General features: G+C 56.9%; 26 protein-coding genes and 2 long non-coding RNA genes across 59 annotated transcripts; 15 read left to right on the top strand and 13 right to left on the bottom strand.

The window, feature by feature from the left end:
- Window positions 1-3,694: 3,694 nt before the first annotated feature.
- tmem88bl (transmembrane protein 88b-like) lies at window positions 3,695-8,525 on the top strand. Its single transcript, XM_088617079.1, has 3 exons — window positions 3,695-4,347; window positions 6,247-6,533; window positions 7,431-8,525. The coding sequence occupies exons 2-3, from the start codon at window positions 6,255-6,257 to the stop codon at window positions 7,704-7,706; spliced, it is 555 nt and encodes a 184-aa protein (XP_088473205.1). The 5' UTR covers window positions 3,695-4,347; window positions 6,247-6,254; the 3' UTR covers window positions 7,707-8,525.
- An 11,788-nt stretch (window positions 8,526-20,313) lies between these two features.
- On the top strand, window positions 20,314-29,153 carry vwa1 (von Willebrand factor A domain containing 1). The gene is made up of 6 exons (XM_088617539.1): window positions 20,314-21,079; window positions 23,820-24,374; window positions 25,607-25,888; window positions 26,135-26,410; window positions 26,585-26,854; window positions 27,407-29,153. The coding sequence occupies exons 1-5, from the start codon at window positions 20,977-20,979 to the stop codon at window positions 26,851-26,853; spliced, it is 1,485 nt and encodes a 494-aa protein (XP_088473665.1). The 5' UTR covers window positions 20,314-20,976; the 3' UTR covers window position 26,854; window positions 27,407-29,153.
- LOC148642256 (uncharacterized) lies at window positions 29,064-31,332 on the bottom strand. The gene is made up of 5 exons (XM_088617540.1): window positions 31,009-31,332; window positions 30,448-30,560; window positions 29,838-30,360; window positions 29,618-29,758; window positions 29,064-29,475 (listed from the first exon to the last, which is right to left on the bottom strand). The coding sequence occupies exons 1-5, from the start codon at window positions 31,065-31,067 to the stop codon at window positions 29,256-29,258; spliced, it is 1,056 nt and encodes a 351-aa protein (XP_088473666.1). The 5' UTR covers window positions 31,068-31,332; the 3' UTR covers window positions 29,064-29,255.
- A 161-nt stretch (window positions 31,333-31,493) lies between these two features.
- On the top strand, window positions 31,494-38,476 carry atad3 (ATPase family AAA domain containing 3). Its single transcript, XM_088617537.1, has 16 exons — window positions 31,494-31,802; window positions 33,273-33,349; window positions 33,438-33,539; window positions 33,625-33,684; window positions 33,789-33,858; window positions 34,943-35,108; window positions 35,311-35,380; window positions 35,456-35,611; window positions 35,685-35,741; window positions 35,838-35,963; window positions 36,347-36,471; window positions 36,554-36,605; window positions 37,076-37,146; window positions 37,392-37,559; window positions 38,011-38,119; window positions 38,218-38,476. Exons 1-16 carry the CDS (start codon window positions 31,616-31,618, stop codon window positions 38,389-38,391), a joined length of 1,770 nt encoding a protein of 589 aa, XP_088473663.1. The 5' UTR covers window positions 31,494-31,615; the 3' UTR covers window positions 38,392-38,476.
- Window positions 38,477-38,957: 481 nt separating this feature from the next.
- tmem240b (transmembrane protein 240b) lies at window positions 38,958-52,444 on the bottom strand. 2 transcript variants are annotated; one of them, XM_088617542.1, is made up of 5 exons: window positions 52,163-52,290; window positions 50,004-50,584; window positions 49,614-49,720; window positions 44,595-44,803; window positions 38,958-41,354 (listed from the first exon to the last, which is right to left on the bottom strand). In XM_088617542.1, exons 2-5 carry the CDS (start codon window positions 50,058-50,060, stop codon window positions 41,200-41,202), a joined length of 528 nt encoding a protein of 175 aa, XP_088473668.1. In that variant the 5' UTR covers window positions 50,061-50,584; window positions 52,163-52,290; the 3' UTR covers window positions 38,958-41,199. The 2 variants fall into 2 exon arrangements, with proteins under 2 accessions (XP_088473668.1, XP_088473667.1); XM_088617541.1 differs by lacking the exon at window positions 50,004-50,584 and having other exon boundaries at window positions 52,163-52,444.
- An 852-nt stretch (window positions 52,445-53,296) lies between these two features.
- On the bottom strand, window positions 53,297-66,100 carry ssu72 (SSU72 homolog, RNA polymerase II CTD phosphatase). The gene is made up of 5 exons (XM_088617167.1): window positions 65,795-66,100; window positions 62,020-62,163; window positions 54,624-54,763; window positions 54,410-54,528; window positions 53,297-54,183 (listed from the first exon to the last, which is right to left on the bottom strand). Exons 1-5 carry the CDS (start codon window positions 65,872-65,874, stop codon window positions 54,082-54,084), a joined length of 585 nt encoding a protein of 194 aa, XP_088473293.1. The 5' UTR covers window positions 65,875-66,100; the 3' UTR covers window positions 53,297-54,081.
- A 907-nt stretch (window positions 66,101-67,007) lies between these two features.
- fndc10 (fibronectin type III domain containing 10) lies at window positions 67,008-71,708 on the bottom strand. Of its 3 annotated transcripts, none has more exons than XR_015929591.1 (4): window positions 71,403-71,708; window positions 70,772-71,350; window positions 67,779-70,664; window positions 67,008-67,732 (listed from the first exon to the last, which is right to left on the bottom strand). XR_015929591.1 is itself a non-coding variant. In XM_088617161.1 (3 exons), exon 3 carries the CDS (start codon window positions 70,565-70,567, stop codon window positions 69,692-69,694), a length of 876 nt encoding a protein of 291 aa, XP_088473287.1. In that variant the 5' UTR covers window positions 70,568-70,664; window positions 70,772-71,350; window positions 71,403-71,708; the 3' UTR covers window positions 67,008-69,691. The 3 variants fall into 3 exon arrangements, 1 of the variants encoding a protein (XP_088473287.1); XR_015929592.1 differs by having other exon boundaries at window positions 67,008-67,668; window positions 67,751-70,664; XM_088617161.1 differs by having other exon boundaries at window positions 67,008-70,664.
- Window positions 71,709-71,841: 133 nt separating this feature from the next.
- Window positions 71,842-80,543, bottom strand: LOC148642261 (uncharacterized). 10 transcript variants are annotated; one of them, XM_088617144.1, is made up of 16 exons: window positions 80,049-80,543; window positions 79,900-79,954; window positions 79,492-79,759; window positions 79,125-79,199; window positions 78,804-78,853; window positions 78,559-78,612; window positions 77,358-77,508; window positions 77,172-77,254; window positions 76,872-77,015; window positions 76,411-76,602; window positions 75,799-75,929; window positions 75,285-75,469; window positions 74,859-74,920; window positions 73,598-73,729; window positions 73,452-73,517; window positions 71,842-73,374 (listed from the first exon to the last, which is right to left on the bottom strand). In XM_088617144.1, the coding sequence occupies exons 3-16, from the start codon at window positions 79,673-79,675 to the stop codon at window positions 73,312-73,314; spliced, it is 1,572 nt and encodes a 523-aa protein (XP_088473270.1). In that variant the 5' UTR covers window positions 79,676-79,759; window positions 79,900-79,954; window positions 80,049-80,543; the 3' UTR covers window positions 71,842-73,311. The 10 variants fall into 10 exon arrangements, with proteins under 10 accessions (XP_088473270.1, XP_088473272.1, XP_088473271.1 ...); XM_088617146.1 differs by lacking the exon at window positions 79,900-79,954 and having other exon boundaries at window positions 80,236-80,543; XM_088617145.1 differs by lacking the exon at window positions 79,900-79,954 and having other exon boundaries at window positions 80,142-80,543.
- A 42-nt stretch (window positions 80,544-80,585) lies between these two features.
- ora4 (olfactory receptor class A related 4) lies at window positions 80,586-85,563 on the top strand. Its single transcript, XM_088617159.1, has 3 exons — window positions 80,586-80,802; window positions 80,995-83,431; window positions 83,768-85,563. Exons 2-3 carry the CDS (start codon window positions 83,345-83,347, stop codon window positions 84,719-84,721), a joined length of 1,041 nt encoding a protein of 346 aa, XP_088473285.1. The 5' UTR covers window positions 80,586-80,802; window positions 80,995-83,344; the 3' UTR covers window positions 84,722-85,563.
- A 322-nt stretch (window positions 85,564-85,885) lies between these two features.
- On the top strand, window positions 85,886-89,351 carry otud3 (OTU deubiquitinase 3). Of its 2 annotated transcripts, none has more exons than XM_088617157.1 (9): window positions 85,886-85,947; window positions 86,512-86,842; window positions 86,948-87,096; window positions 87,204-87,316; window positions 87,553-87,675; window positions 87,768-87,860; window positions 88,091-88,136; window positions 88,267-88,475; window positions 88,570-89,351. In XM_088617157.1, the coding sequence occupies exons 2-9, from the start codon at window positions 86,637-86,639 to the stop codon at window positions 88,738-88,740; spliced, it is 1,110 nt and encodes a 369-aa protein (XP_088473283.1). In that variant the 5' UTR covers window positions 85,886-85,947; window positions 86,512-86,636; the 3' UTR covers window positions 88,741-89,351. The 2 variants fall into 2 exon arrangements, with proteins under 2 accessions (XP_088473283.1, XP_088473282.1); XM_088617156.1 differs by lacking the exon at window positions 85,886-85,947 and adding an exon at window positions 85,954-86,134.
- Window positions 89,352-89,578: 227 nt separating this feature from the next.
- Window positions 89,579-93,822, bottom strand: LOC148642264 (olfactory receptor class A-like protein 4). The gene is made up of 4 exons (XM_088617173.1): window positions 93,116-93,822; window positions 92,235-92,501; window positions 90,498-90,740; window positions 89,579-90,343 (listed from the first exon to the last, which is right to left on the bottom strand). The coding sequence occupies exons 1-4, from the start codon at window positions 93,371-93,373 to the stop codon at window positions 90,086-90,088; spliced, it is 1,026 nt and encodes a 341-aa protein (XP_088473299.1). The 5' UTR covers window positions 93,374-93,822; the 3' UTR covers window positions 89,579-90,085.
- Window positions 93,823-94,270: 448 nt separating this feature from the next.
- On the bottom strand, window positions 94,271-100,285 carry LOC148642265 (cyclin-L1-like). 3 transcript variants are annotated; one of them, XM_088617151.1, is made up of 11 exons: window positions 99,964-100,279; window positions 97,283-97,357; window positions 97,075-97,184; window positions 96,876-96,996; window positions 96,657-96,721; window positions 96,462-96,561; window positions 96,273-96,377; window positions 95,407-95,548; window positions 95,087-95,198; window positions 94,942-95,010; window positions 94,558-94,856 (listed from the first exon to the last, which is right to left on the bottom strand). In XM_088617151.1, the coding sequence occupies exons 1-11, from the start codon at window positions 100,192-100,194 to the stop codon at window positions 94,682-94,684; spliced, it is 1,305 nt and encodes a 434-aa protein (XP_088473277.1). In that variant the 5' UTR covers window positions 100,195-100,279; the 3' UTR covers window positions 94,558-94,681. The 3 variants fall into 3 exon arrangements, with proteins under 3 accessions (XP_088473279.1, XP_088473277.1, XP_088473280.1); XM_088617154.1 differs by lacking the exon at window positions 94,942-95,010 and having other exon boundaries at window positions 99,964-100,280; XM_088617153.1 differs by lacking the exons at window positions 94,942-95,010; window positions 95,087-95,198 and having other exon boundaries at window positions 94,271-94,856; window positions 99,964-100,285.
- Window positions 100,286-100,740: 455 nt separating this feature from the next.
- Window positions 100,741-102,736, bottom strand: mrpl20 (mitochondrial ribosomal protein L20). Its single transcript, XM_088617172.1, has 4 exons — window positions 102,504-102,736; window positions 101,628-101,738; window positions 101,326-101,403; window positions 100,741-101,076 (listed from the first exon to the last, which is right to left on the bottom strand). Exons 1-4 carry the CDS (start codon window positions 102,588-102,590, stop codon window positions 100,903-100,905), a joined length of 450 nt encoding a protein of 149 aa, XP_088473298.1. The 5' UTR covers window positions 102,591-102,736; the 3' UTR covers window positions 100,741-100,902.
- Window positions 102,737-104,530: 1,794 nt separating this feature from the next.
- sdhb (succinate dehydrogenase complex, subunit B, iron sulfur (Ip)) lies at window positions 104,531-108,346 on the top strand. Its single transcript, XM_088617162.1, has 8 exons — window positions 104,531-104,690; window positions 105,798-105,937; window positions 106,074-106,159; window positions 106,333-106,469; window positions 106,557-106,673; window positions 106,839-106,940; window positions 107,673-107,795; window positions 108,097-108,346. The coding sequence occupies exons 1-8, from the start codon at window positions 104,634-104,636 to the stop codon at window positions 108,175-108,177; spliced, it is 843 nt and encodes a 280-aa protein (XP_088473288.1). The 5' UTR covers window positions 104,531-104,633; the 3' UTR covers window positions 108,178-108,346.
- A 693-nt stretch (window positions 108,347-109,039) lies between these two features.
- Window positions 109,040-126,752, top strand: atp13a2 (ATPase cation transporting 13A2). Of its 3 annotated transcripts, none has more exons than XM_088617126.1 (29): window positions 109,040-109,402; window positions 113,306-113,388; window positions 113,598-113,765; window positions 113,954-114,012; window positions 114,098-114,167; window positions 114,249-114,328; window positions 115,099-115,176; window positions 115,258-115,327; window positions 115,433-115,540; window positions 116,268-116,334; window positions 116,429-116,560; window positions 117,139-117,294; window positions 117,573-117,683; window positions 117,871-117,917; window positions 118,836-119,024; window positions 119,094-119,300; window positions 119,531-119,632; window positions 119,750-119,906; window positions 120,502-120,619; window positions 120,839-120,963; window positions 121,514-121,689; window positions 122,807-122,902; window positions 122,987-123,066; window positions 123,334-123,486; window positions 123,576-123,672; window positions 123,940-124,163; window positions 125,092-125,243; window positions 125,927-126,099; window positions 126,382-126,752. In XM_088617126.1, exons 1-29 carry the CDS (start codon window positions 109,393-109,395, stop codon window positions 126,547-126,549), a joined length of 3,456 nt encoding a protein of 1,151 aa, XP_088473252.1. In that variant the 5' UTR covers window positions 109,040-109,392; the 3' UTR covers window positions 126,550-126,752. The 3 variants fall into 3 exon arrangements, with proteins under 3 accessions (XP_088473252.1, XP_088473251.1, XP_088473254.1); XM_088617125.1 differs by having other exon boundaries at window positions 109,046-109,402; window positions 115,406-115,540; XM_088617128.1 differs by lacking the exon at window positions 109,040-109,402 and adding an exon at window positions 112,728-112,894 and having other exon boundaries at window positions 115,406-115,540.
- A 2,145-nt stretch (window positions 126,753-128,897) lies between these two features.
- mfap2 (microfibril associated protein 2) lies at window positions 128,898-137,328 on the top strand. Its single transcript, XM_088617169.1, has 9 exons — window positions 128,898-129,000; window positions 132,585-132,660; window positions 133,020-133,088; window positions 133,189-133,212; window positions 133,300-133,362; window positions 133,557-133,598; window positions 134,313-134,400; window positions 134,485-134,558; window positions 136,527-137,328. The coding sequence occupies exons 2-9, from the start codon at window positions 132,624-132,626 to the stop codon at window positions 136,628-136,630; spliced, it is 501 nt and encodes a 166-aa protein (XP_088473295.1). The 5' UTR covers window positions 128,898-129,000; window positions 132,585-132,623; the 3' UTR covers window positions 136,631-137,328.
- A 150-nt stretch (window positions 137,329-137,478) lies between these two features.
- On the bottom strand, window positions 137,479-162,695 carry crocc (ciliary rootlet coiled-coil, rootletin). 4 transcript variants are annotated; one of them, XM_088617124.1, is made up of 39 exons: window positions 162,566-162,695; window positions 159,233-159,365; window positions 158,987-159,132; window positions 156,290-156,340; window positions 155,839-155,904; window positions 155,273-155,464; window positions 155,093-155,176; window positions 154,293-154,393; window positions 153,556-153,721; window positions 153,346-153,452; window positions 151,924-152,151; window positions 151,752-151,848; window positions 151,574-151,660; window positions 150,998-151,192; window positions 150,642-150,841; window positions 150,351-150,533; window positions 150,101-150,245; window positions 149,860-150,006; window positions 149,553-149,783; window positions 148,981-149,174; window positions 148,759-148,886; window positions 148,373-148,542; window positions 147,724-147,903; window positions 147,510-147,644; window positions 147,268-147,411; window positions 146,482-146,720; window positions 145,545-145,704; window positions 145,223-145,390; window positions 144,491-144,881; window positions 143,436-143,614; window positions 143,061-143,181; window positions 142,691-142,854; window positions 142,212-142,427; window positions 141,730-141,954; window positions 141,490-141,639; window positions 140,999-141,199; window positions 140,274-140,405; window positions 139,466-139,636; window positions 137,479-138,186 (listed from the first exon to the last, which is right to left on the bottom strand). In XM_088617124.1, exons 3-39 carry the CDS (start codon window positions 159,119-159,121, stop codon window positions 138,100-138,102), a joined length of 5,970 nt encoding a protein of 1,989 aa, XP_088473250.1. In that variant the 5' UTR covers window positions 159,122-159,132; window positions 159,233-159,365; window positions 162,566-162,695; the 3' UTR covers window positions 137,479-138,099. The 4 variants fall into 4 exon arrangements, with proteins under 4 accessions (XP_088473250.1, XP_088473247.1, XP_088473248.1 ...); XM_088617121.1 differs by lacking the exon at window positions 162,566-162,695 and adding an exon at window positions 160,416-161,732; XM_088617122.1 differs by lacking the exons at window positions 156,290-156,340; window positions 162,566-162,695 and adding an exon at window positions 160,416-161,732.
- A 567-nt stretch (window positions 162,696-163,262) lies between these two features.
- On the top strand, window positions 163,263-164,194 carry LOC148642271 (uncharacterized). Its single transcript, XR_015929596.1, has 2 exons — window positions 163,263-163,705; window positions 163,897-164,194. It is a non-coding gene; the product is annotated as an uncharacterized LOC148642271 (long non-coding RNA).
- An 82-nt stretch (window positions 164,195-164,276) lies between these two features.
- Window positions 164,277-169,966, bottom strand: necap2 (NECAP endocytosis associated 2). Of its 3 annotated transcripts, XM_088617166.1 has the most exons (9): window positions 169,572-169,803; window positions 169,101-169,539; window positions 168,609-168,709; window positions 168,193-168,297; window positions 168,021-168,102; window positions 167,278-167,386; window positions 166,990-167,137; window positions 166,613-166,694; window positions 164,277-166,258 (listed from the first exon to the last, which is right to left on the bottom strand). In XM_088617166.1, the coding sequence occupies exons 3-9, from the start codon at window positions 168,664-168,666 to the stop codon at window positions 166,210-166,212; spliced, it is 633 nt and encodes a 210-aa protein (XP_088473292.1). In that variant the 5' UTR covers window positions 168,667-168,709; window positions 169,101-169,539; window positions 169,572-169,803; the 3' UTR covers window positions 164,277-166,209. The 3 variants fall into 3 exon arrangements, with proteins under 3 accessions (XP_088473292.1, XP_088473290.1, XP_088473291.1); XM_088617164.1 differs by lacking the exons at window positions 169,101-169,539; window positions 169,572-169,803 and adding an exon at window positions 169,818-169,966; XM_088617165.1 differs by having other exon boundaries at window positions 169,101-169,803.
- Window positions 169,967-170,192: 226 nt separating this feature from the next.
- On the bottom strand, window positions 170,193-176,018 carry szrd1 (SUZ RNA binding domain containing 1). Of its 2 annotated transcripts, none has more exons than XM_088617171.1 (4): window positions 175,881-176,018; window positions 173,539-173,588; window positions 173,091-173,360; window positions 170,193-172,750 (listed from the first exon to the last, which is right to left on the bottom strand). In XM_088617171.1, exons 1-4 carry the CDS (start codon window positions 175,926-175,928, stop codon window positions 172,642-172,644), a joined length of 477 nt encoding a protein of 158 aa, XP_088473297.1. In that variant the 5' UTR covers window positions 175,929-176,018; the 3' UTR covers window positions 170,193-172,641. The 2 variants fall into 2 exon arrangements, with proteins under 2 accessions (XP_088473297.1, XP_088473296.1); XM_088617170.1 differs by lacking the exon at window positions 175,881-176,018 and adding an exon at window positions 174,744-175,492.
- A 547-nt stretch (window positions 176,019-176,565) lies between these two features.
- Window positions 176,566-186,002, top strand: fbxo42 (F-box protein 42). Of its 3 annotated transcripts, none has more exons than XM_088617137.1 (10): window positions 176,566-176,701; window positions 179,801-180,103; window positions 180,190-180,306; window positions 180,782-180,916; window positions 181,011-181,164; window positions 181,436-181,546; window positions 181,675-181,771; window positions 182,084-182,140; window positions 182,234-182,350; window positions 182,445-186,002. In XM_088617137.1, the coding sequence occupies exons 2-10, from the start codon at window positions 179,806-179,808 to the stop codon at window positions 183,438-183,440; spliced, it is 2,082 nt and encodes a 693-aa protein (XP_088473263.1). In that variant the 5' UTR covers window positions 176,566-176,701; window positions 179,801-179,805; the 3' UTR covers window positions 183,441-186,002. The 3 variants fall into 3 exon arrangements, with proteins under 3 accessions (XP_088473263.1, XP_088473264.1, XP_088473265.1); XM_088617138.1 differs by having other exon boundaries at window positions 176,571-176,701; window positions 179,804-180,103; XM_088617139.1 differs by lacking the exon at window positions 176,566-176,701 and adding an exon at window positions 178,928-179,658.
- Window positions 186,003-187,809: 1,807 nt separating this feature from the next.
- On the top strand, window positions 187,810-192,593 carry slc25a34 (solute carrier family 25 member 34). The gene is made up of 5 exons (XM_088617160.1): window positions 187,810-188,825; window positions 189,110-189,175; window positions 190,994-191,146; window positions 191,583-191,717; window positions 192,022-192,593. Exons 1-5 carry the CDS (start codon window positions 188,406-188,408, stop codon window positions 192,208-192,210), a joined length of 963 nt encoding a protein of 320 aa, XP_088473286.1. The 5' UTR covers window positions 187,810-188,405; the 3' UTR covers window positions 192,211-192,593.
- Window positions 192,594-194,587: 1,994 nt separating this feature from the next.
- Window positions 194,588-200,938, top strand: tmem82 (transmembrane protein 82). Its single transcript, XM_088617158.1, has 6 exons — window positions 194,588-194,977; window positions 195,060-195,132; window positions 198,854-199,031; window positions 199,298-199,709; window positions 199,783-199,970; window positions 200,133-200,938. The coding sequence occupies exons 1-6, from the start codon at window positions 194,887-194,889 to the stop codon at window positions 200,241-200,243; spliced, it is 1,053 nt and encodes a 350-aa protein (XP_088473284.1). The 5' UTR covers window positions 194,588-194,886; the 3' UTR covers window positions 200,244-200,938.
- Window positions 200,939-201,101: 163 nt separating this feature from the next.
- On the top strand, window positions 201,102-208,971 carry fblim1 (filamin binding LIM protein 1). Its single transcript, XM_088617155.1, has 8 exons — window positions 201,102-203,169; window positions 205,161-205,619; window positions 205,918-206,069; window positions 206,271-206,397; window positions 206,597-206,766; window positions 207,516-207,694; window positions 207,893-208,013; window positions 208,149-208,971. The coding sequence occupies exons 2-8, from the start codon at window positions 205,220-205,222 to the stop codon at window positions 208,287-208,289; spliced, it is 1,290 nt and encodes a 429-aa protein (XP_088473281.1). The 5' UTR covers window positions 201,102-203,169; window positions 205,161-205,219; the 3' UTR covers window positions 208,290-208,971.
- Window positions 208,972-214,315: 5,344 nt separating this feature from the next.
- Window positions 214,316-247,387, top strand: LOC148642278 (msx2-interacting protein-like). Of its 2 annotated transcripts, none has more exons than XM_088617120.1 (15): window positions 214,316-214,470; window positions 220,041-220,361; window positions 227,363-227,941; window positions 232,919-233,079; window positions 233,300-233,500; window positions 233,596-233,747; window positions 233,860-233,985; window positions 234,145-234,258; window positions 234,664-234,777; window positions 235,351-235,451; window positions 236,426-244,367; window positions 244,455-244,823; window positions 244,931-245,125; window positions 245,695-245,853; window positions 246,100-247,387. In XM_088617120.1, the coding sequence occupies exons 2-15, from the start codon at window positions 220,162-220,164 to the stop codon at window positions 246,229-246,231; spliced, it is 10,545 nt and encodes a 3,514-aa protein (XP_088473246.1). In that variant the 5' UTR covers window positions 214,316-214,470; window positions 220,041-220,161; the 3' UTR covers window positions 246,232-247,387. The 2 variants fall into 2 exon arrangements, with proteins under 2 accessions (XP_088473246.1, XP_088473245.1); XM_088617119.1 differs by lacking the exon at window positions 214,316-214,470 and adding an exon at window positions 215,830-216,194.
- Window positions 247,388-248,054: 667 nt separating this feature from the next.
- Window positions 248,055-257,952, bottom strand: zbtb17 (zinc finger and BTB domain containing 17). Of its 6 annotated transcripts, none has more exons than XM_088617134.1 (15): window positions 257,790-257,952; window positions 256,730-256,957; window positions 256,116-256,295; window positions 255,254-255,706; window positions 254,867-254,965; window positions 253,685-253,941; window positions 253,458-253,600; window positions 252,455-252,755; window positions 251,905-251,992; window positions 250,862-250,978; window positions 250,525-250,645; window positions 250,310-250,440; window positions 249,920-250,153; window positions 249,229-249,318; window positions 248,055-248,522 (listed from the first exon to the last, which is right to left on the bottom strand). In XM_088617134.1, exons 2-15 carry the CDS (start codon window positions 256,932-256,934, stop codon window positions 248,212-248,214), a joined length of 2,730 nt encoding a protein of 909 aa, XP_088473260.1. In that variant the 5' UTR covers window positions 256,935-256,957; window positions 257,790-257,952; the 3' UTR covers window positions 248,055-248,211. The 6 variants fall into 6 exon arrangements, with proteins under 6 accessions (XP_088473260.1, XP_088473256.1, XP_088473259.1 ...); XM_088617130.1 differs by having other exon boundaries at window positions 256,730-257,063; window positions 257,790-257,951; XM_088617133.1 differs by having other exon boundaries at window positions 253,685-253,938; window positions 256,730-257,066; window positions 257,790-257,951.
- A 579-nt stretch (window positions 257,953-258,531) lies between these two features.
- Window positions 258,532-261,237, top strand: LOC148642280 (uncharacterized). Its single transcript, XR_015929595.1, has 2 exons — window positions 258,532-259,435; window positions 260,369-261,237. It is a non-coding gene; the product is annotated as an uncharacterized LOC148642280 (long non-coding RNA).
- A 278-nt stretch (window positions 261,238-261,515) lies between these two features.
- Window positions 261,516-265,712, bottom strand: hspb7 (heat shock protein family B (small) member 7). The gene is made up of 3 exons (XM_088617168.1): window positions 265,326-265,712; window positions 263,105-263,238; window positions 261,516-262,456 (listed from the first exon to the last, which is right to left on the bottom strand). Exons 1-3 carry the CDS (start codon window positions 265,504-265,506, stop codon window positions 262,271-262,273), a joined length of 501 nt encoding a protein of 166 aa, XP_088473294.1. The 5' UTR covers window positions 265,507-265,712; the 3' UTR covers window positions 261,516-262,270.
- Between the last annotated feature and the right edge of the window lie 157 nt (window positions 265,713-265,869).

Consider the following 265,869-nt stretch of genomic DNA (forward strand, 5'->3'; position numbering starts at 1 on the left):
AGTGTGGTGAGTCGCTCCCCTGTGACTGGACTGCAGAGACAGGAGCCCAGGGAGAGCCGCCGCCGTGCTCACAGAGCTCTGTGTGCAGGACGTGTGCTGATCTGCCTCCCTCTCGCATGCTTTCTTCTGCTAGATTCTGCTTCCTTGCCAGACACCTGATAAGAAGAAACAATTGTCATCTTTAAGGGGGAGTATAATTAGAAATCAGCTTCTTTCTTTCGCCCCTGAGCTCCCCCCAGCTCCCCTCCTTTTCTCTGCTTTTTCTCTGTGTGTCTCTCTGTGTGTCTGTGTCCATCTCTATGTGTGTGTCTCTGTGTGTGAGGAGCAGCAGTGCAGACTGAGAGAGGGAGGCTGCCTGGGTTTGTGCAGTTCAGATTAATCATTTAGCTCCTTATCTCTCCTGCGCAGAGTGGTCAGGGGGGAGAGAGAGAGATTGGAGTGAGAAAACCGAGCAATCAGATACCTGGCTGTTGTCAGAGGCAGCACCACAGCCTGGACACAGACACTGGACACGGGCAGACGTGGCTGCCCAGAGAGGACAGGCTCAGTGACCACAGCCTGAACACAGGCAGACCTGGCTGCCCAGAGAGGACAGACTCAGTGACCACAGCCTGGACACAGACATTGGAGACCTGGCTGCACAGAGTGACCACAGCCTGGGCATGGAAACCAGAGATGCACTTTCTGCTGCACTGCAAGAAATACGTTTTATACAAACATTCTTCCCTAAGATCCAGCAGCCACATCACCCTGCAACTCACAGCTGGCAGCCCACTGGAGCTCAGCAGGTGTGAGCCTGGTCAGTACCTGGATGGGAGACTCCTGGGAAAAACTAAGGTTGCTGCTGGAAGAGGTGTTAGGGGTGTAGCCCTGGTGTCCTGGCCAAATTTCCCTCTGGCCCTTACCAATCATGGCCTCCTAATAATCCCCCTCTATGAATTGGCTACATTACTCTGCTCTCCTCCCCACTGAGAGCTGATGTGTGGTGAGCGTTCTGGCGCACTATGGCTGCCGTCGCATCATCCAGGTGGGGCTGCACATGGGTGGTGGTGGAGGGGATCCCCATTACCTGTAAAGCGCTTTGAGTGGAGTGTCCAGAAAAGCGCTATATAAGTGTAAGCAATTATTATTATTATTATCAGATAACTAATCTAATCCCAGAATTTCCACACTTCCAACTGCAGGAGGGGTGAGGAGACTCAGCTGAGCTGCAGGCAAGTATGTGATCTCCTGTCACATCCCGAGGGACGCTGAGGCTGTCTTCCAGATGATAATATTGTGATATAGTTCTAAAGGCCATGGCGTTGCTGTAATTGATCAGCTGGTTGAGTGTGACTCTGAGGGAGAGTGTGAGGGACGCAGGCACACAGGCACACAGACGGGCACGACCCCTGGACAGGGCTGCTCTGCAGTCACTAGTGCTGCTGTATTTACTGTGCGTCACGGTGATTGAAGATCACACAGACAGCGAGGGAGGGACTGCTGCTCGGCTGTGGGGAATCTTAAATCTTTTACCAGAGCTGCCAGCTCTTCGTGCATAAAACTCCTGACCTCCGCTCTGTACTGCAGGATCACCAGGGGAGCAGCTTCTGAAACTCCTACTTATTATTTCACAAGCATGCGCTGGGAGACAAGAAGGAATCGTTCTCCGTGTTGAGTCAGGATAAGTCACCCCTGTAACGCTGGACATGACTCATGCTGTCATTCTGACTGAGAGTGGGAGAGCAGGCGCCGCTCTGCAGGACAGACGCTGAAACTGCAGCTGTGGTCTTAACACAGTGTGTTACCGTTCACTCTACCTCTGTCTACCTTACCATTAAGATACCAAATAAATTAGCATTTGTGTTACAATATCAAATGAATCAGCAAAAAGTTCAGTTTTAAAGTTACTTGTTTTGCCTTGTCATCCACCTATCTGTGATAAACACTTAGTCCAAAGCAGTCTGACCACAGTGAGCTGTGAGGGGCTCAGGTTGGGAGACAACTCAGACACACCTGTTCACCTAGGAGGTGCATAAACCTGGTAAACCCCTGTACAGAACATGCAACCTCCACACAGACATTAGCTTAGACTGGAATCAGGCCTGGGATGTAACAGCTGTGAAACGGCAGGGCCAAGAAACATTCCGACCAGGAGAAAACTCACACAGTCATGGGGAGAACATGCAAACTCCATACGGAAGGAACGCTAAGCTGGGAACCAGGACCCATGATCAGCACTAACTGCTACACCACCCTCTACAAATGTATCATGATAAGAACATGAACATGGGCAGTGCTTGAGAAAAGACCCACTCTGGAATACTGCATATAGAGTAACTTACAGAAGCAACAAGGCTTTGACGACGTTAGAGCCGAGCCCCAGCCCCCATCCCTCCCCCCAGTCCCCCCTCCTCCAAAAAGGTAATCAGACAATTTGTCCGTTGCCTGGTTACTAAACGCAGCTTCTGTAAGCTGTTCCAGTCTTTTTTTTAGAAGAGCCAGACCACTCTTGTTTCAGTACTGAGCCCATTCGAGAGCGATCGCGGTCGCTAGGTTATAAATATTGTTCCCATTAACCTCTTCAAAGCTTCTGGAGCTCTGGGGGGGTGTTCACCTGCAAATTCAGAGCCCCCCCACTTCAGGACAGAGCAGAGTACACCCCGATGTTAGAGTACCCCACTTCAGGACAGAGCAGAGAACCCCCTGGTCTCAGAGTACCCCACTTCAGGACAGAGCAGAGTGCACACCCCGATCTCAGAGTACCTCTTCAGGACAGAGCAGAGCACACCCCGATCTCAGAGTACCCCACTTCAGAACAGAGCAGAGTGCACCCCAATCTCAGAGCACCCCGCTTTAGGACAGAGCAGAGCACACCCCGATCTCAGAGTACCTCTTCAGGACAGAGCAGAGCACACCCCGATCTCAGAGTACCCCACTTCAGAACAGAGCAGAGTGCACCCCAATCTCAGAGCACCCCGCTTTAGGACAGAGCAGAGCACACCCCGATCTCAGAGTACCTCTTCAGGACAGAGCAGAGCGCACCCCGATCTCAGAGTACCTCTTCAGGACAGAGCAGTGCGCACCCCGATCTCAGAGTACCTCTTCAGGACAGAGCAGAGCACACCCCGATCTCAGAGTACCTCTTCAGGACAGAGCAGAGCGCACCCCGATCTCAGAGTACCTCTTCAGGGCAGAGCAGAGCGCACCCCGATCTCAGAGTACCTCTTCAGGACAGAGCAGAGTGCACCCCGATCTCTGGGAGGTGTGGGAGCCTTGGGCATGTGGGCTGGGCAGACGGTTCTGGTCCGGATGTGCTGTACAGGTGACACACAGCCCGTGGACAGCACCAGTGCAGGTCTGCTCCCTGCAGAGACAGCAAGAGCTGGGCGGCCGTGTGCTGGCTGTGCTCTCCTGTCCCCGTATTTAGACACATCGTGTTTTACAGGAATAGTCAGTCTGGAGGAAACAGAGGAGCTCCTGTCCTCAGGACCTCATGTCTCAGAGACTCATGGAGGGGCTGGAACCAGTAACACCCCCCCTGTCTGCCTGGTCAGCACAGCTCCAGTGATGATGAAGAGGAGGACAGCGATGCCCTGTGTGACACAGAGCTCAGTCTCCCCAGCAGGAAGATGATGATGATGAAGAGGAGGACAGCGATGCCCCCCGGTGCTCAGGCCTATTAGCAGACGCTGCCTCAGTTGCAGATCAAAGCTCTGGGGCTGCAGCCCTGCTGTGTGTCTAATGGCCCCCTGTGCTCCAGCACTGAGCTAATAGGGGCAGGAGACCCAGTTACACTGGTGCTGTAACAGACCCTCTGTACTGGACACACACACAATACACTCACAGTGCATACGACACACACAGAAACACACTGCAGAGACCATAGAGACACATAGTACAGACACACACTACACACAGTACACACACACACACTGCAGCGCCCGCTCTCCCTACTCCTGTCTCTCGCTCCCTCTCTCCTCGCACACACAGCTCCTCCACCTGCAGGCTCTCTCCAGCTCCACACAGCGCCTCTCTGACCCGCCGTGCTTCTCCCGGCCGGTGCAGCGCTCCGGACCGCGGCTGACGGACACACAGACACGGCCGGAAGATCAAACATTTCGGGACCGCGGAGGGGGCTGGGATCCCGGTCCCGGAGGCAGAGCTGAGTTCAGGTCACCTCACTCCGAGCTCCCCGGACCGTATTTCCCGGTGCAGCGCTGTCGCTCTAGGACTCTGGACTGCGGTTCTGTAAAGCAGGACCCAACTGTCCCAGTATACACATTCGCCGCTCATTGGATCCGAACCGGGGAGCCCATAGCCGAGCCCACAGCCTGCTGCCTTGTTGGACCCGGAACGGGAGCAGCGGTGAGTCTCCAAGTTGCCTGGGGTGTCTGATTCTGCCCGTCTCCGGTCTAAGTGAGCTCATTAAGCGCATTAATAACCGCTCGGCCCGGGCCGACTTTCTTCGTGTGTTTCAAATCTCCGTTATCGATGAGCTTTTAAAACGCAGCGAAACAGAAAAGCGACCTAATTGAATTTAGGGACAGCGCGATCAATGAGCGCTCTGCGGGACCGGGACTGGAGGGCGGCCGAAGGAGACCGAGGAATCGATCGCTTCTATCGATCCGCTGATGAGCAGAAACAGAGCGAGAGAAACGGTGATCTTGGAACTATTATTATTCTTCTGAAAACTAGTAAAAGTAATGGTGTTTTTCTTTAAACTTGCATTCCTACGTAGCTTTTGAATCACGCTGAATTCACCTAATGAAAAAGTTCAGTAGTGCTCAATCGACAATTACTCTTATTTTCTAGCGACTGCTAGCAACCTTTCTATTTGTATCAGTTTGTCAGATCCCCGTCCATCTTCTGTCTTTGTCCATCTCTGATTCCTCTTCTTGTCCTCCTGTCTCAGTTTTCATCTCCCTGTCTCTCCTTCTGTGTGTACCTGTCTGTCTCTCCCTCGCTCCTGCTCTATGTGCCTGTCTGTCTCTATCTCTCTTCTGCTGTGTGTGCCCTTCTGCCTCTCTATCTCTCTTTCCTGCTGTCTGTCTGTCCAGGGCTTAATCTGTGGAGCAGGGCTGTGTTTTGGGGTCACCCCGTGTCATCTGGAGGTGTTGTTTCTGTCCCTGACGGAGACCCAGTGCCTTCCTGACAGTGTCCCCCCTCTCTCCTCCTGTGCGCAGGAGTCGCCCCAGGAGACTTAGCTCAGCTTTGACAGGAAAATTAATTTGCAGGAGCAGGGACTCAGCTCTCTTCTGTAATTAGTCTTCCTGGGCTGTGCAGAGCTGGTATCTGGTATCTGCGAGGACTGGAGTGTTACAGACAAACAGCACACAGAACTGTACACCACAGAACCGATGTCCTGTCCGGTCCCAGAGTGTGCACAGAGAACCGATATGCCTATCCGATATGTGCACAGCGACAGTGGAGAGAGAGACAGTGGAGAGAGAGACAGTGGAGAGGAAGAGACAGTGGAGAGAGAGACAGTTGAGAGAGAGACAGCGGAGAGGGAGAGACAGTGGGGAGAGAGAGACAGTGGAGAGAGACAGTGAGGAGAGACAGCAGCTCGCACACCCGAGCTGTAGAGGACCATGTCCAGGAAGTGGAGTAAAATGTAGTTTTCTCATCCCCTCCCAGTGCTCCTACTACTGGGAGAGTTTCCAATCCACTGCCCCAGCACTGGGCGGCGGCTCTCTGTGCAGGACAGGGTGTCTGGGGGTACTCCGGGCTCATGTTGTGCTCGACTCACTGGGCTGGGCTCTCTGTGCAGGACAGGGTGTCTGGGGGTACTGCGGGCTCATGTTGTGCTCGACTCACTGGGCTGGGCTCTCTGTGCAGGACAGGGTGTCTGGGGGTACTGCGGGCTCATGTTGTGCTCGACTCGCACCCCTGTCTCCTGTCTGCAGAGGATCAGCACAGGCTGCTCTGACTGGGCTGCACTGCAGTTTGTTCAGGGTTTCATGAACAAATAGTGAGACAAGCAGGAGCAATAATTAGCTCTGCGTGAGTGAGCTTGTTCAGAGCCAGCATGCATCTCCATCCAGCAGACACACTGAACACACACATACTGAACACTCCACACTAAACACACACTGAACTCTCAGCAGCCTGTCCTCCCAGGTCTGTGTGTGTCGCCCAGTTTCTATGGCCAGATTGTGGTCACAACTCTCTTTCCTCTCTCCTCTCTCTTCTCCCCTCTCTCTCTCCTCTCTCTCCTCTCCTCTCCCCTCTCTCCTCTCTCTCTCCTCTCTCCTCTCTCTCCAGACAGGGCAATGTGTGATGGGAGGGAGTGGGAGGACGGCGAGGGGGAGGGGGAGGGGGTTGAAGACCGGGTCCGGATGCTGCCGGCCCCCCCTGATTACTCGGTGGAAGGCCCTGGACTGCCCCTGGCCCGGCGGAGCCCGGGGGCCTGTGTGGCCTGGGGGGCAGGGCTGACGCTCTTCAACAGCCTGCTGTGTGTGGCCAGCCTGGCGCTGCTGCTGGCCGTCTTCGCCATGGTCCTGCTGCCCACCATCATCGTGGTCTACTTCGGCTTCCAGTGCCACTCTCGGGTGAGTGACCACACCCACCACGGCCCAGCACCTGGAGGGTCAGTGGGGCTCGAGATACAGATCCTCCCAGAATTCACCCACTGAGGTACCTGACTGGACTGGAGACACTGCTGTCCCTCTCCTCTCACACTGCCCCCGAATTCACACACTGACACACTCCTGACTGGACTGGAGACACTGCTAGAGACACTGCTGTCCCTCTCCTCTCACACTCCCCTGAATCCACACACTGACACTCCTGACTGGACTGGAGACACTGCTTGAGACACTGCTGTCCCTCTCCTCTCACACTCCCCTGAATTCACACACTGAGGGGAGTCGGCCGGCGCTGGGATGAGGAAGCGTCTCTGGGCGGCGTGCTGGTCCAGCAGCAGGGCTCCATGGCAAACGATCCCGGTGCCCTGGCAGATCGTGGGGCCCGGGTTCGAGTGCTGGCCCAGTCTGGTGGCGTGAGGGAGTGTTACTGCAGACAGTTTCTGAGCTCCATCTGCCTGGGAGCGTCTCTGACAGCTCTGACAGCTGATTGACAGCTTGAGTGGCACAGCTGGGCGGGCAGGGGAGTCTGGGAAAGATAGACAGTCACAGTCTGGCACACACACAGTCACACACACACACTCACACACAGTCACACACAAACACACAGACACATACACAGACACACACAGTCACACACTGCACCTACAGGCCTGAAACACACACACTCTGCACGCAGATGGAGGTTATGTCCCTCTCCTCCCTGTGCCAGAGCACTCAGTGATCTTGCTCAGTGCTGCTCCTATGCTTGACAGCTCATTCATTAGCGTTTCCCTCTCTCTGCTCCTGTCACGTGTCTGCTGAGTGCTGAGAAACTGTCCCCCTGCCTCACTGCTCCTCTCTGCTGCCTCCTCTCCCCACAAGGTCCTGCACTCCAAGGCCTCCTACTGTCGCCACCTGCTGGACGACAACAGTTCCTCTGCACTCATCATCCTGGGCTTCGTGGTGATGTCGCCACTCATTGTGGTCGCCATGGCGATCTACTGCGGCCTGGCTCGCCGGCTCCGCCTCTTCCTGCTCTTCCAGCCCTGCTCACGTGCACAGTACCACGGGGGGGGATGGCGCGGGTGCGAGGGGCAGGGGGGCAACTGCTGCTGCTGGGGTGGGGAGAGGTTGAGCTCTGTCAAGGCCTGGGTCTGACCCTCACTGTGAGTCTCACTTTGTCACACTCTCACTGTGAGTCTCACCCTTTCTCACTCTCATTGTCTCCACACACTCTCACTGTCTCGCCCTATCAGTCTCAGTCTCTACACCCTGTCTCACTCTCACTGTGAGTCTTACACTCTCACTCTCACTGTCTCTACACACTGTCTCACTCTCACTGTGAGTCTTACACTGTCTCACTCTCATTGTCTCTACACCCTGTCTGACTCTCACTGTGAGTCTTACACTGTCTCACTCTCACTGTGAGTCTTACACTGTCTCACTCGCACTGTCTCTACACACTGTCTCACTCTCACTGTGAGTCTTACACTGTCTCACTCTCACTGCATATTTCACCCTATCTCAGTCTCACTGGGCCTGTCACTGCCTCACTCTTACAGTATCGACTGTCACACTCTTTGCATGCCACCTCACTCCCTTAGCACACTGTGCCACTGTTCTTCCCTCTCCCAGTGCACTCTATCTTACTCTCCCTATCTTAGCATCGACTCACTCACTCTTCCCATACTGTCTCACTCTCCATGACAAATGTCGGACCTTGTCTCACTCTCACTCTCTCAGCACAGACTGCCTCACTCTCTCTGTGTGCTCACAGTGAGATGGGATGCACAGAGCACTGATAAGCACAACGCTGAGCCCGGCGCAGTCCAGGCGTGTCCTAGTGATGTAATCTATATCCTCTGTAACGTGACCCAGGTGTCCTATCAGTCCGTGTGTAGATTTCTACAGTGCTGCTAGTACTTCTGAACTGTGCTCTGTTGGAAGCTGTGATTAAAGAGGAACTCGTTGATCTCACGAGTGCTGTCTCAATTAATCAATTAATTCTATTCTTTCAATTCATTACAGTTTCGCCGAAGCACAGCAGCAGACAACAATTAACTGTGTCAGCAACTGAAACAGGTCATTAACACCAGCAGTGTAAAAGACAAGGGCTCCTACAGCTAGCAGCTCTGTCTGCAGATCAGACCCAAGGAGAGAATCGAACAGCAAACAATCACACAACCAACACAATACTTAATACAAGCCTTCACACAACCAACACAATACAACACAATACAAGCCTTCACACAACCAACCCAATACAAGCCTTCACACAACCAACACAATACAACCCAGTGCAGTTAACTCTCCCTCCCCTCCATCTCCTCTCCTCTCATCTCTCCTGAAGACGGTTTTCATGCTTAACGTGTAACATGAAGGGAATAATATGACTCTGTAATGAGGGCTGTACAGGTCACAGTATAGCTGTCTGGTTGTTGCTACTTGACTATAGTTTCAAAATATCCTTTCAGGCCATATGTCTGCGATTCATGTGTTTGCAGTGTGTAGTTTGTGCAGTGTGTGTAGTATTTTCAGTATGTGCAGTGTGTGTGTAGTGTGTGAAGTATGCGCAGTGTGTGTAGTTTGTGCAGTGTGTGTAGTGTGCAGTGTGCTTCCTGTCCTGAGGAGCTGTGTTAGTTCTAATGGATTGGTTACAATTCTGCAGATTGAAGTGCTGCTTCGCGCAATGCGTTATTCTCATTATGAGCTCGTTAACCAATTAACCAGGCCCTTTCACAGCAGCTGTGGGAAGTCTGTGTGTGAGTGAATCACTGTGCTCGGAGAACAGCACAAAACACACAGTGGAATGTACCCCACTGTGAAACACTTGGCTTCAAAATTACAGTTACAGATTTGTTTTTTGTTTTTCATGTCTGTCTTGCTCTTGAGTGGTGTTTCCGGGACGAGGAGTTGAGAATGTTTAGTTAAAACTGTTCCATCTGTCATACCGATGTGTGTGTTTTAGTTTTTTTTCCCTGTCCCACTCCAGAGATGTGACACTATTCAGTCACAGACACTCCACTGACCTGTTACCTTGGCAACCCATCACCTTGGGGGTCTCTATGGCAACCAGATGAAAGGGTATCGAAATTGTTATTTCAATGATTATGGTGGGCTGGTACCAGGGGACGAAAGAGGAAAAGTCAGACCTGTGTGGATGTGCTCTGACATACTAACTGCAGTCACAACACACTCGCAAAGCAGACACAATTCATGACCAGCAGACTAGAACCAGATGATCAACAGCTGGCGAAAGCAGACCTGGTCCAGCTGTCTCTCTGTGCTGGGACCCTGCGCCCTGAACAGAGCTCAGACAGGGGGACATCAGGGTGACCCTGTCATCTGCACCTCCCCGCCTGCCTCCAGCCCAGCACAGCCACACTGTCTCAGCAGGCAACATCTCATTAACTGCTGGACAACTTAATTGGCTCATTAACAATTTAACACCAGACCCACGCATGTCAGACTGGCTATGCCGTATTCAGAGCTGTTGACCAGATAAAGAACAGACAGACTAGAGCGTGTTTCTTTTAATCAGTCTGGCTGTCCTGTCTCTCTGTCTGTGTGTGTGTCAGTGTGTCCTGTCTGTCTGTGTGTCAGTGGGAGGGTCTGAGTGTCCTGTCTGTCTGTGTGTCAGTGGGTCTTAGTGTCCTGTCTGTCTGTGTGTCAGTGTGTCCTGTCTGTGTGTGTCAGTGTGTCAGTGTGTCCTGTCTGTGTGTGTGTGGGTGGGTCAGTGTGTCCTGTGTGTCAGTGTGTCCTGTCTGTGGTGTCAGTGTGTCCTGTCTGCCTGAGTGTCCTGTCTGGGTGTGTGTCAGTGTGTCCTGTCTGTGTGTGTCAGTGTGTCCTGTCTGTCTGTGTGTGTCAGTGTGTCCTGTCTGTCTGTGTGTGGGTGGGTCTGAGTGTCCTGTCTGTCTGTGTGTGTCGGTGGGTCTGAGTGTCCTGTCTGTCTGTTTGTTGGAGAAGCAGGACAATGGCAGGATGTGCAGGGAGAAACTGCAGGATGGAAGGAAGGAGAGCTCTCTGTGGGCTGTTCCTTTCCCATAAACTCGTAGCGGTGGGACAGGCCTGGAAACAGCACAGGGTCAGGCACTTTCAGACCCAGGGGAAAACTGCTCTCTGAAGCTTTTCCAGACTCCAACTCTGAACTTCTGAAACTTTCTGCATCAAAGCCCAACGCCATGGAATTCCGGAGATAAAATTTGAAAGAGACATCTTCACAGCTGATGGTGCAGTTGTAACTGGAGGTGACCCTCAGAGTCCAGCCTAGCTCTGCACGTTGTCTGTCAGTGCTCTGTGTCTGTGTGTCAGTGCCCTGTGTCTGTATCAGTGCTCTGTATCTGTGTGTCAGTACCCTGTGTCTGTATCAGTGCCCTGTGTCTGTGTGTCAGTTCCCTGTGTGCTGTATGTGTGCTGTATCTATGCTCTGTGTCTGTGTGTCAGTGCCCTGTGTCTGTATCAGTGCTCTGAGTCAGTGTCTTTGCTCTGTGTCTGTATCAGTGCTCTGTATCTGTGTGTCAGTACCCTGTGTCTGTGTCAGTGCCCAGTGTCTGTATCAGTATCCTGTGTCTGTGTGCCAGTACCCTGTGTCTGTATCAGTGCCCTGTGTCTGTGTCAGTGCTCTGTCTGTATCAGTGCTCTGTATCTGTGTGTCAGTGTCCTGTGTCTGAATCAGTGTCATTGCTCTGTATCTGTGTGTCAGTACCCTGTGTCTGTATCAGTGCCCTGTGTCTGTGTCAGTGCCCTGCTGATGCAGGTGGTAAGCCAGGGAGAGGCTCCTCCACATGTTGACAAGGACGTTACTTGTTAATGTGCTCATTATCAGCACTTTGCCATCATTGCCTCTGGCTAGCATGTTAATCCTTATTATAAAAATCACTGAGGAAACAAATTGAGATACGAAAGAGATTCAATTTGCATAATTATGGCCTCTCCTTGTGCAAGCTCAGTGCAGTGAGCAGCGCAGAGAGCTGGGAGAGAGCTCTTATTCCTGCTTGATTGCAGACTCCTATACTCCCCTCTCGGTATTTCCTCTTCATTTCACTGTAAACTCTGGCAACACCTGGAAACAGCTGCCAGAGTGGGGCTCTGTTTCCACGTGTCCTCTCTCCCGCCCCTGACCGTCCTGTCCCTTCTCCGCCTCGCAGCGTCTGGACCCTTGACCTGCGTGGGTCCTGAAATCGTGCCAACGGAGCTGGGGGGGGGGGGGTTTTCCTGGAAATGCTGAACAAACAAGAAGGAAGAGCCGAGCCCGGCAGCTCTCAGCCCCTGCGGGCCTGTTCTGCTCTTTAATCTCTCCAGCCCCCGCCAGCCCACTCGGGCCCAGACCTGCTGTCCTGGCGAGAGTCCTGAGACACCCCTTCGTGCCGCGCCAGGGCAGCACCCGAGGGGTCGTGGGAGACACGTCCACCCTGGACCCCTGCTCCTCTCTGCGTGGCAGCGGAGTCTTGTCACGGCCAGCCAGTGGAGACGAGCTGTGGACAGGGTCTCCCACCCCGCCAGCGCTCTCTGTGCTTCTCTGGTTGAAAATGACTGTTATTGAATTCACCTCCTTTCTCTTCCTCTTGCTCACCCCCATCTCTCCACTGCATTTATCACAACAATCAGCAGCTTTTAGCCACCTCTCCATCTCCCCCTCTCAGCTCTGCACATTATCATTTTTCTGTGCAATTTCCCATTAGCGAAAGCCTCTCAATCTCTCGTCCCCTCTCTCTCCCCTCTCTTTCCCTCTCCTCCTGTCTCTCTCTCTCCCTCCCTCCCCTCTCTCCCCCCCCCTCGCTCTCTCCCTCTCCCCCTCTCTCTCTCCCCTCTCTCACTCTGTCCCTCTCCCCTCCCTCTCTCTCTGTCCCTCTCTCTCCCTCTCTCCCTCTCTCTCTCTGATTGCTATCATTACCTTCCTGGCTGTCTCTCTCCCTCAGCCCCATTCCCGCCTCCCTCTCTCCCTCTCCGCTGTGTCATTTTCTCTGTCTGATTGAAGAGCAGTTTTCTGCAGAACTCTTGTATCATTCTCTCTCTTTCAATTTACACCTCATCAGACCCCTCGTCCCAGCCGCGCGCTCTGTGTGCTCTTAATCAAATCCTGCTGCCTCTCCCTGCTCTCCCCTCCTCTCAGCCCCTCTGCCTAATGAAATGAATGCACACATGGATACTCCCTTCAGCTTCTCTCCTGCTCTCTACTCCGATTCACATTCAACCAGCTTCATTGGCACGGTTGCCAAAACAGTGATAATTACTAAGACATTTTCAACAAAATCATATTATTTTTATAGAGGCTGATCCTCGGGCTGTGACAGGAGACTCTGGGCTGCAGCTCCAGTGGTTTTCTTGCCCCAGCAGGATTGGAAACTGTTCTGATTCTGAAAGGAGTGGGAATTCTGGGTTTTAATTTGCTATTTGAGAGAAGAATGTTTGTCTATTCCCAGAATATTTCTCACAGTGCAGTAGAACGTGATTTACTTGGTCAGGCTGTGGTCACTGAGCCTGTCTTCTCTGGGCAGACAGGTCTGCCTGTGTCCAGTGTCTGTGTCCAGGCTATGGTCTCTGAGCCTGTCTTCTCCGGACAGCCAGTTTTCAAGAAACATTCTGGGATTTTGAATGATCACGGAGAGTCAGGACCTCAGTTTTACATCTCTTCAGAAGGGCAGCCCCTTCTTACACTGTAGTGTCCGCATCACTGTACTGGGGAATTAGGACCCACACAGACCGCAGGGTGAGCGCCCCCTGCTGGCCCCACTAACACCTCCTCCAGCAGCAGCCTTAGTTTGTCCCAGGAGGTCTCCAACCCAGGTCTGGCCAGGCTCACACCTGCTGAGCTTCAGTGGGCTGCCAGCTGTGAGTTGGAGGATGATATGGCTGCTGGGAAAAGAAATCTTCATTGAGCTTGAACCCGGCTTATTTTAAGGTCAATTTCATTAAAGGAGTTTAATTTCAATAATTATATCAATGTTGTTATGAAACAGACGACAGCAGTCCTAATGACTTCAGCATCAGTTTTGCTGGATAGGCTGCAACAATACGAGTGATCACCAGGGGGCGCTTGAAACATGGAAAACAGGGTTAGGCAGCCCTACAGCCTACTCGCTTTATGTTTGACTAGAGATCTGTATCGACCGTGTGTTTTTAATGTGACCTGTTTAGAGTGTTTAGTTTACATGCAGAGAACTAAACTCCTAGCAGACACACTTTAAACGCAAGGTGTCCTGACAAAACATCAAATGCAATTCTAACAAGAATCAAACTGAAATAATGAGATAATCATGTCCAGCACCAGGTGTAGATGTCAATGCAAGAGCCCCACAGCTGGTAAAACCTGGAGTGGATCAGACTGCAGTGCACTGGGAGCCTGTTTAACAATGCTGTAAAACCTGGAGTGGATCAGACTGGAGTGGAATCCAGTCTTGGACACACCCATGAGCTGTGATTTCAGTCCTCTGGAACGTGTGGCAGGGTGTGTCCGGTGGCCTGTGAGGTCACAGGGAATGTGTGCCGTGGGCGGGGATCTGGAGCCCGTCCCACGTGCCCCTTCACCTCCTGGTCCATGGCTTCCCCTGGCTCTCGGCACCGCGGGGCTCCAGAGTCAAAGCTGTGATTGTTCCCAAAGGACAAGAGCATCTCTCAGCCCTTGCGATGACATCAGGCTTCGGAAAGTACAGCAGCAGCAGGAATCAGAACCAGGACCGGCCCACTCCCTGCCCCAGCTGCACCACAGCCACAGCGGCTGCAGCATCTCTCCTCTGGCCAGTCCTGCTGCTGTTACTGCCCTTCCTCCTGCTATTACTAATACAGCTGCTGTTATTGCTGCTGTTTCTCATACTGCTGCTTTCTACTGCTGTTCCTGCTCCAGTGCGCTGTTCAGAGACCCTGGCTCTGTCCTCAATGAGACTCACAACTGCTGGGACACAGAGCATGACACCCTGGCTCACCCCTCCTTCCTCTCCCCTCTCCCCCGCATTGCTCTGTCCTACTGGGGGGCATCAGTCGACACCCACAACACTGGGGCTGATGGTGCCAGAGGAGAGACCTGTCTGCCCAGAGGGGACAGGCTCAGAGACCACGTTCCCCAGAATAACAGATCAAATCCCAGAATTCCCACTGCTGCCAGAATCAGAGCAGCCTCCAGTCCTGCCAGGGGAGGAAACTCACGAGCGCTGCAGCCCGGTGTGTGATGTGAGTTTGAAGGGGGTGAGACTGGAAGAGTGAAAGACAGAGGAGAGCTGTGTAAAAACAGACCCAGAAATCACTCAACCCCCCCTCCGCTCCACCCCCGAACCCAGTCGTTAGCACCAGCCCAGCTCGTTAGGGAGCAGGGGTCGTTAACAGCTGCTGTCAACGCAGCTCCTCACTGCACTCCTCCCACATCTGGAAACACCTGGAGAGGCTGGCAGCAGCTGGAAGAGCTTCCTGAGATCCTCCCTCTGGCCGCCTCCCAGCCCCGGCACTGTCTCCTGCTGGGAGCACCAGCTCCGGAAAATCCTTTGGAATATGCCTGTGCGGCGGCGTTCCAGCACATAAACAGGGAAACAACAACATCCTTCTTGAACAGCAGGAAGAGCGCAAATCCCGTGGACCGGAGCCTCCGCCCCTGACCGCCTGACCGCTCCGTGGAGCCCTGCGGGAGCACCCTCTGGGTGGAGCTCGCACGTCCCCCTGTGCCACCTGCAGTCTCCTGCCTGTGAGGGTGAGGTTCTCTATGCAGCCCCTGCTGGCCGGGGGGCACCTGGCCATGGAGGCAAACGGCTTCTCTCACGCCTGGCGATCTGACGGCGGTGAGCACACTCCGGTAGCACAGTGCTCATGCTGTGGGAGAGTACTCTGCGTGTGCGTGCTCTCTGCCCATCGGGCCGGCCGTGCCAGGGCGGAGCTCTCGGGGCACGTTGCCATAGCGACGGAATGCCTTTCCCAGGCTGGCAGCCAATCAAACAGCAAGGGAAAGGAATGCAGGCTGACCCCGCCCTCCCCCACCTGGCGATCGAGCCGATACTGAGCGCGCCCGTCGCGCCGCCAGACGCACACACGCATGCCAGCGGCCCCGCGCCAGGGCCTCGCGGTTTCCTGACACAGGCGGCACGAATTCCCCTGCTGCTACTCAGCTCCGGCTTTGTCCCGCGCCCTGAACACGGAGCACCGGTCACCTGCCCCGCGGCCCTCCAGAGCTCCTACACCATCAGCTGGTCTCCCCCAGCCCCCCTTTCCCCGAGCCCAGAACCCCAAAGGGGCAGCTTAACCCCCGGGTGTCTGGAATTCTGACAGAGTCAGCGCCCAGAGACGGGCATGACGTGCAGTGAGCCGGGGCAGTGTGTGTGGGTGTCTCTGTGTGTCTGTGGGTGTGTGTGAGTGTCTGTGGGTGTCTGTGGGTGTCCGTGGGTGGCTGGGGTGTGTCTCTGTGGGTGGCTGGAGTGTGTCTCTGTGTGTCTCTGCTGGAGTGTGTCTCTGTCTCTGTGTCTCTGTGTCTGTGGGTGTCCGAGGTGTGTCTGGGGTGTGTCCGTGGGTGGCTGGAGTGTGTCTCTGTGGGTGTCTGGGGTGTGTCTGTGGGTGTCCGAGGTGTGTCTGTGGGTGTCCGAGGTGTGTCTGGGGTGTGTCCGTGGGTGGCTGGAGTGTGTCTCTGTGGGTGTCTGTGGGTGCCCTTGAGTGGGCTCAAGCAGTGTGGCCAGGTGACCCACAGCTGCTTGCTGTGGCAGTGCGCCAGGACTGGGGCTGTGACTGGAGCGCCTGACCCGGGATGTGAGCTGCCCGCTGACCCGCTGACCCGCTGACCCGCTGACCCGCTCCGATTCCCGACCCGCTCCGCACTTCTTCCACCCCCTCACTTCCCACTGGTTTGGAAATTGAGCAGGAATTTCTGTGCAGAGGGAGCAAGAGAAAGAGAGAGCTCGGATGAGTGGAGCAGCCGGTGACGTCACTGAGCCGGGCTGCACCTGGCCCGTCCGCGGGGGGGGCGCTGTCCCGGGACAGTGTGGGGGTCACTGGCGGTGTCGCTCTGCGGGGGGTTATTATTGATGAGGCTGTAGTCTGGGGACGATGAAAGTCCAGCTGTTGGTCAGCTGCGTCCAAAACAGATTGAGACTGCTCTGACACACACAGCAAACAGCACACAACGCACACTGACACACAGCACACACAGCACTGTTCATACTGACGCACAACACAGAACACACACAGCACTGTTCACACTGACACACAATACACACACTGACACACAACACACACAGCACAACACAGCACAACACACACTGACGCAGAGCACACAACACACTCAGCACTGTTCACACTGACACAGCTCACTGAGAGAGCAGCCATGCCTGTTTCTGTAAAACAGCTGAGAGGGGCCATGACAAAAACCTGAGAGCAGGCAGGAGGGAGAGAGAGAGAGGAATGAGTTTTCTCAGAAGAATCCTGACAATGTGGCTGATAATGTAAACAGCAGGAGGAGGAGTGCAGCTCTCCCTGGAGAGAGAGGGGACAGGGAGACCCAGAGCCTCGTCCAGGTGACTGGCAGGATCAGCCCAGCACAGCGGTCCTCTGAGCTCACAAACAGGCTGGGCTGCTTCCCACACACTGCACACACACTGCACACACACACGATACACACACACTGCACACACTGCACACACACCGCACACACATACACCAACACACAATGCACACCCACCGACACACACTCCACCCCACAGTGACACACACTGCACACACACACCCCTCACACACACCACACACACACTGCACACACACATACCTCACACACCTCACACACACTGCACACACTACACACACACACAACTCACACACACACTGCACACACATACACCAACACACAATGCACACCCACCGACACACACTACACCACACACCGCACTCCACAGTGACACACACTGACACATTGCACAACACACTCTGTTGGAAAAACTATAAAACAGGTCAGAGAGCAAAACTTAAAGAGCAAAACCAGACAGAATCCCCCCACAGCAGCCCCCCAGGTGTGTTCCTGAAGGAAGGGCATCATTGCCTCTGCGTCACGGAGATTCCTGCCGCCACTGTCTCTCCTGGAGACTTCCTGCCGCCACTGTCTCTCCTGGAGACTTCCTGCCGCCCCTGTCTCTCCTGGAGGGACAGCTGGGGGCTGTGCAGCAGAGTCCTCTTGACATTCGGTTACAATAGAGGCGATTCAGAGTCTCTCTCGGCGCCCTGTCCTCTGGCGACAGGCCACAGTGACTCAAGTGCTTCCTTTAAAAACATATTTTAAGCACTTTTACATCTAAAAGAAGTTACAAAAAGTCATTTCTGTTGTGAGCACATGTCCACATTGTCTGACTGTCAAGTCTGACTGTCAAGAGCTAATCCTTATGGAATGTTTCCTCACAATTAGTCCTGCACACTGACAGCAATTAACACACACTGTCTCACTGACACACTCAGTCTGCATGCTGTACACCACACACCTGCACCACTCTCTGATTGACTCACTGCACATACACTGTGCATGCTCTGAAACACACACACACAGACACACAAACTATGCATACTCTGAAACACACACACTCTGCGCATGCTCTGAAACACACACACACACACTGCGCATGCTCTGAAACACACACACACTCTGTGTGTATGCTCCGAAACACACAGTGTGCGTGCTCTGAAACATACACACACACTGTGCGTGCTCTGAGACACACACACAGACACACAAACTATGCATACTCTGAAACACACACACTCTGTGCATGCTCTGAAACACACACACACTCTGTGTGTATGCTCCGAAACACACAGTGTGCGTGCTCTGAAACATACACACACACTGTGCGTGCTCTGAAACACACACACACTGTATGTGCTCTGAAACATACACACACTGTGCATGCTCTGAAACACACACACACTCTGTGTGCGCTCACTTTCTGTACATTACACAGATCACTCTCTCTCTCTGCTCTCTGGGCTGCTGTGATTCAGATTGTGTCATGGAATATTACACTGTAGTTCCACTGCTCCAAACTTTTAATAAGTCTCTCATCCCTCTCATTCTCCATCCCTCTCTCTCGCTCTTCCATATGGATGGGGGAGCCACATCACGGAAACCTGTGGAACAATGCCGAAACACCATGACATCATCCACACACGCTGACTGAAGGCTCCATCGCCATGACAACATCGGCCCCCTGACTGACAGCACCATTGACACAGCGAGGCTGAGCCTGACACTGAGGACTGCGAGACGCCCGCGAGGCACCCATCCGCGGCCTGTCGGAACAGGTCCTGTCCCTGAGAGACTGTGGGCTTAGAGGAGACAGGTCTGCTGAACTAACTCGGCAGAGCTCCAGGAACAAGCAGCAGGACTGATGGACGCAGAGCACAGGATACCTGTGGGTTTTCAGAAGGCATTAAGTTCGTCTCAAATCAGTTCTCAGACTGCAGGCACTAGCATTCAAGGAGATGCACGTACTTGAAATAAGACCCAGTAAATGTGCAGGAAACACAGGGTACAGATAAGGGTGAGAGCTCTGACTGGGGTGATGGTGTTATAGCAGCACAGGGAACTGCAATAGAACATCAGTGACCTACATTCTGGGCAGCTAGTAAACTAGTTAACTAAAGAGGATTAGAAAACACTGCAGGAGCTGCAAAGAAACTTCATGAGGATTGAGAGAGAATTCGAGACTAGGCCCACACTTGGCAGATGACATTGAATGTAAACAAGTTCACAAACCAGCAGAAACAAACTGCAGGGCCAAAGGCAAGATGGGAAACACTGAGCCTGAAGAAGCTAGTTCTGAAAAAGACAGGTGTTCAGGTTGCCACATCGTGTGTTCTGTATCTCCCGGAGACGCAGGGAGGCAGTGCCCTGACAGGCACGCACGGGAAATCGCGCGATGTTTCGGTAAAGTTGTACAATTGTAGAAAATTGTTCCCAGAACTGTGGCTGAAGCCCTGATGCCCTGGTTTCTATCAGACGGGGGCTGAGTGAGGCTCTGGGATTAATTAGCTACTCCAGACAAGCAGGCCAGATGGACGGATCAGCTCCTGTGACTGTTCCCCTCTGCCGTCGCTGTGCTTTTCCACTCCCAGGAACGCTGGCCGTTCTTACACTCTGATGAACAATATGCCTCCCCCCCCACACACACACACACACACACACACACACACACACACACACTGCTGTATGCACACACATTGCTGCACACACACACACACACTACTCCATGTACACACACTGCTGGACACACACACACTGCTGAAGGCACACACATTGCTGCACACACACACACACTGCTCCATGTACACACATTGCTGCGCACACACACTGCTGTATGCACACACATTGCCGCACACACACACACTGCTGTATGCACACCATTTGCCGCACACACACACACACACTACTCCATGTACACACATTGCTGCACACACACACACACACTACTGCATGTACACACATTGCTGCACACACACACACACACTGCTGTATACACACATTGCTGCACACACACACTGCTGAAGGCACACACATTGGTGCACACACACTGCTGCACTCACACACACTGTGCACCGTGTGTACACACATACACTGCTATACACACACTGCTCCATGTACACACATTGGTGCACACAGACAGCTGCACTCACACACACTGCTGTACACACACATTGCTGCACACACACACACACTGCAGAAGGTGTGTGCTGTACACACACACTGATATACACTGTATTTTGCTCTCTGTGTTGTCCTGCTCGCACCACACCTATCCTGCGGTCTCGGGCGGCTGGGCGGCCTCTTGCCCACAGCTGTCTGCTCTGCTACCGGCTCGCCTCCTCTACAGTCCCGCTGCAGCGCAGTCTCGGCCCGGGAACTCCGAGGGTTTTAAGACCTGCGCCTTCGCCTAAGTCTTGAAGTGACAGATCAACCCTCGCCTCCCACTTCCCCGCTCCTCGCTTCCAGAGAAAGAGAGAGAGTGAGAGCGGCGCCGCCACTTGCCTTATTAGTCCTGCTTACCGGCGGGCAGACCCAGCGGCCCGGGGCCCCGGAGCGAACCGCGCGCCAGACAGGCTCACGTGTGACTGGCGGGCTCGGATCCAGGCGGTGACGCCCGACCCCCGGCCGTGCCCTCCTGAGACAGAGACAGGGAGGAGCAGAGCAGCGACGCGGCGCTCCGGGAGCTCACTTGTTGCGCGCTGGAGGGAACGGGAGCTGGGCGAAGCCGCGGCGCACTCTGAGTCAGGACAGACCCGGGACAGAGCCCGGCAGGTGCCGCAGACTGCCCGTCCCCGGTAAAGTGGGACTTTCCGCGAGCGCCGCCCGGGAATGTGAAAGCGGACCCGCTGGACCACAGCCTGCCGGACACAGGAGCCCCGAGCCACCGCTGGACCTGTCTCACTCTCCCGGAAGCGCTCGTGTGAGAATCCGCCTTTCTCCTCTCATTCACGGACGATGATGCCCCGGAGCCCCCCGGCCCGCGCGCTGCTGGCCTGGGTCTGCGCGAGCCTCTGTCTGCGGCCGGCGGCCCCCCAGGGCGCCGGGGCACCTGAGACAGGTGAGTCGGGGGGCGGGGCGGGGACGTCACCTGCGGTCCTGCTGCGATCGATCCGTCCGGTCCATCGAGGTGGCTAGAGAATCACCGCGGAGTGACAAGAACACGCTGTGTTGAAACTGTGGGAAAGCGCTGTTCATTCAAACATTCGTTTTCTCGATTCCTGAGCGTGCTGGAGGGCAGGAGTGTCGCGTTGTTTGACGCCGCGGCCTGTACACGTGCGAGGGTGTCCTCTTATGGCCAGGGCGCTACAGCTCTGAAGACAGGAGCTGCTGCAGCTGCTGGGGGGGCCAGGGCTGGCCTGTCCCGTGGGCAGCTGTGGGCAGCTGTGGGCAGCCGCGGCTCGCTCCAGTCTCTGGCGCCTGGCTGTTCACGCTGGTGCCCAGCCCTGTCACGGTCCGGCTGCAGCTCCGCTGATAAAGAGCAGCGTGAGCGGACCGTGGCGTCTGGCGGCCGGGGTCCAGACTGTGACGGGGGGGGTTCTGATTCATCTGGATGATAGATACTTGTCCTGGACTGTACAGATTTAGAGCTGCATGAGCAGGCTGTGGGGTTGGACTTCCAAGGGCTGTGCGAATCCAGAGCACTGCGGTAGAAATGTCGAATGTGTGTATTTCACAGCAGAAACCTGAAGTTCGAATCTAGAACTCCGTGCTGGAACTGAGGGAGTAAACTTCAGAGATTCAGGATTATGCCAGAGGTCTCTGGAGCTCACAGGTGATAGGGCGTCCGAACACTGCTGTCCAGTGTTGGAGCTGACCTGCGCGTGCTGGGTCTGGGAGCTGGTTGTCAGTGAGTTAGACTTGAGTGAACTTTCAACCCTGTTGTCAATGCTTAGCTGGGTAAACCAAGTAATAATAATTAATGTGCAGAGAGAAAGTTACTAATTAACAGCGAGGCTGTGCTGTACAGCACTATACTAGGTGCAGTGTTAAGCATTTCTGCCTCACTGCGCTGGAACCCTGTTCTGGACCTGGGGTGCTGTCTGTGTGGAGTTTGCATGTCCCCCCCCCAGGTTGTCGTGGGTTTCCCCCAGGTGTGTGCCCTGTGATGGACTGGTGTCCTGTCCAGGGTGTGTGAATGTGTGTGTGTGTGTGTGCGCCCTGTGATGGACTGGTGTCCTGTCCAGGGTGTGTGAATGTGTGTGTGTGCCCTGTGATGGACTGGTGTCCTGTCCAGGGTGTACCCTGACTTGTCCTCACTGTTTGCCAGAATGGGCTCTGGCTCCTCGTGACCCTGAACAGGATGAAGCTGCTGGAAGATGGAAGTACTGTACCCACCCAGCTGTATTGTACTGGTGTGAAAGGTATTCCGGGGTGCTGCATTGGACTGGACTACAGTGAAACGTATTGTGTAGCCCTGCACTTCAATATTCTTTGCTGTGTGGTTTATTCAGTACTGTAGAGCTTTGTGTTCTACTGCATTGTTGTAAAGAGCTCTATTCAGTATTTCTGTACTGACCTTTACTGTGTCACCCCTTTGGTGTCATGATAGTGAATTGTATTGAGCAACACTTACTCCTCACAGTGCTGTATTGTGTTGTATTACAAGGCGCCGTGGGCACGTCTCTGGGGCCAGCCCCAGCACGTCTGCGGCGCTGGTTGTGTGTGTGTGCACAGCAGAAGAGTGCTTTCTGGGCGCAGCCGGAGAGCTTTGCTCTTCACACAGAGAAACACAGTTCTGCTCCCCCTGAGACTGAGACCCCTGTGTGCGCCTGGAGCCTCTGCTTCCAGCTCCTGTTCTCTTCCTCTCCGCGCGGATCCGAGAGACCTTCGGGAACGCTGTTCGGCTTCAGGCGCTTGGGGGCACCAGGGAACCCCAGGGCAGCCCTAGTGGACAGGGGTGTCCCCAGGCAGGAAATGGGCACCCCAGTACTCCAGGCCGGAGCTGTGTTAGTGTAGCGCCTGAGGACGGCAGAGCAGAGCCGGAGAATCGCTGTCCTCTCTCTCAGCTCCGACTGCTCCTCGCTCGCTCTCAAACGCCCAGACGCCACTCCCTGCCTCGCTCCCCGTTGCAGTGCTGCTGGAGTCAGTCTCGCTGCATCCGACTCGTAAATCCCGGCTTTTGGAGGTGTTTCAGATTCACAGTTTTTGTGTAAACGTTTAATAGTTTGGTGGAGCCAAATTTCCAGGGTGGGACAGAGATGGAAAAGCTGAGTGAAAACTCTGAGAGCCGCCTGTGTCAGGCCTCCATCCTGCCTGTGTACCGACAGCCTTCTCTTCAGGATTAGCATGAAGAGGGCAGAACTGGAATCAAGGGGGGTTGTGTTTAAACGAATCCAGGTCTGCAGTTCTTTGTTAGGACCTCAGTCACAAACCTGCCTACGGATGTCAAGAAGGACAGTGCTGCTCAGGGTCAGATCCTGTCTGCGCAGACAGGTCAGGGGGGCTGAATACCTTCACTTTTGGACAGAGGAGATTAGGAAGGGGCTCCTGTCTATTGTTTACAATCCGTTTCCCCTGGTGAGGGCTGGGCAGGCCCGGGCCCGTCCCGGATCTCGTCAAGAGGCACCATAGAAGAGCTTTAAATCCTGAAAAAGCCAGCCCAGAGGACTGACTGGGACAGCAGTGAAGTTCAAGTGGAAACAGAAGGGAGAAAAACAGGAGGCACTCCTTTACACTAAGGGTTGTGGGGGTGTGGAACAGCCAGGTTTTTGAGGGCCACACAGTTGACAGGCTACTAGTCTGCTGTTGTGAACTTCTTGCCTCACAGCCTGTGTCTCTGCCTCCCGTCTCTCTCTCAGTTGCGGGATGCTGCGAGGGAGACCTCCTGTTCCTGGTGGACTCGTCCGGCAGCGTCTCCTCCTACGAGTATTCCCGGATCCTGAGCTTCCTGGGCGACCTGCTGGCCCCGTTCTCGCTCGGCCCGGACGAGGTGCAGGTGGGCGTGCTGCAGGTGGGCACCAGCCCGCGGCTGGAGTTCGGCTTCGGGCGGCACCAGAGCCAGGCCGCCCTGCAGGAGGCGCTGCGGGCGCTGCAGCAGCTGCAGGGCGACACCAACACGGGCGCGGCCCTGGCGCTGGCCCGCGAGCGCCTGCTGCAGCCCGGGCCCGGCGGCGCGCGGCCGGGCGTGCCCAAGGTGCTGGTGTGGCTGACGGACGGCGTGATGACCGGCTCCGTGCTGCAGCCCATGGCCGGGCTGCGGCGGGCGGGCGTGGCCGTGCTGGCCGTCTCCACGGGCTACGGGAACCTGCAGGAGCTGCAGAAGGTCGTGACCCCACCCGAGGAGCGGCACCTGCACTTCGTGGACATCGACTCCCTGGGGATCATCACCGCCGACCTCCGGGACGCCATCGTCGGTGAGCCCACCGGACTGGACTGGACTGAGGAAGCGAGAGGGGAGAGGGGGGAAGTCTCTGAAACCAGAGAAGGGACTATTAATAAAGGGAATCTCCCCCACCGGCCCCACAGTGTGAGACTGGGGTATTTATAGAGGGAGTCTCTCACTGTGGGATAGAGTATCACACTGACTCACGCGCCGAGACGCTGAGACACAGGACGGACTGAGACACTGAGACAGCCTCTAGGTGCTTGCAGAGACCAAGCACAGAAACCTAATTCGCGCAGGAAAATGGAAGCACAGCCCTGCCCTCTTGTGTACCCAGTGTGTCATTGCAGCTGGCCCGAGTGACCATAGACTGCATTTCAAGGTGCCGTGTATCCAAACTCCAATCCACAATACTTTATTCAGCCCTGGGTGCGATCGAGCAGCAGGCACTGCAACGCGTCACAAGCAAAAATAGATTACTAATGAAAAAATATAATCATGAATAAAAACAGCAAATGGGCCAAGAAAGTGATAGGAAGTAACAGTGTGTAGTATATCAGAAGGCACGCTTGTACAGAGGACTGTCCAACAGACCTCACACTGATGAAACGTCTTCACTTTCACTTTCTGCAAGCCTGCTGGTCGCCTAGACCCTCTGAGCACCCTGTGAGCACCCTGTGAGCACCCTGTGTGCACCCTCTGAGCACCCTGTGTGCACCCTGTGAGCTCTCTTTGTGCACCCTCTGAGCACCCTGTGAGCTCTCTGTGTGCACCCTCTGAGCACCCTGTGAGCTCTCTTTGTGCACCCCGTGAGCACCCTCTGAGCACCCTGTGAGCTCTCTTTGTGCACCCTGTGAGCACCCTGTGTGCACCCTGTGAGCTCTCTTTGTGCACCCTGTGTGCACCCTGTGAGCACCCTGTGTGCACCCTGTGAGCTCTCTTTGTGCACCCTGTGAGCACCCTGTGTGCACCCTGTGAGCTTTCTTTGTGCACCCTGTGTGCACCCTGTGAGCACCCTGTGTGCACCATGTGAGCTCTCTTTGTGCACCCTGTGTGCACCCTGTGAGCTCTCTTTGTGCACCCTGTGAGCACTCTGTGAGCACCCTGTGTGCACCCTGTGAGCTCTCTGTCTGCACCCTGTGAGCACCCTGTGAGCACCCTGTGAGCTCTCTTTGTGCACCCTGTGAGCACCCTGTGAGCGCAGCGGGTGCCTCCAGCTCTCTCCCTGCCTCAGTCCCCTCATGCCTCCTCTCCCCCCCTCAGAGCTCATCCGTGTGCAGCGGTTCCGGGTCCGAGAGGTGACGTCGCGGGGGGCCCTGCTGCAGTGGCACCCAGTGCTGACCAAGGACACTGGACATTACGAGATCGAGGTGGGGCCAGTGGGGGGGCCGCCGGATCGGATCCGGAGGCTGACCCACTCGGGAGACACCACGTCCGCTCACCTGACCGGACTGCAGCCCAACACCCGGTACACTGCCACCCTGACGCCCGAGAGCAACGAGCTGTTCTACCGGCCCCGGAGTGTGACCTTCACTACGCTGCCTGGTGAGAGACAGGGGCTCCTGTAGACCAGCGTGTCCAGTCTGTCCCCATCACCGCGCTGCCCTGTAGACCAGTGTGTCCAGTCTGTCCCCATCACCGCGCTGCCCTGTAGAGCAGCGTGTCCAGTCTGTCCCCATCACCACGCTGCCCGGCGAGAGACAGGGCCTCGTACTCCTCCCCTCTGCCTTCTGTCCTGACATGTCCGCCTGTCTTCTGCTCTCTAATCTGTCCTCCCCCCTGTCCCCTCAGAGGAGCTCAGTCCAGCGCAGGTGCTGATCTCCGACTCCAGCGCCCACAGTCTGCGCGTGAGCTGGGGCCCGCTCCAGCCGGACTCGGTGCAGGAGTATCTGATCCAGTTCGGCGCCCTGCCCGCGGACCGGGCCCAGACTGTCACGGTCAGCAGGCTGCAGAACTCCACCGTCCTGCACGGCCTGCAGCCGGACACCAGCTACCTGGTGACAGTGAGCGCGCGCTACCAGTCTGGCCAGGAGAGGGCGATGTCTGTCAAGGCCTGCACGCAGGAAGGTACGCCTGAGAGCTGAAAGGAGGAATGGAGTTTGTCTCCTTCAAGGTCAAAATCATCTTTCTGATCCCCTGTCTCCTCCTACGGCTTTCTGTTTCGCTCTGCTCTCTCTCCCTGGCTGTTTCTGACCTTCACTCGCCCTCCCCCTCACTCTGAGCTGTCTCTCTCTCTCCCAGTGCTGCCAGCGCTGTCTGACCTGCAGCTGACCCCAGCCGGGGGGGACTCGGTGCGTGTGTCATGGCGGGAGGGCAAGGGGGTTGTCCAAGGCTACTGGTTGAGCTGGACAGGTGAATCACCCTCCGGACCCAAAACCTCACGCTACCTACCTCCCGACTCCCTCTCCACCCTGCTGACGGGCCTGCCCCCCATCACCCGTGTCTGTGTCTCACCTGTGTACAGGACAGCCCGCGGGGAGGGGCTCTGCTGCACTGCACACCTGGACTGAGGTAAAGTACACTCTTCACACACCTGGACTGAGGGACAAATACACACACTTCACACACCTGGACTGTAGGACAAAAACACACACTTCACACACCTGGTCTGTGGGACAAAAACACACCTTTCACACACCTGGACAGAGGGACAAATACACACACTTCACACACCTGGACTGTAGGACAAAAACACACACTTCACACACCTGGTCTGTGGGACAAAAACACACCTTTCACACACCTAGACAGAGGGACAAATACACACACTTCACACATCTGGACTGTGGGACAAAAACACACACTTCACACACCTGGACTGTGGGACAAAAACACACTTCACACACCTGGACTGGGACAAAAACGAACAATTCACACACCTGGACTGAGGGACAAATACACACACTTCACACACTTGGACTGAGGGACAAATACACACACTTCACACACCTGGACTGAGGGACATATACATACACGTTTCATATATACTGGGACATATACAGTTAATTATTTTATAAAATAAACAATTCAAGAAAATAATCCTGTTAAATCTTTCTCTTTTAGACTCTGTGTGTGCCCTGGGATTATGGAGATGCTCAGTGAGCACAAATTAGAGAAGGAGGGAGGGAAGAGATGGGAGGGGGGAGACCTTGGACACTGCGATTCCACCTGCCACCACCAGGGGGTGGTGCTCCTCACTTCTCTGGCCCTGCAGCTGTACTAACACTGACCTATCGAACACACTGCGGCCCACTCTTCTTTTGCTTTCTCCCCCTCTTTGCTATCTCTGATGCCCACAGGCTTTCACACAGTAAGTGACTTTGTGGGCATCTGCTTTTCGTCGTGTCAAGCACTCAGACGGACACTGGATGAACTGAGCACTTTAGAGTGTGGGCGCCTGCCGCCCCCTGCAGGATGAAGCTGGAACTGGGACTCTCCTCTCAGACCTGCCCACCAGCAGGAACCGGCTGTCTGTCCTGACCCAGACTGCAGTGACTAGGGTGCCTGTGAGAGAGAGTTGCCTTTCTATTGCACTTCCAGTCTTTGAAGCATGATCCCCAGTGGCCCAGGAACCAGGCTCTGTGTTATGAAGGGCCCTCACCCTACAGTCAGAGGTGTGCCATTATGCAGACAGAGAGGGGACAGGTGTCCCAGAACAAAGCCACACAGCTGGGACACTGGCCTTGTCAAGCTGAGGCACAAACACAGCCTTGATCATGAGAGGGGCATTTCTCCTCTAAAGACCTGTGTGCAATACTAATTTTTAACCACCAGTCAGTATACTGTTATTGAAGGCTACAATAATAGCATAAAAGAACAGTCCTGTTATAACAGGAGCTACAGTCCCAGTACAGCAGGACAGTCCTGTTACACTAGGAGCTACAGTCCCAGTACAGTAGACCAGTCCTGTTACAACAGGAGCTACAGTCCCAGAACAGTAGGACTGCCCCCGAGAGTCTTCACTGTTATGTAAGACTATCACATAACCCTTTATTTGGCCCCACAGATGGCCTGTGTTGTAGATGGGTGGGAAGAGGGTTGTTAGAAGCCATCAGGGAGTTTTGAACCTGTTGCCCAGTTGGCCTGCCTGGCCAGTTCGGTTTAGACTTTACTGCAGCTGGGCAGTCCCTCGTGGTGCCGATGAGTCACTGTGGATCTGTCGGGTCATCCTGTGGCTCCAGGTCTGGGTCTGGGTCTGGTAGCTGTAGCAGCATCTGTAGTGACATATTCCCCTCTCTAGAGATTCCCAATCTCTTCTGGCTTTCAGTCCAGTTTTTAGCAGCTTAATTGAGTCAATTATCTACTAAATGAAATTGCACTAATTATCACTTATAGTCCTTAACTACTAAACGTTGAAGACAAAGGGAACGCAGGAATGCAGAAAGAAGTTTGTAAAAAAATTCTGTCCTTATTATGTAATTCTAGTGGGATTCCAAACTGTTAAAGGGATTATTTGGGAACCCAAACCCCCAACAGACAGCGAGACACTATTACACACAGCTCCAGAATATACAGTACAGTCATAGGTGTTAGTGGAAGGTAGAGCCACAATGGCCGCCACAAGGACACAGTTTCCTGGTTTACTAAACAGAATTTCTGCCCTCTTGTGTCTATTTGGCTATACACACTAACAGAATAAAGCACAAACCAAGCTTGGCCATTTTGTATTAACAAAAAATAAATAAATAAATAAATAAATATATAAAATAAATGACTAATATTTTTTCTTCAAAGAATATTTTAATTTGATCATTTTGTCCTGTACAGTATATGTCTGTGTAAAGTTATTAAAGTGAATCAGCCCATGCTATGTGGAGTCAGTGTTGTTACTGATGATGGAGCAGCTGTGTTTGTCCTTACTGGTCCACCATACAGCCCTCTCCTCCCTTACCAGCTTCTCTGACAGAACCCCTTACCCCTCCCACGTTCCTCCCCCCCACCCGCCAGTGTCAGTCCCTGGCTGCAGTGTGTCCTCCTCCGAGCCAGGGGGCGCTGTGCTGTCAGCCTGTTGCTGTGCGGCAGCGAGCAGGGCAAGCCTGTGGCTCCTGAGGGCGTCTTCGTTCCCATGGCTGCGCAGCAATTCGTTGTTCTTGCGCGCCTCGTAGTGGAACTGGGGACCTTTCAGAGCGTACCTGAACACAGACACACACATGTTCAGAGCGTACCTGAACACAGACACACACACACACACACACACGTCCAGAGCGTACCTGAGAGACACACACACTCGGAGCAGCGGTCGTTAAGAGTCACACAGTGCTCGCCGACTCTCACCAGTGCCTCTGCGGCCCCCGCAGTCTCTCCAGCTCCCGCTGTCTCTGCAGCTGCAGTAGCAGGTCCTCCTCCACACGGAGGCGCTGCAGCCTCAGACGGCAGAGCTCCTCCTGGTAGGGGGAGGGGGGGTCGCCCAGGAGCCTGAGGGAGAGGGGGGAGCGGAGTCAGAGCGATATCAGTCAGCACCGAACCAGCGCCCCCCAGTGGCGAGCACCTGTACCTTTCCGACAGCTCCAGGCACTGCGGGAAGGAGGGCAGTGAGGGGGGGGCCAGGCTGTAGGGCGTCCAGGGCCCTGGCCTGCCCCGGCGAGGGGGGGGCGCCGGCAGGGCCCGGGGGTGTGCGGAGCTGGGCCTCCAGGGGGGGCGGGAGGCAGCCGGGGGCGGGGAGCGACACGGGGAGGGCGGGCGAGACCGGGGGGGGCGCAGTGAGGGCACCCCAATCAGGTGTGGGGGGGCCAACAAGGCCTCGAAGTCCACAGGCCTGGAGAGCGTGGCAAGAGGGGACTCCCCTGAGCTAATGGTCCCTGTGACCCCCAGAATGCCCAGCCCCGGGTACGAGGCACTCAGGGGAACCCCCAGTCTGTGTGAAGGGGTCAGAAACCAGGCGTCCCTGGAGGTGGAGACAGAGGTGGGGGTCTGGCTCCCCAAGTCCCGCTGCAGCTCCTCCACCTCCCTCTTTAGCTCCCACAGGCTGCTCTCCAGCTCTGCCAGGCTGGGGCTCCCCCTGCTGGCCGGAGGCTGCACTGCAACACAGAGAGCAGAGCGGGCGAGTCAGCCGTGCAGGGCCGCGGGAGGACGCTCTGCACGCGGACGGACGGGGGGGCGCTCACCCAGAGGGCCGTGTGGGCTGGCCGCGGCGGGCGCCTGCAGCCGCTCGCGCACGCTCAGGTGACGCGTGGTGCTTGTTCTCTCAGAGCTGCTCCTGTGGCCACTGGTTCTTGCGCTGCATCAGGACACAGGCAGGCACAGAGAATGTCACACACTGGACACACTCACACAAACTGGAATGTTACAGAACCCTAAACAGACAATACAAACTAGCCGAATATTTGACCAAGATAAGAAACAGCAAAAAGAAACAGACCCTGACGAAGTACAGGCTCAGTGACCACAGCCTGGACACAGGCAGACCTGGCTGCCCAGAGAGGACAGGAAAGACAGACAGAGACGCACGGGCAGAGAGCTACCACGAGGAACGTTCTTTAGTCGCGAAATAAAAGCGTTTCAGGCTTCGCCAGTAGTTTGAACACAGATACTGTTCCCACCACAAGACCGACAGCGAGAAAGAGTCCTTAGCGACCGGCCGTGTCTCCGCTGCCCCCGGCTCCCTGCCTCGGCCCCGGCTCCTGCCCCCTGCTCCTGCCCCCAGCCGAGTGCGGGCAGTGGTTTACCCGAAAAGGGCTCTGTGGCCCCACAACACAAGCTCCCCGCCGGACCCGGGCTCCGCCATCTCTCTCCGGCTGTTCGCCTCCTTAGCAACCCCGGCACGCCCCCCTGCGCCCGGACCCACCCAGCGCGGCCCACCCGACACGTGCAGGAAACGGCGCCTGGCAGACGCGTGTCCACCTCCACGCTACAATAACAGGAGTGAGGCACCCATTCCAGGCCGACCCGCGGCTCGCAGGAAAGCTGAGATCCTGTGGTGACAGTGGGAATGTGACCGGCAGCTGAAGTTCCGGAAGTGTTGCGAGAGTGAAGTGTTATTCAAGAAAATAAAATCGCAATCATGTTTGACCTTGTGCGGCCACCGTCCGCCAGACGCAGTCGGAGGTGGGTGTGATTGACGGCGTGACCTTCAGCGGTGCACAACCAATAGGAGACGCGCCAGCGCTGCAAGAGCCAATCGGGAGAGAGAGCTTCTGCGAGGGGCGGTTCCGCTTTCTTCGGGCCGCGCCTGCGCACAGGGCTGCGGGGTCACACGCGTGCTGCCGGCTGCAGTGGATCTTCCTGCCGTCTCTGCGAGCCGAACCGGACTGCGCCTCGACCGATTCGACCAGCATGTCGTGGCTGTTCGGCCTGAACAAAGGGCAGCCCAGCCCGCCCCCGGATCTCCCGGCTCCCCCTCCTCCGCCGGCTGGGGGCTCGGGAGGCAGCGGTGGGGATAAACCCAAGGACAAATGGAGCAACTTCGACCCGACCGGGCTGGAACGGGCGGCCCAGGCGGCCCGGGAGCTCGACAAATCCCGTGAGTGTCCAGAGGCTACCCCCGGCGCCGCTGGGCCCGGCTGCGAACCAGCAGGCCGGTGCTGCATGACAGATGAATGAATGGGAGAGCCGTGAATGGGTACAGTTTCTGGCTGTGGGCTGTCTCTCTTTGTGGTGCCCAGTGTGCGGAACTGGGAGTGTGTGCTGGGCGCAGTCCACTAGTCAGTGGTCAGTGTCACACTGGCAGGTTGAAGGTACAAGGGTCGTCCGGGTCATGTTGTGTTAGTCCTCCTCCGCTCCAGTGGGATCACGTCGCTGTCCAGGGTATCAGCCCTCTCTTATAGGGGCGTCAGTGTGTCACATGGCCAGGTCAGCGTGAGCAATCGCGTGTCTGTGAGACTGAATCAGTTGCCCACCAGCTATCAGGTGCTAGGTCTTACCAGCTGCAGGGTTCTTATTAAGGTGTTTTGCTGAAAGCAGTGTATTTACTGGAGTGGATCAGGTGGACTGGACAGGGAGTCTGAGTGAGAGCAGTGTAATTACTGGAGTGGATCAGGTGGACTGGACAGGGAGTCTGAGTGAGAGCAGTGTAATTACTGGAGTGGATCAGGTGGACTGGACAGGGAGTCTGAGTGAGAGCAGTGTAATTACTGGAGTGGATCAGGTGGACTGGACAGAGTCTGAGTGAGAGCAGTGTAATTACTGTAGTGGGTCAGGTGGACTGGACAGAGTCTGAGTGAGAGCAGTGTAATTACTGGAGTGGATCAGGTGGACTGGACAGGGAGTCTGAGTGAGAGCAGTGTAATTACTGGAGTGGATCAGGTGGACTGGACAGGGAGTCTGAGTGAGAGCAGTGTAATTACTGGAGTGGATCAGGTGGACTGGACAGGGAGTCTGAGTGAGAGCAGTGTAATTACTGGAGTGGATCAGGTGGACTGGACAGAGTCTGAGTGAGAGCAGTGTAATTACTGGAGTGGATCAGGTGGACTGGACAGGGAGTCTGAGTGAGAACAGTGTAATTACTGGAGAGGATCAGGTGGACTGGACAGGGAGTCTGAGTGAGAGCCGTGTAATTACTGGAGTGGATCAGGTGGACTGGACAGGGAGTCTGAGTGAGAGCAGTGTAATTACTGGAGTGGATCAGGTGGACTGGACTGGGAGTCTGAGTGAGAGCAGTGTAATTACTGGAGTGGATCAGGTGGACTGGACAGGGAGTCTGAGTGAGGGCAGTGTAATTACTGGAGTGGATCAGGTGGACTGGACAGAGTCTGAGTGAGAGCAGTGTAATTACTGGAGTGGATCAGGTGGACTGGACAGGGAGTCTGAGTGAGAGCAGTGTAATTACTGGAGTGGATCAGGTGGACTGGACAGGGAGTCTGAGTGAGGGCAGTGTAATTACTGAAGTGGGTCAGGTGGACAGGACAGGGAGTCTGAGTGAGAATGCTGTAAAACCCGGAGTGGATCAGCCTGGCGTGCTGACTGGCACTGTGCCGTGTGTGTCACTCTGCAGGCCATGCGAAGGAGGCTCTGGAGATGGCGCGCATGCAGGAGCAGACGCTGCAGATGGAGCACCAGGGCAAGATGAAGGTCAGTCTGTCTGCAGGTTAAAGTCCCGGTGCCGCGTGGGGCCTGAATCGACTGACCGACTGACCTCCTTTCTCCTCGTGCGCGTCAGGAGTACGAGGCAGCGCTGGAGCAGCTGAAGACGGACCAGATCCGTGTCCAGGCAGAGGAGAGGCGGAAGACCCTGGGGGAGGAGACCAAGCAGCACCAGGCGGTGAGGGGGGGCGGGGCTGCAGGTGCGAGGAAGGCCAGGGAGAGCGGCCATGTGCTTGTGCTCATCTCCCACTCTCTCTCCCCAGAGAGCGCAGTACCAGGACAAGCTGGCGCGACAGAGGTACGAGGACCAGCTGAGACAGCAGGTGAGATGTCCCGGGACCGAGGGCCCAGGGGAGATAGTGGCTGTGGTGAAAGTTCAGGCTCGGAGGCTGGCTCACTGTCCCTTTGCCTGTTTGTAATCTCATAGCAACTGCTCAACGAGGAGAACCTGCGCAAGCAGGAGGAGTCCGTCCAGAAGCAGGAAGCCATGAGGAAAGGTAGGGCCTGCAGGCACTGCCTGTCCTCCTGTCCACCTGTCTGTCGTCTCTCCAGCCTGAGTGTCATTTGTCCTTCAGTGAGCGCTGTCTCTCTGAGTGACGGTGTGTGTGTGTGAGCGCTGTCTCTCTGAGTGATGGTGTGTGTGTGTGTGTGAGCGCTGTCTCTCTGAGTGACTGTGTGTGTGTGTGTGTGAGCTCTGTCTCTCTGAGTGACGGTGTGTGTGTGTGTGTGTGTGTGAGCGCTGTCTCTCTGAGTGACGGTGTGTGTGTGTGTGTGTGTGAGCTCTGTCTCTCTGAGTGACGGTGTGTGTGTGTGTGAGCGCTGTCTCTCTGAGTGACGGGGTGTGTGTGTGTGAGCTCTGTCTCTCTGAGTGATGGTGTGTGTGTGTGAGCGCTGTCTCTCTGAGTGACGGTGTGTGTGTGTGAGCGAGCGCTGTCTCTCTGAGTGACGGTGTGTGTGTGTGTGAGCTCTGTCTCTCTGAGTGACGGTGTGTGTGTGTGAGCGCTGTCTCTCTGAGTGACAGTGTGTGTGTGTGTGAGCGCTGTCTCTCTGAGTGACTGTGTGTGTGTGTGAGCGCTGTCTCTCTGAGTGACGGTGTGTGTGTGTGAGCGCTGTCTCTCTGAGTGACGGTGTGTGTGAGCGAGCGCTGTCTCTCTGAGTGACGGTGTGTGTGTGTGAGCTCTGTCTCTCTGAGTGACGGTGTGTGTGTGTGTGTGAGCTCTGTCTCTCTGAGTGACGGTGTGTGTGTGTGAGCGCTGTCTCTCTGAGTGACAGTGTGTGTGTGTGTGAGCGCTGTCTCTCTGAGTGACTGTGTGTGTGTGTGAGCGCTGTCTCTCTGAGTGACGGTGTGTGTGTGTGAGCGCTGTCTCTCTGAGTGACGGTGTGTGTGAGCGAGCGCTGTCTCTCTGAGTGACGGTGTGTGTGTGTGAGCTCTGTCTCTCTGAGTGACGGTGTGTGTGAGAGAGCTCTGTCTCTCTGAGTGACTGTGTGTGTGTGTGTGTGTGTGTGAGAGAGCTCTGTCTCTCTGAGTGACGGTGTGTGTGTGTGAGCGCTGTCTCTCTGAGTGACGGTGTCCGTGCGCAGCCACGATCGAGCACGAGATGGAACTGCGGCACAAGAACGAGATGCTGAGGGTCGAGGCCGAGGCCAGGTCCCGAGCCAAGGTGGAGCGAGAAAATGCTGACATCATCCGCGAGCAGATCCGGCTGAAGGCGGCCGAGCACAGACAGACTGTCCTGGAGTCCATTCGGTGAGGGGATGGGAGGGGGACAGAACGCATTGCTTTCATTCGTATGAAAGTGTGTCTTTGGTTTCTAACTATGAACGTGTGAGAGCTCTGATCGTTGTTTCTCCCTGCGCCTGTACCGCCGTCTCCCTGTGCTGTTTTGCTGTCTTGGCTGCTGGTGCCAGTGGCTCGCTGTCAGTAACTGGGAACCCTGTCTGTCATCCAGGACGGCAGGGGCTGTGTTCGGAGAGGGGTTCCGCGCCTTCGTGTCGGACTGGGACAAGGTCACGGCCACGGTGAGAGCGCGCCCCGAAGCGCACGACCGCCGCCAGCCTCTCGCCTCTGTCTGACCCCCTGTCCCTGTCCCCCAGGTGGCAGGGCTGACCCTCCTGGCCGTGGGGGTGTACTCTGCGCGGAACGCCACCGCCGTGGCAGGGCGCTATATTGAGGCGCGGCTGGGCAGGCCGTCGCTGGTCAGGGAGACGTCCAGGATCACAGTGGCGGAGACCCTGAAGCACCCCATCAAGGTCAGGGCGGTCAGCGAGCCCGTGTCTGCGGAGCCGCGTGCCGGACCGACACTGACCCCTCTCTCCCTCTCAGGTCGGGAAGCGTCTGACCAGCAAGCCCCAGGACGCCCTGGAAGGCGTGGTGCTCAGCGTGAGTATGACACGGGCCTCCGGCGCCGCTGTCTCCGTGGCCACTGGGCTCTGCAGCGTCCAGTCCTGACCGTCTGTCGTGCTTCTGCCCCCACAGCCAGCCCTGGAGGAGCGCGTGCGGGACATCGCCATAGCGACGCGCAACACGCGGCAGAACCGCGGCCTGTACCGGAATATCCTGATGTACGGCCCGCCTGGTACCGGCAAGACGCTGTTCGCCAAGGTGGGTCAGAACCGGGCTGGTGGCAGGTGTGGAGACGTGTGATGTGGGGCTGAGCTGTAGACATGCCTTTCCATGCCTCACAGCTCACAGCGCACGGTCGCCGGCGTCGGCGGGCTCCGGAACAGTTCTCTCTGACCAGTAGCAGGGCCCGGAGCTGCTCGGTCAGGGGATGAGTAGTGACAAGCTCCCAGCAGTAGAGGAGAAGGGCTTGGCAGACCTCTAACCCTGCTGGGATGTGAGGCGCCTGCAGCGCAGTCCTTGCCGAATCCGCTGTCCTCCTGTGCGGACGCGCTTGGTAATCCAGTACCTTTGTGTAGTGCAGAAAAGGGGGGCTGTTGTGTGGCTGTGGGTCTGAGAGTCTCACCTGTCTGTCTTCTTCACAGAAATTGGCAGTGCATTCTGGGATGGACTACGCCATCATGACAGGGGGGGACGTGGCGCCGATGGGCCGCGATGGCGTTACTGCCATGCACAAGGTGTTTGACTGGGCCAACACCAGCCGGAGAGGGTACGGCACATCATGAAGCAATCCCACTCTCCCTGTCTCCCACTCCTCCCTTTCCCCTCTGACTCTCTCCTGTTGCCCACAGTCTCCTGCTGTTCGTAGATGAAGCTGATGCATTCCTCCGCAAGAGGGCCACAGTGAGTCCTCTCTTCCTCCTGCGTGCTTCTGTGACTGCGGGTCTGTCTGTAGTTGTGGTGTGCTTATAGAAGTGTGTCTGTAGTTGTGGTGTGCTTATAGAAGTGTGTGTGTTTCTCTGACCTGCATGTCTGTCTGTAGTTGTGGTGTGCTTATAGAAGTGTGTCTGTAGTTGTGGTGTGCTTATAGAAGTGTGTCTGTAGTTGTGGTGTGCTTATAGAAGTGTGTGTGTTTCTCTGACCTGCATGTCTGTCTGTAGTTGTGTGCTTATAGAAGTGTGTCTGTAGTTGTGGTGTGCTTATAGAAGTGTGTCTGTAGTTCTGGTTTGCTTATAGAAGTGTGTCTGTAGTTCTGGTTTGCTTATAGAAGTGTGTCTGTAGTTGTGGTGTGCTTATAGAAGTGTGTGTGTTTCTCTGACCTGCATGTCTGTCTGTAGTTGTGTGCTTATAGAAGTGTGTGTCTTGTGTTTCAGGAGAAGATCAGTGAAGATCTCAGGGCCACTCTCAACGCCTTCCTGTACCGAACTGGAGAGCAGAGCAAAAAGTGAGCCCGCCCCCCCCCCCGCATCTGCAAGCGTGCTCGTCTGCTCGTCTGCGTGTGTACGCGTGTGTGCGTGCTCGTCTGCGTGTGTACGCGTGTGTGCATGCTCGTCTGCGTGTGTACGCGTGTACGCGTGTGTGCGTGCTCGTCTGCATGTGTACGCGTGTGTGCATATGTGTGTTCTTGTCTGCGTTTGTACACGTTGTGCGTGCCCTGTTCCGAAAGCTTTCCCCTTCCCCTGTGTGCAGGTTCATGCTGGTGTTGGCCAGCAACCAGCCGGAGCAGTTCGACTGGGCGATCAACGACCGGATCGACGAGATCGTGAACTTCGCGCTGCCGGGGCTGGAGGAGAGGGAGCGCCTGGTCAGGCTCTACTTCGACAGATACGTCCTGGAGCCGGCCACGCAGGGCAAGCAGTGAGTGCCGTCCCGGAGAGACCCTGCCCACCGTTAAATCACCACATTCTCAACCTGGAACAGTCCACTGCAAGCAACGAAATAAGTGATTTGTTAAATTAAGTAATATAAAGATTATTTTTAGGACTAAAAGCCCTTCCTTTAACTGAACAGACTTGTTGCTTGGTTCAACAGCTTACAGGTGTGATCAATAAGACTGACTGGATTGGGTCTGTCTGTCATCAGCTGGTCAGTCTCAGAATCCCAGCCGGAAAGCTTTCTTATCTCATCTCTGGTACTAAATGTGCCTTCATTGCTTATTATTATTATTATTACTGTGCACATGCCCTTATTCTGGGCATGCACTGTACGTGCCAGGCTTCTTTGTGCACCAGCTGCCATGGTTTGGCCCTCTGGGGGCTCTTGGTGAACGCCAGTGGCCCTCTCTGACATCGTGTTCACTCCCCTGCAGGCGTCTGAAGCTGGCGCAGTTCGACTACGGCAGGAAGTGCTCTGAGATCGCCCGGCTGGCGGGGGGCATGTCTGGCAGGGAGATCTCCAAGCTGGGCGTGGCCTGGCAGGTAGGCAGCGCGGCCTTCGCTGGGACCCAGTCCTGTTTGCTGACGCAGTCTCGCTTGCAGGAGGTGTTCAAGCCCATCTCCTCCTCTGTCTCCCCCAGGCTGCAGCCTACTCCTCAATGGACGGCGTTCTGACTGAGGCCATGATTGACACGCGGGTGGTGGATGCTATCCGGCAGCACCAGCAGAAGATGGACTGGTTGAGACGGGAACATGCTGAGGGAGAGGGCAAGCCGGGGATAACCCCACCACCCCCGGAGGGCACCCCGGTCTGACGAAGGGAGAAGGGGGTCGCCGAGGGGCTTGGGGCTGTAAGGGTGTGGGATGGGGCGTCTGATTAAACACAGCTGTCGAACGTCAGTGACTGCGGTGTGCAGATTAATCCTGAGAGCAGTTTCTCCTGGAGTTTCTCACTTCAGGGCTCTGCCAGGCAGGGGCGACAGGGGTCTCCCTCACATCCGTGCGTTAATTGGTTAATTAGCCCTGGTGCTGAAGATCACTTACCTTGATTAAGGACTGGCGGTGGAATGGAAGAGGCCAGCTCTCCGGTCACAGGGCTGGGAGTCGGAATGGAGGACCGGGGAGACAGAGCAGCAGCACAGTGACCAGAAGTCAGGGGGCAGAGACGGGTGGCGGGGTAATGCTGGTGTCCCCAGTAATGGTGCTGATCAGGACGGGCACCAGCGGCCCAGAGCTTGCATCCACGCTCCTTCGATACCTGGTAAAGCACAGCATGAGCAGGACCTGACAACCATGCTGATCTGAGCCAACACACTAATCTCCCAGGCCAGGACAGGAGCTGGTGCTGGTGCTGTTGCTAAATCAGAGGCGTAGACTCAAATTCACTGTTGTGCTTTTTTGCACGTTTAATAAAACACAAACATTATTTCATCTCCACAACAGCAATATCTGCATGGGGGTTGGGGGAGAGGAGGGGCTGGTAGGCAGGTCAGTCACCCCCACCCCAGCTGTTACCGTACAGGTTCTGTTTGAGACGCAAGCGCACAGGCCCGTAGCTCTAATATGGGAAGGGTGTGATTCTGGTTCGGGTGTGGGCAGGGAGATCCTTCAAGCAGAAAGGGGTCGGGGATGGTCTGGCTGGCACTCACCCAGGGTTGGGTGGCAGTCTAGGGTCCTGCGCTTGCAGTGTGCCACAGTCAGTCTCTCAGACTGGGGTTCAGCAGGCAGTTCTCTCTAGATTCAGGGGCCTACTCCCCCATAAACCATATAGACTCCCCACTGTTCGGAGGGAGGCTCAGAAATGTGTGGCCTGGCTTGGTGTGCTTCAATTTTAAACCTAAGTCTCAGACACTGCAAGAGCTCTTCAATTGCTGTCCTAAGAACAAAAACAAGGTGTCTTCAAAAATACAATATGTTCACCTTGAGCCCTGAAAATGGCCCACTTACTGTGAAATAACCTTCACATTGCATATTTCAATCTGTGCCATAGAAACTACAAACAGAAGCAATATTGCTCTCCATGTTAAATATGCTTTTGTTCACAGTCTTCCACAGAAAGGCGTGCTGCCTCCAGTCTGCACTCTGAGCTCTTAATGGCATAATGACACTCAGTTGCTGATTTCAAGAGTAGAATAAACCCTGCTAGACTGTGACCCACCTTCCCTCCCTCCCTTTCAGCAGAAACAGCACCAGCTGGAACACAGCTGTACCGGGCGTATGTGTGCGAAGGGCTTCCTGTGGAAGCAGCTGTCTGGGGGAAGGCTGATAGCTGCAGTACTATTCAGGGAGCATATATGAATGATGAACATGGTTGCACAGGAATTGAAGTTTTGAAACCTGCTGGCCTGTTGCTGTCCGGGGATGGACACTGTTGTATGGGGATATAAAGGAGCACATGAATGCACAGTGAACAGCGCTGTATAAGGATTTTTGGTGAATCTACAGTGAAGAAGGGTGTAAAGGTGCACGTTATTGTGCAGGCTGGTTTAGAACACTACTGCCCTCTGCTGGACCACAATGTAATAACAAGAGACTGAGAACAAAAATCGGTGGGGCTTTCGTGCTTATTTAATTGTGCTTTCCAGCAATCTGGGACGGACAGTATAGTTATTATAAACAAAAACCAAATGATAAAGAGTAATGCAGAGCTACAGAAAAACCTGATTACTTGCATCTTCCTCCTAAAGAATAATTACTCAGAGACCTGTAAACCATGATTAATTGGGAGCAAATCCCCCTCAAGGTGGAGAAGATACCAGACCGTGTTGCCCTGATTCTTGACAGTGAGAGGGAGGGGTTGTGGGTTGTGTGTTCTGGGCTGATCTAATTCAGACAGGTGGGGGTTAACTGAGGCAAAACAGCGAGACCCTCCCCTGACCCCTCACCCCAGCACAGGGCACAAAGAGAGTACGGTGAGGTCAGAGGGCATGACTAGATCAGAGGGTACATTTAAGGTCAGAGAAGGCAAGGTCACATCTGTACACAATTACACACAAGCACTCCACAAACGGCCACCAGTCCCTGGTTCTAAAGTCAACCAATGAATTAATTAATGAAGTCACAATCAGTGTACCGTTACATCAGTTACACAAAAAATAACCACAGCTCACTCTATACTTGTTACCCGCTGTTTCGGCTTTTCTGGGAGGAACGGTATTCTTGTCACAGATGTGCTGGGACTGCGGTCACGTGTGAGGTGAACAGACCCCCTCCCCGTCTCGCATGCTTCCCCCCACCCCTGTCTGTCTGGCCATCCCTGTCTGCTTCTGCATTCATGCCCCTCAGCTGCTGCTGCTCGTCCCTTCTCCCAGTGTCCTGTCGGCTCTCCTCAGTCTTTCACCACCTGGGGCAGCTCAGAAGAAATTATCCATAGACGTTGCCCCATAGCGGAGCCCCACTCAGCACCCTGACTGCTCTCCCTGCCCTGAGCCCAGTTCCTCCCGCAACACCACCCACCCACAAACCCACTCTACCTCCCTTTTCAGCTTCTGGTCTGTGTTTAAATATAAATGACTCTTGCAAATCCTGTAAAGGAAAAAGTGGACAATCTGCCTCCGTCGCTCAGGGGTATCGGAGAGAGCGATGGAGGCAGGGCGGGGAGGGGGAGTTCGAGTCCCTGTGGCTCAGAGGTGCCGGGGGCTGGGGTGCCCATTGTGGTAGAGCTTCTGCTTGATGTGCACCATGTTCCCACTGGAGTCCTCAAACTGGCGCAGCTGTGTCCGCCGGCGGAAATCCCGCAGGTTACAGAACTTCGGGAGCCAGGCCCACGAGGAGGAGTCTGGCAGGGTGAGAAACGGAGGAGAATGAGAAGGTGCAGCTGAACAGGACAGTGGTGCAGGAAGGAGAGAAAGACGGGAGGATGTGACATGGAGCAGTGAAGACTTGGTATGGCTCCCTTTTCTGGTACAGATCCCCAGAGCTTGGCTCAGCCCCAGCCTTGCTGTCCGCAGGCGCACTCCTCGCTCTGCTCAGCTGAGTGCTGTGTTCCCAGGATGTTGCTTTATATAGCTCAGGAAATCAGGTGTCTGAGCCCTTCAGAACTGTGTCACTATGGCCTACATTCTCCTGCCGCGGCTCCTCTCCTCCAGATTACCTGCCGTCTGGCCTTCTCTCCCCCTGTTTACCAACGACATCCTGAGCTCGATTCCTTCACACGGGGACACTGCTTGACTGAGAGAATCAGTGTAACAAGACATGGTCTTATTTATAAGACATTTTCCTTGTCTTTACAATTTCTGTGAAGATAGCATTTTAATTTTCTTTAAAAGAAGGAATGATGATGCATTTGAAAGCTGCCAAAGACAGGCGATGACTTCCCAGGACCTGTGGAGTGAGGTGGGTGCTGGCGGCTGCTGCACAGGGGGAGGAGGGAAGAGCCCTGTTGTCACTGTGCTGACAGACACACAGACACACAGACAGGTCCTCCGCTTGCTTCGGCAGGGCCAGGCGGACGGAGCAGTAAATCACAGCTGCCCAGTGTGCTGAAAGCAGCTGTCTGCGCCTGCGATGGATGTGGGCTCGCAGCAGCTGCTCCATTGACTGTTGCTTTTCTCTTTGCTATTTATAGCTCCCACTGGGAGAGGAGGGACAGGCAGTGGCAAATTTATAACTCCTTGCCCCCCCACCCCCAGCTTCTCTTCTTCCACTAGGCATGGGCCAGGATCTGTGCGATTACAGATACCCTCACCTCCAGCCTGATAAACTACTCCATTGATAAGCTTGTTTCCTAGGCCATCACTACAGGACTGGACTGCAGTAAACACTCACAATGTTAAATACCTAATGGATGCTTTATCTTTAGTTTATGTGTCCACCTGCCCTGTGGCAGTGGCAGAAATACTGCAGTCTAGACTAAAGTAAGGGTATTGTGCTGCCCATGCTGTGGTACCATGACTTGGGTGGAAAGTGCAGCTGATGACCACTGTGACGAGCCATCTGAGCCTCCTGGCAATGTGCTGACAGCCTTGTCTGAGCTGCTGGGAAGAGCAGATTCAGCACTTAACAGTTCGAAGTCTACAGCACTCATGTTGGATACAGGTGCTAAACAAACAGAAGCACAGACTATCCTCTGAGCAGGTGACAGGTGGCTGGGCCATAGCAACAGCCTGCCAATAACAGGGGTTTCAGGACTCTGCCCATCCGCCCTGCACTCTGGAGCCATGCTGGAGGGTGTGAGTGTGAAAGAGCTACACCCAGACACTGGGGAGCTGAGGAAAGAGAACCGGGGGGCGGCAGCAAGTGGCATGCCTATCTGTGTGTGTGTCCCTGTGTCTGATGCAGCTCCAGCAAAAGTGTGTGTGCCTGGCTGTGGAGGGCCCCTGGCGAGACAGCAGCACAGAAACACTGCTGCAGAAACTGCTCACGCCTCTGCTCCATCTGAACCAAAATACATTTTCAAACCAGACAGTTATTTGTTCTGGATAGTTTATATCATTGCAATTCTGCTGTGGATACTTGAGTACAGTGTGTTGACCGCAGCGTTATAAATACTGCATCTACTCTCAGGCACACTTCAGTACTAATGTTACGTCACAGCAATTAACTGATTCATCCCAAGAGAAAGTAAATCAGGGGCTAGAAAGCAGAGGGCCTAATGGTTTAATAAATCAAGTAAGACAAACGTATAAAGAAAGAATGCACTCAATAAAATTATCGAAAAGAACAGGAGTCAGTAAAAGAAAAGGAATGCAATGAACTGTTAGTGCCGGTTAAAGATGACATTGCACCGGCCGAGAGGGACGAATATTGCAAGCAGAGCTAAATTAAGTAATTAAAGCTTTTTCCAGTATTGCACCAGTAACAGATTGTAAAGTATTTCAGAGACGACAGTGGAAACACTGCCACTGAAAGGGAAATGGCTGATGTATTAAACTAATAACCCACTAACTAATAATGGAAGAAATTCATTTCTTGCCCTTGAGATATCAGAGTGTGATTGTATTACTACAGTTGTACTTAAGGAATTATTCACACACCGTTAACAGAACTCTTCAAATAGTCTCTCAGGCCAGGAGTAGTAGTTCCACTGTCAGGAAAAGTGCTAATACAGTTCAAAGCCACAATAAGGTCAACAAAACCAAACCAAGTGACCAACACAGACCAACAAGCTACATGCAAAGTTATGGAAATGATAATTAGATCTAAACTAGAGAACCACTTGTATGACAGCAGGTTAGTCAGGTTAGTCAGCTGTTAGTCAGCAGGAAGTTAGAGGAGACAGGTCTGCTGAACTAACTCGGCAGAGCTCCAGGAACAAGCAGCAGGACTGATGGACGCAGAGCACAGGATACCTGTGGGTTTTCAGAAGGCATTAAGTTCGTCTCAAATCAGTTCTCAGACTGCAGGCACTAGCATTCAAGGAGATGCACGTACTTGAAATAAGACCCAGTAAGTGCAGGAAACACAGGTACAGATAAGGGTGAGAGCTCTGACTGGGGTGATGGTGTTATAGCAGCACAGGGAGCTAACAAGTGCAATGAGACGCTTGTCTTAAATTGTACATATGAGATCCGGAAGCGCTGAGTTTGAAAAACCTACTCCTGAAAAAGAATGAGGTGTTTATGATGATGCATCATTTGAATCCTTTAGGCACTGGGGGAAACAATAACAAGTCAAACAGAATATGCTTAAAAATAGTTAAAATATGTATTTAAAATTTTAAGAATTTTAAATTTCAAATCAAGGGATGTTTTGTTAGAATTGTAGTTGTACCCTGTTTAGAAAATTGTGCACCATTTTGGTCACCACATTACAAAAAGGTCATTGCTACTGTAGAATCAGTTCCGATTTCTGCAATGATAGGCTAAAAAACTGAATCTCTTCAGTCTTTAACAGAAACAAATATGAGGGGACCTGATACAAGTATTTAGAATCTAAAAAAGGCATGGTCAGTCATCCCCGAATCCGCAGTGCCAGACAGGAGGGAACTACAGGGACGTGAATTTAACAGTAAGAACAGCGGGCCTCTCTAATCCTGTGTGGGCAGGGTGGGGAATGTGCCGCGCGCCCCGGGTCTCACCGTAGCGCCGGCTCGCCCTCCAGGCCCTCACAGCGCAGTGCAGAGCCCCGTCCAGCCACACCAGCAGCCAGCTGATGCAGAAGCCCAGCAGCAGCCCCAGCATCAAGTCCATCTCCTGCTTCGTCACGCTGTCGCTCACAAAGTAGTTCTCCGAGGAGTCGACCAGGGACTGGTCCCCGTCGTAGGGAATCACATAGTGCACGTGGTGCCTGGCCACAGCGCAGGGACACGGGGACGAGAGGACGCAGGGCGAAGGACAGCAAGGAAGAGAAAACAGAGAGGAAGGTGGAGAAGTGGAAAAAGGAAGAAGTCACGTGGAAGTAGAGAGGGATAAAAAGGGAGAGAAAGTGAGAGGCAAAGATAATATTAGAAGAGGACAAAACCAGAGAGGAACAAAAGTCAGGGGGAGAAAAGGGGAGGGAGAGAAAATAGAGAAAAGGGGTAGTGGGGAAGAGAAAAAAGGAAAAATGTTTTTTTAAACAAAAATAATCTTTTTCAAAAATAATTATAATTTTCAACAAATAATTTGCTGCAACAAAAGTATGGACATTTACACTGCAGCACATGAAAGTATGGCTGCAGACTTGAATTCTAGGAATGAGAAGAGGGAGAGGAATCCTGCCACAGCAAACCAGCTTCCTCTGCCTACTTCCCTGTCCTTTTCCTACAACCCTCCCTTCTCTCTCCCCCTCAGCCCCTCCCTTCTCTCCCCCTCAGCACCTCCTTTCTCTCCCCCTCAGCCCCTCCCTTCTCTCCCCCTCAGCCCCTTTCTCTCCCCCTCAGCCCCTTTCTCTCCCCCTCAGCCCCTCCCTTCTCCCTCCCTCAGCCTCTCCTTTCTCTCCCCCTCAGCCCCTTTCTCTCCCCCTCAGCCCCTCCCTTCTCCCTCCCTCAGCCTCTCCTTTCTCTCCCACTCAGCCCCTTCCTTTTCCCTCCCTCAGACCCTCCCTTCTCTCTCCCTCAGCACCTCCCTTCTCTCCCCCTAAGCCCCTCCCTTCTCTCTCCCTCAGCACCTCCTTTTCTCCCCCTAAGCCCCTCCCTTCTCTCTCCCTCAGCCCCTCCGTTCTCTCTCCCTCAGCCCCTCTTTTCTCTCCCCCTCAGCCCCTTAGCCCCTCCCTTCTCTCTCCCTCAGCCCTTTCCCATGCAATGTCAGGAGTACAGCTGCCTTGGGGGACACAGGAATTAAAAGCACTCTAATTACACATACCTGCAATGCTAGTAAATGTCAGGGTCGTCATAATGGCCATTTTAAAAACTGTTTAAGCCTGTGTTTATTTAATTTAACTTTCAGGCCATTTGTCCTATACTGTTGGGCAATTATGCCCAATTAGTGCAATTAACGCCACTTTGTTAAGAGATGGAGAGAGACACAGAAGTCTGGGGTGTGGAAATGCACTCTAGTGCTCTGTCACCATGTATAAAAAGAGTTTTGGTTTCCAGCCTGGTTGTGACCTCTTCATACAATGTGCATTTTCCAAATAGACCTCCACCTTCATAATTACTCTTCATCTGACTGCAGATACACTTTACATAAGGAATAGTGTAATACATTCAGACTAATTTTCTACTGGATATAAACTAAATTAAACACCTAGTAGTACTATTAAAAGAAATTGCAGATAGTTCTGGGCCATTCACACATGAAAGACTGAGACACTCTGGGGTACAGCTGTGCCTGACAGCCCCAGGCCCTGGACCAGGGGCACTGTGAGGCCCTGACCTGCCCCCTCTGGGGTACAGCTGTGCCTGACACTGCCCTGCCCCCTCTGGGGTACAGCTGTAGCTGACATTCCCAGGCCCTGGACCAGCGGCACTGTGAGGCCCTGCCCTGCCCCCTCTGGGGTACAGCTGTGCCTGACAGCCCCAGGCCCTGGACCAGCGGCACTGTGAGGCCCTGCCCTGCCCTGCCCCTGCCCCTGGAAGATTCCACCTGGTTATCACAGATAAATCACTAGTCAACTCAGCATAACAAAATAAAGCACTACATAAGATATCATGTTATCTGTATAAAGGACATATTTACAGAACTGTGAAATGTCAAGAAAAAACAGAATTACACATTGACCTATCATCCTCAAATCCCTGTATATATAACCTTCACATACTTCCAAGGCAACAGCAGCAAGTCAGTGTGGTCCCCAGCATGAGACGCCTCTCGGACCTTTGCTGCTCTCTCACTATGGAGAGTGAGTGGGGGGCTAGAGAAGGGGAGGGGGTACCCCAGCAGGCAGGCTGGAGAACAAGGGAGCTGAGTTCTAAAATGATGCAGCAGGACGGATTGCACTCAGACTCATTAATTGTCTTTTTAGCGAATATATCTCCATGATAATTCCTTAACTACTGGCTTTTTTTAGTTCATCTTACAACAATTTCTCCATCTGCATAGTACCTTACTCCATTAGGTTTAACTCTTAATAAAATCTGCTTAATATTTGATATATTGCCTGCAACAGAATATTATACATACTGTACCCACGTGACTCCTGAAGACAAGCATAATTCAGAGGTATATGTTAATAACGTTTCAACAAATCACATAATCAGCATTACCCATGACACAGCCAGTACTCTCCTTCAGCTCATATATACAGCATATATATGTGTATACAGTCAACACCACAGCAGTAAGACCTGTCTCACTGAAGCAGCTTCAGTTGCGTTTGCCCTTATGAGCACAGTTAATTCTCCCTATAAAGAACAACACGCCCAGAAGAGCATTGACTGTATACCCAGACATACATGCATTTCAACTGTGCACATGTGTCTGAAAATTCATAAACAGGATGCGAGTCTGTGCATATATGTACTGTATATACTGCTACTACACAAACACATTCCATTTGTATTGAACACATGCGCAATAACATATGCCTCGGGTATATTTCCCATATACCCTTGTATGCTCATGCACATGTATGTGAAGAGGGATACATGCATGCATACAGCAGGGTAGGCACGATGCCTGCACCTGCTCAGTAACACAATGGGCTCCAGGTTCCATGTCTCTGCCAGAATCTGGCTTGTCTGTCACTGTATATACAATGTATACATAATACATATGTATATCATTTCTTCAATGTGTGCTCAAGCACCCACACGCGTGTCGACACACAGCACCCCTGCGTCCATCCACATCACCTCAGCCCCACAGCACATCTGCCGGAGCGACAGAGCCTGTCAGGGCGCTGTGAGCAGGAGCTGTGAGCGTGGCGATGCGCAGCAAGAGGGCCTCCCGGTCCTGGCCTCTGTCCGGCGTGGCAGGACCGGCCCTGTGGTCAGTGGGATGTGTCAGGGCAGGACCGGCCCTGTGGTTAGTGGGATGTGTCAGGGCAGGACCAGCCCTGTGGTCAGTGGAAGGTGTCAGTGGCAGGACCAGCCCTGTGGTCATTGGGATGTGTCAGGGCAGGACCAGCCCTGTGGTCAGTGGGATGTGCCAGGGGCAGGACCGGCCCTGTGGTCAGCGGAAGGTGTCAGGGGCAGGACCAGCCCTGTGGTCGGTGGGATGTGCCAGGGGCAGGACCAGCCCTGTGGTCAGCGGAAGGTGTCAGGGGCAGGACCAGCCCTGTGGTCAGTGGGATGTGCCAGGGGCAGGACCAGCCCTGTGGTCAGTGGGATGTGCCAGGGGCAGGACCAGCCCTGTGGTCAGTGGGATGTGTCAGGGCAGGACCGGCCCTGTGGTCAGTGGAAGGTGTCAGGGGCAGGACCAGCCCTGTGGTCAGTGGGATGTGTCAGGGCAGGACCAGCCCTGTGGTCAGTGGAAGGTGTCAGGGGCAGGACCAGCCCTGTGGTCAGTGGGATGTGCCAGGGGCAGGACCAGCCCTGTGGTCAGTGGGATGTGCCAGGGGCAGGACCAGCCCTGTGGTCAGTGGGATGTGCCAGGGGCAGGACCAGCCCTGTGGTCAGTGGAAGGTGTCAGGACCAGCCCTGTGGTAAGTGGGATGTGCCAGGGGCAGGACCAGCCCTGTGGTCAGTGGGATGTGTCAGGGCAGGACCGGCCCTGTGGTCAGTGGAAGGTGTCAGGGGCAGGACCAGCCCTGTGGTCAGTGGGATGTGTCAGGGCAGGACCAGCCCTGTGGTCAGTGGAAGGTGTCAGGGGCAGGACCAGCCCTGTGGTAAGTGGGATGTGCCAGGGGCAGGACCAGCCCTGTGGTCAGTGGGATGTGCCAGGGGCAGGACCAGCCCTGTGGTCAGTGGAAGGTGTCAGGACCAGCCCTGTGGTAAGTGGGATGTGCCAGGGGCAAGACCAGCCCTGTGGTCAGTGGGATGTGTCAGGGCAGGACCAGCCCTGTGGTCAGTGGGATGTGCCAGGGGCAGGACCAGCCCTGTGGTCAGCGGAAGGTGTCAGGGGCAGGACCGGCCCTGTGGTCAGTGGGATGTGCCTGGGGCAGGACCGGCCCTGTGGTCAGTAGAAGGTGTCAGGACCAGCCCTGTGGTCAGTGGGATGTGCCTGGGGCAGGACCGGCCCTGTGGTAAGTGGAAGGTGTCAGGACCAGCCCTGTGGTTAGTGGGATGTGTCAGGGCAGAGCTGCTCTCTCTCTCACACACACACAGAGTAAGTGACAATCCCTGCAAGTCCCAGCGCAGCAAGAGGCTCCGCACGGACCCTCGGAACAAGCCCTCTGCACTGTCCGTGTCCAGCTGTCAGTCACGCTCCGCACACGCCAGCACCTTCACGCACACACCTCGTACGCAGGAATGTATTCGAGTCATGCAGAGAGCCCAAGGAGATTTCTGTCGCCGCAAAGACATTGACTACAAGCACCGAACTAGCGTCCAGTTGTTAATAGCGAGAGCACTGCCCTGGAGACCCCTCGTGCGTGCGCGCGCGCGCGTGCGCGCCCTCCCTGACACAAATACCCAAGCCAAAGGCACACAATAGAGCCCGTCGGCAGCGATCAGCGACAGAAATCTTCCCAGATACAAGATGCACTCATGGAGGAAATTATAAATGTTAAATAATAAAGAGAAAGATGGTACATTAGCGTTGATTCGTTCTTGTTGGCTTTTGCTTTGTATTTTTACCTTCCACAGTTGCAATGACAGACGCGATCCTCCCCTCTTAAATGCGGTAAGATATAATTGTGAAAACGGTCCAGTAGTGCATTCATGTCCATTAAGCACGCTATTGCCTGTAAGAGCCGACAACCAAGGCATCGGGTCAACTCTGGATGGTGGAATAAAACAGTGACTCTAGTAATAAGTGCTAGATAATCTGGGGGGCACTTAAAAAAAACTGTCTCAAAAATGATATTAAAAGAGAAACACTTCAGTCCCTTTTACACGTTTACTGCATGCAATCTTGCAACGGTTATGCCGTGTTGCAGTTTTTGCCGTCTCAAAAAAGAAAGTGTTCACATATTGCATTTACTTACAAACAACTGCAATGAGGTGATCGGAAAAGAATCCTCTTACCATAACAATAGAAGCCCCAAGAATCATAAAGATCATGGTGTTACAGCTCACATGCATCAAAACTCCCAAACCGACTGTCTCTCGCTCCCCCTCTCCTACTCAGCGGATCCGGCAATACGTGGAGAAGAAAGTCTGCGGAAAGGAGCGACATTCATGGAGGCTCCGATACCGTTTCCTACAGAATCTCCCTCCCAGCCCCCCTGGGCTCGCAGGCTCGGGGAACGCTCCTGGGCGACATAAAGTTTGGGTCCCCGCTGCCTCTCTCCGTCCCCTCCGGGGTCTGATGCGGCGGTTCGCGCTTCCTGCAGGCTTGGCTCCCGACAGAGCAGAAATCCCTGTGTCTCTGTTACTGCTGTGATTCTTATTTACTCTATCGCACCCAGGCACCATTCAGAAGAGACCAGCGCAGGACAGCCGAGTCGCCCGCAGCAGAGAGCGCCGAAGGGTTTATTTATTGTCCTGTAAATGCGTGTTCGAGCTCCGCTCCTGTGTCCCGGGGTCCTGCGGCGGAGACCACATTGATTCCCGAGCCCGAGCGACGGGAGGCGGGGAAGGATTCGTTCTTCCTCAGCCCCCTCGATCTTAGGCAGCGGCGGCAGCACCGACAGAGAGAGAGAGAAAATCTCACAGTCCCATCGTCTTCCATCAGTGAGGAGAAAACATCTTCCTTGTCATCTCTGTAGATTTCATGATAACCGCCCGAAACCCCGCGTGTGACGCCCGAAACGGTGGATTTCTTCTTTTAAGGGTAAAAAACACACAAACGAACGCGGTCACCCCCTCCTCTAAGATAAACGTGATCCGGTGAGCCGAGCTCTCTCTCCCCTCTCCCCCTCTTCCTCCCTGTGTGACATTGCAGCTCACATCAGTATTCTGCACCAGTCTGCTGGGCTGGGCTGCGCTCCGTGCGTGCGGACGGGCGCCTCCTCGCTCACAGGGAGAGGAGCCGGGCAGCGCTGCTGGGGAGCCCGCCGCCCCCCGACAAGCAAGCCTGGCACCGTCCCCAGTGGCAGCCCGGTACTCACCACCCCGGACCCCCTCGCCGCGCAAACACCCCCTAGCAAGCCGGCCTCTTCCCCTGCAGAAAACAGGCGCTTCTCGGCCCCTGATTAAAACCCATTCCCCCAGGAAAGGTTACAGCCCAGCCCGCTCGCCCGGCTGTCTAACACTAATAGCAACACCGCGGGCATGAGTGGGTCACGACTTATTGCTGCGCAGGGGGAGGCCGGGTCTGGGCAGCGGACTGGACTGGGCTCGGTGACCTGGAGTCACCCCTGGTTCCGGCAGCGCCGCCCTGGTGTCCAGACCGGCCACTCGCCCCGGCCTCAACACAAGCCACCGCCTCATTCGTTGCTCTCATTACACTTCGGGGCTGTTAAATAAGAACAACGCTGCATCGGTGTAACTGTAGGACAGGGACTTTTCCCGCATTTGACCACAACAACATCACAAACCCCAGGCCTACGTTCGTGCCCCCCGCCGGACGGGCTGGGTCAGGGTCGGTACCGGGCTGGGACAGCCGCGCTCCGGCGCGCTTGGGACACATTAACAAGAAAATGTGTCCCAAGCACACTCGGCCGCTGACTTTTCTCGATAAGACATCGCCGATGGAAGCTTACACGGATTCAGTCTGACCAACCCGGGGACAGTGCGGGGAAGCGCATTTAAATCCGGGAACAGGAGGCACTTCTTTACACCAAGGGTGGTGGGAGTGCGGAACAAGCTGCCCAGCCCTGTAGCTGCAGCCGGTTCCCGGTTTCCATCAGACAGCGGCCGGTTGAGGTCGTGGGTCAGTGAGCTTTTCACAGACTGAAGACCGGGCCTTATTATTAATTATGATTATTAGGCAGAAGGTGTGTCGTGACGGACAGTGCGGGTCTCTGTAGGAATACTCTGTAGGGTTGCAGAACCCCGCAACAGGGACATTTAATCTTTTTCTTCGTTTTGAAAGCGAGATTTTACTCGAGATTAAACCACCTTTGACAGAATCTCGCTCTTCCTAACGGATGTGATTCCGGTCTGTCTTAGCCATGCTTCCTAAGCGCTTTTAGAAGCCACCTTTAAAGGTGCTATGTAAAATAAAGATTACTATTAACCGGTTTATCTCGCCTTCTGTGGAAATACAGGAGCATTTGAAACAAGTGAATAAATAACCCTACCTTCTTGAAAGCAGCGATACGGAGACACTTACTGCCGTTAATCGCCCTGAGCGGGAACACCGGAGACTCGAGGCCGAACTGACCGTTAATTTCAAACTCGACCGCTCCGTACGCGCGAGCCGACTCTACCCTCACCTCACGTGACAGCCTCGACGTCACGGCGCCCCCGGCGTGGGCGGGGCCAGTCGCTGCTGTCCGGTCCTGTGGCGTCACGACCCGTGCTGTCGCACTGACCGGGTGCGGCTGAAGCCGCGACCCCCAGGGCATGAGAAGGCTGTGCAGGAAGAGCTTACTCTGCTGAGGCTTCCCTCCTCTCCCGGGGCTGTGCGCTCCTGTCCCACCTCTGTCCACTGCCCTCCCTAGCTCAGGCCACAGTCTGGCAGTCAAGGCGATTAGCTCGATAAGCAAACGAACAGAGTGAAATGAAACTCGGTGGGCCTGGAGGAGCAGAGCTGCTGCCCCAGTCCTGTACCCGAGGTGTACCCCTCAACCTCCTCTCCACTGAAGACACTGGGGTCCCCTGCCTGCATCGGGACACATTACAGCGGAGCCCAGCAAGCACCGTGTCGGCACAGCGGAGATTCACGTCCCGGGTCCCAGCCGATACTGCTCCGAGCACGCAGCCAGGTCCGCTGCCACCTCCTCCAGGGGCAAGAGCTGCTCGGATCAGAAATCCTCCTGAACAAACTCAGGGGATCCCAGGGCTTGTCTTGGGGTCCCCCCACCGCCTGGCCTTACACCCCACCTAAGCTGTCTACCCAACCCTTAATCGAAAGGGTTGATTACAAGGGGATTACTTGATTACATGTTATTTATGTTACAGTATGTTATTACATGTTACTGTTATTGCTATTGTGTAACTGTCTATTGTCTTATCTTCTGTCCCATTTATATACTGCACCTGAGTGACTAATGAGAAACACTTTTCATTATACTATGCACCTGTGTAAGTTTAATGACAAAGTTGAATTGAAACAAATTGCCTGATTGTCACCAGCCAACAACACAGGGAAAAATGAAGGGCAGAGGTGTTTTTAAAAGTGAGAAAACTAACGCCTCACGGCCTCAGTTTCCTCTATTCCAGCCTGCAGCTCCATCTCGAGCCTCTGCACACACAAAAACCCAGAGCCCAGCTTTGCTGAAGATATTTATTCCTCCAAGTATTTACAGACTCATTCATACAGGCACTCCCAACGCATATACTGTCTCCTGGAACCAGAGAGGTTTAAGTGTTTAATTCATAATTTAGAAAAATTGTTTCATTCCTCAACAGGCAGTCAAGACTCTCAGTCTGTAGTCACAAAACATAATAATTAGAAATAATAAGCACGTAACTAATGAGATTTAAGCATGAGGTTTTCAAAGGTTGTTCTCTACTCTACGCCCACTCATTCCTAACCTGAGCACACCCAACAGCCCCCCACACTCGCCAACATCCAAACGTCTTCGAATCTCTCTGCTTTCAACTAAAAATTCCATTAAAAAAATGTACAAGTGAAACAAAAAAAAAATTAAATTTCACTTCCTCGACTGCCTCGAGAAGTCAGGGCGTCCCGGTGGGAACCTCACCCTGCGGGCGCGGCGCGGCGAGCGAGCGAGCGGACAAGGCCCGGACCGCCCCAGCCTGCGGCTCCGGCCCCGGCCAGGAGGGGGCGCCGTTTCTCGTGCAGAGCTGGGGTTAAGGCAGGGGGTGCTGCGCCCCGGGGGAAGGGAGGGGCTGTGCATTGTGGGCCGCCCGCCCGGGCGGGTCAGGGCGGGCGTGTGTGGTGCTGTCCGGCGCGCTGGCGGCCCCGTGAAGTCTCTCGTGTGAACCGTGTTGTGCCGTGGGCTGTGCGCTGTGCACCGGGGGGCCCGGGGGGGCCGACGGAGTGGTCTCGGGGCCGCGGTGTGCGCGGCGGGGCCAGTGCGGGCGGACGGCGTCAGTAGAAGCACACGGTGTGCAGGAAGGGCCGGCTGCTCTTCTCCTCAAACTCCTGCAGCAGCTCGTCCATCTCGTTCTCCATGTCGTCGGTGTGCTGGATCTGAGGGGAGGGCGAGAGGGCGGGGCTCGGTCACACACGCGGGTCACACACGCGGGCCTCGCCTCTGCCCAAAATCCGCAACACTAACCCCAACCCCATGCCAGCAAACGCCAACGGAGATTTCAGAACTGTTTGGGGAAGGATTTAGAAAACCTGGCTGGAGTTGTTTTCTCCTCTTTCCCAGAAAGCCTGCACTACCGGAGTCGGTGCCGCGGCAGGTACTCACACACTGGCAGAGCTCGCAGATGAGGAAGGCGCCCAGCGTGGCCTCCTCGTGGTTGTCCTGGATGTCGACATTAATCACGTGGACCGGCTGGAACGTCTCCTGCTCCCGGGAGTTCAGGTCTGACACGAGGGGACAGAGACAGACAAGATCAGAGACCGCAGGAGACAAACCTTCCGCCCCTCTCCTCCTTCGCATCCTCCCTCAGTCTTCTTACCTTCCAGCACCTGGTCGTACACTCTCTCCTCGCAGGTGATAACCAGGTCGAACTGGTCCTTGCAGTTCTGGAACCGCTCGGGCCGGGCCTTGATGCGCTTGTTGCGGTCCAGCATGTGCAGAATGCCGTTCTGAGTGTATCTGCGGTTCGTTTGGGTCAAGGAAGCAACTGCAGTCCAACACACACTTGACACAGACTCCCACTCTTGAGAAGCAGCAGCACACAAACATTGTCTGGCTAAAACGTTTTTCACACTCCTGTCCCCTCCCTGCACAGCGCCAACTCTACTCAAGGCAGAGCAACTCATTTCTTAATTGATCCCTCATTAACACACACTACAGCCCCTACGTTCTACCAAAACTGTACTATCAAGAAATCAAAACGCAACAACTGCATATTTACTGTACTCGCACTGCCTCAGTCTAAAATCCCCTATTTGCAAACACTGGAGAGGAAGGTCGAGGTCATTGTCCCAGACTACACGGGTATCCAAAGGGCTCTGCCACAAGGCAACTGTCCCACCAGGATGTAACATCTGTTACAGGTTTGGGACAACTCTGCCACCCCACTGTAGGATGCAGGGATGCCCCCAGCGTTCCAGCGAGGAGCTCCTGGGAATCCCTAGCCCAACTGCCGAAAGGACAATACCAGCAGAGCAAAGCCCAGCACTCCCACTAGAGCAGTACCAGCCCGGTACCAGCCCAGCAGAGCACGGGACAGCACTCTCTGCCTGGAACCTGATCAATAAGCCAGTAAAACAGGGACGGTCTCATTCACTACATCTGCACCCGCTTCAGGTTTCTGAGGTTTAGGCGGCTGCTGGCAACAACCTTCGGTGCCGCAGAAGAGAAACACACCACCAAGGAAAAAAAACAGCTGACAAACGTGCAGCCCTGGAGAGAACCAGGCTTCAGGATTTACAGCCATCCTCAAACAGGGACTCCAAGTTCACACCGAACTGGGTTTCTACAGTAGCTGACTTTCTTAACAAAGGTGCTCCTTGACCTTAATTTGCTGCGGCAGGCACCGCTGCCCTATTACAAAGGCTGAGCGGACATTCGCCATCAGCCTCGATTCCTTCCACTACAAGCTGCCCCTGCAGGGGGGACAGAACCGTGTGCGTGTGCACACACTCCTCTCTCAGGGAACGGCAGTCTGAACCCAGTGGGGGCGCCCAGTCTGACACCCATCAAACCACAGAGCCGCCTCCGGGGAATCTCAGACATACGCTGCTGGAAAAGTTATATTAGCTCCGTAATCCATGCAGGTAACCAGTGAGAGCACCGAGGAAGACTGGAGCCAGAGGACCCAGCCTGACCCGGTGTGCCCAAACAGCTGGCCAGAGACAGTGCGGTGTCCAGGAACCCGCAGTCGCCCCTGCATGACAAATGAGCCCCACTGGTGACTTGGGGCCCCACAGCCAGATGCCTGCCTCCATGTTAGGCTTACACCAGCGCTTTATCCTCAGAAGGAAAACTGGAGATCACAAAGCAATTAACCTGCCGTGTGCTGATTTGGAGAATTCACACAACCCCACACATCGCTGACTTTTGGCCTGCAAGCTGTTTTTCTTAATTTAATTAAATAAAGGCGGAGGGTGGCAGGAAGTGCTGTGGTGTTAGCAGTGGGGCTCCCTGCGTCAAGCCCCACCCCTGAGCTCCTGCCACAGTGAAAGCCATGGGAACCACCGACAGCCATCCAGTGTGGGCACTTACAGCTGTTACTATCCAAACACTATCCTTCTAGGATAAACTGAAAGTGATAAAAATTACTCACTGCAGTGGAAACAAATGTTTTTCACAAACATGTTGGCTGTGGCTGATGTAACAGTCATACCGTGCCCCCCGCCCAACACACACACACTTCAGTCCCTCAGGTCGTCATGTGCCACCCTCTCCCTCCCCTCCATGTACCAATAAACACCAAGACCACCAGGTACAGCTCTGGAAAATTTTATTCTCTGGACGTCATTTTAACATTTCAGAGCTTCAACAGTCTGAGTGTGTCCCCCCGCCCCCACCACCATCTACCTGTGGGCTACCGTCACACTGCGGTCAGACATGCTAGTCTTGTAGGGCCTTCATCCTTCCTGCAGCGACCATCCAACAGCCAATGAGCAGAGAGCATCTCGGGGAAAATGGGGATAAACGACTTGGCCACACCTCTTACCCTGAACACACTGCACTGTTCAGATGAGCCTGCACGCCACTCATGCTAAACTGCATCTCCTCACAGCTCACATACCTACAAAGTTAATGTAACCTAAATGTTACTCCAGTAATTCAAAGACTCTGTGTTCAGCAAGAGTAGGGGTACCAACCCCAGGGCCCTGGCTAAACTCCACGCTGGACTTGTGCAATCGGGGCTCTCTAACGCTCAGCCTGAACGCCCTTGGTGCAGCAGCTCCTCACTCCTCCCCCTGACCTGCTGTGTACTGGGATGCTGGTGCAGAATTCCAGAGGTGGATGAAGTGGCTCCCTTCCTACATGTGTTCCAGAGCCTTACTTGATAACGAACCATACTATACACATGTAAGGCACAGCTATACTTTAACAACTGCACAGTGAAAACTAAGGCTACAGGCCGATGGAACTGAACAGAAGCACAACAGCAGCGCACACCAGAAGGTATCCACAGGACACCTCCCAGCAGAGACTATATTAGGCGTGTACCACTGTCGCCATGGAAACGTGCTCCTGCTGGTGCCACCTGCACCAAATTCGCTGCTCCACAGCACCAGGATTCACAATGCAGTTGTTCATGAAGATTGCTGGCCTCTTAACCACCCCATTCACATTCCTACCAGGAGCAGCCCCAGGCACCTGCCCACTGCCGATCGTGCCCGGCAAAACCGCTCGATAAGAAAGAAGTATAAAAGTGTGTCAGTACTGGCCTTGCTCGATCCACCTTCTGTTCGGCAGCACTATCTCTCTGCAGCTTCTCAGGCTGGCTTGGTCAGGGGAAGAGATCCGCAGCAAATCCGCACATTTTCACATTCAAATACTTTAAAAAAACCTCAGAAGAGTTAACACCGATCGCACCCTGAACACTGGGATCCAGCACCGTGCTGCCAAGGCTCCAGACCCGATACAGAGTGATGCTAACACTGTGCTTATAAATATACACACGCTCCTACAGTATGTGCTTTGAAAGCTGGACTGACAGCGTGTAGCATAAAAGTTTGATATAGCAGCTCCTACTCTAAATTGCTCTGGGCTACAGCCAGGCTGAAAACATATTTTCATCACTGGCTTTGTCTCTCAGCTTCATTCTGTCAGACCAAACGGATCATCCAGGAAACCACTACGCAAAAACCTGGAAGTTTAAATACCAGAGTTCTGGAAATGCTTGAAAGTGCAAGTGTAAGTTACACCAGGGTGCCCAGTACGGGCAACTGGGGGCAGTGAAAGATACATCTGTAACAACTGGCACACTCTGGAGAAATTAAAAAAAACTCAGCTCTCTCCTGAGAATAACAAAGCTGTCACAGGACTTGCACCACAGAAAGAGGCAGGCTTGCTTCTTCCTCCTCCAAGGCAAGGTCAGGCTGAAGGCTGCAGTTTAAGGCAGTGGACAGCTGGCCACACACACCAGTCAAGAGACGAGTTAGTTTGACCCTGCTGACGACATGCTGCCTCGTTAGTAATCCTGCTCAGTACGAGAGGACCCGCTGGTTCAGACTTCGGGTGCCTGTGCTAGGCTGAGAAGCCAATAGTGCACAGCTGCAGTCTGTGGGATCAAGACTGCCCCCCGAGAAGAGTTCAGCCATCCCACTACATCCAAATACTCACCCCTAGCTCAGTGGACTTCCTGCCCTGTCTGTACAGCCCACCCAAAACCAGCTGGAAGAGAGCTGTCTGTGCAAAACCATCACTGGGGCATTTCACAGAGCTAAAAATTCAGGCTTGCTCATTTACACTGCACTCCCAGTCCTGCACAGAGCTAGACAAGAGATTCCTGCTCACTGTTAACTGCTGTCTCATGGGCAAACAGCAGCCAGATGGTGCCCCTTGAGAAAACGTCTGACAGCTAAGGAAAGCGGAGTGACCTGCTGATTCACTGCTCGCTGGAAGGGCACCGACCCACGCTGAAACACTGAAGAACGGCTGGAGACCGTCAGCACCTGCTGCCAAGTTTCCATTCACAAGTCCACAGATTCAAACGGAGCTCTAATGAGCTCAGTAACATCTTATTTCATGTGTAACGTTTCATGTCCTACAGCTTGCATCTTGGAAGGCCACAAGGTCTTCTGGCTCTTTGTCCAGAAGAGGTCTGTGCAACTTTCCAAACTCAGCTGCTCAAATGGGACAAGTTGACGCTCACCGAGACGCCCAGTGGTTTTAAAGCTCCCTACAAAGCTGGTTTGACCGTCTCTCTCCAGGATGGAGCCTCTGTTCTGGTTACCTTGCACTTACAAGGGAACTCTTCCTGTATCTGGAACAGTGGCCACTGACCCCGATGTACCCAGAGGGGAAAATCCAGGGCCTCCAGTCTAACTGCAAGAATTATCTGGGTCCATTTCAACTGTTTCCAGGTTTACAGGGGCAGAAAGAGCTCAGCTGCAGCTTGGTTTGCCTCTGTAAACACAGGAAGAAAAGAGGAAGACAAACCAAAGCGCAGGAGCAGACAGTTCCAGGGAATGTCTGTCTAGCACTGTCCCGACTCTGAGGACGCAGACTAGCGAGGGCATTTTTTTTTTTTTTTTACAGGAGGCCAGCAGCTGTGAAACATGTTACTGCTCCTGGAAAGCTCCCATCATCTCCCCCACAGGGGTCCCAGCACTTGTCACACAAACACAAGACACGCAAGCAGCAGCCCTGAGACACAGGCACACACAGCCCAGGCTCAACCCCCTCCTGTACAGGCTCCCCCAGGCCAGGAGGGAGAGCTTCTGGCATCACTGCACACACTCTCCAGCAGCCCATCTCCTGTCAATATCACTACAACGAAGCTCCAACCCCCCCTCAAGCCTGGGCTCCTGCTGCAAGCGCCAGTACACTCACCACACAGAGAGGAGGATAGCAGATAGTGATGAAGCCAGCTCTCAGATGGGGATTATTAGGAGGCCATGGCTGATAAAGGCCAGGGAGAATATGGGCCGCAACACCAGGGTAACACACCCCTATTCAGTCAGGACCTCTCTTTTATGTCTCATCTGAAAGATGGCTCCTCTTTCCCCCCCCCCACAGTATAGTGTCCTCCCTCTCTGTAGTGGGATATTAGGACCCACACGACCATGGGGTGAGCGCCCCCTCCTGTTCCCACTTACACCTCTTCCAGCAGCAGCCTTAGCTTAGACAGGATGTCTCCCTTTCAACTACTGGCATCCAGGTGCTGACCAGGCGCACACATTCAGCTTCAGTGGGTTGCCAGAAATATAGAAATGAACAAGTAATGTTTAATTCCACTCTGAAAAGTAGGAAAAAGGTTTCTGTTGTTGAGCCTTCTTCAGGTGCACTGGTTACTCAGGCTGGGATAACAAAACCCAAAGACCCCAGGCCCTACAAGAACTGAGTACAAGACCCCTGAACTACAGCGACTCGGAGGTATGCTGAGGAACTGACAGGCCAGACCGAAGGGGGACAGAGACCTACAATGTGACGGTGTCAAAAACAAACAGGCACAGGCTGTAAACGCAAATGACCTGAACCACACTGCCGTGACGACGCTGTAGGTCTGTCTGGCTCCTGTGTTGCTATATTACCTTCTATTCATACCGTCTGCCTTTTCAGAGGAGCAACACGGACACAGAACCCAGGGAAAAGCTGAACGCCAGCAGCCTCTAACCAAGAGCAAAATCCCTGCAACCCTAACTTCGGTGACCCCAGGAGGGGTCATTAACTCGGTCGGGGCGACACCACGAGGCAGTGGTGGGGTCCGAGCCAGTACGCAGGACCACAATATTAACAAGCTCCTTTGTTATAACTGACCTCCCCTGCAAATCAGGATCGCAGCACTGAAAATACAATTTACTTCTTTAAGACAAAGAATCCCCCCCCTCGCTTTCCGAGGCTAATAAAAACCAGCTCGTGTGTTAGCTCACGTTAGCCGCAGGCTGGCGACCTACTTCGGCGCACATTCTCACGGACGACTGCTCAGCAGCAGGGAGCGTCGGCTCTGAAGCGCTCTGTCCGCCACGGGGGGAGGGGAGGAGGCGCTGCGCGGCAAGAGCGCACTGGCGCACCAGGAATAGCGCGCTGCAGCGGGAGGGAAGGTGGGGGGGCGGCACAGACCCCGCACAGCCACGCAGCTCCAGCAAGCGCTTGTCCGCCCACCAGCCCTGAGTCACAAGGCAGAGCGCTGCGTGCGCCACAGCACAATACCAGAAGGCCGAGCGCCCACAGGTCCACGCGCCTCTCTGTGGGCCTCGAGAAACAGCCCTGCAGGGGCCGACAGGGAGCCGAGACTCCTCAACGGGGCTGCAGATCCTGAAAAAACAGTCACTCTGACCAATTAAATCCATAACTGCATCCATTACGTCTTTCAAAGCTCAGTCTGACTCAGAAGAACACCCTGCAGCTCTCTTAGGCCACAGGAGTATTACAGCGGTACCAGCTCAGCAGCGCAGAATCGGATAACTTTTCCACGTGAAAACTGACACTGGCGATTTCTGCAGAGTGTGGCAGCACCTCCTCCATTCTGATTTTTACCATAATCACTCCTCTAGGCGTCGGGCTGAAGGGGATTGCTTACATCAAGGAAGCCATCAGCCCTTTGAGCCCACCTGCCTTCAGTGGTGCTGTGCTTCTCTCACAGAAACCCCACTGGGCCCAGTGCGAGGGGACAGACCTGTACCGACACCAGCCCAGCGTGACCTAGATCAGAGCCCTTACATAACTGCACCATGCTGAACATTAGCTACTACTCTATTCTACGGCTCAGTTACTGCTGTAGACAGGACCACACATCTTCTTGGGCAAAACAAAAACACCAGCTTACTGTCTGTAAACAGGGGCTTTTGGGTGTATGTAAACTTGGCACTTATGTTTAACAGATACAAGAGGAATGGCATGTGCTGGCTCAAAATGGATTGACACTCATTCGCATGTACAGACTACACACCCATCCACGTGACAGACCACACACACACACCCCTTCCCTTTCCCAGCCCAGGTCCCAGTCACTGCCCAGTCTGCCTGAGTGGTGATGTCATATGGTCACTGCTTTGGATCTGAGCTCACAGCTACAAGAGTCTGTTTCTTTCCTCCTGTTCCTCTTTAAACAGCTGAGCAGTTCCCCTGAAGCGCAGAGCCTTACCCTGCAGATACACACAATTCAGACAGCGCTACAAAACACAGGAGAGAGAAATGGAGGAGGAGGAGGGAGAGTGAGTGTGGCCTTCCTCCTCTCCAGCACAGTCACTGTGTGTCTGTGAGGGGGGTGGAGGGGGGGATACAGTTCCTTGTCTTTGCGGACGAGGTCGTTGTACATCTGCTCGTATGTGGTCTTGAAGTCGTAGACGTTGGGCTTGTCCGGTGCCGGGCCTGGCAGCTTCACGTGCGTGCCGGTCCCGAACGAGCGCACGTCGAAGCCACGCTTACTGGAACAGAGAGAGAGGAAAGGTCAGTCGGCAAAGTGCATCTCGAGAAGCCCACTCCTCTAGGACAGAGCTGCTGTTTGCAGCGCCCCCCTGGAATCACCGGCACCCCATCGGCCCGCTGCCTCAATCCCCACACGGCCCCGCGAGCTCGCACGCAGGCCCCCCGGGACATCGCACGCCTCCGCGGTGCGACGGACAGCGACGACGAAAGCCAGAATCCCCGAGGAGAGCCATTCACGGTTCACAGACGAGGTGACAAACAAGTGCCAGTAAACTGCGACCATGGTTCACGAGCCTTGGAGAACTGGATTCGCTCCTTTACAGAAGGGCTGAGCTCTTCCACAGGATGTCTGCACAAACCCTACAGCAGCACAACAAGGAAGGGGCTTCACAGAACACACGCCTCTATGGGACGCTGACCGACTGTGGTTTAAAAGCTGGCTGAATGTCAAACTTCAGCTCCCAACCCATAACAAACATCCTGAGTTTTAAAGGAAAAAAAAGACTAACTTCAGTAAGTCAGTCTGAAGGGAGCATTACGGAGGAGCGAAAAGATTAACGTATACATGGCTCGTTTCCGACAGTGAATCACTGCAATGCTCCAAACTGCACCACTGTTAATGAAAGCCTTTAACAGGAAGCAAGCAAAGCAGGCTGTCGTGACTGACCTAATTCCACAACAGATGCTCACTGCTGTGAGCAGCTCACTGTGGCCTGTTCCTGCTATAACCCAGCCATCGGCCCCCTGGCCTGTAGAGCTCACAGAGCTGTGCACGGCAGCCTCTCCAGCGCCAATGGGGTCACGCGGCACCCCAGAACAGAAAGGTCATACTGCTGGATCCTGGCAACACCACACCCCCAGCCCCCAACAAAGGCCCTCCGACTCAAACTGCTCAGCAACTGTGCCGACTTGCCAAACAGGAGCTCATCATGCCCTGAACCGCCAGTGCACGCAGCACCAATACAGAGCGCAGGCCACCGGCTCTCCCCAGCCAGGCACTGAAGCAGACACTGACATCATAGCACCTGCAGGGGCTGAAAAACACTCAGCTAACAAACCAGCCAGAATGAAGTCAGGAATTTTCTCTCCTGTAACCCTGGCACATCAGCGATGACATCGCTGTTCTCCAACCCCAGGAGGGGGGTCGGAGGGCTGGGGAAAGCCCCCACCACACGGGAACAGAAACTGAAAGGGACAACGCCAGGCAGAACTAAGAAGGCCGGGGAACAAGCTGTCCAGTCATGAGACGAGAGCTGAATTAGTGAAGGGAACAGGGCATCCTGAGGAACTGGACTCCCATGGACACCAACTGCACACTCAGGGAAGACTTATTTCGCACACCTGCTGTTAAAGAGCCTTTAAACACCCACCAAGTCTCCAGTTACCTCCCACCTCCACTGAGTGCCAGGGCTGCAGGTAAACATCGGGAACACTGAATCACGCCGTCTCCGCCAGTGTAAGCATTCCTGATGTTACTTCCTGTACCATTTTCATTGTTAATGCTAAACCTGTTCTGAAATATTTACCTGAAAGCCCATTGTGACAAGCATGTTATTTCTCTTTTATCAGGTTCGTGTAACAATATTAGGGACAGCTCTTCAGAAATCTCCGACAAGACAGAGGTTTCTTCCTAAGCAGCTCCTGAAACCTGTGCACACTCAGCTCAACCTACACACCTGCTGAAACTGCCAAAGCACACGTATGTGAAAGGAGCTCAAGATAAAATCGGAGACTTTTGGTTCCCATCAAAATCATTCTTGAAACAGAAGAGCTCCGTCTGAAGAATTTAGTCCAGAGTCTCCTGGTCCTCGTGTCACATTCCGTTTTCTACTTTAAAGGCATACTCAAACATTGCTGCAGACAAACAATATCTTTTAAGGTCTTAAAATAGGATTCTTCTCAATATCTAAGTGCTTCTTCAAAAATTACATTTCACAGTTCTGTGAAGTAAGAAGTAATGTTTGCATGGTCCCGTAATGGTCTTCTGAAGCCCATAACGCATCTATACCAACTCCTAACATCCCCCCAGGCGACTCATGGAAACCCTCCTCTGCCAGCTGTGTGATGCAACACAGCACTCCAGTCCACTCGTTCTCTGGGACTCGCCTGTCCATGAACAGGACGCTAAGAGAGGCTCTAGTGTGTTTCAGCAGTTCACCTCAACATTAGCCAGATTATATTTTTTGGGAGGGTTTAACAAACATCTTTAGAAGCCACCTGACAGCAATTTGGGTATTTAAACATTTCCTGCTTCCTGCACATTTCTTGAGGAAAGAACTATTCTGTGGAATGTCAGAACTGTGCAGAGAACACAGAGATATGAGAGCTAATGAAAGATTAGCTTTGAATTAAAACAGTAGCTGCACGACTGAAAGAAAAAGAAACGTTACAATAAGTGCCTCTGACATTTATAATGTTCACAAATTGTAGCTTATATTTGAAATGTCAGGTGTCTAAAACCCACCAGCCACAACAGACATTGGAGTAGCTGATCGTAAGTTACCAATTCCCCTGCATTTAAAGAGGCTTCACAGACATGTTGAGCTCAGGGGCACAGCAGAAATCTCCAAGAGCAGCACGGGGGCTCCACTTGCACGGTCTCAGCCCCAGTCAGCTGACTCAAGCGCCAGCAGGCATCCAGACGAGGAGGGCAGCGCGGTCCTCCGACACCAGGCAAGGAGCAGGGCTTCCACACGCACGCTGTTCCTGTAGGACCTGGGATCAGCAGGGACGCTGCGCGCACGCAGGAGTCCCTGGGAAAACAGACCCTTCCCAGAAGGGTACCGAGCACCCCTTCACAAGTGTTAGTGTACCAGCCCAGGACAACAACTGCTCACAGGCAGGGTCAGGCCACTAACAGCACCCCTCTCTCACAGCGTGTGCCTGCTCCACTGGACACAGGGGACACCAGGCAGTCAAACCCCTGGGAGGCACGACAGAGGCAGCCAAGCACTCCTCCACAGTCAGCGTTGAACCACAGACCACAGGATGCGGGTGGGAGTTCAGATCCAAGAACAGGAAGCACCCCTTTACACGAAGGGCGGGAGGGGTTTGGAACAATTTGCTGAAAGCAAAGGCCTCTCGAGTACTTCAAGTAAAAAAAACTGCAGGTGGGAAACATGGGGTAGTGACGCCATTTAATAAATCACAAATGACGTCGACAGAACCCCCAGAGAAAAAGGCAGTCCAACCGTGACACAGCAGGGTGGACCAGGATACACCCCCGAGCCGGGTCTGTTCGGGGGCTGTCTGAAGCCGGGGTCCCCCAGCCCGAGCCACACAGCGGCTCCCCGGCTCTCAGCCCTGTACCGGGTCACCCCTCCGGGCGCCACGACACCAAACACCCCCGCTCACCGCTCGGTCAAGGAGCGACCCCAGGACAGCCCGAAACACGTCCAGACAGGCGCGGGGAGCGGACGGACTCGCTGCTCGCCGAAACCGACAGCACCAGCCCACCGGAACCGATCCCCGGGGCAGGCCCGGCCCGCTCCCTCTCGGGCCGGAGGAACCCCAGGCCGCAGCCGAGACTACACCCGCGCCTCACCCCGGGGGCAGGGCCCAGCCGCGGCGGAGCGAGCCGGGGCGGGGCGGGGCGGGTCGGAACCTGTCGGAGCGGGTCGGAACCGGTACCTCAGGATGTTGTGCGCCTCCATGCTGCGGTTCTGGTTGCTCGAGCACACCACCGCCACGCGCAGCGGGTGACTCGGCATCGCTGTCCAGTCGAGCGACACTACCGAAGTAACTAAAAGCAAGTAACGTAAAGTAAAAAAAAACGGAAGAACTTTAAAATAGCTAGGCTGGAGTCAGACACAACAAACAGATACGACGTGCTTCTACCGGCTAAACCAACTAACACTCGGTGTTTGAACACAGAGTTATCCTCCAGAACCCTCTTCTCCCTCAGCTCGCTCTCAAAATGGCGTCTCTACGACACGGCGGGCGGGTCTATGGCCGGAGAGCCGACCAATCAGTGGCGAGCCGCTCTCACCCCGCCCCCTTCCCTCACGTGATAAGAGCGTGACGTCCGCAACTGCCCGGAAGCTGATTCGTCACGGAGCTCTTCCGGAATGCGGCGTTTGCTGTTGATCCCTCCAATATCCAGTAGGGGGAGACAGCGGCTCCAGACCTCGGCCGAGTACGCAGCTGTAGTCTCCAGTTTCCTGCTGACGGCGATTCCAATACGTACAGCGTTCAGAATCACATGTATACGAATACCCCACACTGACCATGGGCACAACACAAGAAACAGCATTTAATTGTGTTATTTGGTAGATGTTCATTTTTCTGAATTGATTTCCCTGATTTCTGGGATGTGTGTTCTGGTTCCCTGTCTTCCTGGTCCGTGAAGCTATGGGCTCAGTTCTGCTGACCCAGGGGTCCACTGGTTTGGTGGGGAAGAACCTGCTCTGAGCCTCAGCACATACGCCCAGGGCACATCCCTGTCATGGCCACGAGTTTAAAACTCCCTGCCGGGCGCTCTCCTCCGAGACTCTGTGGGGTCAGCAGCCCACGCCAACCCCACTCCCACGCCCACGCGTGTCTGCACCGGGCACAGGAGAACAGAACGGTCCAAACGACCCCATTCGACCCGTTCAGTTAGTAAGCTGTTAGTTGTGAGCAACATAGAGGTCCCAGAATCTTCCCTGTTTCCTGGAAGGAGCCGGGCTCAGCTTAAACACCACCCCTGGCTGGCTTGTTCCACACCCCCGCACCCCTCGTGTACAGAGCGGAGTTCAGTTGCAATTCTACACGAATGAGGCGTTGAAAGGGAACTGAGTGCTGGTTGTGAATCACTTTTTAAAAGAGCCGCCGGTGAAATAAGAGGAAACAGCACCAGAGTCTCTCCAGCAGCAGGGTCCCACTTTATTGACTGTGAAGGTGGAGATTCAGGTACAGAAATATAACAGGCGCTTGCGTCACGGCCTGATCTACATGTACACTATACAATATACCATATACAATATATAGCTCTATATCTGTCTCTACAGGTATATACAGAGGTGCTGGCAGGGTTAATCACGAGTTCAGTCTGCCCTTATGGGCTGAGCTGGGAAGAGAGGAGACACAGCAGTCCTGCAGCTCACGTGCTCCTTACTTCACACGGACACACAAACACAAACACGGCCTCACTAATACGCACACAGCACTCTCAAATTCACAGACCTACAATTCCTACTACAACAGGAGCCAGCCCGTCCACAGAGCCAGTCTCTGTTGCTGCAGCAGAGCTACAGGAGCCAGGCCCCACAAAGGCAATAGAGACTATAGCAGTGATATTATCAAACTTCAAGCCCCCATGTAATACTGATTCGCACAGCCCTGATACGGGGAATTTGCTCTAGAAGCCTGTCTCTGTAGCAGTAACACAGCTCATGACCCAGACTACAGATGCCAGGCTCTGGACAGGGGTCAACACAAGAAGCACAGAGGGGGTGGGGCATGGGGGTCTGGTCTGTAAAAGTGCTCTCTGGGCCTCACTGGAGCAGTTCTCCTCACTGGACCAGCTCTCCACACTGGGCCAGCTCTCCTCACTGGGCCACACTGGACCAGCTCTCCACACTGGGCCAGCTCTCCTCACTGGGCCACACTGGACCAGTTCTCCTCTCTGGGCCACACTGGGTCACGGCTTCACTGTTACCCAGCCCAGCTAATTCTGATTCTGTTTGGCAGCTTTGACAAACCAGACCCTGATGACTTTGAGCTGATTCTGTACAGCAATTCTAACTGTCTGGCTGTTCACTTATCTATTTATCAGTTTATGTCTTAGATTTATAACTGAATCTATTGATTCTATATCTACTTATCTGTCTAAATACAGTACTTTCAACTATCTACTTATGTCCATAGGTGTTTAACTACACTGTGAAATGCTACCTACCCACATCAACAATGACTCTCTCAATATTCGCTGCCAGTTTCTGTGAGACGCACAAACCTTCTGACACACTCAGACTCAGAAAGACACTCAGACACACTGAGACACACTGAGACACACTAAGAAGGTCACTGTCCCTTTTCAGTCAATGGATTGAAGAGCTGCTTGTATCAGAGATGTGCACAGGACAGGGGTCCTGGGACAGCCCGGCACCAGGGGGCACAGACTCAGTTAGACTGCTCTGAACTGTTTGCAATTCTGGAAATAAGGCCTCTTGAAGACTCCCGCTCAGTTAACTAGAAGAAGGGCTAGTTAATCGGGATATCAGTTTGGTTGTGACTGGAAGTCCAGCAGGACCAGGGCTGTGGAGCAGAGAGGAGACAGTCAGCACACCCCCTCCCGGCTGTGTGGACCTGTTCTGGGTCCTCAGGTGCAGGTTTGCTTTCTCCGCCGCTGGCAGTAAGTTTCCAGGGGAATAAATCTGTTCTCTCCCTCTGCATTACTCCTGGACTCCCTCCGTCTCCCGGTGTCTCCCGCCGTCTCCTGCTGTCTCCCGGTGTCTCCCGGCGTCTCCTGCTGTCTCCCGGTGTCTCCCGCCGTCTCCTGCTGTCTCCCGGTGTCTCCCGCCGTCTCCTGCCGTCTCCCGGTGTCTCCCGTCGTCTCCTGCTGTCTCCCGGTGTCTCCCGGTGTCTCCCGTCGTCTCCTGCTGTCTCCCGGTGTCTCCCGCCGTCTCCCGTTGTCTCCTGCTGTCTCCTGCTGTCTCCCGGTGTCTCCCGGTGTCTCCCGCCATCTCCTGCTGTCTCCTGCTGTCTCCCGCCGTCTCCTGCTGTCTCCCAGAGCCGTTCCAACAAGCCCTGCCCCGCTGTCCCAGGGTGAAGGAGCCGAGCAAGTGGCAGTGTCTCAGAGTGTGTGCGGGGCTGTCCGTGTGTCAGTGCGTCAGGGTGTCAGTGGATCAGTGCGTCTGGCTGTCAGTGTGTCAGGGTGTCAGTGGATCAGTGCGTCTGGCTGTCAGTGTGTCAGGGTGTGTCAGTGCGTCAGGGTGTCAGTGAGTCAGGGTGTGTCAGTGCGTCAGGGTGTCAGTGCGTCAGGGTGTGTCAGTGCGTCAGGGTGTCAGTGCGTCAGGGTGTGTCAGTGGATCAGTGCGTCAGGGTGTGTCAGTGCGTCAGGGTGTCAGTGTGTCAGGGTGTGTCAGTGGATCAGTGCGTCAGGGTGTCAGTGCGTCAGGGTGTGTCAGTGGATCAGTGCGTCTGGCTTTCAGGGTGTCAGTGTGTCAGGGTGTCAGTGCGTCAGGGTGTCAGTGCGTCAGGGTGTGTCAGTGGATCAGTGCGTCAGGGTGTCAGTGTGTCAGGGTGTCAGTGTGTCAGGGTGTCAGTGCGTCAGGGTGTGTCAGGGTGTCAGGGTGTCAGTGCGTCAGGGTGTGTCAGTGGATCAGTGCGTCAGGGTGTCAGTGCGTCAGGATGTCAGTGCGTCAGGATGTCAGTGCGTCAGGGTGTGTCAGTGGATCAGTGCGTCAGGGTGTCAGTGCGTCAGGGTGTCAGGGTGTCAGTGCGTCAGTGCGTCAGGGTGTGTCAGTGCGTCAGGGTGTCAGTGTGTCAGTGCGTCAGGGTGTGTCAGTGCGTCAGGGTGTCAGTGTGTCAGTGCGTCAGGGTGTGTCAGTGCGCCTGGGCGCGGGGGTGTGTGCTGGCTGGGTTCATGAGGTTCTCGGTGATGTAGGCGACCAGCAGGCAGATGATGACCAGCATCACGCAGATCGCCCCGCCCACCGCCGTCATGGCGATCACGATGTCCTGCATGCCGGACGGCAGCAGGGTGAAGTCCAGGCAGTCGGGGGGCCCGGCGGGGGGGCCCAGCGCCTGCAGGCACACGTGGTAGTGCACGCCCTCGTGCGCCTCGGTCAGCAGGTAGTCGCGGCAGCTGGCGCCCAGCCGCACGCGATCGCACTGGAACTGCGTGTAGGAGCCGTTCCAGGAGCAGCTCAGCAGGAAGCCCCCCCGCCGGCGCCCCTCGGACCCCGGGCCGCCCCACTGCACCAGCACGCTGCCGTTGCTCAGCACGTTGGCCACCAGCCCCCCGGGCCCCTGGGACCGGTAGGCTCGGCACTCCCGCTCCCGGCACCGGAACCTGCGCTCGGGCTGCCGGAAGCACAGCCGGCCCCCCCCGGCCGCGCCCGGCCCCGCGCCGCTCACCTGGTAGGCACACACCGGGGCCGCGCTGCCCTCGCCCAGCGGGGGGTCGCTGTGGCTGCTGTCGGCGTGCCGCGGCTCCAGGGGCTCGGGGGGGGCGAGCCAGGCTGGGCTAGCTGCCCCGGCGGCGCCGGGTCCGAGGCGGCCCCGCTCCCGAGGGGCCTCTCCTTCCTCTTCTAGCGATGATGCTGGCGATGACGACAGCACCGCGTCGCCCCCCGGTTTCGAGAGCGCGGTGGGGGTTGCGCCCGGGTCCTTCCAGCGGGGCCCCGGCGCTCCGCTTCCCCGGCACAGGCCGAGCACCGAGACCCAGGCCAGCAGCGCGGCCGGCAGCGCGCCCGGCATGGCGCCGGTCCGAGCGCAGCGCCGTCAGCGGGCAGACGGGTGTTCCGGCCTGGGGTTCATGCGGTTCCCGAGCGCGCGTCCCGGCTCCGGCTCCCACCTGCAGGAAGAGCAGAGGCAGCGCCTTCAGACAGCCAGTCATCGCCGCGACCCGCCTGCTGCAGGCACTACAACAACAACAGCGATGGCAGTAAAGCGCTGTCTTACGGTGTCGGAGAGGTGCACTCCCGTCCCGCCGTTATTTTTGGAGTCGCTCTGGGTGATGGAGCGTGCCCGCCGCCGCGCGCGGTCGTGGGAGGAGTGTGACAGCGCGAGCGTGTCCGTGTTTCGAGTCCCCGAGGAGTCAATGACATGAATCACGTCTCCTCCTCACAGCCGCCGTCTCGTCTCCCTCTTTCTCTCCCTTACAAATCCAGCAAGCTTTATTGGCACGCTGAATTTCAGTGTCGGCACAGCGATGCCATTTTGCATCTAGAACAGCGACGTGAAGTTATTATTGAGACGCTCACTCTCTGTTCCCTGGGCCTGGACAGGAGGTCACATACTGGACTGCAGCTCTATTGAGTTATTGTAGAGAGGATTGTTTGTCTGATCCCAGAGTGTTTCTCACAGTGCAGTAGGAGGGGCATCTCTGTCTCTTTCTCCCCGCTGGCAGTGGGAGCACAGCCTGTCCTCTCTGGACAGCCAGCTCTACCTGTGTCCAGTGTCTGTGTCCAGGCTGTGGTCACTGAGCCTGTCCTCTCTGGACAGCCAGGTCTGCCTGTGTCCAGGCTGTGGTCACTTAGCCTGTCCTCTCTGGACACCCAGGTCTGCCTGTGTCCAGGCTGTGGTCACCAACCTGTCCCCTCTGGGCAGCAAGGTCTGCCTGTGTCCAGTGTCTGTGTCCAGGCTGTGGTCACTGAGCTGAAAGACCTGCACGCTGAAAGTGCTTGGGTCAGAAGTCCAGAAGCGCCGTGAGAAACAGGACAGAGGGCGGGAAGGGCACCAGTTAGTGCTGGAGATTGTGGGCTGAGCTGAAACAAAATCTCGGGGTCCCCCACAGGATGTGGGTTCAGAACCACTGCAGTTCAGAATCGTGACACAGTGTGGACATGGAGTACATACCCTGGGCAACTCATTTATACACACACCACACGTCACTGAGAGAACAGGCAATCGGCCAGTGGTTAGATCCCACAAGCCAAGACCACCTCCAGTCTCACAGAAGCGGAAGTCCTGCTGGAGAGCTGTACAGTGGCCTCTCCCGTCTATATCACCCAGACCCACCCACCGGAGCCTTCTGCTACAAAGCCTTTATTGCAAGTGTACACAAAGATCGTGTGTAGAGCTCTATTAAAACATACGCATCTCAGTAAAGCAAAATATTACACAGGAGAGAAGAGTCTCTCCCTGTCATTGGACATACCCCGCGACACACAGACACACTCTCTTATACACTGACACCCTGTGATACACTGACACGCTTTCTTACACACAGACACACTCTCTTACACACTGACATGCCCCACGACACACTGACACGCTTTCTTACACACAGACACACTCTCTTACACACTGACATGCCCCACGACACACTGACACACTCTCTTGCACACTGGCACGCTCTCTTGCACACTGCCAGGCCCTGTGCCGTGGTGAGGAGGCTGTGCCCGAGAGCCACACTCGGCCTGAATGAAAGGACACAGCTGCTCAGACCGCGATCGTGTACGAGGCGCTTGCCTGCCCCTCCCCTGCCCTCGCGTCAAGAGTACGGGCTCAGGCCCAGGATTCCACAGACTCTGCACGCTGGCTGGGAATGTGGATAACAGACACGGATTCTTCAGGATACAGCCTTCCAGAACTCCTCATGGCCCAGCCCCCCCCCCCGACCAGCCCCCCCCGACCAGCCCCCTGACCCTCTCTGGGGTCGGTCTGCGGAGGGGCCTCCTGCAGAACCAGCACACCACTCCAATCGCACCAGGACAGAAACCGCAAGGCAGCAGACAAGAGAATCCTACCATGGATAACCAGGGAAACAGTCACGCACATGGTAATCAGAACTATAATAATAATGGCTACATCGTGTTCACATTATTTTGAAACCAGTTTAGGTCTCGATCCAACAGTCTAGAAGACAGAGTGCACACCCCAGCGCCCCTCTTGGTACTTGAGAACAGGGGGTTCGAGTCCCTCGACTGCTCTTCCTCAACACCGGGGTGAACACATCGCCCAAAATTCCCACTCCTGATATCGGAAACCGCGGGGCTCCCCATCTGAGCTCCTCATAGGGTGGCAGACTGCGTGTCTCCAGTCCTCAGCTGACACCCGAGAGCACGGCTCGCCTGAGCTAGAGCACGCAGCCCCGACAGAGAGCGCCCCCTACAGGTGAAGGCGAGGGAGCAGCAGTGAGCGCTGTGGGCCGGTCTGAGGGGCTCGGAATCCGAACAGGCTGAACCGTTTCTCCTCTGGCAGGATCAGCACTGAGGCCGGGTTCACCGGTAGTCCGTGTGGGCGGCCCGGCTCAGCGTACAGGTCCGCCAGGGCCCACCTGTCCCACGCATCCTGTCCAGCGTCTTGCACACGACTGTCAGCAGCCGCTGTCCAGCAGGGCGCAGAAAGGGGCCCTGCAGCAGCAGAGAGACCCCCATTCGCAGGGAGCGAGGAAGTGAAGGAGCTGTCAGAGCCGGGGTCGAGCAGAGGCAGTGAGGGGGACAAAGAGATGGGGGGTCGGAGAGACGGGGGGGTCAGAGCTGAGGCATCTCCAGGGATCAGTACTCTTCCTCCTTCTCATCCTCCTCTTCAGGCAGGCCCTCCCGATCCCCACCGCCCCCCTGCAGACAGAGACGTGGTCAGGAGGACGATGGGTGAAGCGCTGATCGGCAGGCGAGGGAGACGGGCTGGTACGTACGTTCTCGGGGTACCCTCCGGGGGACTGCACATGGGCGCCCAGGCCTGCAGCAGTGCTGGGAGGGGCCTGAGGGCAGAGAGAGAGACTGTGAGGAGCAGACAGACAGTCAGAGGGACGACAGGAGCAACACAGCGCAGCCAGCGTACCTGTCCGGGGGGGCGGGCTCTCTGCTCTGGTCCCTCCCCTCCAGGAAGGGGGTGGGCAGGCCACGCCTCCTCCTGCTCATCCTCGCCGTTATCGTTTGGGTCCTCAGCTGCATCGCCGTCATCATCAGGCATCTGCCAGGACAGCCTGCAGTCAGAATCAGGACCCTGTCCCATGATCCCACAGTCCTACATCTGTAGGGCCACAGACCAGGACCCGAAAGGACAGGAGCCGGTAAAAGACAAGGAGTGTAATGAACCGTAAGTGCAGGTTAAAGATGACATTGCACTGGCCGAGAGGGACGAATATTGCAAGCAGAGCTAAATTAAGTAATTAAAGCTTTTTCCAGTATTGCACCAGTAACAGATTGTAAAGTATTTCAGAGACGACAGTGGAAACACTGCCACTGAAAGGGAAATGGCTGATGTATTAAACTAATAGCCCACTAACTAATAACGGAAGAAATTCATTTCTTGCTCTTGAGATATCAGAGTGTGATTGTATTGCTCCAGTTGTACTTAAGGAATTATTCACACACCGTTAACAGAACTCTTCAAATAGTCTCTCAGGCCAGGAGTAGTAGTTCCACTGTCAGGAAAAGTGCTAATACAGTTCAAAGCCACAATAAGGTCAACAAAACCAAACCAAGTGACCAACACAGACCAACAAGCTACATGCAAAGTTATGGAAATGATAATTAGATCTAAACTAGAGAACCACTTGTATGACAGCAGGTTAGTCAGGTTAGTCAGCTGTTAGTCAGCAGGAAGTTAGAGGAGACAGGTCTGCTGAACTAACTCGGCAGAGCTCCAGGAACAAGCAGCAGGACTGATGGACACAGAGCACAGGATACCTGTGGGTTTTCAGAAGGCATTAAGTTTGTCTCAAATCAGTTCTCGGACTGCAGGCACTAGCATTCAAGGAGATGCACGTACTTGAAATAAGACCCAGTAAGTGCAGGAAACACAGGATACAGATAAAGATGAGAGTTCAGACTGGGGTTGTGGAGATCTGGAACAAGCTGTCCAGCCATCCGATGTCTTATCTGCTTTCATGAAATAGCATGATGAGGTCCTTCTATCAGGACAGGAGGCACTACTTTACACAGAGGGTGGTGGGAGTGTGGAACAAGCTGCCCAGCTGTGTTGCTGAAGCCGATACCCTGGCTTCTCTCAGGAAACAGCTGGATGAGATCCGGGGGTCAGTGATGTGAACCACTGGCCTCCTCTTGCCTCTAACCCGTGTTCTTGTGTTGCTGCTCACCATGGGCTCCTGAGCCACGACCCCCTGGCCCTGCGGCAGGCCCCCCTCCTCCACAGCAGCATCTACAGGGACACAGGCAGACAGCAGGAGGCGCTGTGACAGGGAACGACACTCACAGGTCGAGACAGAAAGCATGGCTAGAGTGATCAGAGGGAAGGGGTCTTGATGATAATGGAGTCGATTGTGCTGGGTTATGAAGATTTGGGCACTGCTGGATTGTAGCAAATTACACTGATCTAAACTGGACTACACTGTACCGTGGGTTCAAATCTGGGCTTTGATGCTACAGTTGTACCTTTGATCAAGGTACTCAACCCAAATTGCATCAGCTTCATAAATGGGTCCGCGGCTCATCGTATTAAAAGAGAATTGGTCCTTGACTGACGTATCTAGTTGAATAAAGGGGCCAAATGAAGAAAAACTTACCGATCTCCAGGTCTAACTCCTCTCTCCCACCTCCCTCATCCTTCTTCTCATTGGTCGTCTCAGGCACCGCCTCTTCTAGCTCATTGGCTGCAGCCTCCTGTTGGTGTTCAAACCTCGGGTTGTGATTGGTCCTTATGGGCTCTTGGTCCTGCCTCAGGTTGGAATTCATGTGGATGCTGTTCCAGCTGCAGGTGATACACAAGCACTGTTCGACACGGTGACCCCCTGCCGGTCACTGATCGACACAGGGACAGTCAAACCATCACTCACAAACGGAAAAACAGAATGACCCTCCAAAAGGACCGAGAGACTTACTGCAGCACATTACTGACCAACACAAAATCAGACTACAGATAAGTGCTCCTCTCGCGTGAGCCGACAGCTTGTAGGACCTCGACACTTCATTCCTGCAGTCTTCCTCTTCCTCATCTCTCAATCGTCCTCTTCTTCCTCTCCACCCCCTCTCTAGATACACGTGACGCAGACGGAAAGGAGCACAGGATCCCCACTCTACCTCTCCAGCTGCCCAACACCCTGCCTCTTCAACTTGGGCCCAGTCGGCTCGGCCCGCTGGTTTCCTGTGGGTCTGCTGGCCGGAGCTCTTCGGAGCCTCAGTTCCAGCTGGCTGGCAGCCACAGGCGCCACCTGCCAGAGAAAATCAGTTGTGGACGGACGCCCATCTCATGATCTCATGTGCTGTGAGGCAAGAGAGGCAGGAATACAGAGGAGGGGCAGCAGGGAGGAGATGTCAGTGTTACCAGTCAGAGGAGACAGAGGGAGAGAACTGAACTGAGCAGGGTCTGTACGAACAGGGAGAGAGAGATGGAGAGACAGTGTGAACTGAGCGAGAGGCAGGGTCTGTACCAACAGGGAGAGAGAGATGGAGAGACAGTGTGAACTGAGCAAGAGGCAGGGTCTGTACGAACAGGGAGAGACAGTGAAGGAAAGAGGTGAGCAGCCCTGTCATCCGAAGCCATTAAATTGGTGCATTCCAGCCGATGATGAACTGACTGAGCTTGTTTAGGGTTTGAATGAAAACTTCCAGGACCGGCGCTGTCCATGTCTGAGCTAAATGCTGGGGAGAGAGAGAGAGTGCAGGAGAGACGGGCGAGTTTCGGATCAGTACCATATTCCGGTTTTGGATTTCGCTGACTCCGTCTTCTTTTTTCACATCTGTGTTCAGATCCCGTCTTGGCTCCACCCCAGCAGGAGCCTGCTGGCCAATCACACCCTTGCCTTCAGAGCCTGGAGGTGCGGCCGAAGCCTTGGCCCCGCCCACACCAGGGGCGTGGCTGGGAGGGAACGTCTCTCTGGAGACCTGAGAACACAGATGGCAGCCAATAGGAACTAACAAGACACAAAGGGCATGTGGTCTTGGAAAATGATATTCATAATGCCAGTGACCGTGACAGTGTTGTTACACCATGGAGAGAAAGAGGGAGCTAACTTATTTAAATTCTTTCAATATAAAGAGTTCAAAATGTTCAAATAATGGAGTGTTGGTTAGGACCTCTGTGAATTAATTATTGCAATATTGTTAATGATGGCCAGTGTATCCACCGAGGTCAAGACGCAGTGACTCTGTACCTTCTGGATGACGGGCAGCGGCTGCTCCACCCCAGGACGCTGGGGCTGCCCTCTGAAGCTGAGCTGGGGAAGGACGCCGGGGTCCTTCAGTCCAGGCACCTTCTGCAGTGCCTGCTTGAGCTGCTGGAACTCGGCCACCTGGGTCTGAGGGAAGGAGACAGGCACGTCAAGGGGCAGCCCGTGGTGTGGACCCCACTGTGGCTCAGTCACACAGACGGTGACAAGCACACACGCACAGCCCTGCGCAGTGGGCGAGCAGGCGAGCGGGCCCCTGGGCCTTTCCCGGCTCTGCAGCCCTACCTGAGCGCTCAGCAGCTGCTCACTGATCTCCTGCCGAGCCCGTCTCAGCAACTTCCCCTCCTCCTTCAGCTTCACCACGGTGGCTGCGAGAGATGGGTAGGCAAAACACAGCCCGCTAGCTCAGACCCGTGCCGCCCCAGCGGCGCGCAGGGCGGGCAGGGCGGGCAGCGGGGGCAGAGCACTGACCCTGCAGGGAGCTGATGTGCGCCTCGCTCTCCGTGCGCAGCTGCGCCTCCCGGTGGCGGCAGTCCTCCAGTGCGCGGCGCTGCGCCAGCTGCTGCTGCCCCTGCTCCGCCTGCAGAGTCCGGAACTGCTGCCGCACCTCAGCCAGCTGGGTCTGAAAAGCAGGCAGCTTCAGGCCCGCCGCAGCGCTACCAGCACGCAGCTTCAGGCCCGCCGCAGCGCTACCAGCACGCAGCTTCAGGCCCGCCGCAGCGCTACCAGCACGCAGCTTCAGGCACGCCGCAGCGCTACCAGCACGCAGCTTCAGGCACGCCGCAGCGCTACCAGCACGCAGCTTCAGGCACGCCGCAGCGCTACCAGCACGCAGCTTCAGGCACGCCGCAGCGCTACCAGCACGCAGCTTCAGGCCCGCCGCAGCGCTACCAGCACGCAGCTTCAGGCACGCCGCAGCGCTACCAGCACGCAGCTTCAGGCCCGCCGCAGCGCTACCAGCACGCAGCTTCAGGCACGCCGCAGCGCTACCAGCACGCAGCTTCAGGCCCGCCGCAGCGCTACCAGCACGCAGCTTCAGGCACGCCGCAGCGCTACCAGCACGCAGCTTCAGGCCCGCCGCAGCGCTACCAGCACGCAGCTTCAGGCCCGCCGCAGCGCTACCAGCACGCAGCTTCAGGCCCGCCGCAGCGCTACCAGCACGCAGCTTCAGGCCCGCCGCAGCGCTACCAGCACGCAGCTTCAGGCACGCCGCAGCGCTACCAGCACGCAGCTTCAGGCACGCCGCAGCGCTACCAGCACGCAGCTTCAGGCACCCCGCAGCGCTACCAGCACGCAGCTTCAGGCACGCCGCAGCGCTACCAGCACGCAGCTTCAGGCACGCCGCAGCGCTACCAGCACGCAGCTTCAGGCACGCCGCAGCGCTACCAGCACGCAGCTTCAGGCCCGCCGCAGCGCTACCAGCACGCAGCTTCAGGCACGCCGCAGCGCTACCAGCACGCAGCTTCAGGCCCGCCGCAGCGCTACCAGCACGCAGCTTCAGGCACGCCGCAGCGCTACCAGCACGCAGCTTCAGCCACGCCGCAGCGCTACCAGCACGCAGCCAGTTCTCCTCACCGCCCGGCTGCTGCCTTTACACCCACGACTCCTCGCGGGGGCACGGGGGCACGGGGGGCACGGGGGCGCAGGGGCACGGGGGCACGGGGGGCAGTACCTTCAGGATGCTGAGCTGGGAGCTCAGGGCGCTGTGTCTGTTCATGGCATCCTGCTGCTCGGACAGCGAGAGAGAAGAAGAGCTCGTTAAACACCTCTTTACAGCTCGTCAAACATCTATATCCACTCATTTAGCTCATGCCCTTAAATAACACGTTTTTTTATTTTTTATTTTTGTAGATCTTCAACATCTAGGATCCAGCATTTGCTTTGACAGGGATGTCCGGTCTTGCTGCTCTTACTCACCTTCTCCTTGTTCAGGGATTCCTGGGCCTCCAGCTTGTAGACCAGGAAATCTGCAAGCAGGCAGGGAGACAGAGAAAAGACTAACTGAGCTGAAGAGAGAAACACACAGACACAGCAGGAAGGTGCTGAGATGAGACTGTGAGAGACAGACAGACAGACAGGGAGGAGAGACAGACAGACAGGGAGGGAGGACAGACAGACAGGGAGGAGAGACAGACAGACAGACAGGGAGGAGAGGCAGACAGACAGACAGACAGACAGGGAGGAGAGACAGACAGGGAGGAGACGCAGACAGACAGACAGGGAGGAGAAAGAACACACCTTCCTTGGTTTTTTTGTGCTCCACTCTCTCCTTCTGCAGTGACCTCTCCAGGCGCGAGCGATGTTCATACACCACTGAGACACAGAGGGACACTGCTCAGTGGTCAAGCTCAGGCAACACTCTTCATGCAATCCACACTAAGAAAGTAAGCCTGAGGCAGAAGACAGATCTGCTCTACAAGCAGCCAGACCCAGAGTCTGCAGACAGAAGGCTGGGAAACGGAGGAATGGATGGGAACATCACTTCCTGTAAGTGTTGCGCAGGCAACAAGACAAGAACACTCACAGCAGAGCTGCCTGTTCTCTCGCTGAAGCTGCGCAGACAGCAACATACAAGAACACTCACAGCAGAGCTGCCTGCTCTCACCCTGCAGCTGCGCAGACAGTGCCTCCTGCTGCTGGCGGTGTCTGGCGGTCTGCAACTCCAGCGAGCGCGTCGTGTGCCTCAGGTGGCTGTACAGCAGGGCGCCCGCACACACGGCCCCCAGCGCCAGCAGGCACAGGGCCAGCTGCAGCGCCCCCTTCGGGCGCCGCCCGCACAGCGCTCCCATGGTGCTCCAGGGGGCTAGTCAGCTCCATGCGACACTGACCCCCGCATGCCCGCTCTCTGCAGCTGACCACACGTGAGTCCACACCTGGCGAAGAGAAGAGCATTCCTCCTTACCACCTAATTCACAGGAAAGGACCCAGAACCTGGCGCTGTGCTCTATCCTGCGGTGGGACAGCTGGCGCTGTGCTCTATCCTGCGCTGGGACAGCTGGCGCTGTGCTCTAACCTGCGCTGTGCTCTATCCTGCGCTGGGACAGCTTCTGGCCGAGTGAAGAAATAACCTGATTAGTCCAAATAAAAAGGACCGTGAGTCCCATGAACCCACAACCTTGCAATTGAACTGCAAAATCCGAAGAACTAGAAAGAAGTTGCAACCTCGACAGATGCAGCGCGTACAGCCTCAGGACCTTCGCCCTCACATCAGTATCAGCACGAAGCAGGACAGACGGACACAGACACGGGCGTTACCAGTCCGTAAACTCTTCACCCCTTCGTCGCACTGTCGATAATCTGAATTTACACTACTCAGCTAAGCAGCGTCCAGCCGAACCCCTGTACTTGCCCCTCTGCGTTCAGGACCGGTGCCGGGGCTCGGATCCCCGGTAGGCGTTCAGGACCGGTGCCGGGGCTCGGCTCCTCGCTGGGCGATCAGGACCGGTACCGGGGCTCGGGGGTCCGGTTGTTGTGAAGTTCGGGCAGGAGGCGTGTCTGAGAGCCTCGAGGGCACAGGAAGCTCTGTGCGCGAGGGGCAGGAAACCGCCTCACGGCTATCCCGCTGCCCGCGAGCGGGTCGCACTTTGCTGGTTTTTACTGGTGTCCTGGGACAATCGGACTCTGGGCTGAGTGGGAGAACAACCGCTGCCATCGCTTTTATTTTTACACTCCACAAGGACGCGTCTGTGCCTTTAAAAGAAACTCAATACCGCTTTGGACTGGAGCCGCCGTGGACTCGAGAGCCCGCCCCTCTCCCCTCCTTCTCAGCCTCACCATTGGCTACCAGGCCCATCGCTCGCAGTGACTGACAGCCCATGTGGCACTGGCGATTGGACAGACGCTCGACTGACCCCGCCCCTCACACGCCGTACGGCCGTGATCAAAGAAAGTTCTGCAGCGAAACATGAGTAACGGGGTGTGTAACTAATGTGCCGTTTATACTGAAACAGAATGACAGGAAGATGTGGAAAACCTCCGTAACTATTACTACATTCAGTAGCAACAACTACAAAGACTATATTTCATTTAAATATAATATTCATTTATATTTTCATGTTAGTAACACTGTAAATACTCCCGAACAGTGATATTCGTTGTCTCCTCACAGGCCTGACCCCGCCGCTCATGTGAGTCCCAGTTTCCATCCGGCAGAGCTCTGCTGGCTGAACTCTGGCTGAACTATTTCCTACACCGAAAATCAGACCTGAGTGCAGACAGCAGTTCCTGCTCTCGGCTGAAAGGAGGGCACAGAAGTGGTAATGAATGAATTAAGAGCTGAGCTGGGAAACCGCAACAGTGAGAGGACAGTTTTGGAGTTCAGTTCAGTTCAGGCAGAGTTCCTGGACTATGAGGACACAGCCAGGTTACACAAGCTGCTGATTAGCCAGATAATTAATTATTGGGAGCTCTCTAACGAGGGTAAAGGGCTGACTGAGGACTTCTGTGTAATGAGGCTCTGGAGAGGGGCTGCGCAGAGGCAGGGCAGGAAGCTATCTCGTCATCGATCGAGTTAATTATCTGGCCGGTTAGTTGCGATAATGAGGCTGGCAGGCACAACCTGGGACTCCACGCACAGCAACAAGAACTGTCGTCGGGACAGATCTTTTTTCATCCAAGACTGACATAACATTTACAAAAACAAAATGATAATTACATAAATTACAGTCCTTTTGTGAAAGGAGAAAATCACAAGAACCATTCCGAACGAAAGGAGCCATTTGGCCTGTCTTATCCATTTGCTGTTGAGAAGCTTATTGACCCCTGGATCACATCCAGCTGTTCCTGAAAGATGCCGGGGTATCGGGCAGCTTGTTCCAGACCCCCACCACCCTTAGGGTAAAGGGTTCCTACTTTTCTCTCCCCTGTAGTTTAACTGCTCGTTCTGGAGAAGCCTGCCGGGTGGACTGGGAGTCTGACAGCAGTGTCAGGTCTCCTCCTCTGCGGAGGAACAGGCTCAGTGCCTGCTGCCCGTCAGTGTAGGACGATCCCCTCAGCCCCATCTGGATGGATGCCAGAGCAGCAATAACTTTTGTGTAACATGGTGACCAAAATTCTACGAAATAATCTAAATGGGACCATTACTTGTGCATTGTGCAATTTTCACATACAGTAAGACCCTTGATTGTTGGCGTTGTCACGGCTTCAAGACCCGGGAGCTACTTGCTGTAGGTCCACGTCTGGCCCCCGGTTGGCGCACAGCTCTCCTCCCTGCCTGCGGAAGGATCCTCTCCAGCTCCTCCTGAAACACTTCGACCTGCAGACCTGTCTCTGACAGACACCGGCTCTTCAAACCTCAGTGTCAGTGGGAAACGTGCCAGATCGCAGGACGCAACACTGTGTGTGTGAGAGACATCCCCAACACTCCTGGTGCACAGGAAGCGACAGTGGGAAGACAGACCCACTGAGTCCAGGCTGGAGTGAAAACCTGGAGAACAGCCACGCCCCAGGAGCAGGAGTGAATGTCAGTGATGTCCAGACATCCCCGATCCTGGAGGACACTGTGCTGGGTTTATTCCAGCTGGGCTCTGCATCTCCAGGGCTGAACTGATCTGCCTGCTGCTTTAGTCCTGTGTTTACCTTCTTCGCTTGGTCTGAAGCATGCAGAATAGTGCACAGCCTCTCCTCAGACTGCTGGCTGGGCCCTGTGTCTGGTGGGAGCTCTCAGTAGCTGATCTGTTGAAGAAGAACAGACACAGGTGGGAATAACACTCTATCAGACACACCCTTCTTTCTTTCTGCAAGGGTCCAGGGGAGTACACTTCAGGCAGCACACCTGGAGAAGGGTAGTTCTGAAAATCTGAAACTTCTGAAAGAGCTGAAACAGGTTTACAAATAAGGCTCTTTCTGTTACTCCGTGATCAGGCTTGGGAACTGCTGCTGTAGATCGTTGTCCAATCACAGGCACAGCGGCTCCTCCTGCCTGTGTGTCTGCTGGTGTCCCAGTTTGGCCCAGTAATGATCTACTTTCCAGTAAACCTGCAGATACGCTGGCCCTCTGGGACCAGGATCTGGGAGGAGTTGTAGTGTCCAGTGCTGTACCCTGTGCTGGACCCTGGCGGGCACGTTGTCGGACCCACTCTGATGGCAGGACGTTGCCATGGGAGCGGTGCCACGCAGGTGGGTGCCCCTGTGCCTGCCCAGGTGAGAGAGCAATGAGCTGGTTGCCGGGGAACTGATGTGGGGATGAAATGGGGCATAAGGAGGTGACATATCAGCAGTGAGGGGCAGTTCAGTCAGACACACAGAGCCAGAGCACTGTACTGACACAGGCAGCCTGGCAGGGGACAGGCACGCGTGCAGGAGCCTCTGAACGCAGACGGGATCCACTGCCCGGGCTGGACCGGACCCAGAAACCCGGGCTGGGCTGTTCTCTCCAGCGGCTGCTCTCCCGGCTCACGGCTGAGTGAAGCTCTGGGAGTGTAGGGACAGCCCTCCGCCGCTGTGCCAGAGGCCCCAGGATGGCACAGGTCCTGCCGGTCGATGCCATACTGTTCGGGGTGCTGGTCCTGTCGGGCATTGTGGGGAACGTACTGGTCATCTGTGCGGTGAGAAGGCATTTCACTCTGTTTCCCTAACCTTGACTTCATCATGCTACTGTTTCTGCACCTTCACCATCTTCATAGTGCACTACCTATTTTTACTGTGCCGCTCCCTGTTTGTACTGTACCCTTTGTGTGCAGTCTTTGTGCCAGCTCTTCAATGCCTCGGTGTGTTTTTATACTACTTGTCTCTAACTTCGCTCACCCTGCTCCTCTCTCCCCCGCTCTCCTGCTCCAATCTCCTTCTCTCTCTCCTGCTCTCCCCTCTCTCTCCCCTCTCCCCTCTCCTCCTCTCTCTGTCTCCTGACGGCTGTTCCTTCCTTCCCCCCCGCCTTGCCCCAGGTGGTTCAGTCGGTCCTGCAGAGCTCCTTGCTCAGGATTCCTCCCTCCGACCTGATCCTGGCCAACCTGTCGCTGGCCAACCTGCTGACCTCCTTCTTCCGCACCGTCCCCATCTTCGTCTCGGACCTGGGGCTAGAGGTGTCGCTGGCGCCGGGCTGGTGCCGGCTCTTCATGTTCCTGTGGGTGTGGTGGCGGGCCGTGGGGTGCTGGGCCACGCTGGGGCTGAGCCTGTTCCACTGGGCCATGCTGCGGCGCCACTCCTTCATGTCCGGCCTGCAGGCGCACCGGGCCGAGCTGCGGCGCGTGTGCGTGGCCCTGGCGCTGGTGTGGGCTCTCAACTTCGCCTACTCCCTCCCGGCGCTCGTGTACTCCACCCACTCGCGCGGCAACACCAGTGTGGAGCTCATGGTGATCAGCTGCACCACACGCCCCCTGCTGGGCTGCGTCTGGGAGTTCCCCTCCGAGGTCCAGGGCATCGCCTTCGCCACCGCCTCGCTGGTGGTGAACGAGCTGGTGCCCCTGGTGCTCATGGTGGGCACCAACCTGGCGTCGCTCTGTGTGCTGCGGCGCCACATCCACACGGTGGCCGGGGCCAACGTGGAGCTGCAGGACCACATGGCCTCGGAGCGCAGGGCCAGCCACGTCATCCTGGTGCTGGTAACGCTGTTCGTCACCTGCTGGGGGCTGCAGGTCACCGCCGTGACCCACTACAACTACAACCGTGGGCGCCAGGCCGAGACCCTGCTCACCGTTTCGCACTTCGCGGCTTCCGTCTTCGTGGGCTTCAGCCCCCTGGTGGTGGCCCTGGGGCACAGCAAGCTGCGGGGGAGGCTGCGGCGCATGCTCAGGCTGCACTGCGGCAGGAGGGAGGGGCCAGGGGGAGAGGACGTGGGGGACAGGGAAAGAGACAGAGAAGCAGCGACCAAAACTTCTACCACCTCGAGGCCCTGCTGAGCCAAGAGCTGAGCCAGCTGGTCCTGAGACTCACTGGCCCGAGCCACACCGACACCAGCCAGCCTCAGGACAGCACTGCTAGAGCACCACGACTCAGACTCAACCACATCACAGCACAGATCAAACAGCAATATCTCACACACTGGGACACACACACACAAACACAACATAAACTGGAATGCTACAGAACCCTAAACAGACAATACACACTAGCCAAATATCTGACCAAATGGAAACAGACCTTGATGAAATACAGGCTCAGTGACCACAGCCTGGACACGGAAACTGGACACAGGCAGAGCTGGCTGCCCAGAGAGGACAGGCTGTGCTCCCACCGCCAACGGGGAGAAACAGAGACAGAGACACACTTTGTGCTGCACTGTGGAAACTACTCTTGGTTTAGACAACAATTCCTCCGTAAATTGACAAACCTAATTCCAGAATTCCCACACCTGCCAGAATTAGAACAGCTCTCAATCCTACTGGGAGACCTCAGTTGAACTGGCAGCCCAGTATATGATCTCCTGTCACATCCTAAGGAACAGTGAGCCTGTCTCTCAATAATGTTCTATGTGTTGTATGTTGTATGTTAACGTTATGATGTGTTTGTATTGTAAATGTCTGTACATGTTGTGTTGATTGTATCTGCTTTGGCAGAACCGTAATTCATCGTCATGCCAATGGAGCTGCTTGAATTATATTGAGAAAGGAGGGAGGAGCCAGTAAGAGGAATTCACCATATTATTGTTGCAATTGTTTGTTAAAGTCTTGTTAATCGTTATTGCCTTGACAAAACTGTTATCAGTGGTCGTGCTAATAAAGTTCTTTGAATTTGAAATTGTTTTAAGCATGAGCACGTGTCTCTGTGTGCATAAGTACAGCTATGGATGTGTGAGTATCTTTGTGTAAGTATAACTCAGTATGTGTCTGTGAGTGTTGTGTAGGTGTGTGTTATGTATTTAATTCCAATGTATTTCTGGGCAGTTTTATCACAAACCATAAATAAGTAAAGTAATTCAGTTACGTCAGACGTGACGAGAGCAAGGGAAAACGGGAGAAAGAAATTAGAGCAAAAGGATATTTAATGTGTCCTACCAGTAAGTACTCCGATTACTTTAAAAAAAAATCGAATTAAAAAGGCAAATTTCGGTACCGCAGAGTACGGTTTGGACCTCGGAGGATACCTTACTACGAAACCGGAAGCCGGAAGCGCTGGTGTTGCGGAGGTACTGGTTGAAAATAAACACGCGTCAGTCTCTACACAACACTAGGATGCAACACAGGGGCTCGACTGGTGTCGTCAGTATCGTCAGTATCGTCTTTACAATCATCCACTTTTAGGAGCGCTGTTGGAGACATAAACAGAGCTATTGTTGTCAAGTTATGCGAGCTGTTCTGACGGGGCTGGACAAGGTACACTGTTACTGGCATCGTTATTTTTATTAATAATAATAATAATAATTGCTTACACGTATGTAGCGCTTTTCTGGACACTCCACTCAAAGCGCTTTACAGGCAATGGGGATCCCCTCCACACCCCCAGTGTGCAGCCCCACCTGGATGATTTTTATTGCTGTCTTATTTTTCACCTACTCTGACTCATTACTCAAGTGATATAGCGCCTAACACAATATCGCTCCATGCCCTGGCAGTGTGGTATCTGGGCCTTGAGAGAGTATTATCACAGTGTCACAGGAGTGCTGTGGATGAGGGGTTGGTAGTCTCTCAGTGGTGGCGATGTATTGTGTGTATTTCTGGGTCTTCATGAACCTCTCTCCCCTCTCCGGCAGTGCCTGGCGTGACCCTGACGGACAGGCTGAGCCCCTGTGGACCAGAGGGCTGAGCGCTGTGAGGGTCTGGGTGTGCGTGTGTCCGTGGCGACCCTCTGGCGCAGCCGGCGTGTCCAGCAGCCCTCATGTCCCGGAAACAGTCGGCCAAGGCGGGTCGCGGGAACAGGAAGTGTGACGTGGAGAGGAAGCGGGACGAGCGGGCAGCTCGCAGGGCATTGGCCAAGGACAGGAAGAACCGCCCCCCGGGGGAGGAGCAGGGGGAGGAGTTTGTGAGCTTCAGTAATCAGCTGCAGGTGTTGGGGCTGAAGCTCCGAGAGGTGCCTGGAGATGGGTACGAATGCCACTCCCTTTCTGCTCGTCTCCCTCTGTGTGCTTGCCTGCCTGTCCGGGAGCCAGTGCGGGTGTCGTGATGGCTCTTGGTTTGTGCTGGTCTTAGGAACTGTCTGTTCCGGGCTCTGGGCGACCAGCTGGAGGGTCACTCGCGGGGTCACCTGCGCCTGCGGTGCGAGACGGTGGAGTTCATGGAGAAACACCGGGACGACTTTGAGCCCTTCGTGGAGGATGACATCCCGTTTGCTCAGCACGGTGAGAGGAGGGAGAGAAGGGAGCGGAGGGAGGGCAGGGAAACTGCCCTGCGGTTTCTAACCGCTGTTCCTATTCTCTACTTTCCCCCTCCTCCCTGTCTGTGTCAGTGGCTAACCTAGCTCAGCCGGGCACCTTCGCGGGGAACGACGCCATTGTCGCCTTCGCCCGCAGCCAGCAGGTCCGAGTCGTCATTCACCAGCTCAACGCGCCTCTCTGGCAGGTGGGTGTGGCTGCGGGGTGCCTGCGGCGCCTTGGGGTCACCTGGGTCAGTCTGGGTTGGTGCAGCGCGCAGATGTAGTGGCCTCACGTTCCTGCTGCAGGTATCTCTTGTGGACTCAGATGCTCAGGAGGGGTTGGGGAGGGTTTGATTGACCTGGGAGAGGTGCAGCCTGAGGACTAGTCGGGACAGCAGCGAGATGGCGCTAATCGCTCTCCACTCTTCTCTCTCCCCTCTAGATTAACGGCTCCGAGAAGCCAGTTTGCCGAGAGCTCCACATCGCTTATCGCTATGGTGACCACTACGACAGTGTGCGGCGAATCGGCGACAACTCCGAGACTCCGGCCCAGCTGCGCACAGAGGTCAGGGGTCGTAGTTTTGGGAGGGAGGGGTCTGGGCGAGGTCTCCCAGTCTCCTGCTCCTCTAGCTCTCCCTTCTTTGTCTCTCCCGGCAGACCCTGAGGTCAGGAGGCCACCACGAGTCTCCGGACTCTCGCGCTGGTGGGAACACGGACAGGCCTGCAGACAGCTACAGGACGAGCAGCACGGTCAGTATGGCCGCCTGTCCAGGCTCCTCTCTTGCCATCTCTCCGCTGTGGTTGAGTTCCCTCCTGTCACCTACCTTGTCCATCCATCCACCTCAGCCTTCTTCTCATTTCCTGCCTGCTTGTCTTACTTTCCCTGTCTCTCTTCCCCCTCACCTTGCTTGTTTCTCATAGGTCTCTCTTCTCTGTCTAAGATCTCTGTTGTATTAACGACCCCTCCCCTTCCCCCACAGGACAGCGGTCTGATTCTGCGGAGCCTGGCATCATACAGCCCCACAGGTCAGCCTCTTTGTCTGTCCCTGTGTTTCACGGCCCATTTGTCCTCCTGTCTGTCACACTACACACTTGTAGTTATTATTATTTTTCCCCAATGGGCCCCAGAGTTGTGACTCACTGCTGCCCCCCTCAGGTCGAGTTGAGAACTGCAGTGACCTGAGTGCTGAAGCTCCGCCCTGCCCTGTGGAGTGGGAGGAGTCAGAGCCTGAAACTCATTCATGCCCTGGTCTGTGGGAGGAGTCTGGAACAGGGACACGCCTCTTCGGCCCAATGGTGCAGACAGAACACATGAACAGCAAACCGCCAGCAGGGGACGGTACTGTGCACAGCCGCACAGCAAAGGTACCGATGAAGGCCGGAGCATGTAAACGGTCCTGCCCATCAAGTGGGTGATGCAGGCCACTGCCTCCTCTCACTCATTGCTCCTCCCTGTCAGGTGTCCAACAGGCAGCGGAAGGAGCAGCAGCGCTTGGAGAAGAAGCGCCGGCAGGAGGAGAGACACAGGCAGAAGATTCTGGAGAGTCGGGCCGCCCAGAACCAGGACCAGAACCTGAACCCCCCCAGCTCAGTCACACTAGTGCGGGCTCTCAACACGCTCAGCATCTAGACTGGGCTTGGACTCTAGGTGCCGGGCAGGACAGGAATGTACAGTACTTGACCTGGGCTAGGTTACCTGAGCTGGACTGGACTGATCTGGACTGAATCAAGCATCCTGACAAGGCCTGGACTGGACTGAAGTGGAACAGACTGTACTGACGGGAGCTGGACTGGACTAGACTGGGCCATACTCTCAATACACTGCAGCTGTGCATGGGGCCGGTGACTCTTTCTCCATGTGTACTCTGATTGCAGGTGAAAGACTTGTGTAGGGAGGCAGCAGAGGAGTGCTGATGACGTTGCTATGGAGAGAGGGAATTAATCATGTTAAAAAGATAATGAACAGATTACACAAAGCACTGGTGATGTTAGGATAACACAAGTGGCTGGAGCCGAGGCCTGAACCTCTGTCCTGGGAGTCCCAGCCCTTCCTTGAGCGCTCCTGTACCGCGCCCATTGGGGTCTGTTGTAGCTGTTAAAAGACTTTGACCTGCGGTGCTGGAGTCTCTTACTGATGAAGTAGGTTGTTAATACAGGGAATTTATGATTGCCATATATGCAAAATTTATACTGTATGAATGCTGATTTAAACATATTCAATAAAGATTGCCAAGCTGGGAATGGCTCAGAGAAACGTGTTTTGGGGATGTAGCCCAGGATATGAATAAAAAATGCAGTCCTTAGCTTAAGTGTGTGGAGGGAGACCAGACTCCCAGTGCACACCAGTCTGATCCTCTCCAGTTCTCACCACCTGCAGACCAGGTATTCTGCTCCAGAACAAGTCTTTAGTCTGCCTAGTTTAGATAAATTGATAATAGATCTTAAATAACTCTGAAACTATACAGAGCCAGTATCTACGTGTTTGCAATTGAATAAACAGTTTTAGACATCCAAAGTTTAATTGTAGCAATAGTTTAATAAGCTTGATATATTTTATATCACCACATTTCACAGGGATGTACAACTGCTTGTCCTCTGCAAGAAGTGAAAAAGTACATTGAGCTCACAAGAAATTCTCCACACGTGTTAGAAAAAGAAATTTTAGAGAAATTTGAAGAGATTTGCGCTGTTCCGAGACTAGATTGTTGTGGAACACCTAACACTGACTAGCCTGAAGTGGCAGCAGTGTCTGTTTGAGGTGCTACAGATCATCTGACATTTTTCCAGATGATGTGTGAAAACATCACAGTCGGCTGTATCAGACAGCACTAAGATCCGGCCACACAAGGACAGAAATCTGATCTGAACCTGTGTCTGGTTGGAGGGCATCTAACAAGGGGACTTTCCATGCTCTAACTGGGACTCGATCCTTGCAGACATTTTTCAACAATATTCCGGGTGTAACATCACTTGCTTTAACAGGACTTTTTCAAGCACCTTTGCGAGAAACAGAAGCTGTGGACGTGGTCTGCAATGACCCTGAACATGGCCTTCAGGCGGCTGTGTCCAGTCAGCAGCACCAGGGGGCTGAAGGCGATGAAAAGGCTGTTGGTGAAGCGCGCCATCACCAGCAGGAACTCGGTAGAGGGCCCACGGTTGTAGTTGTAGTAGTTAACAGACAGAATGCTGGCGCCCCAGGAAATGATGAACAGCATGATCAGCACCAGGACCACCTAGAGGAGGAAGACGTAGACAACGCACTGAGACACACTGCAGCACACTGAGAGACACTGACTCACTGACTCACTGACACTGCAGCACAGCTCTGTGTGTCCCAGCGTCTCTCACTGTGTCTCACTGTGTCCCGGCGTGTCTCAGCCCCCCTACCTTGGCAGCTCGTCTCTCGGCGGGGATCCTGCGGGTCAGCGTGGTTTCCCCCGCCCGCTGGGAACGGCCGTGCCTGGCCAGCGTGTGCAGGGTGCCCAGGTTGGTGGCCACCATGAGCAGGATGGGAAGGAGCTCGTGCAGCACCAGGGAGGTGGTGGCATACGCCAGGCCTCCGCGGCGAGAGGGGAAACTCCAGACGCACCCCAGCAGAGGGCGGGTGGTGCTACTGACCAGCATCAGCTCCTACCGAGAGATGGAGGGAGACTGACTGACTGACCAGGGGGCGGGCGGACGGACAGATGGACAGACAAGCAGGAGCTCCGTGAAGCTGGCCCCCTGCAGACAGCACAAAGGATGAAACCCACCTCATTCGTTAGTGCTGCGGTTGTGCTGGTTTGTGTCGCTGAAAGTAGTGTTTGTGCTGCTTTCGTTTCCGAGATATAGCGCCTTGTTTTTTCGGGTAATCACGTGACTATCTAGAAGGAAGTTTACAGGTACCAACAAACTCGGTGCTTGAACTCCTGATTGTGATGAAAACAATGGGGGCAAATTGTTTTCCGAGTCTGACCGGCCGGGTGGGATGGATGTTTCAATATATTTCAATTGAGTGCCTTCTTTCCTGGCTGTGACGTCACTCTGTGACCTACAAAACAGCAAAGTCACGACCACCAGATCTTTCAGTTGTGATCTTTTGATTGGTTGACCCCAGACTTTGGAGCCTTTACACGGATAAACAGTCTTACAGTTAGGGAGGAGTTACTATGTTAGTTCATTGGGTTAGGTGTTTTCTTTTAATTTTTAACCGTGTTCTCGAAAAAGTATTGCTTGTGTACTCCTTTCATTGAAGAGACACCAGTTTCCAAATTACCGCTGGTAAAACACGAGAGCCCATATTCACATTTCTAGGTGTTAGTTTCAAGATCGATATAACAGTGGTCTTGTTGTTCGTAAAGTTGCAGATTCAAGCCTTTTTGAACACGTGGCTCGTCCCTTGGTGCGCATGTTTAAGAAGGAGAGAGTGAGAAACTGATCACTTCTTCCGATTTTTAAAGAAGCACACCGCTACGAAGTATGAAGACGTGCTTGTTAAAGCCTCTTGGTAAGAACATGCAATTGTTTGCAAATTTAATTTTCCTGCTCAAACAAACGCACAGAAGACACTTATATTAAATGCAAAATCCAACGCCACCCCCAACCGGGGCAAACAGAGGAACACAATTGCAGGACTGTTACTCTCGCACCGGTAACAGACGCTTGAACTCGGCAGACGGGGTCACTGGAGGTCAAAGTCGCCGTGCGTGGTCACGTGATCACCGGGAAAACAAGGCGCTGTATCTCGGGGATGGAAGCAGCACAAACGCTACTTTCAACGACACAAACCGGCACAAACGATTGAGACCGGTCCGCTTCCCCTACGACGTTATAGGGGGCTGGACAAGGTCACCCCCTGAAAAAGAAGACGTTATATCTAAGGAACGAAAGCAGCTGGGAAGTTACTTTCAACGGAACAAACCGGCACTAACGACTGAGACCAGCCCAGTTCCCCTACAACGTTGTAGGGGGTCTGAGTGACGTCAACCCCCCAAAAAAGCGAAATATCTCGGGAAATAAAGAAGCTGGGAAGTTACTTCAACGGCACAAACCGGCACAAACGCAGCACTAACGACTGAGGTGGGTTTCACCGTTTGTGCTGTCTGTAGGGGTCAGCTTCACGGGGCTACAAGCGAGAGCTCTGACCTCAGTGGAGTTGCGGCCCCCCTGTGTGGAGAAGAAGAAGGCGGGGAAGGAGTACAGAAGGTTCAGGCTCCAGATCAGGGCGAGCACCAGCAGGAGGCGCTGCAGAGACGCCCGGGGGCCATGGGGGCCGGCGGGGACCACGGGGCCCAGCCTGCACAGCGTGAGGAAGTGGAAGGCGCTGAGGCACATGGTCATCCACACGTTGACAGAGCGCAGCCACACCCACATGAACATCAGGAACTGGCAGCACCCTGGAGAGGTGAAGAGCTGGGAGCACACAGAGAGAGCAGTCACTGCAGATTATAGACACAGTATAGCAGTCACTGCAGAGTACGGAGACAGTATAGCACAGTCACTAGAGTACAGAGACTGTACAGTACAGTCACTGCAGAGTACAGACAGTACAGTACAGTCACTGCAGAGTACAGAGACAGTATAGCACAGTCACTGTAGAGTACAGAGACAGTATAGCAGAGTCACTGCAGATTATAGACACAGTATAGCAGTCACTAGAGTACAGAGAGCAGAGTCACTGTACAGAGTACAGAGTACAGAGACAGTACAGAACAGTCACTAGAGTACAGAGACAGTACTGCAGAGTCACTGCAGAGTATAGAGACAGTATAGCCGATTCATTGTAGAGCACAGAGAGTACTGCAGAGTACAGAGTACAACAGAATTCCTGTATAGAGACAGTACAGAAGAGTCCCTGTAGAGTCCAGAGAATACAGCAGAGTCACAGTAAAAAGTCACAGTACAGAACAGAGTACCACAGAGTTGCTGTACAGCACACAATAAGTATAGCAGAGACAGTACAGTTCAGTACAGAGAGCAGCACACAGAAAGACATTACAGCACAGAGTTCAGGACACAGACGATACCTGCAGCCCCACGTCAGCCAGTACCAGGGGAATGTTTCGGACCAGGGATACCAGCAGGTTGGACAGCACCAGGTTCAGTAGGATGATGTCAGAGTGCTGCCGGGCCAAGCCCTCCTTAACGAGCCCTCTCCCAACCATGCCCATCACCAGCCCATTTCCCACAATGCCCAGCATCACAAGAAGCCCATACAGGGCATTCTGGGCTGGAATGGCAGCTTTGAGGAGCACAGTGACCACTTTGTTGGTCTGCTCCCCCATCTGTGTGCGACTGTCTGCTGTGAGGCGGACTCTGGGACACTCGTCAGTCTGCCTGCGTCTGCTCCTCACTCTGCTGCCAGCACTGCCTGTCTGCCAGAACCCCACTTCTCCCCTGGTGAGAGTGTGCACACACCCACACGGACACAGAAACACAGGCTCACACCCCCATAGACATGGATACACACACCCACACTCACAGAGGAAACACGCTCACATACACACACACACAAGAGGCTGGGTGGAGGTGGAGGGGAAAAGACACTCAGGGTATTAGTGACAGTAGCTGAGGAAGCAGATTACCTCCCTAATTACAGCACAGCTCGTTAGCTACCTAATTAATTGAGCCACCTGTGAGCAGAGGCTTCCCTTGGAGTGAAAGTGTGGAGGGCTGGCAGGTGTCTACTGCCCGTCCCTGCTCGCTGGGTGACCAGGGCGGGACACAGACGTGAGCTCCATGATACCGACGGCCCGACAACTGATCCATAACCCCTCCCTCCAACAGCCCAATCCTGGTGTGGAATGCCCGGCCCCAGACACTCAGGAACTGCGAGAAGTCGTTGTGCTGGTCCAATCAGTCAATAGTGAGCTGCCTGAGCTGCCAGAACAACACCCTGACTCCAGGAGCAGACCCCTCCGTCCCTCGCGAGCCAAGTTGTTGAACAAAGTGGACAGCCTGTGTTTGGAATCTGGGAAGAAACCGAAGGACCAGGGAAGAATCCACAATCCACAGAACATGCAAACTCCACACAGAAGGCACCGCAGCACAGACTCACTGTCTCACACATTCCACACCCACGTCTGCACTAGATCATACCTCCACACCCCCACACCCCTCTCCACTCTCTCTCTGACCCCCACCCTCTCTCCATGCTTGAGCTCTCCCACAATCCAGACACATTCCGCTTGTTCTCTTTATTATAATACAGACGTACGACTCCAGCAGAGCAGAAATCTTCCAGCAGTCAAGGGCCAGCCTGGGCACGGGTTCGAGAGTTACAGGCACAGTAACAACAACAGAACTGAGACTGTGTATCCCAGTACAGACAGCACTGTGCCCACTGTGTGCAGTGTGTAGAGCACACCTCCTCCAGTGTGTGCAGTGCACAGATACACATACACCCAAGTGTACTTGTGTTTTCTGAAGCTCCAGCTCACTAAAAAAAGTGCAAATTTTTACAGGAAAGTGGTGTAAAAATATATTCATTTATACAAATGTACATTCTATAAAATCCAACACAGACGTGAAGTGTTGTTTCAGCAGGGCAGGGTGGTCCCAGACAGCAGCAGGCGGTGTCCGAGCCCGTCCCCTCACCACCTGCGGTGAGCGCCCCCCCTGTTGTTCCTGTCTCGCGGTCGCTCCCGGTCCCTGTCCCTGTCCCGGTCCCGGTCCCGGTCCCGGTCCCTCTCCCGGGATCTCCTGCGATAAGTGGGAGAGAGGGACGCCGAGGAGGTGCGCATGGGAGAGGAGACACTGCGGCTGCGCCTGAGAGAGAGAGACAGAGCGCTCAGACGCTGCGTCTGCTCGAGGGGGCCGTGTACGGCTGTCCCAGCAGCCCCCGCCTCCGTACCTGCGCCTGGGGCTGCGCTGGACTGGGGGGGCTTCCCCGCGCTCATCACTGCGGCTCAGCCGCTCCCTCCTGAGAGAGAGCAGAGAGCAGGGGGTGAGAAACGCTCAGATCCACCTGACCTCCCCAGCGTAGGGCGCTATATTACCTGTGCGCGGCTCTGTGTGAGGAGAGCCCGTTGTGCAGCCGGCGGCAGGCGTTCTTCATGGCCTGGAGGGACAGGGGCGAGTCCCGGGCCAGCTGGACGCCCGCTGGAGAGACTGCGAGAGGAGACACGCGCGGGCGCCGCTGTCATTACTCCGCGGTGCCAGGGTCCCGAGTGAGTTACCTTCATGAGCGGCCCCCCGTGGCAGAATGCAGACCCCTGCGGCCCCCCGCGCGAGGTTCACGCTCCGGCCAGCGTGCAGCCTGCCTCCAGTTTAAGAGCGGATCTTCCCTCTGGAATTCTCCCGGGAGCTGTGGACTTACCATTCTTGGAGGCAGGAGAGAAGTTGGCAGGGGGCTCAAGATTTGGGGTGCTATTGGGTAACTGCCCCCCCTTTGAAGCCTGGGCCACCTGGAGAGCCTCCCGACACCGAGACACACACTGCTGCAGAGTGGACAGACGGACCTGAGAGAGAGACACACACACTGCTGTAGAGTGGACACAGACAGACTGACCTGGGGTGGGTGTCCAGTCTCAGTATTCAGTGACAGACTGACCTGGGGCGGGTGTCCAGTCTCAGTATTCAGTGACAGACTGACCTGGGGCGGGTGTCCAGTCTCAGTATTCAGTGACAGACTGACCTGGGGCGGGTGTCCAGTCTCAGTATTCAGTGACAGGCTGACCTGGGGCGGGTGTCCAGTCTCAGTATTCAGTGACAGACTGACCTGGGGCGGGTGTCCAGTCTCAATTTTCAGTGACAGACTGACCTGGGGCAGGGTGTCCAGTCTCAGTATTCAGTGACAGACTGACCTGGGGCAGGGTGTACAATCTCAGTATTCAGTGACAGGCTGACCTGGGGCGGGTGTCCAGTCTCAGTATTCAGTGACAGGCTGACCTGGGGCGGGTGTCCAGTCTCAGTATTCAGTGACAGGCTGACCTGGGGCGGGTGTCCAGTCTCAGTATTCAGTGACAGACTGACCTGGGGCGGGTGTCCAGTCTCAGTATTCAGTGACAGACTGACCTGGGGCGGGTGTCCAGTCTTAGTATTCAGTGACAGGCTGACCTGGGGCGGGTGTCCAGTCTCAGTATTCAGTGACAGGCTGACCTGGGGCGGGTGTCCAGTCTCAGTATTCAGTGACAGACTGACCTGGGGCGGGTGTCCAGTCTCAGTATTCAGTGACAGACTGACCTGGGGCAGGGTGTACAGTCTCAGTATTCGGCAACAGATGTCTTCTAGTTCATCCTCTGTGGCTCCGAACAGCAGGAACCAGGGCGGCTCAGCAGGCAGGGGGATCTGAGATGGTAACAGCTGATCAGGAGAAGGATCAACCCCAGAGCCCACAGAGGCAGAGGCAGAGAGGCAGAGGACAGTTCTGACCTGGAGTTTGCGTGCGGACAGGTAGATACAAGCACAGGCCACACTTTCAGCACTGCTCCGCAGGAACACGTCTGTCCGCAAACTGTCATTCATGTAGTTCCTGAGGAGGAGGAGGGGGAGGGAGACACTCAAGAAATATTGCAGGACTGAGAGAGACGGATCGACAGGGGGACAGGGCTGGACAGAGCGACTCACCAGGCCATCTGCACCAGCGTACAGTTTTTCTCACACTCCAGCACCTGCAGGTACATCACGATGATCTGGAACACAGAGCATCATTAAAAGGCCTGGGCTCACCTGGGCACAGGCAGAATTCGCAGGTGCGCAAGCAGGTGAGGAAAGGGGAGGTGTGCGCAGGAGCCAGGGGAAGGATGGGCTGTTCGCCCCAGACAGGTGAGACAGGTGTGCTGTTACCTTGTGAGGGTGCTTGACGTGCACACAGAAGCCCAACTCCTTCAGGACCCTCCTCTCCACCTTGATCACCTGGCTCTTCAGGCTGATGTAGGCAGCGTCCAGAGGCATCGGGCAGCGGGGGCTGATGGACACAGACACGAGAGGCTGCTGACCAGTCCGCGTGTGCGGCCGGCGGCCAGGCAGTGAGCGTCTTTCTCACCGGCCCTCCTTGACCTGGCTCACGCGGTGGAACACGTTGAGGACGTCCCGGATGCGGCGTGGCTCCTCCTCGATCTTGGAGGCCAGGTGGACACAGGCCATCGCCACGGACTGCAAGGCAGAGAGAGACCCCGAGACTGCAGCCCTGCCCAGCAGAGACTGGGGGACTGGGGGACTGGGAGCGGACGCGAGCAGGCGGGGCGACTCACCTCCATGCCGTGCTTGACGAAGGACTTGCAGTAGAAGAATCGCTGGAACAGAATCTGCCCTGTCGCCATGGCAACCTGAGCAACACACCGCAGGTTAGCACCCCCAATATCCCCAAACAGCCTCCCTCTCCTTTTTCTGCACCTCTCCGTGCTTCTCACTCTGTTCTCCCCAAGGCCTCCCAGCACTAGTGCACGCAGCCCCCCTGTGTGAGTCTCAGCTCCCAGCACTAGTGCACGCAGCCCCCCTGTGTGAGTCTCAGCTCCCAGCACTAGTGCACACAGCCCCCCTGTGTGAGTCTCAGCTCCCAGCACTAGTGCACGCAGCCCCCCTGTGTGCGTCTCAGCTCCCAGCACTAGTGCACGCAGCCCCCCTGTGTGAGTCTCAGCTCCCAGCACTAGTGCACGCAGCCCCCCTGTGTGAGTCTCAGCTCCCAGCACTAGTGCACGCAGCCCCCCTGTGTGAGTCTCAGCTCCCAGCACTAGTGCACGCAGCCCCCCTGTGTGAGTCTCAGCTCCCAGCACTAGTGCACACAGCCCCCCTGTGTGAGTCTCAGCTCCCAGCACTAGTGCACGCAGCCCCCCTGTGTGCGTCTCAGCTCCCAGCACTAGTGCACGCAGCCCCCCTGTGTGAGTCTCAGCTCCCAGCACTAGTGCACGCAGCCCCCCTGTGTGCGTCTCAGCTCCCAGCACTAGTGCACACAGCCCCCCTGTGTGAGTCTCAGCTCCCAGCACTAGTGCACGCAGCCCCCCTGTGTGCGTCTCAGCTCCCAGCACTAGTGCACGCAGCCCCCCTGTGTGAGTCTCAGCTCCCAGCACTAGTGCACACAGCCCCCCTGTGTGAGTCTCAGCTCCCAGCACTAGTGCACGCAGCCCCCCTGTGTGAGTCTCAGCTCCCAGCACTAGTGCACGCAGCCCCGCTGTGTGAGTCTCAGCTCCCAGCACTAGTGCACGCAGCCCCTCTGTGTGAGTCTCAGCTCCCAGCACTAGTGCACACAGCCCCCCTGTGTGAGTCTCAGCTCCCAGCACTAGTGCACGCAGCCCCCCTGTGTGAGTCTCAGCTCCCAGCACTAGTGCACGCAGCCCCTCCGTGTGAGTTTCAGCTCCCAGCACTAGTGCACGCAGCCCCCCTCTGTGTGAGTCTCAGATCCCAGCACTAGTGCACGCAGCCCCTCCGTGTGAGTCTCAGCTCCCAGCACTAGTGCACACAGCCCCTCCGTGTGAGTCTCAGCTCCCAGCACTAGTGCACACAGCCCCCCTGTGTGAGTCTCAGCTCCCAGCACTAGTGCACGCAGCCCCTCCGTGTGAGTCTCAGCTCCCAGCACTAGTGCACGCAGCCCCCCTCTGTGAGTCTCAGCTCCCAGCACTAGTGCACGCAGCCCCGCTGTGTGAGTCTCAGCTCCCAGCACTAGTGCACGCAGCCCCTCTGTGTGAGTCTCAGCTCCCAGCACTAGTGCACACAGCCCCTCCGTGTGAGTCTCAGCTCCCAGCACTAGTGCACGCAGCCCCCCTATGTGAGTCTCAGCTCCCAGCACTAGAGCACGCAGCCCCCCAGTGTGAGTCTCAGCTCCCAGCACTAGTGCACACAGCCCCCCTGTGTGAGTCTCAGCTCCCAGCACTAGTGCACGCAGCCCCTCTGTGTGAGTCTCAGCTCCCAGCACTAGTGCACGCAGCCCCTCCGTGTGAGTCTCAGCTCCCAGCACTAGTGCACACAGCCCCTCCGTGTGAGTCTCAGCTCCCAGCACTAGTGCACGCAGCCCCTCCGTGTGAGTCTCAGCTCCCAGCACTAGTGCACGCAGCCCCCCTGTGTGAGTCTCAGCTCCCAGCACTAGTGCACACAGCCCCTCCGTGTGAGTCTCAGCTCCCAGCACTAGTGCACGCAGCCCCCCTCTGTGAGTCTCAGCTCCCAGCACTAGTGCACGCAGCCCCTCTGTGTGAGTCTCAGCTCCCAGCACTAGTGCACACAGCCCCTCTGTGTGAGTCTCAGCTCCCAGCACTAGTGCACACAGCCCCTCTGTGTGAGTCTCAGCTCCCAGCACTAGTGCACGCAGCCCCTCCGTGTGAGTCTCAGCTCAGAGCACTAGTGCACGCAGCCCCTCCGTGTGAGTCTCAGCTCCCAGCACTAGTGCACACAGCCCCTCCGTGTGAGTCTCAGCTCCCAGCACTAGTGCACGCAGCCCCCCTGTGTGAGTCTCAGCTCCCAGACTAGTGCACACATCCCCGGTGTTCGTCTGAGTTCCGAGCACTAGTGCACGCAGCCCCCCTGTGTGAGTCTCAGCTCCCAGCACTAGTGCACGCAGCCCCCCTGTGTGAGTCTCAGCTCCCAGACTAGTGCACACATCCCCGGTGTTCGTCTGAGTTCCGAGCACTAGTGCACGCAGCCCCCCTGTGTGAGTCTCAGCTCCCAGCACTAGTGCACGCAGCCCCCCTGTGTGAGTCTCAGCTCCCAGACTAGTGCACACATCCCCGGTGTTCGTCTGAGTTCCGAGCACTAGTGCACGCAGCCCCCCTGTGTGAGTCTCAGCTCCCAGCACTAGTGCACGCAGCCCCCCTGTGTGAGTCTCAGCCCCCAGCTCTGAGTCTCAGCTCCCGGCACTAGTGCACACAGCCCCGGTGTTCGTCTGAGTTCCGAGCACTAGTGCACACAGCGTCCCCTCTGTATCTGCCCCTCTCTCCCCGCTGACCTGCGGCAGTCGCAGCAGTATCCCGGCCGTCTGGATCAGCTCACATCCGCACCTCCGCAGCTGCTCCTCGGTGTCTGCGGGTAGCCCATGTTCGGCCGAGGGGCTCCGCTCCAGTCGCTCCGAGGACAGGAGGCAGTTGTCCAGCGTCAGCCTCACCCCAGAGTACCGCTTGTCTCCGATCAGGATCCCCTCCTCCGGGATGGCTGGTATCCTCAGATCTCTAGCCGCCATCGTGCTCCATGCAGCTGGGGAAGAGGAATCAGGAAACCCCGAGGCATTGAGTTGTCCCAGAGTCCCGCCTCCGCTTGCTTCCGATTGGACAGTGGGGAAGCTTCAGCCTGAGCCCTCCCCCCAAGATCCGGCCCAGAGAACGTCAGCGTCACTCTGATTGTCCGTCTGGTCTGTCAATCACTTTCGCTACGCGAATCAGTTTAAAGTTTGATGAAAGACCCTATAGCGTTACAGCAGCAACACTGGACGTTTCCAGTGGTTTGATTGGAAATCTGAAAGCATTCGCGTCTGTTTGAGGAGTGATGCAACATACTGTCTTTAAATTAAGTGCCTTTTACAGACACTGGGCTGCTTTTCCTCCGTATCCCTTTAGCATCCCGTTGGGAACAGTGAACTTTCGCCTCTTCTTGCCCGAACCTCCCTCAAGTTATTTATGTGTCTGCTGTTTGCAGTCAAATAACTATAATTGAAAACCAGAGGTTGAGACTACCATAATAAAAAAGCCTCTTTCTCAAAACAGGAAAAAAGAAAACACAAGAAAAGGAATCAGTTTAATCAAACAACGCGAGTTTATTCTCTCTCCAGTAGACTATACTAAAGACGACAGTACACAGCTGTGCTGCCCATATATTTACAGAAACAGTCCAAGGTCAAAGGTCAATCCCAGATTGACTGGCTGGCTGTGGTCCACGGGTGGTGGTCAGCGGGTCACTGCGACTGGACCACGCGGGAGAAGATGCCGGGCGGCTCGCGGCCGTCCCCCAGGGCAGCCCGGAAGCCCTCCTCCCTCCGCGTCTGCGCCAGCACGGCCAGAGAGCGGAAGGACCGCGGCTCGGTCACTGCCAGGTCGCTCAGCACGCGCCGGTTCACCTGCACCTGGCACTGCGGAGGGACAGGAGACGGGTCAGCGCAGGAGGAACACACTCTGGCCAATCAGTGACCACAGCCTGGACACAGACAGACCTGGCTGCCCAGAGAGGACAGGCTCAGTGACCACAGCCTGGACACAGACACTGGACACAGGCAGACACAGTCACAGTGTCTTTCCCTATTATAATTGTTATGTCATTATTATTAATAATGACGAAAGTGATCTAACAATAAGAACAGTAACAGTTTAGTGTGGCTGACCTTGATGAGGTTGTGGAGGAGCGCAGGGTACTTGAGGCCGTGCTCCCGGGACGCGGCGGCGATGCGAGAGATCCACAGCTGAGAGGCGGGAAGAGAGGGGGGCTGTGTGAGGAACTGCAGCGGTCCAGCAAGACCAGCAACACCTTTCGGACTGGTGCCACCTGCCCTGCTGTCCCCCCCAGTGTGGCTCTGTGCTGCATCACTGCCCTGCTGTCCCCCCCAGTGTGGCTCTGTGCTGCATCACTGCCCTGCTGTCCCCCCCAGTGTGGCCCAGCGCCTCTCCCCGCTGCGCGGCTGCTCACCGTTCTCATGTTCCTGCGCTTGGCCTTGCGGGCCTTGGTGGCGTAGACGAAGGCACGGCGCACCGCGCGCACCGCCAGCCGGAAACAGCGGTTCTTCCTGCCCCTGAAGTGCTGCGGACACACACACAGAGAAGGACAGAGGTGTGTGAAGAGGGAATGGAGTGGTCACAGCTCTCCAAGCAGCTGTACTCAGGAAGTACGCTCCATCTCCTGGCGTAAGACTCCCAGTGCACAGCAGACTGATCCATTCCAGAGTTTACAGCCTGCAGGATATGGCACGAATGAGGAACATAAGTTCTCAGATATGGGTGTGCGCTTGGTCTCCCTCTGATGAAGGCATCAGCTTCAACAACACGTCTGGGTAGCTTGTTCCGTACCCCCACCACTCTCTGTGTAAAGACCTGCCTCCTGCTCTCGGTTTTAAATGCGCTTCCAGGTCCTCCGATTTCAGTCGGTGCCCTGGAGGAGTTTGAAAGCTCAGCCTGAGCAGCAGATATAACCTGCTGTCCAGATCTCCACACCCCTCACCCTGCCCACGGAGTCCACAGGCTAAACCGGCGCCTGCTGCCGCTTCTGCAGGCGGGAACCGTCTCCCAGGTCGAGACCCTTCGAGCACAACGAGGTGCCATCAGCAGCATTACCGGCAAACTCGCAGGGAAAGCCCACGCCAGCTGCGACACCCGCTCGTGACCTCGAGCCGTCGGGGGTCAGGTCTCGCCGGTACCGGGCGGAAGGCGCACTGTACGGTACCGAGGCGTGAATGAAAAGCAGCCTACAGCCACACAGGTCTCGGGGCTAAACGGCTCTTCACCCGCATTGGAATCAAGTGAGCTTGACTCGGAAATCTGAGAAGGGTGGAAGGATAAAGTCTCCTACCCGGGCATTCTTCAGAACCTCCTGGACCCTCCAGTACCGGTCTGGCCCCCGGCTCCTGATCCAACGGGACAGAGTCAGAAACACCATGCCTCCACTGTCCCTGCTTTCGCTCTCTTACTCCCTTTGTTGACCTCCTCGGCTCGGTGCGAGATGCAACCAGCGCGCTACACGGAGGCGGCCATCATGTTTGCTGCGAGGTCAGGGCTGACGCCATAGACGTTAGCAGCAGGGGCGTGTGGGAAATGTAGGCGATCCCTAGCGCTGCGCCACACGGACGCCCCCTGGCGGCTGGCGTTCGCCAAGTCTCGAATTCTGTCTGAACTCCTATGAATTTAATTTGCTCCTCCTACGGTGTTTTTTAATCATCCTGATTTGGTATAATTTGCAAACATTACTAGTTTACTGGCTATATCACAAACTATATCACTGATATAAACTTTAAGACTCAAATAACGTCTTATTTTTAATTAATGAACAAAACTCCAGCCTGTGAAAGGCTCACATTACAAAACATCGAGGAGGACAAGAGAAAACACCATCTGAGGTGTTATTATAATATTTACGAAACAATCTTATTGATCGTTTAAAGGTCATTGAAATCCTTTCCGATTAGCTTAAAACACTGTGGTGCAAGACATAATATTGGACTGCTCGTGTTTACAAAATGATGTTGAGATAAGATGCCATTGTTACACACTATGCGTTAAAATGTCATTTGATATTTTCATCAGCGGATTTCAGAGTCAGAAGTGGGCTTGTCTCCCAGGAAAAGGGCTCAGTAGAATAACGGGGAGAGATCTCACACCACAGCTACACCGCGTACAGAAACAACGCTTTTCTGCTCGTCTCCCAGGCCTAAGGAAACCGGGCGAGTTAAACACAACGGTCTGTCTTTTTAATTTGGATTGTAATTCACACCCCCAGAAACCATCTGCGCCTCTTATCGAAGGGAGCTTTTAAGAGTGAAGCGAGGCGCTTTGAGATCTATTCGGATGAGAAGCGCTATATAAATGCAAATACTTTTTACATAATCGTCTCTAATGTAGGCAACCTAGAACATCAAGGGAGGGTTAGATCACGTGTGTTTATTGTGACTGTTCTTCTGAGTGCTAAACACGCACGATGTTTCGCAATTTCAACACAAACATCTTATAAAACTGGACCGGAAGGAGATGTAGATGACGTCAAAGGGGAGGAAAGCGTGGCGGAAGAAGGCGCTGTGGGATTGTGGGATAGAGGCGCACAAGGTTACAGAATAGACCTCGCTATAATAATTCTCGCTAGACATTATTGGCGGCCAAGACAAGTTTTCTCCCACTGTAGGGGCAAACACCGATTGCCCTAATAAATAAACAACTTCTTAGTCAAACATTCCTAAAGTATTTCAGGTGGGTAGCTACATCAGCAGGCACAGGCTGCAAAGGAACAAGGAAAGGTTTATTCCTGCTGAGAAGAGAAGAAAGAAAACAAACAAGGCTCCACGTTGTGATTCCTGAAGTATAGTACCAATCCAAACAACAGCAAAAAACGAAACTTAAAAAAACAACTAAGAGTCTTTACCCAGCCAATCTAGTTGTTTTCACATTTACAACACCTCACAGCCTTGTCTGATCTCGGAAGCTCAGCGAGGATCGGCCTGGTCAGTACTGGGGAGCTTCGGGAAAACCCGGCTGCTCCCGTAAGTGATGTTGGTGGACCAGTAGGGGGTGCTCACTGCTTTGCCCCACAATTTCCAAATCAGGTCCTCGGTATGGAGGCAGGTTAATACCCCAGAGCACTGTTCCTATGACTACGGTGACCCAGCTACCCTCCATGCTGGACACGTACAATCTGCCCCCCCTACATTTCCTCCTTTATACACTGCTCAAACAGTTTCTCCCTTCTCCCCCATCGTGCTGTGCACTGGAGCTGCTACTCCAGCTGTGTCCCACTGTGCAGTGGAGACAGCGGCACGACAAGACTAACTGCACCCAGGACAAAGTCGCCCATCGTGCGGCTTCTTTGAGAAAACTCACTGCTCCCCAGGACCTGCCGGAAGTGGCGCTCTAGCAGCCGCTGGATGTCGGTGGTGTCCGGTGTTGCTCAAAAGCTCCGGCTTGCTGACGCTCAGAGTCCTTCGGTTCCTCCAAGATGTCGGCTGTGTGCTTCTCCTTGAGGAGCGGGTCGGTCCTGGTTCCGGCCCTGAAGGTGGGTAAGGCGGCTCGGGGAGCAGCCGGGGGTTCCGGGGGGACAGAGGGGAACCCGAGACCGAGAGCGGGGCTCGGCGAACCGGTCCCGAACAGCGGAGTGCGGGTCTTGCAGCTGCCAGCAGTTACACAACCCGTCTCCTTGAGAGTCTGAGGGCCAGTGCGGCGATATCTTGTGAAAAGCAGGTACAATCTGTAGACCCGCTGCTCTGCTCTGGCGGCTCGGTGTGTTGGGGGGTCGATTCTTGATAACGACTCCCCTGATAAGCCACTTTTTCAAGTTACCTTTGAACTGTGTTGCTGAGACGCTGTGACGACCGGCTCAGGCAGCGGACTGGGTCGGTGTGATGTTCGGGGTGATGTCCGCCTGGCCCCGCTTGTGTCTCGGCTCCTGTGAGGTTCAGCTGCCCGGGTTGATGGAGTTGATGGATTTAACAGCTTCTCTGTAGTGTAACAGCTTTATCCCAGGGCTTGCTGTAGTCAGTAGACCGGGCTGAGCGGGTTACACGCAGGCGCCAGGCTGTCAGTGGTTCTTTGTCATTGGGAGCGATGGAGCAGTTTGAGGATCTGTGTTCTGCTGGTCCGCCACGGGTTGTTGCTGAGATCCCCGAATTTAACTCAGCCGTTCACTGAAGAGTCTCAGACAGTGTACTTCCCAGACACACACACCTCTCTGTGCACAGACACCTACTGGATGCCCATGGGTGACTCCAGGTCCCTGCAGGACCGGAGACGCTGGTCCAGTGCTTTCTCCCAGCGCTGCTGTCTGTCGCCAGTGGCCTGGCGCTCGCCTGCCTCTCTGCGTGTAGACAGCTGCAGGTCAGACCCGTGAGTGGGGACTGAGCTGTTGCTCGGCGCCAGGGGCAGTCAGTGTGGGGAGCTGATATGGGGTCAGCAGTGGGGCAGAGGCACAGCTCAGGTCGATGACCCCGCCGCTCGGTGATGCGGGCGGGGGTGCGTCGGAACAGCTGTGCCGTGACGCGGCGGGGGCGGTCCGCGTGGGGAAGAGCTGCCGTCGAGCTGGTGTCTGATGATCGCAGGGAGGTCTCCGCGGGCGAGGGGCTGGGCCGTTTCTCCGGTGACGCTCGGTCCTGTGTTCCCCTGACAGCTCGCCCGCGGCGCCCAGACAGCCGCCGCCCCAGCGCAGGCCGCCGCAGCGCGCCTGAAGAGGTTCGCGATTTACCGCTGGGATCCCGACAAGCCCGGAGACAAGCCGCGCATGCAGACCTACGAGGTCGACCTCAACAGGCAGGTCACCCTGAGGGCAGCCCGTCCTGCTGCTGCACCCGCTGTGCGTGTATGCGAGTGGGTAGTTGTGTGCATACGTGCTGTCTGACACTCTGTCCTGTCCTGTCCTGTCCTGTCCTGTCCTGTGTGTCTGCAGCTGTGGCCCCATGGTCCTGGACGCCCTGATCAAGATCAAGAATGAGCAGGACCCCACGCTGACCTTCCGGCGCTCCTGCAGAGAGGGTGAGCGCTGGGCTGGGCTCTGCCTGCGGGCTGAGACCCGTGTGTGTGTGTGTGTGTGTGTGTGTGTGTGTGTGTGTGTGTGTGTGTGTGTGTGTGTGTGTGTGTGTGTGTGTGTGTGTGTGGACTGCAGCTCACCTGCCCCCTCTGCGTTGTGTGTTTTGTGTGCTGAGCAGGTATCTGCGGCTCCTGTGCCATGAACATCAATGGTGGGAACACGCTGGCGTGCACCAACAAGATCGACGCCAACGCGGCGCGCGTCACCAAGATCTACCCCCTCCCACACATGTACGTCGTCAAGGACCTGGTCCCGGTCAGTACGCCCCCGGCAACGCCTCGCCACGCTCCGGCGCCCCCTGCCTGGCCAGCCGCTGACCCCTCTCTGTCCCTCTGCCCGCAGGACCTCAGCAACTTCTACGCCCAGTACAAGTCCATCGAGCCCTTCCTGAAGAAGCGGGACGAGTCTCAGCAGGGCAAAGCTCAGTACCTGCAGTCAGTGGAGGACCGGCAGAAACTGGTACAGTGCGCCACGCCGCCGTGCCTGACCGCCGCCGCACGAGAGCCGGCGTGCCTGACCGCCGCCGCACGAGAGCCGGCGTGCCTGACCGCCGCCGCACGAGAGCCGCCGTGCCTGACTGCCGCCGTGTCTGATCGCAGTGCTGATCTTGCTCTCTGTCTCCAGGACGGGCTGTATGAGTGCATCCTGTGTGCATGCTGCAGCACCAGTTGCCCCAGTTACTGGTGGAACGGAGACAAGTATCTGGGGCCGGCAGTGCTCATGCAGGTGAGGGCTGGGACTGGGAGCACAGGGACTGGGGGAGGGGGCTCTGGGACTGGGAGCACTGGGACGGCTGGAGGGGGCTGGGACTGGGAATCGATGGGACAGCAGGAGGGAGGGGGCTGGGACTGGGAGCACTGGGACGGCTGGAGGGGGCTGGGACTGGGAATCGATGGGACAGCAGGAGGGAGGGGGCTGGGACTGGGAGCACTGGGATGGCTGGGGGGCGCTGGGACTGGGAATCGATGGGACAGCAGGAGGGAGGGGGCTGGGACTGGGAGCACTGGGATGGCTGGGGGGCTCTGGGACTGGGAGTGCAGGGATGGCGGTAGGAGGCTGGGACTGGGAGCACTGGGACGGTGGAGGGGCTCTGGGACTGGGAGCGATGGGACAGCAGGAGGGAGGGGGCTGGGACTGGGAGCGATGGGACAGCAGGAGGGGGCTGTCTGATGCACCGCAGGAGAACAGTCTGATTCGCCACAGATTTCACCTGCGGTGGGACTGTGGCACAGGGGCAGCCCGGGGTTCCAGAGATTAGTCTGGAGTAAATTTGCACAGACAGATGCTTTGAGATCAATTAAAAATACTCTTTATACATGTTTGCTGTTTTATCACTACATCTGGGTAAGAGATACACTGCTGGTAAAACCTGGAGTGGATCTGAATGTGGGGCTTGTGTGCTGGTGCTGCTGTACTGGTGTAACTGGTGTCACTGGGCTGGTGTCTTTGACTCGCCAGGCGTACCGCTGGATGATCGACTCTCGGGACGACTTCACAGAGGAGCGCCTGTCCAAACTGCAGGACCCCTTCTCCCTGTACCGGTGCCACACCATCATGAACTGCACCAAGACCTGCCCCAAGGTACAGTACTGCCCCAGCACCTGCCCTGTAGGCCACTGTACTGCCCCAACACCTGCCCCAAGGTACAGTACTGCCCCAGCACCTGCCCTGTAGGCCACTGTACTGCCCCAGCACCTGCCCCAAGGTACAGTACTGCCCCAACATCTGCCCTGTAGTCCACTGTACTGCCCCAAGGTAAAGTACTGCCCCAACACCTTCCTCAGAGCACTGTAATGCCTTGTAAAACAGGTGAATTGTCATGTATGGTTCCCAGTGTGATGCTCCTGACTGCAGTGTAAGATGCTGTCTCTCTCTGGTGCAGGGCCTGAATCCTGGGAAGGCGATAGCAGAGATAAAAAAAATGATGGCGACCTACAAAGAGAAGAAGTCAGCTGTGGCCTGAAGGGGTCGACACAAATCCACCCCTGGCCCCTAAATTATCTTTGAATTGTACTGACCTGTACACCTTAACCACTCCAGCTGAGCCCAGCAGGGGGCGCCGGAGTGTGCTGTAGAGAATTGCATGATGCTGTACAGAATGGGAGGTGGGAATAAACAGTTTCTGATTAAAAGGGATTTCTGGAGTCTGTATGGAACAGCAGGTTTGTGTGGGATATTTTATCAGGACTACGAACATGAAACCCTGTTCTGCGATGGGTTCAGACTTGCGTGTGACTTCAATGTTAGCCAATCAGAGTGTCCATCTCTCTGCTGCCAGCGTGGGGCCCTGTGTCCGCCTGCAGCTGGCCTGGCCTGTGTGTGTTTACAGTGTGCCTGAGGCCCAGCCTGGCGGACGGCTGTCCTGCTGTCAGCCTGGGAGCAGGTGGGGAGAGGTGTGTGCAGGTTGGCCTGTCTGTCCAGTTACCTGCAAGCTGCCTGGCGTGTGTGACACGTGTGCGTGTGGCACGCATGCGTGTGCATCAGGGCTCCCGCACGGACACAGTAACGGGGTGACTCTGAAATCAAGCTGTATAAAACTCTTCCTGGGTGGAGACCAGTGTCTGGGCTGTGTGAGCTCGGGGCCCGTGAGCAACCGGCAGGCGCAGGAAGAGCTGTGGCTCGATTTCTCTGGCCTGTGTCCGTCAGTCTGAGTGGCAGAGTGAACGGGGCTCGTGCACTGAGCCAGGAGAGCTGTGCCCTGGTTTGACAAGCCCTGAGCACGTCTCGGTCTGGACACAGGTTTCATTGGTCCATCTCCCATCGCCCAGAGACAGGGGGGGGTTGGGTTAATTGCCCTGTGTGTGTCTGTCGGCCCGGCTGTGTACCCTCAACAGGGGTGTTTTTTACTAAGCCATTGCTGGGTAATGTTTAAGACTTCACTGAAACTGGGATCCTGGGAGAAGCTGCCTGGCCATGTTGCTGAAGCTGAACCTCAGCTGGATTAAATCCTGCAGTCGATGAACTGCTACCTAGCAAGCGGGCAGGGCTAAATGGGTCAAATAGCCTCCTTTCATTTATAACCTTTTATTCTATCGAAACTTTAAAAAAACTACATTTCCCAAGAAGCCGTTGGAGCGGAGGCCGCGATGTGGGGGAGGAGCGTGGCCGGGGCGGCGCGGTGACGTCACCCCCGACGCTGGAGCCGGCGGAGAGCGTGTTCGGCCGGCAGCGATGAGACATGAGCGCAGGTAGGAGCCGCCGGGGACGCGGTGATACCGGAGAGCGAGAGGCGTGAGGGGGGTGGGGTCCGAGCCCCGGCAGCCGGTCTGTTGGCGTTGGGGTCAGGGCGTCCCGCTAGCTGGCGGATTCGCCGTGAGAGCTCATCTGAAGCAGATTTGCCTGTGCCGCACTGTTACAGTCTGATTAGTAAAGTGGCGGTTACACGGCTCAGTGCCGAGCAGGGCTGTCAGTACGCGGACTGGAGATACTGCGGGCTGGGATCGCTTCTGTCGCTGCTGTTACAGGCGCTGCTTTGGTTTCCAGTGAACAGTGACACGGGATTCCCGGAGGCTTTTCGACTGTTGTCTCGGTTCAGGGGGCGAAAGGCTTTATGATGTCCCGTGATAAACTTGACCAAATATGGTTTGCTTAGTTATTCTGACAGCCTTGTTAACTCTGCTGCTCCTGCAAATTAAATACAGAGGCATACGCAGCTCTAAGCTGGTCAGACTCCCTGTGCGCAGCGGCCTGATCCGCTCCAGGGTTTACAGTGCTGTCAGTCAGACTCCCAGTGCGCAGCGGTCTGATCCACTCCAGGGTTTACAGTGCTGTCAGTCAGACTCCCAGTGCGCAGCAGTCTGATCCACTCCAGGGTTTACAGTGCTGTCAGTCAGACTCCCAGTGCGCAGCGGTCTGATCCACTCCAGGGTTTACAGTGCTGTCAGTCAGACTCCCAGTGCGCAGCAGTCTGATCCACTCCAGGGTTTACAGTGCTGTCAGTCAGACTCCCAGTGCGCAGCAGTCTGATCCACTCCAGGGTTTACAGTGCTGTCAGTCAGACTCCCAGTGCGCAGCAGTCTGATCCACTCCAGGATTTACAGTGCTGTCAGTCAGACTCCCAGTGCACAGCGGTCTGATCCACTCCAGGGTTTACAGTGCTGTCAGTCAGATTCCGTTCACAGCAGCTGCTATGCTTCTGCTTTCCTGGTTTCGAGAGGGAAGAAGGAGCTTCAGTCTGAAAGTGAAAGTGGGCAGTGAGCCTGACTCATGTCACTGAGTCACACTGAGGGGGTCCGGTGGGTCTGTCTCAGTCCGATCTCCTCCCTCCTGCTCCAGAGCCCCATGACCTGGGCCTGGCCCGGCCCAGCCCTCACCCCGAGACCTGAGGCTGCTGCTTACCCCAGGGCTGGAGTGTGACAAGAGTGTGATCTCTCCAAGAGAAACCCTGAAACTCGTGTTCACCCCAGAGCTGGAGTGTGACAAGAGTGTGATCTCTCCGAGGGGCAGGAGATGGGTCGTGTGACTCCTATGTGTGAGGACTGATGTCACAGGAACACAGAGCTGAGACTGCCTGAGCTGACACGCACACACTGAACACACAGAGGCTGAGACTGCCTGAGCTGACACCCACACACTGAACACACAGAGGCTGAGACTGCCTGAGCTGACACACACACACACTGAACACACAGAGGCTGAGACTGTCCGAGCTGACACACACACTGAACACACAGAGGCTGAGACTGTCCGAGCTGACACACACACTGAACACACAGAGGCTGAGACTGTCTGAGCTGACACACACACACTGAACACACAGAGGCTGAGACTGTCTGAGCTGACACACACACACTGAACACACAGAGGCTGAGACTGTCTGAGCTGACACACACACACTGAACACACAGAGGCTGAGACTGCCTGAGCTGACACACACACTGAACACACAGAGGCTGAGACTGCCTGAGCTGACACACACACTGAACACACAGAGGCTGAGACTGTCTGAGCTGACACACACACACTGAACACACAGAGGCTGAGACTGCCTGAGCTGACACACACTGAACACACAGAGGCTGAGACTGTCTGAGCTGACACACACACACTGAACACACAGAGGCTGAGACTGCCTGAGCTGACACACACACACACTGAACACACAGAGGCTGAGACTGTCCGAGCTGACACACACACTGAACACACAGAGGCTGAGACTGTCCGAGCTGACACACACACTGAACACACAGAGGCTGAGACTGTCCGAGCTGACACACACACTGAACACACAGAGGCTGAGACTGTCTGAGCTGACACACACACACTGAACACACAGAGGCTGAGACTGTCTGAGCTGACACACACACACTGAACACACAGAGGCTGAGACTGTCTGAGCTGACACACACACACTGAACACACAGAGGCTGAGACTGCCTGAGCTGACACACACACTGAACACACAGAGGCTGAGACTGCCTGAGCTGACACACACACTGAACACACAGAGGCTGAGACTGTCTGAGCTGACACACACACACTGAACACACAGAGGCTGAGACTGCCTGAGCTGACACACACTGAACACACAGAGGCTGAGACTGTCTGAGCTGACACACACACACTGAACACACAGAGGCTGAGACTGTCTGAGCTGACACACACACAGAGTAACACACCTGTATCACTGTAATGGATACCTTCGACATAGACTAACATACAGAGTGACACACCTGTGATAATCTAACACACAGAGTGACACACCTGTGGCTGTGTAAGAGTGACACACCTGTGATAATCTAACACACAGAATGACACACCTGTGGCTGTGTAAGAGTGACACACCTGTGATAATCTAACACACAGAGTGACACACCTGTGGCTGTGTAAGAGTGACACACCTGTGATAATCTAACACACAGAATGACACACCTGTGGCTGTGTAAGAGTGACACACCTGTGATAATCTAACACACAGAGTGACACACCTGTGGCTGTGTAAGAGTGACAGTTCGCACTGCGGCTCTGTCTCAGCGGACAGACCGGACAGGCGGGTCTGCAGAGCGCTGCCGGCCGAAGGGCGGGTATCGGCTCTTCCTGCAGAGAGGGCGGGGCGGACAGGTGCGCAGCTACAGCGGTCTGACAGCGACACGCACGCACTGCCGGGCTGGAGATCCGGTCCCGGGAGCAGCGCGCGAGCCGAAGAGCCGACGGCGGGACGGAGGGGAAACGGGAGCGCGCGGCGGGGTCCTCCGCACCGGCGTGAGTCTCCTTTTGTCGCCTCTCCCTTCATTCGCTGGCCCAGCGCTGCGGGGAGGACGGGACTGGGATCGTGTCTGGAGACAGGTGCGTCCTTCTGCCCGAGCTGGCCGGACCCGATCCAGCCGAGCCCGTGAGCGGCACCGATCCGAGCCTCTGCTCCGCCGGGCCAGTTTGTGTACGGAGCGAGCCCGCCTGCTCGGAAGTGGCCAGTTGCTTCAGTTTGTACATACGGATTAACTGGGTCGGTCGGGTCGCCGGGCACGTCACCAGCTCCGGGATGTCTGTGACGTCATCGCGGTCGCTGCTGGGACCGCCTGTTCGCTTCCTCTCGGGGCGCGTGCTCGCCGGTTTGACTCCTTTCACACCCGACCCGGTTCGACCCACAGCTGGAGCTGCCTGACGCGCCTTGCTCGGGGGCGCACGGCTGTGCCTCGGCTTGGACTCGAACCCACAACCCTCCCGTCCAGGACCCTTTCCCGGTGGGACCCCGGGGGACACGGCGAGCGGGAGTCGGGAGCGGTGCGCGCCGGGGCGGGGCGAGGGCCGGTCGGGTTAGTCGACAGGGCGGGCGCGGCGCCCGGCCAGAGACGCGCAGAACGCTCCCACACGGGCTGCTGGAGCCGTGCAGAAATACGGTTTCGTGGGAAAAACCGTGTCAGCCAGCAGCCGCGAGGGGATTTCCGTGCGTTAACAGCGTGCTTCTCGCGGCGGAATAAGAGCGCGTGACCCTGGGCCGGAACCGGGGGACTCGGACCCGCGGCCGGCTGTAAGGGCTCCGGGACGCCGCAGAGGGGCCGGTCGAGGGTTTTGCAGATAATGCTCTGAGGGATCTAGTGTGTTTGTGTGGTGTTGTGCAGTGACAGTTGCTGTTCGTGTTGTTGTTGTTGCAGATAACAGTGAGCAGCCACCCGGGCAGCAGTCTGGGGGTCCCTCTGCCCCGGGCCCTCCCTGCCCCAGCACAGAGTCCCACATGGTACAGTTACCCGTCCCCCTGCTGTCCCTGTCCCTCTGTCCCCCTGCTGTTCCTGTCCCTCTCTCCCCCTGCTGTTCCTGTCCCTCTGTCCTCCCGTCCCCCTGCTGTTCCTGTCCCTCTGTCCTCCTGTCCCCCCGCTGTCCCCCTGTCCTCCAGTCCTGCCAGTGTGTGACTGTAGCTGTTGTTCTGATGCTGTCTGCTGCTCCCAGGACGTACAGGGGTACCGGCGTGTGCAGTGGCGCGTGCTGCTGTGCCACCTGGGCGCTGTGCTGAGCGCAGGGCTGCTGCTGCTGCTGTTCCACTGGAGACCCCGGCTGGGCGTCTGGGCGCGCTGCCAGCCCTGCCCGCTGTCCCAGGCCCAGCTGCTGCTCATCAGGGTGAGCTGCGTGCGCGCACCGCGCTGGCCTTGCACACTGGCACCCTCGCCTGCCGCTGATAGATGTGTAGGAGTTTGAACAGGAGCAGGGAGTTTACAGACCTTTGTTACACTCTGTACAGTTAAATATTTACTGAGAGCACAGATCTCCAGCAGCAACAGGTGTTGTGTCTGCCTCCCCCCCCTCAGGACAGCCATGGGCAGCGGTCTCTGGTGGACGTGATCTCGGAGGAGCTGGAGGAGGGCAGGTAGGACAGAACCCGTGTCTCTCCTGGGGGGGGCGGGTAACTATTGCCGTGGTAACCTGCTGACGCCTCTGCTGTGGCTCTGCAGCCTGGAGCAGCCGGGAGCCGAGCCGGAAGAGCCGGACTGGAGGGACACTGTGCAGCTGCACAAGGAGGAGGTGAGGGGAGCGGGGGAGAGGAGCAGACTGAAAACCTGCCTGGATCGCCCGTCTGATCTCTCGCCCTCGCTCTCTCCTCAGACACCGGTGCTGCGGTACTACATCTTTGAGGGGCTGCGCTACGTGTGGCTGGCCAGGAAGGGGGCGTTCTGCCGGGTCAGGTGGGCGTGTGCCTCTGTCTTCGACCCCGAGTATCATTTCACCCCACAGAACCGTGACCAGCAATACGCAGTGTCCTACAGCACAGCACCGTGTCCTACAGCACAGCACAGTGTCCTACAGTATAGCACAGCACAGTGTCCAGCAATACAGCACAGTGTCCAGCAATACAGCACAGCAGAGTGTCCTACAGCACAGCACAGTGTCCTACAGCACAGCACAGTGTCCAGCAATACAGCAGAGTGTCCTACAGCACAGCAGAGTGTCCTACAGCACAGCACAGTGTCCAGCAATACAGCACAGTGTCCTACAGCACAGCACAGTGTCCAGCAATACAGCACAGTGTCCTACAGCACAGCACAGTGTCCTACAGCACAGCACAGTGTCCAGCAGCACAGCACAGTGTCCTACAGCACAGCACAGTGTCCTGCAATACAGCACAGTGTCCAGCAATACGCAGTGTCCTACAGCACAGCAGAGGGTCCTACAGCACAGCAGAGGGTCCTACAGCACAGCAGAGTGTCTTACAGCACAGCACAGTGTCCAGCAATACAGCAGAGTGTCCTACAGCACAGCAGAGTGTCCTACAGCACAGCACAGTGTCCAGCAATACAGCACAGTGTCCTACAGCACAGCACAGTGTCCTACAGTACAGCACAGTGTCCAGCAATACAGTTCAGCAGCGTGTCCTACAGTACAGCACCGTGTCCTACGGGCCACAGTCCTGCTGTACAGGGGAGAGAGGAGGCTCTGACGGCCCGTCTCTCCGCAGTGTCCTGGACGAGGGCTTGACGTGCTCGGAGCTGCAGCGCCGGAGACGAGGGCTGGGCCGCGAGGAGCAGCGAGCCCGGTGAGAGAGCGGCGGGCTGTGGTGCTCAAGACGGGGGGGCTGAGATCGGCGCCTTTACCTGTCTTTGCATGTTCCCCCCAGGAGGAAGGTGTACGGGCAGAACCTGATCGACGTCCCGGTGAAGTCGTACCTGCGGCTGCTGCTGGAGGAGGTGAGAGGGGCTGCGGTGCCGACCCGGAGCCCGGCGCTGGTCCGGCACGCGGGCTGAGCCGGTTTCCTTTCTCCCCAGGTGCTGAACCCCTTCTACATATTCCAGATCTTCAGCGTGGTCCTCTGGATCAGTGATAACTATTACTACTACGCCATCTGCATCATCCTCATCTCCCTGGTGTCCATCGCCGTGTCCCTGTACGAGATCCGCAAGGTGAGGCTGTGTGTCCGGAGACTGGATCGGTGATCAGTGGATCGGTGATCAGGGTGTATCTGTGCTCAGTGAATCAGTAATCAGGGTGTATCGGTGATCAGGGTGTATCTGTGCTCAGTGTCTCAGTGATCAGGGTGTATCTGTGCTCAGTGAATCAGTAATCAGGGTGTATCGGTGATCAGGGTGTATCTGTGCTCAGTGTCTCAGTGATCAGGGTGTATCTGTGCTCAGTGAATAAGTAATCGGGGTGTATCGGTGATCAGGGTGTATCTGTGCTCAGTGTCTCAGTGATCAGGGTGTATCTGTGCTCAGTGAATCAGTAATCGGGGTGTATCGGTGATCAGGGTGTATCTGTGCTCAGTGAATCAGTAATCGGGGTGTATCGGTGATCAGGGTGTATCTGTGCTCAGTGTCTCAGTGATCAGGGTGTATCTGTGCTCAGTGAATCAGTAATCGGGGTGTATCGGTGATCAGGGTGTATCTGTGCTCAGTGTCTCAGTGATCAGGGTGTATCTGTGCTCAGTGAATCAGTAATCGGGGTGTATCGGTGATCAGGGTGTATCTGTGCTCAGTGTCTCAGTGATCAGGGTGTATCTGTGCTCAGTGTATCAGTAATCAGGGTGTATCTGTGCTCAGTGAATCAGTAATCAGGGTGTATCGGTGATCAGGGTGTATCTGTGCTCAGTGTCTCAGTGATCAGTGTGTCGATGTTGCTGTCTGTCCACAGCAAAGCGTCACTCTGCGCAGGATGGCCCAGCTGGTGGTCAGCGTGCTGGTGCGCCGGGCCAGCGGGGGTGAGTCTCCCAGTCACAGACGGCCCGCTTGTGTGCGAGTCTGACTGCGAGTGTCGGCGAGCTTCTGAACCCGTCTGTGCCGTCTCACCCGCAGAGGAGGAGAGTGTGAACTCGCTGGACCTGGTGCCCGGGGACTGCCTGCTGGTCCCCCCAGAGGGGCTGCTGCTGCCCTGCGACGCCGCCCTGCTGGAGGGCGAGTGCATGGTGAACGAGAGCCTGCTGACAGGTGAGGGTGGGGGGAGCCACACAGACTGTTCCCAGAGGAGTCCTCTGTCTTCCTGCTCCCTCCCAGAGGACCTCAGTCAGACATGCAGGATACAACCCACGATCGCTCGGCCTGAACCCGTGGAGCTTGCCCAGTCTCCCCAGTCTCCCTGGACCCTCCCAATCCCCCAGTCTCCCCAGTCTCCCCAGTCTCCCATTCCCCCAGACTCTCCCAGTCCCTCTGTCCCCCAGTCTCCCTGGACCCTCCCAATCCCCCAAACTCTCCCAGTCCCTCTGTCCCCCAGTCTTCCTGGACCCTCCCAATCCCCCAGACTCTCCCAGTCCCTCTGTCCCCCAGTCTCCCCAGTCTCCCATTTCCCCAGACTCTCCCAGTCCCTCTGTCCCCCAGTCTCCCAGTGCCCCCAGTCCCCCCAGTCTCCCAGTCTTCCAGAGCAGCACACAGTGGGGACCGGAGTCACTGTGTGTCGCTGGTGACTGCGGAGGCTGACGATCCTCCTCCCCATCAGCCCCCTGCGTGATTAGAGCTCTGCTCTGCGAGCTGAGGCAGCCCTGACCGAGCTCCTTCCTGTGCCCTGGCAGGGGAGAGCGTGCCCGTAATGAAGACCCCCCTGCTGAAGGGCACCGCGCTGTACTCCCCAGACGCGCACCAGCGACACACGCTGTTCTGCGGGACCCAGGTCATCCAGGCCAAGGGAGCCAGCCAGGTGAACGCCATTGCTGTGGTCACCCGCACAGGTGAGACCCGCCTGGAGAGACCGCCGGGTAACTCCCACAGAAGACCCAGAGACACGGCAGGAAGCACACAGCTGCACAGGCAGTCAGACAGGTTCGCACTCAGATAAGACATGTCCCAGCAGGTGACACACACAAGGAGATGTGAATCTCAGATAAGCCACGCCCCAGGTGTATAACACACAGGTGACACTCAGCATGTCAGCGTTAGGGTGGGGGTGTCCCACCTGTCATTCCCAGAAAGCACACTAACTCCCCCTGTCCGTGCGTCTGTGTTCCAGGCTTCTTCACGGCGAAGGGGGATCTGGTGAGCTCCATCATGTACCCCCAGCCAATCAACTTCCGCTTCTACAGTGACTCCATGAAGTTCCTGCTGTTCCTGGGGTTGCTAGGTAACCGCCCTGCTCAGCTCACAGCTGCGACACTAGAGGGCAGAGTGGAGCGAAGCTCGGGGCCGAGGCCTTGCAGTCGCAGCAGCCCTGTGCTGCTGATAATGTACTGTAGACGTTCTCTCGAGCCCTTTGCCCTCCCTCTGCCCGTCCCTTCCCGCCTCTCACTATAACCCTGTGTGTGTTGCAGCTGCGGTGGGCACAGTCTACAGCCTGGTGATCCTGGGCCGGTCTGGGGTGAGTGTGCCAGCGCTGCCCAGGCTGCTGTCCGGGAAGCCGAGGCACAGAGGAGGGGTGGTGGGCCCCTGTCTCCGATCGTCACCTCCTGCCCCATGAGCTCAGTTGTGTTCAGCTCCAGGGCTGGATCAGAGGTGCTGTCCAGCAGCAGTTTCAGGCTGTAGCTGATCTGGTTTATCCACGAACAGATTCTGTTTTTACACGCTGACTTTGAAACTGACCTGCGTTTCTACTGTAGCTGCTCTCTACAGCTGGCCAGTCTGGGACGCAAGCGTGTTCAGGGCCTATCAGGCTCGGTGTATGGAGCCCGGTGTGTTCAGGCTCTGTGTGTGGAGCCCGGTGTGTTCAGGCTCTGTGTGTGGAGCGCAGCGTGTTCAGGCTCGGTGTCTGGAGCCCGGTGTGTTCAGGCTCTGTGTGTGGAGCCCGGTGTGTGGAGCGCAGTGTGTTCAGGCTCGGTGTCTGGAGCGAAGCGTGTTCAGGCTCGGTGTGGAGCGCAGTGTGTTCAGGCTCGGTGTGTGGAGCGCAGCGTGTTCAGGCTCGGTGTGTGGAGCGCAGTGTGTTCAGGCTCTGTGTGTGGAGCGCAGCGTGTTCAGGCTCGGTGTGTGGAGCGCAGCGTGTTCAGGGCCTGTCAGGCTCTGTGTGTGGAGCCCGGTGTGTTCAGGCTCTGTGTGTGGAGCCCGGTGTGTGGAGCGCAGTGTGTTCAGGCTCTGTGTGTGGAGCGCAGTGTGTTCAGGGCCTGTCAGGCTCGGTGTGTGGAGCGCAGTGTGTTCAGGCTCGGTGTGGAGCGCAGTGTGTTCAGGCTCAGTGTGTGGAGCGCAGTGTGTTCAGGCTCGGTGTGTGGAGCGCAGTGTGTTCAGGCTCGGTGTGTGGAGCGCAGTGTGGCCTACAGCTCGCGTGTCGTGTCTCTGGCGCCCCCAGGTGTCGTGGTCGATGATGCTGATCCGCGCTCTGGACATCGTGACCATCATCGTGCCGGCGGCGCTGCCCGCTGCCATGACGACTGGCACCATCTACTCCCAGAGCCGGCTGAAGAAGCAGGGGGTGTTCTGCATCAGCCCCCCCCGCATCAACGTGTCGGGCAAGGTCACCGCGGCGTGCTTCGACAAGGTCAGGCCCGGCCCGCTGTCCGCCGGCCCGCCGCGCGCCGCGCCACGCTGACGCGCTGTCTGTCTGCAGACGGGCACCCTGACGCAGGAGGGCCTGGACGTGTGGGGCGTGCTGCCGGGGGCCGCAGGGGGGCCCGGGGAGCTGGTGCCCGACCCCCGGCTGCTCCCCGCCGGCCCCCTGCTGACCGCGCTGGCCTGCTGCCACTCCGCCTGCCTGCTGGGGGGGCAGCCTGTGGGGGACCCCCTGGACCTCAAGATGATAGAGTCCACTGGCTGGGTGAGTCACTGGGCCCAGCTGTGTGACTGCAGCACTCCTGCACACTCCTGCACACTCCTGCACACTCCAGCTGACTCCAGCTCACCCCAGCCACACTCCAGGAGGAACCTCAGCTGTACAGTCTGGCCGCCGGTGTCTCTGTGGGGACCAGTGGGCTGGACTGGTGGAGACCCCTGTTCCAAGACCCGCCCGCCCGCCGGCCTGACTGAGCTCCGTGTCGCCCCCTGCAGGAGCTGCAGGAGCCGGAGGAGGAGGCAAGCAAGCTATTCGGGGGGGTGAGGGTCCTGGCAGTGATGAGGCCCCCTGCCCCTGAACAGCAGCCCCAGGGCATCGTGAGTACAGCGGGGGACAGGGGTGTGGGGCGGCAGTGTGTGTGTGGGCGGGCTGGCGGTGGCTGGGTGGTGTGCCCCAGGGCCTGACGTCTGTTCCTCTTGCCTGCGTCTGTCCAGACTCCCAGCCGGCCCCTGGCCATCCTGCGCCGGTTCCCCTTCTCCTCCGCGCTGCAGCGCATGGGCGTGGTGGTCCGCGCCGCAGGGGAGACAGCAGCCCTGGCCTTCCTCAAGGGGGCGCCAGAGATGGTGGCCAGCCTGTGCCGCAGAGACACCGGTGAGGTGGGGGCATAGTGAGAGGGAGTGTGGGGGTGTAATAATAATAATAATAATAATAATAATAATGTTTCTTTATTAGCCCTATACAATTTCTTGCATTAGGAATGCGTCTTTTCGCATATCCCAGCTTTTCTCCAGGGAGACACAGACACAGAGACAGGGAGAGAAGCTTGGGGTCAGAGTGCAGGGTCTGCCATTGTACGGCGCCCCTGGAGCAGTTGGGGTTAAGGGCCTTGCTCAGGGGCCCAACGGAGTAGGATTCCTCTGCCGGCCGCGGGATTTGAACCGGCAACCTTCCGGTCACAGGCGCAGATCCTTATCCACAGAGCCACCGCTCCGTGTACAGGGATGTGGGGGGGTACAGGGGAGAGGTGTGATGGGGTACAGGGATGTTGGAGGTGTACAGGGGAGAGGGGGTGTACAGGGATGTGGGGGGTACAGGGGTGTGGTGGGGTACAGGGGAGAGGGGTGTGGGAGGTGTGGTGGTGTACAGGGGAGAGGGGGTGTGCTGGGGTGTGGCGGGGTACAGGGGAGAGGGTGTAGGGGTGTACAGGAGAGAGGAGCTGAGCTCTGCCCATCTCTCTCTCTCTCAGTGCCAGCCAGCTTCTCCATGACTCTGCACCAGTTCGCCAGCGACGGGTTCCGGGTCCTGGGCCTGGCCTACAAGAGCCTGACCCAGCGCAGTCAGGAGGAGCTGGAGGACATGACCAGGTCAGCGTGGGGTCACCGCGGGGTCAGCCTGGGGCTGCTGGGAGCAGCAGCACTGCTGTCGGCACAGAGAGCTGGGAACTGAGCAGATCTCAGCGGATCTTATCAGATCAAAATGGATCTCAGCCCGCTCAGTGAATTTAAACAGCTGTAAAACAAGACTGTCAGCCTGCAGAGCCCTGCTGGCAGTGTGTAAGTCGCGCCTCTCTCCTGTGTCCACAGGGAGGCGGTAGAGAGCGGCATGCAGTTTCTGGGCTTCTTGGTGATGCGGAACTTGGTGAAGCCAGAGACTGCGCCCGTCATTTCCACACTGCGCCAGGCCAGCATCCGCACCATCATGGCGACGGGTGAGTGCTCTAGTGTGTGCATGTGGGTGTGTGTGCTCTAGTGTGTGTTTGTGTGTGTGTGCTCTAGTGTGTGCATGTTTGTGTGTGTGTGCTCTAGTGTGTGTGTGTGCTCTAGTGTGCGCATGTGCATGTGTGCGTGTGTGTGTGCTCTAGTGTGTGCATGTGTGTGTGTGCTCTAGTTTGTGTTTGTGTGTGTGTGCTCTAGTGCGTGCATGTTTGTGTGTGTGCTCTAGTGTGTGTTTGTGTGTGTGTGCTCTAGTGTGTGCGTGTGTGTGTGTGCTCTAGTGTGTGTGTGTGCTCTAGTGTGTGCATGTGGGTGTGTGTGCGCATGTGCATGTGCGCATGTGTGCGTGTGTGTGTGTGCTCTAGTGTGCGCATGTGCATGTGTGCGTGTGTGTGTGTGCTCTAGTGTGTGTGTGTGCTCTAGTGTGTGTTTCTGGGTGTGTGTGTGCGCTCTAGTGTGTGTTTCTGGGTGTGTGTGTGCTCTAGTGTGTGTGCTGTAGTGCGTGTGCGACAGGTCCCCCTGACCTCCTGACCTCTGACTCGGCAGGTGACAACATCCTGACAGCGGTGAATGTGGCGAGGGGCTGCGGGATGGTGGCGCCAGGCGAGAGGGTCATTTTCGTCCACGGGACGCCCCCCCTGGGCTGCTCTCCGCCCACACTCAGATTCCTGCTGGCAGAGTCTGGGGGGGCCGCGCAGGATGGAGTGGACTTCCCTGCTCAGGTACCCCTCAGCGTCCGCCTCTAGCCCGGGGTCTGGTGCTCCTGTCTGCCAGCGGCCTGCGGACTGCGCCCCGATTCCTGCTCCTGTCCCACTGTCTGGCCTGCGGACTGCACCCCGATTCCTGCTCCTGTCCCACCGTCTGGCCTGCGGACTGCACCCCGATTCCTGCTCCTGTCCCACCGTCTGGCCTGCGGACTGCACCCCGATTCCTGCTCCTGTCCCACTGTCTGGCCTGCGGACTGCACCCCGATTCCTGCTCCTGTCCCACTGTCTGGCCTGCGGACTGCACCCCGATTCCTGCTCCTGTCCCACTGTCTGGCCTGCGGACTGCACCCCGATTCCTGCTCCTGTCCCACTGTCTGGCCTGCTGACTCCACTTCGATTCCCACTTTAGTCCGAGCTGTCCAGCCTGTGGACATTTTGCTTTCTTCTACTGTTTTTTATCTTGGTCAGATATTCGGCTAGTGTGTATTGTCTGTTTAGGGTTCTGTAGCATTCAGAACCCTAAGTTTATGATGTGTTTGTGTGTGTGTGTCCCAGTGTGTGAGATATTGCTGTTTGATCTGTGCTGTGATGTGGTTGAGTCTGAGTCATGGTGCTCTAGCAGTGCTGTCCTGAGGCTGGTTGTGAGTTGTGTGTATTGTGCTGTGATGTGGTTGAGTCTGAGTCGTGGTGCTCTAGCAGTGCTGTCCTGAGGCTGGCTGGTGTCAGTGTGGCTCGGGCCAGAGAGTCTCAGAACCAGCTGGCTCAGGGGGTTCTTTGTTGGACTCAGCTCTTGTCTCTGCAGGTCCTTGTGGTAGTAGGAGTTTTGGTCGCTGTTTTTTAGGTGTAGCCAGTACTTTATTACTCTTATCTGTATTTTTATTAGTAATGGATATTGGCCTCATTCTGCCCTGCACACGCTGTTAGGAGTTTTCTCTGCACGTGGAGGATGTTTCTACAGATCTCCATGTGCAGAGTTTCTGTGGGGTGTTTGTCCCATTTAGTGTAGTGTAATAATTTAGTGTCCCCCCCCTCCTCCTCACCCCCTCCCTCTCTCTTTCCCCTCTCTCTCCCCCCAATCTCTCCTCTCTATCCCCCTCTCTCCTCTTTCTCTCCCCTCTCTCTCCTCTCTCAGGGTCTGTACCAGCAGGCCCCTGGCCCCTATCACCTGGCGCTCAACGGGAAGTCCTTCTCTGTGCTGTGTGAGCACTTCCCCGAGTACCTGCCCAAGGTGAGGCTGACCCGCTGGACTCCCGCCCCCGTTGGCCGGCGCCGTGTCCGGCCCAGCTGACCCGCGGGACTCTCTCTCCCGCAGGTGCTGCTCCGGGGGACGATCTACGCACGCATGGCGCCAGAGCAGAAGACACAGCTGGTGAAGGAGCTGCAGAAAATCAAGTGAGGAGAGAGGAGGGGTAGATGGGGGGAGGAGGGGCAGAAGAGGGGTAGATGGGGGGAGGAGGGGTAGTTGGGGGGAGGGGGAGAGAGACGGCATGCCTGTGTGTGCAGTGGTACTGGCTCAGTGCTGTGTCCTGGGCTGGGCTTTTCTTACCTCAAGCTGGGGGTGGGGCGGAACAGTGGGGCAATGGGGCAGAGTAGCATCCTGCTCCGGGACGCTCTGGGACGCTCCGGGACGTGTTAATGCTGTCCTGCTCCCTCTCTCAGCTACTGCGTGGCCATGTGTGGCGACGGCGCCAACGACTGCGGAGCCCTGCGCGCGGCGGACGTGGGCGTGTCTCTCTCGGAGGCGGAGGCGTCGGTGGCCTCGCCCTTCACCTCCCACACGGACGACATCACCTGCATCCCCCTGCTGATCCGGTGAGGCGGCCTCGCCGGTCCCGGGCCTGAACTGGGCACTGCTCTCGACACTGCTTCACACGTCTACATGTGTTTCTCTTTCTGTCCAGGGAGGGGCGCTGTTCTCTAGTCACATCGTTTGGGCTCTTCAGATACATGGCGCTGTATAGCCTGATTCAGTTCAGCTCCGTCCTCATCCTCTACACTGTGAGTGTGTCACTGTGTCAGTCAGTGTGTCATATCGTAGCTGTCTGTGTGTCAGATTGTATCGGTGTCAGTCAGTGTGGGTGCGTCGCTGTGTCAGTGTGGATGTGTCGCTGTGTCGGTAGATGTGTTGCTGTGTCAGTGTGGATGTGTCACTGTACCAGTGGGTGTGTCCCTGTACCGGTGGGTGTGTTGCTGGGCCAGTGGCTCAGTACCAGTACACTCCGGAGTGAATTTGCTCTGAGGGGACCCGTCTCTCTCTGTCTCCAGGTCAAGACTAACCTGGGTGACTTGCAGTTCCTGTTCTTTGACCTGGTTCTGGTCACCTCCCTGGCGATTGTGATGGGTCGGTCCGGCCCGGCGGACCAGCTGTGTGCCCGCCGGCCCCCTGCCAGCCTGCTGGCCGCTCCAGTGCTGACCAGCCTGCTGCTGCACACACTGCTCCTGGTGCTCACACAGATCAGCACACTCTTCATCACCGAGGCCCAGGACTGGTGAGCACTGGCACGGCCCTGTAGCTGCTGGTGTGGAGCAGTCAGCGCACACTCTCACACTCACCCTCACACTCTCACACACGCTCCCTCTCAGTCACACTCTCACACTCACCCTCACACTCACACTCTCACACTCACCCTCACACTCTCACACACTGGCTCCCTCTCACTCACCCTCACACGCGCTCCCTCTCACTCACACTCTCACACTCTCACACTCACCCTCACACGCGCTAACTCTCACTCACACTCTCACACTCACCCTCACACTCTCACACACTGGCTCCCTCTCACTCACCCTCACACGCGCTCCCTCTCACTCACACTCTCACACTCTCACACTCACCCTCACACGCGCTAACTCTCACTCACACCCTCACGCTCACCCTCACACGCGCTCCCTCTCACTCACACCCTCACACTCACCCTCACACGCGCTCCCTCTCACTCACACTGTCACACTCACCCTCACACTCTCACACACTGGCTCCCTCTCACTCACCCTCACACGCGCTCCCTCTCACTCACACTCTCACACTCACCCTCACACGCGCTAACTCTCACTCACACTCTCACACTCACCCTCACACTCTCACACACTGGCTCCCTCTCACTCACCCTCACACGCGCTCCCTCTCACTCACACTCTCACACTCACCCTCACACGCGCTAACTCTCACTCACACCCTCACGCTCACCCTCACACGCGCTCCCTCTCACTCACACCCTCACACTCACCCTCACACGCGCTCCCTCTCACTCACACTGTCACACTCACCCTCACACTCTCACACACGCTCCCTCTCACTCACACCCTCACACTCACCCTCAGACTCTCACACACTGGCTCCCTCTCACTCACCCTCACACTCTCACCTACTCACACTCGTGCTCACCCTCTCTCACACTCGCTCCTTCTCGCTCTCAGGTTTGTTCCTCTCAATGACACAGTAGTGGGCGCTGGGAACCTGCCCAACTTCGAGAACACGGGGCTGTTTGGGGTGACGGGGTACCAGTACCTCATCATGGCGATAGTGCTCTCCAAAGGACACCCCTTCAGGAAGCCCCTGTATACTAACGGTGAGACGTGCGGGCAGCCTGACCCCTTCATACACCAACATGTCGAAGCTCCTAACTCCCACTGACACAGTGACGCGCTGACACAGTGAATGCTCTGACACCCTGACATAGTGCTACACTGATGCTGTGACACAGTGATACTCAGGCACAGAGACACTGACACAGAGAAGAGACACTCTGACTCTCTGACTGACTTACTGACACACTGACTCACTCACAGACTCGCTGTCTCACTCACTGACTCGCTGTCTCACTCACTGACTCGCTGACACACTGACTCACTCTCAGACTCGCTGACTGACTCGCTGTCTCACTCTCAGACTCGCTGACTGACTCGCTGTCTCACTCACAGACTGGCTGACTGACTCGCTGTCTCACTCTCAGACTCGCTGACGCACTGACTCACACAGACTCGCTGACTGACTCGCTGTCTCACTCACTGACTTGCTTTCTCACTCACAGACTCGCTGACGCACTGACTCACTCTCAGACTCGCTGACTGACTCGCTGTCTCACTCTCAGACTCGCTGACTGACTCGCTGTCTCACTCTCAGACTCGCTGACTGACTCGCTGTCTCACTCACAGACTGGCTGACTGACTCGCTGTCTCACTCACAGACTGGCTGACTCGCTGACTCACTGACTCACACAGACTCGCTGACGCGCAGGCTGTCTCTCTGCAGTGCTGTTCATGCTGGTGCTGGCGGTGCTGTGTGCCTTCATGAGCTGGCTTGTGCTCTACCCTCTGCACGGGCTGCGCCAGCTGCTCTCGCTGCAGCAGGTCGATGACATGAAGTACAAGCTCCTGCTGGTGGCGCTGTCTGCCCTCAACTTCTTCTGCGCCCTGATGCTGGAGGTGAGTGTCGGCCTCTGCGCCGCGGTCATTTAGATTCGAAGGGCGATGCGCTTCCGTGTGGGGAATCCTGGGAGGGATGTGTTATTTCGGGGAAGTGGTGTTGCAGGGATCCCCTCCTCCCTGCGGGGGCGCTGTGGAGGCTGCCTGGGCAGCCACCCTGCTGCAGGGGAGTCCTGGACGTCTGAGCCTGCCGCCGGGCTGGGGGCCAGGGCCTGGGGGCCAGGGCCTGGGGCCCGAGTGTGGCCCCCCAGACTGAGCGCGCAGCCGTGTCTGTGCCCGCAGGTGCTGGTGGAGCAGGCGCTGCCGTGCTGCCTGCAGCGGCTGAGAGGACCGCGCCCTTCCAAGAAGCTGTACAAGCGCCTGGACTCCGTCCTGCGGCTGGAGGGCCACTGGCCCCCCCTGGACCAGCCCCTGCCCTCCCCCGGCTCCACCGCCATCGACGTCCGCTAGAGCCCCAGCACAGTAACTGACAGTGAGGCTGGGGACCCCCACTGAAGAACCTCCTGGGAGAGAACAGACACCCCGAGAATCTGAGACACTGCCACCCTGCAGCTGCACTAACACCCCGACACCCCGACACACTGACAGCCCAACACACTGACACACTGAAACCCCGACACACTGACACCTCGAGACACTGACACCTCGAGACACTGACACCCCAACACACTGACACACTGACACCTCGAGACACTGACACCCCCATACCCTGAGACACTGACACCCTGCAGCTGCACTAACACACTGACACCTCAACACCCTGACACCTCAACACACTGACACACTGACACCCCAACACACTGACACACTGACACCTCAACACCCCGACACCCCGACACACTGAAACCCCAACACACTAACACCTCGCGACACTGACACCCCAACACCCTGACACACTGACACCTCGAGACACTGACACCCCCATACCCTGAGACACTGACACCCTGCAGCTGCACTAACACACTGACACCCCAACACACTGACACCCTGACACCTCAACACCCTGACACCCCGACACACTGACACCTCGAGACACTGACACCCCAACACCCTGACACACTGACACCTCGAGACACTGACACCCCCATACCCTGAGACACTGACACCCTGCAGCTGCACTAACACCCTGACACCCCAACACCCTGACACACTGACACCCCAACACACTGTCACCCCGACACACTGACACCCCAACACACTGCAGCTGTACTAACACACTGACACCCCGACACACTGCTGGCCAGTGATTTCCTGTCAGTGCTGAGAGGCTGGATGGTCAGACAGAGGGACAGAAGGACACTGAGGCAGTTTCACGGTACGACACTGAAGAACACAGTCAGGTCCTGCACACAGGCACCAGCCAAGAGTCCCCAGCTCCAGTCCTGGGGATCCCTGGGGACCCCTGGGGAACCCACGCCAGCCTGGACACTGAGCTGAGCCAGTAACGGGATTGACTTGAACTTGGTCGTTATTTTCACCCTGTAAAAACAAGCATCCCTGGAGCAGGAGAGGAAGGGTTCAGTCATGCAGGTGTTAATGTGAGCTCAGCTGGAGCCCCTGTGGGTGCGGGGCTCCCCCAGACTGGACCACCCCCAGAGTCGCCCAGCCTCGGGGCTCAGGGCTGCTCGGGGGAGACCTGGCGCAGGAGTGTCAGGGACACCTACTCACACAGATCACACAACTCCCTGAGAGCCTTCACAACACCCCTGAGCTCTGCTCCTCTCTCCTGTGACCTGAGCTCTGCTCCTCTCTCCTGTCACCTGACCTCTGCTCCTCTCTCTGGCTCCTCTCTCCTGTGACCTGAGCTATGCTCCTCTCTCTGGCTCCTCTCTCCTGTGACCTGAGCTATGCTCCTCTCACTGTAACCTGAGCTCAACTCCTCTCTTCAGCTCCTCTCTCCCGTAACCTCAGCTCTGCTCCTCTCTCCTGTGACCTCAGCTCTGCTCCTCTCTCTGGCTCCTCTCTTCCGTGACCTGAGCTCTGCTCCTCTTTTAAGCTCCTTTCTCCCGTAACCTCAGCTCTGCTCCTCTCTCCTGTGACCTCAGCTCTGCTCCTCTCTTCCGTGACCTGAGCTCTGCTCCTCTTTTAAGCTCCTCTCTCCCGTAACCTCAGCTCTGCTCCTCTCTCCTGTGACCTGAGCTATGCTCCTCTCTCTGGCTCCTCTCTACTGTGACCTGAGCTCTGCTCCTCTTTTAAGCTCCTCTCTCCTGTGACCTGAGCTCTGCTCCTCTCTCCTGTGACCTGAGCTCTGCTCCTCTCTCTGGCTCCTCTCTCCTGTGATTTGAGCTCAACTCCTCTCTCCTGCTCCTCTGAAGGTGCTCTCTGTGCCCAGGCCCGGTCTGGTGTGGGGTGAGATCTTACAGTCTGTACAGAAATTAAAAATGGTCTATTTTTGAAGAGCAGGTCGACCGTATGTGTTTGTGAGAGAGGCAGGTCAGGCTGAGAGAGGGACCACAGATATTCCTCCCTGATCTATTAAGATTGACAAAACAGGGTGTTACCACTACTGCTGGGTATTCTTACTAACTGTACTACCGATATTTCAGTGCAGGACTGGGGTATTAACAATACTTAATACCGCTCAAGCCACGACTGTTATTCCGTCCAAGTGCAATAATATGCTTAAAACAGAGTGATTCTGTATCATATCATTAAAACGACTATGCGACTCTGCACAATGTTAATGTACGCAGAATTATTTTTGTTCATTAAACTCTTCAAAAGTCTGCAGACTGGTGCATTGTGGCTGCTCGAAGGGGTGGGGGCTGGGGTACAGGCGCTGGGACCCGGGAGAGCGAGGAGGGGGGCGGGGGAGGCGGGGCGGTGTGGCGCTCGGACTCGGCGTCTCAGACTCGGGGCGGAGGGACCGCAGAGTCGCCGGACGGACCGAGCTGCAGAGCGGTAAGAGACCGGCGGTCCGGGGCAGCTGCGTGCGCGGGGAACAGACTCGGGAACAGAGCGAGCCGGGCTGATCGGGTCACAGTGGGTCGCGGTCCGGTCCGGTCCGGCCCGGTCCGGCCCGGCGGCTGGTGGGCGGTTCAGGCAGGGTGAAGACGTGACCCTGCTGTGTGGGAGTCTTAAACTCTGTCCTCCTCTCTGGAGAAGCGCGATTTGTCTAGATTTGATGTTTGATGTGTTGCAGCTGGGAAGAAGGTATAAACTATTTCTATAGTGCCTTTACAAGCGGCTCCTCAAAGCGCTTGACAGCAAGAAAAAAAACTTAAAAATGATGTAATGAGAGGAGACAGAAGGATTACACAATTACGATTCGAGTTTGGAGTACAGTTGGAAAGCGAACACAGAACCAGTTCAGTAGAAGCCCTTCTAAGAAGGAAAGTACAGTAATGTTTGGCGATGGTGCTGCTTCGCTTTATTGCAGCCAGTATGGCGGGCAGAATTCGCGGGACTGGTAACAGTACAGCATTACTCTAAAAGATCAAAATCTACCCTAATTACTCTCATTACCTTCCCTGTCTCGAGTGCCAGCTGCAGCCAGAATGGAGATCCAGACCCGAGGGTCTCCCGGGAGTGCGGGAGGTGGCGCTGGGGCTGGAAAGGCGTTTGTGTAAAAGTTGGGAAAAAGTTTTTAACGGTCGAGAGTCCTCCCCGCTGTCCCTCACTGAAGGAGGGGGGCGCTGGCGCGATCTGGCGGGGACGGGGGGGCAGAGATCCAGCGGGAACCCCGGGGGAGAGGGAGGGGGTGTCTGGATTAGTGGGTTTTGTTTAAGTGCAGAAGAGGAGGTTGTGGTTGTGGTGGGGGGGTCAGCTCTGTGCCTGCGGAGAGGGCAGACTCCCAGAGCAGGGGGGGAGTAATAGCTCCCAGATGTGGGCTGTAAAAACACACGGTTTCCTGTAGACTCTCGGATTCACACCAGGAATGTCTGTGAGCCAAACACACACACACACACACAGTCCAATGCACATATATCGACACGCTTCAAACACACACACACACAGTCCAATGCACATACATCGACACGCTTCAAACACACACACACACACACACACACACACACACACACACACAGTCCAATGCACATACATCGACACGCTTCAAACACACACACACACACAGTCCAATGCACATACATCGACACGCTTCAAACACACACACACACACACACACACACACAGTCCAATGCACATACATCGACACGCTTCAAACACACACACACACAGTCCAATGCACATACATCGACACGCTTCAAACACACACACACACACACACACACACAGTCCAATGCACATACATCGACACGCTTCAAACACACACACACACAGTCCAATGCACATACATCGACACGCTTCAACACACACACACACACACACACACACACACACACACACACAGTCCAATGCACATACATCGACACGCTTCAAACACACACACAAAGTGACAGACTCACACTCACACTGCCACAGACACCGAGAGACACACAAGTGCTCGCACACGGATGTTCTGTGGACGTGCAGAAACAGTGTGTTCGACCGGGGCTTCTTCGTGCACGTCTGCTGCTCCCGAGTGCTGGCAGTGTGACCGCAGTGTGGGGGGCGTCCGGGGGAGCTGGCTGGTTTGTGGGGTTCCACTCCTAGGAGGAAGGAGCGTGCAGGACAGGCTGGAGGTGACTCTTTGGGAGCTGGGGCCGCGGCGAGCAGGCGGACAGCCTGGACCCGGGACCGGTCAGTCACTCGGGATGCTGACTCCAGAGGTCTGAGAGACAGGCACAAAGACAAGTGGGGTCCCCACCTGTGCTCCTGGGGTCCAGCAACATGGTTTCTTCTGATTTCAGAGATTGAGCCAGAGTGGAGCGCACCTCAATCTGCTGTGTGAGCCCCACTGTCCAGCTCCCCGATCCATAGTCTGAAACTCCACTGTCCAGCGCCCCAATCTGCAGTCTGAGCCCCCACTGTCCATCTCCCTGATCCGCAGTCTGAGCCCCACTGTCCAGCGCCCCAGTCCGCAGTCTGAGCCCCCCTGTCCAGCTCCTCGATCCGCAGTCTGAGCCCCCCTGTCCAGCTTCCCGATCCGCTGTCTGAGCCCCCAGTGTCCAGTGTCCCAGTCCGCAGTCTGAGCCCCCCTGTCCAGCTCCCTGATCCGCAGTGTGAGCCCCACCTTCCAGCTCCCCGATCCGCAGTCTGAGCCCTCACTGTCCAGCGCCCCAGTCCACAGTCTGAGCCCCCCTGTCCAGCTCCTCGATCCGCAGTCTGAGCCCCCCTGTCCAGCTTCCCGATCCGCAGTCTGAGCCCCCCTGTCCAGCTTCCCGATCCGCAGTCTGAGCCCCACTGTCCAGCGCCCCAGTCCACAGTCTGAGCCCCCCTGTCCAGCGCCCCGATCCGCAGTGTGAGCCCCCAGTGTCCAGTGTCCCAGTCCGCAGTCTGAGCCCCCCTGTCCAGCTCCCTGATCCGCAGTGTGAGCCCCACCTTCCAGCTCCCCGATCCGCAGTGTGAGCCCCACCTTCCAGCTCCCCGATCCGCAGTGTGAGGCCCACCGTCCAGCGCCCCGATCCGCAGTGTGAGCCCCACTGTCCAGCGCCCCGATCCGCAGTGTGGGCCCCACTGTCCAGCGCGGTCAGGCAATGCAGTGGTGGGGCTTTGTTTCTCTACAGCATTTAGACAGGGCAGGGACTGAAGCTCTTTGACATTATGGACCAAACAACAGACGACTGGACCTCTGCTGTCCTCTCGGTCCAGTGGAGCACCTTTGGGGTGACCTGAAAGCGAGGGGCAGGCGTGTCCTCTCACTGATCCGGGGTGCCCTGTGCTGTCTCTGTCCCAGGTTTCTCTCCTCTTTCCTTCTGCCTCCCTGTTGTTCTAGGATGTCAGCCCCTCTCATCGTCTGCTTTATGCGTTTAGGAGAAGGGAAGATAATGGAGAGATTGCTGTGGAAGTCAAGACCTGCCACATTCCTGCTGGCAGAATTCCTTTCATGGTTTTTTTTCGGTTGCCTGAAGCTGGGAGAGGGTGGGACAAGGAGAAAGGAGATGAGATGAGTGTGAAGGAAGTAGGGAAAGAGAGTAAGCTTAAAGTTTTTAGGCTTCATAAATTTCTCTGTGCTTGCCTCTGCAGTGAAATGTCAAATGCACTTTAAACAGTCCCAGCAGTGCTGCTATTTTGTTTCAGCTTTTGTAAGTTTCTAATTATCTTCCCCGATCTCCTGTATAATTGTTGCTCAGCGTGGTAGTACTGGTATGCTGTCGGTGGTGCCAGTAAAGCTCTTTGAATCCAGATGAGTGAGGGCAGGGCAGAGTCATGGGGGGCTCTCATGACTTACAGAGCAATAATTAACTACAGAGCAGAGGTACAGAGCTCCCATGAGCTACTCCGTTGAGTCACAGAGCTGTAATAAACTAGAGCTGTAATGAACTGCAGTGCTCTAGCGCAGACACAGCAGTGCGTCTCAGACTGTGCTGGTGTGTAGATGACTACAGTCACTTCTTGTGTTGCTGTGTCAGCAGATGGTTCTTTTTTCCCTCCCCATCTCCTAGTTCCAGTGACTGCTCTACCCCCAGAAGTGTGGAGTGAAGATGAGGGCCAGCTGCCTGCTCCTGATTTCCCTGCCTGGTCAGTGTCGGAGCACTAGCTGCTCGAATTCAGTGCTCTCTTGGCACTGTGGCACAGCGTGTTGTGTCCCTGTGTCGCAGTGTGTCACAGTGAATTGTGTCACAGTGTGTCCCTGTGTCGCAGTGTGTCACAGTGAATTGTGTCCCTGTGTCGCACTGGGTCACAGTGAATTCTGTCACAGAGTGTCCCTGTGTCGCAGTGTGTCACAGTGAATTGTGTCCCTGTGTCGCAGTGTGTCACAGTGAATTGTGTCCCTGTGTCGCGGTGTGTCACAGTGAATTGTGTCCCTGTGTCGCGGTGTGTCACAGTGAATTGTGTCCCTGTGTCGCAGTGTGTCACAGTGAATTGTGTCCCCTCAGCCCTCCTCCTTGCCCAGCAGTATGAAGTGACAGAGGATCTCTACCCCAACCAGCCTCAGTACCCTGTGGGTGAGTCTGCAGCCTGTCTGCCAACATACCCGCCTGCTGCAGATCTGCTCATCTGCTTGCTAATCTAATTCCTCTGATCATTTTTCTTCTCGCTCCCCAGAGGATTACGATGTGGACTACCAAGGTAAGTGTCTCAGGAGAGCTGGTTCTATCACTCTGTCTGTCCCTCGGTCGATGGGTTCCTGATCCTGCTCCTCTGTCGTTTGTCTAGAAGCTTTCCAGCAGCAGGTTCTGTTGGGTCCAGACAGTCAGCAGCTGTTGCCAGTGACCACCGGTAAGATCTCCCTTCAGTGGTCTCTCTCCCTGTGCCTTTACCTCTCCTTTACCAGTCTGACTGTCCGTCTGCCCACAACTCTGTCCTGCCTGTCCGTGTGTGTGTCCTACTGTCCTGGTTGCCTGTCTGTCCGTGTGTTCCTCTGTGTGTCCATCTGTCCAGAATACTGTCCTGACTGTCCGTCTGTATTCCAGGAGAGCTGTCGGAAACGGAGCCCACAGAGCCTGGACCGCTTGGTGAGAGGGAGTGAAAGAGTGAGACAGTGTGCTTGGAACTAACCATAAACACATGAGTCTGGGGGTGCTGTATCACTCTTGTGCTGCATCTGGGAGGGCTGTCCCTCTCAGTGCTGGGTCCAGGAGTGCTATACCACTCCCAATGCTGGATCTGGGAGTGCTGTATCACTCTCAGTACTGTATTGTGTGCTGTGTTATTGAAGTGCTGGATTGCTATGTTGTGTTGGTATATTGTGTGTTGTGTTCCAGTGGTGCTGTACTGCATGTTGTGTTGCTGTGGTGCTGTATTGTGTTTTGTGTTGCTGTGGTGCTGTACTGCTTGTTGTGTTGCAGTGGTGCTGTACTGTGTGCTGTGGTATTGTGTTGCAGTGGTGCTGTACTGCGTGCTGTGGTATTGTGTTGCAGTGGTGCTGTACTGTGTGCTGTGGTATTGTGTTCCAGTGGTGCTGTACTGTGTGCTGTGGTGTTGTGTTGCAGTGGTGCTGTGCTGCGTGCTGTGGTGCTGTACTGCGTGTTGTGGTGCTGTGGTGCTGTACTGCGTGTTGTGTTGCAGTGGTGCTGTACTGCGTGCTGTGGTGTTGTGTTGAAGTGGTGCTGTGCTGGGTGTTGTGTTGCAGTGGTGCTGTACTGCGTTGTGTTGCAGTGGTGCTGTACTGCGTGCTGTGGTGCTGTACTGTGTGTTGTGTTGCAGTGGTGTTGTGTCTGTGTCCCCAGATTGCCGTGAGGAGCAGTACCCCTGCACCAGGCTGTACTCGGTACACAAGCCCTGCAGACAGTGCCTGAAGAGCCTCTGCTTCTACAGGTATGCCTTCCTTACTGTTCTCTCCCGCGGTCTGCCCTGCCGATAGCCGCCACCGCTGAGCTCAGGTCATGTTTGTGTCTGCAGCCTGCGGCGAGTGTACGTGGTGAACAAGGAGGTGTGTGTCCGCACCGTGTGCGCCCATGACGAGCTGCTTCGAGGTGAGCCCAGCCACCCATACGTCTACCCACGTACTGTAGCACGTACCAGCACCCATCCCCACTGCAAGAAATACACCAGCACCCCTCCCCACTGCAAGAAATACACCAGCACCCCTCCCCACTGCACGAAATACACCAGCACCCCTCCCCACTGCAAGAAATACACCAGCACCCCTCCCCACTGCACGAAATACACCAGCACCCCTCCCCACTGCAAGAAAGACACCAGCACCCCTCCCCACTGCACGAAATACACCAGCACCCCTCCCCACTGCACGAAATACACCAGCACCCCTCCCCACTGCAAGAAATACACCAGCACCCCTCCCCACTGCACGAAATACACCAGCACCCCTCCCCACTGCAAGAAATACACCAGCACCCCTCCCCACTGCACGAAATACACCAGCACCCCTCCCCACTGCAAGAAAGACACCAGCACCCCTCCCCACTGCACGAAATACACCAGCACCCCTCCCCACTGCAAGAAATACACCAGCACCCCTCCCCACTGCACGAAATACACCAGCACCCCTCCCCACTGCAAGAAAGACACCAGCACCCCTCCCCACTGCACGAAATACACCAGCACCCCTCCCCACTGCAAGAAATACACCAGCACCCCTCCCCACTGCACGAAATACACCAGCACCCCTCCCCACTGCACGAAATACACCAGCACCCATCCCCACTGCACGAAATACACCAGCACCCCTCCCCACTGCAAGAAATACACCAGCACCCCTCCCCACTGCAAGAAATACACCAGCACCCCTCCCCACTGCACGAAATACACCAGCACCCCTCCCCACTGCAAGAAAGACACCAGCACCCCTCCCCACTGCACGAAAGACACCAGCACCCCTCCCCACTGCACGAAATACACCAGCACCCCTCCCCACTGCAAGAAATACACCAGCACCCCTCCCCACTGCACGAAATACACCAGCACCCCTCCCCACTGCAAGAAAGACACCAGCACCCCTCCCCACTGCACGAAATACACCAGCACCCCTCCCCACTGCAAGAAATACACCAGCACCCCTCCCCACTGCAAGAAATACACCAGCACCCCTCCCCACTGCAAGAAATACACCAGCACCCCTCCCCACTGCAAGAAATACACCAGCACCCATCCCCACTGCACGAAATACACCAGCACCCATCCCCACTGCACGAAATACACCAGCACCCCTCCCCACTGCAAGAAATACACCAGCACCCCTCCCCACTGCAAGAAATACACCAGCACCCCTCCCCACTGCAAGAAATACACCAGCACCCCTCCCCACTGCAAGAAATACACCAGCACCCATCCCCACTGCACGAAATACACCAGCACCCCTCCCCACTGCAAGAAATACACCAGCACCCCTCCCCACTGCAAGAAAGACACCAGCACCCCTCCCCACTGCACGAAATACACCAGCACCCCTCCCCACTGCAAGAAAGACACCAGCACCCCTCCCCACTGCAAGAAATACACCAGCACCCCTCCCCACTGCAAGAAATACACCAGCACCCCTCCCCACTGCACGAAATACACCAGCACCCCTCCCCACTGCAAGAAATACACCAGCACCCCTCCCCACTGCACGAAATACACCAGCACCCCTCCCCACTGCAAGAAAGACACCAGCACCCCTCCCCACTGCACGAAATACACCAGCACCCCTCCCCACTGCACGAAATACACCAGCACCCCTCCCCACTGCAAGAAAGACACCAGCACCCCTCCCCACTGCACGAAATACACCAGCACCCCTCCCCACTGCAAGAAAGACACCAGCACCCCTCCCCACTGCACGAAAGGCACTCAGCGACATCAGTTTGTTCGTTTTCCCTTCAGCAGTGGGAACTGGTCTAACTTTTTGATTGGAATGCTGTCCCAGTCAGCCAGTTCCCAGCCGGTGGTGACTGTCACTCAGAGTCTGTTCATCTTCTGATCCCTCTCCTCTCTCCTGCCAGCTGACCTGTGCCGTGACCATTTCACTAAGTGTGGGGTGATGGCTCTCAACGGGCAGTGTAGCTCTCTGGGGGAGACTTGTGCGAAGAGCTGTGGGGCTTGTTAAACTGGAGCTGCGCCAGGGAGACCCTCTGACCTGCGACCACACCTCCACAGGACTCCCCCACTCCTGTGGCCTGGAACCTTGCCCATACCCATTCCTTTGCCTCCAGACCTGACAAGCTCTTCCTGTTCCACAGAACCCTCTGATACCTCCACCTCTGATTACTCCTGTCTGCCCTGTGTGTGTATTACGTCTTAACGTGTATATATGTCTTGCGTACCTCCACCCCTTCTTCAAAAGCCACCCCCATTACCCTCATGACAACCAACCCCTGCCTTCCCTCCCATCGGGTTCCCACCCACACAGCAGAGTATTAGCATATGTAACCCCACCCACCCCGCCCCCAGTCTTCAACGTCACAGTGGAGTCTCTTTCTCTCTTCCTTTGCATATATATAAACATATACAAATGAATATTAATTAACTGTATAACGTCAATGGTGCTATATAACAGAACAGTACAGGAAGAGCTCAGATGCACATAAAGGTTTGTACTTCAACGTGAGCATCTCTGTATCTGTTCCTGTTGGGATTGTACGACTATATTGCGAGCGCTGTGGCAGACTGGACATGTATGAACATGTATGAACAGGTTTTATACTACTGCTTTGTGAAACGGTCTTCATTATTAAGGAGAAAAGAGAAGATTTGTTTCGTTTGTAATTACTGTCTTGGATAATAAATTTATCGCTAGACATGCGAGTCGTGTGGCCTGGTGTCTTGTCTTGTTGGGGGGGGGGGGACGGAGGCTGTTCTGACCTCTCGCTCTCCCCCCCCACCGATCGGAGCACCGAGATCAGAGCAGCCTCCGTCAGTGACCGTGGAGCAGATGAACAACAGAGCAGGCGAGAGTCGAAGGTACAATTTTAATACAAAAAACAATGAGGACAGGAGCTACATCACAGGGAGCGAGCTGGGGGGGTCAGAGACGAACTGTCGCCCCCAGTACCTCCGCCACCCTTCTGGAGAAGCCCCCTGCCCACCCACCACCTCCCCTCAGAGACCTGAGCCTCCAGCGCTACGATCAGCAAGATCAGTCTTTATTAAAACCCCATCGGGCTGGTTTGATTAGCACAGTGAAAGATTCCCCGACACGCTGATAATAACCCCCATTAGAAAGGCGCCACACTTCCAATAATAAAACATTTTCAGTCTGTTATTGCTTTGTAATTAGAATGTGATCCATAAAAACATGATTTTTAAGACAACAATCAAGATCTAAAAACAAAACAAACAATTTAAAAACAGATGTGGTTAAAAAGATCAGGCTGTCTGTGGGGTGGAGTGACACCATCTGCACCTGACCAGGTTCTGTGGCAGATGTCTCAGCTGCCTGCCTGAACTCTTAATTGCACTGGTTCGTTAGCTTAATTAGGCCCTGATAAGTGATTTTATACGTTTTTAAGAACTGTTACAAAGGAACTGTGATATGTGTAAGTGTGTGAGTGTAGTGTAACCTGTGTGCGCGTCGGATCAGTTTCCCGACAGGACCGAGGTGCTGGAGAAGAGGGGTTGGCGCCGTCGGATCTCCTGCTGGAGCTGCTCCTTCAGGGTGGACACCTGCAGAGCAACAGAGACACACCAGTCACTGTCCAGCCTCACAGTCCGACACGCCCCACCGTCCAGGATACACACTGCACTGTACAGAGCACAGCAGGGCGCAGAGTACACTGTGTACAGTACAGAGCGCTGCAGTGTGCAGTGTGTGCAGTACAGAGCGCTGCAGTGTGCAGTGTGTGCAGTACAGAGCGCCGCAGTGTGCAGTGTGTGCAGTACAGAGCACTGCAGTGTGCAGTGTGTGCTGTACAGAGCACTGCAGTGTGCAGTGTGTACAGTACAGAGCACTGCAGAGTACACTGTGTGCAGTACAGAGCGCTGCAGTGTGCAGTGTGTGCAGTACAGAGCGCTGCAGTGTGCAGTGTGTGCAGTACAGAGCACTGCAGTGTGCACTGTGTGCAGTACAGAGCGCTGCAGTGTGCAGTGTGTGCAGTACAGAGCGCTGCAGTGTGCAGTGTGTGCAGTACAGAGCACTGCAGTGTGCAGTGTGTGCAGTACAGAGCGCCGCAGTGTGCAGTGTGTGCAGTACAGAGCGCCGCAGTGTGCAGTGTGTGCAGTACAGAGCGCTGCAGTGTGCAGTGTGTACAGTACAGAGCGCCGCAGTGTGCAGTGTGTGCAGTACAGAGCGCTGCAGTGTGTGCAGTACAGAGCGCCGCAGTGTGCAGTGTGTGCAGTACAGAGCGCCGCAGTGTGCAGTGTGTGCAGTACAGAGCGCCGCAGTGTGCAGTGTGTACAGTACAGAGCGCCGCAGTGTGCAGTGTGTGCAGTACAGAGCGCCGCAGTGTGCAGTGTGTGCAGTACAGAGCGCCGCAGTGTGCAGTGTGTGCAGTACAGAGCGCCGCAGTGTGCAGTGTGTGCAGTACAGAGCGCTGCAGTGTGCAGTGTGTGCAGTACAGAGCGCCGCAGTGTGCAGTGTGTGCAGTACAGAGCGCTGCAGTGTGTGCAGTACAGAGCGCCGCAGTGTGCAGTGTGTGCAGTACAGAGCGCCGCAGTGTGCAGTGTGTGCAGTACAGAGCGCCGCAGTGTGCAGTGTGTGCAGTACAGAGCGCTGCAGTGTGCAGTGTGTGCAGTACAGAGCGCTGCAGTGTGCAGTGTGTGCAGTACAGAGCGCTGCAGTGTGCAGTGTGTGCAGTACAGAGCGCTGCAGTGTGCAGTGTGTGCAGTACAGAGCACTGCAGTGTGCAGTGTGTGCAGTACAGAGCGCTGCAGTGTGTGCAGTACAGAGCACAGAAGACCTCAGCACAGTGTGGGACACATTCAGGACGCTGGCACACTGCTGTACCTGCTCCTCCAGGCCCCGGACCCTCTGGCGGTGTGCCCTCTCTCTGGCCTCCAGGGTGCGCTCTGCCTCCCTCTGCGCCACCCTCAGCCTCTCTGCCTCGCGCTGGGCCTCCTCCCGCTGCCTCGCTGCCTCCTGGCCGCCGTGGCTCTGCTCCACCTCCGCCAGCTGGGCCTGGGCGTGTGCACACCGGCCAGGAGTGAGAAGGGGCAGAGCAGAACGGTGCTCCAGTTCTCTTAAAATACCGTCGCTTCTTCTAGGTGTCGGCATGAATAGATCTGCTACACTGTGGCTCTACAGCATGTTACCCTAATCTACAGCATCTAATCCCCCAGCCCAGCTACCCCAGTACTACCCCTGGGCCAGATATCCCAGCCCCAGCTGCCCGTGGGGCAGTACAGCCAGCACTCACTCACCAGGCACAGTGCTATCTTCCTCCTTACCCGGCTTAACTCCTCCTTCAGCGCACAGTCAGCCAATAGAAACACAGAATCCCCACTGTCAGCCAATCACAAGAACTGTACGCCCAGAGTAGGTGGAGCCTGAGCTCCAGGTCAGCATGCGGGCGGGGCAGGCAGGCCTTCTGTACTGTCACTCTAAAGCAAGACGACCCCCCCCCCCGCGGCCCCCCCACCCTCTCTTTCTGTGTCTGCTGTGTGGGTTGAGAAGCGCTCAGAGGACCTGATGAGAAAAACAGCTTGAGACAACAGACAGAAGCAATGAGTGTCTGGCGCGAGAGACGGAGAGAGATCGGTGCAGACTATCCTCACCCACACTGAAGGTAAACACAGGGCCTGACAGCTCCTCCTACCTGTAGCAGGGTGATCTGCCGGTGAGCGTCCTGTAGCTCCAGTTCTGCAGTGGACAGAGAGCGGTCAAGCCTGCCCTTCTCCGCAGAGAGGCGCAGACTCCCCTCCTCTGACTGCATCTTCTGACGCTCCACCTGGGAGAGAGGAGGAGTCTGGGTGAGAGTCTATCTGCTGAGCCCAAAGACACTGGGACTGAGCCCACCGAGCCCACAGACACTGGCACTGAGCCCACAGACACTGGCACTGAGCCCACCGAGCCCACAGACACTGGCACTGAGCCCACAGACACTGGCACTGAGCCCACCGAGCCCACAGACACTGGGACTGAGCGAGATCTGATTCTCAGGTCGGAATCAATACCAGCTACACTGATCTCCTCCCTCTCAGACCCCAGCCCTTGTCCAGTGACCCCAAGCCCCCGCCCAGTGACCCCAAGCCCCCGTCCAGTGACCCCAAGCCCTCGCCCAGTGACCCCAAGCCCTTGCCCAGTGACCCTGCCCCTCGTCCAGTGACCCCGCACCTCGTCCAGTGACCCCAAGCCCTCGCCCAGTGACCCCAAGCCCTCATCCAGTGACCCCAAGCCCTTGTCCAGTGACCCCGCACCTCGTCCAGTGACCCCAAGCCCTCGTCCAGTGACCCCAAGCCCTCGCCCAGTGACCCCGCACCTCGCCCAGTGACCCCAAGCCCTCGTCCAGTGACCCCAAGCCCTCGCCCAGTGACCCTGCACCTTGTCCAGCGTGCTCCTCAGGGCGTTCTTGTCCTTCTCCAGCCGCACAGCCGCCCTCTCCGCCTCCCTCTTCTCGCTCTCCAGCTGGGACAGCGCCCTCTGCAGGCTGCGCACGCGCTCGGCGGCCAGTGCGCGCTCCGACTGGAGGCGCTCCACGCTGCGCTGGGCCTCCTCCAGGGCCTGGACACGCTGGCGCAGAGCCTGGCACGGGACAAGACGAGCAGCTCATGTCACGGGCAGAGAGGTCAGGGGGCGCGGGGACCGGTGAGGCGTCCCGGAACGATTTTGACCAACCCCACCCACAGGAAACCCTTCTTGACCAGCGGTGGAACCAGGAGCAGAACTGCTTCTTTACACCAAGAGCTGGTGGTGTCTGGAACAAGCGAACTGTGTTATTGAACCCAGCTCCCTGGGATCCTCCGGGAAAATTACTGGATGAGATCCCGGATTTATGAGCTCAACTACCCCTCTCAATCCCCCTCCTCTCCCACCTCCTGTGCCGACGACAGCTCTGCCTCCAGCTCCCCCCTCCTCAGCTCGCTGTCCGACAGCTCGCTCTGCAGGCCCTGCACGCGCTCAGCGAGGGCCGTCACACTGCGCTTCCCCTCCGCCGCTGCGGCCCGCGCGCTGTCCACGCGCTCCTGTAGGGGGCGACAGGCGCCGTCACGCACAGAGACACAGCGGAAAAGCAGAGCACGGGCGCCGGCGCCGAGTCTGTGTGCCTGTCCGACCTGTAGGAGGCGCCTGTCCTGCTCGCTGGAGGCCAGTGCTTTCTGCAGGGCGGCCAGGCGCTCCTGGGTGGCGCTGTGGGCGGCGGTGGCCTCGGCCAGGCCGGCTGCCAGGCTGGCTGCCCTCTCCTTCAGCGCCGCCTCGCTCTCCTGCGCCTTGGCCAGCGCCAGGTTCAGCCTCTCCACCTCCCTCTGCAGAGCGCCGGCGCGCATCTCGCCCTCCGACACCTGCCGGACAGGGACAGCAGCGTGACACCTCGCCCAGTGAGTCCAGCCCGGTCCAGTCCAGTGTTGGTCCAGCCCAAATCAGATTCAGTGTACCCCAGCCCAGTCCGGTCCGGTCCAGTGTTACTCCAGTCCAGCCCAGCCCGGTCCAGTCCAGTGTTACTCCAGTCCAGTCCAGCCCGGCCCAGTCCAGTCCAGTATAAAGTCCAGCCCAGCCCAGCCCAGCGCTTGCTGAGCCCGGCCCGGCCCAGCTCACACACCTGCTTCTGCAGCGCCTCCAGCCGGTCCTGGCTGCTCTGAATGTCGCTCTCTCTGTCCCCCAGGCTCAGCCTCAGCCTCTGCAGCTCCCCCTCCAGGCTGCGCCTCGCCAGCTCCAGCTTGGTGCCCCGGGCCTCTGCTGCCTCCAGGGCCTCGCGCAGCCTCCGTCTCTCTGCCTCCAGCCTCGCCTCTCCAGCCTTCAGCTTACTCATCTGCTCCTGGGGACGGAGGACAGAGGCCTTGGCTTTAATCAGAGGATGAGCCCAGAGCCTCCAACTCAGGACTGAGGGCTGACTGAGAGGCTGAGACAGTGACTGAGACAGACAGACAGGGGGACAGGGGGACAGTGGCTGAAGCAGACGGACAGGGGGACATGGGGACAGTGACTGAGACAGACAGACAGACGGACAGGGGGACAGTGGCTGAGACAGACGGACAGGGGGACAGTGGCTGAGACCGCAGGAGGGGAGGGCAGTGTCACCTGTGTGAGGCGCCGCTCAGCCTCTGCACTCTGCATGCTCCTCTCCAGCTGGCCCACGCGCTCCGACAGCGCTCTCCTCTCCTTCTCCCCTCGCCGCACCGCCTCCTCCTGCAGCTGCAGCGCCGCCTGAGCCGAGCTCAGCCTCCCGTCTGCCCCCCGCTTCCCTGAAACCGGCACAACGCAGCTTCACCACAGCCCCTCAGAGCGTCTCTCCCTCTCACTCTGGCTCACTCCTCACTGGGAGTGTGTCTCACTCCTCACTACATCTCACCCTCCTCACCGTCTCACTCTCGTCCTCACTGCATCTCTCACTCTCACTGTGTCTCTCACTCTCACTCCTCACAGTGTCTCTCACTCCTCGCTGTCTCACCCTCCTCGCTCTGGCTCAGTGCTCTCTCCAGCTGTGTCAGGCGGCTCTGCGTCGTGTCTCTCTCTGCCTCCATCTCTCCCAGCTGCCTGGTGACTGAGCTCAGCTGAGTCTGCACCTCGTCCTGCAAAACACAGTCTGTCAGCATGGACTGGAGTCTCTCTGTCCCACTCCCTCACTCTCTCACCCCCCTCACCCCCTCACTCTCACCCTCTCTCTCACCCCCTCACCCTCTCTCTCACCCTCTCACCCCCTCCCCCTCACCCTCTCTCTCTCCCCCTCACCCCCTCACCCTCTCCCTCTCTCCCTCTCTCCCTCTCTCCCTCACCCCCTCACCCTACCCCTCACCCCCTCACCCCCTCTCCCTCACCCCCTCACCCTCTCTCTCTGGACGTCTCTCAGCTCCAGGATGAACTCTCTCAGCCCGCTGCGCACGAGCTCAGGGTCCAGGTCGGGGAGCGGGGTGTCTGCTCGCTCTGGGGAGCCGGGTCTGGAGCCCTGGCTCTTCTCGGGGGTTTCAGTGCGAACCTGCGGGCTCCCCCGAGCCTCATCCCACCCTGGGGTACAGGAGCACACAGGAGGACAGCGCTGACTGAAAAGGCCAGCTAGCGAGACACACTGCAGAGCAGAGCCCAGTCATCATCATCGTCATCACCGTCACCTTCCAGCCGCCGAGTCCTGGTGAGCAGGCCGTGCCAGGCCCACCCGTGTGTCCTGGGTCTGCCCCGGCGGGCCCGAGCCCGATCCACGTCACCGGCTCCTCTCGGTCTCCTCACCCTGCGTTACTGCCTGCTGGTCGATCCCAACCCCCCCTCCCGTCTCTCCCGGGACAGACCACCACCTCAGGGCTGGAGTGCAGACGCTCGACCTCGGACCCCAAGCAGGAGAGGAGCCCCACACCCCCCTCGAATGGGCTCGACTTAACACCCAGAATGCAGACAGAACTCTCACTCCATCACCCCAAACAGCACCCCTCACCACACTCCCGCAGCACCCCTCACCTCGCCACGGGGTGTCTGCTTACACCTCGTCCAGATCAACCAGCACAGCACGAGCCCCCAGCAGCCCCAGATGTCTGCAGAGGACAAGGAGCTGGCCTGCTGCTCCAGCCCAGAGGCCTCCTCGCTCCTGTGTCCCAGGCTGCTGGCCGGGCGCCTGTGCAGCTGGAGCCCTCTGGTGGGGAAACCGAGGACTGCAGCGGCGAGTCACTTAACCCTGACGTTCCCGGATGCGTACCGGACCGAGCTGTACAGTACATCCTCGTCCATTACCCAGCCACCCCCCCGTCCTGCAGAAGAACCCGAGACGTTCTGATTACAGGTGAGTAATATCTGAGTCCGGGCCACACCGGCTCTGTGGGCCAGAACTCGAACCCACGACCCCCTCAGCTCCCAGCCCAGGGACCACCTGCCCCGCCCGAGGCACCTGCTCACCTTTAGGGGGAGACAGCGATCGGCGAGGCGAGAGGCTGCGCTGCCGGAGCGCCGGGCTCCTCGCTCGGCCACGCCCTCGCCCGCCGATGCCCAGCGTGCGGCTGAGCGCGGAGTGCACGCTGCCCAGGCGGAACTCCAGGTCGCGGCGCTGGGCCTCGGCTCGGGCGAGCTCGGCCTCCAGCCCCGCCAGGCGGCCCTGCGCGGCGCTCAGCTCCAGCCCGCGCTGCGCCAGCTCCTCCTGCGCCCGCTCCGCCCGCAGCGCCAGGTTGCGCGCGTTGTCCTGCAGCTTCTTCTCGCTGCCCCGCGCCTCGTCCAGCCGCGCCGCCAGCTCCCGCTCCGCGCGCCGGCTCTCGGCCTCCAGCTCGGCCACCCGCCGCTGCAGCGCTGCCGCCTGCGGGCCACAGGGGGCGTCAGAGCGACAGTGTCCCCCTGCCCCGGCCCCCCTGCTCCTCTCCCCCCTGCTCCTCTCTCCTGCTGCTCCCCCTCTGCTCCTCTCTCCTCCTCTCCCCCTCTGCTCCTCTCTCCTCTCCCCCCTGCTCCTCTCTCCTGCTGCTCCCCCTCTGCTCCTCTCCCCCTGCTCCTCTCTCCTCCTCTCCCCCCTGCTCCTCTCTCCTGCTGCTCCCCCTCTGCTCCTCTGCCCCCTGCTGCTCTGCCCCCTGCTCCCCCTCTGCTCCTCTCCCCCCTGCTCCTCCTCTCCCCCCTGCTGCTCTGCCCCCTGCTCCTCTCCCTCACCTCTTTCTTCATGCTGTTCCTGGCCACCTCGGCCTCGCTGAGCCTCTGTTTGAGGCTGAATGCCTCCCGCCTCGCCTCCTCCTCCCTCTGCTCCTCCAGCGCTGCGCGGCCCTGCAGCTCGGCCACCTCCCTCGCGCGCTGCTCCCTCTCGGCGTCCAGCACCTTGACCTGGGAGCAGGGACAGCTGCAGGGTAGATCGAGGTCTGTACACGACCTGTCCGTCTGCCTCACCTGTCCGTCTGCCTCACCTGTCTGTCTGAGTGTCACCTGTCCGTCTGAGTGTCACCTGTCCGTCTGAGTGTCACCTGTCCGTCTGCCTCACCTGTCTGCGGAGCTCCTGCAGCTCCCTGCGTGCCTCCAGCCGGGACCTCTCCACCTCCCTCAGGCCGGCCCTCAGCTCGCTGGCCTCCCTCTCAGACGCTGCGCGGCTCTCCTCCATCACGGCCAGCTTCTGCTCCTTCTCCTCACACTGCCTCTTCACACTGAGGGACACACCTTCCCCGTGAGCCCTGCCCTCTGGCCACAGGGCCTGTCCTCCTGGGCAGCAGGTCTGTCCGTGTCCAGGCTATGTATTACCAGTGCCCAGTGTCTGTGTCTGGTCTGTTTCCATTCTGTGGTCAGTGCTGCGGTCAGTGTTGTGTGTGAATTAGCAGTGTGGTCAGTGCTGCAGTCAGTGCAGCGGTCAGTGAATGCAGTGGTCAGTGCTGCGGTCAGTGCTGCGGTCAGTGAATGCAGCGGTCAGTGCTGCGGTCAGTGTTGTGTTCAGTTCTGCGGTCAGTGCTGTGGTCAGTGAATGCAGCGGTCAGTGCAGCGGTCAGTGAATGCAGTGGTCAGTGCTGCAGTCAGTGTTGTGTTCAGTTCTGTGGTCAGTGCTGTGGTCAGTGAATGCAGCGGTCAGTGAATGCAGTGGTCAGTGCAGCGGTCAGTGAATGCAGTGGTCAGTGCAGCGGTCAGTGAATGCAGCGGTCAGTGCTGCGGTCAGTGAATGCAGTGGTCAGTGCAGCGGTCAGTGAATGCAGCGGTCAGTGCTGTGTTCAGGTCTGCGGTCAGTGCTGTGGTCAGTGAATGCAGCGGTCAGTGCAGCGGTCAGTGAATGCAGCGGTCAGTGCTGCGGTCAGTGAATGCAGCGGTCAGTGAATGCAGCGGTCAGTGAATGCAGCGGTCAGTGCTGCGGTCAGTGAATGCAGCGGTCAGTGAATGCAGCGGTCAGTGCAGCGGTCAGTGAATGCAGCGGTCAGTGCTGCAGTCACTCTCCTGACCTGATCCTGTCGCTCTCGGCGGCTCTCAGCGAGTCCCTCAGCTGGGTGTTGGAGGTGCTCAGGGTGTCCCTCTCCTTCGCCAGGTCGGCCAGCGAGCGCCGCAGCTCCGCCCCCTCGCGGCGCAGCCCCTCCCCCTCGTCGCGGGACTCGCGCAGCCGGCGCTCCGCCTCCAGCTGCTCCCGCCGCAGCGCGTCGCGGCCCTGCTCGCTCAGAGACAGCGCCCCCCGCGCCTCCTCCAGCTGCGCGGCACAGAGCAGCTGACACCCACACTCCTCCTGCTCCTCCCCTCCTCTCCGCCCTCGAACCACAGCTCCTCTCCCCCCTCTTCCTCAACTCCCCCCTCCCTCTCCCCCCTCTCCCCCCTCTCTCTCACCCCTCCCCTCTCACCCATCTCCCCCCTGTCCCCCCTCTCCCCCCTCTCTCTCGCCACTCCCCTCTCTCCTTCTCCCTCCTCCTCCTCTCTCTCACTCCTCCCCTCACTCCTCTCCCCCCCCCTCTCACCTCTCTCTCTCACCCCTCCCCTCACTCCTCCTCCTCTCTCTCACTCCTCTCCCCCCCCCTCTCACCTCTCTCTCTCACCCCTCTCCCCCCTGTCCCCCCTCTCACCCCTCCGCTCACTCCTCTCCCCCTCTCTTTCACCCCTCCCCTCTCTCCTCCTCCTCCTCCTCCTCTCTCTCACCCCTCCCCTCACTCCTCTCCTCCCTCAGTTCAGTTCAAGACCTATGAGCTGGAGTCACAGTGTCGGCGCGTCTGTTCACACTCGCATGACTGAGACCCCGTCCTCACCTCCCTGAGCGCCGCCTCCCTCTGCCTCAGCAGCTCCTTGTTGTGCTCCTGCAGGCTGCGCGTCTCCCTCTGGTGCGCGCTCACGGCGTCCTCGAACTGCAGCTGCAGCTCCTGCAGCTCTCCAGAGAGGGCGCTCACCGCGGCCTGAGCAGCACACACACACACAGACGAGGCTCAGGCGGTGCTGGGCCAGCGGGGGCTCTGCGCGGCCCGGCTGGGCCCGGCTGGGCCCGGGTCCTCACCCTCTCCTGCTCCTGGCGGCTCTGCGCCTCCCTCCTCAGCCGCTCCAGCTCCAGGCTCGCGGCGCCGAGCTCGGCCTGCAGGGCGCTGAACCGCTCCGACAGAACCGCCTTCTCCGCCTCCTTCAGGGACAGGGCCTGGGGAGCGGGGGGGTTACCCACTGTAGTGAGCGGCCCGGTGCTGCCGGCGCCCCCCGGCCCCCCGCCCGCCCAGTACCTGCTGCTTGTCGCTCTCGGCCTGCAGGAGGCACTGGTCTCTGTCCTGCTGCACAGCGCTCAGCTCCTCCTGCAGCTCCTCCCTCTCGACCTCCAGCCTCCTCGCCGCCTCCTCCAGCTCCTGCCTCAGCCTCCGCAGCGCCTCTTCTCGCTCCGCCTCCACACCGGCCCGCAGCGCCTCCTGAGGGCAGAGCACCACCGTGAGTGAGCGCCCCCTGCTGGTGCCCCTTCAGACCTGAGGCTGAGAGCCTGACCCGCCTCTTCGATGGATTTAGAATTGTTTAACTGTGAGCAGTGTGTGATCGTGCCCAGGTGTTCATGTGAGCAGTGTGTGACCGTGCCCAGGTGTTCATGTGAGCAGTGTGTGATGCCCAGGTGTTCATGTGAGCAGTGTGTGATCGTGCCCAGGTGTTCATGTGAGCAGGGTGTGATCATGCCCAGGTGTTCATGTGAGCAGTGTGTGATCGTGCGCAGTGTGTGATCATGCCCAGGTGTTCATGTGAGCAGTGTGTGACCAGGTGTTCATGTGAGCAGTGTGTGACCGTGCGCAGTGTGTGATCGTGCCCAGGTGTTCATGTGAGCAGTGTGTGACCAGGTGTTCATGTGAGCAGTGTGTGATCGTGCGCAGTGGGTGATCGTGCCCAGGTCACCTTCTCCTTGACCAGCCGCTCGGTGTCCTCCTGGTGGGCGCTGCGGATGCTGCGCAGAGTGACCTGGGCCTCCTCCTCAGCCCTGGCAAGTCTGTGGGTGAGCTGCTCCCGGTCCTGCTCCAGCTGGGCCAGCGCCGCCTCCCCCTCCCCACGCACCCTGCGCACCTCCGCTGCGGCACAGAGCGCACTGGGAATCACGCTAATGGCTATACTGAGTCTAAGTCACAAGCAAACCTGTTGGACTTTGGGAGGTGGCAGGGAAGTGGAGCACCAGGCAAAGACCCACACGAACATGCAAACTCCACACAGACAGACCCCCCTGTCCAGAATCGAACCCGGAACCCTGACGCTCTCAGGCAGTTGTTCGGACCCTCCCCCTTTCTCACCTTGCAGGTTCTCTCTGGCCACAAGCAGGGCCTGGTTCTCCGTCTCCAGATGTTCCCGGCGGGACTCCAGCTGTCCCAGCTGCTGCTGCACCTCAAACAGGGTGGTCTCCAGGGCCTCACGCTCCGACCTGCACACACACGCGCACACAGGCAGCCCCTGGTTAATCAACAAGAACACGACTGATCCCGGGGATGAAGGCCCCAGGCTCTGCGCCCTCGTACCTGAACACGGCCAGCTCCTCGCTCAGCGCCCGGTTCTCTCTCTCGGAGGCGGCCAGCTGGACCGCCAGCCCAGCCCGCTCGCGGGTCAGCTCCTCCCTCCCGCGCGCCGCCTGCTCCAGCACCTCCCCCTGCCGCTGTGCCTCGGCCTGCGCCTGGCTCAGCTCCGTGTCCAGTGCGCTGCTCTGCCGCGACACCTGTGGCGAGGACAGGGGCGTCAGTCCTGCAGGAAGGGCTCCCGGGGCGCGGGGCCCCTCTCTGCCCCCTCTCTGTACCTGGGCCAGTTTCTCCTGTAACTGCCCCCCTCTGTACCTGGGCCAGTTCCTCCTGTAACTGCCCCCGCTCTGTACCTGGGCCAGTTTCTCCTGTAACTGCCCCCGCTCTGTACCTGGGGCAGTTTCTCCTGTAACTGCCCCCCTCTGTACCTGGGCCAGTTTCTCCTGTAACTGCCCCCGCTCTGTACCTGGGGCAGTTTCTCCTGTAACTGCCCCCCTCTGTACCTGGGCCAGTTTCTCCTGTAACTGCCCCCGCTCTGTACCTGGGCCAGTTTCTCCTGTAACTGCCCCCCTCTGTACCTGGGCCAGTTTCTCCTGTAACTGCCCCCGCTCTGCCCTCAGCGCTCGCAGCTCCTCCTCCAGCTCCCCACGGCTCTGCTCCGCCTCCTGCAGCGACTGGTCCAGTCCCTGCCGGGCGGAGTCGAGGTCCAGCTTCTCCTGCTCCAGTCGCACCAGCTCGTCCCTGATTGACAGCTTCTCCTGCTCCGCCTCCCGCTTCTGAGCCAGTAGGGCGGCCTTCTCCTCCTCCAGCTGGGGAGAGGGAGGGGTCAGTCGACCGTGACTCCTCCCCCTCCCTCCCCTGGCTCTGCCCCTCGGCCCCCCTCACCTGGCTGATGATCCGGTTGAGCTCGGTCTTGTCCTGCACCAGGCCTTCGTTAAGGCTGCTCATCTTGGCCAGAGAGTCCCGCAGGGTGCTCTCCTCGGCCCGCAGCCGGGACAGGGACAGGGACAGGTCTCCTCCGCTCGCCTCCGCCTGTGGGGAGAGGGGCAGAGTGGGCAGTGGCCACCAGACGTGAGAGTCTCAGTGGCGGACAGGGAGGGGGGAGGGCACAGAGGGGTGTCCGTACCCTGGACAGCGCCTCCACCAGCTCCAGCTTCTCTGCCTCCAGGACCTGCCTCTCCACTGCCCCCCTCTGGAGGGACTCGCGCACTGCAGCCAGCTCCGCGCGCAGGGCCGACGAGCGAGACTCGCTCTGCTCCAGCTGCCGCTGCCTGAGCGAGAGACAGCAGCACAGTCCTCTTCAGCATCTTTTCAGACATCTGGACTGACCCCCCCTCACCACGGGAACAGCCCTCCCTCCCCCTCTCTTCTCTCACATCCTCTCCATCTCCGCCTTGGCACGGTCCCTCTCCTGCGCCGCTCCTTCCTTCTCCTCCCTCTCGCAGTCTCTCTCCCTCTGTGCAGCCGCGGCGCTCAGCTGCAGCTTCTCGCAGTCCGTCTGCAGCGTCTGCATCTTCTCCTGCGCAGCCTGCGCAGCCCTCTCCAGACTGGCCTTCTCACTGACACCGCGGCAACCAGGATTAAGAGAGTTTGCATCAGCGACAGTGTGCCAGCGGAGTGGCAGAGACAGCAGAGCGTCGGTCAGCGTGCCACAGTGTGCTGCTGACCTGTCCAGGGTGCCGATGGCCTGGCGCAGCCTGCTAGCCTCTCTCTGGGCGGCATCTTTCCCCCTTGCGGAGTCGTCCCGCTCCGCCTTCAGCTCCTGCACCTGCTGCTCGGCCCCGCGTCTGCCCGCCTCGCTCTCCGACAGTGCCCGGCGCACAAACACCAGCTGCTCCTGGGCAGCCTCGTAGCGCCCACGCAGCTCCTGCGAGAGAGGGGAGAGGCTGGGTGAGGCAGCGGAGCCAGGAGGACCTGCTGCCCGCAGGGAGGTGGAGCCAGGAGGACCTGCTGCCCGCAGGGAGGCGGAGCCAGGAGGACCTGCTGCCCGCAGGGAGGCGGAGCCAGGAGGGTGGCTGGGTACCTGCATGAGGACCTGTCGGCTGCTGATGGCGGTGCGCAGGGCGCCGAGGCTGGCCTCGGGGGCACCGGGGGGGCCACGGCGAGGTGAGGAGGAGCGCCGGGGGGATGGGGAGCGCAGGAGGGGCCCCAGAGAGGACCCCAAATTTTCCCCCTCCGCCTCAGACGATACGCTAGGGTCTTTGTCTGCCAGCACAGTCTGAAGACAGAAACAGAGCCATCTGTACTATTCTGTGCAGCTGTTTTAGTTGTTATAGGTTGCAGGTTGTGTTGTGTAGGTGGGCTGTTGTGTTAATATGCATGTCTGTGTTATTTGTCATTGAGCAGTTGTGTTACCATGTATTGATGTTGTACTGTTGTGAGCCTGTGGATTATACTGATAAAGAGTTACACGTGATGTTGTGCAGTTATGCACTGCTCTGATATTGTGTACCAGTGTGTTGTTGTTGTGCACTGTTCAGTATTGTGTACCAGTGTGTTGTTGTTGTGCACTGTTCAGTATTGTGTACCTGTGTGTTCTTGCAAACTGCTCAGTATTGTGTATCTGTGTGTCGTTGTGCACTGCTCTGATATTGTGTACCTGTGCGATGTCCCTCAGCGTGAACTGCAGAGCCTCAGTCTGTGCTCTCAGAGTCTGCAGCTCCTGCTCTGCACTGCTGCTGTGCTCCTGCAGGGGGCGACACACTCTGTTACTACACAAGTACTTGTATTCCATTCACTGAAGACTCAGGCTGCCAGCGGCCACGACCCTGTCTCACCAGCGCCTCCAGCCTCTGAGTCAGGGAGGCAGCGGCTCGCTCCTTCTCCTCGCTCTGAGCCCGGAGCCTCTCCAGCTCGCCCTGGGCCTCCGCCAGCCTGGGAAGACAGAGACGGGGGGGTCAGGGGGCTCAGGCAGGGCGCGGCAGCAAGCGGGCACGGGGAGGCACTGACCTGGCGCTGAGCTCCGCCCTCTCTGCGTCGCACCGGGCCTGCAGCTGCAGCATGTCCCGCACCCTGTCCCGCAGCTGCCCCTCCAGCTGCGCCAGCTGCGCGGCCTGCCGCTCCTGCACCAGGGCCGAGCTGCCCTCGCTGGCTCGCACGCTGGCGCCCAGGCTGACGCACGACGACAGCGCACCGCGCGACACCCGCGCCAGCTCGTTCCGCATCTCCGAGAGGTCTCTGCGACAGCGAGAGGGCAGGAGAGAGGGAGAGTCTTGTGACCGGCACAGAGTGACTCAGATTACAACACACAGAGCGACAGTGTGACACAGGAGCTCCCAGTGCACAGCAGCCTGATCCGCTCCAGGTGTGACAGTGCTGTCAGACTCCCAGTGTGCAGCAGCCTGATCCACTCCAGGTGTGACAGTGCTGTCAGACTCCAAGTGCACAGCAGCCTGATCCACTCCAGGTGTGACAGTGCTGTCAGACTCCCAGTGTGCAGCAGTCTGATCCACTCCAGGTGTGACAGTGCTGTCAGACTCCCAGTGTGCAGCAGCCTGATCCACTCCAGGTGTGACAGTGCTGTCAGACTCCCAGTGTGCAGCAGCCTGATCCACTCCAGGTGTGACAGTGCTGTCAGACTCCCAGTGTGCAGCAGCCTGATCCACTCCAGGTGTGACAGTGCTGTCAGACTCCCAGTGTGCAGGAGCCTGATCCACTCCAGGTGTGACAGTGCTGTCAGACTCCAAGTGCACAGCAGCCTGATCCACTCAAGGTGTGACAGTGCTGTCAGACTCCCAGTGTGCAGCAGCCTGATCCACTCCAGGTGTGACAGTGCTGTCAGACTCCCAGTGTGCAGGAGCCTGATCCACTCCAGGTGTGACAGTGCTGTCAGACTCCAAGTGCACAGCAGCCTGATCCACTCCAGGTGTGACAGTGCTGTCAGACTCCCAGTGTGCAGCAGCCTGATCCACTCCAGGTGTGACAGTGCTGTCAGACTCCCAGTGTGCAGCAGCCTGATCCACTCCAGGTGTGACAGTGCTGTCAGACTCCCAGTGTGCAGCAGTCTGATCCACTCCAGGTGTGACAGTGCTGTCAGACTCCCAGTGTGCAGCAGTCTGATCCACTCCAGGTGTGACAGTGCTGTCAGACTCCCAGTGTGCAGCAGTCTGATCCGCTCCAGGTGTGACAGTGCTGTCAGACTCCCAGTGTGCAGCAGCCTGATCCACTCCAGGCTTTGCCAGCAGTGGGGTTTTTCTATTGAAGTCAACACCAGGTCAGTCAGACCAGCAGGCACTGAAGATTTCAAGCTAGTTATCTCCTTTAGAATGGTAAAAACTGGAGTCAAAATAAATCTTATGGTTAAAAAAGCAGGTAGAGTGGATCAGAGCAATTGCCATTCCCACAACACAAAGGTGCAGCACCTGCTCTCACCTCTCGGTGGCGCTCTTGAGCTCACAGACGTGTCGGCGGAAGCCCACAACTTGACGCCACAGAGACAGGAGGCGGCTGTGCTCACTGCTGAAGTAACTGTGGAAGGACTGGAGAAAGAGTATAGGCGAACAGCATTTAACAACACGAGACAACCTGTGATCGCCAGGCACCGCCAGGCTGGAAGACTGAACTGCATCTGTGAAGCCCAACCTCCTCCTCTCTCCTCCAATCAGATTCTCTCTGCTCCAGCTCCTCCCGGGCTTTTGTCCAATCAGCAGTCAGCTTGCGGATGTCCTCACTCAGTGCCTGATTGGCTACATTGGCCTGATCCAGCTGGTCCCGGAGCATCGAGTTGACCTGGGCCAGACTGGCACTCCTGCAGACACACACAGACCTACACGCTGACCCGGGCCAGACTGGCACTCCTGCAGACACACACACAGACCGACACGCTGACCCGGGCCAGACTGGCACTCCTGCAGACACACACACAGACCGACACGCTGACCCGGGCCAGACTGGCACTCCTGCAGACACACACACAGACCTACACGCTGACCCGGGCCAGACTGGCACTCCTGCAGACACACACAGACCGACACGCTGACCCGGGCCAGACTGGCACTCCTTCAGACACACACACAGACCGACACGCTGACCCGGGCCAGACTGGCACTCCTGCAGACACACACACAGACCTACACGCTGACCCGGGCCAGACTGGCACTCCTGCAGACACACACAGACCGACACGCTGACCCGGGCCAGACTGGCACTCCTGCAGACACACACACAGACCGACACGCTGACCCGGGCCAGACTGGCACAACTGCAGACACACACACAGACCGACACGCTGACGCTAGAGGTACAGTTCACTAATTACAGGCAGTAACATCATTTCCCCTGGCCCCTCCCCCTCCTGTGTCTGTGTACAACCCCCCCACCTTTGCTGCTCCTCTTCCAATCGGATGAGGGCATTCTCCAGGTCGTTGCTTGGCTCCTCCTCCTCGGGGCGGAGCCTGCCGCTAGAGATATCGAGCCCCTCCTGGAGGAACAGGGAGCGAGAGGGAGTGGGAGTGGGGGAGGCAGACAGAAGCGGAGAGGGTGGTAGTGACTGATCTGTGAGAGAGAGACCCTTGTTTTAAGATTAACGCTGAAACTTCAGCTTAAGCCAAGTGCACAGCATCAGCATGAGGAACGTCTACATTCCAGCCTAGGAAAGCGAGACGTCATGGCACAACTGACCACCAGGGGGCAGAGTACCAGCGACTCCACCCATCCCTCAGCTGTGTGATACAGCTCAGGTAGCCGGAGCCCCTCTTGCTCTGTCTGCTGTGGGCTTGTTTCAGTCACTGGGGTGATGTGTGGCACAGCTGAACCAGGAGCTACAAGTGACACTGCAGTGCACGCAGCTCAGTCGTCACCCCATCCTGCTCTCCTGACACTGCCTTCACACCTGATCACCAGGGACAGGTCTGCACTGCTAATGTGGGCAGGATGAAAGAACTGATCCAAGTCACCACAGTCACCAACGAGTTTGTCTTCTATTACTTATAAGATCATAGAAACAACTGCTAAAACTAAACTGGAGGATCACCTGCACGGGAATCAGAATAGTCAGTCTCTCCCTCTCGCCCTCCCTCTACAGATACAGGGCTCCCAGGAAGAGGTGCAAGGGTTGGCGTCCCCTGGTGCCCAGACTCAGCATTGCAAGCCCCCCTGTGTGGACGCTGCCCTCACTCACGGTCAGTCTGTGCTGCTCCAGCTCGGAGGATTTTTCCAGCAGGCTCTGCTCCAGCTCTCCACACTTCTTCTTATACTGCAGCACCTGAGGACGACAGACAGCGCCAGAGCTTCACCACTGCGCTCAGCCAGAGCAGCAGAACAGAACAGAGCTGATCCAGCGCCGGCTCGTCTGGGTCACCTTGGCCTGCAGCTTCTGCACCAGCTGCGCCTGCCTCTGCTGCCCCTCCTGGTACGCGGTCAGCTTGCGCTTGTAAGCGGCCTGCTCCTCCTCCAGCCTCCTGCGCAGCTCCGTGTTCTGCTGCGCCAGGCTGCGCGACTCCAGCGAATCGCGCTCCCTCTCGCCCGTCTCCACGCGCAGGGCCTGCTCCAGCTGCGCAGAGCAGAGAGAGGGTGCAGTGGGTCAGGCACAGCCCCAGCCAGCAATCACACAGGGACAGAGCAGGAGAGAGTGAGGACGAGAGGGGGCAGAGGAAGAGGAGGGGACTTCAGCAAAGCTCTGCTAGGACCTGCTCATCTTGCTGCCTGTGGATAGGCTGCAGCCTCAGAGGTGAGAACACCCAGAGCTCACAGATTCAGGTTCTGCACAGAGGGAGGCAGGAGGTTACTGTCATGACTGCTAGGAACAAATGCAGCTCGGTTATTCCACTGAGAGTCTGGGTTTGAGCCAAGCGCTCCTGACAGAGCCCCCTCCATCACCCTTAGCCTCAGTGTTTCAGGGCTCCAGGGGCTGATGGGATAGCTTACCGCATGCCCCCGCGACCCTGGCTCCTCCCCCTCAGTGCCAGCCTGCCAGCTGATCGCCTGATCCAGCTTCAGGAAAAACAGATCAGAACGAGAGAAGCTCTGAGAGAGAGAGAGGGAGCAGGAGAGACTGTCCTCAGACAGAGCACTGTCTTCTGAGCCACAAACACACACACACAGACCAGACACAGGACACACCTGCATCACTGAGCGACCTCTGCCTGCAGACACACTGTGCTGTAATTCCAGTACTGTAATATGCTTTCTGCAGTAATACTGTCCTGTACACAGTAAAGTTATTGCAGTAAGACAGGAAGATTCTCAGACACTATAGCACTGCACTCCCCTGATCTTCGAGAAGACAGAAGGTGAGGAGTTTGTCGTTTGCCTCAGTCACAGGGCTATGACACAGAGAGCCCCCCGGCGCCCCCTGCTGGTGCACATTGATACCCACGTCAGCATTGGTCACTGCGGCCAGGCCTCGGGCACGCAGACAAGCCTCCAGCTGCAACACAGCGACACGCGCGGTCACTCTCTCACTCCCGCCTCTCACACAGCCCTCTCCTGACCCGTGCCCAGGGGAGCAAACAGTTAAAGCATGCTGGGTAGTGAGTCAAGGCACAGCAGCAGCGTGGAGGTGGAGCGAGATGGAGATGGTTTCCACGACGACCCTTTGGCTGGGCCCTCCCCCTCCCCGCTGTTTTCTAATGCTCTGTAAACACAGCCCCGTTTCCATGGAAACCCTGCAGGACCCCAGGCCTAGCTGGCCATATTACTTGCCCGCTCCACCCTCTGCCTGACGAACTGCCCCGACTCGCTCTGCTCCTGCTCCTCTGGGGGTCCTGCCCCCTGCTCGGCCATGGCGCCCTTTCCCTCTCAATCCCGATCACCGTTGCTTTCTCACAGTCGCTTCTTTTCTGTTCTTTAATCTTTCTCCTGTAATCACGCTGTATCACTTGCTGTCTGTCTTTATTTCTCTGTTGGTCTGTCCCCCCTCATCTGCACAGGTTGTGCTTTTACTCCAGATGTGTTTTCTCTCTCCCTCTCTCTGTCTCCTTCTTCCTGTTTCTCCCTGTAAGACTCTCTCCCTCCCTCCCTCCCTCTCAGTCTGTCTCCCTCTGTTTCTCCCTCTCTGTCTCACCATCCTTGAGAGCTCTTGTGTGATCAACACACTACTCTCCCCTGCAGAGACACCCTGTTTTCCTCTTCTCACACTGCTTGTGCTGACTTGCTTTTTTAAACTTCTATGTTATTTAACTTGCTGTTGCTGCTGCTATTCTGTGTTCATGTTTTGGTGATTTCTTAACGTCTTTGTATCGGAGAGCACGTGCAAATAAGCATTTCACTGCACTTGTGCATGTGACAAATAAACTGAACTGTCTGTCCCTCTCTGGCCACAGTGCAGCTCTGTTTCTTTCTCCCTGAGGGCCTCTCCGGACAACCGCAGTGACCAGTCTTGATGGACAGCTTGTGGTCACTGAGCCTGTACTTTAGAAAGACGTTCCTCTCTCCCTGGACAGACACCGCTCTGCTGCTGTGGTATTTGAATGATAACCAGACCCTCCAGACCGAGAAGGGAGCTGATTGCATTGCCACTGTATTTGGTAAAAGACGAGCTGGCCTTGCTTTTTGTAGTAATACTGCTCACACACCCTATTAACCCCACTGCCACCCAACACTAGGAGCTGGAGCCCCAGCTCTGAGACTCTCAATGATGCCCCCCCAGACCTCCTCTATTCATGAAAATGTTTAACATCACCAAGAGTAACTAATGCCATAGCAACCAGCCACTTCATTCATTCCAATCACAGTCGCCATGGAGACGGAACACAGCCATAACACAGCCTGCTGCCGGAGACAGGAGTGTTCCCCGAGCACACGAACTCCCAGCAGAGAAGACGACTAAAACACCAATCAGAGAGCTGGCAAGAAACCTCTCTGCGTTCAATTGGTATTTCTGCACCGTCCAAAGCACAGAAGTTAGGTTTGCAGGAAACTGCAAGTAACCACAGTGACAAGAAATTCCAGGAATGGCAGCTTCTTGTAGCTGCTAAGACAGCTCCCCAGCACACAGACAAGTCCACACAGGCCCGGACACCGAGGCTGGAGAGGGGCAGGGGCCTGCTGTCCGAGAGAGCGCCTCTCCACGCACCACTGCCTCACTCCAGCAAGAGGAGACAGGACCTGCTCTCTGGCCATCACTCAGGAGAGACACAGGACCTCTTGTCAGCAGCCATATCACCCTGCAGCTCACAACTGGCAGCCCACTGAAGCTCAGAAGGTGTGAGCCTGGTCAGTACCTAAAGTAGGGTTACTGCTGGAAGAGGTGTTAGTGGGGCCAGCAGGGGGCGCTCACCCTGTGGTCCATGTGGGTCCTAAAGCCCCAGTATAGTGACGGGGACACTGTACTGTAAACAGGCGCCGTCCCTCGGATGAGACGTAAAACCAAGGTCCTGACTCTCTGTGGTCATTAAAAATCCCAGGGCGTCTCTCAAGAAGAGTAGGGGTGTCACCCAAGTTTTCTCTGGCCTTTACCAATCATGGCCTCCTAATAATCCCCATCTCTGAACTGGCTTCATCGCTCTGCTCTCCTTTACCACTGAGAGCTGGAGTGTGGGGAGCGGACAGGTGCATCACCCAGGTGGGGCTGCACACTGGTGGTGGTGGAGGGGATCCCCATTACCTGTAAAGTGCTTTGAGTGGAGTGTCCAGAAGAGCGCTATACCCTGTAAGTGTACGGAATTATTATTCTTGCTCTCTGGCGATCACTCTGGGAGAATCAGAGTGCACACCACAGCTGGCGAGAGAGGTGGAGGCAGAGCAGAGACATGAGGAAGGCCAGAGGGGAAGAAGCAGGGGAGAAGCATCTGAGAACTACAGAACATGTTCACTTTTTTAGTTCATTTCCTTCTCATTTTAGGAAAATATTTATGCTAGTAATTTAATCTCTCGCCACCCTGTTCAGGGCTTGAAGGCTATGGTGTATACAATTGTTACTTTTATTGCAAACTGTTGGCATGCTGGTGATGCCAGCATCACACCTGAACCCCACTGATTCTCAGGGCAACGAACCCGGTTCTGACTGGGCCCGGTGGATAGGGGATCCCGCTCGGGCCTGCTGACGGGCCTGTGGGGGCACTGGGAGACTCACCCGCTCACTGATGGCGCTGTACTTGATGGCCAACTCATCGCGCTCCGCACGGCTGTGAGCCAGCAGGTCCTCGACTCTGGCGAGCTCGGTCTGCAAGAGCCGGTTCTCGTCCTGGAGAGAGAGCACGGAGGACATGGCGCTCGGCCCTGGCAGGGGGACAGGGAAGGGAGAGGCCGGTCTTAACGGATCTCCTTCTGCAGGAAACGTCCAGTATGTGTCTGTGTGAGGAGAGAGAGTGCTACTCACTGGGCTCGCTCAGGTTTTTAGTCACAATCTCTCTGATACGTGCAGGCAGGCGGGTGGGTGGGGAGTCTTGGGCTTCACCACGCACTGTCAAATACTTCTCGTCTCCAGAAGACAGGACGCTCTCCTCCAGTCTCTGAGTGAGAGAGACATACTGACCAACTGGACACCACAGTACATTGACACCGCACTGAGAGAGAGAGGGGTTAATACACACACACACACTGACTGGACACTCCAGTACATTAACACCGCACTGAGAGAGAGAGGGGTTAATACAGACACACTGACTGGACACTCCAGTACATGAACACTGCACTGAGAGAGAGAGAGGGGTTAATACAGACACACTGACTGGACACTCCAGTACATTAACACTGCACTGAGAGAGAGAGGGGTTAATACAGACACACTGACTGGGCACTCCAGTACATTAACCCTGCAGTGAGAGAAACTGCTAGAAACAGGAGGGTTAATAAATTGCTTTTTAACACAACAAAAGTAAACAGAGAACAGACAGACTCCCAGCACTCCTGCTGCTGTAGCTTCTCACCGACTCTCTGGCATAAGTGACACACAGGCCAGCTCCCTGCTGCCAGATGGGCACATAGAGACACCAGCTGCCACCTCTGAGTGCTGCCAGGCCCCACAGTTCACCTGGGCACACTGATCCACACATACAGTAACCCACACTAACACTAAGCCACACCTACACACACACAGACGCACACCAACCCACACTGACCCATACAGTACACTGACCCACACACACAGAACAGTAACCCACACGCTGACACACAAAACAACCCACACTGACAGACTGACACACTAACCCATACGAACGCACTGACCCACTCAGGCTGTGTCTATTATGCTCAGGCCACCTGCACTGGCACCGCCAGAGACCCGACCCATCCGAGCGGAACCGGGGCAGCCTCTCGCCTCGGGCTCTGTAACCTCCTAACCCGCACGCGGATCAGAAACAGCAGCGGACACGCACGACGGAACCGCCACAGTTCGGCACGGTCCGGCACCCGGCCGGTTCGCTCGTGTGTTAGAGCCGTGAACGAGCCCGATGACTGCAGAGCGGACCTTTCCTGTACTTCCACCTGTTCCAGAGAATCTCAGACACTAACTGGCTGCAGCATAAACAACAAGGAGACTCGCAGACGGACGGAACACGGACCTGTATAACCGCCTCCAGTTTGGGCTCGCCGGCTGGGTTCTGGCCGCAGCTCATTGGACCCCCGGTTCTGACACGTCCGGTCGTTCGGAGGGGACAGTGAGTCTCCACCGGTGATGACCTGCTCAGAGCCGCGATCCGCCTGACCCGGGACAGGCCAGGACGGACAGACCAGGGAGAGATGAGCGCCCTGTGCCGCACGAGTCCTGTCTGCACCGCCGGACACGGCTCGGACCCGTCCCTCTCTCCTCAGTCTCAGTCCTCTGGGATTCCCGGCTCTCGGGCTCGGACCCGTCCCTCTCTCCTCAGTCTCAATCCTCTGGGATTCACGGCTCTCTGCTGCCGCGTCCGCGAGCGAGATTGAGGACACGCGGGATTAGCGCAGTTTAAATCCTCTGCCCTCCCCCCGGACCCCCGCTATGAGCGCGCGAGGGCGGAACCTCGCACCGCCCCCCCCAGCACGGGACGGAATTCGGTTTCGGGGGGGCAGGGGGGTGACATTCCTGCTTCTCGTCATAAATCGTTAGGAAGGACGTGATACGCGCGGCGGCAGCTGAGACAGGATCCGCAGTTTGCTGGGTGAGAGTGGGAGTGGGTATCACGCGCGAGTGTCACAGCCCCGCCATGGAAACACCCCAGGCGAACGCGAGAGAAGAGGTTTCAGGTCTTCTGACAGGCGTACAGTCCCCTATATACAGTACAGTACACACTACAGTCCCCTATATACAATATAACACCATATACCACAGTCCCTACATACAGTACAGTATAACACCTCAGTCCGCTCCCTAAAGTCCAGTCCAGAACAGTCCAGCAGACGTCAGGACAAGAAGCTGCAGTCTGTGACACTCTCAGCACCCTGTCAACTACTGGACCCCAGAACCGCCACACACAGCAGCCCGCAGGGCAGCACAGGAACCCGCCCAGCCCAGCCCCTCAGCCCGCCGCAGACAGGCCTGTGCGTGGGTGAAGCAGTTAGTACCTGGGCACCGTGCTGGGCTCCATGGGCAGCAGGAGCAGGCTCCTCCCACACACTCCATCACCACGGCAACCCGGAGGTTCTGTTGCCGCGGTTACTGTGCTTAAAGGAGCTGTGAGGGGTGAGGGTGCTAACCCCACTGCACTGGTCCACACAGGAGATACCAATACCCCAGCACCAAGCCTCTGCACCAAGAGCACTGACCAGTACCCCGGACCTTAAACACACCCGGGCGCACAAGCCAACATTGGAATCGCTTTCGCAGCCCCAGCCGGATGTGATGGTTTGCTGCCCTCTGGCGGTACCGTGACGGCACTGCCGCGCACTCCCGAGCAGCCGAGCAGGCGCACCTGTGACGGCGACCCCCGGGCACAGCGAGACGCGCACACGCGTGGATGGCACACGGAGAGACTCGGCGCTGTCTCTCGCGTCGCTACCAAGGCTTCCGGGAGCTAAAGGCCTGCCCTCGACTGCGGGAGCGCAGTTATGTCACCGCGGTGCGGCGAGCAGGGCGCTCAGACTCAGGTCCTGGGTTAGCCAGGCGCTGTGTGAATCAGACGGACCGACACAGAGCCAGAGCACCCGGATCAGGGACGCAGGAGGGCCGTCTAGCCCGGCTGACTGAGCCCAGGGTCGGGTCCTGGCGCTATGGGCAAGCAATCGGGGGATCGGCTCGGCAGCCTGTTCCACACTCCCACAACCCTTTGTGCAAGGACGCGGCTCTTGCACCCTGTTCTAAATGCACTTCCCGGTAGTTTCCACGACTGTCCTGTGGTCGGTCTTGGTTCTGAAGAAGCCCAGTTGGATTTTGGATGCTCGTGTCCGCCGGCAGGTCGGTGAGAAGCCGGGAGGGGGCGCTCGCTTTCAGACAGCGTTAGGCGAGAGAAAGGAGCGAGATGGATCGCTTGAGCTGTTGTGGATCGAGGCCACGGAGAAATAAAAACTCGCTACTGCTGCTGCAACGCGGCCCCACGCACGCACAGCCCGCGCGTGTGCGGGCAGCAGGGCCCCGCGAGTCCCAGGCCGCGCAGGCAGCGGCTCTCTCGCCTCCCCGCCGCCGGACGAGAGCAGCGTTTCCTCCCGCCGCAGCGACAGCAGGCAGCGCCGGGCAGCTGCTGTCTCCCTGCCGCCGGTGCCCGGAGCGGCGTGAGCGACGGGCTGTGCGCGGTCTTACCTGGCGGAACGGGCGTCACCGGCGCGCCCGGACTGGGATCGTCTCGGCTGCGGCCGGAGCTGCTTTGCCGGCGCCGACAGAGATGGGAAACGGGGCGGAGGGGCGGTTACTGCCCGAGCGCTCTGGCGGGCAGCGGGTGGGAGGGGCCGGGGGCTCGGCCTGGTCCTGCCCGGAGAGGAGTCGCTCTGTCCGGCTGCATGTGGCGCAGCTCCCCCGGGGAAGGGGAGGGAGGTGGGGCGACACTCCCGCTTGGACCGGGCGTGTATTCGCCCCCGGAGCCGGGGGAAGAGGGAGGGGTGCCCGGGACCGGCCAGCTTGGACATTCATGGGACATTCCTGCCGGTGACCCCTCGCTGCCCCTTCCTCCTGCATGGCCCCGCGAGACCCCAGGGACGCCTCGCGCTCGGTAGCACTGGGCTCGTGTCTGTAATCGCCATGGCAACTGCGAGCCGCCGGGACCGGTGAGCGGGGTCCGAGCCTAACCTCTTGCGGAGGACCTGCTCTCTGTGCACCGGCGTGTCTCTGTGCACACAGCGCTCTGCAGGGAGCGGGAGGAGAGCGCGAAGGTTTTGGAGCCGCACCGTTATCTAAAAGGTGTGCAGGTCGCCGGTGTGTCTCTACCCGAGCACATGCGCGCACACGTATGTGATGAGCACAGCGGGGAACCCCGTGAAACACCCCGACACCCCAGGAGCTGTACTCACCCCCACAGCCCCGGCCTGTGTCCTGCTCTCTGCCCCGACTGGCCTGAGTCCCTGCCGCTCTGAGGTAACCACCGCTGGGGCAACAGCGCCCAGACCCCTCCCCCTGCCCCGGGCCGCACACAATGACAGGCGTGTTACACAAACACGCACTCCGGCAACGCGCTCGTTCCGCTGTGGAAGCGGCGGGCTGTTGCCATGGCGATCTAGCACCTCCGCGCCGGCAGCACTCTCACCTGCGGACAGGTGTGCGGGAGGCTCTGACAGTAAGGTCAAAGCTGAAATTAGGGGGCGAGACCAATCTCTGCCAGATCAGGCAGATTGTCAAGAACCAGTCACTCACAGAGTGCGGGGAATGACAAGAGAGACAATCAGATTGAGGGTCATCAGTTTCCCGGGACACACAGAGACGCTGGTGCATCGTGTGTGAATGCATCAGGTCTCAGACAGTCCCGAGCAGCAGGTAGAGTTACAGACGCGGGATACGGGTAGTCTTGCTCACCGACTGAGGGAACACAGCCCTGCAGCCGCTGTTTCTAGCCCAAGTATATCGCGTTTTTGCCCTTTCAGCCACTAATGCTTGTGTCTTAGACCACAATACTGAAAAAACACAGGTTTCTTTGTGTGCAGCACCCCGAACCAGACTCCTGAAGCCCCGAGCGCAGGTCACCGCAGGAGAAGCTGGGATTCAGGGATTCAGGCGAGTCGCCAGGAAACAGGAGCGGGCCGGGCCGCGCGGGGCTGCTGTCCCGCCTCACACACGTCATCAACTAGTGACCCGAAACACCAATCAGCGTCTGCGGTGAATCAGTGACCCCGCCCCAAGGGAGGAGCGGCCGATGATGATGAAAATTATTAATTAGGATTAGCGGTAACTATTATGTTATGGATAATATTATTATTAATAAAATTATGATTATGATTATTATTCAAAGCATTTTACAGGTAATGGGGATCTCCTCCAGCACCACCAGTACGCTCCCCACACACCAGTGAAGACAGACACAAACTTGACAGGTAAAACAAAATCTTTATTTACAAAGAACAGTTTTACATTCAAACGGCTGGTTTGTAACGACAGAAGGCACTTAGAGAGGCTCCTCTCCCGCCCCCCACAGGCCCAGAGAGGACGCCTCTGCAGGGCAGGGCGGTGCAGAATAAGGACACTTTACAAAGACAGAAAAACATCCAACACCTCACTGACAGCCCCTGGATCTGCGGGACTGTTCGGAAAGCGGATCACTGGGATTCTGGGACAGGCTGCACTTATAAAGGAGTAGGAGACAGATCCTTCTTCTTGGGGTGTTGACCCCAGTATTAAAGATGGACACGTTCTCCTTACCGAGGAAGTGTGCAGCGTGTGGTCAGTTGCAGGGCCCAGCGCGGTCACTGCTGGTCACTGCTGGTCCTCCCCACTCCCCAATTTTTCATGCATTACAAAAGTAAAAAAAGATTATCTGCACTGTCTGAATTCACACACACACTCCAATGAGAAAAATATGTATAAATGTAACAAAATATCATAAACTAGCTCTTCCTTGCAAAATGACAATAACAAAAAAAAATCAAGACATATTCTGTGCAGATCAGCAGAGCCTGGCAGTGTGGAGAACCCGGAGCAGACCAGCCAGCTGCGGACCGGAGTCTCACTGACACGCAGTCACAGCAGCAGCTCCGCAGAAAGGACACATCCAGTGACACCAGGCACATCCAGTCCTGTCCAGTACAGGGCACCAGTCCTATCGATACTGTAACCCGTCCATCATTAAGTAACTGAATTTTAATTTCTTAATTGATCCCCATTTACACAATCAATGCTTGTTTGCCCATTACGTAACCGAAAGGGCTCCTACTTCCTCAATTGACCTCAGCATCATCCCATCCCAGAATCCCCCTCTTCCTCTAAGGCAGAGCAGATCCACAGGGGGCAGATACAGACAGGGGGGAGATAGACATGGGGGCAGATAGACACATATCCAGTACACACAGAGCAGCACGTTGCTGTTTCCCTGCTGCTCCAGGGCTGTGCCTGTGCCTGGCAGGCGCCTCCTGGCCTGACGGAGGAGCAGCTGTCTGTGTGACGCGTCTGGCCCTCAGAACTTGGCTGAAGCTGGGTCCCGCAGAGACGAGGTCTGTCGCCATTCCGGCCCCCGTGGAATGTGAAGGGGGGGGGGGGCAGGAGAACAGGCAGTAAAAACAGCCACAGAGAAAGAGGGCAGAAACACACAGAGCTGGTCGGCAGTTAAAGAGCCCTGGAGCTCCGCAGCGCTGGGCCTGGGCAGGACAGGGCGGGAGACCTCGAAGGAAAGCCAGGATGTTGCTGTGATAGCCATAGCTGGACCAGAAGGGGGCGCTCTTCCCCCTGGACCATACCGATGCCCCAGTGCGGTGACCCGGGACACTACACTGTAGGAGGCGCTACAGCTGACGTCCTGACTACCTGGTCATTAAGGATCCCATGACCGTTCCTACAGTAGGGTTTTATCCCCAGAGTCCTGGTCAAATTCCTGTCCAGTCTGGTTTTCCTAGAGTTCTCTGTTCATTCAGCTGGTGCGGCAGTTTCTCTCTGCACTGCAGTGGGGGATGAAGTGGGTCTCCTTCCACAAGTAAAGCACTTGAGATTCTTTGGGATGCAAGGCACTATATAAACGCAGGAATTATTACCATTACTAAAGGCCATCGCTGGGTACATGAACGCCAGGTGGGCTGGACAGGTGAGCGCTTGTCCTCTGCTACGGCCCCACCCTGAGGATCTTGGGTTGGGTCCTCTCGATTCACAGGCTCTTCCTGGTTCAGCCCACTGGGGGGGCAGCACGAGGGCCAGAGTGTCGACTGCCCCCCTCCCTCCTTATCCTCTGGGAATGTAGGCTTGAGAGGAGGAGAAAGAGGGAGGTGACAGGAGGAAGGCAAGGAGATGGAGAGATGGGTGAGGAGGGAGGGGCGTTAGAACTGCACCCATCCTGGGCCAAAAGAGTCCTGACTGGAGCCGGAGCTACAGAGAGACACAGAGAGGGCAGTTAACTGGCTGAAGCAGCACTGGCAGTATAAACAGCAGTGGCTCTGAGCCCGCGAGAGTGGGGGTCTTTATTAGTGGTACTGATGAGAGCAGCGACACCCCCGGCCTCTCCCAGCCTGCACCACACCCTGCATGCCTGGTACCCCGGGTCACTCACCCGCCACTGACACACACACCCTGCAGAGCTCACTACTGCACACACACACACCCTGCAGAGCTCACAACTGCACACACACGCCGCAGGGCTCACAGTTCCATGCATCTTGCATCACAGGGCTCCCTTACAGTTCCAAGTGTCTCCCCAACACTGAACATCATCTCTCAGCTCACCTGGGGGCTGCGGTGAAGTCACCCCAGAGGTCACCTGATGTCCCGCCGCTGGGCTGCACTGTGGGGGGCCCCAGGTCAAAATCTAACGGTGGGGTTGAATAAAGAAAAAGAGCAATAAAAAAACTGGCCTGTCATCTGTCAGTCTGGAGCTACAATCCCAGTACAGTAGGACAGTCCTGTTCCAATAGGAGCTACAGTCCCAGTACAGTAGACCAGTCCTGTTCCAATAGGAGCTACAGTCCCAGTACAGTAGACCAGTCCTGTTCCAATAGGAGCTACAGTCCCAGTACAGTAGACCAGTCCTGTTCCAATAGGAGCTACAGTCCCAGTACAGTAGGAGAGTCTCAGGCACTACAGGGTGCTGTGCAGTGAGGTACCTGTGCTGGGGGGCTGTACTGCCTCTGCTCCTGGAGTGGGGTGGGACCCAGCCCCCTTCACCCCTGGGGGTGGGGGCAGCAGCCCGCTGCCAGCTGGGCGAGACCTGGCCGCGGCAGGAGCCCCATCCTTCTCCTTCCTCTTCATGTTCTGGAGAAGCACAGCGTCAGACATAGGCCGAGACACACCTGAGATTAAACCCAACTCGGCACTGCTCTCCTGTGCCCCACTCCGCTCTCCTGCGCCCCACTCTGCTCTCCTGCGCCCCGCTTCCCCCGCTCCGCTCTCACCCCGATGTTGATCTTGATGGTCTGCCCCTCCTTGAAGCCCAGGTCCAGCTTGGGCACAGAGCTCTGACTGGCTTCCTCCCGGGCCAGTTCCCCCTCCTTCCGCACCCACCTTCAGAGAGAGAGGGAGAGGGAGGGAGGGAGAGGGGGAGAGAGAGAGGGAGGGGGAGAGAGCGAGAGAGGGAAAGAGGGGAAGAAAACAAATTAAAATTTGACATGTGAATTTGAGAGGGTGGGTAAGAAAGCACTCCAGCTGCACTCTTGTACGCACTGCCCCCAAGTGGACACAGCGAGTGGGCAGAGGGCAGTAGCTATGTCCAGTGATTCGATGGCTTGGATTAAAATAAACTTTTTGAGGGGTTTTTATGACCTGTTGCTGTAGGGATTCTGCTGCTGGGCTCAGCCCCAGTCCAGACAGAGACTGGGCTCTGAAGTGGCTGGAGCTGCAGGAGTGAGGGAGACCAGTGTGTTTCATCACCACAGCTCCGGCAGCAAGCACTGCTGCTGCACAGCGACTCACTGCAGCCTCTTCATCCACACTCAATGAACACCTATGAGGAGCTCATTTTTCCAGCAGGTTCCTTTTCTCTGTCTGCTTTCATTAAGCAGGGCCACTTTACCGTGAAGATGCAGTCAGGTCTGTCAGTTTTCTCCCTGTCAGTTCTGCGTACAGCTGACTTGTTAACTGGGGGCGCAGTCTGGCACCCTGTCTGGCAGGCCCTGACCCCACGGGGGGACACACTCACTTGAAGTGGTCCTGCAGAGCCACATTGAAGTCGAAGGAGTCGCCACGATCCGCAAACCCGATCCCAATGAACGCGTGGCGCCCTGGGAGGCAGGAGAACGACAGCGAAGGTCATTAAACCACAGAGGGAGGAGCCGCAGACTAGCTGACAGGTAACCATGACAGCGCCTCACCACTGCCATCCTCAATCCGCACCACAAAATAGCGGCTGGAGTCGGCGACGCCCTCCACTGCGATGCCGGGGTACTGCTCCACTGGCGCCTGGGCAAACAGCTCCCCTGGGGCACAGAGGGCACAGTCAGTACAGACACACAGCTGGACAGGACAGGCTGACACACAGCTGGAGGGGGACAGGTCCTGACACACAGCTGGAGGGGGACAGGTCCTGACGCACAGCTGGAGGGGGACAGGTCCTGACACACAGCTGGAGAGGGACAGGTCCTGACACACAGCTGGAGAGGACAGGTCCTGACACACAGCTGGAGGGGGACAGGTCCTGACACACAGCTGGAGGGGGACAGGTCCTGACAGAGGAAGGGGACAGGTCCTGACACACAGCTGGAGGGGGACAGGCTGCTCCAGTCCTGACCTGAATTCTTGTCCTCCAGTCTGATATAGGCCATCTTCCCCTTGGAGGTGATCCTCATGCGGCCCGTCCAGGCCGGCTCATCCAGCTTCCAGTCGGCCGCCCTTTGGAGAGACAAACCCTGCTGAGCCAGAGGCAGCTGGGAGTCACGAGCCAGCCCCACTGCTGGACACTGGACAATGAGCCTGCTGTGTCCATTCCCACTGCTGGACACCGGACAATGAGCCTGCTGTGTCCATTCCCACTGCTGGACACCGGACAATGAGCCTGCTGTGTCCAGGCCCACTGCTGGACACCGGCCAATGGGCCTGCTATCTGTGTCCAGTCCCACTGCTGGACACTGAAGACTGACCAAGGGAGGCAGCTGTAGCACATCGGACATCACTGCATTGTGACCCAGAGGAGAGTCTCTGTCGTCTGTCGGACCCGGATTTGTCTGTCCTGTTAGTTGCTATGGGAGGTTAATTAATGTGACCGAACTGTTCTTCTAATTACCTGTCAAGTGTGTGTTGATTTTGACTTTGGACTGTTAGTATCGTGGGATTTTCAGCGTGTCCGCTTCCGAGTGACGTCTCAAAGGGACATGCGACTCGTCTGGAGACTCGCCGAGCCGCGACGCTGCTCCTCCACCGCCAGCAGCGAGATTACTTCTCCCTTTCGCTCTCGCTTCCGCCAGAAAGCGCCTCCTGGCTACTTTTCAAGATCACATGAGGCCCGGCCGGCGCCCACTCCCACTCCCACCCGTTTTTTGACCCGCTGCCCGCCCCCACAACAACGAGGTCAGCCCCCATTATGAACATCCAGCCCTGAGCCACTGGCTCGCTTTCAGTGAAGCGGGTCAATGAGAAGCTGCTCTCTTTCCCGTTAAAGGAGGCTGTGAGGCGGCCGAGGGGTTCGGGTTAGTTTTGACAGTCTGGCTTTCCTGAGCTCCACACTTCATAAGAGTCGCCACGGGGCGAGGCGAACTGTCCGCGCAGCGGCCACGGCTTGGACCTAACGCGTCGCGTCGCGAATTCAAGCGGACCGTAACTCTTCCTTTTTTTTAAAAAAAAACCTTTTTCTTTTCAAATGAAACCCCTGCTAAGCTTTCTCTACGGGCTTGGACACTTCCTGGTCAGCGCGTCCACCCCCAGCGGGGAATGTTGTGCGAGGAGACGGGAGGGATCGAGCCCTCCCCGGGTCAGGCCCAGTCCCCGCTCCGCTCTGACCCACCTGTACCCGCGGTTGGAGGTCCTGGGCGGGATGCGATAGACGTGAACCTCCGGCTTCACACAGATCACCGACTCGTAGCCGCTGCTGTCCGCCATCTTTGTCCCAGTTGCAGAAACACACAGCGCGCCGCCAGCGAGCGCGCCGAGTCCCGTGAGAGAGCGCCCCCTGTCGCCCGGGGGGACTCACGGCGACACAGCAAGCTCGGATCGAAAACGCGTTATAATAATTCGCGTTTATATACCTGTGTCTCTCCACTCCCCTTGTAGCCCAGATCCTCAGCAAACAATAGCACATCTCCCAGCTCAGCCTCTCCAGGAAAACATCAAACCTGAGACACCTCCGTAACGTGAAGGAAAACATGAAGGACGACAAAACTACAGCATTCGTTTATTTTTTATTAAAGGGCTTTTGAAGTATTTACAGGCTGCTCTGCATTGGTGGTTTTGTTTGGGTAGAAACCGGAGGTTTCACTCAAACCCTACAGCAAAATCGGAGATATTAAACCACAATGTTCCCAACTCTGAGTCTGCACGGCCCGTCGGCACGCCCCCCTCCGGACTGTCACACCGGCAGACGGGAACCCCATCACCAGGGCATCGCACTGGGTGTCCCCCCCAAAAAAAGAGACTGTCCAGGGCTGTTCACCCAAGTCTACACCAGTGACGCCCGGTGCTGTTGTCTCCCGGCCAGCTCCCTGGGTAACTGGCAGCGAAGACAGAGGACCCAGCGGGGGCAGACGCCTCTCACCCGGAGCATCGGTCCTGCTGCCACAGAGGCGCCCGGTCTTGGGCTTCACACTGGGGGCAACGCTGCGCCCCCACATTGTGGGTCACAACACAGGGCGCTGCGCCTCGAATGTTGCTGGCAGTAACAGAGCTGGGTTGGAACTGGGGTCAGGAGCAGGGGCTTCCATGACAATGAGGCTCACCTGCAAGCTTGCCGTTTTGGGGACACCCCCCTCCCCACATACACAGCTCTTTAAAGCCAGGCACTAAGGAGAAACAAAATGGGAATCAGTTCCGCCACAGAGTTGGGCTCAACTCGAACCCTGAACCCTGCTGTCCCCCATCTCACCCCTGCAGCCGGACTGCTTCACTGATCCGTTCACTTAACACACACGTTCTGCGCTTGAAACCAGTTTTTAAACTGCTCTCTGCTCTGAACCGTGTTTAATTACCATTAAAAAAAATCACTAGAAGCTTCAAACGCGCAAACAGGTTGTTTTTTTTTGGTAGGAATGAAAAAATAAAAATGTCTAATTAAGCAAAATGACTATCAGTTGAAGTTTTGTTAGGTCTTGGAGCACCAGGAGAGCAGGAGGGCTGGGGCTGCTGCTTGGAGTGAGGCGTCAGTGCAGCAGAGGGCTGGTCAGCTACGACACACAAGTCACACGTCCACAGGCCCCTAGCTGGACCGTGTTCGTCTCCAGCTGCACCCCCATTCTACAGACCTCCCCATCACCCCCATGACCTCCAGCGCCTCCCCCAGGCTCCAGCACCTGTCTGGGGGCCGATTCCACCCCCTCCAGGTTCCACAGCCGCTCACTACATCACCAGCACCTCGAAGTGACCCCCCAGCAGGGCAAGCCCAACAGGCCCCACCCACACGCCGGGCGATCGCGCCGCGACCCCAGCCAGCGCCGGCACGCCCCTCCGGCCCGCAGCCCGGACACTGCCCCGCCGGGACCGGCAGACAGACCGGAGCGCCGCGCCTCGGAGAGACCAGACAACGCAACAGCCTGTCCTGAACACAAAGCGCAGGGAGTGATACAGCACACCAGTCCTGGAGGACAGAGTGAGTCCCCCCACATTCAGACTGACCTCTGCCCTCTCTCCCTCAGTCTCTCACCCCTTTAATCTTCTCTCAGGCTGTACATATTTACAAAGCAACTTTTTTTCATTTTCCGTGTTTTTTTAATAATTAAAACTAGTTTTTATTCACTACCAAAAACAGCTTTAAAACCGACTGATTCGACTGGATGAATTATTCACGTATGGTCATTTGTAGGCGCTTTCGTGTGTATTTTCTACTTTTTAAATACAAACGGGGGAAAGACTCTGGGAGCAGTAGAATAGAAGAAATTAAAAGTAAAGTCAGAATCACAAGGGACCCGTACAGAGTGGACACTGAATAGAACTCTCCCCTCCCAGAACAAAAAATAAAAACTGACCGAAAGACTTGCAGAAAAAAAGAAATAAATGAAGACAGAATATAACAGCAAAATAAACGGTCTGATGGCTTAGGGAGAGGAGACATGTTTCATGACCAAGACTGACACTGTTATTGCTGGGAAAAGCTGGCCCCCTGCCTTCCTCTGCTTCACTGGGCTGAGCTTTACCCCTCCCTCCCTCCCTCACTCTCTCTCACACTCTCACTCCTCGCCACGTCTCTCGGAGCCAGAGGTCCGCAGGGCCTGGGCCTGGGTCTGGATCCGGTGCCGACCCGATCTGGCCCGGACAGGGTGCCAGTCACAGTGGGCCAGGTGAGGAGCGCGGGAGGAGGGGCTGCAGGGCGGGGGGGTGAGGTCACAGTGAGCAGAGTCCTGAAGACGCGGCGTCTTCGTCATCACAGTGTGTCAACTGGGTCAGCGATCGCCCCCCAGCTCCTGCCCCCCTGCCCTGGGAGGGACAGCCACATGGGGCGGAGGGGAAGGGAGGGGGGTTGCAGGGGTACACAGTGCAAGGGGACCTCCTCTGATTCCCCACCCCCTCCTCCCTCCCTCCCGGGACCTGCCCCCTCCCGCTCCCCCCCCCCGCCTGCAGGGCAGCGTGGTTCCGGGGCGCCTCGCTCCTTCGCTCTCTTCCTCGCCCCGCGGCGCCGGCCTCTATCTGCGCTGCCGGAAGCCCTGTGTGCCGTCGGGACCGGCGGGCTGCCGGATCACATGGTTGTGCGGCCGGGACTCCTCCGGGGGGCCCGCGCTGACTCGCACCAGCCTGCGGGACGGAGAGGGGTCACACAGACGCGGGCCGCGCATGAGGGACAGGGGTCAGAGGTCAGAGCACGTGCAGGCGCCGCAGGTCCTGCCCTCGCTGTCGGCTGAGCTCCGAGTCAAGACCGCAGCTCTGTGGCTCGAATCCAGAGCGAACCCTGGAGCAGGGAGCTGGGAGAGCCTGGCGCAGGAGAGAGGTCCTGCATGTCTGTGTGCCCATGTGCCGGTGAGCACGTCTGTGTGCCAGTGAGCGTGTCTGTGTGCCCGGGTGCCGATGAGTGGGTGAGTGAGTGGGTGAGAGTGTGTGTGTGTGTGTTTGGCACGCCCGTGTGCCGGCGCCGTACCTTTCCGTGTGCACCACAGAGGCCAGCGCTCTCTCGGGCTCGTCCTCCGGGCTGGCGCTGCCCAGGATGCGGCGGCGCGCCTCTGCGTACTCCGCCTCCCGCTGCGCCAGGGACTTCACCTGCGGCAGGGGGCGCTGCGCGGCCTGGGAGGCGCCGAGGGACCCGTTACTGGAGGGGCGCTTCAGAATCCGGATCTGAGGAGGGGGCGCGGCCGGGAGAGAGTCGTCCTGGATAACGATCGCCGTCTTCAGGGGAGATCTGTTGGACTTCCTGCGAGGGACAGAGGCGTTAGGAGGACATCCCGGCCGAGCTGACGCACCAGCTGGTGTCTCCGAGAGAGGAGACAGAGCGATACAGAGGGAGTGTGGCGAGAGAAAGGACTGAGAGAGAGGGATCTAAGGGAGGAAGAGAGGAGGAGGACAGCTGTTACTCCTGCGGCTCCACTCACTTCTCCTTCTGGCTGATCTTCAGCTTCTCCTCCAGCCTCCTGTCTATCTCCTGCGTGGAAAGAAAGCAGGCTGTAAACACGGCGGGACAGACCCGTCACGCGCCCCGGAGACCAGAGAGCGCGAGGCGCGGATCAACATTACACAGCGGGCTATTTCTGTGTGTTGAGAGGCAGCCAACAGCAGAGACAGGCTGCCGCTGAGAGAATCGCTTTCCCCCCCTAACGATACTGGGTAGGACCCCACAACTGACCCGCTGCAGGGCTCCGAAACCGACTCTATCAGTGGGGCTGGTTGCAGAAGCATTGACCATTATTTTAACTTCACAAATTTGCAGAAACTCCTTTGGTCAGTCAGCGTTCCAGAAGAGAGCGCAGCAGGCTTGAAATCCTCACCGTTTAGTTTGTACCTCAACCCAGCACCTGGTACATCCCAGCCTGAAGCAGACCACTGTGCACTGGGAGTCTGACTGGCCACACTGTAAAGCCTGGAGTGGATCGCACTGCTGTGCACTGGGAGTCTAGTCAGCAGCTCTTTACTGTACTGACTCCCTCTCAAAAAATAGAAATCACTGATCTAACGCCACAGATTCAACTGTAGAAAAACAGCATCTCGACCCTATGAAGTACTTCTGAAACTGTTATTAACGCGGTATCTTCAATAACCTGCTGTATGAACAAGACTCTCCGCATGACTTCGCGTCAGTGAAAACCCTCGGTTTGCTCACGCGTGACCCCGCGGGGCTCCGGGGAGGAAAGAGATCCCCCCTCCCCCCCAGAGCGCACACCCACCCCGAAATCACGGCAGCCCGAGCCCCGGGCCGGGACGGGACAGGAGGCGCTGCCCTCCGTGGCCGTAGTCGGTCTACTGGTCTCGCCATTAGTAATAAAAATACTCTTCTTTCCTCACCGCTGAACCAGCGAGGTTTCCTCTACGGTCCTCGCCTCCCGTCGCCCTCCGAGAGACAGGCTCTCAGGTCTCACACCCGACACCGACTCCAACGGCCGCACAACAGCCCCTCTCCCCCTGCCCCGGCAGAAGCCCCAGGCCCCTGCCCCTTTAAGCCGCGGCCTAGTTCCCCGCTCGGCGCCCCGGTGCTCTCCCCGGGCTGCGCTCCGCCTCCCCCCGCGACTCTCCCCCGCCGCCCCGCGTCCCCCAGCCCGGCTCCCAGGGGTGCCCCGGACCCCCAGGCGGGCACGGCTCTCACCCCGCTGTCTGCTGCTTCCTCCCAGCTCTCAGCAACCTCTTCATCTTCCATGTTCCAGCCTGCGGGACACACACTCACACACACATACACACACACCGGGGAAGGGTTCCGGGCTCTGCGCAGGCGCAAGCGCGCTCCCGGCGCCTACCTCACCGCCGAGACAGGAAACAGGAGGCGGGCGGCGCGCACGTCACTGCCCCGCGCACATGGTCTCGTACAGCCTGACTTCACATTTTAATCGACTTGATTCGTTTAATCACTCCTAGACACCATTTCCGTGACAGGATTGCGTAACCCCTTTCGGTCAGGTGCATTTAAGGCTGAGAAGAGAAGATCCTTCTTTACACAAAGGGTTGTAGGAGCCTGGAACAGGCTGCCCAGCCTCATGGATAAAGCCGATAGATACCCTGGGAATTTTCAGGAGAAAGTCTGGATGAGATTCTTGAGTCAGATGGGCTTATTAGCAGCGTATGGTCTGTGATCTGCAGCCGAACGGTTAGGCAGGAGAGGGGGCACTGGGCCGTCCGGCCCGTGAATCTCGCTGCCCTGAGAGACCCGGGGCCCAGCCACACCGTGTCACTGGGGCTGACCTCCTCCGCAGAGTAAAACCCCCTTTCGAGAAACACAGGCACACGACTGGATCAAGTATCTAATGTACCTCACTTGAAGAGCAGACCGAGGGCGGCAGGGGGCAGGGGGGCACCGGGTTCAGTTTGTGAGGTGCTGTCTGTGTGGAGTTTGGGTGTCCCCCCCCCAGAGACACACTAGCAAGTTAACTGCTATTGCCCCTGGCGTTTGCGTGTGCGTGTGCGTGTGCGTGCACCCTACCCTGCGATGGGCTGGCGCCCCCTCCAGGCTGTGCCCTGCCTTGCGCCCAGTGCTGGTGCCTCCGCCGCAACCCGGAGTTACTGCTGGTAGCAGACGGATGGAAGAGCAGAGCAGCAGGTCTCCTGCCGATCAGGCAGGTGCTGGAGGAGCCCCCCCATTGCCTTCTGGGAAATGTAGTTCAATCAAGAAACTCCATCTGGCCCGAACCTGCCCTCCTCTCGCATCCCAGCTCGGCTCTGTGAAGTTGCTGCCCCCCACCTGAGATCTGGGAGGCTGCTCACCCAAGGCCCTGTGGTCGCCCCTCCTCACCTGCACTGCGCGCGCACACAACCGGATGTTAACCCTCAGAAACGTCATCGGTCTTCCCGGGTCACGTGGTGACCAAACCTCCCGGGTCACGGGACCCGCGCGCAGTTAGACACGCCGCGAGGGCAGCGCCGGATCGCTTCTTGCCAGTGTTATTTACTTCAGTGAGGTATTCCTTTTCAAAATGAATATCAGGTTGTGGGGAAACTGCTTTTAAGATGTCGTGTCATTCGTCATTGTAACACTGTAACTGTAAACACACAACACAGGTCACTGCAAATGTTTTTTTCTCTAAATTGTATATTTAAATTAGCTGTGGCTGACGTTAAACAATAGCAAACCCTTACGCCATCACACAGCGCAGCGCCTGTCGGCTCAGGTCTCTGCTGGAGGGAAGACAGAAAGCGACGCACCCGGGCGCGTTCACATCCCTTGTACGAGCTCGCCCCCGGCGCGGCCGTGAGCGAGGCGTGCGCGTCTCCCGGTTGGGGCGCGCGGAACGGTGATGCTGCTGAGGAGGAAGATGGCGGCGGAGTGGAGTCTGGAGAGCTGCTGCGGGCACTGAGGGAGCGAGAAAGACACCGGAGAGAAAGGAAGGGATACAATAAAGGCACGCCAGCGACCACACACACCGCAGCCCAGTCACCGCCTCCGGCAAACCGGCGTCAGGAGCGCTCGCTGCCCTCGCAGGCTCTTCGGGGGAGCCGAGAGAGGGACCTCAGGAGCCCCCGGTCCGGAGCGCCTGGGAGCTGGGAGGAGACTCGCCGAGCAGCCGGCGGAGGGAGAGGCTGAGCCACACCGGGGAGCCGCGGCCCGGAGAGGAGGTAAGCAGGATTGGGTGTTGCGCCAGGACCCCTCCTCAGCCCCGCCAGTCCGGTACCGCCGCGGCCGGCCCGGCTGCTGAGCCCCCCGGAGACCCCGCTCACTGACGGCCTTGGTCGTTGTCGACCGCGTACTGCATCATCATCATCATCATCATAATCATTTCCATCGTCCGCCGACAGTAATCTGGGGTGTTCGGGGTGCGAGCTGTCTCCCGGGTGAACAATGGCAAACGGCGAGTCGACTTCGCTGCGCTTCACGGTCCACATCCTCATCCTCCAGAGCTGCTGTGGTGGACGTAGCTGCTAGCTTTCTCTTCCTCTCAGATGAGTTGTTTTTGTTCCTGGTGTGATAAGTAGATGCTCCTTCCCACCAGACAGGTGGTACAATGAGGGCGTTTGCTTCTGGTATAAACGCATTTCAGCTCCCCGAGGCGCGCAGGTCGGTCCTGTCCTGCCTCTGTCCGGTCCAGCTCCCTCTGACTGCCTCGGCGGACGTTCCCTGGGGTCCAGTGTGCGGCTCTGTTCCTGGAGGCCAGGAAGCCGGCGAGTTAGCGGGGTCGGTGTTTACTGCCCGAGGGGGTGTGGGGCAGGAGCTCTGCCCGTGGGGCTCTGATGCCTGTGCGAGCACACAGCTAGTGACACTCTGATATTGCCTCCACCAGCACTGAGACACAGGCAGACAGGGTCCATGAGTACCCGTCTCTCTGGATCTGGGGCTGCCCCTAGGGTAGACGGTGGCTGAGCGCTCTGGGGGCAAGTGAAGAACTGCTGTGGCACCTAGTGGATAAAACTGAGCTGGAGGCTGTATGTAGGAAATGCAGTTTGTTTTCTAATTGACATTGTAGTTTTGAGACAATGCCTGAAGTAGATCAGATTGCTGTGAGAATGGAGTCTGATTTGTACAGAGTTGCCCTCATTGTAACAACGCTTATCACCCCTGCGAGTTGCTGTTCACAAAGTACACTGCACAGGGACTCTAGCCCCTATTGGAACAGGACTGGTCTGCTGTACTGGAACTGTAGCCCCTATTGGAACAGGACTGGTCTGCTGTACTGGAACTGTAGCCCCTATTGGAACGGGACTGGTCTGCTGTACTGGGACTGTAGCCCCTATTGGAACGGGACTGGTCTGCTGTACTGGGACTGTAGCTCCTATTGGAACGGGACTGGTCTGCTGTACTGGGACTGTAGCTCCTATTGGAACGGGACTGGTCTGTTGTACTGGGACTGTAGCCCCTATTGGAACGGGACTAGTCTGCTGTACTGGGACTGTAACTCCTATTGGAACGGGACTGGTCTGCTGTACTGGGACTGTAGCTCCTATTGGAATGGGACTGGTCTGTTGTACTGGGACTGTAGCCCCTATTGGAACGGGACTGGTCTGCTGTACTGGAACTGTAGCCCCTATTGGAACAGGACTAGTCTGCTGTACTGGGACTGTAACTCCTATTGGAACAGGACTGGTCTGCTGTACTGGGACTGTAGCCCCTATTGTAACAGGACTGGTCTGCTGTACTGGGACTATATAAACGCAAATTTGCCTGTTTCAGATACTTTTTACTTTTAAGTCATTACATTTTTAAGTGCTGCATTTTGTACCTATGAAGGTGGCCTGAAATGTCAAGTCAGCACTTTTGTTGTACAGTTTGCAATGGAAACCAGTAAAGCTTCAGGAGAAGCCGAGCTGGATGAGCCTGCTGGATGAGCCGTGCCAGGCCAGCAGGGTGATCGCTGGAGAGTCATCATCACATTCCGTCATCTTTAATTAGCACATGGCCTTGGCTCAGCGTGTGAGTGATAAAGGGTTTCTCTGTGGCCCCTGGAGTCTGAAGTTCGGTCAGCCGGTTTTGCTTTACATACCGATGGCCGTGAACCGAGACCGAGTCTGTGTGAGCTGACATGTTTCCACTGTGTCTTCCCGAGCTCTTCCATCGGCGCTCTGCTGGTTTACTTACTGTCGTTTGTGCAGAGCGAAACGGATCAGAACCAGACAGTTGCGCACTTCTAGGTTTGAACACCCCTCCCACCCGCAGAGCACACCTGTTATACTGGTCTTTGTGATAATCTGTTCCTCACAAGTGTGGCTGTGGCTGCGTGTACACACGTACACACACACACACACACACACACACACACACACACACCCACCCACCCACCCCCGCTGGTGTGACCGGAGAGCTGGTACCCCAGCAGTGCGTGGGGAGGGGGTGTTGACAGGGCCCAGGAGGTGTGAGCAGGTCCGGGTGCCTGAGAGGGCTTTGAAGAGCTCGCACCTCGCTGCAGTGGCGCGAGGAGGGGGGGCTCAATGTGCGCTGGCCTGGGGAGGCCTGGGGCCCGGCGGAGCTGCCTGGCAGGCCCAGGGAGTCGGGTTTCTCCTGGCTCGAGCCCAGGCTGTCATTGATCTGGCTCAGTGTGTGTGTGTGTGCGGCTGTGATCTGCTCTCCTGGACTGGTTTTAAACATGCGTCACGGGTCCTGGCACCTTCACTCCTGCTGACGTCTGGGCTGCAGATCAAAAGCTTTTCCTTCAGGGCTGGGCGGTGAGATGACCGGGGGTCTGCCTTGCGAGTGCAGCTCGGGGGGCACTCGGGCGCACAGGAGCCTCTCGTCTGCAGGGCCCCGGAGCGCCAAGCCCGAGTCTCCCGCGCTGCCCTCTGGCTCCCTGGCGCTGCAGAAACGCGAGCCCTGCCCTGCGGCCTGCTGGTCAGCTGGCATCAGCACTTTGAGCAGCAGTGATGACTGTGCAGCTCCAGGCAGGCAGTGTAGGGCGTCCCGCTGTTCCGATCGGCAGCGTCGGGAAGCTCCCAGAGGCTGAGGAGATAGAGGCGGTCTATCCTGTCTGGCGGGCGTCATTGTTGAGAGCGAGCTTATTTCGGGAACCGGGGGGCTTCGGTCGCTGTGCCCATGTTTTGGAGGAGTGCCGTGGGCTGCTGGGGCAGGGCTGAGTCGTGGCGCCAGGGTGAGAGCAGCCCTTCGTCCTTCCCTCCTTCCCCCCCTGCGGCCCCCCTCTCTCTCCTTTCTGCCTCCCCTTTTCCCAGGATCTGCTCTGCTCCTCGTGGCTCGGGGCTGACCCCCCTTCTCTCTCTCTCTCTCTCCGGCAGCAGCCATGGCTTGCTCGTCCGACAGCGAGGACGATGGCTTCGTTGCCATGGACACGGAGGAGGCGGCGGGCGGGGCTGCGGGGGCCGCGGGGGGGCCGGCAGAGGGCCGCATGGAGCAGGACGGGGAGCCAGCCCGGGGCGGGGGAGCGCCGGAGCCGGAGGGCGAGGGCCCCCCCCGGGCGGAGCAGGCCATGGGCGAGCTGCCCGAGGAGGTGCTGGAGTACATCCTGTCCTTCCTGTCCCCCTACCAGGAGCACAAGACGGCCGCGCTGGTCTGCAAGCAGTGGTACCGGCTCATCAAGGGTGAGGCGGCGCGGGCCGGGCGCTCCACCGGGTCGGGTCCGGGTCCGGGTCCGCGCCTGAACCCGTCTCTCTCCCGCTCTCCCCAGGTGTGGCCCACCAGTGCTACCACGGCTTCCTGAGGGCAGTACAGGAGGGCAACATTCAGTGGGAGAGCCGCACCTACCCCTACCCCGGGACTCCCATCACACAGCGCTTCTCTCACAGTACGGTCCCCTGTCGCTGGTCCCACCTGCACGTCCTCTCCCTCTGTCTGTCCCTCTGTCTCCTCGCGCCGGGGGGCCGTGTGTCCGTCTGTCTCCTCGCGCCGGGGGGCCGTGTGTCTGTCTGTCTGTCTGTCCGTCTGTCTCCTCGCGCCGGGGGGCCGTGTGTCTGTCTGTCTCCTCGCGCTGGGGGCCGTGTGTCCACAGTCCCCCCCATCTCCTGACGGAGCCCCAGTGCACAGCGCAGTGATCCAGCTCCAGGGCTGTATGAGAGCTGTACCTCTTGCTGGATGTGAAATACTTTCTGCTTTGTTTTGACTAAATTTGCATGGACTTAATTTTTCTGCTGTGCCTGTAAGTGGATCAGGCTGCTGTGAAGCCTGGAGTGGATCAGGCTGCTGTGCACTGGGGGTCTGATGGCCATGCCTGGTAGTATCTGTGATATGTGAATGTGTGTGATATGTGTCGCGTGTTCCAGGTGCGTGTTACTATGACAGCAACCAGTCCATGTACGTGTTTGGGGGCTGCACTCAGAGCAGCTGCAACGCCGCCTTCAACGACCTCTGGAGACTTGACCTCAACAGCAAGGAGTGGATCCGGCCACTGGCGTCAGGTGGGCACACTGCTGGGCACGGCTGGCCGCTCGGGCCGGTCCTCTCTCCGCTGACAGCTGCCCCGGTGCTGACCCCTGCCCTCCCTTCACTCAGGTTCCTACCCCTCCCCGAAGGCTGGGGCCACTCTGGTGGTGTACCGGGACCTGCTGGTTCTGTTCGGGGGCTGGACCCGGCCCAGCCCGTACCCCCTGCACCAGCCCGAGAGGTTCTTCGATGAGATTCACACGTACTCCCCCTCCAAGAACTGGTGAGAGGCGGGAGGGGCTGCCCTCCGCGGCGACGGGGGAGAGGAGGAGGGGTTTGGGGGTGTTGTGAGGGTGTCAGTGGGGGGGTGTGGTGGCTGCAGGGGTGTAGTGGGTCGGGTGTCAAGACTGGAGGAGAGATGGAGGGGAAGATGATGTCGAGTTGCTTGAAAGAGAAAACTCAGTAGCAGACCGTCACATCTGAGAGGCTTCGCTCTTTCTCCACCCCTGCTGCTCCCCTCACTCCTCCCCCTTGCTCTCCTGCTCCCTCTGCAGGTGGAACTGCATCGTGACAACTCACGGCCCGCCCCCCATGGCCGGCCACTCGTCCTCCGTGATCGGGAGCAGAATGGTGGTGTTTGGGGGGTCGCTGGGGTCCCGGCAGATGTGAGTAACCCTCAACCCCGACTCCCCCCCGGCGCTGCTCCCCCTGTTTGATCTGGACTGCAGCCCCGGGCCTGTCGCTGACTCGTCGTGCACACGAGGTGTCAGCGTCGCCTCTCTGTGTCTCGCAGGAGCAACGAGGTCTGGGTGCTGGACCTGGAGCAGTGGTCCTGGTCCAAGCCGGCCGTGGCGGGTCCCGCCCCTCACCCGCGGGGGGGTCAGTCCCAGGTGAGCGGACCCCTTCACAGATCGCTACTTTAACTGGAACTCGCAGGAATCGGGCTCTTTGTATCCCTGGCCATCTCCTGGCTTTACAAAGGCTGCTCTGTAACCCTGTAACTGTGTAACAGTGATGCAAGGAGGCGCTGCAGCTCCCTTTTAAAGCTCTGTTAGTCCCCATCGATGAGCTGTGACATTTCAAACGTTGCTCTGCGGTCGCCAAGGACATCAGTGTTTGTCGGGATGCAGTGAAGCCCGTCCTGCTCGGCCCTGTTTTTCTCGGCAGCACCTCTAGTCCAACTGTCTTGTTCCTTGTCTCAGATCGTGATGGATGACGAGACCCTGCTGATCCTGGGAGGCTGCGGCGGCCCCAACGCGGTGAGTGCCGAGCGGCCCGTCCGCCCCCGCGCCAACCGCGAGTGTCCCTGTCCAGCGCCCTCTGACCCCGCTGCCTCTGTCCGTCTTTCCCAGCTGCTGAAGGATGCCTGGCTGCTGCACATGGGCGCCTCCCCCTGGTCGTGGCAGCAGCTGCGGGTGGAGAACGAGGAGCACGGCGCCCCGGAGCTCTGGTGCCACCCTGCCTGCCGGGTATGACCCGTCGCGCCCCGCCCGGCGCTGTAGTGTCAAACGCCGCCGGACCGTGTTCGATTGCGAGTAACCCCCCGTCCTGCTCTGTCTCCAGGTGGGCCAGTGTGTGGTGGTGTTCAGCCAGGCCCCCAGCGGCCGCGCCCCGCTCAGCCCCAGCCTGAACTCGCGGCCCTCTCCCATCAGCGCCACGCCCCCCTCGCTGGCACCCGAGCAGCGCGAGCTGCGGCCCCAGTCCCCGGTGCGAGGGCTGGGCGAGGAGGCGCCCTGCGTCAACGGCCGCTGGGGCACGCTTCGGCCGCGCGCGCAGAGGCAGGGCGGGGCCGGGGGCGGGCGGGAGGGCAGCCCCTCCCCCTCCCGCGGCGCAGACAGCCCCCCCGCCCTCAACGGCTCCTGCTCCTCGGCCGGCGGCAGCCCGGCGCAGGCCGGCTCGCCGGGGACTCCCAGCGCGGTGGAGGGATACGAGTTTCGGAGCAGGACTGGCACCGACGCCCACCCGCGGGCGCTGGACTACGGCTGGGATCCCAAGCCGGCGCTCCCAGAGTGCCCCACCCCCGAGCAGACCAACGGGCTGCACACGCCGCCGCCCCAGAGCGCGGCGCGGACGCCCCCGGGCGCGGTGTCCCCCGGCGCGCTGCGGAGGGGCCTGGAGGCCGTCAAGGCCCTCTCCACGGCTCCTTCCTCTTCCTCTTCCTCTCCGCATGGGGGCGTGGCCACGGCCTCCAGCCCGCCCCCTCCTGCCCCGCCCCCGGCCGCGGTCGACGGACACTCCATCCCTCCAATCGCGCGGCGGCTGGGCCACCACCCCCCCCAGTCGCTCAACGTGGGCAAGCCGCTGTACCAGAGCCTCAACTGCAAGCCCATGCAGATGTACGTCCTGGACATTTCCCGGGCCAAGGAGAGCGGGATGGTGGCCTGGAAGGTTTTCGGGGGTGGGAGCAGCTCGGTGGTGGGGCCCCCTGAGACCAGCCTTCACACGGTCGTCCAGGGCAGGGGGGAGCTGATCATTTTTGGGGGGCTGATGGACAAGAAGCAGAACGTGAAGTATTACCCCAAAACCAACGCCTTGTATTTCGTGCGCGCCAAGAGATAATACAGCCGGAGAGAGACGGACTGACCGACTTGCCCCCAGCGAGCGTTTGGGGGTGTTGGAGGGGGAGCAGTCGCTGACCCCCACTTTCTCTCCGCTTGTTTACGTGCACCACTCCTCCTTCCTCTTCCTCCTGCTGCCTTGTACAATAAAGGGAGCCCTGTGTGGGGGCAGACCGGACAGAGTCCAGCTCCTAGCTGCTGTGCCCCTCTCCGCCATCGCCCTGCGCCCCGGTGTGGGGGTTGGGGGAGGTGGGGGGATCACCCTCCCTCTCCCTGTGGCGGCAGGTGGGGTCTCATGGCGGTGGGCATCTGCTCTGTCCCTCTGCAGACCGGCAGGAGGGGCGGGGGCTGAGTTCTGGGATGGGTGGGGGGGGGGGTAATTGTTCTCTCTCTGTTTACAATGAAGGTTTGACCGCGCGTGCGTGTGTGTGTGCGTGTGTGCGCGCGCGCATGAGTGTGTCTTTATGGGCCCAAGTCTGGGCTCTGAGGGAGTGTCAGGTGGAGAAGTGGGAGGGGTGTTCTGGAGCGAGGAGGGGAGGTTGGTATGGTTTGCAACACGGAAGTGAAGAAGATGAAATGGCGATGTGACCTGGAGGTTTCTGGGAGTGTGATGGGAGGGCAGACACCCCTCTGTTGCAGTATGGGGGTGCAGTGGGAGGAGGGGAGATCCTGAGGCGTCTCCAAGTGATCCTGTTTCCTGGGGGTATCTTTGCTGCCTTGTGTTTCAGCTGGTGATGTGACCAAGATTACATAAATAAAAACTCATGAAGGATTAAAACCACGGTCACCGTTCTGATCAAGTGTGATTTCAAGCAGTGTCGCTGTGGCGTGGGCGAGCCAGGTCCACTGGGGACAGCGTGTTAGACACAAGTAGCTGTGTTAAGTGATGGTGGGGGCTGGCGAGGCCAGTGAAGGCTGGGAACTGTCCAATGAGACTAACAGCACATGCCCGACTTCTGTACACAGGCTCCCAGGGGCATGCTGGGACAAAGTGGAGCATCAGAGGCTATGGCCAGCAGGGGCCTGTCGGATCACCTCGCTCCCTGTGCCAGTTAGGCTGAGCGATCCCAGGACCTGATGTACCTGCTTCTTGATGGGTCCCCTGGGTGCAAACTTTAAGAGTATCTGGGCAGCTTGTTCCAGACTCCTACTGCTCTTAGTGTAAAGACGTGCCTTCTGTTTTGGGTTGGTGGCTAGGGCAATTGATCACATATGGCATTGTGTAATGCTCAGTTAATAAACAGTGAAATAAATCTGTAATAAATTTTGCTTGTTTTTGGTTAATGCCTGCAGACTGAAGAATGTCAGTCTGTTAATTAAAGACTTTAACGAGGGGTGAATCCTTAACGATCCTCTGTCTGCGTAGCCTGTTATGCGAAGCTGCCTGAACACTTGCCTAGTGTGTCGGTCAGGAAGCCTGTTAGGACAGCAGCAGTTCAGGAGGGGAGGGGGCCTTGTGACCCCTCCTGTTCGTCTGGCTGCAAGAAGCTCAATGACCCAAGAGTCCCGTCAGCCTGATCTGTAAAGGGCTCCACAGAATCGGCTCCAGAGACCCGTTTAGGGAGCTGGTTCAAGACTCCCACAGCTCTCTGTGTAAAGTGCCTCTTGTTTTCTGTCCTGCGCTCATATCCCTGAGCTCCTGCTGTTGCTGGTTGGAGGAGGTGCTGAGGTGGCTGTGAACATCTGCTCCCCAGGGGAGGTCAGGTGTTTCAGCTGCTTGTTGTGACAGTATCAAGTCTTAGTTTTTAGTTGCCTGAGCCTGTACCCTCATTTAACACTTTGTGGTTTTGAAGCCTGTTTTTTTCTTGTTGATTTCTACATGCTCTTCTGCCGCGGTCTCTCCTGTGGTAAGGGGGAGGGGGGGGTTCCCCGTTGCTGTGGCACCCCCCCAGCCTGCCCTGCAGCAGCGCGGGCCCTGGGCACCTGGGTGCACGGAACCTGCCAGGGGCCAGCCTGTGCCCGGCGCTCTGATCGGCGCGCTCTCTCTCCGCTGCTGTATCTGCGTAAGGGTTCGGGACGGTGCCGACACACCAGGCCGACTCGGAAACCCCAGCCCAGTCCGCCCTGTCCACTCGGGACAGGCAGTCGTGCTGCAGTCCCTCTCTGTGCCAGGAGTGTCAGGGATGGCCCTGCCTCTCCAAGCATAGAAGGGTCCCTGTGTTAACAGATTTGTATTTGGGTCTCTCTGCTCACTTGGCATCACTGCTTTGGGATTCATAGATGATGGTGCCTGAATGTCCTGAAAAATGATTTATCTCCACCTGTATCTGTCCCCTTGTCCCCTCCCCCTGTTACCTGTCCCTGCCCTTCCTCTCCCCTTGTCCCTGCCTCTTCCTCTCCCCCTGTCCCCTGTCCCCTGTCCCTGCCTCTTCCTCTCCCCTTGTCCCCAGTCCACGTACATTCAGCTGTCTGCCCTGTTAATGGGAGTGAAGTGCAGTTTGTGACTTGGGCAGTTTTTAAGTGTTACTGGTCAGAAGTGTTGTTGGCCGGGCCGTATTCATATCATCCTTGGTTGGTTGTTAATGTTTTTTTTTTTCATTAAAAGTATCTTTTTAATTAACAAGTGAGCTGTTGTTTTATTACACTGCCCTGGTGATATTGGTCTGTTCACCAGTTCCAGTCTGGCGTTGCTGCTGTAAGGGAGCCCGTCGCCCGGTGTGCGTGGTTTCGGGACGAGGTGGGTAAGTCGCACCCCAGCAGCAGTGAGCGGCCGATCCGCAGGAGTCCAGTCTTGCAGGCGGGTGGCTGGTGTGCTCTACGCCCACACTGCCCACAGCTGGAGCCGCCAGCTGGACTCGTGTCTGCCAGGCGCCTGCGCCCCGACAGCAACAAGGGTCGCAGCTCGGCGGTGTCCCATCAACCCTCGGCTCCCACCATTCCTCCAATTTGACTGCCCAGGGGTCCCAGCTGGCCGTCTCACCCTGGAAAGGTCACCCTGAAACTGCTCCAGCACTGCAGCCAGGACGTCTGATCCAGACACCCGCCGCCCTCTGTGTAAAGGTCTTCCTATCCCTGGTTAGCTGAACCTTTTAATTTCCTTTTGTCTCATGGTCTGGGTATCTTACAGGTACCTATATCGATAAAAAAACTTAATCAGTGAAAGATCATAAGGAAAAAACCCTATAGATATTTCCATTTGAGAAAATATTTTAATTGATTATTCAACTACTCGGTTTGGAGCAACACCCAAGCTGCAGGATCCCTGTTCAGCTCTTGTTACCCAGGAGAATAGCGCCCCCGTGTGAAAGCCGCTGTACTGACCTCGGCTGTCCACTGGGTGGCGCAGGAGCCCGTGTTGGGCTGGCAAAGGCACGTCTAACACCTGAAAAAAGATCGATTCATCTTTTCATCATCTCAGTCTTTTACCATGAATATATACTTAAATATTAACAAAATATTTATATTTTAAAATGAATTCTATATATTTATAATAGTCATGCTGCTGCCTTACAGCTCAGCGGTGTGTGTTTCTGTGTGTGTGTGTCTGTGTGGATGCAGTATGAGTGTGTGTGTAGTCTGTGTAGATGCAGTACGAGTGTGTGTATTTCTGTGTAGATACAGTATGAGTGTGTGTGTAGTCTGTGTAGATACAGTATGAGTGTGTGTATTTCTGTGTAGATGCAGTATGAGTGTGTGTGTGTCTGTGTAGATGCAGTATGAGTGTGTGTGTAGTCAGTGTGTGTATTTCTGTGTAGATGCAGTATGAGTGTGTGTGTAGTCTGTGTAGATGCAGTACGAGTGTGTGTATTTCTGTGTAGATGCAGTATGAGTGTGTGTGTGTCTGTGTAGATGCAGTATGAGTGTGTGTGTAGTCTGTGTGGATGCAGTATGAGTGTGTGTGTGTCTGTGTAGATGCAGTATGAGTGTGTGTGTAGTCTGTGTAGATGCAGTATGAGTGTGTGTGTAGTCTGTGTGTGTCTCTGTGTGTTTTGTGCGCAGAGGGACCGATTCCTCTGGGCAGGAGCCGGATGGCTGTAGAAGCCAGAGATGAGCAGGGTTGTGAAGAAGTGTTTGTGTGACGGTGTGTGTTTGTGTTTGTCAAGGAGACTCCAGCCGGAGGGACAGTTACATGATAATAACAACAGGAGGGGTGAGGAGAGCAGCTACAGCTCCGGTTTCAGATCTTCTGTGGACATTGCTGACGTTCCAGGCGTAACCCTTCCAGTTTCCTCTGAGAGAGCCAGCGCCAACCCTCCCTCTGTTTACTCCTGACCTTTTACCCAGAGAAACCTTTAGTTCCTCCGGGGGGGAGAGGGGGGCATGGGCTAAGCCTCATTGGCTGAGGGGAAGGGGGTAAGTGAGGAGCGGAGAACCTCATTGGCTAGCGGCGGGGTGGAGGCGGGGCTCGGTCGCAGGGGAGGTCTGCTGGAGCTCATGTTCCCACTGACTGGGGCCGAGGTGCCAGCGGGCAGCTCCTCCCTCCCAGTGACCCGCCTGCGCGGACGAGGCTGTGCCGGGAGTCAGGGCTCGGAGCAGAGTCCGGTGTCCCTGACAGAGACCCAGCCTGTGCCAGGCTCCAGCTCCGAGGCACAGCTGATACACGTTGCCACGCCAACCGGGGCAGTTTTGGCACCTGAACCTCAACTTGAAGAAGAGGAGAGTCGCTGCGTCACTCCGTCGCTGTGCCCCAGGCTCACGGATTAGAACCTGACCGGTCCAGAACCAGGGCACTTTACTCAACTGGGATGAACCTGAATTGACGTTACCGTCTCGGAATGATTGATAATTATGATTGACATTAGGAACAGTAATTGAGGTTCTTGTCTGTCTTCCTGGTTCAGAACAAGCCAGGGAGAACCGCTGGGAAGAGATTTCTCGCGGGCTTCTTAATCTACACTGGTGTGGACTGGGCTGTGTGGGATTACTGGGCCAGACTGGAGGGGGCCGGACAGGAGAGAGGCTCTGTTCCCGCAGCTGCGAGCACTGGACCCCAGGGAGCAGGAGTAGGCGCCCGCCGTCCAGGAGGATGGGGGTGCTGCTGCAGTATTCCCAGGAGACCCCTCCCCCGCCCCTGACGCTCTGGCGCCCCCTGGACTTCGCCCTGGGCGCGGCGGCCTGCTGCGGGGCCTGCGTGTTCACCAACCCGCTGGAGGTGGCGAAGACGCGGCTGCAGCTGCAGGGGGAGCTGCGCGCGCGGGGCTCGTACCCGCGGCCGTACCGCGGCGTGCTGCAGGCGCTGTGGGCGGTGGTGCGGGCCGACGGGCTGGCCGGCCTGCAGAAGGGGCTGTCGGTGGGCCTGCTGTACCAGGGCGTGATGAACGGGGTCCGACTGGGGGTCTACTCCCGCGCGGAGGCCGCGGGCCTTACCCAGCCCCCAGGGGGCAGTCTGGCCACGGGCGCCACCGCAGGGGCTCTGGGAGCGTTCGTGGCCAGCCCCGCCTACCTGGTGAGTGACAGCGCGCCGTGAGCGTGAGCCTGTGTGTGTGTGTGTGTGTGTGTGTGTGTGTGTGTGTGTGTGTGTGTGCGTGCGTGCGTGTGTGTGTGCGCGCATTGCGTCATGGTGCATCAACAGTGCTGAAGTATTCGTGCCTCCCTCTCTTGGGGTAACTCACACTGGTCCCCCCAGCACACGGGTCTGCCTGGTGCTGCGATGGGTTGGGTGCCCCAGCCCCGGGGGGGAGAGGGCGCAGCAGGCAGGTGTTGACGCGGAGCGCGCTGTCTGTGTTCCAGGTGAAGACGCAGCTCCAGGCCCAGACTGTGGCTGCCGTCGCCGTGGGCCACCAGCACAACCACCAGGTGAGAGGGGCACAGGGGCACAGGGGCAGGGAGAGGCGCAGAGGGGTGGAGAGAACAGAGGACACACAGTTACAGCTGCTGCCAACCACACCTGGCCAGTCTGCCCAGATAGCCCCCTGCGTTTTAGTACTTCAGCAGCTAATGATCCCAGTGCCTCATCCAGCCACTTCTTCAAGTGCATCATCTTCAGGAACGTGCCTGGGCCGCCTGTTCCAGACTCCCGCTACCCGCTGTGTAGAGAAGTGCCTTCTGTTCCGGGTGTCAATGCACTTTGTGCCTCATACTTGTGTCAGGTGCCTTCTTGGTCTTGAAGAGGCTGATTTCAGATGGAAGGAACGAGGCACGAGAGACTCAGAATGAGAAGTATTTCAACAGAACATGAGATTCTGAAATGGTCGACTGGGTGCAGTGTAAATATTTGTGTCTTTCCTGGCTGAGGTGTGCGTGGTGTTTCCAGAGCAGCACCATTGATCTGAGCCAAGCGAGAGGGGTCACGAGGGGGGAGGGGTAAATGAGGGGCAGAATGAGCAGGGGAGGCCCCACACTGTCCCACACTGCTCCACACAGCCCCACACTGCTCCACACTGTCCCACACAGCCGCACACAACTGCACACAGCCCCACACAGCTCCCCACAGCCCCACACAGACCCACACTCCCCCACACTGCTCCACACAGCCCCACACAGCCCCACACAGCCCCCCACAGCCCCCCACAGCTCCACACTGCTCCTGAGGCATTGCACAAACTCCACACACCCTCCCTTGTTTTGAGGGATTGCTGTTGCTGTTACTGTTGCTGTTGTGTGTGTCTTCCAGGCCAGCGCCCAGTCAGCCCCGGCAGCTCTTTGTCTCTCAGGCAGGGCTGAGCAGTGAGCTGCTGAGTCAGGAGTCTGCACTGGGCCTGGGTGGGTGTCAGCTGACCAATCAGCACTCACACTCCTGTTTTGAAACTGCAACACCTCCCAGCAGAACTTCACAGGACGAGCAGGCAGATGATATGGGGAAATCTGCTTACAGCTCAGTGTTGCACAAACAGAGCAGAAAGAGCACTGGGCCCCTCTGTGTCAGAGAGTGAGGTCTGGTCAGTAAGACAGCCTGTCCATCACAGGGCAGTGAGAACTGGTCAGTAAGACAGCTTGTCCATCACAGGGGAGTGAGGTCTGGTCAGTAAGACAGCCTGTCCATCACAGGGCAGTGAGAACTGGTCAGTAAGACAGCTTGTCCATCACAGGGGAGTGAGGTCTGGTCAGTAAGACAGCCTGTCCATCACAGGGGTGTGAGAACTGGTCAGTAAGACAGCTTGTCCATCACAGGGGAGTGAGGTCTGGTCAGTAATACAGCCTGTCCATCACAGGGGTGTGAGGTCTGGTCAGTAAGACAGCCTGTCCATCACAGGGCAGTGAGGTCTGGTCAGTAAGACAGCCTGTCCATCACAGGGGAGTGAGGACTGGTCAGTAATACAGCCTGTCCATCACAGGGGTGTGAGGTCTGGTCAGTAAGACAGCCTGTCCATCACAGGGCAGTGAGGTCTGGTCAGTAAGACAGCCTGTCCATCACAGGGGAGTGAGGACTGGTCAGTAATACAGCCTGTCCATCACAGGGCAGTGAGGTCTGGTCAGTAAGACAGCCTGTCCATCACAGGGGTGTGAGGTCTGGTCAGTAAGACAGCCTGTCCATCACAGGGGTGTTAGTACTGGTCAGTTTAACCACCTGTCCATCACAGGGAAGTGATGACTGGTCAGTAAGACAGCTGTCCCTTCGTCTCGGACACAGCGAAGTATTAAACCCCTGTCCTCTCTCCTCTGCCTCTCTGTCAGGGCGTGTCCAGCGCGTTTGCCAGTATCTACCGCAGCCAGGGCCTGCTGGGCCTGTGGCGGGGGGTGGGCGGCGCTGTGCCCAGGGTCATGGTGGGGTCAGCCGCCCAGCTCGCCACCTTCAGCGGAGCCAAGGAGTGGGTCAGCCTGCAGCAGGTAGGGAAGAGGAGGGCTGTCTGTCCGGGTCAGGATCAGGCCAGTTCCTGTCCGGCAGACACCCTGACCGAGGCGCTCCAGCAGTCTCTGCCAATACCGGACCCCCAGTACTTGAATTACCGAATTCAGCCTTAACTGCTGCGACAGACCTACAGTGGAACCAACTGGAAGAGCCCAGTTTGGCTGCCCCTGCCCCTGACCGCAGGGTCAAACAGACCCAGGGGCAGAATGGAGTGAGTCTCACAGTCCTCCCCCTCTAAATCCAAATCAAATCAATTCAATTCAACAGCTTTATTGCATGACCGAAGAATGACAGTGTTGCCAAAGCATGTACAATTAACACCACATCTATAGACATTTACAATACAGACACATCATAAGACATTTACATACAACATAAGGAGCATGACTGAGAAACAGCCTCTCTCTGTTGCAGTGGTACAGTCCAGACAGCTGGCTGGTGGCCCTCACAGCCGCCATGATCAGCAGCGTCTCCGTGGCGATTGCCATGACACCCTTCGATGTCATCAGTACTCGACTTTACAACCAGCCGGTGGACAAACAGGGAAGGGTGAGTGTGGGCGTCTCTAGGAGACCACAGAGTCTGTGGCTCTCTAAGACACGAGGGTGTCTATGAGTCTCGAGGAGACCACAGAGTCTGTGTGTCTCTAAGACACGAGGGTGTCTGTGAGTCTCTAGGAGACCACAGAGTCTTCCTTGAAAAAAGCACCTGCTCAGACGGTCAAAATGAAATTGTTCCAAGTGTGTAAAAAACGCTGGTTTGAGGGCGCCGACTGCAGCCCTCCAGGAGCTGGGCTGGCTGACTGGGGACTGGATGCTGTCTGACGTTGTTTCTGCTCCTTGCTCTCCTGCAGGGCTGTCTGTACAGGGGGTTCCTGGACTGCCTGGCGAAGGTGTGCCGGACAGAGAGCCCCCTGGGGCTGTACAAGGGCATTGGGCCGGCCTTCGTCCGCCTGGGGCCCCACACTGTGCTGAGCATGCTGTTCTGGGACCTGCTGAGGAGGGAGACCTGTCCACACCAGCGCAGCCGGGGGTCGAACTGAGGGCGGTGCCGCAGGGCGGGGCCAGGGGCATGGTTAGTGCTAATCCGTGAGAGGGCCTGTGATTCGCTGAAGGGCACAGATGTGGTTAGCTTAGGGGGTGTGGCTAAAACACTCCAGTTGTTATTTTGACCGCATGTCTTAAACTCAGATTTCAGGGTTACTTCATATTACTGTGTATTTCACAAACAGTTAAAACACACACACAAGCCAGTAGGTCAGGACTGCGTTTGCCCTTCGGAGTACTGTATTTGCCATGAAGATTCTTTCACAAAGTGTCACGGAGCACAGATCTTCGATGGCTTTTGTACAGCTCCTGCCTGATGATTCATAAACAATTTGTACAGTAGTTGTCTATGCAATGTTATTAAAAAAAGAAACATTCAGTCAGTACTAGTGGGTTCTTTACAAAACCCTCTACCTGGAGTGGATCAGACTGCTGTGCACTGGGAGTCAGACTTACTGTAAAACCTAAAGAGACTGATGTGTACTGCTGTGCGTATAACTAATTACACTGTAAAACCTGAGTGGATCTGCGAGCTGAGCCTTGGCAGTCAGATTCTCAACAAGCTCAGCTCGCAGGACATGAGTCTCAGTATCTGGGGCCAAAGAGCTTTCCTCTCTGTTAGTTTTAATAAATTGAAGCCGCAGTGAGAAAGCTGTTATTGTCTTCAGTGTGAAATGGACACAAGAGAAACCTTGCAGCTAAAACAAAGTGAGAGGCGAAGGAGAGAGAGGGGATCGCAACGAGGGAGAGGAGCACCCTGACCATCTGACCCCTGTGGCTGTTAGTAGCTGACTCATCCCAGAAACTCCTCCAGCTGTTACTTTCAAGAGGCCCAGGGTGTCAGCTAGGCTGCCTGTTCCACACTCCTACAACCCTCTGTGTAAAGAAGAGAAGCCTCCTTTCCTCAGTGTTCACGTGTTCCTGCTTTGATAGTGAAGAGGTTCGCCGTGTTCTTGACTTCCGTATCTTTGAGGATTCTGAGTCATTTGATCAGGTCCCTTAGAACTTATCCATTCATGACTAAAGAGATTAACTTCATTCAGCGTATCAACGTATCGGTGACACACCCTCCAGACTGAAGAGACTCATTTCCTCCAGCCTGTAAGTGAAGATCGTTTCTTTAGATCCAGGAATTACATAGTCAATCTTCTCTGGACCGATTCTATGGCAGGAATATAATTTCTATAACATGGTGATCAAAATTAGTTCAGTTCAGTTTATTGTCACATGCACAAGTGCAATGAAATGCTTATTTGCATGTAAGCTCTTTATGCCTTTATGCTCCTATAACGGTGACCAGAGAGAAGGGGGAGAACCGTGAGAAACCAGGATGACAGGTGTCCTGAGCGATACTTCCAGCCTTCCTGAGACAGCAAGCTGTAAGACTGTCTGAAATACAGGGGGCTGTACTCCAGTGATGGACTGGGCTGAGCTGACCACCCCCTGTAACACCTTCTGGTCAGACAACGAGCTGCTGCCAAACCACACTATAACACCACATGTGAGTCACTCTCAATAGAGCACCTGTAGAATGCAGTGAGGACAAATCTTCAATTGTCTGAGGGAGTAAAGGCGCTGTTGTGCCTTCTTTGTAGCTCCAGTTACATGCTGGGACCACGTTAAATCACTAGTGATGAAGGTACCCAGGACCTTGAAGCTGCTCACCATCTCTACAGCCACCCCATTGATGTGTACAGGGGTGTGGTCCCACCCTGCTTTCCAAAACCGATGACCAGCTCTTTGTTTTTGCGGAGGTTGAGGGAGAGATTATTGTCAAGGCACACTTCTGCAGCGTCATCAGCACATGCTTTTCTGAATAATAATAATAATAATAATAATAATAATAATAATAATAATAATATATACACTTCTATAGCGCTTTTCTGGACACTCCAGTCAAAGCGCTTTACAGGTAATGGGGATCCCCTCAACCACCCCCAATGTGCAGCCCCACCTGGATGATGCGACAGCAGCCATAGTGCGCCAGAACGCTCACAAACCATCAGCTCTCAGTGAGGAGAGCAGAGATCTCACTGGAGTGTTATAAAATGTTAAGGGTACGAGCTAAACTGTAACAGACGCTTGAACTCGGCAGACGGGGTCACTGGAGGTCAAAGTCGCCGTGCGTGGTCACGTGATCACCGGGAAAACAAGGCGCTGTATCTCGGGAACGAAAGCAGCACAAACGCTACTTTCAACGACATCAACCGGCACAACCGCAGCACTGACGAATAAGGTGGGTTTCATTGTTTGTGCTGTCTGCAGGGGGGGCAGCCTCACGGGCCTATCTCAGAGATGTGGAGTCGACTGATTAAAATCAGAGCAGATTCGGACAGCGGCTGTACACACTACCACCCACAAGGCGGCGCTGTTGATCCTGTTTCGGTATAAACTTTTTATCAGGCGACGCTAAAGATACAATTTATTCTTGTGATACTGTTTTTATACCGTTTGCTGTGGGAATTGCATTCATTGTATTTCACAAGCAGTGATTTTTTTGGTTTCACTATACGTCGTCCGTGCGTTCGCCGGCGGCTCCATCGATCTGATTGATTAGTTTCTCGCCCGTAACGAGGCTCTCTGTCGCTCGCGGGCGGGCGGTGACCTTTGAAACCCCGGCGCGCACGCCGGCTGCCATTTCTCTCCGCCCGGCGCCGTGTGTCGCGGCAGGAATGCTGTCCGTCCTGCGGTCCTGGCTGCCCGCTCTCCCCGGCGTGTCGTGGCTGTCGCCCGGCACCGCCACGCTAGACTCGCTGCTGCAGGGTAAGAGCCCGTCCCCCCGGGGTCCGGCCGCCGCTCACTTCCGCCTGGCCCGCGACCCACCGGCGTGTCTGTTTCCCGACAGGGCTGGTGGGCGCGTGCGGGATCTCGGTGCTGTGTAACCTGCTGCGCGTGCACGCGTTCATCAAGGGCTTCAGGTGAGTCGCCTGTCCAGAGCTGGACGCGCCTGCAGTGACCCCTGGAAGGGTCATCACGTCTGAAGGGCCACATCGTCATCGGCTTGACCAGAGTGTGAGACTGTCCAGGGTGTGGTGCTCCAGTGTACTGAGAGCTGGACCGGAGAATCAGCAGTACTGTAAACACTGAGAGTTATTCAAGTAGCACTGCAGTGACACTGCTGTGTGCGGGGTGACAGTGTGTCTGTAGTTCACTGCAGTGACTCTGCTCTGTGTGCAGAGTGACAGTGTGTCTGTAGTTCACTGCAGTAGCTCTCTGCTCTGTGTGCAGCGTGACAGTGTGTCTGTAGTTCACTGCAGTGACTCTGCTCTGTGTGCAGAGTGACAGTGTGTCTGTAGTTCACTGCAGTAACTCTGCTCTGTGTGCAGGGTGACAGTGTGTCTGTAGTTCACTGCAGTAACTCTGCTCTGTGTGCAGGGTGACAGTGTGTCTGTAGTTCACTGCAGTGACTCTGTGTGCAGAGTGACAGTGTGTCTGTAGTTCACTGCAGTGACACTGCTGTGTGCAGGGTGACAGTGTGTCTGTAGTTCACTGCAGTAGCTCTCTGCTCTGTGTGCAGAGTGACAGTGTGTCTGTAGTTCACTGCAGTGACTCTGCTCTGTGTGCAGAGTGACAGTGTGTCTGTAGTTCACTGCAGTGACTCTGCTCTGTGTGCAGAGTGACAGTGTGTCTAGTTCACTGCAGTAGCTCTCTGCTCTGTGTGCAGGGTGACAGTGTGTCTGTAGTTCACTGCAGTAGCTCTCTGCTCTGTGTGCGGGGTGACAGTGTGTCTGTAGTTCACTGCAGTAACTCTGCTCTGTGTGCAGGGTGACAGTGTGTCTGTAGTTCACTGCAGTGACTCTGCTGTGTGCAGGGTGACAGTGTGTCTGTAGTTCACTGCAGTGACTCTGCTGTGTGCAGGGTGACAGTGTGTCTGTAGTTCACTGCAGTAGCTCTCTGCTCTGTGTGCAGGGTGACAGTGTGTCTGTAGTTCACTGCAGTGACTCTGCTGTGTGCAGGGTGACAGTGTGTCTGTAGTTCACTGCAGTAGCTCTCTGCTCTGTGTGCAGGGTGACAGTGTGTCTGTAGTTCACTGCAGTAGCTCTCTGCTCTGTGTGCAGGGTGACAGTGTGTCTGTAGTTCACTGCAGTAGCTCTCTGCTCTGTGTGCAGCGTGACAGTGTCTGTAGTTCACTGCAGTAGCTCTCTGCTCTGTGTGCAGCGTGACAGTGTCTGTAGTTCACTGCAGTAGCTCTCTGCTCTGTGTGCAGCGTGACAGTGTGTCTGTAGTTCACTGCAGTAGCTCTCTGCTCTGTGTGCAGCGTGACAGTGTGTCTGTAGTTCACTGCAGTAGCTCTCTGCTCTGTGTGCAGGGTGACAGTGTGTCTAGTTCACTGCAGTAGCTCTCTGCTCTGTGTGCAGCGTGACAGTGTGTCTGTAGTTCACTGCAGTAGCTCTCTGCTCTGTGTGCAGGGTGACAGTGTGTCTGTAGTTCACTGCAGTAGCTCTCTGCTCTGTGTGCAGGGTGACAGTGTGTCTGTAGTTCACTGCAGTGACTCTGCTCTGTGTGCAGGGTGACAGTGTGTCTGTAGTTCACTGCAGTAGCTCTCTGCTCTGTGTGCAGCGTGACAGTGTGTCTGTAGTTCACTGCAGTAGCTCTCTGCTCTGTGTGCAGCGTGACAGTGTGTCTGTAGTTCACTGCAGTAGCTCTCTGCTCTGTGTGCAGGGTGACAGTGTGTCTGTAGTTCACTGCAGTAGCTCTCTGCTCTGTGTGCAGGGTGACAGTGTGTCTGTAGTTCACTGCAGTAGCTCTCTGCTCTGTGTGCAGCGTGACAGTGTGTCTGTAGTTCACTGCAGTAGCTCTCTGCTCTCTGTGCAGGGTGACAGTGTGTCTAGTTCACTGCAGTGACTCTGCTCTGTGTGCAGAGTGACAGTGTGTCTGTAGTTCACTGCAGTAGCTCTCTGCTCTGTGTGCAGGGTGACAGTGTGTCTGTAGTTCACTGCAGTGACACTGCTGTGTGCAGGGTGACAGTGTGTCTGTAGTTCACTGCAGTAGCTCTCTGCTCTGTGTGCAGAGTGACAGTGTGTCTGTAGTTCACTGCAGTGACTCTGCTCTGTGTGCAGAGTGACAGTGTGTCTGTAGTTCACTGCAGTGACTCTGCTCTGTGTGCAGAGTGACAGTGTGTCTAGTTCACTGCAGTAGCTCTCTGCTCTGTGTGCAGGGTGACAGTGTGTCTGTAGTTCACTGCAGTAGCTCTCTGCTCTGTGTGCGGGGTGACAGTGTGTCTGTAGTTCACTGCAGTAACTCTGCTCTGTGTGCAGGGTGACAGTGTGTCTGTAGTTCACTGCAGTGACTCTGCTGTGTGCAGGGTGACAGTGTGTCTGTAGTTCACTGCAGTGACTCTGCTGTGTGCAGGGTGACAGTGTGTCTGTAGTTCACTGCAGTAGCTCTCTGCTCTGTGTGCAGGGTGACAGTGTGTCTGTAGTTCACTGCAGTGACTCTGCTGTGTGCAGGGTGACAGTGTGTCTGTAGTTCACTGCAGTAGCTCTCTGCTCTGTGTGCAGGGTGACAGTGTGTCTGTAGTTCACTGCAGTAGCTCTCTGCTCTGTGTGCAGGGTGACAGTGTGTCTGTAGTTCACTGCAGTAGCTCTCTGCTCTGTGTGCAGCGTGACAGTGTCTGTAGTTCACTGCAGTAGCTCTCTGCTCTGTGTGCAGCGTGACAGTGTCTGTAGTTCACTGCAGTAGCTCTCTGCTCTGTGTGCAGCGTGACAGTGTGTCTGTAGTTCACTGCAGTAGCTCTCTGCTCTGTGTGCAGCGTGACAGTGTGTCTGTAGTTCACTGCAGTAGCTCTCTGCTCTGTGTGCAGGGTGACAGTGTGTCTAGTTCACTGCAGTAGCTCTCTGCTCTGTGTGCAGCGTGACAGTGTGTCTGTAGTTCACTGCAGTAGCTCTCTGCTCTGTGTGCAGGGTGACAGTGTGTCTGTAGTTCACTGCAGTAGCTCTCTGCTCTGTGTGCAGGGTGACAGTGTGTCTGTAGTTCACTGCAGTGACTCTGCTCTGTGTGCAGGGTGACAGTGTGTCTGTAGTTCACTGCAGTAGCTCTCTGCTCTGTGTGCAGCGTGACAGTGTGTCTGTAGTTCACTGCAGTAGCTCTCTGCTCTGTGTGCAGCGTGACAGTGTGTCTGTAGTTCACTGCAGTAGCTCTCTGCTCTGTGTGCAGGGTGACAGTGTGTCTGTAGTTCACTGCAGTAGCTCTCTGCTCTGTGTGCAGGGTGACAGTGTGTCTGTAGTTCACTGCAGTAGCTCTCTGCTCTGTGTGCAGCGTGACAGTGTGTCTGTAGTTCACTGCAGTAGCTCTCTGCTCTGTGTGCAGAGTGACAGTGTGTCTGTAGTTCACTGCAGTAGCTCTCTGCTCTGTGTGCAGGGTGACAGTGTGTCTGTAGTTCACTGCAGTAGCTCTCTGCTCTGTGTGCAGCGTGACAGTGTGTCTGTAGTTCACTGCAGTAGCTCTCTGCTCTGTGTGCAAGGTGACTGTGTGTCTGTAGTTCACTGCAGTAGCTCTCTGCTCTGTGTGCAGGGTGACAGTGTGTCTGCAGGATCACTCAGTCCTGCAGTAACCTGCTGCTGTTGCCAGAGCCCTGCAGCTGGTAAAACCTGGACTGGATCAGACTGCTCTTCACTGGGAGTCTCTGTGCTTTTGCAGTGACCCGGGCCGGGCCAGTGGAGACCGGGTGCAGTTGCACAGGAGAGGCGGGTTTATGGAGGCGGTCCAGCTGTGGGTTTTGACGGCGGTGCTGGGTGTGGTGGGTTCCCGGGTCGCTGCGCTGGTGGTGCTGGAGTTCTCACTGCGGGCCGTTTCTGCAAGACTGATGGCAGTGCCGGTGAGCCACACACACTGAACACTGGTCCTCTGAGACTGACACTGAACACTGGTCCGCTGAGACTGACCGGTGAGACTGACACTGAACGCTGACACTGAACTCTGGCCTGCTGAACACAGGCACTCTGAACACTGACGAGCTAAACAGTGACACCGAACACTGGCACAATGCTTGACGCTCTGCTGTACGCAAAGCAGCTGATTGAATTCAGTCTAATAAAGAGCAGAACTGTAAGACTCATTGCAGTGCCACCTCTCTGCCTGCAGGAGGCCCTCCACAGCAGCCAGCTACTGGTGCAGTGCCAGTTCTCCCTGGGCTGTGCGCTGACCTGCAGCCTCAGCTTCCTCCAGGAGGGGGCGCCGCAGAGCACCCTGAGCCTGGCGCTGAGCGCAGGGCTGGCAGGGCTGCTGTGCTGGCACACGAGGTCGCTGTGGGGGCACGTGGGCACGATGTACAAGCTGCACAGCTCCCAGCGGTACTGCGGGGTGTGCGTCACGCTTCTGACCTGGTCCCACGCCATCCCGGGCCTGCTGCGCCGCGCCCTCGCCCTGGCCTTCCTGGTGGCGGCTGTTGCCGCCTTGTCCCTGATCAACCGCGACTTCCTGTCCGCGGCCGACGCCCTGAGGTTCTGGACTCCCCTGACGATCTGCTACACCTTGCTGGTCATCTACATGCAAGGTGAGGGGGGGGCGGCCGGGGGGGGGTGTGCGCTTCTGGGTCTTTTACTGACCGTCTCTCCCCTCCCCCTCAGAGGAGCAGCAGCACCGCCCTGGTGGCCAGGCTGTGTTCCAGACCGTGGTGGTGCGACTCGGGGGGCTGCTGGTCCTGATGCTGACGGTCGGTCGCTGGGGCGACGTGCTGCACATCCTGGTGTGCTTCCTGGGGGAGGGGTGCTGCCTGCTGCGGGCCTGGGACCTGCTGACAGCCCACCAGACACAGGTCCGCCCCCCCCGTACCCCTGTTCCCTGAGCTCCCCCTCCCCGGCCTCCCGGCTCACACTCCCCCCGGGCAGGACCGCCGGCTCCGGCCTGGCGCGGCGGACGGGCGCATCGTCACCAGCGGTATGGCGGCGTGAGGTTCACCCCCTGTTTCTGTCTGCAGGAGGCTGAGCTCGGCCCCACCAGGGGCTCCCCAGGGCCCAGGAAGGAGGGCGTCTGCTTGAGAGGCTGTCCTGAGGTCGCCCAGGCCAGCAGAAAAGATAAGGACCTGTAGCGGCCCTGAGGAGACTGCCTGAGCTGAGCCCTGCTGGCTCCCAGTCTACCAACATTGAGCACACCCGCTGGGACCAAGAGACTTGAGCCTTTAGGCGGAGACTTTTCTATCTTGTTTAATTCATGTACTTAAACTTTATACACCTTCACGCCAGCAGAAAGCACTGTTGCAGCAGGGAGAGAAGGGAGAGGAGAGGGAGGGAAAAAGATAGAGAAAGTCATACATTGAGATAACTGGAGATGGAGTAAAGGAACAAAGACTGCCCCCTGCTGGCTGAACGGCATACAGGCAGTGTGCTGGTTTTTTAAAGTGCAGTAGCAAGAGCTGCCACCAGAGGTCCAGATCGACATTTTCTCTGGACCTTGAGACCGCTGCTCACAAGCCAGCACATCCAGTATTTTACACTTCAGATCAATCCTCCTCAATTTATTTCAGTTTAAATTGTGTACATATTATTTGGACAATGATCAGGGTGCTGTTGCTTTTGTTGGTGTGTCAGTCTGGCATCTGTCTGTAAGTCGGTCAGAGTCAGATTGGCTCTCTCTTCGTCTCCCTCTCTTCCTCGGTGTCTGTCTGTGTGCGTCTTACTGTCCCCTAACTCCCCACTGACTGTCTGTTCTCACAGTGTTCCCAACGTTCCAGGACTGTTTTCACCCTGCATGGAGTTTGGTGTAATAAATAATATGAGAATGAAAGTTAGAGGGAAGCTGCCCACAGATACAGAAATACAAATGTGAGCATGAGTGTGCGTGTGTGTATGTGTGTGTATGTGTGTGTATGTGTGTGTATGTGTGTGTATGTGTGTTTGCACAGACTCTTTTGCAACAGCTCTGCCCTCTGAGCCCTTATCACCCCTGCCCTGTTCTTTGCTGATTGTATCTGTAGGGAGTCACTTCTGTTGTTTTTCAAAGGTGGAGATAAATTCCTTTGTTGCATGTGGCAGTTAAAATGAACAATTACTGCTGCTGTCTCTAAAGACACTGTCCCTGCCTCTAGAGACACCATCACTGCTGCTGTCTCTAGAGACACTGTCCCTGCCTCTAGAGACACTGTCACTGCTGCTGTCTCTAGAGACATTGTCCCTGCCTCTAGCGAATATTTGGTTTGGAAGTAGTGGGGCTGGTGGGGATGGTGCTCAGGTCCTGCACTCTCACACGGTTGTTCTGAGAGAGGTGTGAGCACTCTCACTGACCAGGCGCTCGTCAGACCCTGCGGACTCGCAGGCCTGGCTCATGCTGATGGACCACAGTGTGATATACTGACAGCTTGCAGCCTGGGACAGAGGGGGTGTCACTGTGACCCCAGGAGCAGGAGGTCTGCGAAGTTTGCCGAATCTGCGCAGCTCTGCTGAGTTGGTGCAGTTTGTCTGCGCAGCCCGGCAAAGATGTAAACGCACCAGTGGGACCTGAAGTGAGTCCAGTGCGAGGAGAGAGCTCACCAGCCCAGCGATTCACCTGGTTTCAGACAGGAGCCCAGAGCTGTCTGCTGCCCTCCTAGAGCCTTGCTGTTTACACACTTTCCCAGCTGTGTGTGTGCGAGAGGGTGTGTGAGTTTCACTCAGTGTCCAGAAAGGACTCGGAAAGTCTCACTGTTCCCCTCTGCTCTGGGCCGGGTCAGGCGCTGTCCTGCTGGGGCGGCTGGTTCAGTGGAGCAGTTGGAGGTCCGAACAAAACTCTGAAAGTCCCAAGTGTAGAAGTGAAACTAGAGGTTTCTCTGTGCCGGAGAGAAGCTGCCTGGGAGTGTGGCTCCAGCTCAGCCGGGTGGGAGTTCCAGGCAGCGGAAGTCTGGGGGGGGGGCATGGGGCCCCCAGGGCATGACTGACAGCAGGACAGCGGGGTGGGCGGGGCTGACCTCTCGACCCTGTGGGCAGGAGGAGGGGCTGGCAGGGGTCTGGGTGATGTCATCACGGACAAGCCCCAGCAGCCCTGAACATTCCTCAGAGCCTGACTCCTGCCTCCACACCCCTCCCCCTCTCCCGCTCTGTCCCAGGCGTCTCCCTGCTCCTGCTCCTGTTTTCCCGGCTCCACACTCCCCTCCCTCTTTCTTTATGAACACCTCTTCTCAGTCCCTGTGCCAGAGTCATCGTGTGCTGTTAATCCGTGACGTTTAGGCCTTGTGCACGCTGCACACACTCCCAGCCTCGTCTGCGTGTCACAGATTCACCGAACAGCTGGGTGTACGCGCTGCACACACTGAACACCAGATGTGGATATACTGCATAAACACACTGAACACCAGGTCTCCATATACTTAATACATTTGCAGACTAAGCACCAGGTGTGTTTATGAACTGTACACTGAATGCCAGGTGTTCACGGGCTGTGTACCATATAGACACTCTGAACACCTGGTACGCTGTTGATTGGCGTATACCTGCTGCACCCTGGTGTGTCCTGTTCAGGTCTGGGGCCAGCAGCAGCTCCAGCTGGGAGGCAGGGAGAGGAGAGTCTGGGAGAAGGGGGGGCGGGGGCTGTCCGTGGGCAGGTATTTACTCACATCCTGCTCCCCCGCAGGAGGAGGAGACAGAAAGAGAAAGAGAAAGAGGGAGGGAAGCAGTGGGGGTGAGGCTGTGCGTCAGTTTCGTGGAGCTCAGGCTCTGACTCAAGAACTGTTCACCTTTTACGGCCGGAGCCGGAGCCGCAGAGGGGGAGGGAGGGCTGGAGGAAAGGGAGTGGCCTGACGGAGCTGCTCTCCAGGTCCTGGGACAGAGACCCGCCGTGCCGACACCCTGCCAGGACCGGGAGCACAGACACTGCGCGGGACCCCAGTCTGCCCAGCACAGACGCACAGCGAGAGCCAGGCTCATCTGCAGGCTCCCCCTGACGGCCCTGATAGCCTGGAGCTTCACTGCACAGTGCAGCCAAGACACTTCTCTGTCATCTGGAGCAAACTGAGGGGCTCATTACTGTAGACCCCTGGGGTACAGGTTAGTGCTGGATTCCCTGTCTTGCAGGGAGAACTGCTGTCTCTGTATCCTTTTGTCTCTGTGTCTCTGTATCCCAGTGTTTCTGTGTCTCCGTATCCCTGTATCCCCATATCCCTGTGTCTCTGTATCCCTTTGTCTCTGTGTCTCTGTATCCCAGTGTTTCTGTGTCTTCGTATCCCTGTATCCGCATATCCCTGTGTCTCTGTGTCTCTGTATCCCTTTGCCTCTGTGTCTCCGTATCCCTGTATCCCCATATCCCTGTGTCTCTGGGTCTCTATCCCCATACCCCTGTGTCTCTGTATCCCTTTGTCTCTGTGTCTGTTATCTGTGTGTCTGGGTTACTGGTCTCTGTGTCTGAATAAATAAAGTATTCTATCATTGTTTCTGAACTCTGGCTATGCTATGATTACTAGACTCCCTTGTCTCCCATGAATGAAGCTACTCAGGAAACATGCTGTGTCGGCAGCACCTCTCCACCTTCTCAATAACCGATCACACCTGAAGAAGGCTCTACAGCCGAAACATTGTGTTTCCTTTCTTTTCTTTTCAGCAGGGAATAAAACCCGTTACCCGTTCCTTTGTAGCCTGTGCATGCTGACGGAGCTCCCTACTTGATCTATGTGTAAATAATGTTGATCAGCTATCAATAATGCTGTGGTCAGTAGTTTCCTGTTCAGATAGGGCTACAAACTTTTTGCTCCCAACACAAGAAAGTACAAGGAGGGCTAGTTAGTGTGGGACAATTTTAATCTTTTTTGCAAAATGACTTCAATGATTCATGAACTGTTCACAGAACTACAATGCTGCTCAGACCTCTCCTCCCAGTGTGGATCTGTGTCTATGGTAAGTGTGTTCCAGGGGTGAGCTGGCATCTGGCTTGGTGCCTGGCCAGTGTCTGCCAGCTACAGTCAGCAGCCCAAGGTCACAGCAGCTGTGATACATCTGTCAGTCACAATCTGTACACATCTGGACTGCAGATATTAGTATGGTGTATAACCATTGTAGTGTAGACCCTCAACTGGCTGGACTGTAAACACTGAGAGCTGGACAGGAGACACAGCTGGACTGTAAACACTGAGAGCTGAACAGGAGACACAGCTGCACAGTAAACACTGAGTGTTGGACAGGAGACACAGCTGCACTGTAAACACTGAGAACTGAACAGGAGACACAGCTGGACTGTAAACACTGAGTGTTGGACAGGAGACACAGCTGTACTGTAAACACTGAGAACTGAACAGGAGACACAGCTGCACTGTAAACACTCTGAGAACTGGACAGGAGACACAGCTGCACTGTAAACACTGAGAGCTGAACAGGAGACACAGCTGGACTGTAAACACTGAGAGCTGAACAGGAGACAGCTGCACAGTAAACACTGAGTGTTGGACAGGAGACACAGCTGCACTGTAAACACTGAGTGTTGGACAGGAGACACAGCTGTACTGTAAACACTGAGAACTGAACAGGAGACACAGCTGCACTGTAAACACTCTGAGAACTGGACAGGAGACACAGCTGCACTGTAAACACTGAGAGCTGAACAGGAGACACAGCTGGACTGTAAACACTGAGTGTTGGACAGGAGACACAGCTGCACTGTAAACACTGAGAACTGAACAGGAGACACAGCTGCACTGTAAACACTCTGAGAACTGGACAGGAGACACAGCTGCACTGTAAACACTCTCAGAGTTGGACAGGAGACACAGTTGCACTGTAAACACTTGAGAGCTGATGGAGACCCAGCTGGACTGTAAACGGTCTGAGAGCTGGAGAGTGGAAGGCTTGTACGAGGAGGCTTATACCAGTGTGGATGTGTGGAGACTGAGGGGGGTTCTTCTAACAGCCCCATGCGATGCCCTTCAAGAAGAAGGGTCTCTGATCTGTACCACAGCAGCAGGAGAAGGCCTGAATGTCCCCAGTGTCCAGACTCCCTGTCCGCAGGCTCGTCGGCTGTGCTCAGCCTGTGCCGTGTTGTTTTCCTGCAGAGTGAGGTGTCGTGCTGTGTGTCGGAGTGTCCCCGGTGCCCCCCGGTGCCCCCAGCGCCATGATGGCAGCCCCGCAGCCCCAGAAGAGGATGGTGTCGTCCGTGTTCATCACCCTGGCACCGCCGTACCGCGCGCAGGTGCGTCCCGCGTCCCGGGACACCCAGCCCAGCGCCACTGGCACAGGGTCCGGGCCCCCCAACACAGGGGGCGCTGGCTTCACCAGGACAGCAAGCCCTCCAGCCACCAGGGCGGCGCCAACAGCCAATGGGCAGCACCAAGCCCAGCCCTCACCTGGGTGGAGAGGCAGCAAGGGCACAGGTCCAACAGGGAGTGCAGCACTGGCCACAGCAGCGTCCGCAGCACTGACCACTGCAGCGTCCACAGCCGGGACCACAGCACTGACCACTGCAGCGTCCACAGCCCTGACCACAGCTGGGAACAGAGAGAACGGCACTGAAGGTAGAGGGAGAGGAAGCTCCTTGGATAGGCAGAAACAGTCCAAGTGGGTATTGCAGGGGGGGCAGTAAATTATGTTGGAAGGTGAGATATGGTGCATTTTATTCAGGGGTGCAGTTAGTAATGGGGGGCAGTTACATATTGGGGCAGGTATTTATTGGGGGCTCTGGAGGAGAAGGCTGATGGGGGTCAGTGAGACGGGGCAGCGGCGAGGATCAGTGTTGGTTCGAGGGGGAGCTCTGTCCAGGCTGGGGTTTCTCCAGGGTCGAGTTCTAACTCAGTGTCTTTCTCTGCTGATCAGACTTCCCCTCTGTCCTGCCCCCGCCACCCCCACCGCCCCCGCCAGAGGCAGCCCTGCCCGCATTCTCCAGCCCTTGCCTCCCACTGCCTCCCCCTCCACTGGCTGTCACAGCGCCCCCTGTCTCCAGCGCGGGGCCACTGCACACACTGAAGGTAGGAGAGCACTGCCTACACACAAAGGCACTGCACCGTCTTTCCCTTTTAACATCTTGTTTTAAAAGATGTCATCCCTTTCTTGCACTCTGGGCTACATATAAACAGATCTCACAGCGTCGGCATTCTCCCTCAGCACGTAATTCATTCTCTAAATTGGCAGCTCAGATAACCTGTTCGCCCCTGTTGTGTTCCTTGTAGGGCACAGCGGCAGGGCAGGGAAGGCAGTGCGAGGAGCACGCTCCCTCTGGTGGTGAAAAGCAGCCAGTGGACCAGCCCCTGGACTCCCAGCCCAGCTGGTCAGCGCCGCCCCACATGGACAGCAGAGGTACAGAGCGAAGGAGGGGGCGCTGCCTGTTACCCCACTGCAGGCGCCTGCTCAGAGTGGGGTTTCATCTCTCCCAGATCGTCTTGTTGGGGGGAATCGCTTTTTTGAGTTTTTTATCTTCCTGCGCTCTCTCTGTGTGCTCAGTCCCTACTTTTGAAGCTGATCTCCTATGGGCTGTTTCTCCCCTGTATTTCTTCAGAGATCTGTGGCTACTGCCACAAGCTTGTCCCGTCCACTGAGCCCGCTGTGGAGGCCCTGAGCAAGACCTACCATGCAGGCTGCTTCCAGTGCCGGCAGTGTCGCCGCCCGCTGGCCGGACAGCTGTACTACAACAAAGTCGGAACTCCCCTGTGTGAGCCCTGCTACTCGGTACTTGATCGCTCCTGAGGCTGTTACTGTTGTTATCAGTGCTGCCTGTACTCCTGACACTGCTGTACCCCAGTCTTACTGATCTCCATCACTCCTGAGGCTGTTACTGATGTTATCAGTGCTGCCTGTACTCCTGACACTGCTGTTCCCCAGTCTTACTGATCTCCATCACTCCTGAGGCTGTTACTGATGTTATCAGTGCTGCCTGTACTCCTGACACTGCTGTTCCCCAGTCTTACTGATCTCCATCACTCCTGAGGCTGTTACTGTTGTTATCAGTGCTGCCTGTACTCCTGACACTGCTGTTCCCCAGTCTTACTGATCTCCATCACTCCTGAGGCTGTTACTGATGTTATCAGTGCTGCCTGTACTCCTGACACTGCTGTTCCCCAGTCTTACTTCTCCTACAGTTCCACTTCTAGCAGAACCACACTGCTGGCAGTTGTTTAAAATGCTGCTGCCAGATGCCGTGGATGCACAGTCTCCTCATATTACACCGCAGTATTAATTATAACAATATTAATACCGGTATTATGCAGTGCCTTTAAAAGTAATCATCTGAAAACACTTGACAAAAAATGTACAGAAATAAAAAAAAGCCAGGTACCCCTTAAAGATCCGTGTACACCTTTATAGTAGACTTAAAAGTAATGACACTACTGCTACTACCAGCAGTGCTGTTACAGCTCTATTCTTTTTTGTGAAAATGTGGTTCCTTATTACTGACAGTCCTCTGTCTCCCCCTGCAGGCCACTCTGGAAAGGTGCATGCGCTGCAGTCAGGTGATTCAGGATCACGTGATTAGGGCCATGGGCAAGGCCTCCCACCCAGAATGCTTCATCTGCACAGTGTGCAGCAGACCAATCGGAGAAGAGAGATTCGCTGTGGATGACAAGAACGAGCTGTACTGCCTCCAGGACTATTACAGGTACTGCCCCTCCCTGTAGCCCCGGAGACACCGGACAGGCAAGCAGGCCTGACTCCCAGAGCGCAGCACCGTTAGCATGGCTTGACAACTTGCACAGGCAGGGAGGCTAAAATCACGTGAAATACATCTGCTGCCCCTCACCGCGGGAGGGAGTCCGGTTGTGTCCTGTCTCGAGGTCACTCTGCGTCCCTCCTGCAGGACGTTCGCCCCCGAGTGCAGCGTGTGCCGCCAGCTGATCGTCCCCAGGGAGGACGGCAAGGACGCCTACACTGTGGAGTGTCTGGGCCGCTGCTTCCACGAGGACTGCTACCGGTGTGAGGTAGGCCCTGGTGTCTCCCGCTGGGCTTGGAGAGCAACGTGACTCTGTCTGCTCCTGTCCCCCTCACCGCCTCTCCCTCCCTGCCAGAACTGCAGGGTGCTCCTATCCCCCTCACTGCCTCTCTCTCCCTGCCAGAACTGCAGGGTGCTCCTGTCTCCCGAGCCGAATGAGCAAGGCTGCTACCCCCTGGAGGGACGAATCCTCTGCAAGCCGTGCCACCTCTCCCAGAGCCGCAGCCTCCCGGTGACCTCAGCTGACCTGGCACCTGCCCTCTGACCTCCTGCAGACCTGACACCTGGGCCAGGACTCAACACCCTGCCCATCTGACCTCTGACCTCCTGCGGACCTGACACCTGGGCCAGGACTCAACACCATGTCCCTTGACCTCTGCCCTCTGCCCTCCCACTCACCTGACACCTGGGCCAGGACTCAACACCATGTCCCCTGACCTCTGCCCTCTGACCTCCCACTCACCTGACACCTGGGCCAGGACTCAACACCATGTCCCATGACCTCTGCCCTCTGACCTCCCACTCACCTGACGCGTGAGCCAGGACTCAACACTACACCCCCTGCCCTCTGCCCTCTGAACTCCTGCTGACCTGACACGTGAGCCAGGACTCAACAACCAGCCCCCTGCCCTCTGACCTCAAACCCCATGCTCACCTGACACCTTGGCCAGGATCTCCCTCTTTCTGACCTTTACTATTTCGTGTGTTTTCACATCTCAAGAGAATACACAATGAATCGGGGAACACTGAATGTTACAGAGCTCATTATGAACATGATTGTTCTTTATGCGGATTTCTGAGCCGTTTATATCCTTTTTCTTGGCTATTCCATAATGTGATTTCAGTGCACGCTTGTCATATCTTTTTCTTAAATTGCTCAGTGATGTCTCCACAGTTACTCACATTGTATCCAAGTGATGAAAAATTAAAACTACCTTCCTGTTTTATTCAAGGTCACTGTGTTTCATTGCTGCTGTGTCCCTCTGACTGTGTCAAAAATATTGAACAGACTGCAAACAGGTCATAGAGATGACCTGGGCGGGTGGTGCTCTGGCTCTGTGGCTCAGGATCTGCACCTGTGGCTGGAGAGTTGCTGGTTCGTGTCCTGCGGCCAGCAGAGGAATCCTACTCCTTTAGGCCCCTGAGCAAGGCCCTTAACCCCAGCTGCTCCGGGGGCGCTGTACAGTGGCCGACCCTGCGCTCTGACCCCAAACTTCTCTCCCTGTCTGTGTGTCTCATGGAGAGCAAGCTGGGGTATGCGAAAAGACGGATTCCTAATACAAGAAATTGTATATGGCCAATAAAGTGATATTATCTTAGATGCCCCAGCTAACACGAGAACAGGTACAGAAAGCATGCTCAGGTGTAATGACAAATACAGGAAGCAGAATACAGGGACACAGGTACAAATTTGTCTTGGGCACACAAACCTTCTCGGCAGTCTGTACCAGAGCCCAGCTGCTGGCAAGACCTGCGGTCTGACTGGACAGAGACAACAGTGAAAAACCTGGAGTGGATCAGACTGCTGAGCAGTGGCATGGGGGCAGCTGGCCAGCATGTCCAGCCCCTTGTACACCAGCCAGCCAGTTGCGGGTGCTAAGGCCAGTTAAAGTGGACAGGTCAATGATGGAGAGACTGGTGAGGCTGTTTCCTACTGTAAAGACATAGTGCTTCTCACTGGGAAACAGAATCGGTTACAGGCAGATTTAAGGTGACGGCATGCAATCACAAATAAACCCCTAAACTGTAGGAGCTGTAGCTACCTGTCAGTCACAGCTCCCTCAGGAGTATCTTCTATCCTGGAAAGCTTGAGGAATCACACCTCACTTTTCACAGCCTAGAGAAACACTCCCTGGCAGACTGCATGGACACACTCAGTGCAGTGTGGGACAAGACTCCAGAGATCAACAGCAGGGCGATAGAGAGAAAATGAATTTGTCACAATTTCAGATTCCGGTGAGACACCCAGATACACATACAAGAAGCGTCGAGATGTACATTATGGGTATTATTGAATTAGTTCAATATTCCTAAAATGCGTTCACAAATTAATAACCTCAGCGATCTATTAACTTGCTGCATTACCAGATTTGCCAGCAGAGGGCGCTCCTTCTCCACGTTTCCCTCAAAACAGCGGCATCCCTGTTTTTTAGTGGTATTGTACTATGCGTATTCGTCGCTTTTCAGGAGTAATTTATTCATATATAATGCTGAATTGGTGTTTTCAATGTGATTTAACCGCAAGTCTTTTGCGTAGCCTAGGAAGCGGTTATTAATAGTTGTATATCCCTGTTTGTGCTCTGCTCTACACCTCTCTCGGGATAACTAGTTTGTCCCGGGTTAGCCGTACCGTAAATCACGCTTCTGCGTGTCCTGTCGGAGCACCGACCGGACCATCCAGTATCCGATTAGAAGCAAAATAAGTCAATACTATCTGCGATTGCTAGCACTTTCTAACAAACCATGTGCATGGCTTCATTCCCACATGTCACTCTGTAAGCTTTTTCATTAGGAAGTCTCTACACGCGTTTTCCAGAGCTTGGTTGGAGTGGATAGTATCAGTTTTCTACAAGGAGCAGGGGTATGGCTTCGGATGGCGTCAGATACACGATAGTTTAACCCCGCCGGTTACTGGGTGCTGGTTCGGTAGCACCTTCGCACGAGCCCCCTGTCCTCCGTTGTTTTGGGTCGTTTTCTTCCGTGGACAGGGCGGCTACTGGGACACTCACCCCCCTGCCCGGGGATGCCCAGTTCTCACTGGGGGAGGGGGGTGCAAGTCACTGCTGAGAGCTCAGCGTTTTCAAAGCCGTCTCCCCTCCCCCAGCTAAATAAACAGCTCGGGTAACCCGTTCTGCCGTCTACAAATGGCAGAAACTAACAGGCAGCTGTTGGCCGTGGAGGAAATCGTGCCGAAGCTAAGCTACAAAGGTCAAAACTGTCTCAGAAACGGTCTGGGTGTCTAATAATGAAAGACAGTGTTGTCTGTGCTAGAATGCACTTCTCTCCTCTCCACTGCCTGGGCTTGTTGTCAGGACTCGGAAAAGGCAACGTCAGACGCTAAAATGTAAATTTTATATTTACAGCAGAGCCACACGAAAGAGGTTTCACAATGACTGAGCTGAGTAATAAATGTCCAGTGCGGGACGATTTACCCCTTAGAAACCGACATCAGAAGTCAGCAGTTTTTGTCCAGGTCTAAAATTTATGATACCGTCGCTATGTCTCGATTTGTTTTGTCACACATAAATATTTTAAGCAGCAGATTCCTTAAACGAACGGGGCATCGTGTTCTCAAAAGACATAAGATCCCAGTGCTTTTCTGAGGGTGGGGTGGACAAATACGATCGGGTTTCAGGCTCAACTAACACGGAGCAGACCGTCAATGGACAGGAGGAAATAACACTAATGACTTTTTTCACTTTATATTTGATGATCAATCAAATCAAATGTTAACCCCCTTCATGGGAATTTAAAAACAATTTTTTGTTCAAGGTACACAGCACCATAAATTGTTTACACCGAATCTAAGAATACCCCGCCTCATCTGACTTCAGGGGCGTTACTGAATTTTCAGCGCCCCAAACCGTCTACACCCAAACCTCAGAGGAGAAAACATTTTTCTAGCTCACAACAATCACCTATTGAAAGTTTTTCTAATGTGGCCACGTAACCATGACTGCACCCTCTTTCTCTGAAAGCCCTTTGTGCGGCGGCCTACATGCTAATTATATTTTACCGCTTGGAACTCGTGATTGAACACAAAATGGCGGACGCAAGTCATTCCCGCACTCCAAACCCACAAAATGGCGCCCGATAGAGGAACAGACAACGGGAAATTATTTAGCATTTCTAACTCGCTGACACGTTACCCCCAAACAAGAAAACGCATACTTTCCACACAGAATACCACATATTACCTTAACTCTGCCACACATTCACGTTATACAGTGTAAAATTACACACGTTGACATTAACAGAAAAAACGACCAGCTGGTCTTTAATCTCCCATTGCTAACATACATTTTTGTCAACCCGAATCCACTTCAACTCCCAGGATTAGCTTTCCCTAACTCTCGTTTCAGAGTGTTTAAAAGGTGTAAGATTCGAGGAGATATGAAGCGGGGTTTAACAGTAAATCCACTGTATTTATAGAAATTCACTTTAATTCCTTCCATGGATAATTCCAAGGCACAAAAGGGAAGGGGACACAGCAGACGAGCTGAGAATTCAATAAATCCCAAACAGGACCAAAGCCCTTGATTCGTGTGTAAAAGAGGGTTTTATTCTCTTTGTGAAGCTAGAAATCTGAGACAGTCTGTAGTTCCCTTTTTAAAATAAAGCCAGGTAAATCGTTTCCACCATAATATTCCCCAGAAAGAACCAGGTTAATATTTCTATTACTCCCTTCAAGTTTTATTTTAAAACCAGAAGAAGTTTGTAGGCTGCAGTGTAAATCTTATTCGTGGGTAACTCCAAGTATTTTCCTGTTTTGTCTTTGTTTGGTGATGGCAGTTGTATATTTTATATATATTTTTTAAAGAATATCCTCGGTGACTGAAAGTTTCTCTCCTCTCTGTGCGTCTTTTCCAGAAGTTTCTGCCGACCAGCGATTTCCCTTCTCCAACCCGCAGAAAAGAGGGCGTGAGGCGCATGCGCACACACCCCACTGCGGCTCCCCCGGTTTGCCGCATAGTGGCGCATGCTCAGTGGCGCCTAGCAACGGCGGCGGAGCGGCCACACGAACTCTGTGTGCGCGGCCGGGCGTGTGTGCGGCGCGTTGAGCTGCACTGTCCCACCAGGACTCGCGTCTGCCTCTCCTCTCACTCGAACAAGGGCTTACATCGCCCCGTCGAGTCACAACCGGCTTCCTCTCCGTTTCTAGCCATCTTAAGGGACCATTTCTTTACCATTTTAACAGACTGCGCCCCCTTACCTCATTAATTTAAATCGTACGTGTCAAGACACGTGAAATGCAAACGTGGGCAGACACTTGTAATATGATATCCCATCCATGGTGTCAAATGTGTGATGACCACATATGTAAATAAATATTATGAAGCAAAGCAGACTATTCATTATGATTCAACGGGTCTGGGATTCTGATCTCTGATTGGTCACTCATGGTTCCAATACTGTCCTCCGATTGGTGGGTTGTAGATCCGATGCTGTGCTCCGATTGGCCAGTCACAGTTCCTATGGCCAGCGCAGGACCCCTCTGGAGTGAACAGCCAGTGGCAGTGCCTGCGCAGGGTACACAACTCACCTTTCCTGAACGACACCAGAGACCTGCTGGACACAGCCGGACACATCTTCTTGAGGAAGATGACAGTGGCCAGTGTGTCCTGGTCTGGCCATGATAGCTGCGCCTTGTTTCCCCTGCTCTCCCTTCATGCTTCCCCACGCTCTGACCAGGAGGGTGTTTGCTCCTGCAGTCACACCTGGTATCACAGCACCACTGCGCTCAGCAGCTCACAGGAAGACCCAGCAGCACAGACCTGGTCGCCATTCTGAAAAAAACAAGTCAAGTCTGCTGGAGCTCTGTGGACAGAGAGGCCAGGAAGGAGTACTCTGCAGGTCTCCTGTCATGCAGGAGGAGGGGGAGCAGACAGACCCTGAGAGAGCACAGCCCATTAGCCAAAACAATCCAAAGGCACAGGCAGCATTTCCTCTCTGAAGTGAATGTTCCTAAAATAAACATGAGCCGGTCAACCACAACAAAGTCCACAGTTCTGATAAGGATGACAGATGCCACCAGCTCGGCCCTGACCGCAGGAGTCTGACAGCGGCAGTGCTGTGGCCAAGCTGGCCCACTGCAGAGGCAACATGCATACCCCCAGAGCTCTCACACTGCTGCCAGCTCGCACGCGTGCGGAGTGTTGTGTAGTTTGTGAGTGCAGTGTTGTGTAGTTTGAGAGTGTAGTGTGTGTGCATACTGCTCTCCCTCCTCTTGCTGCTGAGCCGTGCGCTGACCTTCACAAAGTCACACTGCAGCTGTGCTCGCTTCTAAATAAAAGTCCCTGTCACACAGGTCTGTGTGTCCAGGCCCTCGCTGAGCTCTGCAGCAAACGGGCGTGAGCACACACACACACACACACAGCGGATGCACGGGCGTGAGCACACACTCACACAGCGGGTGCACGGGCGTGAGCACACACACACACGCACAGCGGGCACACGGCGTGAGCACACACACACACTCGCACAGCGGGCACACGGCGTGAGCACACACACTCACACAGCGGGTGCACGGGCGTGAGCACACACACACCCTCGCACAAAGAGGAACAACAACAACAAGGATCAGTTTATTGATAAAGCGCCTTTCCAAACTCAAGGGCGCTGTACATGGTGATAAAGAAAAAAAGGAGAAAATAAACATTAAACAAATGAAACAAGAACATATGAGACAAACTCTAAGGAAGCCCAACGTAGGCCCTAGTAGAAAGGTGAGTTTTCATTTTAGACTTGAAAAGAGCCTAATTATGTAGTTAGAAGTGTGAAATGAAGAACGGAATGTGTGGATAAAGTGTGAAAGCTGCAGGATTTAAATGAAAGGACGTTGTGTTAAAACAACGGAGGTGAATCCCCTTGTCGTGAACAGAGAAGAAACTGATTCATATATTCGACATCTTCAAGGGTTTCGACAGTAAGCCTTGTGGATTTCTGCAGAAACAGTCCAGCGACCTGCAGGGCAGGGGTCCAGATCAGGGGAATCGCGTTTGCAAGGGAGAGCAGGAGCCACTTCTTCACACCGAGAGTGGTGGGAGTGTGGAACAGGCAGCCAGGCCATGAGACTGAACCCGTATGCCGGCTGTTTGCTGTGATGTTTTAAATCTGGGTTTCAGATCACCTTCGTGACAGAAAGGGCAGCGATCCCGCTGTGTCCGCGCTCAGCTAGGAGACCGAGTCCGCAGCCGGTCCGTCTGAACGGGCTCCGAGCCCCCACACCCCACCTTCCGGGGGCGCCTGTGCACGTGCCAGCGTTTCCCAGCACCCCTCCCCTGCGCGACCCCTGAGGCGCGCGGCGGGGGGGGCGGTTCGCAGAGGGGTCTTCTCAGTAGTTTCAGGATTAAATGTCCCAGCGGTCACGCCGGCGTGTTGCTGTGTCGTGGGCAGGACGCTGGCCGTGTCCCACGCTGCTCTTTGTGCAGGATTCCCGGGCGAGATTACAGCGGGCGTGGAGTCTCGGCTCAGCCGCTCGTGACCTTTAATTAAAAATAACACCTCGAGCGCGCCGAGCTCGAGCCCTGCAGTCGCTGCGCGGACGCGTCAGGGTTGGCCAATAGTTTATGCTAATATATATAAAGTATATTGTCAACCATTTTTCTCCTCGGTTATAGAGCATTCTGCAGGCGCGTTTATACAATCTTAATAGCAGAAGAATATTAAACAGAACGGAAGTTATAGTATTAAAATTAAACTGGTAATTCTGCAATATAATTAGCCTTTGTAGGATTAAATATATGTTACACAATTAAAACACGGGAATAAATTAAACTCGAGCGATTTATCTGAAAGATTTAAGATAACGGGGGGGAGAAAGTATCTGTTATTTCTGATTGCGCTGTGTGGATTACAGTCGATTCCGTCCCTCTGCATTAAAAAAACAACATTGCGCAATAATAATCGGCAGATTTCACAGTATTAAACAGACCCCAGCCCTGCACCCCTCCCCCACCCGCTCCCAGAGACAGCTTCCGCGCCTGCGCAGAGCCGCCAGTGATTTCATTCGAGAGACAACAACACAAAACGCCCCTCCCCCCCGCTCTGCTCCCACGCCTGCGCACTGCCGAGGGCCTGACAGAGCGGGGGAGCGGAGGAAGCAGGAGGAGGGCGCTTGGCGGCGGGAGCGCGCGAATGCGCGGGCACAAGGGCGCGCCCCCCCTCCCCCGCCACCCGGGAACGTGCATCTGGTCCGAGAATCACACACGCACACAGCACGAGAACTAATGGTGGGAGCGGGTCGGAGCGAGGCGCTGTGCTCGAGACGGAATCTCCGGGCGCTCAGTTTGCAACGCGGACAACCAACCGGCGAGGATTAAACCCTTAAAACACATCTGTATGATCGGGGGACACGAACACGCAGTATGGTCCGGGAAACCAGGCACCTCTGGGTGGGGAACTTGCCCGAAAATGTGCGAGAGGAGAAAATTATCGAACATTTCAAACGGTGAGTTTCGTGCAGGGCGAACAGCATACGGCATCATGGACTCCGTCCGCCTGTATCTCTGCGCTCGCCGAGGATGGGAACGGCGGAGCCGCCGTGAGAAATTACAGCGGAAAAGTAACGAGAAACAGAAATGCCTCCCGTGGATTATAAACTGTTCTTTGTGGGAATATTTTATTGCGCTTGGTTCTTTCTTAAAAAAAGGGAGATCCTGAAATGTTGTGGAAGGAATATTGCATACGCGCGGTCGTTGAGGATGTATATACTTTTTCGTTTCCTATTTTTGCGAAGATGGATAGGAGGTGGAGGAGCGGAGCAGTGGAGACGGCGGTAATGATGTCTGAGCGGAGAGGCTGCGGTCGCGAGGAGAGCAGCACTGGGGATCCCGAGCGCTTTGTAGTCGCGAGGCGGCGGTCCCGCGCGGTGTAGCCGCCCGAGCGCCCGGCAGCTCGAGGCTGTGTTCAGAGACGCCGCTTGTAAATGTATCTTTCCTGCGCGAGCCGTGAGCCGGGGAACACGCGGGACGCGAGCTGCTACAGTTGCCGCTCTCGCGCGAGCCTGCGGTTGGGCAGCCGCCGCATAGCCTCGCGCTCGGACCCCGCCAGCCCGCGCGAGCCGAGAGCGCTGCTCTGTTATGGGTTCGGCTGCGGACGCGACCGCGCGCCGTGTGAACCCCCGTTCAGCTCGGGGGGACCGGCTAGCACCCCGAGTCCAGAGGTCTGACCCTCGCCGTGGCCGCCCCTCGCTGGGGTGCTGCAGTTGTGCGTGGGGTGCTCGAAACCAGGGCCCCGCTGGGTTTGGGGGATGCGTTTTAAGAGCCCCGGCCGCAGGTTCGGGGTTCCGAGGCGTTCACGTGCAGCGTGCGGGCGCTGGAGGGGGGACCCCGAGCCCCTGGGTGCTCTTTTGGGGGTGCTGCTCCAGTGCCGGGTCACCCCGGGAGACGCGCTTGCTCAGACCGCTGATGATAACGGGGGCAGGTGGGGAAACGGGGCGTGTTGCCCAGCCTGCCAGTGTTGGGGTTTCGGGGGCTCGCCGTGTCCCCGGCTGTTAAAGCCCCGCGCGTGGACGGGCTGTCAGAGCGGCGGGTCGCGGCCGTGGGGCCGTGGGGGAGGGGCGGTGAGTAAGCAGCGTGAATGGGTTTGTAAAATGGCGTCCGGGACGCGCGAGTGTGGGAACCTGCCGGGCCGGGCCGGACTGGCCGAACCTGCCGCGCTGCAGGGCAGTCCGCACGGGGGCTCGCGTGTGCCAGGCGCACGTCCTGCGTGTCTGAGGAGGCGTGAGTGGGTTTTCCCACGCCGGGCGCGCTTTTCCCTGCACTGTTGTTACTGGTGACCCTGATCGCGTCTGGGCCCGAGCAGGAGGGACCCAGGAGAACAGCGGCAGTGGGGCGAGCGGTCGGGAAGGGAACAGAACCGGCTGGCGGGGTGACTCGGGAGAATGGGTTGCAGAGACGGGGGTGACATTACCGCACGCTTGTCTTGCGTGGGGGTCCAGGTCAGTCCTGCTCGGTGATGGTGGCAGTTGTCCCCTCCCGTGTTTATTCAGACACGGTCACACGCGTGTGCAAATACACGCACTCGGACCCAGGCCTGTCGGTTCACCCCACCGCCTCTCCGGGCTTCTGTTTGCTGAATCGCTGTGGTGTTGGGTTTCGTGCGCAGTTGCCTGGTTACTGTTGCTTAGCGAGGGGTAAGGGATGGCGCACAGCAAGATGCCCGCTCCTGGGCGAAGGGCTGACCTCGGAGTCTTCCTCAGCTGGGGCTCCTCGCGTGTCCAGTGTGGGGTTTTCCCCTGTTTCACACGCTGTCCTGAAACTCATGGTCAGTACTGCAGTGTGGTGGTCAGTACTGTGTCCTGAAGCTGGTGGGCAGTGATGCAGTGTGGAGGTCAGTACTGTGTCCTGAAGCTGGTGGGCAGTACTGTGTCCTGAAGCTGGTGGGCAGTGATGCAGTGTGGTGGGCAGTAGTGTGTCCTGAAGCTGGTGGTCAGTGATGCAGTGTGGTGGGCAGTAGTGTGTCCTGAAGCTGGTGGGCAGTACTGTGTCATGAAGCTGGTGGTCAGTGATGCAGTGTGGAGGTCAGTAGTGTGTCCTGAAGCTGGTGGGCAGTGATGCAGTGTGGTGGGCAGTACTGTGTCCTGAAGCTGGTGGGCAGTACTGTGTCCTGAAGCTGGTGGGCAGTGATGCAGTGTGGAGGTCAGTAGTGTGTCCTGCAGCTGGTGGGCAGTGATGCAGTGTGGAGGTCAGTAGTGTGTCCTGCAGCTGGTGGGCAGTGATGCAGTGTGGAGGTCAGTAGTGTGTCCTGCAGCTGGTGGGCAGTGATGCAGTGTGGAGGTCAGTAGTGTGTCCTGCAGCTGGTGGGCAGTAGTGTGTCCTGCAGCTGGTGGGCAGTAGTGTGTCCTGCAGCTGGTGGGCAGTAGTGTGTCCTGCAGCTGGTGGACAGTGATGCAGTGTGGTGGTCAGTAGTGTGTCCTGCAGCTGGTGGTCAGTAGTGTGTCCTGAAGCTGGTGGGCAATAGTGTGTCCTGCAGCTGGTGGGCAGTGATGCAGTGTGGTGGTCATTACTGTGTCCTGAAGCTGGTGGGCAGTACTGCAGTGTGGAGGTCAGTAGTGTGTCCTGAAGCTGGTGGTCAGTACTGCAGTGTGGAGGTCAGTAGTGTGTCCTGCAGCTGGTGGCCTCTCTCCCCGGCCCGGAAGCGCAGGGCGACTCTGTTCGGTCAGCGGAGGAGGAGGAGGCCCTGGCTCTGCTCATCGCAGTGACCCAGATCGGCCCGGCAGGCCCGTGTAGCCAGTGAGGGGACGGGGGGATTCAGAGAAACCGGACCTCAGGCGCCCGAGCAGAGGGCACATCGGTTATTTGATCTGGTGTTCGTCTCGCCCGCTTGGTGACGGACGAGTATCGGTGCCGCAGGCCTGTGTCCATCTCCTGTGTCCAGACTTGGCCACCCTCCAGCTCAGCCCCGGGCGCAGCCCCCCGTCAGGTGTGTCGGTTTAGAGGGGTTCAGTGAGATGTGACACCTGGTTTGGGGTCGGAGTGGAGGAGGAGCTGTGCCTGGTGCTCGTGTGCTGGGTCGCACTGCTGGCCTCTTGCCTTTGCCAAAATACTGACCCTTCCTGCGGTCGGGCACTTGGCCGGCCAGCCCCGGTCCTGCAGGGCCCCTCCGAGTCGGCTGTGGGACCCCCCCTCAGGGGTCGTCCGTGCTCCCAGCGGGCTCTGGGGCAGGGTCCGTGAGCTGGTGGGTTCTGGGGTGGCGTTTGTGCGGCAGTCGTCCACAGCAGCTGGAGCACATCCGGCGCCGCCGGCGGCTGCAGGCTCGGCGTACAGAGGTAGCTGGCGTTTTTTTTTTATGCTGACAAGTTTTGTGTCTTTGAAAGATTAAGGTTTCTGTAACGTGTTTGATCTTCTCGCCCACACAAGAGAGATGCGCATAAATGTTGTTTTCGCTGAGGCGGCTGTGCCTGGTGGGAGTGCAGCTCTTCCCGGGCCTCGTGCAGGGAGGGCGGGCCGCCTCCCTCCGGCTCTTACCGGCAGGGCTCTGCTGGCCGGCGCTCCATGGCTGCTGGGACGCGGAGCGGGCTGGACCGCTGGGCCCAGGCAGGCAGGGGGGTGTGGGAGGCGCAGGTCAGGAAATGGTGTTCCTTTTGGCACATTTCCAGCTCCTGAACCCCAAGAACAGTGGAGTATTCGGGGTGCTGTGCTGCCTGCCTCTCTCCTCTCGGAGCACACCTGCTGCCTGCGGCTCCTGGGAGCTGTGAGGGGGTGCAGCGGGGAGGCGGGTGGGGCTGAGGGGGGTGTGTAGGTGCCCGGCGGCAGTGTGGTGACCCTGTGCTGTCCTCTCTCCCCTCCTGCAGGTATGGCCGTGTGGAGAGTGTCAAGATCCTGCCCAAGCGCGGCTCCGAGGGCGGTGTGGCGGCCTTTGTGGATTTTGTGGACATTAAAAGCGCCCAGAAGGCGCACAACTCCGTCAACAAAATGGGCGACCGTGACCTGCGGACCGATTACAATGAGCCGGGGACCATTCCCAGCGCCGCGCGGGGGCTGGACGATACTCTGTCCATAGGCTCCCGCGCCCGCGACGTGTCGGGGTTCAGAGGGGGGGCGGGGGGTCCGGTGTACGGGCCCCCCACGTCTCTCCACAGCAGAGAGGGACGCTATGAGCGCAGACTGGAAGGGTAAGTGGATCAGTTTCTGTAAGCCAGGGTGGTGCGTTTTCAGTGCTGGTTGTTTTGTTGATTGATTTTTGTGTGTGGTTAAAGCAAGCAGACCGATCTCTCTAGGGATCCCCCAGATGGATATCATCGCGGTGAAAGTCTTTTTCCGAAATATCCATTTTTATAAAGATGCGTAAAGCAGTCCAGACGCTCACACGAATGTCACTGGGAATTGCTGTATGAGCTTGGTCCTGCTCGTGATCCGGATAACAGGTTTCCGGGGAATACCGAGGTTTGGATAATCTCCACGGATATGGATATGGGAAAGATTCTGTACTGCTGCGGAGTTAATTTTCCTGGATGTGGGAGTACAGATCTGCTCATGGTGGAATTACCTTTTTTTAAAAATGTTTAAAGATTATGCTGAACCAAAAAATGGGTTACTGTACGCTCCTGAGTCACAGTTACACATCTTGCTGTTGCCAACAGTCTGATTGATTGGAGCCTGGAGTATTATGGATATTCCCAGGAATATTCCCCTTGGATATACGGATAAGCGGGTGGATTGCAGGAATGTGGCGGCGGGTTTGGGTCGTTTTCTGTGGGATTATCTGGTTTAGGGTATTGCAGCTCGCGCTGAGTGAAGACGGAGGAGCGCCGCCGGGGGAGAGCGCGTGCCGAAGACCTGCCCGCGCTGAGCCGCGCTCCTCTTCCCTGGATTGTACAACCCGCCCGCGGGGGCGATACGGCTCAGGCCGGCCTCTCCTCCTTCTGGGATGTACTGGGATTCTCTGGGATTGTGCTGGATTACACGCCCTGGGAGAACCTGGCCTCCGGTCTGTGGGGCGGATGTATGACCTCCGGAGCGGTGTGGGAATAAGGGACCGGACCTGCCTCTGGGATTGTAAGGAGTGTGGCGCGTGTGTCCGACCAGCGCGAAGACGTTCTTGGATTATGGGTGCTTTTCTGTTGCTCCGGCGGTGCTCGGGTGCGAGGGCACGCCGGCACGCGGGCGGAGGCGCTGTGAAGACCAGGAAGACGGGCAGCAGGAAGACGGGTGGACAGTGGGGTCAGGGGCTGGACTGGGCTGGCCACTCTGTGGATGTATCTTTGCTCTTTTCGGTTTTTGGCTCCCAAGAGACGTTGTGCCGGAGGTCCTTGCCGATGTGTGGCTTTTCCATCTTTTTTCCCCCCCCGGACCGGCGAATGTTTTTCATTTTTTCCTGCCTTGTGGGCTGCGAAAGATCAGGAGGTTGCGATCCGGATTATTCCCACCCCTGTCCGAAAGCGGATTACTGTCACTGCTGTTTCCATTTTTGTCCCATTTTTCATTTTTTGCCATCTTTTTTTTTACAGAATATTTTTTTCTTTTTGCTCACAAAATTGTCTCCCTAGAGTTTTAAGTGGGATTGTAGGTCGGGTTACTGCAGTCTGAACAGGTTGGTATGTCCTGCCCTGTGTATTTTAGCCCTTCTCTCTCTAACCCCAGTCGAACCCCTGTCTCCTTTCCACTAACTCCAGTAGCTCGTAGCGCCGGCCGCGGTGTCGGCCTGTAGACTCCTGTTCAGTCTCCGCGTCTCTGGCTTCTGTTTGCTGTTTGCTGTCGCGCGTCCTTCCTCCCTCCCTGTCTCTCTCCTTTCTCTCTCTCTCTCTCTCTCTCACTTGTGCCCCCTCGGGTTTGTGGGCGTCCGGGCCGCTCCTCAGCCTCTCCTCGCTTCACACGCTCCCTCTCTGACGCCAGGTCCAAACGGGCCGGCCAATGCATGAGTCCAGCACCGTGGCTAGCCCTGCGACGCTGTAGTCCAGGCGCAGAGCAAGAGACCTCCTGACGAAACTGCAGGACAGAACAGTGCAGTGCAGTAGCAAACCCATGCACTAGTGCACATTGGAACACAGTGCAGTGCAGTAATAAAGTCGCGCACTAGTGTACATTGGAACACAGTGCAGTGCAGTAATAAAGTCGCGCACTAGTGTACATTGGAACACAGTGCAGTGCAGTAATAAAGTCGCGCACTAGTGTACATTGGAACACAGTGCAGTGCAGTAATAAAGCCGCGCACTAGTGTACATTGCAACACAGTGCAGTGCAGTAACAATGCCGTACACTAGTGCACATTGGAACACAGTGCGGTGCAGTAATAATGCCGTACACTAGTGCACATTGCAACACAGTGCGGTGCAGTAATAATGCCGTACACTAGTGCACATTGCAACACAGTGCGGTGCAGTAATAATGCCGTACACTAGTGCACATTGCAACACAGTGCGGTGCAGTAATAATGCCGTACACTAGTGCACATTGGAACACAGTGCGGTGCAGTAATAATGCCGTACACTAGTGCACATTGGAACACAGTGCGGTGCAGTAATAATGCCGTGCACTAGTGTACATTGCAACAGTGCAGTACTAAATCCGTCCACTTGTGTACATTGCAACATAGTACGGTGCAGTAACAATGCCGTACACTAGTGCACATTGGAACACAGTGCAGTGCAGCAATAATGCCGTGCACTAGTGTACATTGCAACACAGTGCAGTGCAGTAATGATGCCGTGCACTAGTGCACATTGGAACACAGTGCGGTGCAGTAATAAAGCCGTACACTAGTGCACATTGGAACACAGTGCGGTGCAGTAATAATGCCGTACACTAGTGCACATTGGAACACAGTGCAGTGCAGCAATAATGCCGTGCACTAGTGTACATTGCAACACAGTGCAGTGCAGTAATGATGCCGTGCACTAGTGCACATTGGAACACAGTGCGGTGCAGTAATAAAGCCGTACACTAGTGCACATTGGAACACAGTGCGGTGCAGTAATAATGCCGTACACTAGTGCACATTGGAACACAGTGCGGTGCAGTAATAATGCCGTACACTAGTGCACATTGGAACACAGTGCGGTGCAGTAATAATGCCGTACACTAGTGCACATTGGAACACAGTGCAGTGCAGCAATAATGCCGTGCACTAGTGTACATTGCAACACAGTGCAGTGCAGTAATGATGCCGTGCACTAGTGCACATTGGAACACAGTGCGGTGCAGTAATAATGCCGTACACTAGTGCACATTGGAACACAGTGCGGTGCAGTAATAATGCCATACACTAGTGCACATTGCAACAGTGCAGTGCAGTACTAAATCCGTCCACTTGTGTACATTGCAGTGCAGTAATAAAGCTGTGCACAAGTGCACATTGGAACACAGTACGGTGCAGTAATAAAGCTGTACAGTAGTGTACATTGCGACACAGTGCAATAATAAAGCTGTGCACTAGTGTAGATTTCAACACAGTATAGTGCAGTAATGATGTGTACTAAGGTACATTGCAACACAGTGCAGTAATAATGCCGTCCATTATTGGATCACGGTGCTGCGCAGTGCAATAAAGAACCACAACAGCTGGTGTGGATCAGTAAAGTGCTGAGAAATTCAGGTTCCTGTGTTTCTGCTCTTCAGTGAGGTCGCGTTCAGCTCGGTGCAGCTCAGTAAAGTACAGTGCACAGAGCATGCTGCAGTGAAATCAAGTAGTAAATAAAGCATAAAATCAACATGCATTTGTTTATACTAGGGGCCTCATGTTTGTCTTACGACACTCGAGAACACTGGAACATGCCCAGTTTGTCACAGGAGGATGGCTGTGGGACAGTGTGAGGCGGCTGGAGGTTCGAGAGGGGCTCGGGGGCCTGAGGTCTGCTCAGAGCTCAGTCAGAAAGACTCAGCAGAGGCGCAAGAGGAGCCCAGACTTTAGCAGAGTCATCCTCTGCTTTTCTTCTGCCGTGTTGCATTAAGAGCGTGGTCTGCCGCAGACGAGAAAAGACTCTAATGAGCTTTTCTGTACTCATAGCTCAGGATCACTGCCCTTTATCGCATACCTTCACACACACTTGCTAAGCGGTGTGTGTGGGATGACTTGAAATTGCTCCATACATTGACGTGTCTATCAATGTTTTGTGAACACCTACTTGGTGTTCACAGCTTTTGCCACCGGGGGGTGCCACTGCGTCTCCAGTGAAGTAAGGTCTTGGAGAGAGACTGCTGACATGTCAGGCAAACTGACGATTCTGACAGCTCTGTGGTGCAGGGTCAGAGCTGACACTGTGTGCAAGTGCTGCTCTCTGGTGGCATCACCAGTGAACTTGTGCGCAGCCCCCCGGTGTCTGAGCCGACAGGTGTGCAAGAGTGCATTTCCACTTTGCAGTGATGCCGTAACGACATCGTGAAAGAGGGCGAAGAGCCGTGTCCCAGTTCAGGACAGTTCCTGAGGCTGAGCTCCCTGTTCTTGCACATCCTGGCTCTGCAAAGCCTGCGGCTCCCCTAGCGCCTCCTGCTGGGCTCAGCTCTGCAGCGGACAGCCTGGCGCCGGCAGGACAGCTGGGAGAGGGGGAAGCCTGGCTCTCCCTCTGCCGCCCTGCGCCCTGGGTTTGAGAAAAGACTGAGAGTGAAACTCGTGCCCCTGATGGACCTGTGTTCCTGCAAGAGCACTAAACCCATTTCCCTCCGGCCTCACTGTGCCCGTCCCCTGGTTAACCGCAGCAGGGGGGTGAAGGGAGTCACCTTGGTGCTGGTTTTAGTTTGATTGGAATCTTGGATTTAATGCCACTGAGGGTTCAGATTGAGAAGGTGTGTTTGGGTGATGAACTCGGGGTCACAGAGACCAGGGTCAAGGGTGAAGCTGCAGTGCGGAGTCTATGGCAGAGAAGAGCCCGGGTTTGAACTGGAGCTCTTCACTGGAGTCTGAAGTCCCTTTGTGACCGTGGCGTTGCTCGTCTCGCCTGTCTCCCACAGCTGAGGGTGCGAGCGCTCATGCCCTCTGCCAGGTAGGGCCAGTCGGCCCAGATGTGGCCTGCGCAGCCCGTCGCAACTCGTCCCGGCCTGACGGGCCAGAACGCTCACGCCAGCAGGACCTGCCCTCTGAGACTGCTGCTCCATTGTCCTCTCCACCACACACACAGGAGTGTACGCGTCACCCCTGCGTCAGCCCCCCTGCACTGGCTCCCTGCTAGCTTTAGGCGAGCTTCAGGCCTTAACAGGGGGCTTGCAGATCGATTACAAGTGAAATGCGGACAAACAAAACGATTGGCATCAGAGAATTTGGAAGGTTTTTGGAGGGGAGAAGGGTGCCAGGCACAGGAGGGAGAGTCTGTGTTCCTAAATAAGAAGGATTTGTGAGGAAGGAAATGGGTTTAGTGGATCGAAAGAAGCTGCATGTCAGTCTCACACTCTTCCTGAAGAGGGATGAGAGAGCCTGGGTTCACAGGGGCGAGAGCTGGTCTTCAGTCAGTCATCACCAGGCTCCAGTGTTTCTTAGGCTCTTGAGTTCTCTGTTTCTGTGCTCTCTAGTGTGTGTGTGGGGTTTGTTGTGACTCAGGGCTGTACTGGAGTGTGTGTGTGTGGGGGTTGTTGTGACTCAGGGCTGTACTGGAGTGTGTGTGTGTGTGGGGGTTGTTGTGACTCGGGTGTACTGGAGTGTGTGTGTGTGGGGGGGTTGTTGTGACTCGGGGCTGTACTGGAGTGTGTGTGTGGGGGTTGTTGTGACTCAGGGCTGTACTGGAGTGTGTGTGTGTGGGGGTTGTCGTGACTCAGGGCTGTACTGGAGTGTGTGTGTGTGGGGGGGTTGTTGTGACTCGGGGCTGTACTGGAGTGTGTGTGTGCGTGGGGGTTGTTGTGACTCAGGGCTGTACTGGAGTGTGTGTGTGTGGGGGTTGTTGTGACTCAGGGCTGTACTGGAGTGTGTGTGTGTGGGGGTTGTTGTGACTCGGGGCTGTACTGGAGTGTGTGTGTGGGGGGGTTGTTGTGACTCGGGGCTGTACTGGAGTGTGTGTGTGCGTGGGGGTTGTTGTGACTCAGGGCTGTACTGGAGTGTGTGTGTGTGGGGGTTGTTGTGACTCGGGGCTGTACTGGAGTGTGTGTGTGTGGGGGTTGTTGTGACTCAGGGCTGTACTGGAGTGTGTGTGCGTGGGGGTTGTTGTGACTCAGGGCTGTACTGGAGTGTGTGTGTGTGTGTGGGGGGGTTGTCGTGACTCGGGGGGGGGTGTGTGTGTGTGTGGGGGGGTTGTCGTGACTCGGGGGGGGTGTATGTGTGTGTGGGGGTTGTCGTGACTCAGGGGTGTGTGTGTGTGTGGGGGGGTTGTCGTGACTCGGGGGGGGTGTGTGTGTGTGTGTGGGGGGGTTGTCGTGACTCAGGGGGGGGTGTGTGTGTGTGTGTGGGGGGGTTGTCGTGACAGGGGGGGGTGTGTGTGTGTGTGTGGGGGGGTTGTCGTGACTCGGGGGGGGGGTGTATGTGTGTGTGGGGGTTGTCGTGACTCAGGGGGGTGTGTGTGTGTGTGGGGGGGGGGGTTGTCGTGACTCAGGTGTGTGTGTGTGCGGGGGGGGTTGTCGTGACTCGGGTGTGTGTGTGTGGGGGGGGGTTGTCGTGACTCAGGGGGGGGGGGTGTGTGTGTGTTGGGGGGGGGTTGTCGTGACTCGGGGGGGGTGTGTGTGTTGGGGGGGTTGTCGTGACTCAGGGGTGTGTGTGTGTGTGTTGGGGGGGTTGTCGTGACTCGGGGGGGTGTGTGTGTGTGTGGGGGGTTGTCATGACTCAGGGGTGTGTGTGTGTGTGCGGGGGTTGTCGTGACTCAGGGGGGTGTGTGTGGGGGGGTTGTTGTGACTCGGGGCTGTACTGGAGTGTGTGTGTGCGTGGGGGTTGTTGTGACTCAGGGCTGTACTGGAGTGTGTGTGTGTGGGGGTTGTTGTGACTCAGGGCTGTACTGGAGTGTGTGTGTGGGGGTTGTTGTGACTCAGGGCTGTACTGGAGTGTGTGTGTGTGTGGGGGGGGTTGTCGTGACTCAGGGGTGTGTGTGTGTGTGGGGGGGGTTGTCGTGACTCAGGGGTGTGTGTGTGTGTGTGGGGGGGGGGTTGTCGTGACTCGGGGGTGTGTGTGTGTGTGCGGGGGGGGTTGTCGTGACTCGGGTGTCTCCTGCAGTGTCTCCGCAGGGAGCGAGCTCTCACCCCTCCTGCTCTCTCTCCTCTTCCTCAGGGCCTCCGACACGAGGGAGCGCGCCTACGACCACAGTGCCTACGGACACCATGAGCGCGGCGCCGCGGGCTTCGAGCGGCCGCGCCACTACGACGCCGACTACTACCGCGACCCCCGGGACCGGGCGCTGCCGCACGGCGGGGGGGGCGGCGGCTCCAGCTCGGGCAGCGGGGGGGGCGGGGGCTCCGGGGGGGCCGGCGGGGGCGGAGGGGGCAGCGGCGCGGGCGGGGGCTCGGGCGCGGTGGGGTACTACGGCTCCCGGAGCCGCAGCCCCAGCCGCTTCGAGGCGGCGGAGCGGTACGAGCCCCGCGGCCGCGAGCCCTTCGCCCTGTCCAGCGTGGTGCACCGCGACCTGTACCGCGACGAGCTGGGCCGCGAGGGCCGGGGCCGCCGCGGGGACCGGGGCTACCACCACAGCCGCAGCCGGTCGCCCCACTCCTCGCAGTCGCGCAACCCCTCGCCCCAGCGGCTGGCCAGCCAGGCCGCGCGCCCCCCGCGCTCCCCCAGCGGCTCCGGCTCGCACAGCCGCTCCTCCAGCTCGGACTCCGTCAGCAGCAGCAGCAGCACCAGCAGCGACAGGTAGGGGGCGCTCCCGCGCGGCCCGCAGGCCCGCGAGCCTTGGCAGGGGAACACTGCAGCGGGTGGTGGGATTGAACCCCAGGGGGAGGGGAGTCCTGGTGTCGTGCCGCAGTCTTGTTCAATACATGGCCTCCCTCAAACCCGGGCACTGCTGGCGCCCCGTTGTTTTGTTCTGCTGGGGTGATTCCCGCTGCTGTGGGGACAGGCTCACTAGAGCCGCTGTGTTTCGAGGAGGAAATAGCGAAGCACGTGTGAAGCAGACTTGATGAATTATTCACCCTGTTCGCAGCTGGTCGCATCCTGAAATGGCGTTTGATTTGAACTTCAGCGGTTTCTCCTGCGCTGCTGTGCTGGAGTCCAGCGCTCAGTCCGTTCAGCAGGAATGTGAGAATCGCTTGTAAAGGGTCACTGAGCACTGAGTAGTTTAATGGCTGAAGAGGAATAAGATCCTGGATGTAATGAGTCTCTGATGTATGGCAGAGACCAGTCTGGGAAACTAGGGCAGTCTGCACACGCGCTCCTGTTACTTCAGAGCTTGTCGGCCTCCTCTCCTGCGTGTCCAACAGGCTTTTGAACCAGCTGCGCTCTGGCTGCGGAGACGTGATCGCAGGAAGGGATCTGCGGGGTGTCGTACTCTTCCCTTTAGCTATAAGGTCCAGGCCCGGCCCGCGGCCCGGCGTGGTCCAGTCTGAGCAGAGTCTCGCTGTTACGGAGCCACCTGCTGTCTCGATCGCAGTCTGCGCAGTTGTCTGCAGAGTTTTAAGGAAGAATCTTTAAAGACCTCCTCCTCAAGGTTGTTTTCCAGAACGTTTTACTTCCTTTCTCGTTAGAGACTGGAATCTCCCTTGACTGCAGCAGGTTGCTGTAGGTTTGAATTTCGCTTGTAATTCACGTTGATATGTAAGTGCAGTTCCAGGCATCAGATTTCCAAACCTATCTGCTCATCTGTCCCTCCCATCCATCATTCTGTCCATCTGGCCACCTGGGCCGTCAGTCTGCAGCCAGGAGTGTTGAGTCGGGCTTTGCCGACCTTGATTGCTCCGTTCACAGGGGTGCTTTTCTTAATCCGCTGTAATTAGTTTGTGAGCAGAAAAACGCAGTTAGACTAAATAAAGATGTGTTCTCTGGTGTCTTCTGAGCACTGTGATGATCTCACCCTACAATGGAGCAGTACGCGTGTGCCTGCGTGTGCGTGATTGTGCGAACGCTGCGGTGATCTCGCTCTGCGCGTTAGCAGTGTGTGTGTGAGTGTGCGAACGTTGCGATGCCCTGCGAGGGAGCAGGGTGAGTGTACGTGATTGTGCGAACGCTGCAGTGATCTCGCCCTGCGAGGGAGCAGGGTGAGTGTGCGTGATTGTGCGAACGCTGCGGTGATCTCGCCCTGCAAGGGAACAGTGTGAGTGTGCGAGCGCTGCGGTGATCTCGCTGTGCGTTAGCTGTGTGAGTGTGCGTGATCGTGCGAGCGCTGCGGTGATCTCGCCCTGCGAGGGAGCAGTGTGAGTGTGCGAACGCTGCGGTGATCTCGCCCTGCGAGGGAACAGTGTGAGTGTGCGAACGCTGCGGTGATCTCGCCCTGCGAGGGAACAGTGTGAGTGTGCGAACGCTGCGGTGATCTCGCCCTGCGAGGGAGCAGTGTGTGAGTTCGACTGCTGTGTTATGACCCCGGGCTGATGACGGACTACAGGAGTTCAGTGCCATTATTTACTGGAGCTTCAGTGTTTGTTTTTTTCTGCAAGTGGTACTGGAACCAGACTTTTTCAGATCACTTCACAGAGTCCTGCGTCCAGCAGAGGGCTCTGAAGCTGCCACCCCTCCCCTCACCTGTGAGCATTACAGTCATGTTGTAAATCTCAAGGATTTTCACTGTAAAACAATACTGAAAATTATAGTGAGCAGGAAAATATAAACTTGAACTGCACAATTTGTACAACTGTACAAATAAACACAGGCACGATATTGACGCACGCATGACTGTATTTTGTCCAGCTCTGTCCGGTGTGGACAGGGGGCAGGATGGGCTTCTGCCAGTTCTCGGTCACTCTCCTGTCCTGCTAGGGTGGGTGTGTGCGTGAGTTTGAGCCACATCTCCGTTACTGGAGCCCAGCTCTCACAGGACACTGGAGATCCTGCTGAGTCAAGGTGCCAAATGTTTCTGCCCTAGGGACCCCACCTGCCTCCAAAACCACATGAGCAGCTACAGGCATGAAAATGTAATTATTGCTAAAGGTCCGTGTGGGTCCTAATGCCCCAGTACAGTGATGGGGACACTATACTGTGAACAGGCGCCGTCCTTCGGATGAGACGTAAAACCGAGGTCCTGACTCTCTGTGGTCATTAAAAATCCCAGGGCGTCTCTCGGAAATAGTTGGGGTGTAGCCCTGGTGTCCTGGCCAAATTTCCCATTGGCCCTTACCAATCATGGCCTCCTAATAATCCCCCTCTATGAATTGGCTTCATTACTCTGCTCTCCTCCCCACTGAGAGCTGATGTGTGGTGAGTGTTCTGGCGCACTATGGCCGCCGTCACATCATCCAGGTGGGGCTGCACACTGGTGGTGGTGGAGGGGATCCCCATCACCTGTAAAGCGCTTTGAGTGGAGTGTCCAGAAAAGCGCTATATAAGTGTAAGCAATTATTATTATTATTGCTACAGGAAAGCAGATCGGGGTGTGATTAGTCCTCGGGGCGCAGTGAAGAGCTGTAGGGTGTCGCGGGTGGCTCAATCTGGAGTTGCTGGTGCCGTGAGAACCCGTTTCTGAGGCCCGGCTGAGTCGGGCCGAGCGATCTCGCTGGGTCAGGGTGCTGTTCTGAGGAAGCCGGCCTGAGCTCCGGGCAGGGCCGCGCTGTGAGAGGACTTGCTGCGGCGGGCGAGCGCGTGTTGCGTCCAGAGAGAAGCAGTCGAGCAGCAGGCCTCTGCGACCACCCCCCCGCCCCCCTCTGTGTGATCTGGTCTGAACTGGAATTTTCTGGCTGCTGCTGGCTGCCTTCCCACTCTCACAGGCCGGGCTCTCGGCAGCAGCACTTCCTGTTGCGGGGGCGGGGGTGCCTGCGGTGTGATGCCACAGAATCGCTTACCTCCTTTCCCAGCGACCCTCCCGGCGCCCAAGTCAAGCGCTCTGTAAACAGCCTGTCAGAGAGTCTGACCCAGACGTGTTTGTCAGAGCAGTGGGCTGACACTTCCCTGTCCTGGACTGCGCGCGTGTGCGCGTGTGTGTGTGTTCTTCCTGGAGAGAGGAGGAAGACCAGTCTGATGGCACCCTGTACAGGAACAGCAGGAATCCAGTGTTCACTCCTGCTGAAACTAGAACAGCCTGTATTTCAGGAACAGGGCAGGAATTCAGCACTTCCACGCCCAGAGCAGGGCCAGTCATCCTGGAACAGCGCGTCGCCCCCCCAGAGCGAATGCCAGTAGGGGGTGGAGGGCAGAGCCTGTCTCGTGCAGCCAGAAACGAGCCCCCCGATCTGATCACGGCCGACAGTGATCGTTCCCCCTGCGCCGAGGGTGAGAGCTGGGAGAGCTGAGCCCCGAGCAGTGGGGCCCCTGCTGCCTGCAGCTCGACTCCGTGCCCGTGATGGACGAGCTGCTCGGCAGCAGGAGCTAGTCGTGTGCTGAGCGCGCCGCGTCTCCTGCGTGTTTGAAAGGCCAGGTGTTGATGGGGGAGGACGATTCCAGACTGCCTGCCGCAGCTCGTCTGTGTGAGAATCCCCAGACTGCCACCCCTCCCCCAGGCCACAGTAACGCATTGGGGTGACGGGAGTGGGGGTGTAGCTGAGGCTCCCCAAGGGTTTCTGTATCGCAGAGACTCTCAGGCTTGCTGAGCAGTACAGTGGAGAGAGACACCCTGAACTGGGGGAGTAGGGAGTCCCTGTCTGCTGTACAGTACGGTCTGACCTGCTGGAGTGATGATGTGGTTTCAGGGTGTCTGAAGAGCTGGGTGGCCTTGTGCTCTGGGCCCTGAACGGTGCGTTTAGGGGTTTTGCTTTCTGGAACGTGATTTCCTGAATCCTCACCCACAGCTGCTCTCCGTGTTCAGGTGTGGGTCGCCTGGTGAGGGTCACTGTGTCTGAATAATGGCTCTCCAGTGACCCCGCTGCACTCAACCACCCCAGCCCTTCTGTGTGCCCAGTCTGCAGTTCATTGTGCCCTCCAAAATCTGCTCCCGAGACATGAGGCTTCACAGTTTCCTGCTCACATCTTGGATCGGTCCTTTCCACACCCCCAGGCTCCTGCAGAGCGAAGTATTTTGACGGCCGTCTTGTTGTGTTAATCAGCTTGGCTTGTGTTGTATTAATCTTTGTAATGGTGACGGCAGCCTTTTCTGGTTTGTTTCACTTGGAGGGGGTGTGTGGGGCTGGTCAGTATAGGAAACTCGTTGATGAAGTCGATCGGGTAGATCAGGGCTGCTCTCAGCCTCGGCTGGTACAGGATGGCTTCTGTGGCTCTCCTGCTATGTGTGAAGGAAGCCCTTCTGGGTGCTGTATAAATAGACTGAATTTTTCTCACACTAACAAGTCTCCCTGCTTGAGCTTTGTGGGAGGATGGTGCCATCTAGTGGTGAAAAGCTGAACCTCACGGTCAGAGCGAGAGAGAACCACACTGGACTTACTGTTCCCTCCACTCCCTGGGATTACTACAGACCTTGTGCTCGCTGATGTTGTCCGGACACTGCAGCTGCTGCTCCGGATGCTGGGGTTTAGGACGGAGACTTTCCCTTGGCCCCTGCTCTCGGACGTCTCCTGTCCCGCCACGCTTGTTAGTGCAGATGTAAACGTTCTGGTGCTCGAGCCAGAGTCCAGGCTTGAGATTGAAGTGTGCCCGTCAGTGGGTGGGTTAAGCAGAGAGCGCCCCCCCCGATGGGCAGCGCACTGCTGCAGAGCAGGATGGGAGATGCCAAGCGCGAACGCCGGCCCCGGCCCCGGCCCCTGCCTGTGTCGCTGTGCTCGGCCCCGCCGACACCCCGTCTCCCTGTCTCTGCAGCAGCGACTCCAGCAGCAGCTCGAGCGATGAGTCGCCGGCGCGGTCGGTGCAGTCCGCCGCTGTCCCCGCGCCCCCGGTGCAGCCGCCGCCGGCCCTGGACAAAGACGAGCCGCGCAAGAGCTTTGGCATCAAGGTGCAGAACCTGCCTGTCCGCTCCACAGGTGAGTGGTGTGGGTACAGACTGGACACCCTGACCAGGACTGGACACCGTGGACCTGCAGACACACTGACTGATCCTCCACGACTGGGGCTGGGCACAATTGGGCAGCAGATACACTGACCGGTCCCCCAGGACCAGGACTGGTCATGTTGTCACACCTTGACCCCTGTCTAGCTGTGCTCCTGACCCCGTCGTCTTGTCCCGCTTCCCTGGTTCCTCAGACACGAGCCTGAAGGACGGGCTGTTCCACGAGTTTAAGAAATACGGGAAGGTGACGTCGGTGCAGATCCACGGCGCCTCGGAGGAGCGCTACGGCCTGGTGTTCTTCCGCCAGCAGGAGGACCAGGAGAAGGCCCTGAGCGCCTCCAAGGGCAAGCTGTTCTTCGGCATGCAGATCGAGGTCACGGCCTGGAGCGGCCCAGGTACGCCCCTTCCCGCTTGCCCGAGCGCCTCTGTCTCCGTCCGTCTCGTCCCCGGGGCCGCCCGCAGTCAAGCCGCTCTCCTGCCCCTGTTCCAGAGACCGAGAGCGAGAACGAGTTCCGGCCGCTGGACGAGAGGATCGACGAGTTCCACCCCAAGGCCACGCGGACGCTGTTCATCGGGAACCTGGAGAAGACGACCAGCTACCACGACCTGCTCAACATCTTCCAGCGCTTCGGGGAGATCGTGGTGCGTGCTGCGGCGGGGTGTCAAATCGGACCGACAGGACGTGGGCTGCACCCGCGGTGTCCTGTCCGACTGTAACGCCTGCTCTCCTCTCCCTCCCTCCCCCCCCCACCAGGACATTGACATCAAGAAGGTGAATGGGGCCCCCCAATACGCCTTCCTGCAGTACTGCGACATCGCCAGCGTCTGCAAGGCCATCAAGAAGATGGACGGGGAGTATCTGGGCAACAACAGGCTCAAGGTACTGTCAGCCGGGACGCCGCACTGCTGAGGCTGTAGGGAATCCAGGAGTGAAGGTTTTCTGCGTGGTGCCGGAAGTATTGAGCAGCGGCGCTGGTGTGTGAGCAGTTGGGTGCCGCCCCTGCTGCTGGTGTGTGACGGCGTTCCCCTTTGTCCGCAGCTGGGCTTCGGGAAGAGCATGCCCACCACCTGCGTGTGGCTGGACGGGCTGGCCTCCAACATCACCGAGCAGTACCTCACGCGCCACTTCTGCCGCTACGGCCACGTCGTTAAGGTGAGACGCCACGCCCAGCCCCCCCCCGCCCCGGCTGGGCCGCCCCAGTCTCCCCTCCGTCTCGGTTTTTGAGTTTCTCCGAACTGAGCACTGGCAGCCCAGGGGGGATCTGCTGGCCTTGTGTCCTGGTCTACTGGGGGCCTGTGGGTTTGGACTGTGTGTCTACCGTGCGCAGTGGGACCCAGGCAGAACTGGTTCCCCAACCTACACAGAGTAACGCATGCAGGGCTCCGGTCAGAGGGGCCTCAGCAGGCCGGAGTCTGGCCCAAGAGCACTGGGGTCCAGGGGGGACCGAGCACTGGGCTGCTCCCCCTGGACGGGCGTTGCTGCCAGCCTGCAGTTGTGCGGCGCTCCGTGGTGGGGGTCCCTGTGCAGTGCTGCTCGCTCACCCCCTCTGCTCCCCAGGTGGTGTTCGACCGGCTGAAGGGGATGGCGCTGATCCTGTACAACAACATCGAGTACGCCCAGGCCGCCGTCAAGGAGACCAAGGGCTGGAAGATCGGGGGCAACAAGATCAAGGTGAGCAGGGACAGGGGGCACCGGAGGACGAGCCAACCCTACATCCGACCTCCTCCTGCTTGTTCTATCGGTGGGCTCAGGTCCAAACAGAGATTTACTTTTTGACTGTGAAGAACACGATCAATCTCCATCATCTAACTGACATGCTTACTTCCTTTTATTGCCCCAGATGGGAAATTTGTTTTGTAGGCAAGTCAGCACAATACACAACATGATCCCATTGACAAACTGTATGGTGAAAAGGAGTGTATAAATAAAATGGAAATATAAAATAACTTAATTCTATTTCATCTGAATCCAGGTAGTCTAAATCCTGGTTCTGCTCAGTCTGTTTTTGTTGCTTGTATTAAGGCTTCCAAACCAGGCAGGAACATAATGACAGCAAGAGCCAGGCTACCCACTCCGGCTCTTCACACGCATGTAGCTCCTGGTATGTCTTGAATGTGAACAGCCTGGCAGGGCGGTCTCTGATCCAGCTGTCCCTGCGCTGAGGAACAGTGCCCCCGAGACGTCAGGCCTGTGTATCGTGTAAGGGTGCTGTGCTGATGCTGATCACACTGGTTCTTCCCGCAGGTTGATTTCGCCAACCAGGAGAGTCAGATGGCTTTTTATCGCTCAATGCAGGCATCTGGGCAAGACATCAGAGACTTCTATGAAATCCTGTCTGAGAGGAGGTACCTGTGCGACCGATCTCTCACTCCCTTTCCGCTTGGTGAACAGTAATGAGACTCTGCAGTGAGCCAGATCAGTTCATTGCAGTGGGTGTCTGGATGTAATTAGTCTTATGGCCCCTTGCAGCCTTCCTCTTACAGCTGGAAACTAGAGTTGAAAGTGAATGAATCAAAGGGAGCTCTCTCTGAGCGCGAGAGGAATCGGATACTCCTTCTCCCTTGTCCCCGGAGCCCAGGGCGGGGCGAGGCTCTGCCTGACTCGGTGCAGACCCGCCGGCTGCTCGGCTGCTCCTGGTGTGAACTCCTGGGTGCGGCACTGAGCCCGTCGGCCGTCCGAGTGCTTCCTCCCTCCGCGGCTCTCCCGCTCGGAATGCACTGCCCACTTCCGGGAAGGACGAGCAGGAAGGAAGCCGTGTGCCGGCTCCTTACCTCTCGTTGACCCCTGTCTGCTCCTCCGGATAATCTTGGGAGCACGCTGGGGAGGGAGGGGGAGGGAGGCGTGGGTCTGGGCTGGGAAAGCCCAGTCTCTGTGTTTGTGAATGCGTCTTCCCAGACGCGTGCGGACAACATGTCTGCGGTCTGCTGAAATGATTCACAGGCTGTTGCAGACTCTTCCGCTTAAGGAAAAACAGAATCAATTTCTTTCTCAATCCATGTTTGCATTGAAAATATCTTCCATTGTTTCAGTGCATTGTAATCTTCCTTTACTTGTGGCCAACAGTGTTAGCAACTAAATAATACTTTAGTTGCCAAATAATGGATTTATTATTCACATTTTTTGTAACATGAGAGAGTTAAATGGTCTTTGATAGATGTTCTTGGTAAAGAAAACTTCTTAGTAGCTTAGTGACTGGTATAATGTTTCATAAATTATGTTGTAATACAGTTTTTAAATTCTGTCATTGCCCTGAGACACGGATGTCCTTTCAGGCGCGTTAGAACCTGCTGCTAAACGTCTCTCTCTTCCTGCTTCACAGAGACGAGCGCCGGCCGCCATATCACGAGTACTCGGCCGAACGCGCCTATTACGACAACGTCCGAACTCCAGGCACGTACACGGAGGATCCCCGCCGGGAGTATCCTGCCCGGAGCCGGGAGTTCTACGCCGAATGGGACCCTTACCAGGGGGATTACTACGATCCGCGGTACTACGACGACCCGCGGGAGTACAGAGACTACAGGGACCCTTACGAACAGGACATCCGGAAGTACAGCTACCTGCAGCGGGAGCGCGAGAGGGAGCGGGAGCGTTTCGAGACCGACAGGGAGAGGGACCACAACAGGCGGACGATCGAGCGCAGCCAGAGCCCCAGCCACCCGCGGCGGCCGTCCAGCCCCGCCGCCTCTCCCTCCCCCTCCGAGCGCTTGCCCAGCGACTCCGAGCGGCGCATCTACAGCCGCTCCTCGGAGCGCAGCGGGAGCTGCAGTTCCCTCTCGCCGCCCCGCTACGAGAAGCTGGACAAAGCCCGGGCGGATCGCTACCTGAAGACCGACAAGGCGGACAAGGAGCGGCTCTTCGAGACGGAGCGCGTGGAGAAGGACAAGCGTGCGGCTCGCAAAGAGAAGGTGGAGAAGGAGAAGGGAGAGAAGCTGAAGTTCCGCAAAATCAAGGCCCCGTCTCCCAGCATTCCGTCCTCGGAGACGGACCCGGAGCCAGAGAGAGATGCCAGCCCTGACGCGCTGATGCGTGGGAAGAGCAAGCCGCCGGCCAAGGACAAGGAAGGGTCTGGTAAGAACCGCCTGGACCTGCCGCCCTGCGTAGTGCAGCTCACCCGGGTCAAGGAGAAGGAGGGGAAACTGCTTGACCAGCCTGGCCCAGAGAAGCAGAGACTGAAAGGGGAGAACGACAGCGTGAGGTCACCGCCGCTGCCTCCTCCACCCCCTAGTGACCCCAAAGGGCCCCTGTCCCGACTGGAGCTCCCTAAGGGGGAGACGATCAAGCCAGAGCAGCCGCGGAGCAAAGCGACGAAGGAGAAAGGTCTGGTCAGCCAAGTGGAGGTCGTGGACAAGGAAGGTAAGGTCAAGCCCAAGAAGCATCTCAAGGCTGAACCAGGGTCAGAGGGCAGCAACTCCTTGGACATCGACAGGCTGGAGGCTCGCAAGCGCCGCTTTGCAGACGCCAGCGCGAAGGCGGACAGGCAGCTGAAGAGGAGCAGCCAAGAGGATGAGGATGTAAGGCTGGGCCTTAAGAAGCTGTCGGACAGCGGCGGCGGCGTGGCGAGAGACGCGGACGGCGAGAGGAAGGTACAGCGAAAAGAAACGCACAAGAGGGATCACCGGAAGGTCAAACCGGAGAGGCTGGTGACTGTGTGCAGCCCCAAGGACGGGCACGAGTCGGGAAGCCTCTCTGTGGGGATCGGATTGGGTCTCAGCCTGGACCTGCAGGCGAGGCTGGGGGAGCCAGCGGAAGAGAGTGCAGATCCACAGGAGTTTCCCAGCCGTAAGACCGGCGGCTCAGGCTTGAAGACCCAGCGCAGGGCCAGCCTTTCGCGGATGTTTTCAGACGACGCAAGCCTGGACCATGAGGAGACGAGGGAACAGGAGAGGCAGAGCTTCTTGGAGGATCTCTGTGAGCGCAGCTTGGGGCAGGACAAAGCCATGGGGTGCAGCGGGGAGTCCGAGGAGCGTCTGCTTCTCGACATCGACCACTCTCAGAGCTACCGCAAGCAGATGGAGCAGAGCCGCAGACTCAGACAGCAGATGCAGGAGGTGGACACCACCACCAAGGCAGAGAAGCCTGATAGCCCCAGAGGGACGGACTTGGAGGACTTGGAGAGGCGCAGCCTGGTGCATGAATTTGACAAGCCGCCTCAAGACGTCACAGATGACTCCCCACCTAGCAAGCGCAAGAAGTTGGAGTCTTTTGACTTCGAGTTGAGTGCCAAGAGGGAGCGGAACTATAGGAGCTCTAGACAGCTGAGCGAGGACTCCGAGAGGAACATCACGTCTCCTCCAGGGCTGCGGCATTTCGCTTACCATGAGGACGAGGGCTCGGCGGACTCCCCCAGGCTGGTGACCGTGAAAGAAACCAAAGAATCCCCCAAGGCAGAGGAGAAAGTCTTCTCCCACTTGGACGTGCTCAAGTTCACCCCGTTCGAGCCCAGCAGGAGGGCCTCGCACCTGGAGCTGCCAAAGCTGAAGCCCCCGTCTCTGAGCTGCAAGGAGGAGGTGCAGCGCTGGGACGGCCGCGTCAAGCTGGAGCCGCTGCGCCTGGACGTCAGCTTTCCCAGCAGCATCGTGAAGAGGGAGGGCATCCGCAAGCGGCCGGTGCGGGAGCTCGAGCCGGGAGAGGTGCCCTCGGACTCGGACGAGGACAGCGAGAACAAGATGAATTCCCCGAAGCCCTCTACCTCTTTGGAGGGCTCGAGGCTGTCCTACTTCCTGAGGGAGAGGGAGGAACGGCTCTCGGACCTGAAGCTGTCCGGTTCCCTGGAGAGGAACAAATTCTACTCGTTTGCGCTGGACCAGACGATCACACCTGACACCAAGGCGCTGCTGGAGAGAGCCAAGTCCCTCTCCTCTTCCCGGGAGGAGAACTGGTCCTTTCTGGACCAGGACTCCAGGTTCGCCAGTTTTCGCAACAGCAAGGACAAGGAAAAGGTCGAGTCGGCTCCTCGGCCCATCCCCTCTTGGTACATGAAGAAGAAGAAGATCCGCACCGACTCTGAGGGAAAGCTGGATGACAAGAAGGAGGAGCCGAAGGCGGAGGAGCAGGAGCGGCAGGAGCTGTTCGCCTCCCGGTTCTTGCACAGCTCCATTTTCGAGCAGGACTCCCGGCGCCTGCAGCACCTGGAGCGGAAGGAGGAGGATCCCGAGCTGGTGGCAGGCAGGCTGTATGGGAGGCAGCCCTCCTCGGAGGGGCAGCCTGGCCTGGGGGGCGACTTGCTGCAGGAGCCCCAGGTGCTGTTTCACAGCCGCTTCGTGGAGCTGACGCGCCTGCAGCAGAAGGAGAGGGAGAGGGAGCAGAGGCCGCGGGAGGCAGAGAGGGCGAGCCTGGATGGGCTCTCTCCATCGGACAAAGAGAAGCCGGAGGGGGAACAGCAGCAGCCCAGGGCTCCAGAGCCTGCTCCAGAGGCAGAGATAAAACCAGTGACTCCAGTAAGCCCTGCCCCAGTACTGCTGCCACCCCGAGACGTGGTGCAGCAGGAGAAGACAGCAAGCGAAACCCCAGCAAGTGAACCGCTGCCCCCACCCATGAAGGATGAGAAGACGGAGGTCAGCCCAGAGAAGGCCATTGCACCACCCCTTCCAGCAGAGACTCCTCCGACTGTCCCCGAGAATCCAGCGCCTCCAGAGCCCGTGTCCTTGGAAGCAGAAGTGAAGGTGGAACCCAAAGACGAAGTCCTAGAAATTCGGGCCCCAGCAGAAAACGTCCTCAGTACAGACCACAACTCATTCCTGGATATCAAGCCCCCAACGCCAGGGGCCTCGTTGAGCAACCTGGAGCCCGAGCCAGAGGCCCCCGAGTTCCCCAGTGCTGCTTCCCCGAAGGCAGAAGAAAAGGCTGAGGCAGGTAAAGAGGAAGAGGCCCAGCCCCCAGAGGCCGAGCACCCGGACAGCGAGGCACCACAGAGGGCGGACGAACCCCAAGAGCCGAAGTCCCTCGTCTCCGATAATGATGCGGAAGTGGACCCGGTGCCACCCGTTCGGAAACAGGCCAAGAACAAGCGTGCGAAGGCCCCGCCCACAGTGGCCCAGCCGCTCCCTGCGTCGGCCGGCGGCACAGAGAAACCCGCCACTCGGAAGAGCGAGCGCATCGACCGCGAGAAGCTGAAGCGGGCGTCTTCGCCACGGGGGGAGGCTCCCAGGACGTCCTCGGACCCAAAGACGTCGGCGAAGTCCCCCAGTCACGCCACGGACTCGGAGAGCAGCGAGCCCAGCCTGCTCGGGGGTCGGACGCGCCGCAGGAATGTGCGTTCGGTCTACGCCACTCTGAAGGAAGATGAGACCCCCCAGACCCAGGCGAAGGAGGTGACGGAGTCGCCCCGCTTCACCCGCAAACGAGGTGGGGACAAGGAGACGCCACAGACGGACACTCTGACGGCTCCTACCACTCCGCGGGGCAGGGGGAGGCCGCCCAAAACCCGCCGGCGGGGGGAGGATGTGTCGCCGGTCAAGGGGGACCAAGCAAAACCGGAGACCGAGGAGCCCAACAGTAAAGAGGGGAGCGAAGCGAGCAAAGTCGCAGAAGGGTGGCGATCGCCCCGAACCCAGAAGGGCAACCCCAGCCAGGGCTCCTCGCCTACAGGGGCTCCCCAGGGAAGAAAAGGGGGGAAAGCGGAGAAAGCCCTCGAGAACCCCCCTCCGCAGACTGACAGCACGGCCAGCGAGGCTCCGGCCATGCCAGACCCCCGGGAGGAGCTTCCGGAGGACAGCGGCAGAGCCAAGGAGGACGAAGCCAAGCAGGCGGCAGCGCAGAAGGGCAAGGAGCAGGATGAGCTGGACGCCGCGGAGAAGAAGCTGAATCAGGGCTTGGAGAAGGGGGAGCCAGCCTCCGCGGAGAAGCGGCCTCTGCCTGACAAGAGTGGGAAAAGCAAACCGGGGCGTGCGACCCGCAACGCCAAGTCGATGGTGGACGATAAGTCCCTGAGCTTGAAGAACTTGGAGATTCGTCTCAGCGTGGACGACGTGAAGGGGGTGCTGCGTTCCAGCGAGGACGAGCCGGAGCCCTTTGAGGCCTCCCCCAAGAAGCCCAAGCCTGCACTCCTCAAAGAGGAGGTGCTGTCTCCTGGCTATTTGAAGGAAGTCCCTGAGCTGAGCCCGGAGAAAGAGGAAGTGATGTCGGACCATGAGCCCCCAGCAGCGCCGGCGGCGGCTCTCCTGGCACGGCAGATGGAGCTGGAGCAGGCAGTGGAGAACATCGCCAAGCTGACGGAGGAGCCCACCCTGCTGCCCCCCTACAAGGAGCCACCTGCGGAGCCGCCCGAGCTGCCCCCCATGGCAGAGGAGCCTGAAGGGGAGGTCGAAGGGGAGAAGCCGGCCAACCCCGCTAGTGAGACGGAGCTCGCTGCTGCCATCGACTCCATCACGGCGGAAGACATTTCTGCCGACGCGGATAGCTTCCCTGCTCCCGCGACCTACACTGCCATCATTCCCACCCCGGAGCAGCTGGTGCTGCCTCCGGCCAGCGAGGGCATGGAGCCCGAGACGCACCTGGCCATAAAGAACATCCTGGACCCAGAGCCGGCCGTGACCAGCCTCCTCCCGGCGACCAAGAGGATGGAGACGGCTCCCGGGGAGGCGTCCACCCAGGAGGAGAGCTCCCCTCCAGCGGAGCAGCCGGAGACTCCCAGGAAAGGCAAGGTGAAAACCAAGGCTAGGAAGACCCCCCGCGCGCGCAAAGGCAGCACCAACAGGAAGGGAGATCCAGTGGAAGATCACGCCCCTGAGCTGGAGCCCAGTGCTGCCAAGCCCCCCGAGACCTTCCCCGAGGCCGTGGAACCGGAGAAGCCCAAGGCGGAGACCGCCACAGCAGCGGCCGCCACTGCTTCCTGCAAGCAGGAGGGGGGCAGGCCGGGCGCCGGTGCCGTCGAGGCGCCCAAGGAGGCTGAGCAGCCGCCGGTGGAGCAGCCCGAGCCCAGGGAGTCTGCGTTTCACGCCGGCAACAAAAGCCCCACTCCCTTTAAGCTGCAGCAGCCAGCCACCCTGGCGTCTCCCTCCCACAGCCCCTCGCCCACCAAGCCGAACGCGACGCCGTCACGGCCGGCCAAGCTGCCCAGCTCTCCAGCGGCCGCGGTGCCGGACTGGCTGGGCCGGTCCGAGGACTCTGGGGTTCTGTCCCCCCAGGTGGCAGGAGCAGCCCCAGCAGTAGCAGCGGTGGCTGTGGCGACCCCTGCAGCTGCCCCCCCTCTGCCCCCAGACACCAAAGCGTCCGACATCGACCCCAGCTCCAGCACGCTGCGGAAGATCCTCATGGAGCCCAAGTACGTGTCGGCAGCCGGCGGCGGCGTGGTGCCCAGCACTGTGCTCACCACCTCCATAAGCGACCCCCTCAGCAGTGCCCGGGTGGTGGAGGCTGAGCCCGCCCTGGAGGCCTCGAAACCTTCGCCCACGGAAGACAAACCGTCGCCGGCGACGCCCCAGCCGCCCCCTCTGCAGCCCCCTCCTCACTTGGCCCCGGCAGCCGAGACGCAGCCCTTCGGCGAGAAAGTAGTCAACTCCGTCATCTCCTCCAAAGCCACCTCCGTCATCAGCCGCATGCCGCAAGCCTTCGACTCCGAGGAGGCGCCCAGGATCACCCTGGGAACCCGGGCGCCCAGCATGTCGCTGCCCAAGCACAAGTTCAGGGCCAGTCTGAACGACAACAGCCGCTATCACATGGGCCCCTCGGGGCTGGTCGGGGGGGAGGAGGGGCGGCCAGTGGTGGAGAGCGCCCCCTTCAGCACGGGCTCCAGCCCCGGCCTGCGCGTCAACACCTCTGAGGGTGTGGTGGTGCTCAGCTACTCGGGCCAGAAGACGGAGGGACCCCAGCGGATCAGCGCCAAGATCAGCCAGATCCCTCCGGCGAGCGCTGTGGACATCGAGTTCCAGCAGTCCGTCTCCAAGTCTCAGATCAAGCAGGAGCCAGTCACTCCCTCCCAGGTGCCGACCCCTAAGGGGTCCCAGACGCCCTCGGTGTACGGGGCGCCCCATTCCGCCGGCGTGCTGGCTGGGCAGCCCTACGGCACCCAGCCCGTCATCTCGTCCATCAAGCAGGAGAGTCCCGGCGCTGGGTCGGACAAGGCCGACGCGCCCTACCTCTCGGGGTCGCAGGGCAGCGCTGTCAAGTTGCTGTCCCAGTCTGGGAGCCCCCAGGTCCTGGTGTACGGCCAGATGGCCATCATGCAGCAGGCCGGAAAGAAAGGCGCAGGCTCGGAAGCTGTGTCCCTGAAGGTGGAATCGGGGAAGCCGGCCCAGCCCTCCACCCTCAGCCCTGGGCTCAGCCCTCACCACCCGTCCCTCGCTGGGAACCACGTGGGCTCCAGCCCCAGCACCCCCACGGACAGGGCGCTGCCCCACCTGGGAGGGGTCAAGCAGGAGCCCCACTCCCCCCGCACCTCCGGCCACTCGCCCTCCCCGTACCCCAAGGTGTGCCAGCCCAGCAGCAGCGCGGCCTCGGTGGTGCTGGGCGCCGGCATGGCGGTGCCGCAGTACGTGTCCAGCGTCCACCACCCGGAGCAGTCGGTCATCATGCCCCCCCACAGCGTCACCTCGACGGTGTCGCTGAGCCACCTCTCGCAGGGGGAGGTCCGCATGAACACTCCGCCCTTGCCCGGGATGGGGTACGGGATGCGCCCCGAGTCGATGTCCTCTCCCCGCTCCGGGCTTCAGCAGCAGAGGTCCAGCACGCCGCAGCCGGCCGGGCTCAGGGACATGGTGCTGCAGCCCATCCCGGCCGGCGAGGAGGACCTGCGGCCCTACCGCCGCCCCTCGGCCCCCCAGCTGCAGCCGGAGGTCATGGTCATGCAGCAGGACCACCGGCTGCCCTACAGCGGCCTGCGGCTGGACCCCTACAACATGCCGCGCGACGTGCGCATCCTCATGCACCACCAGATCGGGGAGCACGGAGCCCCCGAGGGGCGGCAGTCGCGCACGCCCGAGGCAGCTTCCTCGTCGTCCTCCTCCTCCTCTTCCTCCGCGCCCACGTCCTCCGCCAAGACCCCCCCAGCAAGCAAGACCCCCCAGCCCGGGAAGGACACCTCCAAGCCCGTGGAGGTGAAGCTCACCCCCTCCCCACACAGCGAGAGCCGGATTCTGGGCGTGCACCCCCCGGGGCTGTCCCAGCTGTCCCAGCCCGTCATGGTGCCCCACGGCGTGCAGCTCATGCACCCCGCCGCGGGCTCTTTCACCGAATACCCTTCCGTTTACCGGGACATCCGCAACTTCCACTCCCAGTTCCCCGGCATCAACCTGGCACCGCGGAGCGTGACGCCCTCGCAGGTAAGGGTGAGGCCCCTCCGCACTTCAGAAACCCCACACCTACACCTGACACCTGCCCCCCACCTGACTCTTCTCCTGTCTCCGCAGGGCCTCCTGGATGGGGATCACGGGCACCCTAGCCAACCCATGCGGAGCAAAACTCCCCAGGTCACATCAGGAGGGGACCCCAAAACGGCATCGGGCCCCGAGAGCACGCACCTGCGGCACACGGGCGCCATGGACCTGCCTTCCCATCTCCCGCGGGTGCAGGGAGAGGCTGCGTCTCCCTCTTACCCGTCGCCCGTGGCCATCTCGATGAAGCACGACCTGCCGCCCACGCCTGGCCAGAAGACGCCCCAGGGCTCTCAGCAGCCCTTCCTGTCCACACCCCCGCCCGCCCTGCCCGGCCGCTCCGAGGGGCAGCCGCTGGCCAAGGAGCGCCCCCACCGGCCCGTGGACATGGTGCAGCTGCTCACGGTGAGGAGGGGGGGGTCCCGTGGGCTGGGGAGGGGGGCACTCCGTCTCGCCGAGTCGCTGCCGTTCGGGAGCCCTGACCACTCTCTCTCCCCCTCGGCGCGGAGCAGAAGTACCCGATCGTGTGGCAGGGGCACCTGGCGCTGAAGAACGACACGGCGGCGGTGCAGCTGCACTTCGTGTCGGGGAACAACGTGCTGGCGCACCGCTCCCTGCCGGCGCCCGAGGGCGGGCAGCTGCTGCGCATCGTGCAGAGGATGCGCCTGGAGGCCTCGCAGCTGGAGGGCGTGGCCCGCAGGATGACGGTGAGCAGGACGCGCGCTGCTGCTCGCTGAGACCGGCCCGCCAGGGGTGGCTCTTGGGTTCCCCCCCATGAGAGAGACGAGTTCAAATGCACAAGACATCAGACACGAAGAAGCGCTCGCAGATAAAATCAGACTCATCAGAAAGCAAATACTAGTACAAATAAAATATCAACAGCTCCTGATCAGTGCTTGTGTGGACCTTTTATACACACATCTCAAACAGCTCTAGGAAATTCAGGGGATGCAGAGCCTCTTAAATTATGCTTTTTGCCATCCTGTGACCTGCACTATCAGACATGTCTCCCAGATGTTTCTCTGTTTTGCCAGTCACCTTCCCTGCAGTAGTAATTATTCTAGTCAGCTTGTTTTATAGTTTATATTACTGTTCTTAAATGTTTAAAACATTCCAGTGTGTCTTTTTTAACAACGAGGTCCAGGAACGTGTAGAATACATCAGGTTTGAGTTCAGGATCCGATTAATGGGGCATTAGATAGATAGATACTTTATTAGGTCGTGAACGCGCAGTGGGCCGAGCCTGACTGAGGCTGACGCCATGTTCCTGCTGCAGGTGGAGAGCGACTACTGCCTCCTGCTGGCCATGCCCTGTGGCCGTGACCAGGAGGACATGGTCAACCAGACGGCCTCCCTGAAGTCCGGATTCATCACCTACCTGCAGGCCAAGCAGGCTGCTGGCATCATCAACGTCCCCAACCCGGGGTCCAATCAGGTCAGAGCTCTTCCTGCATGTGGGGGGCGGTGGGGGGCAGTGTCCGTACGAGCCGAACGGGTTCACTGACCTCCGCAAGCGAGCCTAAACGAACGAACCTGATCTGAATTCTTTACTCCTGTTAGCTGTCTCTAAGCCGTGAGAGATCTGCTGGGAAGTTGGCCGGGTGAGGCGCAGGTTGCTTGCGGAGCCCTGGGCGCCCCGATCGGCCAGCCGAGCTAACCCCCGTCTCTCTCGCCCCTCCAGCCTGCCTACGTGCTGCAGATCTTCCCGCCCTGCGAGTTCTCGGAGAGCCACCTCTCGCGCCTGGCGCCCGACCTGCTGGCCCACGTCTCCAGCATCTCTCCTCACCTCATGATCGTCATCGCGTCCGTGTGAGCGCGGAGCCCCCCGGGAAGCCCTCGGCCCCTGCGCCCCCAGAGGCGAGGCTGTCGGGGAGAGGGAGGGATACACGGACATTTCTCCTGTCTTTATTTTTAATTTGGATGTTTTTTAAGGAGTGGATCAATGGTTGCACTATGTTAAATCACGGACCTTTTACATGTGATGGAAAACCCGCGTTGCTGTTGTGCCACAGGGAGAGGAAACACGCAGGGCTGGGAGACAGTGGGGTCGCCCGCTGCCGCAGGGAAGACGGATTCCGGATTCCTGCTCCCGGGAGGCGCAGGGCAGGAACGGACGATCCGTGCTGGAGATGTACAGTTTACAGTTCATTCCCTCTTTCCGGATACTCCTTTTCTTGGGGATAAGATGTGAGGGACATGCAGACCTCTGTAAATATATAAATATTTAAAAGACTCAAAAATAATTAAAGGACTCCAGAGCGTTGGAAAAAAAAGACATGAAAATCCGTGAAATTGACCCACCACCACCAACACCCATTTTTTTTAAATCTGTGCCAAACATGTTTTCAGAGAAAAACAAAACCAACAAAAAACCGAGAATCTTATTTTCATACTTGACTTTTTATCTCCGTTCATTCGTAAGTGCTCTTCGTTCCTCACGTTGCCTGACTGCTCTCCTCTCTCCTCGGCGGGCCGGTCTGGTCCGGCCCGGCCCGGCTTCCTTCCCACAGTCCCCCGCTCGTCCGGATGTCCTTCTGTGAGTCTCCTTAATTTATGGAAACTTCTTCGCGTCCCTGGATCTCGTTTGCTGTTTGTTCTCTCCCCACCCTGGCGGGGAGTGGGGCGCAGGGGCGGCTCCCGCCTGTTTCACCCGGATCCCCGAGACTTCTCATGTCCCCCCCCTCCTCCTCGTCCTTCCAGACTCCATGTTGTACATAGAACCCTCGACTTCTGTGTTTTTTTATTTTTTTTCAGGATCATTGACTTGTAAAAAAAAAAAGTACAAAAATGAAAAAATGAGAAAGTGAGAGAAACAGAAAAAAAGTCAAATCATATTATCAAGTTTTTGTGGTGTAAATATTTGTAAAACTCCCAGGCTCCCAGTTCTTTCATGGTAATGTTGAAGGCACTTATAATTTTGATACACAGAAATAAAAAGAAAAGACCAAAAAAACATTAACGAATCTTAACCCGTGTCAGCTGTGCCGTCTTCTTTCCTGTGTGGTGAGTTGGGCTGCCCCCTGCTGGTGAGTGACAGCAGGCCCCTGTCTTTCCCATGCTGCCAACAGCTCTTCCTCTGAGTGAAGGTGCTGTAGAGGGCCAATGACCTGTAGTTTGTATTGCAGCAAATGTCACACAACCTCTAGGGCAGCTGCAGAGATCACCTGAAGTTTAGTAGAGGTCATGGGTCAGTACCGACCAGTCCAGTGCCCACTGCACAGCAGTGTCACTGTGTGAGAAGCGCGCCTTCTGCTGGCTAGCAAGGAGTATTTGGTCATGTTCAGCCTGGTTGGACCCGTCTTTTCAAACAGGCACCATTATCTACTCTAGACAAGGGGGACCCCACATGCTGTGATCTCACTGGCCGTGAAACTTCCACCTGCTGGAACAGTTAATATCTTCCTGGGGTGCTGCATTGTTCCTTGAAACCGTTTTTGTAAAATAAAGACTCAAGACTTATCAGTAGAGGAAACAAAAGTCTTTGATTTGCAACTGTAGTCACACACAATTGACCCAGGGATCACAGTTAATTGGCATGTGAACTGAACCGTAATACAAAGTTTTAACAGCTCATAGAAGGCCTGCGTCTCACACACACCAGCCCCCACATCCCGGCCAATCAGGAGAGGAAACAGGTTTCTCAGTGCATTTAGTTAAAATCTTTATTGAAGAACAGAAAGGAACGGGGGGAGCCGATTCACTCGAACCTGGTTCCAGGAGTGAAAGTTTACAGTTTGCAGGATCACTACAGCTACAGGGCAGGCGCTGGAGGGAGACGTCGCGAGAGACTCCTCTACTCCGCCTGGCTGCTGCACTCCATCTCCGCCGGCTCGGGCTCGGGCTCGGCGGGCTGCTCCGGGTCCGGCTCCGGCTCCGGCTCGGGGTCGCCCTCCCGCGCGCGGAACAGCAGCTCCCCGCCCTGCAGCACCTGCTCGGCCGTGTGCCAGGCGGCCGCGCCGCCGTACTGCTGGTAGAAGTCGGAGTCGGCCTGGAACATGACGAGCGCCTGCGCCGTGTGGATGCGCACGTGCTGCGCCAGCGAGGCGGCGTCCAGGAACTTCTCCCCGCAGGAGTCGCAGGCGTACAGGATCTGCGTGTGGGGGTCTGTCGGGGGACACGGCGTCAGAGCTACAGCACAGGTCAAATGCGGCGAGCGGCGGTAACCAGCCGGGGTCTCTGTCCATGGCTCTGTACGGACAGTCCACTCCCCACCCCTCTCGCAGACTGGACAGTCCACTCCCCACCCCTCTCTCTCTCACACACTGGACAGTCCACTCCCCACCCCTCTCTCTCACACACACTGGACAGTCCACTCCCCACAGCTCTCTCTCACACACACTGGACAGTCCACTCCCCACCCCTCTCACACACTGGACAGTCCACTCCCCACCCCTCTCTCTCACACACACTGGACAGTCCACTCCCCACCCCTCTCTCTCACACACACTGGACAGTCCACTCCCCACAGCTCTCTCTCACACACACTGGACAGTCCACTCCCCACAGCTCTCTCTCACACACACTGGACAGTCCACTCCCCACCCCTCTCTCTCACACACACTGGACAGTCCACTCCTCACCCCTCTCTCACACACGCACACACTGGACCAACACAGTGTCCAGAGAGGTTGGGTGAGGAAACCTCCGCACACAGTAGAGGGTAATCTACCCTCTGCACCATGCAGGTCACTGGGAACAGGGGTCCTGGTTGCTAAGACCCAGACCACTAGGAACAGCTGGAGCTGTAGAGGTTTGGACACCGTCCTCTGTCGGAGCTGAAGACCCAGGGTGACGTGTGCGAGGCTCTTACCTGCCTCCTGCACCTTCTCCACCGCCTTGGTTATCTCAGCTTTCAGTGCCTCCGTCTCGTCCGCCGACACCGAGGCAGCCACAGGCACCACTGCAGGGCAGACAGGACAGGCCTGTGAGACTCACAGCCCCTGTCCCACAGGCAGAACGCAGCAGTGCCATACTGGCCACAGTAGCAGTCACCAGGACTCCTACCACAACAAGGCCCTGCTGAGCCCAGAGAAGAGCCCCCTCAGCCAGCTGGCCCTGAAGCTCACCAACGCCAGAGCCAGTCTCAGGACAGAACGGCTACACTACAGGACTCTGTATCTAATCAGGTTAACGACAGTAAAGAGAAACAGGCCCTGACAAAGTACAGGATCAGTGACCACAGCCTGGCCACAAGCTGACCAGGCTATCCAGAGAGGACGGGCTCAGTGACCATAGACTGTCCTCTCTAGGCAGTCAGGTCTGCCTATACTCCCACTGGCAGCAGGGAGAAACAAGAGACAAAGATGCACATTCTACTACACATATATTCTGGGACTAGACAAACATTTTTCTCTAAAATAACAATTCCCACAATTTAGAATTCCCACTCCTGCCAGAATCAGAACAGTTTCCAATCCTACTGGGGGAGGAAACTCGCTGGAGCTGCAGCCCAGTGTCCTGTCACGAGAGGAGCAGGAAGCCAGCCTGGCCATCGGCGCTACCTGTGAGCTGTGCCACCGCGCTTGCGGCCAGCGCCTCCGTCGCCAGGGTCACAATCTCGTCAGTCGTCACGGTGACGATGTTGACCTCGCTGTCGTCCAGCTCCTGTGCAGGATTCCCGGGCACCAGCTTCCTCATGCCGGCCTTGCCCTGGTGCACGGTCTTGACGTGGGAGCGCAGGTTGTCCACGCGGTTGAAGCCCCGGCCACACTTGTCACACAGGAAGGGCTTCTCACCTGGAGGGGAGGCGGAGGGGTTACTTCCCCATGAGCACAGACACATGGCACAGGGTGGCGATTCTGTCCCAGTTGCACACAGATATACACAGATGGAAACAGAAGCACACAGGTGCACACAGGTGCACACAGCTGCTCAGGGAAGGCCACACTGACCTGTGTGGATGATCACGTGCTTGGACAGGTCGCCCACGTTCACGAAGGCCTTGTCGCAGACGTGGCACTTGTGTGGCCGGATGTTGTCGTGGTGGCGGATGTGGTTGGCCAGCTGGCTGGACTGGACGAACCTGGGGGCGGGGAGGTGGTCAGTGAACATCAGCTCGGACCCCCAGATCGTGTCCCTGCCGCGCCCCGGGGAGCCCCGGCCTCACCTCTTGCCACAGCGGTCGCAGACGTACGGCTTCTCCCCAGTGTGCTGGCGCACGTGCGCGATGAGCGAGCTCGCCTGCGTGAAGCCCTTCCCACAGATCATGCACAGACACGGCTTCTCCCCTGAAACCACAACAGCGCCCCCTTCAGGACACACTCTGATACTGCTGCATCCAGTCAGCTGCAGTTTCACACCCGAAACTTTTCAGACGCCATGCAACCATTTTTTTTACAGCTGGAGAGTAGGGCAGCTGAGCTCAGGGGTGGCATGAAGCCCCGCTGCCAGCCCTGCGCTATGTGACGGGGTGCACGGGGTACGTGGGGTTGCGGGGTCACTACCGGTGTGGATGCGGACGTGGCGCTGCAGGGCTCCGGGGTCGGCGAAGGCGCGCTCGCAGTGCATGCACACGTAAGGCTTCTCGCCGCTGTGCACGCGCAGGTGTCTCTTCAGGTTGCCTGGAAACAAGAGGGTCCGGCTCGGTCACTGCAGCACATTCATCTGCAAACGTCCTGGTCAGTCACACGGTGATCAACTGCTGAAGCACCATTCTGGTCAGCTTTCACATGGCCGTCCTGCAGCTTCCGTACTGCTCCAGCAGTGGACACAGCTACCCAGGGCTGTCCGGCGTGTGTGGGGGGTGGACAGGGCTGTCCGGCGTGTGTGGGGGGTGGACAGGGCTGTCCGGCGTGTGTGGGGAGAGTGGACAGGGCTGTCCGGCGTGTGTGGGGGGTGGACAGGGCTGTCCGGTGTGTGTGGGGGTGGACAGGGCTGTCCGGCGTGTGTGGGGAGAGTGGACAGGGCTGTCCGGCGTGTGTGGGGAGAGTGGACAGGGCTGTCCGGCGTGTGTGGGGGTGGACAGGGCTGTCCGGCGTGTGTGGGGAGAGTGGACAGGGCTGTCCGGCGTGTGTGGGGGTGGACAGGGCTGTCCGGCGTGTGTGGGGGGTGGACAGGGCTGTCCGGCGTGTGTGGGGAGTGGACAGGGCTGTCCGGCGTGTGTGGGGAGTGGACAGGGCTGTCCGGCGTGTGTGGGGGGTGGACAGGGCTGTCCGGCGTGTATTGAAGAGTGGACAGGGCTGTCCGGCATGTGTGGGGAGAGTGGACAGGGCTGTCTGGTGTGTGTGGGAGGTGGACAGGGCTGTCCGGCGTGTGTGGGGGGTGGACAGGGCTGTCCGGCGTGTGTGGGGGTGGACAGGGCTGTCCGGCGTGTGTGGGGGGTGGACAGGGCTGTCCAGTGTGTGTGGAAGAGTGGACAGGGCTGTCCGGCGTGTGTGGGGGTGGACAGGGCTGTCCGGCGTGTGTGGGGGGTGGACAGGGCTGTCCGGCGTGTGTGGGGGTGGACAGGGCTGCCCTCATGGGGCACAGTGAGTGCCTGGTCTCGTACCCGAGGTGGTGAACTGCTTCCCACACTCCTTGCACTTCAGAGGCCCGTCGGTGATGTGGATCTTCATGTGAGCCTTCAAGTTCCCCACCTGGGATACAGACACAGCCGAGAGTCAGGAGGATCGCTGACTGAAGGTCTGACCTCTGACCTGGGGCTGTCCTGACCTGTCCCAACCTTCACCGCTCCCAGGACTGATCTCTGACCTGGGCATGTCCTGTCCCTCACCGCTCCCAGGACTGACCTCTGACCTGGGCATGTCCTGTCCCTCACCGCTCCCAGGACTGACCTCTGACCTGGGCATGTCCTGTCCCTCACCGCTCCCAGGACTGACCTCTGACCTGGGGCTGCCCTGTCCTGTCCCTCACCGCTCCCAGGACTGACCTCTGACCTGGGGCTGCCCTGTCCTGTCCCTCACCGCTCCCAGGACTGACCTCTGACCTGGGGCTGCCCTGTCCTGTCCCTCACCGCTCCCAGGACTGACCTCTGACCTGGGGCTGCCCTGTCCTGTCCCTCACCGCTCCCAGGACTGAGAGGTGAGCTCCGCTCTCACCTGGTTGAAGCGCTTGTCGCAGTGCGGGCACTTGTGGCCCTTGTCGGTGTCGTGCGTCTCCAGGTGGCGCATCTTGGCGGTGGGGTCGGAGAAGGCGCGCTCGCAGTAGTCGCAGTGGTAGGGCTTCTCGCCGCTGTGCACCAGCTGGTGGCGCTTGAGGTTGCCGGAGGTGGTGAACAGCTTGCCGCACTCCTCGCAGCTGTAGCGCGCCTCCCCCGTGTGCCGCTTGCGGTGCAGGTTCAGCAGGCTGACCAGTCGGTAGCTCTTCCCACAGGCCGAGCAGCTGTAGGGCTTCACTGGGCTGCAGCACACAGATGAGCAGACTCACATGAGGACAGACCGACAGACTCACATGAGGACAGACCGACAGACAGACACACAAGGACAGACAAGCACATGGAGATGGCGCACAAGTGTCAAAAGACAGACGAGCACAAGCACATATACACTAATGTCTGGTACCCAAACAGCTTGGCTGAAAACGGCTCAAAACAACTTTCACAAAAGCAAAACGAGATCTAAGAGGATGCAGTGCACAGCAGCCCGAGGGGCAGAGGAGCAACACAGCAGGGTTACCACACTCAGTGGAGAAACTGCAGAGGGAATTCTAAAGGATTTGGACAGAAATCGGAACTGGGCAAACACTCAATTAGGCAATTCATGCAGCCCAAAGTGAGAAACTACAGATATAAGATGGGAAAATCCACTTCTAAAAAGGACTGTAGGATGTACACTTATATATTCCAGAGAATATATACAGAGGAAACTACAGAGAAGCGCATGTTAAACTGAGAACAGAAGGCACTTTTTTACACAAAGGGTGGCAGGAGTCTGGAACAGGCAGCCCAGCCACGTAGTTGAAGCCGGTACCCTGACTCCCTTCAAGCAGCAGCCGGGCAGACCCCGTGATCCTTCCGCTCCCACAAGTTAGTGCGCCAAGGAGCCTCCTCTGCTGCCCTGCGAGGGGCCGGGCTGGGGAGGGAGAGCGCGAGCGGCGCGGTACCTGTGCGTCTTCTCGTGGGCCTTGCAGGCGGCGGGATCGGAGAAGGCCTTGTGGCAGTCGCGGCAGGAGAAGGGCTTCTCCCCGGTGTGGATGCGGATGTGTCTCTTGAAATTCCCCGTGTGGGTGAACTTCTTCCCGCAGTCCTGGGCCGGAGCACACAGTGAGAGACAGACACTCAGCGAGGCCCCAGCGCCCGACGACGCGGCTGCAATAGAGCACCTCCTCACCTCGCACTTGTGTGTGACAGAGCCGTAGGCGCGGGATTCGCTGCGGTCGCCGAAGGTGCCGGCGCGCGGCTGCCTGCCATCCGAGCCGCTGTCCTCCGCCTGGCCCCCATCTTCCTCTGCGCCCTCCATCTCCCCAGTGTCCTCGTCCTCGTCCTCCTCCTCCTCCTCGTCCTCCTCCTCCTCCTCCCCCACCTCCTCCTCCCCCACCTCCTCCTCTTCCTCCTTCAGCTGCGCCCTGTCTCCCGATTCTGGCTCTGCTGCACACAGACAGGGATATTCCAGCTCTGTGACTCGACAATGTAAATCCTCACACAGCTTTTTGAGACGTGCTGGACTGGCAGCACACGACCTCCTGCGCACCCAACATAGGGCAGCCATACTCCCTGAGCACTGACGACCACGAGACGTGGATGGTGATGATACAGCATTCAGCACAGGTACTGACGCGGGCAGCAGCTTGCGTCAAGGCACTCTTGCAAGAGTTAAGGACCTGAATGAAACGAGTGCAGAAAAGCCCCCTGCTGCTTTAATTCTCAGGAGGTGTGCATCATTCACTGCTGGCTGGCGCCTGGCCTGTTGCTCTTACCTAAACCCAGCAGCCATATCACCCTGCAACTCACTGGCAGCTCACTGGAGCTCAGCAGGTGTGAGCCTGGCCAGTACCTGGATGGGAGACCTCCTGGGAAAAACTAAGGTTGCTGCTGGAAGAGGTGTTAGTGGGGCCAGCAGGGGGCGCTCACCCTGTGGTCCATGTGGGTCCTAATGCCCCAGTATAGTGACGGGGACACTATACTATAAACAGGCGCCGTCCTTCGGATGAGACGTAAAACCGAGGTCCTGACTCTCTGTGGTCATTAAAAAATCCCAGGGTGCTTGTCGAAAAGAGTAGGGGTGTAACCCCGGCGTCCTGGCCAAATTTTCAATTGGCCCTTACCAATCATGGCCTCCTAATAATCCCCCTCTATGAATTGGCTACATTACTCTGCTCCCCTCCCCACTGAGAGCTGATGTGTGGGGAGCGTTCTGGCGCATATGGCTGCTGTCACATCATCCAGGTGGGGCTGCACACTGGTGGTGGTGGAGGGGATCCCCATTACCTGTAAAGCGCTTTGAGTGGAGTGTCCAGAAAAGTGCTACATAAGTGTAAGCAATTATTATTATTATTATTATTATTATTATTACCTGCTGCGTCTATCCTGGCCTGGCCGGCCCTCCTGGCAGCTCTCTTGTGCCGAGTCCTCATGTAGGTTTGCTGCCCCCTGGTGGAGTTGATTGGCACTTCTGAAAGCAAAGTTACTCTTACATAGCTGGATAACTACAACAAGGGAATAAATACAATTACATATTAGGCACCACCCAGCTACGCTATGTAAAATAAACCTGTTCTTTCACCTAACTGCTAGATGCCAAAAAAAACAACAGAGTATGAAATCATTCCTGTTTCGAAAGGCTAATTATCAGCAAAAAATGCAAAGAGAGACACTCCTGCCGATTTACAGACTGACACCTCAGTAATCTGGCTGCTGGCAGATGAGTCACAGGGAAGGGCTGATCAGCAGAAATACAGACCTGGCTTGTAATCAGCGTCAGAAGGGTCATCCTGAAACCCCACGTCTCCAGCCTCAGCCTCAGCCTCCTCCTCCACCTCCAGCCCCTGGCTCTGCTCCGCTGGCGCTGCAGGGGCCTCGGGCTCGGCAGTGTCTGCCGTCGGCGGGCCGGCGGTCAGGGCCGGTGGCGCAGTGTCCGGCACAGGCTGGGCAGCTCCCTGTGGCTCTGCCTCTGCTGGCAGATCAGCCGGGTGCTCCGGGGGGTCCGGGGCTGGGGGCGACTCCAGCCCACCTCCTGGCTGCTCTGCGGGCGGTGTGTCTGCGGGCTCCAGGGGTGGAGAAGAGTCTGGGGTCCCCCCCGCGCCCGCCTCAGCCTCCACGCCACCCTGCCCCTCGCTCGGCTGCGCACTGTCCTCACTGATCCCCGCCGCTGGCGCGCTCTCCTGTCCCTGCAGCCCCTCCGTCTTCCCAGGATCTGCGGAGGGCCAGGCGGATCAGACACTGTGGCGCGGTGATTGCCGGAGCACGGCCGCTCGGGGGTCTGCACCCCGCTGCCCCGCTCAACCGGCAGGAGGATCCGAGAGTCGAGCCTGAGCGCCTGACTCGAGAGCCACATCACTCCTCTTGGAGAGCAGCTCCTGCCCCTATTCTGCATGATTAACTACTACAGCACAGTGGATAAAAGCATGAGCTTGATGAAGAAACAGAATATAAATTAGAATAGTCCAAACATCACTGTTGTGATTGTTGTGGGCAGTTCTCACAGAGCTGCTCCAAGACCTTAAATGCAGATGGGGGTTAATGGACACCTGAGACAGCAGTATGTGTTCTTGGGGCACTTGACAAAGGTCTGGGGGTGACTAGCTCCCGGCACCAGTACATACCGACAGTGAAGGATCCCTCTCCAGAAGTCGGCACGGAAGCAGTCAGGGTTTTATAAGCAGTGCAGGCGCTGACGATCTCCTGCATCTGCAAGAACCCAGCAACTGCGAGAACATCGTCTACGTTCTGAGGGGTCAGGTTCAGCTTGGCTGTGTACATGAATTCCAGCACTTGGCCCAGGCCTGCAGGGAAGAGGACAAGACCATAAGCACATAGTCGGAGTGTGATTACCCACATAACCAATGCCGGCACTGCGTCTCCCACACTGGGACTGTGCAGACAAGGACGGCACTGCGTCTCCCACACTGGGACTGCGCAGACAAGGACGGCACTGCGTCTCCCACACTGCAACTGCGCAGACGAGGACGGCACTGCATCTCCCACACTGCAACTGCGCAGACGAGGACGGCACTGGGTCTCCCACACTGGAACTGTGCAAAGGAGGACAGCACTGCATCTCTCACACTGCGACTGCGCAGAGGAGGACAGCATTGCGTCTCCCACACTGGGACTGCGCAGCGGAGGACGGCACTGGGTCTCCCACACTGGGACTGCGCAGTCTGACTGATCCCAGCTGAAACTGTCGAAACTGGGAGAGGCCTCTGGAAACTCAGACCTGCTGCATTGCTGATGTCCAAGTGAACCACGTCCTTCTGGTCCAGGAACAGCATGCGGAAGTAGACGCTGCAGGCCGCCAGCAGAGCCTTGTGGGCCTTGAAGTCCACTCCGTCCACCACGAAGGTGCAGTCACACAGCAGGCCCAGCTGCCTCTGCTGGTTAAACTGCTCCAGCACCTTGCCGCTGTGCCAGGGGAAGTCCATCGTCTCTCCAACTGGAGCGCACGCTATGGGCAGGGCAGACGGGGACAACATCTGAGTGCGATGAGGCGGTCCGAGTGGGCAGCTGTGTCAGCATGCGCAGGCCTCCAAGGAGCAGGTAAAGGTTTATTCCTGCTGAAAGGAACAGAAAAGAGGCACGATGTTTCGGCTGGGGATCTTCATCTCTTTCTGGCAGCATGAGATAAACCTTTACCTGCTCCACCCCACTGTAATGGTGGACAAACCTCTGTAAACATGACGCTCAGATCGGCAAAGTTCCTCTCATCACGCGTGGACTGACGCGTGTATGGTCACGCTAACAGTCAGCACATATTAACATATCAGCAGATATATAAATAAAAGGAAATATCTGGTCTTGTTTTTTATGTGACTTCCAATATTTTTTTGGAGTCTTAATTCCATGGCGTCCTGCGCAATAACCTTTGTTTGAGCGGGTGTTGTTGATGTGTTTGAGGCTGCTGACCGGGCCGCCGGCCCGCCCTGGCCTGGGGACACCGTCCGAGCCGGCGGCCGGAGCCCGGCGGGGACCTGCAGCCAGCCACTGATGCACACGCCCGCAGCGCAGGCTTTCCGCTCAGACACCCGCGGGGGGAAACGGTCTGTGCGGGTGTCCGAGGAGAGCCACAACTCACGGGCTTTTCGGTATTTGGTTGACGATGCAGGATTGATTATGCCTCCTCTATCCCTGCTCCTCTCTATCCGGGATTAACTCACACTGCCTTGCCGCTGCGGCGGCAGACAAGATGGCGGGTGTCGAGGGGCGGCCTGTCGGTGTCGCTACGTCCTTCAAGCCACGTCCTCCGCCCGCCATTACCCTTGACACAGACTCAGATATACCTGTTAGAGTCCCGTCTCGGGGACCCCCGTCTTCCCCAGGAGCTCAGGAGCAGCCGTGTGACGATTTTTCGACGATACGTTCGTCCCGGTCGATCGAGTGGTTCTGTGATCGATCTCTCTCCTCAGACTCGATCCGCCGCCATCTTCTGCTCTCTGATCGATTGATAGTGGCCGGGTGGAAAGCCGCTGACTGCGCATGCTCACGGGTGCGCTAGCGCAGTGACGCAGAAGCTTGGACTCGCGGGAGCGCGTCTGGAGGAAATAATAACAACAGCACGCTGCAGTGTGTATTGCAACGCGGTGTGTGGTACCTCACAACATAACAGCGCTGTCTAACAAAATGCAACGCAACAAAGTAAAGTAATAAAAACTGCAGCAAAACAAACGGCATTCAGAAGTGTTTAACATGATATAGTTCAGTGTATATAGTGTGCTGACGAAAGCTGTTCAATTAGACACTAAAGCCCAGAGCTTGGTGAGCAGCAGTGAAACGGGCACATCCAGAGAGGTCTTAGCTTCGACTGGACTCTTCCCCCTGCCCGTGTGTGCTGGCTGACGCGGCCCCACACACTCACAGCCTGCCCGCTGTGGGAAGGGCCTGTTTTTAATGACTGGAGAAGCAACTGGGCAGCAAACAGAAGTTTTGGAGGATGACATGGTGTGATTCTAAATTAATGGGGCAAAATGTCCTGAACGTTGTGTCCCCTCATTTTAAGGTTCAGCCTTGTGTAAAAGGAGCCAGGAAGGGCTCGGTGGAGGCGGGCTGGAGCTCGGGGGGGGCTGCCAGCACAGCGCTGGGAACAGCTGCTCCGGCCCTGGCCGCTGACCGACAGCTTGTTGACGTGGAGATCACTGCAGGGCTGCTGTTGCGAGCGGGAAGTTTTGTGGCCGCGGGTGTCTGTGAGGAACCTTGCCCTCCACTGCCTCAAACCTTGTCAACCCAGTATAAACCCGCTGGTTTCTGACGAGGGCTGAGGTCTTCTCCTTTTCACACCAGCCACCAGCCTGCAGTAGTACAGCCGGAAACACCTCGCACCTCAGAGCCACAGAAGAGTCACCAACTCACGTCACCTGACTGTGTTGCACCAGAACCTGGGTGTGAACCACAGAAATGGCCCTGCTGGGCCTTAAAGATCGACTCTGTGTCTCTCCAGTCCTCTGTGTAGGGAAGCTCCGCTTCTCTCACAGCAGGACTCCTCATCTCAGCGATGGGGACAGAGCCGCAGCCCTGCGGGTTCGGGACAGAGGCTTGGGGAGAGCAGTGAGGGCCCCCAGCCGTCTCCCTGGGGCTGCTGGGAGAAAAGGAGCCTTCTGGTGAAATAGAGAGATTTGAAACTCTTTTTCTCCCCTCTCCTCCCCCTTGCTCTGAAAAACATCTGCAGACAGTTTCCAAACACTGTGCAAACACCCAGCCAGACGAGCGCTGACAAGCTAGGCGGTGTGCAGGCAGGCCGCCTGCCGCGGTGTGTTGTGTAAGACCGGGGCGGTCCCCGCCGGTGTGGGACGGGAGGGGACGAGCCCTGTTTAAGGCAGAGGAAGGTGCGCAGTGCCTCAGTCCTGGCCAGAGAGGCAGCGCTGCAGCGATCCCATGACAGCCCAGAGAGACAGCATGTCCGCAGTGCAGGAGCACAGCTGCCAGCTCCCAGGTACTGTGGCATCTTCCCATGGCGAACTGTGGTGTTTGCAGGGCTCTTTCACAGTTTAACTCCCCTTCACTTCTACTGCAGCGACTGTAGTCAGTACAGATAACGCAGCTGAAGACTCAGTAGCCCTGTGAGACATCTAACGTGCAAACAAGTCGAAGGATTCAGTAAACTTGAATTTTACTTCCTTTTATTTAAATGTTATTCAAATTAGTCTCTAAAAGGTTCTCCTCGTACAGAATGTGATTTGTTTACGGCTTCATCCTGCAGAGAAAAGAGTCCTGTTGATAGCAGAAGGCTTGTGGTGGTGGTGGAGGGGATCCCCATTACCTGTAAAGCGCTTTGAGTGGACTGTCCAGAAAAGCGCTATATAAGTGTAAGCAATTATTATTAATATTATTATTGTAAAATCTATCCAGCAGGTTTGGAAAAGAGGAATATGTTTTTCACTGAAATATTGGTTTTGGAATTACTACATCTTATTCAGTACTTGAGGAAGTAGTTCAAAGTCTTCCCTGGGGCAATACACTTATGAAACCTGTTTTGTTAGTGTCTGTTTTTCAAACAAGGCATGTGATGAGAGGCATTGAAATACTTTCACTTTGAAGGGTTGGGAGACAGACTCCCAGTGCACAGCGCTCTGATCCACTCCAGGGTTTACAGTGCTGCCAGTCAGACTCCCAGTGCACAGTGGTCTGATCCACTCCAGGTTTTACTGCTCTTGACTGACAGAAGTCAGTACCAGAGGCTGGAGGCTTGATCACATGTGCAATTAAAATAATAGTAAATATACTGTGTGCTGCCTGCTGAACATGCAGCCTGTAAAACCTGGAGTGGATCAGGGAGTTTCTTCACTATAATGGGCTACAGTGCGTTTCGTTGAATGGAAGATCATCACGATGTGTATTTCTTCCCTTCCTGTTTGTAATCTTCCAGACCAGCCAAGGTCGCAGTCTTTGGGCCCGAGGAGGCGAGTGCTCCTGAATCCTGGTGTGCACCCAGTGTTCCTGGTGGGCTACCCAGGTGCCAGCCCAATCTTGCTGGCCAACGACTCCACCCCACGCTCGCCTGCGCTCTCGGAGCGAAGGCGGTTGCCCAGGGGTCCTCCGCCATCCCCGACCTACCTAGTGATGGACGGCACCACCAGGCGCCTCCCCGCTGGCTGCAGCACTCGTCCGTCACAGCACCGGCCAGCAGAACCGGCCATTCCCACACCCCGGGCCGCTGGGGCAACCAATAGGAAGGTGGTGGCTGGGGTCAGGGCCTGCCTTCTGGGCGGGAGGAAGGTGGTGGAGAATCTTCTGAGACTCTTTCAGGGTTGGATGGGCTGACTGGGAGTGGGGGAGATGGAGGTGGATTTGGGAAGAGAGGAGATGATTCTGTGTGATTTAGGCAAACAGCCTGTACTCTCTGTTCCAGTTTCCTTTGATCAATAGAGCTGAGCTTTGTCTTTGCCTGGAAGATCACTACAGGAGCTGATGTTTTTTTAGAAAATCACTTGTTTTGCTGATATAGAATCTCTGACACAAGACATCGCTGACCACAGGGGTCACTCAGCTGACCTCAGGTGCTGAATGCATTTTTCTGGCAGTGGGATGTGACTTTCTGTCGAGATAACTCTGAGTGGTGATCACTGCAGTGATGGGACTCTTCAAACGGGTGCTGTGAGCTTCCTTGCACTTTTGTATGGCACTTTTTAAACTTCAGAAATGTCTGTTTCTGTCCTTACAGATCTCTGTGTTCACTGACAAATGATTTGTATTTTTGTTTCCTACTCTTTTATTAAAAAAAATATTCAAAACCAAGCCGAAGACTGAGTGCGAACACACTGTGCTGCGGGACTGAGCCGAGCTGGGATCTGTAAGTACAGGCCAGTGCACCGGCGTCCCTGCAGGCTGACAGCACTGGGAGAGCCTGGAGGGAGCAGACAGGAGCGAGCAGAGAGCACGAGCAGCTGTAATCTGCATGGTTACAACAGATCTTCCTTGAGTCTAGTGTTACTGGAGATGGACAATCAGTGAAACCCTTCATCACCCACCAAACAATCCCATCAATGAAATCAATAAGTACTCTTAGACCTTACTGGCTCACAAAACTATTTATTTCCTAAGTAAAAAAGAGCAAAGTCATTTCAACGTGATTATCATGGGCGCTCTGTAGGGCTGGACAGAGCTGGTTGCCTGGTCAGCTCAGCGTTCAGAAGGAAATGGGCACCAGTCCTGAAACCCCCCCACACAGGGGCTGAGTGCACTGAGTCAACGGGGGTTTCAACAAGAGTCAGGGTTTAATTAAACAATTAACAGTAATTATCCAATTAAAAGCTCAGGGTGGGAGCTGTGGCCCTGTGTTGTCCTGCCAGGAGGTCAGGGGAGCTGTCTGGGGGAGGAAGAGACAGCAACGACACTTCACCACAGAGAAACACACACTTCTCACAGCAAGACATCAGATACGGGTATTCACACAGCACAATTTAAAACTGAGAACGCAATCAAATGTAGTTTTAGGTTTTTCTGTACCTACTAATCTTCTGGCATGTGGTATTTTTATATTTTCTTGCTTGGGCTCTCTAGAGAGAGACAGAGCCACATCAGCCCTTAACTGACAGCGCTGGCTGTTGTGGAAGCACCCAGTGTGTACAGTAACAGTATTAGACACAGCAGTATAAATAGAGGTTATTTACAAAGCAAGGGGGCTGGTTCTCGCAGGTCTGGACAGGGTGCATGTTGGTGTTTATCTATCTTGTCAGTGTGTGTGTGTGTGTGTGTGTGTGTGTGTGTGTGTGTGTGTGTGTGTGTGTGTGTGTATCTGTCTCAGGCCTGCTCGGGGGGTGGCTGACGCTCAGATCTTGATCTCTGTGCGGAAGGTGGGAGGGGCGTGGTCGCTGTGCTTGGCTGGGTGTCTTCTCGCTTTGACAGTCAGCGCTCCGCTCTCCCCCAGGGCAGAGGTGACCGAGGTGGGGTCCACGTCCTCGGGCAGCTGGCACTTGTGGGTGAAGGTGTTCATCACTGTGCCGTCTGCAGCCAGCTGGTGAGGTCAGGGAGCAGAGAGTCAGCAAGGACAAAGCACCAGTAACGACACCCATCCCACTGCCTGCTTTGGCTCTCTACACTCAGATCAGGAAACAAATTAAAATGTTTTTTTTTTTAAAGAAAACAACAAGCAACCGTATACTGAACATGGGCACAGGGGATATAAACGAACTGTTCCTTTTCTTCAGTTAAACTGTACGGAGGCAGCGCAGCGAGGCGGGAGGCCATGTCGCCCTCTGCTGGCGGCCGGTGGAAGTGCGCCTAGGAGGAGCACTGACTGAGCCGCTTGCTGGCTCCGGCGAGATCTGGCAGAGGGCTGATTTACTGGCGACCCTGCCCTCTGATCCTGTAATCACTAGTCAATGTTGAAAGTTTGTTTTTAACATAATACATTATATTTGTGTGTTTAAATGAAACACAGGGACTTGTTACTTGTTACTTTTTTCAAAGCTTTTTTCCTTCATCACAGACTTCTGCTAAAATCTGCTTACTTCTCATTACTGTTATTCATCTTTACTTCAACGTTGCTGAATCTCACTTGATCTGCAAAGGGAAATGTTACTCTCTGGAGCAGAGAGCTGTGACAGTGCCTGGATGTGACACAGGTGGTGCAGACTGCGCCTGAGCTGAGCCCCGGCCTCACCTTTTCCGCCCGGACCTCGATCTGGTTGTTGGATGTGGTGACGATGACGTCCTCTGGGGAGAAGTCGCTGACGTCCACTGTGAACTGGTAGGTGTCCCCCAGGGTCCTGATGGTCCCTGCATTGCCAGAGCGGCCTGGGGCGGCAGCAGGAGGGGACGGAGAAAGACAGAGGTTGAGAAGGAGGCAGGAGGACAAATCCAAGCAATTCAATCATCCTTAAACCCGAGTGTGAGACTCAGGGATAAAAGAGCAGGTGCAGCTGCCGGCTGGGAACGGGAGACTGAAGCCCCTCTCGCTCCAGCCCCAGTGCGCAGAGACTGCGGAATCACAGCTCTCTTCCAGGAAGCAGCAAGGACAGAGGACCGTTCGCAGGAAGGAGCTCTGAGCTCTAAAACTGGGGTCCTGCCAGTCCTGAAGCTGCTTTTCCATTATTTCAGTGCCCCTAGAAACTGCCCAGGGGGCAGCCAGATGGACTTTCCCTTGACCGGGCCACAGCGGGCCTGGCTGTGCTCTTATACGGTGAAGAGCAGCGCGGTGTCTCAGGGCCTGGAGCCCAGCCAGCGCTGCTCCCTTCATCAGCACCTGCTGGAGACTCTGCTGGACTCTGTCTCCTGTCCCTACAGTGTCCTCCCACTCTGCGCCCCTGGACTCTGTCTCCTCGTCCCCACAGTGTCCTCCCACTCTGCGCCCCTGGACACTGTCTCCTCATCCCCAGAGTGTCCTCCCACTCTGCACCCCTGGACACTGTCTCCTCGTCCCCAGAGTGTCCTCCCACTCTGCGCCCCTGGACTCTGTCTCCTCGTCCCCACAGTGTCCTCCCACTCTGCGCCCCTGAACAGTGTCTCCTCGTCCCCACAGTGTCCTCCCACACAGCGCCCCTGGACTCTGTCTCCTCGTCCCCACAGTGTCCTCTTACTCTTCGCTCCTGGACACTGTCTCCTTGTCCCCAGAGTGTCCTCTCACTCTGTGTCCCCTGACCAACACCCCAGACACTCTGGTGACCTGAACCAGTGCTCCCATCACAAACAGGTCTGTTCCCAGAATCCCAACTCCAAGCTCCCGACACAAAACTAGCTGCAGGAAGTCTCAGACACCCTTCAGGACAGTCAGACACCCAGGTTGTTGCGAGAAGGACGTCGGCCCAACATGAAGAAGGCCAGCGTGACGGTACATTGTGGAGCAGAGTGTTGTAATCAGGGCAAACTGCAAGAAACACTCTACCTGCAGCTCAGACTGAAACCAGGAGGCACTTCTTTAAGCAAGACTCCTGTCTCCCCAGACTGGGGCTCTTCAGGCACCTGTCTCCCCAGACTGGGGCTCTTCAGACTCCTGTCTCCCCAGACTGGGGCTCTTCAGACTGCTGTCTCCCCAGACTGGGGCTCTTCAGGCTCCTGTCTCCCCAGACTGGGGCTCTTCAGACTGCTGTCTCCCCAGACTCGGGCTCTTCAGACTGCTGTCTCCCCAGACTGGGGCTCTTCAGACTCCTGTCTCCCCAGACTGGGGCTCTTCAGACTGCGGTGTCCCCAGACTGGGGCTCTTCAGACTGCTGTGTCCCCAGACTGGGGCTCTTCAGACTGCTGTGTCCCCAGACTGGGGCTCTTCAGACTCCTGTCTCCCCAGACTGGGGCTCTTCAGACTCCTGTCTCCCCAGACTGGGGCTCTTCAGGTTCCTGTCTCCCCAGACTGGGGCTCTTCAGACTCCTGTCTCCCCAGACTGGGGCTCTTCAGACTGCTGTGTCCCCAGACTGGGGCTCTTCAGGCTCCTGTCTCCCCAGACTGGGGCTCTTCAGGCTCCTGTCTCCCCAGACTGGGGCTCTTCAGACTGCTGTGTCCCCAGACTGGGGCTCTTCAGACTGCGGTGTCCCCAGACTGGGGCTCTTCAGACTCCTGTCTCCCCAGACTGGGGCTCTTCAGACTGCTGTGTCCCCAGACTGGGGCTCTTCAGACTCCTGTCTCCCCAGACTGGGGCTCTTCAGACTGCTGTGTCCCCAGACTGGGGCTCTTCAGACTCCTGTGTCTCTGATAACTAAGCCAGCAGGGCAGGACGGAAACCCTGCCTGAGCCCCATGTGCACAGGCACAGCAGCGACGGAGACAGAGGGGCAGAGGGAAACCGGGCCAAAGGAGGGGAAGTCATACAAGGTCAAACTCTCAACGAGGTCCCCCGCCCGGAGCTCAGCTCCTGCCCTTTCCATTCACCTGTCCTCGGCCGCGCCCCTTACCTGTGAATGCCAAGGGCTCTCCCTGTGGCCGCAAGAAGGATCCAAAGTCCTCTCCGAAGATCCCCCGCGTCTTCTCCATGTAGGGGTCTCCACAGGCCGAGGAGGAAGAAGAGGAGGAGGAAGATGAGGTCTGATGGAAACTGCGCTCCGATCGAAAGGCTGACGAGTTTTTCAGGCTCATTGACGGGCCAGAGGGTCTGTACACACACCAGAGGAGAGCAGACAGTCCTACAGGGGCGCAGAAATACACTCCTCTCTCGATCCCTGTGCCGCGCTCTTCCAAAACGCTTCCCTGCTGCTGTCTACCGGACAGTGCTCTCTTCAGGAATGCAGCCTGCCTGGCTTTTATACAGCAGTGCGAGTTACAGCCTTTGTGTGTGTGTGTGTGTTTTGGAGGGGCCTTGCTCTGCTATATTTATCTGCGCGTCTGGGCTGGGGGCTGGTGGAAAGTTTGGGTGGTGCTGGGGAGGGTTTGGCCTCAGACTCCTCTAACAAAGCGCGCGGCTGGCGAGGGAGTGAGATCACGGCCTGCATTCCAGCAGCG

This window comes from Lepisosteus platostomus, chromosome 23 (genome assembly GCF_059453375.1).
Source record: "Lepisosteus platostomus isolate fLepPlt1 chromosome 23, fLepPlt1.hap1, whole genome shotgun sequence".
Taxonomy (NCBI): domain Eukaryota; kingdom Metazoa; phylum Chordata; class Actinopteri; order Semionotiformes; family Lepisosteidae; genus Lepisosteus; species Lepisosteus platostomus.

Bases quoted from the DNA above. Each gene is read 5' to 3' on its own strand.
- tmem88bl (XM_088617079.1), top strand. From the start codon at position 6,255: ATGTGTGATGGGAGGGAGTGGGAGGACGGCGAGGGGGAGGGGGAGGGG. The intron at 6,534-7,430 runs GTGAGTGACCAC...TCTCCCCACAAG, and splicing joins GCTTCCAGTGCCACTCTCGG to GTCCTGCACTCCAAGGCCTC.
- vwa1 (XM_088617539.1), top strand. From the start codon at position 20,977: ATGATGCCCCGGAGCCCCCCGGCCCGCGCGCTGCTGGCCTGGGTCTGC. The intron at 25,889-26,134 runs GTGAGAGACAGG...CTGTCCCCTCAG, and splicing joins GACCTTCACTACGCTGCCTG to AGGAGCTCAGTCCAGCGCAG. The intron at 26,411-26,584 runs GTACGCCTGAGA...TCTCTCTCCCAG, and splicing joins CAAGGCCTGCACGCAGGAAG to TGCTGCCAGCGCTGTCTGAC.
- LOC148642256 (XM_088617540.1), bottom strand. From the start codon at position 31,067: ATGGCGGAGCCCGGGTCCGGCGGGGAGCTTGTGTTGTGGGGCCACAGA. The intron at 30,561-31,008 runs GTAAACCACTGC...GTCCTGATGCAG, and splicing joins GGCCACAGAGCCCTTTTCGG to CGCAAGAACCAGTGGCCACA. The intron at 30,361-30,447 runs GTGAGCGCCCCC...TCTGTGTTGCAG, and splicing joins CAGCCCACACGGCCCTCTGG to TGCAGCCTCCGGCCAGCAGG.
- atad3 (XM_088617537.1), top strand. From the start codon at position 31,616: ATGTCGTGGCTGTTCGGCCTGAACAAAGGGCAGCCCAGCCCGCCCCCG. The intron at 33,350-33,437 runs GTCAGTCTGTCT...CGTGCGCGTCAG, and splicing joins AGCACCAGGGCAAGATGAAG to GAGTACGAGGCAGCGCTGGA. The intron at 35,964-36,346 runs GTGGGTCAGAAC...TCTTCTTCACAG, and splicing joins GCAAGACGCTGTTCGCCAAG to AAATTGGCAGTGCATTCTGG.
- tmem240b (XM_088617541.1), bottom strand. From the start codon at position 52,429: ATGCCCTGGGGGTCGCGGCTTCAGCCGCACCCGGTCAGTGCGACAGCA. The intron at 44,804-49,613 runs GTAAAAATACAA...CGCTGTGGCCAG, and splicing joins TGTCATTGCAACTGTGGAAG to GCACCACGTGCACTATGTGA. The intron at 41,355-44,594 runs GTGAGACCCGGG...TCACCCTGCCAG, and splicing joins GAGGGCGAGCCGGCGCTACG to ACTCCTCCTCGTGGGCCTGG.
- ssu72 (XM_088617167.1), bottom strand. From the start codon at position 65,874: ATGCCGAGTCACCCGCTGCGCGTGGCGGTGGTGTGCTCGAGCAACCAG. The intron at 54,764-62,019 runs GTATCCCCCCCT...AACGAACCGCAG, and splicing joins GTCCGCAAAGACAAGGAACT to ATACACTCAGAACGGCATTC. The intron at 54,529-54,623 runs GTAAGAAGACTG...CCCTCGTGTCAG, and splicing joins GTACGACCAGGTGCTGGAAG to ACCTGAACTCCCGGGAGCAG.
- fndc10 (XM_088617161.1), bottom strand. From the start codon at position 70,567: ATGCCGGGCGCGCTGCCGGCCGCGCTGCTGGCCTGGGTCTCGGTGCTC.
- LOC148642261 (XM_088617146.1), bottom strand. From the start codon at position 79,675: ATGGGAGCGCTGTGCGGGCGGCGCCCGAAGGGGGCGCTGCAGCTGGCC. The intron at 75,930-76,410 runs GTACTGATCCGA...TTTCTCTGGCAG, and splicing joins AAATCCAAAACCGGAATATG to GTGGCGCCTGTGGCTGCCAG. The intron at 75,470-75,798 runs GTAGAGTGGGGA...TATCACCTGCAG, and splicing joins GGTGTTGGGCAGCTGGAGAG to CTGGAACAGCATCCACATGA.
- ora4 (XM_088617159.1), top strand. From the start codon at position 83,345: ATGGCACAGGTCCTGCCGGTCGATGCCATACTGTTCGGGGTGCTGGTC. The intron at 83,432-83,767 runs GTGAGAAGGCAT...GCCTTGCCCCAG, and splicing joins ACGTACTGGTCATCTGTGCG to GTGGTTCAGTCGGTCCTGCA.
- otud3 (XM_088617157.1), top strand. From the start codon at position 86,637: ATGTCCCGGAAACAGTCGGCCAAGGCGGGTCGCGGGAACAGGAAGTGT. The intron at 87,317-87,552 runs GTGGGTGTGGCT...TCTCCCCTCTAG, and splicing joins TCAACGCGCCTCTCTGGCAG to ATTAACGGCTCCGAGAAGCC. The intron at 88,476-88,569 runs GTACCGATGAAG...CCTCCCTGTCAG, and splicing joins TGCACAGCCGCACAGCAAAG to GTGTCCAACAGGCAGCGGAA.
- LOC148642264 (XM_088617173.1), bottom strand. From the start codon at position 93,373: ATGGGGGAGCAGACCAACAAAGTGGTCACTGTGCTCCTCAAAGCTGCC. The intron at 92,502-93,115 runs GTATCGTCTGTG...GTGTGCTCCCAG, and splicing joins TGGCTGACGTGGGGCTGCAG to CTCTTCACCTCTCCAGGGTG. The intron at 90,344-90,497 runs GTAGGGGGGCTG...TTCCTCCTCTAG, and splicing joins CCGAGAGACGAGCTGCCAAG to GTGGTCCTGGTGCTGATCAT.
- LOC148642265 (XM_088617151.1), bottom strand. From the start codon at position 100,194: ATGGCGGCTAGAGATCTGAGGATACCAGCCATCCCGGAGGAGGGGATC. The intron at 97,358-99,963 runs GTCAGCGGGGAG...TGTGTTGCTCAG, and splicing joins TACTGCTGCGACTGCCGCAG to GTTGCCATGGCGACAGGGCA. The intron at 94,857-94,941 runs GTACGGAGGCGG...TCTCTCTCTCAG, and splicing joins CAGCGCAGCCCCAGGCGCAG to GCGCAGCCGCAGTGTCTCCT.
- mrpl20 (XM_088617172.1), bottom strand. From the start codon at position 102,590: ATGGTGTTTCTGACTCTGTCCCGTTGGATCAGGAGCCGGGGGCCAGAC. The intron at 101,739-102,503 runs GTAGGAGACTTT...GTGTGTCCGCAG, and splicing joins AGGTTCTGAAGAATGCCCGG to CACTTCAGGGGCAGGAAGAA. The intron at 101,077-101,325 runs GTCAGCCACACT...GTCCCTCCGCAG, and splicing joins TCCTCCACAACCTCATCAAG to TGCCAGGTGCAGGTGAACCG.
- sdhb (XM_088617162.1), top strand. From the start codon at position 104,634: ATGTCGGCTGTGTGCTTCTCCTTGAGGAGCGGGTCGGTCCTGGTTCCG. The intron at 104,691-105,797 runs GTGGGTAAGGCG...TTCCCCTGACAG, and splicing joins TCCTGGTTCCGGCCCTGAAG to CTCGCCCGCGGCGCCCAGAC. The intron at 106,160-106,332 runs GTGAGCGCTGGG...TGTGCTGAGCAG, and splicing joins CCGGCGCTCCTGCAGAGAGG to GTATCTGCGGCTCCTGTGCC.
- atp13a2 (XM_088617125.1), top strand. The intron at 116,335-116,428 runs GTGAGTCTCCCA...TCTCACCCGCAG, and splicing joins GGTGCGCCGGGCCAGCGGGG to AGGAGGAGAGTGTGAACTCG. The intron at 117,918-118,835 runs GTGAGTGTGCCA...TGGCGCCCCCAG, and splicing joins TGATCCTGGGCCGGTCTGGG to GTGTCGTGGTCGATGATGCT.
- mfap2 (XM_088617169.1), top strand. From the start codon at position 132,624: ATGAGGGCCAGCTGCCTGCTCCTGATTTCCCTGCCTG. The intron at 132,661-133,019 runs GTCAGTGTCGGA...GTGTCCCCTCAG, and splicing joins GCTCCTGATTTCCCTGCCTG to CCCTCCTCCTTGCCCAGCAG. The intron at 133,599-134,312 runs GTGAGAGGGAGT...CTGTGTCCCCAG, and splicing joins CACAGAGCCTGGACCGCTTG to ATTGCCGTGAGGAGCAGTAC.
- crocc (XM_088617121.1), bottom strand. From the start codon at position 160,469: ATGAGCTGCGGCCAGAACCCAGCCGGCGAGCCCAAACTGGAGGCGGTT. The intron at 159,366-160,415 runs GTCCGTGTTCCG...TCTCTCACTCAG, and splicing joins AACTGGAGGCGGTTATACAG to AGACTGGAGGAGAGCGTCCT. The intron at 143,615-144,490 runs GTGAGCAGGTGC...CCTGTACCCCAG, and splicing joins ATCGCTGTCTCCCCCTAAAG to GGTGGGATGAGGCTCGGGGG.
- necap2 (XM_088617164.1), bottom strand. From the start codon at position 169,912: ATGGCGGACAGCAGCGGCTACGAGTCGGTGATCTGTGTGAAGCCGGAG. The intron at 167,387-168,020 runs GTGAGTGTGTCC...CTCTCTCTGAAG, and splicing joins GCTCTGCAGGACCACTTCAA to GTGGGTGCGGAAGGAGGGGG. The intron at 166,695-166,989 runs GTACCTCACTGC...CCCCACCGTTAG, and splicing joins AGTACAGCCCCCCAGCACAG to ATTTTGACCTGGGGCCCCCC.
- szrd1 (XM_088617170.1), bottom strand. From the start codon at position 174,794: ATGGAAGATGAAGAGGTTGCTGAGAGCTGGGAGGAAGCAGCAGACAGC. The intron at 173,589-174,743 runs GTGAGAGCCGTG...CTTTCCACGCAG, and splicing joins AGGAAGCAGCAGACAGCGGG to GAGATAGACAGGAGGCTGGA. The intron at 173,361-173,538 runs GTGAGTGGAGCC...TGTCCCTCGCAG, and splicing joins AAGATCAGCCAGAAGGAGAA to GAAGTCCAACAGATCTCCCC.
- fbxo42 (XM_088617139.1), top strand. From the start codon at position 179,604: ATGTTTTGGAGGAGTGCCGTGGGCTGCTGGGGCAGGGCTGAGTCGTGG. The intron at 179,659-179,800 runs GTGAGAGCAGCC...TCTCTCCGGCAG, and splicing joins GGCTGAGTCGTGGCGCCAGG to CAGCCATGGCTTGCTCGTCC. The intron at 180,917-181,010 runs GTGGGCACACTG...CCCTTCACTCAG, and splicing joins GATCCGGCCACTGGCGTCAG to GTTCCTACCCCTCCCCGAAG.
- slc25a34 (XM_088617160.1), top strand. From the start codon at position 188,406: ATGGGGGTGCTGCTGCAGTATTCCCAGGAGACCCCTCCCCCGCCCCTG. The intron at 189,176-190,993 runs GTGAGAGGGGCA...CCTCTCTGTCAG, and splicing joins GCCACCAGCACAACCACCAG to GGCGTGTCCAGCGCGTTTGC. The intron at 191,147-191,582 runs GTAGGGAAGAGG...TCTCTGTTGCAG, and splicing joins AGTGGGTCAGCCTGCAGCAG to TGGTACAGTCCAGACAGCTG.
- tmem82 (XM_088617158.1), top strand. From the start codon at position 194,887: ATGCTGTCCGTCCTGCGGTCCTGGCTGCCCGCTCTCCCCGGCGTGTCG. The intron at 194,978-195,059 runs GTAAGAGCCCGT...GTTTCCCGACAG, and splicing joins GCTAGACTCGCTGCTGCAGG to GGCTGGTGGGCGCGTGCGGG. The intron at 199,971-200,132 runs GTCCGCCCCCCC...TTCTGTCTGCAG, and splicing joins TGACAGCCCACCAGACACAG to GAGGCTGAGCTCGGCCCCAC.
- fblim1 (XM_088617155.1), top strand. From the start codon at position 205,220: ATGATGGCAGCCCCGCAGCCCCAGAAGAGGATGGTGTCGTCCGTGTTC. The intron at 206,070-206,270 runs GTAGGAGAGCAC...TGTTCCTTGTAG, and splicing joins GGCCACTGCACACACTGAAG to GGCACAGCGGCAGGGCAGGG. The intron at 206,398-206,596 runs GTACAGAGCGAA...GTATTTCTTCAG, and splicing joins GCCCCACATGGACAGCAGAG to AGATCTGTGGCTACTGCCAC.
- LOC148642278 (XM_088617119.1), top strand. From the start codon at position 216,112: ATGGTCCGGGAAACCAGGCACCTCTGGGTGGGGAACTTGCCCGAAAAT. The intron at 244,824-244,930 runs GTGAGGAGGGGG...GGCGCGGAGCAG, and splicing joins ACATGGTGCAGCTGCTCACG to AAGTACCCGATCGTGTGGCA. The intron at 245,854-246,099 runs GTCAGAGCTCTT...TCGCCCCTCCAG, and splicing joins CCAACCCGGGGTCCAATCAG to CCTGCCTACGTGCTGCAGAT.
- zbtb17 (XM_088617130.1), bottom strand. From the start codon at position 256,985: ATGTTGTCCCCGTCTGCCCTGCCCATAGCGTGCGCTCCAGTTGGAGAG. The intron at 253,942-254,866 runs GTAATAATAATA...GTCTGTGTGCAG, and splicing joins GGCCAGGATAGACGCAGCAG to CAGAGCCAGAATCGGGAGAC. The intron at 249,319-249,919 runs GTAGCGCCGATG...TCTGCCCTGCAG, and splicing joins CGCGGTGGCACAGCTCACAG to TGGTGCCTGTGGCTGCCTCG.
- hspb7 (XM_088617168.1), bottom strand. From the start codon at position 265,506: ATGAGCCTGAAAAACTCGTCAGCCTTTCGATCGGAGCGCAGTTTCCAT. The intron at 263,239-265,325 runs GTAAGGGGCGCG...CTGCCGCCCCAG, and splicing joins AGAGCCCTTGGCATTCACAG to GCCGCTCTGGCAATGCAGGG. The intron at 262,457-263,104 runs GTGAGGCCGGGG...TGACCTCACCAG, and splicing joins TCGAGGTCCGGGCGGAAAAG to CTGGCTGCAGACGGCACAGT.